This window comes from Cavia porcellus, unplaced genomic scaffold (genome assembly GCF_034190915.1).
Source record: "Cavia porcellus strain 051 isolate PalLab524CR breed Dunkin Hartley unplaced genomic scaffold, mCavPor4.1 scaffold_21, whole genome shotgun sequence".
NCBI classification, from domain to species: Eukaryota; Metazoa; Chordata; class Mammalia; order Rodentia; family Caviidae; genus Cavia; species Cavia porcellus.
In genome coordinates this window covers 37,793,854-38,082,211 of record NW_026947504.1, presented here as the reverse complement: position 1 = coordinate 38,082,211, position 288,358 = coordinate 37,793,854, and the positions used below count along the sequence as shown (strand labels likewise).

The following is a 288,358-nucleotide window of genomic DNA, read 5'->3' as shown; positions in this document are numbered from 1 at the left end:
TTATTGATTTGCATATGTTGAACCATCCCTGCATTCCTGAGATGAATCCCATTTGGTCATGGTATATAATCTTCTTGATGATTTGCTGCATTCTGTTTGCCAGTATCTCATTGTGGATTTCTGCATTTATGTTCATTAGGGAAACTGACCTGTAGTTCTCTCTCTCTCTCTCCCTCTCTCTCTCTCTCTCTCTCTCTCTCTCTCTCTCTCTCTCTCTGGTTAGCTCTTTCTCTGGCTTTGCTATCAGGGTAATGCTTGCCTGTAGGAATGAGGTAGGGAATGTTGCTTCCCTTTCAACTTCATTAAAGAGTTTGAGGAGTATTGGTATTAAATCCTCTGTAAATTTCATATAGAATTCAGCAGTGAATCCATCAGAACCAAAGTAATTGTGGGCAACAAAGGCAAGGCAGAAGGCATCACAATCCCTGACTTGAAATTATATTACAAAGCTATTGTGATAAAATCAGCATAGTACTGGAATTAAAACAGACCTGAGGACCAGTGAAACAGATTATGAGGGGAAAACACAAGTAGAAACACAGTCAGCCACTTTATCTTTGACAAAAGGGCCAAACTTGTGCACTGGGGGAAAAAGATAGCCTTTTTAATAAATGGTGCTGGGCAAACTAACTCTCTGTATGCCAAAAACTAAAACTAGACCTATGTCTATCACCATGCACTAAAGTCAAAATGGATCAAAGATCTAAATATTAAAACAGAAACTCTAAATCTACTAGAAGACTAGATAGGTAGAAATCTTGAAGACTGGGGTAGGCAGAGTTCATGAACAAAATGCAAATTGCACAGGAAGTATTTCAAAGAATCAACAACTTGGATCTTATCTTATTAAAAAGCTTTTGCACAGCAAAGGAAATTATCAACTATGTGAAAAGACAACCCACAGAGTGGGAAAAAATTTTAGGTCAATTATCTCTCAAACAACTTTTATCTAGAATATATAAAGAACTGAAAAAAATAAGACCCTGAAGTTTTAAAAACTCAATCTAAAAATGGGCATCTGAGATAAATACATAGTTCTCAGATGAAGAAATACATTGGCAAATAAATATATGAAAAAAATGTGCAATATCCTGGTCCTTTGAAAAAATGCAAATTAAAACAAAAGTAAGATTCCTTTTCATCCCAGGAAGAATGGTTACCATCAAGAAATCAACTAATTACAAATTCTGGAGGAGCTGTGATTGAAAATAAACCCTTCTTGACTGTTGGTGGGAGTATAGCCGGGTAATAACCACTGTGGAAATCAGTGTGAAGATTCCTCAAAAAACTAGGATTAGAGGTCCCATTCCACCCAGCTATTCTCCTTCTGGGTACCTTTCCGGAAGAATTAAAAACATCCTACCACAGAAATATATGTGCATCCATGTTTATGGCAGCACAATTGGTAAATGCTAAATCTTGGAAACAACCCAAGTACCTACTAAGCAAGGAATGGATTTAAAAGCTGTGATATGTTATATAATGGCATAACATTCAGCAATAAAGAAGGATAAACTTGAGGCTTTTATAGATAAATAGATGAAATCTGAGATGATACTTATCAGTGAAATAAATTAGACTTACATGGATGAACATCGTATTGTCCCCCTTGTGTGAGAAATTAAAAGAGCAAATATAGTCTAAAATGTACAATACATATTGTAAATGGGAAGAAATTGTTCAAAAGGAGAAAAGAACTAAATGAGTGAATGGAGAAAGGAGAGTAGGGGAAAGGGAAAAATGCATGTTGGTTATACTATTAGTGTTTATTAAAAAGGAAGGTTTGTACTAACACTGATTGCAGAAATTTTTATGACCATATCTTGTACCCCAATAAATCTCTTTAAAGATAACAATTTATAATGTATCAACTATTGTTATTCTCCTATTATTTTGTTATGAAATTTTGCTTTACTTTTTTCCATAAAAAACAAAAGAAAAGAATGCATGATCCTGGAACAAAAACTGACATGCGGCTCAATGCACAGAAATGAAGATACAGAAACCTCCCCAGACATATTCAATTATTTGATCTTTGACAAAGGATTCAAAAACACATGGTGGAGGAAAGAAAGCCTATTCAAGAAATGGTGTTGGGAAAACTGGTTGTTTATAGAAGAATGAAATTGGTCTGATCTGTTACTTTGTGGATACAAAACCAAAGGCACGCACACACACACAAAGGAAAACAAAACTCGATAAATAGAATTATAGAAAACTAAAATTTTGCTTTCTTAATCAGTACCAGGGATCAAACTCATGACTGTGCGCTTGCTTGCAAGGCAGGTGCTTAGGCCACTGAGTTAAATCCCCAGCCCCCCAAAATTTTTCTTAAGAAAACAATTAACAGTGAAGAGTTGACCTACAGACTGAAAGCTCATATTTATGAACCTACGTCTTATAAAGGACTAATATCCAAAAATGTAACTGAATGATTAAAAGGGACAAAGGACCTAAAAAGACATTTGTTATGATTTATATCTTGAAATGGCCCCAAAGCCCTCCGGCCTTCAGGTGTGGAACTTCTGAAAGATGATTGGATTGTGAGGCTTACCATTGACTTCCTTAGGAGGTATGGTCCCATCCGAAGACTCACTACAGATGTGGCTGGAAATGTTTATCACGATCCTTAGCTAGGGGCTTTGTGCTCTCCTTTGGCTGTGAGCAGCTTCTCCTCTGGCTTGTTTCTTTGCCATGCTGTTCTGCCATGGAGCCAGCGGACTATGGACTGAAACCTCTGTTATCTATGAGCCCAAAATAAACCTCTCTTTCTTTAAGTTGTGGATGTAGAAAGTTTCAAAGACAGATTTTGGTACCGAGAAGTGGGGTTCTTGTTCTTCCTTTACCTGACCATGTAATTCAGAAGCCTTTGTAACTGGTTCGGAGGAGGAATTTGGAAAGGTTTGCAGATGCCAGCTAGAGAAGCATCTAGAATGTCATAAGCCCAACTTGATGGAATTTCTGGTCAGAGCTTAAAAGACGTGACAGTAATGCAGCTGGTAAAGATCAGGCTCAAAAGATTTCACCTTTGAACCGGGGATCCATTAGTAGTTGGACTACAGGACATGTATATTAGGTTCTTGCAGAAAATTTGTCTACATTTTGCTAATATCCTGACATTTTGCAGGAGATTGAGATCAAGGGCTGTTGACTACTTTGGCAGAGTAAACTTCAGGAAAGTCTAGTATTCAGGCTTTGGTATGGTTACTACTTGCTGATTTTAGCAAGATACACTGTGAGAGACAGGACCAAAGAGCCAATTGAACAAAAGCTTTCAGTTTCTCCAGGAAAAAAGCACCCACAAACATAGAGAAGAGGGGAGCTCTGTTACTGAAAACATCAGCATTATAAAGAAGCCAAGTGCTTTACAACAGCACAATGGAAAAGATGGCTTGAGGGTATCACAGAAACTAGCAAGACTTCACCTTTTGTAGGCTCCAGGTTGCATAAGGGAAAGTTTTTACTTTGCAAAGAGAATCCTAGGGCACCCTGCTCAAAGGAGAATGGTAGCCTAGGGCATGTATTGCCCAGGATTCACTTCATAGTGCTCAGTCATCCAGGCATTCAGAGATCAGCACAACCATAAGTCAAGGGGGCCTGGCTACTTTCAGTGAGCTGCAAACTTGGCATCATGCATGTGATGCTGGGTTTTTGGTTGTTGTTGTTGTTGTTGTTTTGTGTGGAACCAAGGATCGAACTCACAAACTTGCGTTTGCCAAGCAGGTGCTTATGCCACTAAGCTAAACCCCCAGCCCTCATGCTGGTTTTATATACAGAATTCAAGGGTTGTGGGGTCATGGAAGTTTCCTCTTAGGTTATATAAGACGGCCTAGGATGCCAGGCAGTGTGACCCTAGGCGGGCAGTGCAATGAAGCTGAAAGTTACAGTGGAGACCCCAGAAAACTGGAGAAATCTGGAATGTCTAAAGCTGTGAGGAGTGAGTAAAGCCAGCCCAACAGAGAAGCCATGAGATCTGTAACAAATGGCAATCCTGTAGGGACACGGCCACCCAAGCCATTTGGAGTGTGAACATCATCATTTCTTGTCTTGGGTGCTGGACATGGAACCATGAGATTTAATGTTTTCCCTGCTCGGCTTCTGGCTTGCTTTGGTTCCACTGCACTCTATCCCTCTCTTCCTTTTGAAATGGGAATGTTTATCCAGGTTATGTTGAAAATGTTTAACTTTCTTCTAATTTTTACAGAAATTTACAGTGAAGAGTTTTATTAGAGTCTCAAAGGAGACTTTGGACTCAGACTTTTCAGCAATGCTGAAACTGTTAAAACTTCAGCAATATTTAAAGATGAACTAAACATACTTTGCAAAGAGATGAGCATGATTTGGAGGGGTGAGGTCTGGGACAGAATGTTATTATTGTATTTCAATATCCCCAGAAAGCCTCATGTGCTCCGAAATGGGACTTTTGGAAGGTTCCTGGATTATGGGGGCTTAAAGCTGACTTATTAATAGGTGGGGTGTGGTCAGAAGGGGCAGGCCACTGGAGTTATGGTTTGGAAGGTTTATCTCCCTCTCTGGTGGCTTCCTTGATGCTGCTTCCCATCTGCTGTGCTATGAACAGCTCTCCTCAGCTCTGCTCTGCTCTGTTCCCTGTGCCACATTATCCTGCCTTTGAGCCAGACAACTATTGACTGAAACCTCTACAAATGTTAGCCAAAATAAACCTTCCCTCCTTTAATTAAGAGTGTTGAGTATTTTGCCCCAATGATGACAAAAGAGACTAAGCAACAGTTTTCAAAAGAAAACATACAAATGTTCAAAATACACATAAAAATTCTTAACACCAGTGATTATAAGGGGAATACTAATCCAAATTACAATGAGCTGTCACTTCACACATCTTAGCATGGTGACTGGCACAGATGAGAATGTGAGAAAGGAATCCTTATATACTGTTGGTAGCAATGTAAATTAGCCTATTCATTATAAAAACAGTAAGAAAATTTTTTTAAAAATTAAAAATAGAATTACCAGTCATCTCATTTCTAGGCATATATCCAAAGGAAGTGAAATTAGTATGTAGAAGAGATATCTGCATCTTAAACTCATCGCAGAATTTTTAAAATAGCCAAGATACAGAAGCAGTCTAAGTGTCTACAATGGATAATATAGATAAATGGAATAGGTATCATGAAATATTATTCAGGCTTAAGGAAAAAAGTTCTATCATTTGTGGCTATGTGGATGAATCATCTAGATGACGTTATGCTAATTAAAATAAGCCCAACACAGAAAAACAAATATTCTGTGATCTGACTTCCATGTGGAATCTAAAAACCTAGACTCAAAAGCAGGTATTAGGATAGTGGCTGTCAGAAACACAGGGCTGGGGTAGAGAAGAGTAATGAGGAAAGAGATCTTGGTTGAAGTGTACAAAGCTTTGGTGAGACAAAAGAAATGTTTTGCACATAGTGATACAGTAACTATAGTCAACAGTAGTGAATTATACATTTCAAAATTATTTGAAAGGATAGATTTTAAATTTTCTGGTCACACACAAATATGTGATGATGTACATATTAACTTGCATGAATTAATCATTCCACATTCTACACATATATCAAAATATCACACTGATACCAGGGGATGGTAGCACATGCTTGTAATTCCAGCACTCAGGAGGCTGAGGCAGGAGGATTGTTGGGAGTTCGAGACCAGTCTGGGCTATAAAGTGAGCTTTATAGAGCTCAGCCTGACAAAAAGATTTAAAAAAAAATACTCTGTACTCAATAAATAGCACACTATTTCCCCAATTTCCAATAAAGTTAAATTTAAAAACAATGAAATATCAGTTTACACCTATCACATGGATAATTTTTTTAAAAAATTTTTTTAGCAAGGATATAGAGAAATTGTAACCCTGTGTAATGCTTTTGAAATTCTAAAGTGAAAAAGTGCTATGCAACAGAACAGAAGCTCCTCAAAAAATTAAAGATGGAACTATAACACTATGCAGAAATTCCTCTTCTAAGTATACCAAAATGTGTGAATGCTGGAACTTGAACAGATATGTAATCACCCACAGTCCAACAGATCATCCACAATAGTCAAAAGGTGGAACCAGGCTCAAGTGTCCACTGAGAGCAAAAAGGATAAGTAAAAGACAGGATAGGTATGCAGTGGAATGGTACTCATCCCTTTAAACAGAAATAAATTCTGTACAACATGGTAAACCTTGGGGCCACGCTAAGGGAAATAAGCCAGTTGTAAACCTATGGTTCCACTTACGTTCTTAGAGTAATCAAATCACAGAGACAGAAAATAGAATGGTGGTGGTCAGGACTGCAGTGAGCAGGAAATGCAGGTACTTTTTTAACGAGCATAGAGTTTAGGAAGATAAAAATAGTTCTAGAGTTGGATGGCAGTGATGGTTCACAACGATGTAGGTGTGCTTAAAGCCACTCACCTGTTGACTTACCAGTGGTTTAAATGATAAATTTCATTATATAAGAGCTGACTACATTTTTAAAAAATGTTAATGAAGGCAACATCAACAAAAAATATAGTTCTCCACTTACCACTCAATGCCTTTCATTCAATTAATAGCAACCAAAGTGTCAGATTTAAGGATCACTCTGCTCACTTAGCAGAGGCAAAATCAGTGACTTAAACTTATTTTTCTATGGTCATATAGACTTTTATAGCTTAACTATAAATTTAACTTATTTAATAGAGAGCAATCAAAGTTATCGTTTTCTCCTTCAGTAAGTTTAATAGTTTTTGTCTTCCACAAATTAATTCCTTGACTTGCTATATAATCAATTCTCAACTAGCCAAAGTGACCAAATATGAAGATCAAGGAATAGCAAATCATTTACATTTGCACACACAGGGAACCATCAACAATCAGTAATTAACAGAGAAATGCAAATCAAAACCACACAGAGGTATCACCTCCCCACCTGACAGAATGATTGTGACCAAAAGGAAAAAATAATTATAATAATACTTATATGGACAAAAGGAACCCCTGATTCACTGTTGGTATTATAAATTGATTATAAATTGATGCAGCCATTATGGAAAACTATATTGGATGCACATCAGAAACTTAAAAAATACAGCTACCATATGGCCTAACAGTTCCGCTTCTGTGCATTTTTCCAAAGGAAATAAAAGCAATATCTCATAGAGGTATCTGCAGTTTCATACTCATTACAGAATTATTCACGGAAGCAAGACACGGAAGGAAACTTAGCAACAGATGAATGGATAAGAAAGTGTTCACCAGTTCGAGACACCTAGAGAAATTCATGGCAGGAGAAAAATGGAAAGCATGTGCCATTTTAATTTTAATTTTAGAGCACTAGAAATAAATGCTTAACTTGAAAGGAGTTCAGTCTTTAGGGACTCTCAGTTTTCTAACAATCTGCGTAAATGAACCTGTACCTTTCATTCCTCAAGAAAAGAAGAAGGTGGACAGAAGTGTCATCTCACAAAGTAGCTTTATTTTCAAGACCTTTGACAAGCCACTTTAAACATGATGGCAGAATCAGAGCTAAAAGCTGCCTATTAGTCACTGTCTTTGAGATTTCCTTAGATGTGTTCACCAATCACAGGTTCCTGGACAGACTGCCTTTCTAACTGCTGCCTACCGCACCATTAAAATGAGAAGCCGAGGGCCACATGCACTTAACTTGATACTAACAGGAGAGATGACAAAATGCCTCTACACCTGGGAACAGAGGAAGCTTTCAAGTTGGAAGGTGATCTTTAAAACCCCAGGCATTAGAGCTAGAATTGTGCAGTGATGCTGCCAGAGGAATCAAAGCGATATTAAATTGGAATTAGAAACCTTAGAGCACAAAGTGTGTGAGGGAATTTGTTACAGTAATGTTCCTATCACAGCTAATGCATCCAGATGTTGACTGACTTAATGGACATTCCTTAAGTCTGCTAGAAATCTTTCAGTTCATTTTTGGAGGTTATGTTTCACTCATTTTTTTTACTTTAAAAAGACTTGAATCTCTCTTGAGGCTCAATTTTGGAAGTAAAATTCCCCAGATGAAAACTATGATCTATCATTGAATAATCTTTTAGGTAAAAGCAGCTTTTTCAAAGGCCTCGTGATATTTCTGCCTGCCTCAGTTTCAGTCTGTGTAACCCTAACCCTAACTGATCAGTGGTCCATAGCAGGCCACCGTGTGAATATCTACATGGCAATAGCTGTTTACCAGCTACCTCCCTGTTACCCATCCACCTGTTCTTTTCAGAAACAGAGCACTCTCGAGTTCTGGTTGGATTTGGGACCACATAGCGAGGTACACTTCCTGCTTTCTTCTGATACGCGTGGCTAAATGACCAAGTTCTAGTGGAAGGGTGTGGGAAGAAGTGATTTGTGCAAGTTGCAGGCCATCCCTTCGAAGACACTGGCTCCAGATTCTTCGTTCCTTGTCCAGGTGACAAAGAGCAGAACAACTGCAGTGTTGCTTTGAAGTCAGTGAAGGAAGCCACGTGATGAGAGCAGCCCGGAAGGACCGGCCAGGGGAGGAATGGAGTGGGTTACTATTCTACCTCTGTTTATTTGCTCATTTGTATATTACTCATGATGTTCATATCTTCAAATACTGTATAAAAGAAAGTTGGAGAGAGCAAAGACAAGCTTCGTTTTGGGTTTCTGCAAATCTACATTCTGTACACACGTCTGTACAGTAGCTATTGCTCCTGCCTGACAGATCAGGCTCAGACTGGAACCAGACTCCACCAAGAAAGTCATATCTTGCTGCCTTCCCTTGTTCTCATGGTTAAGAAAGGTACAGTTTGTTAACAGCCTCATATGCCCCAGCCTGTAGTGTCCTCTGACTATGCTTGGCCAATCCAACGCTAGCAGGTCAGTTTATAAAGTCCTCTTTGGGCTGCCAGCCCCTTCCTAAATCTCTTCAACAATTTTTAGTCCCATTTCTACAATCTTGGAGCAACTACCAGCCTTTCCGTGTCTCTAGCACTTGAATGATACTTGAAAAATGAGGAGGGGCATCAAGTATCAAGTTCCTGAAAAGCCCCCTGCTGCTCCCAAAGCTAGCCAAATCAAAGGGCCCTTGTAAGTAGGTCCAGACCAGAATGTCCAGATAAGTATCCAAAAGAGCACCAACTCTCTCACGTCTACTCTGGGAACTTAGCAAGCATTGTGGATAAGAAGTATCCTTTTCTACAAATATGCTATGAGCAGCTGTTCTTTGGATGGTGCTTATACAAAGGAACAAATCTAACAACTGGTCTATATCAACATTTATGTATCTTGGGCCAGGGATTTAGCTCAGCGGCTCCAGCAATTGCCTGGTAAGCGTAAAGTCGTGAGTTCAACCCCTGGTACAAAAAAAATTATGTATCTTAACCCCCTTCTTTCATAGTGACCTGTCCAGCCAACTACCACTGAACTCTCACTGCTAGTAATTTTCAATAAACCCATTGTGTTGTATCTCCTGGTCTTTTTTTCATTCTTACTGCAGCCTAGTTCTTGGTCCTAAAATAGACAGGCTGCAGACAGGCCAATTAGTAAACAGGCCAGGAGACTACAGAGTTTAAAGAGCACAAAAAAGTCAGGGAAATTGCAGAATGACCCTGTACCCCACACAGAGATTGGCAGCTCCTCTACAGATGAGTGGGAACCACTATATGAGCACAAGATTGCCCCAAATCATCACAAAGGCAAAAGAAAAGTTTATTGTTTGTTAATGAACAATGTGATTTAGAGAAAAAGAAACTGCTGTATAAGATTGCAGCAGCCAAAGGTGACTGATTGTCACAGCTAAAGGGCAGTAACAGTGACCGAGCTCCAAGCTGAAGCCCAAGTCTGTGTCAGTTTCAGGAGGAAATGAAAGGTGTGTAAGCCAGGTGGAAACTACTGACAGTTGGTTGCTCATATGAGAAGTACTGATGATCACTGCTTCAGAACCCAGACACCCCACACAGCAGCATTTGTACCCAGTAATTAAGGGCAAGAGCATATGGCACTGGAAAAGGAAAAAGGACATCAAACATCAGGTCCCTAGGTGGCCCTTTTCTATCCACAAATTTCTAGCCACGTCAAGGGAACCACCGATGCAGTCTCCAACTGGAATGTTCAGAGACATTAACTGAAGGAACACTGACTCTCCCACATGCACCCTGGGAACTGAGCAAACCCGTGATAACTGTAAGGAGCATTCTTTTCTGCATGTACACTAAAGGCAGCTGTTCCTAGGAATGCTGCTCATACAAAAGCACAAAGCGATCTAATCACATCAATAGTTATGTCTTGAGCTATAAAACACTGCTTCCTAAGGAACGTTGCAGAGTGATACCTGCACAGCCAACCACCACTGGCAATCCCTACAAGGAGGAGTTTTCAATAAAGCCTGTGTCACCCACGGTATCTCTTGGCATAGTACAGGTAGGGTGTGGCCAGGCAAGGCTTGAACAGAGCCCTTCTTTGGGAACCAATATATTTCCCTTTTAAAATTAAATTACTTTATTCTTCTACTTTCTTTGTGATTCCCTTCTGGGCTAGCTAGATGGAAATTTAAAATTTCTTCACGTTAGCTTTTCTAGCCATCCCAAAGCAATATTTTCAAAGCTGATTTTCAATCATGAAAGTTGGGGCATACAATCTACAAAGTATTGTTAAGCTGCTCTGCAGGGGAGAGGATGGTTTTAAATGAACACTGCTCCTAGCATGGTGGACGCGTAGTTCCTGGCATACAAATAGATGCCATCATTTTAGCCACCCACTTCTAACCTGGGAGTGATAGTGCCACACTCTACCATAGAAGGTGGTATTCTCTCCTGCGCTGAAGCCTGGGCTCAGGGAGTCTGAGCCAGGAGGCTGCATCTTATCCCACATTTCATCCATCTTCTCTGCCTCATACTCACCATCTTTCCTTCTCTTATCCATTAATCTCTCCTTTACCTTCTTTGTAGAAGACCGCATAAACCCCTCTCCTTGAATGCAAAGCAATTGTTGCCACATTAGTTAAATCGTCTTATTTTTATACAGTGATGTGTATAGAGCTGGGTGTGGTATATATTTTTCTCTTTAATTGGCTCTAAGCAATGCAAATAAGGCCAGCTGAAGTACTGATACACACTTTTTGGGGCCATTCTAACAGTCTCTTCTTTCCTTGCATAGTGCTCTCTGTAAAAGATAGGAGCACAGCGAGATGGAAGAGCCACTCAGCTGCAGGACTATCAACTGGATACAAGCCTCAAAATAAAGTGCACAAAAGTTTCCATGTCAGAAACTGAAGCAACAGCCTCCAAAAATAATTCAGTTGCTACCTTAATTGAATTATGCAAATTGATCCTTCTCCATGTCCTTCTCGCTGCATTTTGCAAAAATGCTTTTCTCCCTACCCAGCTAGGCAGCTCAAGCTAATCATGTAGTTCCCACCATCCTCACTGTCACTCATCATCAACCCAACCCCTTCTTCACAAGATAATAAATTCTGGGCGAGGCATTGGATCAAACCCTTTAAGCACATAGGCTCTCTGGGATCGGGTTTAGGGCTCCTTGGCTGCCCTCAACTTGGAATATGACTTGGTGTCTTTACTGTCACTGTGGGTTGCATTGGAGGTGGAAACTTGTTCTTAAATAAAGAATACACAAGGAAGCTAGATGTATACTAGTAGATGCTATCAAAATCTAGTCTGTGCTAATCAACAGACTGGTTACATTTTCTGTACCTTATGTGTCTTTATTCTTATGGAGGGATGTCAGACAAATAAATACTGTTAAAAATGGATTTAAATTTTGGGGAAAAGATATATACCTGACTTTTTTACACTAACTTTCTTTTGTCCCCACACACATCTCATAAAACAATCTCATAAAAACAATCACCATTATCTTCCTCTTGTGTATAGATACTCCCCCACTTATCTGTCTTCAACATTTCTCAATGAAAATACACAGTCACTTTGATTGATCTTATTTTAAATTCATAATCTTTAAAGTTGAAAAAACACTAATAGCTAATCAACAATTGCATTATACTTCCCTAATTCACCTACTCTCCTGTTCTAGACAAGTACAGTTGATGCTTGTTATTCATAGGAGATAAACCCTAGAAAGTTTTCAGAATGCTGAATTAACACATAATGAGCCATCACTCCAGGGGAAAATATAGTTAGATTCTTGTGAGCATCTGGCTGCATTTTCATCAACCTATATGCATATAACCTTTTCTCTGTGTGTTTTTGTTTAAAGATGCCTTATTTATTGTATACTAATGAGTCCTTAACATTGAACTCACATTCAACAGCACAATAACTTGTTCCTGAATGAAGCATCTGTGACACACATGTTTTCTCCATATAGCACTTCTTGCACTCGGGAACCTTAGGTAGTACCTTAGTACTACACCTGGGGGAGGGGTATTTTAAGCAGAAAGATCATTAATGTAAACCACAAAATACAAAGCAAATAGCATTGAAGAGATAACAACATGGGACTTGCTTATTGCATTACAGCTGTAACAAGAAGGCAGGACACGGCTTTGCTCAAGTTCAGCTGGAGGCACACATGCAAACTGGAGCATAACCTCAGTTGGAGCATTGGATAACTCAAACGTATTGTAGCTCCAAGCAAGTTCATGTTTGTAATGAATACAAAAAAGCAGTAGGAATATTGATTTGGGAGTTGCAAGTTAATTTTAGCAAGTAAGTACATTTGCATATATGGAATACATAATTGACTGTATTTTACATCTACTCATCTCAAACATTCAACAGCTTCTCCTCTACCCTTGCTCTCAAAAGAACATAGTTTTCTCATTCATTAAGAAAAATCAAAGCAAGCAGACTAGAACCCCTGACTCCTACCACCACTCCATCAACCTTCTAGCATCTTCAAACTCCTTTTTGTCCTTAACAGTACTGAAATAATCAGAAGTAAGCACTAAGTAATATGTCTTCCTTATGTTCATCATTGCAGAGACAAAATACCTGACACCCAAAGTTAAGGAGGAAAGATTTATTTTGGCTCATAGTTTGTAGCAGTTTCAGTCTATAATAGGCTGGCTCCAAGGCAGGGTGGAATGGCAGTAGGGGGTCACAGAGCAGGCGGAAGGGACAGCAGACCACATGCAGTAGCAGCAGCAGGCAAGCAGCAAGTGACAAGCAGTGACTCTCTTTCTGTCCCTTATATACTTTTTGGGTTACCCAGCCTTAGAGTAGGTAGCACTGACACTCAGGTTGAGGCAGCTTTAATCTAAGCAATTCTTGATTCCAACATCATATACTCTAGATCCAGCCAACTCTGAAGAGCCTCACCTATGACCACATGAGGTTTTGGGGGGTTATCTAGGCATAAGCCATAACAATGGAATCTACAAAGTTACAAAATCACAGATTTATTTGGAAAAGCCAACAACTGAAAGAGTCTAAATAAATAAGGCAGTTGTTTACATATACACAAATATTATGCGGTCACTATAAGTTGTAAGTGCATATTTAGGAATATAGCAATATTTGTTATAAATTAAGAAGAAAATGTAGATTCTGAAACAAAGTATAAAATTCAGCCCTAGTTTTATAAAATGAAAAAATGGATTCATTTTGTCTGTGTAGGTTTGCACATGGGAAAATAATTCAGATGACATACATGATATTAGCAATATTTAACCATAGTTCAAAGCCCAGAATCTTTACCACTCTGCTGAATTAATGTGGATGCTCTCAGCTGGTCTGAGATGGAGACCATAGGAGCTACCTTCTCTCAAGCCCCAAAAGCCACACTATATACATTTTTACAGTTGGTTTCTAGATGTAAATGAACAAGCTAGAGTTATAATATCTCTTTTTTTCTTTACAAAGACAATTTAATTATAAAATTGGGAGTAAAACTAAGGAGTTTGTTAAATCTAACAAAATATTGACCAACATGTAAGCAGATGTCATCTTCCCTTCAGTCTAAGGCAGAGAATATGGAGACTCAAGTCCCACACACAATAGCAGAATAAAACAAACAGCCCTTTGACAGCAAAAGCAACCTAGGAGTTAGTAGACCCTGACCTGAATTAAGAAAGAAAGAAAGAAAGAAAAAAATTCCAGTATGAAACAGCAAATATAGCCCTAAGGGAGGGAAGAGATGTGTTTGTAGTAGGTAGAAAAGCTCAAAGCCAGATTTCCATCTTGACAGCTGCTCTGGTTCTCACAGCTACCCTCAGGTAATCCCCACCAGATGTTTTGAGAGATTGCCATAATGTCCCAAACCTATCCTGGTTCCCCAAGACACTTCAGTGCTGTCATCAGATTCTAAAAGTCACCTCCTGGCAATATTAAGAAATAGTGTATTACACAATGAGAAAATAAGAATGAACAATAAAGTTTAAATATTATACTATTTTAGTCTGACATAAATTACATGTTCCATCTTCACAATAATCCTACAAAACAGGAAGAGTTGATCCTGTTATCTTCTTTCATAGATAAAGAAAGCAGGACTAATGAGATAACAGGCTATTCAGTCAAGAGGCTGAGAGGCTGGGGTGAGAGTGTAACCATGCTGTCCTGGACCCCAGCTTCTGGAATGTTGCCTTGCTGGCACCTGTCAGTGGAGGCCTTGAACACGATATACCCAAAATAATCACCCCACCACCACCACTCCTCTCTCTACTCCCTCCAGACACATGCCACTCATTGTTGATGGTCGGTGTGATGTCTGGTGTTTCCAGGATCTTGTCTCACTCAAAATTGGGACAGCGACAACTGAAGATCATGAATTAAAATTTATGGAAGAAAATGAGAGAAAATGGAGAAGAGAGGAAAAGAAGAAAGAGAAAAGGGAAATACATTGTGCACGCAGGACCGGTCACTGCAGGAACAAGGGTGTAGTGGACAGGAGGTGTGGGAGCCATCATTTTTTATACCCTCTTCGATGTCAGAACTGGATCTTCCCACAGGCTCAGAAGCTACTCTGCACATGTATCTGGGTTGAGAGACAGCACTCAGTGAGTGACAGGTCACACCTCGCTGTCCAGCCATGACTGGCTGAGATCTGACAGCTTTCAGTGGTTGCTAAGTTACTACCAATGGCATGGCTGGTTTGTGATGCCCTAGGCTCCTCCTTACTCTATACAATCAAGAAACCCTTTCCCACTCTGCCCTGCTGGCTCCATGTTAGTCAAGGATGAGATACAAACACAGACATTTAGGTTACACAATTGCCTGCTCAATAATTATTATTTAACTTGTATTCATAATTTTCTATAGTCTTCTTCAAAAAGTCTATCTTCAAAAAGGCAGTGATGAGGAAAACACTCTGCAATGAAGGAAATGTTAAAAGTTAGTATGAATTTTTTTAACTACATTTTTTTCTGGGATGTTTGTTGGCAGGACTTGGACCCCTTTGCCTGGGCTCCTGACTGCTGTTCAGGGTCTTTTCTGTGCCTGTTCTCTCCCACCCACCTGCATGTCACACAATCCACTCCATGGAAAAATGGTTCTCTTATCTCTAGGAACGAGGTTCTTAAAAGTCTGGGAACAAATCCAGAAACTCAGAGTCTAACCTTGAGCCCTGACCATCCAAGGGCAGACACTGAAAACTATCAAGAATTTTTAAAGTTAAGACTTTATGTGAAAATGACAAGAAGGATGATGGAACATACACTTTGAAACAAAAATAGCATGCAGTTTCTTTACATACTTCAAAGGACATTTTTTCCAGGGCACAGACCTAAGATACCCAGGGACTTGAGACTTCTGGCCCTTGGGTCAGCTTCAATGCTACAGACAGGGCCCCTTCTTAACTGTCACAGCACCTAGCAAAGTTTCTCACTGTCACTGATAACATGTCCAGCCGTCTCTCTTGAGGTACAAACAGTTCCAGAGGAATCTTTGAAATCAATGTATATTCAGATAGCTCTGCTGGACTGAGTGTCCCCAAAAGAAACCAGACTGAAGGAAAAAGCATGGAAATCCTGAGAAAAAAGTTCTTTGTCAACAGAGAAGTTTGGTCAGTTGGAAACAATAGAGCAGTGGTGCTTGCCTGCCAGACAGAGGTGCGGGTTTCAGGGAGAAGCTGGGCTTGAACTGGGAGGCTACTCCACTGTCCACTCCTCCTCAAGGAGCAATCTGTACCTCATGTGCTCCCTGCTGAGGAGGAGGACCCAGGGGAGACAGAGATGGGGGGAGCAGTGGGGCCAAAGGTCCTGGATGGGGACAGAGGAGCTGCCAAGCATTGGATGCCTGCTTTTGTAATGGAAGCCACCATCCCTCCCCACGCTCCAGAAAGGCAGTGATCCAGCTAGATGCAAAGGCACCCTTGGATTACAAATAGAAACACACCTAGAAATCCTGAGAACATTGTGGAAGAGAGATTGGGGGGCGAGATAGAATTTTCACTGAGGAAAGAAGTGGGAAGAGGAACAACTTCAGGGCTGTTGCCAATGTGTGGTGTCTACACTCAGTGGCAAATGAGCACCATAGTCTGGGTGTAGATGAAAAAGGCTACGCAGCAGGCATTCATGTGGATAGCTGGAAGTCTTCCTGTGGCACTGCAGGTGATGCAGCCAGGGTGATAAAGGAATCACCCTGGTCTGGTCTGGCTCCTCCTTCTCGTATCCCATGTGTCTGTGTGCCATAGTTTGGATCTTTCCTGGAGAATCTTCTTAGTTTGGGTCCTTTTCTCTGAGACCCAGACTCTGCTAGAAGAACAGTTTCTGAGTGCACTGTCTTTGTGACTTACAGTTTAGAATGGCCTGCTTCCCTCCACGTGCTAATATTGGCTACAGATGGGGCAATCTGCTCCTTTCTAACCTGCCAGAGCTGTAACATGTCTGAGTGTTCTCTTTGTCAACTACATATCCTTCTGTTACTCTGCTTCTTCCTACATGTTCTGGTGAAGGGAATCCCCACAGAAAATCTGAAGTATTTGGCAAGAGCTGGAGAACAGTCTCATACCCCAGTCATAGTAGACAGCGGTGAGTATATTTCACCAATTTTATGCCTGTGATTAATGCACAGCAGTCCTCAGACTGGTCCTGGGTATGCTCTCCATAACTGGTTATTTCTTAATTTACCACCCAGTCTCTTAACCTGTTGGTGTGACCAGGATTGGGCTTTTGCTGCCCCTCCCCATTTTCCATTTCAATGGGCCTGCAGGTCCTAGACAACAGGAGTCAGCTGACAGCAAGAAAGCTGTGGTCACCAAGGTGGGGATGCTGGACTCCAAAATTAACTGACAGGGAGGAGTTGATACCACAAGTGTACAGAAACTTGTCCACAGCTTGGACATTCGGGTTTTCAGTAGAACAAAGCCCCTAGAATGGAAGTTCATGACTTTATGATACTAAGCAGAGCTTGTTATCTGTCGGTGGGTTCAGGCAAGGTGCTGACCTTTTACTCTCTATTCTGTAGCAGGATTTGGAAAAAGTGGGGAACCGCATTGCAAAGGATAATCCCTAGGAACTCAGGATCTGCAAATACAGGGTTAGGGTAAGAGAGGCAGCAGGATGTGCTGAGCAGAGCTAGGCTGAGAGTGCTGTTCTGATCTCTGCTCCGTAAGACCTGTCATTTGGGTAGGGCCATGAGAGCTCTTGTGTACTTTCCTCTGCATCCTGGCTTCACAATCTCAGTAAGCCACTTACTTCCAAGACACAAAAAACTCCCCAAAAAGAGAACCCACAAAAGGACATATCTCCAGTGGGTTTTCTTTACCATCATTTCACTTAATGTGTTGCACAACACTGAGTAGAAACTTTCCATTGAAGTCTGGTGACAGAGTTGCCACATTTTGTCATTTTAAAAATCTTTTAATTATTTTAAATTATGTTTCATGATTGGATTCTGGGAAGATGGCAGAACACTAAGCAGCAAAGTAAAAAGCCTCTCTGAGAGAAACAGCGCAGATGCTGGAATATAGCATTCTAGAGAAGACCAGAAGGAAAGAAATGGATACCCTCGACCCAGGAAGAAACTAAAGTGAGAATCAAAGCCCACAGAGAGAAAAGAAAAGAAAAAGAAAGAAAAAAATGAAAAGAATAACTTAAACAGAAGGCGGTAGCCAGATGTGTTTTCACCAGAGTTGATCCCACTGTGTGAAAAGTGCCACTGGAATCTGGAGACACACAGTCACAGTGAAGCTGGGGGTCGGCAAGCCCAAAGGTCTTGGCAGGAAGAAATGGTAGAGGTGGGGAGCAGCAGACTGGAGAATTGCACTGACTGGCAGTGAGTGTGGGGGACTTAGTCCTCCCACTGGAGTGGGCAACTTGCTGGGTGCCATTTTGGAGATGGGCAGGATAAATGCAGAACCAGAACTGCAGCTGGCTTTATTCAGCCACTCCTAGCACACAGAAGATTGGTGAAAATTGCTTGGATTGAGTCCCGGTCCTGTGCACAATCCACTAACCAAGGCCAAACTGTCCCTAAAGCTATCCCTCACCAATGTGGTGAAGACTCCCTGTGGTTAACCAACTCAGAAGAGAGGGGCCAGCCTGACCCACCTCTGCTTATCCTCCAGTAGTCACCAGCAGACTAGGGAGGGCAGCAATCCCTAGCCAGCTCACTTCAGAGTAATTATAACCAATACAGGAGTTCCAGGGACCCAATTACCCACTTGTCTGGAATAAGCTAGGAACATCACAAGAGGAAGAAACAAAAAGCAGTCTCCTTCCTCCAACCCAAGCAGTACTGGTCCAGGAGAGGTAAACACAGAAGAGATTGGGATTGCACACCTGCAGTTTCAGAAGCAACAGCATTTGACATAAAGAAACAACTTCGTGAAATTATAAAAGAACTTAAAACAGAAATACTAATATGAGTAAAGGAAGATATAAGAAAAATAATAAAAGAAATGCTAAGCACCTCTCAAGAAGACACAAATGGAAAAATAGAGGAACACAGAAAAAGGAGAGAAACTTTCCATGAAGAATATAAAACAATCTAGAATATATGAAACAAATTCAAAGAGATTACCAGAAAATTAAAAACTCCATTGAAAGCTGGCAAAACTGCTTGAAAGAAACTAAAGATAGACCACCAAACCTTGAAGACAGGTTTGAAACATGTGATCATGAAAGGGAAAGATCTCTTAAAAAAACAAGGAACCAGGAAGTAATAATACAAAGATGACAAGAGAAGATGACAAGAGGATCTATAACTTAAGAATAAAAAATGTGCATGAAGAAGCATGGATAAACACAAATGAAATACAAAGGCTATTTACAGAAATAATTAAATAAAACTTCTCAAGCATAGGAAAAGGTAATGATATTCAGGTATATGAGGCATTCAGAACTCCAGGCAGATACAAGCAACACATATTTATACCCATATAACAATCAAGATCTCAGAAATTCAATACAAGAACAGAATATTAAAAGTTGTCAGAGAAAAGAAAAGATCACCTATAAAGGCAAACCTATCAGAATCATGACAAACTTCTCAACACAAACCATCAAATCAAGAAAAACTTGGAGTGAAGTATTCCAAGCCCTGAAAGAAAATAACCTCCAACTCAGATTGATGCACCCTGCAAAACTCTCTCTCAAAATTAATGGAGAGGGCTAGAGTGGGCATAAGTGCCTGCCTGGCAAGTGTGAGGTTGTGTGTTTGATCCCCAGTACCACAAAAAAAAAATTAAAAATAAAATAAAAAAATTAATGGAGAAACAAGATTTTTTCCATGACAAAGAGGAACTGGGGGAATTCATGATCAGCAATCCAATTCTACAAAAAATGCTGAAGGACATTCTAGATAGAGAGAGCAAAAGACCATGGTTTCAGGAACAGCAGCAGAGAGGGCTCACTGAACAGGACAGACAGTGGAATGAAGAGGAAAAGTAGACAACCATGGCAGAAAAATAGCATGGCAGAGATGAGGCAGAGAAGGCTGGTCATAATCACTAATTTGGGTGGACTTGATATACTAATAAGAAACACAGGCAGAGTGGATCAGGAGATAGGCTCCATCAAGATGCTCCATATCAGATATACAATTAACCTGAAAGAGGGTTTGTGGACTGAAAGTCAAAGATGAGAAAGTCAAGGATGAGAAAATCCCTGTGTGACAGGGAACCAGAAAAAAGTGGGGGTAGCTCGCCCTTCAGCTGCAGATTGGTTGGAAAAACATAACACTTTTATGCAGTAGAGAGCTACTCAGCTAAAAGGAAGGAAAACCTTGAGCTTCTTGTAGGTAAATGGATACAACTTGAGATCATGTTCAGGGGTTAAAAGGTTCTGAATCAGGTAAATAGCAGGTTGCCTCCCTAATCTAAAAACTAAAGGAGTGTACAAATGTACAAAGCACCCTGTGAAAGTGAAAAGGGAGGAATTGTTTTAAAAGGAAAGGCAAAGGACACTGTTAATCTTGTATAATGATTTGAAACCCATATTGTTTTCATCGCTCTGTTTTGTTTGGTTATATTCTGTTCCAGTTTGTCTACTTGTACTAGATTTAATAGCATGGACAGCTATTCCAAAGATAGAAGGATATACTATGCTAACCATTTTTTATTTTAAGGCCTGTATTGCTTTTGCTGTCTTGTTTTGACTGATTTTATTTGAATCTGTTTTGTTTGATAGTATCAAGTCTGAGAGTATAGGCAACTACTTTGAGGACAGTAAGATTCACTATGATACCCATTCTGGTTTGACTATTAACTTCTTTTGAAGTCCTATAATGTCTCCAATGTTTTGTTTTTATTGATTTTGTTCTGTACTGTTATGTTCAGTTGTATTATGCATGATGATATGGGCAATTCTATTGAAGATAACAAGAGACATGAGCTATATCCATCCTTTTGTTTTGACTGACCTCATTTTGTTTTCTCTCATTTGGTTTTATTCTCTTCAAAATAAAAATAAATAAATTTTAGAAAATAAATTTTTTTCACTCTATTTATCTAAAAGATATATATTTTATAAAGTGTATAGCATTCCCTCCACTTGAAAACCTGGATGAGGCCTCACAGTCAACAAAGTAAACTCACTGGCATAAAACATTAGATTCTCCACAGTCTGGTCCAGGCTCTTCTCTCCAGTGTTTATCTCCTCTCCGTTCCTCCCACTCCAAGCTCTTCAAAAAACCTCAAGGCCACTAACTCTCACTTTTCTGTGCTTCTGCACACGTTGCTGCTCCTCCTCTGTCTCCTGCACAATATTCCCACCTGGAAGGAGCCTCCCCTGCAGTTCCATCAGCATCACCTTGTGCCTCCTTCTGCCTTATTTCTTCTTATATTCTCATGGCTTCTTATATTCTCATTTCTTACAACTGTTTTAAGTTTTAGGGCAACAGTAGTAGTTCTTTTATTTCTTTTATCTTCCCCGTGTTACCCATCATAGCATACCCATGGACATAAGCAAAACAAAGCAGACACACAAGCTTAAAAACCCCAGTGTTTCTTTTGTGTGAGAAACTGAAGTATAAATAAGAGCAAAGTAGAGGATAGATGTTGGGAAGTAGAAAGAAATTAACCAAATGGAATGGGGAACAAGAGATGGGAGGAGGGAGAGAAGGGAGAAGGGATTCAAAGAATTGAAGGAAAATATGCAAATAAGGGGAAATGATTGGAAGGAGGGGAAGGGAAAGAGAACCCCCCAAAAAAGAATAAAGATATGTTCTATGCATGTAAGAATCCTCCATCATGAATGTGATCACTATGTACTGCAAACATGTACTAAATAAATAGCCAAAAACTGCTGAATGAAAGCTCAGGACTAGCCACCAAGCCGTCCATCTCATGTGAAGACATGCCCACTCTAAGGTGTCTAGTTACGCCTGCCACATCCCTCCCTTCAACTCTTGGGTCTTTTTTACATCCTCACTGCCTTCAGTGTGCAGCTAAGTTGATCAGCATCAGCTGTGTTACTGCACAGCCAACTCTTAAGCACAAGAACACTGATCTTCCAGGCAAAAACCAAAGGAAAGCAGAAGTTTTATAAGCATTGCTTTCTGGCTTCCTGAATGTATCACGATGACAAAGACTGAAAAGTCATGGAAGGAAAAAGCATTAAGGAGCCCAAAGCCGTACCTACAGGGAAGAAGGTCCAGAGTTAGAACTCACCCTATTTATCTTATTCTAAACAAACTATACTTTTCAAAGTTTAAAATGAGGTTCTTAAGACAATTGACAAAATAACTCCATGCAAATTCTAGTTTTCTGCATGTTTCTTCAGTGCCAAATTATGCCCTTAAAGTCTTGATTTACCCACCTTGTGAAACAAATCTGAGCCCCCTTTCCAGTTATTTCCCTGAGGATCAGCGAAGGATTTATTATGAGCAATTAGAGAACTGAAAGCAGAATGATTTTTAAAATATGAAGGGAGTTACTGATAGCATTTTGGATCATTCTTATCAACTATTCACAGGACATCAATTATAAATATTTATAAATCACCGGGAGTAGTGTACATCAGAACATAAACACACAGTGCACACTGTCAGCACGATCCTAAATTACGGGGAAAAATAGTTTTGAAATGAAGGCTGTACTCCTCTGAACTGAAGAAATCCATCAGTTCCAAACTACAAAATTCTAAAACAGCCATTAACCTTGTACTTAGGTGATCTTATATTTTCTGTTAACATTTCTCCTGTCTTTCAAGATATAGCAAAAAAGCAAGAGCCATCCCAGTTAGAGTAAGTTCAGCCTGCTTAGAAATCATAAATTTTCCATAACCAAAAAAATGATGAATTTAACCACTCACCAAGATCTGGGAATTATAGAGGCTGCTGGCTCTTGGGCTATTTTTTGTTTGCCAGAAATATCAAAAGAGATCAGTATGTATTTTTCTTAACCTAATTGAAAGCTATTTGAAGCCAAGATGCTTTGAGAGATAATTATGTACACAATGATCTCATCTTAAGTTCTTTCTATACTGAATAGATACTGGACAATCTATTATGGGGAAGGTAGGCTTTAATAGTATACTCACATCTGTTGGATAAGGTTAAAATTATCAAAAGGACTTCCAGCTTAGCATTCTCATCTTATTTTTCACCTTATTAGTATATTGTTTGTAGACATGTGGTCACTGGAGAATAGCAAATACTCTTTCATCACCTGCTCTTTCTAGTTCCCTGTATTCTCCATAGTGTGGACTATATCTATAAACACAAATCTGGTCATGTCACATCTCTAATTCACATTGCTCAGAGGTATCCTCCATTGCTCCTAGGATTAAGTCCAAATTGCTTATTTTGTCTTACAAGACTCTTCAAGATGCAGTCCTGGATTACATATCCTTTAAGATTTTCTTTTACTCCTTGTCTGCTTTCCTGCTGTACTGAAAATCACTGTAATTTTGTATACTCCCTTGTCTCTTGGTCTTCAGCCTTTTGTTTCACTGGTCTCATGTAGTTCTTTAGATTTGACTTTGTGTCTACATACATACATGTTAGCATGAACACAAGTTAGAATGACTGCATTGTGTGTTATGAACAATAAGATTTAACTCTTACACAGTACAAATTCTGTATGGGTATTGCAAGCCAATATGTAGCATAATTACAATCACTGTAGTATTTTTGTCTTGATTACCATTTCCCCTTCTTTCTGTAAGTCGGCTCAAAGGATGCTTTATGAAATAGTTTCAAATTAAAAGCAACTCTACAGTGGAATATTCTGTTTGTTTCTCTGCATGCCAATAATTGTACACCAAGGCAGGATGTGATGCCCTCCTCTGTCTCTTTGATTTGCCTTAGTCTGAAAAAGTGAAAGATGATACCATAACACTGATGTTTAATTCAACAAACAGTCATATAACTGTCTTATTTTCAAAAAGTAATCTGTGGAAATAATGAAATGTAATTCACCTACCCAATTAGCAAGAGCATCAGTACCTTCTGCAGTTGCTCAACAAAATGATTTTGCAATCTGACATGTTATCTCCCTAGGTTTCTGCTCATGTGTTCAACTATTGGGATGAAAGCTCATATAGAGAATAAGAATCCAAAATTCTTAGTTATTATTAGTTAATTGGAAAAACATCTAGCTAATAATCTGAATTCAATTTTAAGGTGTTCTGATGAAAGCACCACCTTGAAAAACTCAACTTTAACTTGGGTAACAGTATATTTTCATTAAGAATTTATTATATTTAAAGACTTTGTTCTCTGAAAAAGCCCTCGATTCTATGGATCTCTGTAGGTGACTATTAGGAGTGTCCAGGTGTGGATGCTCGAATGTTGGCCTTGATGTAGAAATCTGCTGGCTCTCAAAAGACTTCTAGTACTAGAGCCAACAGCTCCAGAGGACAATGTGGCCATGTCCTGATAGCTAATGTCACCTGTCTCTCCGTGCTTTCATAGAATTGCTACCTGAATGGAACCTGAAAGCTTGGTTTTGTGATACTAAATTTACAAGGTTACTTCTTACAGAATTCTGCAGATTAAGGTTGGCCCAACCAAGCTCATTCTTCAGACAGGATTTATCCAGCTTCCAGTTGTCTAAGAGCTACTGGAGTTCAGTTCAACCAGTGAACGCATGAAGTGATTGCTGGGCACCGTGCACTGGACAGAAGAGCTGCACAGCCTTAATGGTCACCCACTTACCCCTCAAAAAAAAAAAAAAAACATTACATATGGCAAGGACTGAGGCTGATGCCTCCTACCGTAACCTGGCTTTTACAGAGTTACTCTATTAATATTGAATTTGAAAACGAAACAGGAGAAGTTTTTGAAATAGAGAAATTTTTCCTAAATAATCAGGCTATCCCTTTTCTTAAGGCCTAAGAGCAAAAGTAAACCAAATCAAGAACTGATATGCTAACAGTCTTTATTGGACATACAATTTAAAATTTAAGCAATCTACTGAGAAACAAGTTGCCAATTCTTCTCTCTGTAGGTATGATGCCTACAATGGAAATGAGCTTAGAGGCCTCGGGAGAAAAAGATTCCACAAAACTTGGTCTCCAAGTGAATTAGAGAAGATGGTAAGGAAGCATAAGAATAAAAAATGATTAGGCTATAACCCAACATATGCGGCTGTTCCTTTGGCCTGGGGAGGAGCCATCACCTGGGAGGCACTGACCCCAATATCTGCATGTGACAGGGGCATGGGATTGACTTGGGGTAGGCTCAGGCATTGGTACCGTTACACAATCCGTGGCACGGCAGGCTGTGCTAAGCGGATGAACTGCATGGTGCTAGAGAACAAAAAGGCTTGTTACCCTTGTTTGGAAGCTGTGTGAAAGAGAGGCGAACTCTAGGCTTAGCAGAGGAGCCCTGTCAGCCATGAACCATGGGCAGGGAGGTAATGCAGGGGAGAGAGGCTCCTGCCCCTGGCATCACAGGAGGCAGTTACACAGAGTTGACTTCAGAAAAATTCGTTAAACTGCACAGATTTATGCACTTTTTCTGTAGGCTGGTTTATTTTATAACATCAAAAATACGATAAAGAAGAGAGCATAAGAGCAAGTCCCATCCTTATATCTTAGTAACTGTGATTTGTTGTGCAGTAAAAATAAGAATAGAAGCTATAAAGGCTGACTGTACCACTGTCTTAAACTTGCATTATGGGACAGTCATGTAAGCTAGACACTGCTGTGCTCATTCCAACGATGGAAAAACTGCCTCAGCAGCCTTCTGAATCTGCCCAGACCTTCTCAGTCTTTGAAATGCAGAACCAGGTTGGGACATAAGGTCCTTGGGTGTTCCTGAGCCTGTCCTGCTGTAGCAACTTGGACCTTGCTCTCCAAGGACAGTCGCTTGCAGGCAGGGATGCCCGCAGGGATGCCCACAGAGTCCTGCTCTTCCTGGAGACAATGCCCAGAGCCAAGCCATTTCTGGAGCTTGTGGTTGTAAAACTTGGTCTTGAAAGCCTCCTCTCAAGTGCCCTCAGCAAGGTCTTCCTCATTAAGTGTGATGATTGTAATCGCTTGTCAGGAGTATTTTGAGTTGTAATTAATGTGTCTTATGGGCTGTAGAAAGGAAAACACATCTTAGGTTTTCTGCCTGAAACATATTGTGGCTCAAAGAGTTTCAGATCCTTTGAGGGACTTTTCTTTTCGCTCAAGGTGTATCAAAACACAGGTTCACGACTGACTCCTTCTGTCATTCCTGTGAAGCCTCCAGCTCTACATGAGGTGCATCCACCAATGCTTCCAAGTCCTTGTGGCTGGTCCTCTGCCTATAATGTAGTAGCTAGAACAGACTCCAGGTCTAGTGGGACTAGAGGACTCATCCTCTCCCAGTCTGGAAAAGTGACTCACCCATAGGGACTGCAGCACTGTCTCTGGTGCATAGACAAGGCTGATTTAACTTTGGGTGGAGTGGAAGTCCAAGACATGGAGCCATGAGTGTCTGTCAATTTTATTTCATACTTGTTTCTGAAAAACCCTTATGCTCATAACCCTCAGACTATAAAGCTAGATCCATGCTTCTCAAAAGAGAGGGATGCTCAGGCTTGCCTATAAAATGTAGAGGTGAAGGTTAGGAGAACAGAAGCCACTAAATACTGTATATTTTCCTAAAGGAGTCAATCACATGTCAAAAGTATAGGACTGAGACTGATCCCATAACAATTTCAAGTAAATTCTAGGTTTCTGGTCCTTGTTGGTGTAAAAGCACTCAAATTTCAGTCAGTGTTAAGAGTCCCAGGTAGGCTGAGGGTGACCAGTTGACCAGTTAGGAGAATGTTCATGCTCTGTGTGATGCACCTGACATAACACTGATAACTATGTGTGCGCCTTGCTCAGGGGAGGGCACCAGGACACACCCCAATCTTTAAGGCCAGGCTTGAGGAGAACAGGGTTAAGTACTGTGTGGCTATGGTTGGAACCTGTACTAGGGCTCTGAAAGTTAGATCTCTGTCTGTGACAAGAGAACATAACTGTTTTCCCTGCTATCTGTCCTACTGGCTCAGTTTTCTTCTTGATTCTTCAGAGAAGCAGATCTTACTGATAGACCCGTGCACTATCCATCAGGACTTGTGGCTGACTCAATAGGAATACAAAAATAAACACACATGTAACTGTAAAGTAAGTTATATAATACCCTAAAGTTGCAGGACAAAATGTATCTCACAAACAGACTCAGTGCTTCAAGGTAAGTTTGGGCTGGCATAGAGTGAGATCTAGAAGAGTACAGTTGGTGCCAGAGAGGGACAAAAACTGTTAATTTATTGCCTTGTGAACACTTCAGTGATCAAGTTTAAAGTTCAGACTCTCCAAGTCCAAACTGATGCTGCCCCTTAAGAATAGGGTCTTGGAGCAGGCTCCATGATCAAAGTGCTGTCCTCAAATAAGAGCCACTGAAAGTGTTGTCACAGAGCTATTATTAGGAACTTCAGGTTCATCCCACCTGCAGTCATGTCCCAGCTCTGCTACCTGTGGCGCCATCTTGGGCAAATCATGCCGGGGGAAATGAGGATGGCACCCTGCTTCACAGAGTTGCCCTGAAGATTAAACAGGCTCATTTGCATTAAGTCCTTGGAAAGTGTCGCACAGCACTCAGTGAAGGTTGTCAGGCAGTAGCAGAGGAAAAAAAGGAGGATGGGGAGAGGAGGAGAACTAGGAACAGGGGAAGGAGGAAAAGGAATTGTCGCTGAGGAAAGTGGCCATCCTTTGCAGAACTCTCAGCCTTTTTCAGATGGGTTTTCTTTTAATTATGATCCACTTGTCACCAGTCTTAACATCGTGGATTTAAATCTGTGAACAATTGCAGAGATTTCTTGAGAAATAGTGACTGACTACCCTCAGAGTTACTCAGGTCTTCATCCTCCAGAAGCACATGAGTTCACTACACACACTTCCCAGATGAGGCCAGGAGAAGGAAACCGAGCCACTGGCTGCCTCGTGCTTTTATCTTCCGTTGGATTCCCTTTCATCCAGGTCCATTCCTCTGTGGCTTTTTAATAAATAGAAAACAGATTTCTCAAGAAAAACAGTGACTGGCTACTCTCGAAGTTACTTCTGTTTTCTCCTTTTAGAAGCACATGAGTTCTCTAGAACACAGTTCCCAGATGAAAAGGGCAGATACAAAAGTGGAAAAGAAACAAGCCCAGATTTCTCCCCTAGATTCTGAAGCTCTTCCTAGGATGTAGAGTGCACTACATAGTTTTCATTTAATACTACAACTAGCCATAAGGCTTAAGAGTCATAAATTCTTCCTGTTTTTTAAGCAAAGGGTCAGATTCAGAAGAGTATAACCACTGTGCTGTGCTCAGGGGTTGCAAGGAGAATAATTACATATAGGACACAATATTATTTTATGATGGTCACCAGAGTTAAATCAAGAAAGAGCAGGAAATCTGAACACAACTCTAAAGACCTAGAAAATCCAGCTGAGGGTCTGGATCCCACAGTAACGTCCTGCATGAGTCCAGCTGAAGACCTAGAGCCCTCAACAATCACTCATGCAAGTCTGTTTTACAGATCTGCACCAGGAAGTCCCAAAGGTCAGTAGTGGAAGCTAGAAAGTCTATGCCAGCAGGGTGAAGGAGCTGTGCCAACAGGTTGAGGGTTCTGCAGTGGAGCCAAGAAGTGACACTCAAAATAAGGACCAGGGTTGCCCTGAAAAGCACCACAGCCATCCGCAGTGACAATAAGGTCCTGAGCTCCTCTGGGGAAGAGAATAATGAAGTACATATCAGGAAGTCAGCGTGACAAGCTTCTCAAGACTGAGCAGCACATATCTTCCCCTCCAGAGCCAGGAAGCCATGCTCAAAGTAAGGACCAGAGCTCCCCAAAGTGAACCGCAGCCACTCTCAGTGACAAGGTCCCGAGCTCCTCTGATGATGATGGAATTCATCTCAGGGAAACCAGCATGACAAGCTCTTCCAGGAGAACCAATGGCTCCAAACAACAGCAACCCTCAGGAGAACCCACAATACCACACTCTTCCTCTGCACGTCTCCTTTTAGGAGCTTTCCTCAGGTGGGCCGTTTACACTCAGCACCATGCTGGTTTAATTCAACTGATGCTCCCCACCAGTTTTTAATCCGTAACACACCTTATTTATAAATGCTGGTGCAAATGGTCAGAAGCAGCAAGGGGCTAAGGGTCCTTCACAGCACTGGCCCATCCTTGTTTCTAAGCTGCAGCACTTAAGCCTGACAGGTGGGAATATAGGGGGAAAGAATATCTTCCTGCCTTTTTAGCTTAACTGCCTAGAATTTATGGGAATATCCCAGCCTTTGACCTAAATGATTTGGGAATAAACCTGGTAAAATCAGCCAGAGTCCTCCTCCTTCCCCCAAACTCCAGTGATAGCAGAAGACTTCCTGCTGGGGGTAAAAAGGGAGGGAAAGGTATAAGGGCTGATCTGTGTGTCTCTGCAAAATACCCTGCTCTCCAGATCAAGCCTTGCAAGAGCTTTGAGGGCTATGAGAAAAAGGGACTTGAGCAGAAGAAAAGACCAGGGAAATCCACAGAGAAGCAGCCAGAAAAGATTGAATTACCTTTACTCAAGAGAAACTTCAAAATGTTTGAAAAGAATGCCATGTTTGCTCACACTTTGGTTCACAGCAGTCTTATAGAGATTCTTGTCAAGGAAAGCAAAAGAAAACAGTATTGGAGGAATGCTGGGAGAAGAAAACAGCAAACAGGTTCTTAGTTGAAGCCCACATATGTAGAAGCCCAGGATATGGTCTCACAAGAGGGATTTATGGCAGGAGAATGCTGACCCCAGGCCAAAGTCATATCGTAAATCTCACAATAGAAGATTCATGAAACTAGCAATAAAACCACATTACAGGTGCTAGGAAAAAATGAAAAGGACATCACAAGCTTATGCATGAGACAGGAGTAGCAACGTCAAAAATAGGGATGGATTTCAGAGAAATCTGGAAAGTAAAACCAAAAGAACTAGCTGTGCAATACTTAATTAGGGAGGAGAAGAGATTCAGGGTGATCTGCTGCCAATTGATTTGGACAACCAAGTGTAAGACAGTGGCGTTCCCAAGTTTTTCCAGAAAAGACAGGGCTGTACTTTGGGAGGTGAGAGGAAGAAAGGGACACACTGAGTATGGAGCCTTTAGGGCACAGACGGATAGTTTGCTAGCCAGGAATTTAGAGAAGAAATCTAGAAAGGAGCAAACACTTGGGAGGCATCAACACACAGGTGGGAGCTGAAGTCAGGCTGTCCTTGAGACTGACCACTAGCCAGGTAATACAGAATGAAAAGAGAAAGAGGGTCCAGGAGCAGAGATGCTTGGAGGATGGAAGCTGGACAGCATGAGAGCCCATAAGTTATTTTGAGGAGCAGGCAGAGGGCTGGGGAGGGAGCCAGAAGAGGTGAAGTTCAGGTAAATGAATGAAGGGTATTGTGAGGAAGGAGAAATTGATTCACATCCCAAGAGAAGTCTCAGAGAAACCATGGAGTCAAAGGCTCTAGGAGACACCATTTCTGCCCGTCTCTTTTCTGGGCTTGCATGATTCTAGATGAGGTCAGGGTAGCTGTAGATTGCCTAACTGGATCACCAACTGGGACAGGATTTTGTTTTTGTTTTATTATCACTGCTTCCCTGGCTTAGCTAAGGCTCACTGAATCTGTGGAAAGTGATGGTGGAATGGTGAGAACTTCGTGGGGGCAACTCCAGCCTTTGGTTTGATGTTTAGCATCTCAGCACCTCCTGGAGCTACAGATGCTGGAATTTCAAAGATACTCTCAAATACTTGGTACCAATATGAACTTGCTATGTATCCTGAGAATTGTGCCAAGGCTATAGAGGGTTCTTTCCATATACACTCCTACCACAGGATAGACCCATGCTTTCCATGGTTTTAAATTTAATTTTAAAGGGAATAAAACAGCAATAAAACAAAAGGAAACAGTGATAAGACAGTAGGAAATCTACAATAGTTACTATGCTGCATATCGCTGTTCTCTTAAATAGTTGCTCAGCTTTAGGCTTGCAAAGTCAATCAAACAGTACAGCTCTTGCAAATCAACTGGCTGCTCTTGGGACGGGGAGTGAGCTCTTCTCTTCCCAGGCTGCATTCCGGCCAGCTCACAGGCAGGGGCTTGGCTTCCATCTTCATTCTCCCAGATCTGCTCTCCTTGCAGCTGTTGGAACACTTCCCATTGTAAGTCATCTCCTTAGAAGTTGTTAGCTCTCAGTGCTAATTTTACTTGGTTTCTTCTGGACTTGTATGAACTTGTATTTGGCCTCTATTATGTGGACTATTTAGGGTATGCTGAATCACAATTCTTCAGTTACAAAAGGAAGCACAGTCCTCCACAGGGTTGTGTTTTCAAAGATGTCCATCCTTGTCCTCACTCTATCCAAAGCAGGGACTGAAGGATCCCCAAGGCTGTGAGCTCAGATTTTCACTATTCTTCATGGCTTCACCTCCTGTAAATATGGTATTTGGTGTGTCCATAGGGCTTTCTCGGATGCTTATTGGTTGATCATGCTTTTTTTGGTATCAGGATTTGAACGCATGACCCTGTGCTTGTCAGGCAGGTGCTTGTGCCACTGAACTAAACCCTCAGTCCTGACTGTGGCACAACTTGGCCCTGGAAACCCTTCCACGCCTTGTCCCATGATCCCACCTATTCATACCCTCCTTATTAGCTTAGCATGCCCCTTCTCTGTTGTAGTGATGGTTTATCCATTCAACCAGTATTTTCATTCCATTTTCTGGAATAATGAGCTCACAGCCGCATCATGAGACACACATGAGGACAGACTTAAGGATGTGAGGATAACATGCTGTGATGTGGTGAGAGACCTAGTATTGGAAGCTGAGAATGTTTTCCAAAAGAATTTTGAAAGAACAACAAAATCCTATCAAGAGCAAAAAATGAGCAGAACGAGACAGCATCATATTAAGTGATAAGCAGGGAGAGATGTGAGGAGAAGGCAGAAAAAGGGCGGATGGACTTAATGCCTGGTGGAAGTAACATACTCAATCCTTTTCTTTTTGGAGATTTGTTTAATATCTTGATTGTGTTAATGGCTTTTACTTATGTGTTCCAAGTCATCAAATCGGACACATTAATTTTGGGTAGGTTTTATTGTTTTTATACTTTTTAACTTTATTAGTACATTTTGGATACATTTAATGATAATATTTATCACAGAGAATTTGTACCTGACTATGACATGTCTTGCTTCTGTTTCCCTTTGCCAGCTCTCCCTTCAAGCCCTCTTCCCCTGCTTACTTAAAAAAGTTTGTTTCCCTTTTTCCTTCTTTCCTTGTCCTTTCACTCCTTTCCCCTGCCTCTCCCTTGTTCCTCTTCTCATCGGAACATTTTGTGCCCATTTCCCAGATCTATTACACATGTTGGTCCATCTTTTACTTTAAGTTTCTCACACCAGGGAAACAATGCAGTATTTAAACATGAATGTCTGACTTATTTCTCTTAACAGTATGGTTTAAGGTGTATCCATTTAGCTAGAAATGTTTCAAATTTACCCACCTTTATGGCAGAGTACTTCTCTATTGTAAAACACATCTTTATCACTTCATTGGTTGATGGGCATTTGGGCTTTTTTAAGATTCAGCTATTACAATCTGTGCCCCCCTAAACATGTGAGTGCATACATTGCTGTGGTCTGATGCTTTTAATTCTTTTGGGAAAATACCAAGAAGGGAAATAAGTGGGTCTAATGGAACCTCTAGTTTCAGTTTTTGAGGAAACTCAATATTAACATCCACAGTGGTTGCACCAGTCCATACTCACCAACAGTGAAGTCCCTTTCCCTGCCCCCAGCCCCACCACCATTTGTTATTGGTTGTTTTCTTTATAATAAACAATTCTTCATAAGATAGGATCTCAGCATCAATTTAATTTGTATCACTTGAATGACCAGGGATGTTGAACACTTTTTCAGATATTTGCCATTTCTGCTTCTTCATCTGAGAAATGTCTATTCATTTCAGATGCTCACTTTTGGGCCTTTAAATTTGGGGAGGCTCTAATGTTTTTGAGCTCTTTATGTATTCTACATATTAGTTCTTTGAAGAACAGCTGACAAAATTTTTTTCCCACATTGTGAGTTGTCTCTTCATTCAGTGAGTGGTTTCTCTTGCTGTGCAAAAGCTTTTCAGTAAGATGACATCCCAGCTATTGGTTCTTTGTGATAATTCATGGGCAATCGGGGTTTTATTCATGTCTTTGCCTACACTAGGGTCTTTCAAGAAGGATTAACCAAAGCAATTAGAATATTGAATATGAATAGTGACAGCTTTGTTCCTGATTTTAGAGTGAGAACTTTTCAGTTTTTGTCCATTTAATGTGATGGTGGTTGTTGGTTTGGCTTTTATCAGATTGAGACAAAGACTTTCTATTACAATTTTCTGTAGAGTTTTTATCATGAATAGGTGTTGGATTTTGTCAAATAATTTTTCTGCATCTATTAAAATGACCTTACAGTTTTTGTGCTTGGCTCTGTTAATGTTGATTCATGTATGTTGAATCATCTCTGCATCCTGAAGATGAATCCTACTTGGTCATGGTGTGTAATCTTCTTGATGATTTGCTGAATTCTGTTTGTCAGTAACTTACTGAGGATTTTTACATCTATGTTCATTAGGGTGACTGACCTAATGAAAAAAAGTTCTCTGGTTTTGGTATCAGGGTTATGCTTACTTCTACAAAGGAACTTGGGAATACTATTTCCCTGTCAATTTCATTAACAAGTTTGAGAAGAAGGGATATGAGGTCTTTTCTAAATCTCTTGTAGAATTCAGCATTGAATCCATCAAAGTCGAGGCTTTTCTTTGTTGGTAAGTTTTTAATTACATTCAGTTCAGCAATTTATATGTATCTAGAAATCTACCCATTTTTTTCTGTGTGTTCCATCTTATCTGAACATAGGTCTTCAAAGTAGGCATTGAATATTTTCTGGATTTCTGAAGAATCTGTTATCATCCTTTTCATTTCTGATTGTATGGATTTGAGTCTTTCCTTTTTTTGATAAAGTGGACTAAGGGTTTCTCAATTTTATTTCATCTTTTGAAGAACCAGGTCTTGAATTCTTTGATTCTTTGTATTGTTTTCTTAGTCTCCATTACATTAATTTGTGCTCTGACCTTTATAGTTTCCTTGCTCATACAAACTTTGGAGCTGCCTTGTTTTTCTTTTTCTAGAATCTTGAGGTTGAACAACAGGTTGTATTTCTTTCCTGATATAGAAAATTCACCACTGCAAATTTCCTTTGTAGGACTGCTTTCATGGCATTGTTGTTTAGTTGTAGAAACTCTCTAATTTCTTTAAATTAATCTGTGACCCACTGCTTGTTCAAGAGGGTTTTATTTAATTTTCATGTGCTTATGAAGTTATTGTGATTTCTTTTGTTATTAACTTCCAATATTGCATTGTGGTCTGTTAATATACATGGGATAGTTTCAATTCTTTTGCATTTACTTAAGCATGTTCTATGAGGTAGTAAATGGTCTATTTTGGAGAACATCCCATGGGCAGCTGAAAAGAATGTGTATTCTGATGTCGTGGGGTAGAACACGCTGTAGACATCTACTAAGTGCATTTATTCGAGCTTTTGGTTCAGTTTTCGCATTGCATTATTGATTTTTCATCTAGTTTGTGTATTTGTGACATGGAGTATTGAGGTCCCCCATTCCAACTGTGTTAATGTTTACTTGATTTTTCTATGTCCTTTAACATTTGTTTTATATGGTTAGGTGTACAGATACTTGGTGCATATCTATGAATCCTTTTAATTTTTATAAATAACACGTTAATATCTATATGCTGAGCGAAAGAATATAAACAAGAAAAGGTAGAGATGATAATGGTTCCACTATAGAAAAACCTAGAAAAGCAAACTAATAAATGATGACAGAAAGCGGATGAGTGGTTGCCTGGAGACAGGGGCTGAGGACCATGAAAACAGGCTTACGAAATGCTACCAGAAAATGTGCTGTGGTACAGAAACTTTCCTTCTCCCTGTTAAGGTGATGGTTTCACAGGTGTACATGTGTCAGAAGCGATTACACTGTGCACTTCAAATGTGAAGTTTATTGGATTTTAAACATACCTCAGTAGTGCTGTCTTTAAAAAGAAAAAAGAATGAGCAAGGCAGGAGAGAAAGAGAAATCAAGGAACAGCATTATAAAGGAAGTGAGGCAAGGAGGAATTGTGTTGAGGATGTTGGTCATGGCATTTCACTGTAAGTAAAAGCTGAAAATAAATAAACTGCAAAACTAAAAAACAATGACCTTTGTAATGGCATAACTTGCTTGAACCCAGAGGCATGGGCAGGGAAGAAATGCCTTGGAAACACTACCCATCATCTCTTTAGAATGTCACACCTTGACACCACTTTTCACAAGGAATTTACTTGGACTTTTAGAAAAGATTAGGCTCTGCATGCCCAGATTTGAAATTAAAATGGTGATTTTTCATGTCTCCTTATTGGAGAAGACATGGGTGAAGACCATTTTTGCTACTTCCTCCTTGTACACATGCCCTTGTTTTGAAATAACTTGTTAAAACCATCTGTATAACCTTGTTAGGGAAATCTAATGGTTGTTAATTTCTCATGCTGAAATTTTCCAGTTTCTGGCCTTTATTCTGGCCTCATGTTCTGGAATGAATCCATTCACTGCCACTGTGGGCACAGTTCAGGAAATGAAGGGTAAGCAAACACCTCAGATCAGCTTGAGTTTTAGCTGTGTCCATCAGTGAGGGAGTTCTGGATGTATGTGCTGGTGATGGTGGTGGAATTCCCTTCCCTGATCCACTCATATCTCTTCTTCATCAAAAATGACACCTGCCACACATCTAGGAGATGGTGAAGTCTCCCATGCTGGACACAGTGGCAAAGCCATTGTGGGAGGAGCCACAATGGGAGCAAGGGACAGTCATTTCCACTCGCATGGAAAGACACCCTGTTCAGTTAGCCTCTGAAATACACTTAGTGTGTAGAGTGGAAGAAAGGATTAGCTCACCTAGAAGAGATGATATTTAAAACTCTGAGTTGAGCTTAGTGTCTTTTTAAAAGAAATGCATACACATGTTCCAACCTCACATCAGAAGATATCAAAGACAATTTTTCAAAGAGTGATGATTCAAACTTCTATTGCTTTTTTAAAGAAAATAAAACAATAAAAATAATGCTACAAAATTTCAAAATAATATTGTGGGAAAGTAGCGATAGTACATTGCACATTGTTATCTTCAAAGTAGTTGCTCATATTACAAGATACAGGAATGAAAAACTGATCAAACAATATAGGCACAAACATTTCCTCCCAATGAACTAATAGTAATTAGTAGTACAGTATCTTAATTAATATATATTTATTGTTTTTAAGAACCATGCTTAAAATCTTCCAGATATTAGGGAATAAGAAACAGAAAATTTCAATTAAAGGGAAAATGCAGCAGGAAGTATTCCAGCTATCTGTGGAACTTTTGGTGTAGTCAGGTTACCCATTTCTAATGCTCCTTTTATTCTAAACCTTGTGCGATCAAAGGGAAAGTTTTCCCTCAAAGGTCCAAAACCGTTATGTAGGAAAACAATTGCAAAACCAAGATCATTTAAATTCAAGACAGATGGAACAAGTGGGAAAATCACTAATTCTCTTTTTACGTGAGTAAAAATGGACCCCATTTTCAGTAGTAAATGAATCATACGTGACAGTGTGATCCTTTGCCCTAAAGCAAAGGCAAAACAGAAATGACTTGGGAAGGTCGTGGAAAGAAGAAGAGATGCTTTAGAAGATGGAGCAAGATGGAGAGCAGTGATGGGAGGGACCTGATGAGAAGCTTTCTCCAAGGAAGAAGAAATTGTTGTAAGGGAGGCTGGTAAAGGTGGAGATTAAAATAAAGGAAATGGAAGTGATGGTGGATGTATAAGATAATAAAGAGAAGAACTTCATAAATTTCATGACTGCTCTTAATAGATACTTTAGGCATAGGATTCTAAAATAACGTGCAAATATCATCTTTGAAGTCTTCATCTGACATTGCTGGATCTGATCAATAGACAAGAGCACTGTTTCACATGGTTGATCTCTTAGAAGTACGGTGGTACCTCAGTTTACAAACAATTTGTTCTTTGATTTTTGAGAAGATGGCCACATTTGTGTTTGCGTGGGAAAGACGGCAGCAGCTGTGCTTATTACCTGACATGGAGTTTGCAAACAGAAACAAAATTTTTCCAAACCCTTCTGTTTGTAAACCATATTTTTCGCAAAGAAAAGTGTTTGTGAACCAAGCCATCACTGTATTTTTCCTGTATTTCACATATCCCTACCATGGAAAGGCTTTGAAAGAAAAAAATTTTAATAAAATAAAAGCACTTTATGGTCATAATTTAGACTATTGACCCATACTTACATTTGAAACAATAAGTTATTCCACTGATAATACAACAGAAAAGTCAGCCGCATCTGTAATGCCTTTTGAAAGTGGTTATATTAATTGTAGTCAGAGGTTGCAAGGAAAACAATTACATACAGGACACATAATATAAAGAATTATTTTATAATAGTCACCCAACGAGTCAAATATGAAGAAAGTGCAGGAAATCTCTCCATGCAATAAAGATCTAGAGAATCCAGCTGAGGGCCTGGATCCCACAGCAGTGTCTTGCATGAGCTCAACTGAAGACCCAGAACCCATGACAATGCTCCCAAGAGTCCAGCTGGAGGCCTGGAGCCTATGACAGTGACTCACGCAAGTCTGTTCCATGGATCTGTGCTGGCAAGGCCCCGAGCTTGGTCAGTGGTGGAAGCTAGAAAATCTGTGCTAGTGGGATGAAGGATCTGTGCCAGTGGGTTGAAGGTTCTGTACTGGAGCCAGGACACAGCACTCAAAGTAAGGACCAGGGCTCCCCTGAAAAGTACCACGGCCATCCCCAGCAACATCGAGGTCCTGAGCTCCTCTGATGATGCAAACAGCCAAGTTCATATTAGGAAAGAAGCTCCACGATCTCCTCCAGGAGAACCCACAGTAACAGGAGAACAAACAGCCCCAAAGAACACCACTGTGGAGAACCAACCACAGCACTGGCTTCTCCAGGTCTCCCTTTATGCTGACAACAGTCCTCAGGAGGTGGGCCCTCCATTCAGCACCACACTGATTCAGTTCAGCTGGCGTTAAGTTGATCCCAGTTTTTAATCCACCACATTAATTAAAATTCTAGTGTTTTCAGCCTTAAACAAATTGACAACAGTTTCCTCAGGAAGTAAAGTAGGACTCCAGGGATTAGGCTGCGCTGTTGTAAACTGAAAGATTATACAGTCTTTCAGGGCCAAAGGGAAGGGGAGTTTTTCTTTGGTTCACAGACAGCCAGAAGCACAGTTACGAAGTCTGAAAAGGGTTTTGCAATGTCAGCCTCATAGAGATACCCAGATCTTAGACCACTGCTTTGTTTATAGTCACGTTCAATAAATCCTCTGAAAACAAACTAAAGGAATGAATGAAAAGATGAGCAAAAATTACCAAGCTCTTAAGTCCTCCAGGCAGGTAGTGGAGAAAACAGAACAGATAAAGTTTGGTAGAGAAGGAAAGAGCTTTGGCAGCCCCCAGAGAAACTTCACTGCTCCGCATTTTTTTCCGCATCTTATTTTTCCACAGCTTCTGCAGCCCCCTTCACTCATTCGAGAAATATTTATTGGGCAATGTCAAGACATCTCTGCAGTGAGCAGCATTAGCAGGGCTCTGCTTTCATGGAGCTTATATTCTAATGGATAGGGACTAAAAGGATGGCGTTTTATGGCTAAAGATGTTCTAACAAAATAAATGTTCTTAAGGCCATAATGCAGGATGATGTGGCCGGGGTGGGGCCCGAGGGATGGCTTTGGGAAGACCGTAGAAGGAGTATCTCTGATGAAGTGACATGGACCTTTTGCCTCTTTCCCTACCATCACGAAAGATAAACTTCATACATGAAAACTCCTGGAAGAGGTTGTAAAAAACAGACTCAGCTATGGAAGTAACAAAAAGCAGCTAATTATTTTAAATCCTTTCTCCAAAGAGCTAAACTCATGAGGGAATTTGCAGATGTAATCCTAGAAACTGAGCAATGTTGAAGAATAATGGAGGACCAGGAGGGAGCCAAAAATAAACAGGCTGATTGCTCCTCACAGAGGAAGAAAATGAAGATTTTGGACAGATTGTTGAGGTTAATGTGAATTCTCAGCAAAATGTAAGACTGACTTTTAAAAACCTTGTGCACACAGCCATAGGGGTCCTCTGTCCACTGAGCATACTGGCAACTGGATGCTGAGCTGGCACAACTGGAATACAGCTGCTACAGGTCACACTCACCCAGGTGTTCAGAGCGTATGTCTCTGTCCAAACCTGAGTCCCTATATCCACACTCATGTGCCCTGCATTTCAATGTCCTTCACATTCATTCACTCATTCCACAAATAGCTAGCGTGCACTAGTGGCAGTATGGGTGGTACATGCTATGCACAACAAGAATAATAATATAGTACACGCAACAACTTCAGAGTTAGGCTGCCACTCAGCTAGTTACATACATAAGGACAAAACTCCACAATTCAGGTTTCTCATCTGGCACTAAATAAGGCAGAGTACTGGCATTAAATGAGGCAGAGAAGGGAGGAAAGACAGACAGTGGGAAGGAGAGGGAAAGGAAAAGGACAGAGGAAGGAATCATTGGGACTTCATTTTGGAGGACTGGGTGAAATGCAAACACTGGACACGTAGCAACTTCCTGCTTCCCATTTCGAATGCCTCCCTGTTGGCGAGGAAGGAAGCATGCAGTTCAGTGCCTGTAATGTGCCAGGTACTGTTCTAAACATTACACAGGTAGGCTCGCTCCATCCTCTGTGAGTTTGGCTTTGTCTATATGACCCTGTCTCCACAGATGAGAATTCCAGGCAGGGAGGAGGTAAATAGGTATGTTATGGATCAAGAACTGGTGGGCAACTTAACACCAGCTGGATTACATCAGCATGGCGCTGAGCGAAGATGCTCCACCTGAGGAAAGTTGCCAGCATAAATAGGTGGAGAAGCAGAAGGAGGGTGTTGAGGTGTTAATGCGTTATTGCACTGAGGCATTGTGGGTTCTCCTACGAGTTGCTGTTTGAGCCATTGGTTCTCCTGGCCACGCTCTGGTCCTCACATCGAGCACTACTTCCTGGCTCCTGAGGGGAAAACATGTGCTGCTTGGTCTCCAGGATGGACTTGTCACGCTGGCTTCCTGGCATGTACTTGACTGTGCTTGTCATTGTCACCATGTCACTGAGGATGGCTGTGAGGATAGCTTTTCAGGACAGTCCTAGTCTTTGTTGTGAGTGTGACTTCTCGGCTCCAGTATAGAACCCTCAACCTACCAGCACAGCTCCTTCACCCTACTGGCATGGACTTCCTGGCTTCGACTGCTGACCTTTGGGCCTTCCCAGTACGGATCTGTAAAAGAGACTGGTGAGAATCCTTCTTGCGGGCTCTGGACCTCCAGCTGGACTCATGGGAGGCATTGTCATGAGCTCTGAGTTTTCATTTGGACTCGTAGGACATTGCTGTGGGATTTAGGCCCTTGACTAAATATTCTATTGGTATTGCAGATAGATTTCCTGCATTTTTCTTGTGTTAACTCCCAGTGACCATTATAAAAATATTATAAACTCTATGTCCTGATTCTAATTGTTGTCTGCACAACCCCTAACTAATACAGGGTGGCAGATCCAGGATAGAAATCTAGATGCTTGGCTCCAGTCACTACACTGTGCTGCCTCTCACAAGTGTGAACGAATGTAGTCTATTTTCATAAGGAAGCACGGTGGCCCAGGAACTGTCCTGGAGCAGGAAGACTCATACATTTGGGGACATCAGGATTCCCATAAGGAGGCAGCAGGGGAAAAGGGAGCAAAGAGCAGTACAGAGAAGAGATGAGCAGATCTGGGAGTGACAGATGGCAGGTACATGTTGCTCGAGTAGGGCTGGAGGACACTGGTTATATGGCATTATACATCACACTAGGAGCTTAGACTTTATAATATAAGCAGTGGGGAGTCCTAGAGAAGTGGTCTGGTGAGAGCTCCACTCTAGAAAGGTTGCTCTAGAAACTTTACTGGTGCTGGAAAGATGACGACAGCCTAGGAAAGTCAATCAGCAGGCCAACTTCTAAATTTTACCTCTGGTCTCCGCTGGGTACCCCCAGCACTGTGGCCAAAGATAAAATGAGTAGACTCATGATATATTTAGAGGACAGAATCAAAAGAAAGTGGAGCTTGTTGCATGAAAAGGCTGCTATAGAAATGAAAGAGAAGGAAGTCTTCTAGATTCTAACTTGCAGTTGGGGGAAGGATGGTCCTATTTCCTAGACAGAAAATTTAAAAAGAAAAGCTGGTACTGAGCTCAGAAGCCACAGGCTGCCTGTGTTCTGAATTCAAAGAGACCTCCCGCCTTTCATAATTTTCTTTTATTGTGAAAAATTATAAACGTATAAAAAAGTAGGAGTGATACCAAAAATATCCATTATCTATGTTCAATAACTCTTCCCTAATTGTTAAGAGTTTGCTACATCTGCTTCATAAATACATAATATAGATTTGCATAATTAGTGTTTTCTTTAGGCTTTTATTATTGTCAAATCATTTAGAATAAACTACAGACATTGTACATTTACCCTAACTACTTTATTATGTATAGCAAAAGCAATTACAATACCACTGTCTAACCTTGAAAACAATTAGCAATTAATTCACATCATCTTAATTAATACACGTTAAATTTTTCCTAACATTTCAAGAGTTTTACTTTATACTTTTGTCTAAACAAATGGTTCCACAAAAGGTCATTTTGCATTTTTATGACTCAAAATTCTCTTTAAATGTCTAACAGTGCTCCCCACAAGTTTCATAACATCACCTCATTAAAGAAACTGAGCCAGGAGACTGACAGCCCGCCTCAGAGTCTGGTCTGTGTGCTTTCTTTATTCTCAGTTTATCCCTAGTGGCTCTGCTCCTTGTATTTCCAGGAGGCTGACATTATGTTCCAAAGCCTTGCTCACATTTGAGTTTTAGGTTATAATAGCCATGCATCATTGGCGGCAGTATGTCATTAGTGTAAGATGTTGGTTTCAAAACACCATCCTATTATGAAATCACTAAAGGGAACCTGACGGTACCATATCTAAGATGGGAAGCGAGGTAGGTGAGCCTTGATCTAGAAAACATGGAAGTACCCAATGGATTTGTATCAAAACCACGCAATAGTCAGTAAGAGCCTTGAAGAGTATCGAACAGAATGACTGGAATTAGAGTACATTAAATGCATGCAAATTTTATAAAACTCAACACACAAAAAAGGAACTATGTCAATTCGAGAAGTAAGAGTTGTGGCTGTTTGCTCTGATTACAGCTTCAATTTGATCCACAGTTCTGTTGTCAATCCAGAATTCTCTGGTCTTAACTTAAATTTGGACCAGAAACGCAGCTATTTGTCACATGTGTCTGGAATAATCTGTAAAAGGCAATAATTAAACTGGATTTTTCCCTACCTGTCACATAAGATTTATTTTAAAAAGATAATATCAAGAAATTTTATATTTTCATTTCAAACTATGACTGATGGAATCTTCCAGAATTTTCCTAATATTGTATAATTCCTGTCATTGCTTAAAAAAATAAAAACCCAAATTATAGTTCTCAACTAACTACTCTTCAGTAGTGAACATCCTTATAACTCTGATCCTGCTGATTATTTCCAAAGTTTGCATTTGTTATTTCAAGAACAAGTAAAAATTTCTTCTTTAGTGTTTGTAAGAAATAAATTCACTTTGTTCATATTAATAAAAATAAAAAAGTAAAGAGCATCAAACATATCCTACTCTAAACTTTAAAGAAAATACACATTTGTTTATAAAATTAATCTTCGATTTTTTATTTCTTCTCACTCATTAGCAGAATGACTAGTAACCTAATCTATGCTTCAAAAGTAATACAAGGGGCTAGACATTTAGCTCAGTGGCACAAGTACTTGCCTGCCATGTGCAAGGTTGTGAGTTCGATTCTCAGTACAAAAAAAAAGGAATAATAAAAGTCATAGAAAATGAAATTTTCTTCCAAGATCCCCGCCATAGTGCAACTTAGGGCAGTGGGCAACAAACACCTCCCTGCTAAGCAGCCATGAGCCTACCGTCATCTGGGCTGAGAATCAAACATCCCATTATGCCCCCCTGCATTAGCAAATGGGGGCCAGAGGTCTAAGCATCTCGTGGGAGGTTGACCATATGCAATATAGCAAATAAGGGGGGTTTCCTTCTACCATTTCTATTGTTATCACTGTTTTGCTTTGTTCTGATTAATTGTATTGCTCTATTCAATACTCTGGATAGATTTTATAATGTTCTGTATTTGGCTTGATTTTGCTAGACCTGATTGAATGGACAACTATTGTGAAGATAACGAGATGTACTGTGGTATCTATTACTGTTATCCCGGTAACCTGCTGTGAAGTTCTGTACCAATTTCACTGCATTGTCTCGATTGGCTTTGTTCTATCTTGTTCTGCTGTATTTTACTACCTTCAAAATAATAATTAAATAAAAAGCTATCATCACACCATTAACCCTAACACTGGACAAACTCCCCATCCTTTGGTACTACAATAAATTTTTAGCTCTGAAACAACTTTGAAAGCTTGTTTCATTAAACAAGGATTTGGGAAGGAGTTTTTCAAACACATTTCAAAAAAGGAGAATCTATTCCTCTCCCAATCTGAGATTCAGATTCCTTTAGCTGGTTTACACCTGGTTTCAACACTGGGGTGCAGCTTCGCAGTTTTACTGCATGGCCGTGAAATACTGTTTTAAATAGTGAACATTACAATTTCCCCTGATTCTGCCAGCACAAAGAGAGGGAGCAAGTACATCAGGTGAGGGAAGAAATCCACGACAGCCATAGACTCGGGTCTCATCTACTCCAACTGTCATGGTTTATGTTGGTGGCCCCCCAGGCCTCATGCGCTTGCATTGTGCATTTGTGATTGGCTCATTGTCTAGTGCTTGGATTGATGGTGTCAGCGCTACTCCCACATGGGGTGGAGCCAGGATGTAATGTAATGGCAGGAAAAAGGTGTGTCTTGCTCTTTTGCCGGTTTCTGCCTTGATGTTTGCAGCTGCCATGAACTGCAGCACACCATGTCACCTTGCCTTGGAGCCAACTGAGTATGGACTGAAACCATTAAGAAATAAACCTTTCCTTTCCCAACTCTGGGCTTCAGGTATTTTGTCTCAACAAGTAAAAAGTAAGACACCAACGAAAGAGATTTCTTAGGTTTCAAAGAAAACTGGGAGCTGTTTTCTCAAAATTCATTTCTACTTGTTATAAATGTTTTTTTCTATACAAATAGTCATTTTTTTACTAGGATGAAAACCAGAACCAAAAATTAGGATGGTTTCTTGCTGTATGAGACAAGGCCAACTGTAATCCTTTTCAAAGTTGCAGACAATATTCTACAGCGTCATTGTACTGTTGCTGCATGCTCTTCCCATTCCCAAGAACTGTTCCTGAGAAACTAAAAGCTTTCTGTGTGTCCCAAAAGACTCCTTAGAGTCCAGCCTAGTATTCAGGATGATTTCTCACTAGCAGGCAACTACTTTTCTCTAATACTTAGGATTTACAGCACAATTGTTTACACACCAGACTACTCCAGAGTTTCTGTAAATTTCAATCTCTCCTGTCAGTGCAATACTCAGCTGAGAATTCATTTGTTTTCCAGAATAGCCTTCCACAAAGCTTACAGAGGTGTAATGGATTATGTCAAAACCACACGATAGTCAGTAAGAGCCATGAAACAGCAGAGGTGTAATTTTGGTTACTTGCAGAAGGTACTAATCTTTCTGTGTCTGAGGCAGCATGCCCTCCCTTGGAATTTCCCTGACTGCCCCTTCACAGCCAATTTGCCCTTTTTCCAGTCTCTTATCACTCACTATTACATTGAGAACATACCAAATAGCAAGGTGCATTAATTATTTAAGAGAAACTGAAGAACAAACCCAGCATATATTAAATAAACCCAGAGGTAAACAACTTTGTATTCTCTCACATTTTCAATGATTCTCCTGAGTACTTAATCAGGAAACAAGATGCAAGCTCTAGCACCTCTGTTGAATTTCTAAACAGCAGTAAGACTTCTGATTTCTTCCTGCTTCATGAACATATTAATGGTCATTGCTGTAAACAGAGCCCCAAAAGAGAGCCTAAGCCAGGAGACCACTACAGCAGGAGAAGCCTTCTCTTCTATTTTAAAGAGAACATTTTCCATGAATTTTAAGGTGCATTGAAGTTGTTCTTCTACAAGCTCCAATGCTTGTCTGAGCAGAGACTGTAATCTGACATACTTAGTAACCCTCTACAAAACACCATTTTTTTGAGACAAACTGTCTTGGCAAGAAGCTCAACTCAATAAACTGCCTATGCAAATCAATTCCCACTGCATCTCTCAGGCAGAGCTATTATTCCACATTTCTCATCAAACCAGCAAGTCTGAATCATGCTGGAAGGTCCATGGCCCTAACAGTCACCTCTACTGTGCCACTGTTAGCTTGAAAACTAGTTTCTTGAATCCAATCTCTGTGTAAGGGGCTCTCTCTGTCTCCCCAGACCACAGAAAAGGCTTCCCGCTTTGCTAAGGCTGCAGCAGTGGCAGGTCTACCTGCCTGTTCAACTGAGTTCTCAGCACTACAAGGTGTGATTTAAAAAATACAGCAAGAGCTTAAATTTTAAAATTTTATTACAAAATAAAAGATCCCATCATTCTTGCCACTGAAAGTCCTCTTCACAAAGGTCTTTAGTTACAGTTTGCCGGCTACTTGGATGTCCTGAATTGATCCAAAACCTTTACCTCCCATAGTTGTATTAGTTAACATTCCCTTTGCTGAGTCACAAAATCCAGCATCCACAACTGAAAGGAGGAGAACTTTATTTGAATCACAGTTTCCAGCAGATTCAGTTCATGTTCCATGACAGAAATGGCATGTCAAAAGGGCATGGTGTGTAGAGTCTGGGAGGAGAAACAAGAAAACAATTTGCCCTTCCCATGAGCCAGCAGCAGCCGTGCAGAGCCCAGAGGTAAAACAAGAAGCCCCTTTGCTCTTCCCATGCACTGGCCAATGCATGGGCTGGAAGACAAGGAACCACCTTCCCCAGTAAGCAACTGGCTGACTTAAAGGAATGCAGGCTGGGTTGATAGCAACTTAGGTACAAAAACAATTTAATGCTTGTGTCATTTGACAGACTTTGCAGGTCTAAGGCTGGTAGCCCGAGCACCTATTTAGAGGATAACAATATGCAATATAGTAACTACAGGAGCAATAACTTCTTATTTCTGTCTTGTTTTTGAAATCCAATATTGTTCCTACTGTTTTGTTCCATTTTATTGTTTTGTTTTATTCAGTGTTCTGTTTTGCTTGGGTTTATTCTGTTCTGTTTTGTTTGATTTTACTGTGACTAGTGGTATGGGCAGCCATTCTGAGGATGGCAGGGAACATTACGGTGGCCACTGTTGATTTTCTATTGTCCTGTTTTGAGGTCCTGTATCACTTTCAGTGTTCTGTTTTGATTGGTTTTATTGTTTTGTTTCATCCTATTCTCTTTAAAATAAAATTTAAAAAATTTTTAAAAGGGCATGGTGCATGGGCAGCCAGGGAGCAGGGGGTAGGCTGAGGAGGGAGTCACACCTGCATACCTCTTCTAACCTCATCAGCTCCTTCCCAGATAGCCAAGAAATGATACACACCACCTTCCAAATCTCCAGTTCTGTACACAGGAGAATTTGAAGGAATATTTGGCTATAAAGCCATAATGATAATCATTTTGATTTTGGGCAGAAGGAAGAGTCTCACAGTGACAAATCTGATAAATTGCAAGGACACACAGAATGTTTTTATTTAACATGAGTTCACACCCTAGAAGCAATGTGTGATGAGGAAAGTTGCTATAATGGAGAATGAAAGGCTCAAAAGAATTGATTCAAATTCAGAAGCATCCCCCTGGTCTCAAGGTTCTGCGTATTCCCATTTGAAAGACACATGTTTGAGGTAGAAGCCACTAAATTTTGTTTGGGAATAAATCTCTGGCTGAGAACTAAACAGCTACTATGATCCCCCCACACGGAAACTCTAGGAGAGGCCCTGCACTTTGAGTGCTGAGTGGAGATCTGTCCCGCCATCCCTCCACAGGAAGTTCTCCGCCAGCCTCCTCTAGCCTGCTGTCAGCCATCTTTAGTTGATCTGACAATGATCTTGCAATTTGAAATCCTTCCAGACAGATATTTTGATACATGTGCAGTTGTGTAAGACTCTTCTTGAGATTTTATTTCAGATAGTTCAGTTTCCAGATATTTAATTTTTACTTCATCTGCTTCTTATTTCTGCTTGTCTTTGTAAAACCCAGTGGACTTGCTTTAATTTTTCTACAGAATCATGTCTTGCTTTTTGGTTATTCTTTCATATCCTTTTCTATGTCACATTTGTGGTTCACTACTTTTCATTCCATTTTCTTTTTATTTTCCTCTAGTTTTAAACATTTCAGAGACAATAACTCCACATTTGTATTCCATGGGTTTTTCTGAAGTTGTTAATTTTTAAATTTTCCTCTGCTTGTTTCTCTATTGTAACTTTTAACAGAATTTTCAAGATCACGCATCTTCCTCAGCACTTCAAACAGTGTCTGTGTTGATTGTTGGGCTTACAACAAACGTGGGCTTCATGGGTTTTTCTGATGCTGTTCATTTTCTTCTTTTGCTTTTGTATTGTAACTTTTAACTTGAAATTTTCAGTTCAAGCTTTTGTAGGTGATCTTTCATCTTCTCAGCACTTGACAGCCTCTTTGTGTTAATCCTGTCAACTGTCCACTCCTTTTGAACTTTATTAATGTTAATATCTCCATAACAAGGGCAAGGCAGCTCACAGTCCTTGGAGGTCCTCGCATATGCTGAGAGTAGCCATCAAGGTTCCTCATAGTATTTGTTTTTGAGCTTTTCTACTCTGGGAAACATCCTCTGGGCCAGGTTAATAAGACAACTGCCCTCGGGTTGGTTTCTATACACATCCACCTCCACCCCCACCCCCCATCCCTTACTGGGGATCAAATTCACAACTTTGCACTTAGCAGGTAAGCACCTGAACCACTGAGCTAATCCTAGGCTATACACATCATTTTAAAATACTCTAATAACCCTTCATAATATGCAGAGTTCACCACAATGTTACTAGGTGCAAATCCAGCTCACACAATTCTATCAAGGTCAAAAAAAAAACAATCACAGCACCTTGACATGGATCTTCATTTGCACATACTCATTTGCACAAGAGGAACTGGGTGATTTTCATTAAGAACTCTGAACCTTGCTCCTAGGATCATGACCATAGAGCCCAGTTTCGTCTCCCAAGATGATACTTTAAAAGCTAGAAACTGAAGCCTCACCCTCTAGAGCAAATCCACTGTGAGTCCCTTCACCTTTGGAGGGCATCCCTCAAAACTAGGAGGTTGCACTCGTCCCTGGTGCCCACATCCTCCTGTCTATGAGCCAAAAGCACAGCAAGTACCCAATGTGGCATGTTATTTAATAATCACCTACACCACTCATGCCCTCCCCTAGAGAGGGTTGCTCTCAATTACTGGCTACTGGATACAAACATTTCTTAAATTTCATGACAGAATGCCAAGGCAATCCCTGCCTTTTCTAGAATGCACAAATGTATACTGAGTCATATAAAGCAGTCACTGTATTATTAGGTCAACTGATACCCATTACTGAAGTAGGATAAAAAATAAAAGATAGAAAGTAGGCAATTACCAAAAATTATACTTTTGGGAAGATTGCAACTTTGAGAACTCAGTCGAATGTACCCAAGATGATGCATATCAGTATTTCTTTGATTACAGTCCCTACCAGATCCATCACATCCAAAATTCCTCAGGAACATGGAAAGTCCATAAATTGGCTTAACTGAAAAAGTAAAGAGCAGGAGCTGGATCCTAAGATAAAGTATCAAGTTGAGAGAATCCAAAGAATGTTTAAATTAACTATTTAAAAAAAAAGAAACCGCATACCTGTAAAATGGTCTAGTACCCTTCTGGGGTTGGGCCATATTTTTCTGGAGCCACCCTCCCCCTTCAGGAGCAGCGTAAATGTCCCCTGTCCAGGAAGCAGTGCCACGCAGTTCCCTGATCACCCACACTTCACTCTTGAATGCATCCCAAATCTCATGCCTCTTACAGATGTGTCCTGAAAATTCTGTTTCCATGATGGGGCTCGGGGAGCCTGCAAACTTACTCTACAAAAGGGTGGGTTAAATTCCCTATTTCAGCTTTGGGAACTTTCAGACCCAGCCCAGTGACATTTTCTCTTGGTGAGTCAGCCGGGAGGTAAAAAGAGGTGTCAGTGCCATGACTTTGGTAAGTCCAACCAAAAGCTTTTTATCTCTTTCTCCCTCATTTCCTTCAACCCCTTGCCTCTGAAACGCAGTTTACACCTTGCTTTTCTGCTTTTTTTCTCTCCTTGTCTACAAACTTCTGCAGGCTTAGGGTTTTCCATTTAGCAGCTAGAGGCTCCAAAATCCTAGAAAGTTACCTTTTTACATTAAGAGCAATGAGGACCAGAGGCTCTTGCTCCCTCTAATCAGCAATGTGGAAAGATGTCCAGAGCATCCTCAGTGAGGTGGAGCAGCCTCTTTACTCTCTCTCAGGTCAACACACACTGTCGCGGTAAGATGGACTGACATTTGCTCACTAGGGAGATACATAAGGATTGACCCGTCCCATGTCTCTAGTAAAATCTCCCATGCAACTAGCCTGGGAAACCCAGTCCTAAGTCACCATGAAGAAGACTGGGTGACACCTGAGGGAAGCAGTCTTCTTAAATCACATGCACTTTTGGGTCCTAAACACTCTACCCTCTAAACTGTTCTTTTGATCTCTGTCTCTCTCTCTCTCTCTCTCTCTGTCTCTCTCTCAAATCCAAAGTACATAAACTGAGTCCATCTGATGCCTTAACCCCCTTTCCAGGTGGTAAGAAGATGTCTTAAGCCATGCAGATTCAAGTGCACATTCAGGTGACAAGTGACATTATCCTCATGACCTGGTGAAGAATATGGACTCAGAACAAGAAGGCGCCCACTGGCTAATTTCTTTTTCCTCATCTGTCGCTTAAGAAAGCCCCATCCCCTTCTTGTGTCTTCTCTCCCACTGAGGCTTTCATCTGTCAGAAAACTGAAATCTTTTAACTTTTTCTAACAGCAGTTATTAGGGAGAGGCAGGGAGTTGAAGGGTGGGGTGTTAATGGGACCCAGGGAACTCAGGTCTTCTTAGGGGTCCAGTGACAGCTCCTAGCGTGTCCGCCATGTGTGCGGGAGGAGGATGTTTTCCCAGGTGGTAGGAGGGGCGCGTGGGCCCCCTGGCAGAGCATCAGTCCAGTCTTTCTCAGCTGCCTCCCGTGCCTCTCCTGGGTACTGGAGCCACTGGTAAGGCCCTCTCAGGGCTGTTTCACTAATACTAGCTTTTTCCTCCCTCCATCTCACTATTTGGTCCTGATATTCTTCTGATAATTTTTAATGGAAAAAAAGGTAAAATGAAATTTCATAACAAAATAATAGGAGAATGACAATAGTTAACACATTGCATATTGCTGTCTTTAAAGTAAATATTCAGAGTATAAGATATGGGCATTCAATTTTCTCTAATCGAATATTAACACAAACCTTCCCTTTCAATGAACAAAGACACACTAATAGTATAACTGACTTGCTTTTTTTCCCTTTTCTCTTCCCTCCTTTCTCCTCTCCCCCATCTCACCTCCCATTTCCCTTTAAACAATTTCTTCCCATCTCACAATATCTATTGTATGACGATTCCTCAAAAAGCTAGGATTAGAGGTCCCATTTGACCCAGCTATCCCCTTCTGGGTATCTTCCCAGAACAATTAACAACATCATACCACAACGATATATAACAACATAATTTGTAGCAACTAGTAACAATCCAAATGCCCATCAACTGAGAAATGGAAAAAATGTTGTATTTTTATAACAGTATTACTCAGCCATAAAGGATAAACTTGAGACTTTGGTAGGTAAATGGATGCAACGGGAGCCCATACTCATACGGGAATAAATCAGACTCACATCTCACAGGTGTAAACATCATGTTGTCTCCAGAAACTAAGAGTGAGTGAGGCCTGAAATACACACTAGCTCTTACAATAATTTTGACCTCAAATTTGTCTCTCTACCTAAAATGGTATGTGGTATGTAGTTGCTGAGAAGTATCTCCAGACTAAACCCTCTGTGAGCTCCCTGTTCATGTGACAGATCCCTGGATATAAAGAGCTGTGTAGCACAGTTTTCAGTAAAGCCCAACTATTGTGGACAACTCTTCTTCCTGCTTTCCTGATCTATTGGTAAAGGATCGAATCACTATATAATAGGGACAAGTAAGGTGGCTGTGGACCTGAGAAACGAATTTCTTCATTACCAGCAGGGATACCTGGACTAGTCAGTGACAGAAAACAGGACAGCTGCCTGCCCTGGGCAGCTCTGACTCTGGGAAAGGCGGCCGGCTGCACACACAGCGTGACCTTGGGATTAGGCAGGTGGTGCAGGTTTGGGACATGTTGCACATACAGCCCCACCCTGGCTCAAGATGTGAACACATGGTATCATTTAGGGAGGGTGCCAAATGGGCACACCGTGCACACAGCCCAACCACACTGACTGAGGTATGATCCTGGGTAAGGTGGGTGGCTCATGCAGTTTGACCTCAGAGACAAATAAGATCTCACCTTTTATCTTTGTTTTTTCTCTCTCTCTCTCTCTCTCTCTCTCTCTCTCTCTCTCTCTCTCTTTCCAAAAGTATACAAGTGAGATTTTAAAGGCAGGTGATATATCTTAAATGACTATGGGTAACTCAATGTCTGTCCCAAAAATGTCATGTTAGGGCCAGATGTGGTGATGTATTCCTGTAATTCCAGCACTGCAGAGACTGTGACAGGAGGATCTGAGTGAGTTTGAGGCCACCCTGGGCTACACAGGAGGTCAAGCCAGCCTGAAACACATAGCAAGACCCTGTGTCCAAAAAACAAAACAACAAAGACAAACAAAAAGATACTTTAAGATTATATTTTCTGAATGTAAGGCCAATTTAAGATAAATGACTTTAAAAGGTTGATGTTTTCTTCAAATGTTAAAGTAAAAAGTCTCAAACTTGTATTTATAACAAAGAAGAAAAATAAAGATCCTATCTAGCAGTTTATAGCTCTTTTGTCTTTCTGCTGTAGATCTTATTCATTATAAATCTAAAATAAATAGGTTAAAAATGTTAACTATGCTATGTTTGGTTCTTGTGAGTCATCTAAAATAGTCGATAAGTGACTAAATAAATATATGGTTAATGGCTATAAATGTTCATTACAACATCTAAGTTATACCAGTTGCTAAATATAAATCCAAATATTCTTGATTTTTTTAGGAGCTTATAAAAAGATAATATATTTCAATCTATTAAATGTTTTCATAAATTATTAATACATAAAGATTTAAGATTGCTTTTTTAGGTTGAATCAGACTTCTAATGTATAATTTTATATTAAATAATAAAAAGTTTCTCTAAGTGGGGCCCTTGGATATAAAGTTCATGTCTGGCTAAAAAAGCAAACATCTAAACCAATTTGCTTTACCTTTGTCTACTGATAAGTAACTTACCCCAGACTTACTAAGCCCCATGCCAAGAAGTGTTGAAGAAATTATGTTATATATTATAATATATATAGAGAGAAAAGTATACCTACTTCATCAGTTCACCATACTAATAAATATCTAGAAGATAATAGCCACCACTTTGAGCGCCTCTTGTAATTGTAGAGGTCAAAAATAACTTGCATCAATCTCATATGTCTCAATAAATTTCGTATTAAAATATTTATATGAGTTTTTCTTTTCCTGATGCATACCTTTTTGGTAGAATATTTATATATTAAATATACACTATAATTAAAAGATTAATCTTTTAAGTTTAAAGCAACAAGATTTTCTTATAATAAAATGCTCTTAATTAAATTTATAGTAATTAGATTTTTTTTAAAGGTTTTGTATTTTACTAAGTTAACTATGTTTTTCATCCTTAGTCTTCTGGTTATTAAAATACTTGTACAGGGGGCTGGGGATTTAGCTCAGCGGCATAAGCTCCTGCCTTGCAAGCAGGCAGTCGTGAGTTCGATCCCTGGTACCGATAAAAATGAAAAAGACCAAAAAATAAAAAAAATAAAAAAAAAAATAAAATACTTGTACAATGTTTTCAGTAATCAGGTTATGAATCATTAAATAAACAACTGTTAGCTTACAACAACCCTATATATCGGGACTAGAGATGTATATCCATTGAAGATAAAATATGCTATATGTTTAAGCTATAAAGTTAAATTTAATATATGCAAAGTAACAATAAGTGTTTTCTTTTATATAATTCATTACATCTAGACTTTAGACATATAAAATAATCAAAGTGTTTGACACCTTCATCCTGGTTCTATCATTTAAAATTCAGTGTACATCTACCGGCTTTGACTTTTTTTGTTTGTTTGTTTTTTGTACCTGGGATTAAACGACCTCACACTTGCCAGGCAGGTACTTGTGCCGCTGAGCTAAACCCCAGGCCCTTGCTTGATTGCTTGATTAAGCAAGCATTTTGTTACTATAAAGTGAGTATTGGGTACTAAGTCTTTTTATGGTCATTGGTGCTGTTTCCTAAACTAATAGGAGTTTTAAAGCTTTTTAAATTCTTGTCAGTGTAATTATATCAAATAAAACTGTTCAAGGTTGTGTAGTCGTGATGCTGGTTATTGCTAACCTCACGCGTTTCCCGTGTGTACAGGTCTAAGATGTGGAACTTGGGAAAATATTTTATCACAATGATGACCTCAAGACTTAAGCCGTTTATGTGTATGTGATTGTTATATAATTACATTATGATAGTTAGATGGTCCTAAACATTATGCAGTTAAGGCATCAGAATGATTAGAGACTGAGCATTAATAATCTATCAAGTATAGATAAGTACAATTTTTTAAAAAGGGCACTTTAAAAAAAACTAACAAATTTAGGTGTAAGTTCCTTTATGTCACCGGATAAAGGTAACTAATAAAGAAGCTATTTTGTATTGAAATGAGAATTCATTTCAGAAATACTTACAAAAAACCCAATGGTTATAATATAATGTTACCATAATTATTATGCTAAAATGTTATGTTTGCTCTTGGCTTCAAATTTTCCCTTTAAAGTGTTCTAACTATTATCTCCTAACATTCTACAGGAATTCAAATTCTAAGATAACCATGATTGGTTAAAAAATACTAGTTTTCCTGCCATATTTTATATTTCATCGTTTATGTCCACTAAGATTATAATGTTAAACCTACTGCTCCCATCTCAGCACTGTTGTCACTGACCTCTTGGATGTTTGATAACTGAGGATAAAATCCCACAGCTAACAGAAGGGCACTGGGGTAGGGGACAGCCAGTGTTTTCACCCTTCCCCTCCAGCATCAGTCAGGATCAAGATGTGATGGGACTCCTGTAAAGGATTCTACCAGTGAGTCACCAACCCCCAGAGCAGGGAGACTGTTGGACCCCAGAGGAGAGAGGTCAAAGTGTCAGTTAGCTAAAAGGAGGACAAAGGAGGGGACTGCCCCCATGCTTGTCAGGGAAGCCATGAGGCAAAGCAAAGACTGTGACCCGTTATAGCAGATAACAACTGGTAGAGGAAAAAAATAGAAGAGTAATAGGCTCTGCACGTGGCCCCAGAAGTAATGCTGGAGGAGCCTGGACTGATCCTGACAAATATGTGTTGAAAGATTAATTTTTTATTGATATAGGTTGCACTTTAACTTGGTCTTAACCACTCAGCAGAAAAGTATACACAAAGAACAAAACAGAATTGAAATTTACTTCTCAGAGTTCTGGAGACTGAAAAGTCCAATACCAGGGTGCCAGAATCTGGTAGGGGGCTTCTGGTCCTATCACTCCATAGCTAGAAGTCAAAGAAGAGGAGGGAGGAGGAAGGAGGGAGGGGAGGGCAGAGGAAGGGAAGAGGGGAAGAGAGGGGAGGAGAAAGAGCCCGTACTTATCCTTTATAAGGACACTACTCCCACAGCAATGAACACATCCCCTTGACAATGACAGAATAAAGTCCTCAGGAACAAATCACTCCAACACATAAAATTTGCAGGGTACATATTCAAACTACAGTGCTGCCAGAATATTTAGTAGTAATCAAGAATCTGGGTAAAATGGACAAGGATGTCCTCTGATCTGTTCTACAACTGTTCAGTTGGTTGGAAATAATGGGGGGAAAAACCCAAAAAGATTGGAAAAAATGAACCAAAATATTAAAAGTAGTTGCTCTCTCAACTAGGATTATGCACAGTTTTTTTTTTATTTTGAAAGTATACAACAGAACAAGTCAGAATAAAGCCAACTAAGATCGTACAGTGAAATTGGTACAGAACTTCACAGCAGGTTACCGGGATAACAGTAATAGGTATCACAGTATATTTTGGTATCTTTGTAATAGTTGTTCTTTCAATCATTTATATCAAAATGAAATTGAAATATAGAACACTATAGAACTTATCAAAGCAGAATATTGAATAGAGCAGTACTATTAATCAGAAAAGAGCAAAACAGTAATAAAAATATTTGCCTTCAAAGAGATGGTAGAAGGAAGTCCCCCTTATTTGCTATGGTCAACCTCCCAGGAGATGCTCAGATTTCTGGTTCCCATTTGCTAATGGGAGGGGGGAGAGGGAGGGGAGGGGAAGGAGGATAGAGGAAGTGGGATATTTGACTCTAGGCCATGTAGCAGTAGGTTCACTATTGCTTAGCAGGGAGGCAGGACAGTCATTTGTTTTCACAGCATCCTCAGTCCCAACATGGTGTGGATCTCAGGAGCTACTGTGGGTTCTCCCCCTGGAAGGGCTGCAGTTGGCCAGACCACCACCACTTACTAGGGAGGGGAGGTGCTTGGTTGGTTTCCCAGAGTCCTAAGTTCCAACATGGCGTGGATCTCAGAAGACACTGCTGGTTCTCCTCCTGGAAGCTGCATAGTTTTTTTTTTTTTTAATCTTTGCTGAACTTTACTACATTTCTCAAATAGTGTACAATAAACATGCATTTTTCAAGTGAGGGACATTGTAATATAGTAATGACATAAAAATCAACTTGATGATTCCAATATTGAACAATTAATTCCAACACCTTAGAAAAATCCTTTAGGCAACTTCCTTGTCTATACCCTATTGCAAAATTTTTCATTATTCCAAATTCTGTCAATCATTTTCATCTGTTGTTCAATTCCATATAAATGGAATCACATTTTATGTTCTATTTGTGATGTCTTTTTTTCTCAATATATCTGTGAGAATTATTCCTATTATAGCTATCAATAGTTTACTCCTTTAAGTTGTTGTGAAAGTATCACAATTTATCCCTTCTTTCTCTAGAGAGAATTTAGGGATCTTTTTGTTCAGTTTGGGCCTATTATAGTAAAACTTCATGAATTCCCTTGAACATTGCTTTTGTGGAACTACACATTGAGGAGAATTGCTGAGACATAGTGAAACCAGGAATGAGCAAACTTTGGCTGTCAAAGGTAAATAGTGCTTTGAAACCTTATATTGTATTGCAATCAGTCATCTAGCTACAGACAATACATAAGCAAATAGATGTCTATTTGTAATAAAATTTTATTTACACAGGCAGATGGTACACTGTACTCTCCCCAAGGGCTATTGTATTCTAAAGGCTGCTGGAGAAGTTTGATTTCCTTAGTGGAAAGTACTAAATGCTTTTCCTTAAGAGCTGTTTACTTAACCAAGTAACACTTTACAAGAATTGAGTAGTTGCTTTAGATCATTGTTAACACTCAGAGTCCTCCACCTTTTTGGTTTGAGCCATTGTTACGACCCTGCAGTATACATAATTGTGAGTTAATCTGTAGTTCCACAATATTAGTGATGTTGAACATTTAAGGCCCATGTGAGCCACTGAAATTGTCTCTCCTCTGAAATGCTTGTTCAAGTCTTTTAAGCATTTGTTTTTATATTTTCTCTTTTTTGTTTGATTTTGAGATTGGGTCTCACTCTGTAATTCAGGTTGGCCTTGAACTCACTGTGTAGCCCACGGTGCCCATGTACTTGTGAAGATCCTCTTGCCTCAACCTCCGAAGTGCTGGGATTATAGATAGAAGCCACCTCATCCCGCCTATCATAGTTTCTCTTAAATTATTCTGGTTGTTTGTTTGACACAGGTCTTGTTACATAGTCCAGGCTAACCTTGAACTTGCTGTGTAGTTCCTGGCCAGCCTCAAACTCACAATCTTTTTGCCTCAGCCTCCTGAGAGCGGGGTTATAAGCATGTGTAGGACAGTGTACTTTTCTCTTTGTTGAGATAGGGTTCTCTGTTGCTCGGGCTGGCCCTGAATTCCTAGGATCAAGTGATCTTTCTTCCTTAGGCTCCACATAAACATTTTTGGTTAGATTGTCATCTCAGATTTTAGAAGATATCCTGGATATGACCCTGTGTTATATATGGCCACAAACTTAGTGGTACAAAACAATACTCATTGATTATCTGACAGTTTCTGTGATTCAAGAGTCTGAGCACAACTGAGATGAACACTGCACTTCTGGTCCTATGACAAGGCTACAGTGAGGATACAGGCCAGGACTAAGGGTCTCACTGTGGCCCAGAGGAGAAGATCTGCTTGCAAGCTGATGTGATGGACAGCAGCCTTCTGTTCCATGGGGCTATCAGTTTTTGAGCTGTAGTTTCTTATTAGCTGTTACCCAGAGGTTGTGCTGAGTTTCCCGCCAGACAGGCTTTTCCATACCATCACGTGTTCCTCCAAGCCACATGAGAGAGTGTCTCCCCAGGAGGTGGGCGCCACAGGCTCATGGTCTAGAACTGCATCATCACCTTAGCCATGTTCTATTGTTACAGGCAGCTGAGTTAGAAATACAGAGGGCAGTCAGTCAGGGCTAGGTCCTCAAATGGGCCAGTGCAGAAGATCAGATACCTTCTAACCTTGGGGGAGACAGACACCTCCACTGTGAGCTAGACCTCAAGACAAAATATAAATCAAATGCACACACATACTTCCTAAGACTAAGCATCAGGGATTGATATTCTGAATAGGTCTCTATCACCCTGAGGAAACCAGGAGTCATCATCCCAGCCCAAGGGAAGAGTCACCGTTATGTATTCTTGCCCACTTGCTATGGGACTCGCTTCCTCATTTGTCCCTGATTTTGTCAATGAAAACCTGTGCAATTAATTTTATTGGTTGACCATAGTTCTCTTCCACCTCATGTCCACCTTGCAAGTTCCCATGTTTCCCTACCTCGGACCTGCCTCACTGTGTGGTTTTATTCTATAAAATCTCTAGAAAGCACAGAGTCTTTGGCAACCCACTCAGGATCCCTTCTGTGTATCTCTCTGACAGAAGCTTTTTTTCTTCTCAATAAATATATTCTGCTTTTCACATCCATTGTTCCTAAAGTATTGATTTTAAAGAACACAAACTTGTACCGGACATACAGCAGGTTAGGAGTTTCATTCCCTATATCACTATGAGAGAGAAACAAGTCTCAGGTCCCACCAACACTCAAAGGGGAGGTGAGTGTGCAAAGGCACAAACTCCAGAAGTCAGGGATCATGTAGACTAGTCAAGAATGACCACAAGTCAGGGATCATGTAGACTAGTCAAGAATCTGCTTGCCACAAAGCCAGTTAGACAGGTGTATCGCACATAATCTGCCCTTTCTTTAATAGAAAGATCTGATTTAAACTCAAAAATTATTTTTTATTTTATGGAAGATGATTTCATGATTTGTTGCTGACAAAAGATCATGAAGATATTCTGTTAGTCTAGTTTTTGCTGGAGCAGGATCTCTTTACCTGGGCATTGTAACATGTTTAACAGTATCTCTACCTCTGCCCACTAGATTTCAACATCATCTCCTCCCCAGGTGTGAAAGAAAAATGGTGTCAAATGTTTCTTGGGACAAAAATGCCCCTCACTGACAACTACTGTTTGGACACTGTATACCTCAGTTTTTAACATGATGTCTACAGTTCACCAAAGTTTGTGGTTGTTCCAAATGTTCCACACAGATACTTTGTTTCTCTGCATTTATTGAAAAGGGCATCATTTCTCTCATCAGTTGTGTTTATTGCCTTGTCTTAAATTAAGTAACTTAAACATAGCCTCTCTGTTCTGTTCAGTTTATCTAATGTGTATCCTTCTCCAATAAGTAAGTTTTATAGTAATACTTATTGGATTTAATAATATCCGGTAAGTTTTATAGTAATACTTTTGGTAACCCTTGAAATTTGATAATGTAAATCTTCAGGCTTTGCTATCAAGTTTGACCTGGCCTGGAGGGCACACAGCTACTTGGGAGGCTGTGAAGGAAGGTCATAAGCTTGAGCCCAACCTGGGAGAATTACAGAAACCCTGTCTTAATATGATAAATAAATTTTAAAAGATAAATAACTGGCTGGGAATATAATACAGTGGTTCCTGGGTTCAATCCCCAGTACTGGAAAAAACATTGGCTAGAATACACTAGGTAATTTGCATCTGTTTATGTTTTTAGAATAATTTTGTGAATTTTAACACACTCACACAAATATCTTAGATTCTGATTGGAACCAAATCTAAATATCAATTTAACATCATTATAGTCCTAATGATACTGAATAGCATGATACATAAAATGATAATATCTTTATAGTTTCAGTATAGCAGTCTTACAACTATTTCATTGTTCTTTTTTAATTTTAAAGAGAAAAAATAGAAAAAGGAACCAAACAATCAAAAATAAGAAGAGCAAAATTACAACAACAAAAATAGTGATATAGGATTTCAAAACCAGATGACAGAAATTTAACAACAGTTGTTATATTGCATATTGTTATCTTCAAACAGTTGCTCTGGCTTCCTGTGAACAGCCAACATAGGCAGGGAGACTCAGCCAGATTTGCCTCTGCTTGCCAATAGAAGGCTTGCTTCCTGCAGGCAGCCAGCATGAGCAGGGAGACACAGTCAGATCCTGTGTTTGCTGGCTGCCACCATCAGAAGGTTTGTTTCCTGTAGGCTCCAGAGCTAGTGGGGAGATGCAGCCAGGTAAGCCCTGTGTACCCACAGGCCACCATTAGAGACCCTTGCTTCCTTCAGGTAGCCGGTGCCCACTGGGAAAGTCAGACAAACATACCCCTGTGTGTCTGCCACCATTGGGAGAGTCCAAGTATAGACTTGCATGTCAAGAGAAGCAACAGCCCCACTACTACACACCCTTGACCACTGGGGAAGCTCCACTGTAGCTGCACAGGTCTGCAGAAGCCTGTGCCACCACACCCTGTTACCTCCTCGGAACCTGGGGACAGAGAAACCAGGTGGCTGTTCTATTACTCTGCACTGCAGAGGGGCAGCCAACATGGACAGTGTCTGGCACCCCACAACCAGGAAAATATCAAGACAAAGGAACAAAAGGCAATCTTAGACCCCCCCAGCCCATACAGAACAACTCTGGGAGATACAGTCATGGAAGTCATATACCTGAAATCTCTGAAAGGATAGCAACTTCATGAAACTACAAAAGTAATCAGATCAGAAATAATGTCTCAGGTAAAAGAAGAAATCATGAGCATAATGAAAGAATTGCTGAACATATCTGAAGACATAGATTTAAAAAAAAAAACACAGAAGAGTATAGGAAAGGCCATCCTAAGTGCCTACATGGTTTCCAGGGAGAATGGTCTAGAAAATGAGTGGTGCTGGTAGACACAAGGCTCCTGAACAAGAGCATCATCATTACTCCACAGGACCCATGGGTAACCTGATATATAGTGAGTGAACAATTTACATTCCTCCGTGACACTGGTGTAACTTATTCACTTCTAGCTTCTCACTGGGGTGAACTTTCATCCCATTCTAAAGTTGTTTTGGGTCTAGAGGGAGTTAACTGGTCAGCTTTCTTTTCCCATAGTCTAAACTTCCCTTTGGAAGATTTCCTTTTCCAATCTGCTTTATGGTGATAAGAGTCCCTCATACCAATCATTGGAAGAGATATACTCTTCCTACTCAGGGCCAGTCTGATATTCAAAACCTCTGGCAACCCACACCCTACTCTCTAAGGACCCAGCCAGCCTGACCACACAGAGCCCTGTCAGGAACAGATCTTCAAGCATGGTATAATGGCACCTTGGGGAGGGGTGACAAAGCTTCCACTGCAGTCATTCAGCTAAAGCACTCTAACCTATATCCTCACAAGAGACAGTAATTCTTTAAGGAAGACAGTAGACTGGGGTTAAAGCCCATTATTGACAAGTTTCTGGCAACAGGTGCCATGCCACTCCCCATTCAACATGCCTATTTTACCAACAGTCAAGACATCAGGAGAATATTACCTATTATAAAATCTCAGAGATATCCATGAGGCACTGATACCTATTTGTTCATTAGTAGCAGACTCTCATACCCTTTCAGCACAGATCTCCAAAGACCCTAAATGGCTCTCTGTCCTTGATCTCAAAGATGCCTTCTTTTCTATCGCTTTGAATCATAGCACTAGATATTTTTTCACATTTTTTGGAGGATCTCCAAACAAGACTTCACCAACAGTATACTTGAACTGTCTTGCCTCAGGGTTTTAGAGACAGTCTCAAGGGCTTTAGCTCAACATCTGAGAGACCTCACTTTCAAAAGGAAGGCCTATTACAGTATGTAAATGATCTTTTCATTTGTAGCCCCACTAAGGAGCTAATTGATAAGAACATCATTAAAACTCTCAATTTTCTAGCAAAATTGTATTTAAAGGCATCCAAATGCAAGGCCCAGATTTCTCAGCAAAAGCTTATTTATCTGGAATATATCTTAACTCTAGGACAAAGACAACTGGCCTCAAAGTGAACAGAAGCAACATACCATCTGGGTCCTCCAATGTCCAAATAAGAGCTTTCTGAGAACTTTCTTCCACTGTATCTGGATACCCCACTTTGGAATAATAGCCAGACCACTATGAGGCAACTTGAGGATCAGAAACAGAACTCCTGAAAGGATCAGAAGTTGTTCAAGAGGCTTTTAAAACCTTAAAAGAGGCCATTTATCTAACTAAGCCTGTTTCTCCCTTCATGGCTAAGAGACAGGGACTAACTACAAGAGTAGTAACTCAACATCTAGGCCAAGAAAACTGAACAGCTGCTTACTTTTCCAAGCAACTGGATGGAGTATCACAGCTGCCTACAAGTGATGGCCACTATGGCACTCTTCATCTAGGAAGTTTTTGAGAAAACTTTAGGACACAAACTCTTAGTTCTAACTCCACATCAAATTAAGGCTTTGTTAGAACTCAAGGGACTGGATAAAGGCTCACTAAATATAAGGCCATTCTTACTGAAAATACAGATGTTTTTCTTTAGTCTTGCACTATTCTAAACCCAGCCACACTCTTCATAATCAACCAAAAGATAGATTATGATTGTGAACAGACCATCACCCAAAATTATGCCAGCTGTCCTGATCTATGGGACAGCCATTAAAGGGTCCAGCTGTCACATGATTCACTGATGGCAGCAGTTTCATAAAGGATGGCAGCAGGAGATCAGATAACACTGCAGTCCACCCATCCAGGTCACTGAAGTGAAAGTATTTAGCCCTGAGACTTCTGTCCAGAAGACAGAACTTATTGCCCTCACTCAAGCACTCCAACTTGCCCAGGGAGAGAAGGTTAATATTATACTGACCTCAGAAGTGCCATTCTGGTCCTACATGCACATGCAGCTGCTGGAAAGAAAGGAGACTGTTACTAGTCACCAGACTCCAAGGAAACATATGGCAGAAATTCTGAAACTGTAAATCTCTGATGTGAGGTAGTAGTTATCTACTCACTTCAAGGGACATCGGGCTTCAGAGGACATCTCTGAGGGTAACTCTAAGGCAAAGTCCACTCCCAAACAGGCTGCTTTCCCATATAATTCTGTCTCTTCAACATCTCTGCCCAGAGTCCCATTCCAAGATTTTCATTTAGAACTCAGTTATTCTACAGAAGAGCTTTAAATGATTTGTAATGAGAAAAGAATTGATATAAACAAGAAGTTCACCTTGCACTTTATGTATGAGACATAAAATTCTGTGTTTCTGACTCAGGGTTTCATATCTTGTGTCAGAATTCACAAAACTATCTGAGAAAGTCACAGTCCAAAGCAGGTCCCCATTGTCCTGGCCCTTAGACAATGGGGGACTATTTTGATTCTTGCCATTTAATCAGAAAGATCTTTCTTGACCTGTTTCCCTAGAAATTATTCTCTAGTACTTTATCCTATTTCCTTCACATAGACTGTAAAAATTTGAAGAACTTCAATTGTACATCTTGAAGTTATCTTTTCCTTCCTTCCTTTTGAATGCAAGCTCTTTAAGATTTTGTATCACCAAATGTCAAAGACAGTGGCCAGGCACATATGAAGGATCCAAAAAGCTATGAAAAGTAAGGAAAGAGGAATAGACTAAATGCTAGGTGCGTCCCCCATGTCACAATTGGTCCGAGTGCCTCTTTTCAGCTCCACTGTTCCTGTGTACTCCAAGAGCTCAGCTAAACAGACGGGCCAAGCACTCAGAAAGGGGAGCCAGGGAGCCACTCTTGACTTAGAGATATTTCTCCTCCCGCTGGAATAAAACACCCAGAAGCACATCTGAAAGGCTTCTCCCAGCAAGGGACTGGTCTGAGTGTAGATGCCAGCTGACCTGAAGTAAGTTTACTAGAGTCCTTCAACTGGCACTGTAAAGCCAACCCAACAGGCCAAGGAAAGACTCTGTGATCCAGCATTTTCCAGCATAAAGCAGGAGAAGGGTAGGGGTAGATGGCTTGTCTTTCATTAGCATCTCTCTTGGCATGGACTTTGCATGAACAGTCCTTTAAGGACAGACTAAAAGATTCAATTGGCAATCTGGTGAGTCCTAAGAGCATACAGCTTCTTTTTTCTTGCTCTGCCACGGTGGGAGGGGAAACAAAATTTTTTCACATTTTTTGCAAAAATATAGGGTTTTTTTTTTTCACATTTACCTTTGTCTTAGCCCAAACTTGGTATGTCCTGTCTATGTTTTTGTTCTCTCCTGTCCTCTTTTTCCTCTTCTCTTCTTCTTTTTCTGGCTTCACATGGCCAGCTTTCTTCAGGGTTTCACCAAAAACTTGTCACAAAGACTTTACATAGGCTGACATTTCAACATAGCTTTTCTCCCCTGAATTTAAGTATTGCAAACAGACTTATGGAGGACAGTGGCACATTTTATGTACTTTTAGTTATTTGCTTTAAACTGTGGCAGGAACTCAAAATGTTTTGGGTTTCTAAAGTAAGGTAATATATTCTTCCATTACTTCAAATAACACAGACAGAATTAGCTAGCTTTTAAGTCAACATGATGAAGAAATTGAAGGTTTAATCTCTCCCGGGATTAACAAACATTTCCAACTATAAAGCAGGGCAAGTAGGAGACACACTGTTCTGATGCCTACGGATTGCTTTCTGTGTTGGATGAAACAACGATTCTCAAAAGGAACTTCAGCATCTGAGATAGGAAACATGCTCAATTCTAAATTTATGGAAACAGTCTTCTTCTAATTACTTGGGGAAGGAGAGAACTGAGATGAGTTGAAAATATTTACTTGGTTTTAGATTTTCTCCTATAAATGTAATTTGTGCCTCTGGAAGCTGTTGTTCATCTGTTAACAAAACTCAGAAGAGGACTAAATCTAATAAATCAAGAACAAAGAACAATAGACAGCAAAAAATAGAATCGGATGATCTCTCTTCTTTCCCAGAAGATAACATTTCATACATCTAAAGTGGCGACCGGTTTCATAAGAAAATAACGTAGATTTCTAATAATTGTTCTATTTAAACAAGGCTGTGAATCATTATTTCAAAAGAATGGCACAGGTCAATGTCCCCTCATTATTGTGAAAGTATAGAGTGCTGAAAACTTCACCTTAAAGCACCATCCTGCTACATAGTCTATGCGTCTCAAAATCCACTGGCTAAGCCTCTTCACCCAAAAGAAACCTCTGAATACACTGTAAAGAAAGTCAAGACTCTAACAAGGTCACACTTTTCACTATCTTCTCAGTGGACTTTCTCATCTATTTTTAAATTTTTATCAGTACATGTTTACAGTACATAATGATTAGACTCACTGATACATGTACTTAACCATCTCAATTCCTTGTCTGCCTTTCTTCTCCAACCCCCTGTATTACATGTCACTATTACATTCATTTATTTATAAGTCTTTTTAAATTAATTATCATACATCAGATTAACAGCCAGACTAACAGGCCAAAAATACATAAAACTCATTAAGAAAATTGTACTCAACCAAGATATACATATCTAAAAAGATACGCTGTCCCTGCTGGATTATAATGACCTTTTTCTTTCTTTTTTTATGTCTTTGGCCATACCACCCTGAATGTGCCTGATGTCACCTCATTTAGTTTTCCCACTCAAAACCACAAAGTCAGAATATGTATTTCTGCATAGATCAGTTTGAAGAATGGTTGCTCATGTTTGGGAGAAACTGGTTCACTTAATGCCAAAAGAACTTCTAGACACAATGCTGATTATGGTTATGGATTTTTATGTTATTGTTTCTCTGTGTATGTGTGTGTGTATGTGAGAGAGAGAGAACCTCACACATCATTCAAACTCAGGTCACCAAAATGATTTAAAACAATTTAAACCAATATCTCTGCAGGCTCAATTAGGATAAATATGCATAAATCCAGGGCTGAATATGTATAAATCAAATCATGAATCTGCACTAATGAGGCTGGATATTGAGTTTGGGCTAATTGGGCTAAAGGCATCATGTAACATATTTGACATATGGAAGCCATGTGCCCAAGGGTCTGTGTCATAGATCATCCTGCAGGAGATTTCACAGCTCTCCTGATACAACACACTTGATATTTATAACTCATCTTTCAAATTGAAAAGTCTACTTTGGTTTTTATCTTTCTAGCTCCCCCAACCTTGGTGGGCAGGAGAATGTGGAGCATTTTCCCTGAAAAGACATCACTCTGCATGTTTTAGTGTGTTCGGCATTTTAATTTCACTTGCTTTCCTGTGTCAATGTTTCAAAAAAAAATTGTTGAAATAATCTCTTGCTAGGTGGATTTCATGACTGCATGGTTCTATCACCTATTACCTTTACCAAATGACTAGTTTTTAAAGTATATATATATGTATGTATATATATATATATGTATATGTATATATATATATATGTATATATATATATGAAATAAAGAGATATCTTTGCATGATTAACTCTTAACCTAATATGGAATATATACATGCACATACATGATAATAAACCCAAATATATAATTCTAAGCTTGTGAAAGCTTTTTTGCCCCTAATATTAGGGAAGAAGTAAGCATGCCCATTACTTTTCTAATTAACACTATATTATATGTTCTAGCCAGTATGGTAAGTAAAAAAAAAAAAGAAAAAATATAAAGAAATGCTTTAATTACTTTAAAAGGTAAAACTTGTTATTTAAAAATGCCATGACTGTGATTGTGGTAAACTTTTTACAGTTATAGGAACAGTTTTACAATTAACATGTGAATTTGTCAGATAATTACATATTAGATCAGTAATGAATCAAAATAGGATGGCTCATATGTGGAGCATATAACACATTTCTACAAACCTCAAAGAAGACAGACACACTGCTCAATTTTTCAAATATGGCAAAGAATTTAATCAGGAACTTCACAAAAGAAACTAAGTGGACAAAAAATGTGCTTGTTAAATCTTCATAAAATGCAAATTTAAACAACACAGATATTACTATGCATTCTTGATATCTGAAATAAGAAAAGACCAAAAATAGGAAGTATGTGGAAGGATCTGAAGGAAAGAGGATGCTGGTGAGGACGAGGTTAGGAAGCATTAGCTGTTTGCCTGACTACACAAACAAAGCAAGCGAAGGAGACAAAAATACAAGGAAAGAAATGGGTGTTTTATGGATGACAATAAGTACAGGCTTTCTAAGAACAGGGCAAAAACAGACGCACATGGGAAAATAGTTTCACCTAGACGCACATTAAAACTTGGCAGAATACACTGAAACAGACCCATAAAAAACTGACAACATACACCCCAACAGATCCTTTGAAAAATCAAACTTGTAAAAAACAAACACAACATATATGGTATGATTGCAAACTGAAGTCAATATGTAAATTTCTCTAAAACTTTATCACACTGAAAGTGACATGGACATTAATCCTCTTCGGAAGGCTCCCTTTGCTTCAAACCCACACATCCCGTTGCACTCGCCACTTTCTGGTGCAGCTCTAGAAGTGCTTCTTCGTGTCTTAAAGGTGTTGTCATGGGCCTCGACGTCCAGAATAGACTCAAAGCCTTTCATGGTTATTTGCAGTGTGGGGAAAATCCAGCCGGTGCATAAGGTAGACGAGCCCTCACCATAATGTCGGTGTAAGCCTGCCTTTCCACTGCATGGCACTCGGTAGCAACAGTTTTTTAAAATCTCACCTCATAAACACTCACCAGAAAGTGGCAATAACAATGAGAAAAATGCATTCAATGAGGGGGAATACTCTGAGGAGGAGAACGGCAATGTGTTTGTTACAGTAAAAATATTTCTGTATTTTTAAATTCACTGTATATTTTGATCATACTCTGTAGGATAGACAGAAAACTAATGTCCAGAACATACAAAGGGGTATTATGGATTATGAATCAATAATGTTTAATCCTGTAGGAAATAACAAAGGCTATGAACAGGGGACTAAAAAAAATGTAAATAATCCGTAATTATGTAGGATCACCAATTTCAGTAGTCAAAGTAAAGCATTTGCATTACTTATATATAAAAAGGGTGATAATACTCACATTGTGGGGAAATGGGTATACTCAGAAATTGCCAATGGGACTCCTAATGTTGTATGTTCTGGAGGAGAATTTGGCCATTAATATCACAAACCACTCGGTGATTATGAATTTATCTTGAGGAAATAACTAGATAGCTGTGCAGAATTATTTGTACAATGATGTGAAGCACTGGGAAGAATCAAAAAGTCTAGCTAGATAAAGGTTATAGTATAGTCATATGGTAGAATACTATTCAGTAAGTAAGATAAATACAATACACATGTATATGTGCCTGTTGACTTTAAGTGTATTCCTGATTCCATGTTCTGTTAGGTGAAATAAATAATAAGCCAGTGTGTACTCTATGATCAAGTTTTTTATATCACATGTGAACTGTGCAATGCATGTGAACAGTAGTTCTTGTAGAAATGGGCATTTCATGTAATTTTTTATTATAGTCATACATTTTTCTCCTTCATGTTTTATTTAAATCAATTTTTAGTAATGAGCATGTACTTTCATAGTCAGAAAAAATCATATAAGATGTCTTAGTTTGTCCTGGTTCAGGTTGTAATAGCAAGGTACTAGGGACTGGGTGACCCATGAACAGAATCGGTTCACTTCTCGTGGCTCTCGAGGCTGGAAGTCTTGAGGAGAGGTGAGCGTGGCCAGGTTCCACAAGGGCTGCAGGTCACTGGCACTGTCGTGAGGGGGGAGGTCGGCCAGTGCGTTTTCTGGGTCCCAGGCACTAACCCTACTTCAGCAGAGCTCTTCCCCCTTGATCTAATTACCTCCCACTAGCCCCACCTCATAAGAGCACGCTGGGGACCAAGGCTTCAGCACAGGAAGTTAGAGGACACACACACCTTCAATCCTCAGCAGTGCTTCTTAGTCATAAAAAACAGGAAGCAAAATATTTCCATAGTTATGAATTTAAAAGAAATAACATCCCCAGAGCAGCCGAGAGTTATTCCAGAGGGGGAAAAGAAAAATATTCTTACAGTTAAGTTTTCAAAATCTCCAAAGCCAACACTCCATGACATAATGGGCCAACTCCTCAGGATGAACAGCAGGGCCCCACCTGCCTTCTGAGTCACACCTGAGTAAGTACCCAAGGGACTTAATGTCCTTCTAAGGTCTCACGTTCTTGCTCTGGGGAGAGAATCCCTGTGCCCCTGGCCTTGTAGTGGTCTCGTCTGCTCCAAACACCTCTTGTCAGATTGTGCAGGAATGAAGCCAGGCATCTACAAGGGAAAAACACTCAGGAGACCTTTGAGATTGCCCAGAGCTGAAGCTCTAAATTAAGGAAACACATAAAAAAGACATCTGATACCTAAGTAGGCATTCATCAAGGTGAACTTGGATTCTTAATAGCTTCTGCTGTCCACTCACGTCACTTCCTCTTCCGCCCTGAATTCTCTGCCTGGGGGTGCCAGATGAACCTGTAGGTCTCTCTCCACTGCTTTTTTTTTTTTTAAAGAGAAAAGAGACGTTCAAATGAAGAAGACAAACTGACAACAAACGACAGAAAAAGATCTCAACAGAAATGAGGCAGAGAAGATTGGATGGTAGGAACAGCTATTTTGGAGAAAACAAGACATTATAATAGCTAGTGCTGATTTAGTATCATCTTGTTTTGAAGTCCCATCAAGCTTTTGTTCTTCTGTCTCCGTCGGTCTTAACAGGTTGTATCTTATTGGATTTTATTATGTGATAATATAAGCAAAAACTTTTATAGACAAGGATATTATAAGGAAACCATTGTTCATTTTCTGATAGTTGGTTCTAAATACCCTGAATACTGTCATTCTCTTGAATGGTTTTACATTGTCTTGATATGTCTGGTGCTACAGTATACGATGTTATACTCAAAGATTTCAAGGAAAGAGACATTATGGTAACTACTTTTATGTCGGGATTATCTTGTGGTAAAACACTATTTTGCTTAAATGGTTATGCTTTGACCTGTGCTGTTTTGTTGTTATGCCCTCTTTTATCTCAATCTCCTTTTTTTAATTATTTACTTTTTTATTTTTATCTTTTTAATTAAGGGAAAAATAAATAAAAAATAGCAGGATACATTATAGTAACCCACTTTGATTTCCTATTAACTTGATTTGAAATCTTGTATTGCCCTCACCATCTTGTTTTGACTGATTTTCCTCTATTCTGCTTTGCTTGATAGTACCAAATTCAAAAGTATAGGCAACAACTGTGAAGACAATAAGATTCATTATGATGCCCATTCTGATTGACTATTATCTTCTTTTAAAGTCCTGTAATGTCTCCAATGTTTTGGTTTTATTCTTTACTGTTTTGCTCAATTTTATTATAACTGATGATATAGGCAATTCTTTTTAAGATAGCAAGAGGCAGTATAGTAACCATTGTTGATCACCTTGTATTTTGTTTTTACATTATCTATTATGTCCACCCTTTTGATTTGACTGACTCTGTTCTGTTATGGCACATTTGGTTTTACTCTCTTCAAAAAAAAGTAATAAGAACTGTGGGAGTAATAAAACCCAAAATGTGTAATTGTCATTGTACAAAAGAAAGGAAAAGAAAGTGCTCTAAAGGATACAACTGCATATATATTTAAGTGTATAAGATAGATAATCATATTACTGAGTTTTGTTGGATCATTGAACAGAACTGTTTGCAGTCTCACTGTTTGAAAGTCCATTTTATATGCTTTAATTTTGTAACTTGAACAACTATTTTTAAGATAACAATATGGAATCTATTAACTAGTGATTTCCTACTGTTTATTCTTTCTGAAATTCTGTATAACTTGTACCATTTTTGGGGTTTTTTTCTCCTTAAATAAAATTTTAAAAAAAGAAAGAAAGACGTTCAGGGCTCATTTGAACCTCTGTTTTTAAACATTTCTTTTGAATTTTCAAAGCATTTGGAAAAATATTTTTGAGTAAACTATTTGGTTGTGGTTCTTGGTTTTTATCTTCTATTCTCTGTCCCAGGTCATGTTATTTGTTCAACTGGAAGAAGAGAAGGCTGGGTATAATTGATCGTTTTTCCCTTAAATTTTTCCCATTACAGACAAGATTCATGAGAACGACCTGTCCTCCTCTCTGTCCAAACCCACTTCCATGAATTTGAAAAGTTAAACTGCTCACCTCCCTGCCTCCCTGCTCCCTGAGTCAGAGGTAATGGGAAGTGAGCATTTCGGTTGGGCATCCACCCAGGATCCCCTCTGCCAGGCACAACAGGCCACCTGCACACTCCTACATCCTTACTGGTAACCAGGCCTGAGTCTCTACAGGTTACTATTATAGCAGGACAACCATTAGCCTTATTTCCAAAGACAAGCAGAAACAATGAAACAACACTCAGGATTTGGAGACAGATTTATTTTTACATCTGTGAGTAATGATCGGGATCATTCACAAAATGATCAAAATCTTAGGCCCCAAAGGCTCGGGGAGGGAGATTTCTAGGGGGTTTCAAAGGGGAGGTATGGAGGTAGAGTATGTGGCTGTCTCTGATTGGTTCTTACAGCATACATCATAGTGGTCAGCTATGCATTACAATATGCATCATAGTGGTCAGCTGCATAGTGACCACAGTGATCAGCTGTTTCCAGGAGATGGAAGCAATCAGAACTTCAATAGGAACAATTTCCTGGGCAACTAAGAAACAGAAGTATACCGGCTCAGGGCCACTTTTTGTTAGAATTTCTCATTCAGCTGAATTGATGTGACCACTGAAGTGTCATAATAGAAGGAAGTGTTTGATTAGTATGCTGGTTCCTAACTCCTCAAAGATGGAGGCCATCATGTGTAGCTGACAGTTCCATGCTGGATAGACCTTGTCATTTTCTTGCATTAAATTAAATTCTTAATATGAGTAGGCAGATGTATTTTATAACCTGAAATCCTGCCATTTATAAGTGACCTCATTAGCAAGGTAGTAAGGAGTAATTAACCTGGCATGCCTGTCACAAGATGTGTTTGGGAAGCTTTATATATTTTTGTAAGTATTTACTTTTTCTTCCAAGGAATTAAATTAGGCCCAGCTTCCAAGTGAGATTGTAGGATAAAATTACTTGGAAATGGATTGTGACAAGAAAGGTAAAAGTCTATTTCTCTTACATTTTTGAAGAAGGAATTACTGGTCACTTACTAGAATTTAGCTGTAAGTTTCTTAAAAGTATTTTGAGGAAGAAAGAAAAGGGAAAAACACCATTTTCTTCTTTTGTATTGTTTGAACTGATTATCCAGCAAATGATGGTGCATTTCTGATTAGACTATTCAGACATTGGTGTGTTCAGCTAACTTTCTTTGGTTGAATGCCTTTTTCATTTCACTTGGGGAAATGATATATTTCTGCATCATAAGTCAGTGCACGTGAATCAGCAGGGCAAGTTTCTCCATTAGTGTACAGCATTAGAATAAAATATCACCATCTGATGATGGGGAGCATTTTCCATTTTTCACAAAGAATTCTAACGTCAAAGAAAATTCCATATTTTGTTTTGCTCTTACCAAATGCTGATATGTTTCTAGGTTGCATTTTCTTCATTCTGTAAATTTCTTTTTAAACTTATCACCCAGTATATTTGGATTAAGATGCATTTTGCACAACTCCCCATGAAAAATGTAACTGTCGGGTACTGCAAACATGTACTCAGAAAAATAATTTGTTAAAAGAAGTATGGAGTAGTTGCAGTGAACTCCGTGCACCCATCCCGGGAAGCTGCAAACCCAGAGAAAGGTGGCCCTGGAGCTAAAGGAATTCTGGTTTGCAAAATCACATGATTAGCCACGTCCTCTAGAGCAGCAGTCTTCAAACTATGAAATGGAATAGATATGGAGTGGAATCCAGTTCTAGATTGACACTTGAGTGTACATTCTCGACTTTGTGCTGTGGGTAAAGGAGCTCCTTCTTCATCTCCTTTTTTATTCTTCAAGAAAGATGCCCACCTGTCTCTGATCCTTGTCTCACCACGGTATACTGTCAGCTCTCTGCATCTGTCGGTTCCATATTTACAGATTCAACCAACCTTGAATCAAAAATAATTTTTTAAAAATTGCAACTGTACTGAACATGTGTAGATTCTTTTATTATTTCCTAAATGATACATTATAACAACTACTTGCATAGCATTTGCATTGCATTAGGTAGTATAAATCATCTAGAGATGATTTAAAAATATAAGGTAGGATGTACATACATGATAGATAAATTCTACAGTACATTATAGAAGAGACATGAGCACGCATGAACGTTGGTGTCTGTACAGAGGGAGCCCCTGGACCAGACCCTATGGATACTGCGTGATGAGTGTATTGCCCTGAGGTGACAAACCACTGGGTACAAACAAAGGTTCTAATTCAATCTTGCTGTTAATTATAAGAAAGTGAATGGCTAAGTAAAGTCCAGATGTAAGTAGATGATTACCAATTCTTCGCTATCAATGAAACTGAAGAGTTACATATGAAATCATTAGCTGACAGACTACTAAAAATGATTTCAGATAAAAAAATCACTATATAACTTTAGGAAAATAACTCAGAAGAATTTCAAAGAATTAAATGGTAATATTATAATATTCCTTTAACTCTCATCTACTTATTGATATATAGAAATGAATATAAAAATTAAAAGAACAAAGAATATTCATCAATGTATGTATAAAAATTGTATAAAACACCATCAATTTCATAGACTTGCACTTCTAGTAAAATTGTTTCTTATATTTAATAATTCCCAAAAATCTAATACTGTTACTTTAATCTATCATGCCTTCCAAATAAATACAGTATAATGATGAATTAATCCAGAAAGGTTTAACATTTAAAGCCTTAGAGACACAGGAAAACTTTTTTTGTCTTTTTCCTTTTTATCGGTACCAAGGATCAAACTCACGACTGCCTGCTTACAAGGCAGGCGCTTATGCCACTGAGCTAAATCCCCAGCCCCTACACAGGAAAATTTTTAAGACCTCTCTTGGGGGAGGTTGGGGGGAGAAATAGCACTTTTGCCAAGGAGTATGTAGAATTATTAACACATGACTTTCAAGAATTCAAGAACTCTGGGTGAGAGTTTAAGGACAAAAGGCAGTAATTTAAAACTTCTCGTTAAAAACATAGTTCATTCCTGCATTTTTAAAATGAATTATTTTATGATATTTAGATTCACCTCTAGGGACTAAGATGGGGATCTAGCAATTTGATTTAAATTTTATTCATTACACTGTAGTTATAAATTTTGTGACTATTTTAACTGTCAAAACATAACTCACAAAATATTTAAAGCACAATGATGATATAAACAGATGCTAAATGTCATACATGATGAGCCAATGTTGTAGTCAATAAAGAAGGATTCAGGTGCAGGCTGCTGTCAGAGTGGGGACAGCCAGACCCAAGCCTGTAGAGAAGGAGCCCTCTCCGTGAGTCAGTGCCATTCATAACATGCACAGGAGAGAACCAGGTCTCACAAGGAGGAAGTTCCCCCCTGGAAACCATATCATTTCATTATTTTGTTGGGTGGGGTTTTATTCTCTTTCATAAGCATAAGCAGCTATTTAAAAGCAAGACATACTATGATAGCCATTTTGGATTTACTATTGGCTTGTTTTGATGTCATTTATTGTTTCTATTCTATTCTGTGTAGTTTTTACTATGTGCCAAGGTATCTACAGCTATTTTGAAAATAACAAAAAGCATTATGGTAACTTTTGTTGATTTTGTAAGGTTTTTGAAATCCTATTTCACTTATGCTGGTTTATTTTATTCTGTTTTATTTGCCTTGGTTTTATCCTCTTTAAATTAAAAAAATTTAAAAAGAAAAACAAGAACTCTCAGCAGGAGACAGGTTGCTTAAGATAAGATGTAAGAAACAGGGATTTTGTATAGCCCACAAAAAAATTGTTAAAATAAAATTTCTAAGTTAGAAAAGAAAAACAAATATCCCACAGGGCAATAAAATCATAGCCTTTAAGGTTATCTGCTATTGCAGAGAGAGAAAAAAAAAATCACACCTTATCATTTTTCTACAAACCTCTGAGTTTACAGAATTATAAAATGACTGTACCCTAATAAAAAACAAAACTAAACGTAACAAAGTTATATTCCATAAGTTAGAACTCCCTCAAACTCACATGTTAGAAAAATGCTCTATGTAAGACATTAAAAGGTCACATAATCATCATTTTATCTTATTGACAAGTTTTGGATAATTCTCGGAAAAACTTATGAAGAAACATTTTAAATGTCAACTTAGATAAGAAGAGATTTAAAGAATTCTTCTAGAGGGCACAGAAACAGTATGGCTGATAAATACAGTGGTACCTTGGCTCATGAAGCAATTTGGTTTGCAAACAGAAATGGTTGGCAAAATTTTGTTTGTTTGTTTTACAAACTCTGCTTTGGGTAACAAAAACAATCATGATCATATTTCCCACTCACACATGCACATGGTCATTTTTTTCCAAAACCACAGAACAAACTGAGTTCATGAACCAAGGCACTCACCACTGTATATAATTAATTTTTAGCTATGTTTCAGAGAATTGGTAGATTATTTTAACAGTATGCACTTACTAAGAAGAATATTATCGCAGTTAATCTGTAGTTCATACTCAAATTTCACTAGCTGCCCCAGCAATGTCCATTTTGAGGTTACCACTTACTCAGTAGGCGTAAGTAACTTGGGCTTCAAAGTATTCATCTATGGCTCACAGTCCATGAATGGCTTTCACTCTAAAGTCATACAGTAATTTTAGCCAGCCCATTATAGTGAATTTGCTTCCCTTTGTTCAGTGATACTGCCACACCAAAATTGCACAAATAATTACAAGAACCTTTACCTCTATATTTTAGAATAATTATAATAATCTATTTGTATTTATTAGTTAAGGTCTTTGAAATATTCAAGAAAATCAGGGATTTCTGTTCCTGAGATAGTAGAATGGCATCAACCCTACTGATGAAAATTAAGACATTGACAAAATATTTCTAAATGGTTTAAATAAAAAAAATGAATGAGAAGTAAAAACTATACAAGATGACAACTAATTGAAGGTGGAAACCAAAGAAGTCAATAAAATTGTTATTTTCTTACTGAAGGTTCTTGGTCCAAAGGAATAAACCTGAAGTTGATTATCATGTTTCCTAACTGATGGAAGTAGGAGACAAATCCCAAGGTATTCCCAGGTAGGGGAAATCTAATAAATGACTACTGTAAACCTGGGACCATTAAAGAGTTACAACCTCAATGTAAGAGTAAAGTAGAAATTTCTCTCCTGACCCCTAAGAAAAACCAGTCTTTGGCATAGGATAGAAGTAGAAGACATTTAATCAAGTCTCCCCAAATAGAAACATTTATTCAATTGCACATTTATAGTATTTTGGTATACAAATCTCAGACCAGCCTTAGCTTTTCCTCACTTGCTTTTGGGTTTCCTCTTCCAGGAGTGATTTTTTTAGTGGGAAGCATTCTATCATGACTAGCCACCTTTGTTCTGCACTGTCACCGTAAGACTCCAGCTCTCCATCACTATGCAGAAGTGATACCTCCAAGAATGCTTCTGAGATGCACAGTGTATACAAGTCTCCCAAAGGCTTGAGTGTGAAACGCTGGGTCCCTTGGGTGATAATATTGGGGGTGGTGGGACCTGAGGAAGTAGGACAGGAAGAGGTCCACAGGCCAGTGGAGACCCTATGGGACCCTGCAGCTTCCTTTTTCTCTTTGCTTCCTGGCCATGAGGTGACAGGCATTTGCTCATTATGTTCGGCCACAGTGCTGCCTCACTATAGATCCAAAGGTCCAGCTGGAAATGGACTGGAAACTCCACAACTATGAGCCAGAATAAACCTTTCCAAGGCGATTATCTCAGGTATTTTGTTATAGGAGCAGAAAACTGCCTGACACACAGTGAGGTTTTTGGCCTTGTATCTTCCCTTCAAACTGCCCACTATTATGAATCAGATCTGCCCAGATTATGAATCAGGCACCTCTAAGTGCCTACTCGATCTGATGTGGAATATGACATTGCCACATAAACTTGCCAGTTTCTTTAAAAATGCATTTGGTGCTCTGCTGCTTTGAAGAACAAATAATAGAGTTTAACACACGATCATTTGAAAGCAGTTATGTTATCTTTATTTTCAGAACTTGCAGTTTCTATTTGCAGGAAAAGGTACTCATCAGTCTTGCAGTAAGACTGTGTGTTATTTGTATACATAATATAAAAGCAGAACTAGATTAGTCTGTGCTTTTCTGAACAATCCTGTTCAAATAACAATCCACTTTTTGCTATCTAGAGGAAAAATTATTGGAAAATCGCAATAAATTCAATTTTCATAAGGGCTTCTAAAAGTGTTTTCACTTTAAATACATAAATCTATTATTTCATTCATAGTTATTTCCTCTAATACTTTATTCCTAAAGGGGTACCGTGGACATACTCTAAATTAGCAGGTGCTGAGCATCTTATGGATAAACCCAAAGATCCTATCATTAGGAAGTACCAGCATGATGAAAAAGGAGTTGTCTTCCAACTCTGTCCAGTCAGTTTCTCAGCTCAAATTGTTGCACATATCTCTGATGAGTTGCTCTGCATTCCATGACAAAGTCCATGAACACCAAGAAGTGATGATCATGTACAAAGAGACGTGTTGATGAGTTGTCACAGAAATGTCAGTTGTACCTAGTTTGTAGGTTGTAAATCTATGTGGAAACAGGGAGAAATGTGCAAAGTTGTCCTTTAAAAAGTCCTAGAACAATGCCAGCTGCATTCAAAGTGTACCTAAATGCATATGAAGCTAGTTGGGTAGAGAGAGTAGTAACCACAAGTATAGCAATTAATAATTCACTGTGATGTAAAGTTGAATAGATTAAGAAATATGTAACAGATTAGTAAAGCACAGTTCGGGCATGTCTATGGATAACTGGCATGTAAGATGCAAACAGAGGAAGGAAGAACTACCCTAGATGTGAGTGATACCAATCAATAAGCTTGTAGCCTGGATGGAATAAAAAGGGAAAGAAGGAAGTCTTCCATTTTCCTTTTTTAGAGGACCTTTTTTAGAGGATCTTTCCCATTGCCCTTGGATGTTTATATCAGTTCCTTCAGGCTTCCAGCATAGACTCAAAATTGACCTCAGTGAGCTACAGACTTTCGACTTCCAACTGAATCATCTGACTCTCCAGCAAGCAGATGGTGATTCTGCACTCTTCTACCCGATTCCACATATGGGTGGTGTAAGCCTACTTGGTAAATTCTTTATATATTTTATTACATGATGCACATGTCAATATACTATGATATATATTAAGTGATATATTTTATACATCTATATATAGTAAGCCCCCAACTTATGAATGAGTTCCATTCTGGAAGAATATTCATGAGTCATATTCATTAGTAATCTGACAAAATGAGTCTTATAAAATATACCTGTAAAAGTCTACAATTTGAATGTTTGCTGAGAACTTAATATATATTCAAGTAAAATTCCCAAGTAAATAAATAATATATACCCAAATAAAATATATACCCAAGTAAAACACCCAAGTAAATTTAACTTCTAGCTAGGTGAAACGAAAGGATGATGTGAAGGGCAGAATATCTCCAGAGATGCCTACATCTGAATCCTCAGAATCTGTGAATCCCTTATCTTACACAGTAAAAGGGATTTTTGCAAATAGAATTATGAATCCCGAGATGGGGAGATTATTTTAGATTAATCAGGCTGACCTAAGGTAATCACAAAGTGTCTCATAAAGGGAGCAGAAAGGTCAAGGAGAAGTTAAAGAAGCTAAAGCTTTGAGGATGGAAGGAAGGATCAAGAAGCCAACAGATGTGGGTGGCTTCTACAAGCCAGAAAAGGTAAAAACAAAAAAAAACCTCTAGATTTCTCTCTAGGATTTCTAAAAGGAATACAGCCCTATGGGCCTCAAATTTATCCCAATGAGACATTTTTTACTTTTGACCTCCAAAATTGTCAGATATTTAATTCATATTGTGTTAAGCCACAAAATTGTAATACAATAATTTGTTACAGTCTCCCATAGGCATAGGGAGACCCCCACCTAGGTGAAAATTTCCAGATTCTGTTTCTCATTCTCCAAGTTGTAAACTGAAACTTTGAGCATGTTCTTTATAGAAACACATAGCGGGTGACCTGCACTGTGGGGTCCACACCCGATCACCAGGCCACAGCCCCTTCACCCTGGAGTCCTTGGGGACGCATCCCTTGCCTCCTCTTCTTTGCTTCCTCTGTGTGAGCAGCAGGACTTGCCAGGTCTCCCCTGCCCTTCCCTGTGGGTGACTGTGGCATTGGAGTCCTCTGGGAATTCATGCAGAGTGGCCTGGTCTCCTTTGGGACAGGGGATGGGGCAGCATTGAAGGGCTCTGCTGTCTGCACCTGGTTAATGCTGTCTGCTCTGCCCAGTTCCCATTGGCATTTCCAAAGGGGTCTGCAGGTAGGGTTGCAGGAAGGTGAGACGGAGTGTGCTCCGCTCCATGTCAGGTTCTCCAGCCGAGGCTTTGTATGTTACACACTAATTTTTTGGATCTTGGAGACTGAACATAGTGCATTATATATTCCAGGAACTTTGGGTAATGTGGAACATGGGGGAAAGTATCAGATCAAATTGATGTACAAACATCATCTTCAGAGAACAGCCAGCAGCGTGACCTGCAGTTGGCCATTTGGTGGTGTGAAAGGTAATCAGGAGGATGCTATTAAGTTGAGAGATTTAGAAGATTTGGTAATTTAGAAGTGGAGGGTTGGAGGAGAAGCGCCAAGATGCAGAGTGGTAAGGAACAGGGAAAGAGCATTATCTGAGAGTCCCGGTCCAGATGCTGAAATACAGCAAAGAGAAGAAGACAAAAAGGAGCTAAGTGGGTCCCCTGGACCCAGGAAGGACCTGAAGTGGGAACTGAAGCTCATGGAGAGAGTGAAGAGAGAAACTTCAAGAAGAAGGCGGAAGGCTGAGGAGCCTTCTCCCTGAGTCAGGACTCACTGTGCGAGAGGAGTGGTTCAATCCTGCAGACACACAGGGATGGCTGGCAGCACAGAGCCTCCATGGAGAGATGCAGCAGTGGGCGGGAAGGACTGCATCAGCTGGCAGTGAGTGCTGAGGGCTCAGTCATTCCACCGCAGAGAGCAACTGGCCAGGAGCCATCCTGGAGAGGGTCCAGCTAAGCTCAGGATGCACAGCTGCTGCTGGCTCCATCTAAAACTCCCAGCTTGGCCTGCAGAAGGTGTGCTGATGGCTGCAGGCAAAATGGGTCTGCTCTCACCACCCGTGGTCAGAATACAGACTGAATGCAGGAGAAATAAAGGTGCAGGTTTGCTGAGGTTATGAATTACCCCACTCTAAACGGCGGCTTGCTGGGATAAATCAACACAGATCTGTCTCTAACATTGTCTATCAGTAACAGCAGAGATAGAGGTGGAAGTGGCTGGCTCTCTCTCTCTCTCTCTCTCTCTCTCTCTCTCTCTCTGTTTCTGGTTGTGGTGGTGGTGGTTTTATTTTTTCTTCTTCATTGTTTGGTCTTGTCTTTTTAAGCATGAACATGGTTTCTTTGTGGCTGTTGTTCTTTTCTGTTCTTCCTTTTATCTCTTCCTTCGCTCCTTACCTCGTCTTCTGCACTGGTTTCCCAAAGTTCGCATGACACTCCTTTGTCCCCCAGCCTTACTTCTAACCTCTTGTTCTTCTTCTTCCTAATCTCTTTTAAATTTTAATCCCTAAGGGCAGAATTAATAAAGACTTATGTACTGCTTACAATTTTCCTGTTTGTTTTAGATTTTTGTTCTATAACCACAAATCTGGTTCATATGGTAAAATTGGCAAGTTAATGGTTACCTCAATTTGTCATTTTCTAGGCTGTGTTTGATGCTATCTTTATTGCTGATGGTACCGCTTTAGCCAAAACTGACATAATTGTTCTGAACAGCTGTCCTTCCTTGTATGCCAAAGCTGACAGTGACTAAGAGTCACAGAAAATACTGTGGCACAGTGCCGAAGAACCAGAGCCTGGGCCAAGCAAGCAGCAATTTTTCATCCCCAACAAAGTAAAGTAAAGAGGTAGGAGCTTGCAATAGGCTCAAGATCCAAAAACCAGCTACACCTGGAAGACAACTCAGAGAAGGCGTCATTTCTTAAGGGTTTTAAATATTGCAATAAAGTGACTCACCATAGGCAATTTACAAGCATTAATCTAGAAATTAAACTTAAAAAAGAACAAAAGAAGAAAAAAAGAAAAGAAAATGAGAAAATAAGTAAGATCCAATCCCAGATATCTAGTCCACCAATGGAAAATCCAGGGGGCAGTGAGTTGAGACAATCTGAAAGCCTCCCACCTGGCCTCTTACCTGTGGTCAGTGAGACTCTAGAAAAATATCAGATCAGAAATAATCTCCCAGATAACTGCAGAGATAGTATCCACAATGAAAACAATGCTTACTGACTCCAGAGCAGATGCAGATAAAAAAAAAATAAAAGCTTAAGAAAATGACAGAAGCCATGAATGCTCAGCATCGGAAAGAAATGGAATCCATAAGGTAGACTCAAGCAGATATCCAGGAGAATAAAAACTCCACAAAAAGTATTCACAGGAGAGTAGGCCAAAGTGAGGACAGGATCTCAGGTACTGAAGACAGGTTTGAGTTAGCAATAGTGAAAAGAAAGATTTCTCAAAAATGGCAAGGGACTATGAGAAATCAATCCAGCAGCTGCTAAATGAGATAAAGAATAACCTAAGATTAACTGGAGTGGATTAAACAGCAGGAGATAACACAAATGTTATTTTTAAAAAACTGTTCACATATGTCATGTGAGAGAAAAAGAATTTGACATACAAATAATTGATGCATATAGAACTCCAATTAATATATATATATATATATATATATATATATCCAGGCATATCATAGTCAAGATTCCAGAAATTCAACACAAGAACAGATTCTTAAAAAGTGTTATGGAAAAGAAACAAATCACCTATAAAGGAAAGCCCATTAGCATCACAGCTGACTTCTCAGCATAAATCCTCAAATCAAGGAGAGCTTGGAGTGAAGTATTTCAAATTCCAAAGGAAAGCAACCTTCAACCCAGGTGGATATACCCTGAAAAACTACCTTGCAAAACTTAAGGATATATAAGATACTTCCATAACAAAGAACATGTGAGGAAATTTAATATAACCACCAAACCAGCACTCCAAAATGTTCTCAAGGACATTCTAGAAAGAGATAACAAGGGCTACAATTCCATGAGCCCCAAGAGAAGGAATCTACCATGCAAGGCAAACTCAACAGTTGCAAGGAAAGGGGGAGCCCACAACAGGAAAATAACATGACAAGGGTAAGGTAATACATATCAATTATAATCCTCAATGCTGATGGTCTCAATTTACCAATCAAAAGACATAGACTGGCAGAATGGATCAAGACGCAAATCTAACAATACACTGAATACAAGAAAAACATTTAATTAAAAAAGAAAGTCATAGACGGGAAGTCAAAGGATGGATAGAATACTCCATGTGACAGGAGCCCATAAACAAGCAGAGGTAGTTACTCTATTCACAGACAAAGTGGATTTCAGGCCAACAATGACTGAAAGACAAAAAAGGTCATTATATCCTTGTAAAGCAAATGATCCAAGAGAAAGAGATAACAATCATATATGCAACAAATACCAGTGCACCCACCTATAAAATACAAATATTAATGGACATGAAAAATCAAATAAGCACTAATACAACTGCATTGGAGGATCTCAATACTCCATTGCCACAAACAGATCAACTAGACAAAAAAATCAACAATAAAGTATCAGAATTGAACCAAACTTTTGAATATATGGACTTTGTAGATGTCTACAGTGTCCCACCCCACAAAATAACAATACACATCCTTCTTAGCTACACATGGAACATTCTCCAAAGCAGTTCACATACTAGCTCATAGAACACAAATAAATACAAAGGAATTGAAATTCTCCCATGAATATTGTCAGACCATACTGCAATGAAATTGGAAATCAATGGCAAAAGAAACCGTAAGAACTTCATAAACACATGGAAATTAAATAACACCCTCCTGAACAACCCATGGGTCACAGATGAAGTTAAAGAAGAAATGAGACAATTTCTACAATTAAATGATAACGACAATACAACATAATGGAACTTATGGGACACAATGAAAGAAGTTCTCAGAAGGAAATTTATAGCACTGAATACCAATGTATGGAAAACAGAGCAAATGCATATAAACAACTTAATGGTGAACCTCAAAATTCTAGAAGAAGAAAAGCAGGCCAAACCCAAAGCTGACATAAGAGAGGAAATTATAAATATTAGAGCAGAAATTGACGCATTGGAGACTAAGAAAACAATATAAAAAATCAATGAATCAAAGAGTTGTTTCTTTGAAAGATTAAATCAACTTGACTAACCCTTAGCCAACCTTATCAAAAAAAAAAAAGGGAAGAAAAGACTCAAGGCCATGCAATAAGGAATGAGAAGAGTGAAATCACAATGGATACTTCAGACATCTAGAAGGTCATCTGTGTCTTCTTTGATAACTTGTATTCTAGTAGGATAAAAAATGGAGAAGAAATTGACAGATTCCTACATACATATGAGTTACCAAAGTTGAATCAAGAAGTTAGAAAAATTCTAAATTAAGCAATATCAATCACTGAAATCAAATGTTATTAAAACTAATCAACAAAAAAAAAGCCCAGGTGCTCATAGGTTCACTGCTGAATTCTACAAGACATTTAGAGAAGACCTAACACAACTATTTCTCAAACTTCTAATGAAACTGAAATGGAAGAAATACTCCCCAAATTGTCCCAGAAGCAAGCTGATACTAAAACTTAGTTGAGAAGTAAAAGCCAGTCTCTTTAAGGAACATAGAAGCAAAAGTCTTCAGTAAGATACTGGAAAACAGAATGCAGCAAATCAAGATTATACACCATGACCAAGGTGGATTCATCCCAGAGATGCAGGGATTGTTCAACATACACAAATCAATAAATGCAATACACCAATTAACACTGCCAAGGACAAAAACCATATGATCACCTCAATGGAAGAAAAAAAAAAGCTTTTGAGAAAATTCAGCACCTATCCATGATAAAAACCCTGGAGAAAATTGAAATAGATGGTCTTTATCTCAATTTGATAAAGGCATCTATGACAAACCAACAGCCAACATCACATTAAATGGACAAAAACTGAAAGCTTTCACTGTAAAAATCAGGAGTAAGACAAAGATGTCCACTGTCTCCACTTTTATTCAACAGTTTTAGACTTTAGCCAGAGCAATCAAACAAGAGAAAAAAATAAAAGGAATAATGATAGAAAAGTAAGAAGTTATTGTTATTTGTGGATTACATGATATTCTATATAGAAGACCCCAAAAACTCCACTACAAAACTATGGATTTAGTAAGCACAGTCAGTAGGGTAGCTGGATATAACGTGAACCCTCAAATATTAATAGCCTTCCTGTATACAAATAAGAAACTCAGAGAAATTAGGGAATCATCTTTTATAGTTAACAGCACCCAAAAAATGCAATGAATAGGAATCAGTCTAATGAAGGATATAAAAAACCTCTATATTGAAAACTACAATACTCTGAAAAAGTGGATTGAAAAAATGGAAAGGCATCCCTTGCTGTTGGATAGGAAAAACCAGTATAGTCAAAATGGCCATACTTCCAAAACTGTTACACAAATTTAATGCAATTCCAATCAAAATTTCAACAGCATATCTAACAAAGTAGAGAAAAAATCCTAAAAGTCATTTGGAATCAGAAGAAAAAATGAATAGCAAAGGCAATTCTGAGCAACAAAGGCAAGGCAGGGGACATCACAATCTCTGACTTGAAATGATGCTGTAAAGCTACTATGACAAAAACAGTGTAGAACAGGCCAAAAAACACAAGCAAACAAAGAAAAAAAACCCTCCCAGACCTGAGGATCAATGTAGCAGATCATAAGATGGTGAAATAACTCCAGACATACTCTGCCACACTCAGCCACCTTATCTTTGACAAAGGTGCCAAACACATTCACTGGAAGAAAAATAGCCTCTTTAATAAATGGTGCTGGAAAAACTCATTTTGCACATGCCAAAGATTAAAATTGAACCTACATCCTTCATCATGCATTAAACTAAATTCAAAATAGATCAAAGATCCAAATATTAAAACAGAAACATTAAGTCTACAAGATGATAGAATAGGTAAAACTCTTGAAAACACTGATGTAGGAAAAGACTTATGAATAAAATCCTGATCACACAGCATCACAAAGAATCAACAACAGGGATTTCATCTTATTAAAAACCTTTTGCACAGTAAAAGATTGTCAATGGAGTGAAGAAACAACCCACAAGGTGGGAAAAAATGTTTGCCACCTGTTCCTCGTACAAAGGATTACTACTGAGAACATATAAAGAACTAAAAAAAATCAGACCTCCCAAATTTAAAAATCCAATACAAAAATGGCATCTGAGATGAATACACACTTTTAGATGAAGAAATACAAATACTAAATAAATATATGAAAAAATGTTCAACAACACTGGTCATTCAAAAGAAACAAAACAACACTGAGATTCCGTCTCACCACAGAAGGCACAGCTATTATCAAGAAATCAATAACAAATGCTGGTGCAGCTGTGGGGAAAAAGGAACCCATCTTCACTGTCGGTAAGAGTATAGACTGGTGCAGCCACTGTGGAGATCGGTGTGGAGATTCCTCAAAAATCTAGTATTAGAGGTCCTATTTGACCCAGCTACACCCCTAATGGGTATCTTATCAGAAGAGTTAAAAATACCGTGCCACAGCAAAATATGTGCACTCACATTTAGAGCAATGCAATTTGTAGTAGCTAGATCTTGGAAAGAAGCCAAATTCCCATCAACCAAGGAATGGATAAAAAAGATTTAGTCTTTTTATATAATGGAGTACTACTCAACCATAAAGAAGGATAAACTGGAAATTTTCATAGATAAATGGATGCAGCTCAAGACCCTACTCATAAGTGAAATGAGACTCCCATGTGTAAACATTGTGCTGTCTCCTTAGTGTGAGAAGCTGAAAGAGTAAATAAAATTCAAAATGTCAAACAGGTACTGTGAAATGGGAAGAGACTATTCAAAAGGAAGGAGATGGAGGAAAGGAAAAAAGAAAAGGAAAAGCAAAACTATATACATAATATATATTTATTTAAGATATATATTTATAGATAGATATTTATAGATATATATAAGATATATAGATAGATTTAAGGTATATATATTTAAGATAGTTATACAACCAATTTCTCTTAATTCATTGAAAGGAAAGGTTTGTGCTAATATGGCTTGGACAACTAAACGTCCATATCTTGCACTCTGAGTAACTAATTTAAAAATAACACTATGCAATGAATTATTAATCATTGTTACTCTATTATCTTATTTTGAGATTTTTATTCTCTTTAAAATTAAAAATCACAAAGTGCAGCAGAAGTCAGAGAATATTTTTAAAATGTTACATTTCAGATATTTTCATGAGATATAAAAACTAGAAATGAAAGTCAAATAAACATTTTTAATTAATACTGTAGATCTGGGGCTGGGGATTTAGCTCAGTGACATAAGCGCCTACCTTGCAAGCAGGCAGTCGTGAGTTCGATCCCTGGTACCAATAAAAAGGAAAAAGACCAAAAAAAAAATACTGTAGATACTTGAAATAAGCATCAATTAAAACAATCCACAGTACAACTCCTGTGTACCAAAGCAGCGTGCAACTTCCTAAGCATTGTGCAACTTCCAGCTTGTTATAAACACCAGCCCAAGGGAAATGTTACCTGGGCATATTTCATGCCCTCTTGTTTTCTGGATTTCTCATGGGGAACACACTAATCCATTTTGCTTGGAAATTTTAGAATGGTCTATATCCTTTATTTCTGTTTACCAATTTTTCAATAATGATAGCTACTTCCCTGTAGCATACACATGAATCACAATCAGATACATGGTACTATCAACAATTTTTGTGTGATGAGGGAAATCAATTTCCCTAGAATTTGGGCCATTAGGAGCAAAATACCATGATAAATTTTGAAGATAGTGCACAGCTTTAAGGTAGATCTGTATATGCTATGCTATGTATTTTGATTCATTATACCATATAACTCAATGATTCCTCACAACAACCCTGAGAAGTAAGGAATTTATACCCACTTTACAGAAGAGAAAAAGGTAATGTATTTCTACAAGTATTTGTAGAAGCAATGTTAAAATCTATTTTTTGAGAACTTCCAGGAGAACATGGTGGACAGATAGCAGCAGCTACAGAGGCTCTCTGAAAGACCCAGCTTAGAATCCAGGAATGGTGCAGAGTGAGGAATCCTAAGCAAGAGGAGATATGCCCTGCTGACCCAAGAACGAACTGGGCTGAGAGAAACCAACTGGGAATGCAATCCTGGTGCTATAACAGGAACAGATAAAGCCTCAGCATGGAAGCTGGAGCCCACACCATTGGAAGCCATGATTTGGGTTTCCTGCCGCCGCTGCTGCATCTGAATCGGCTCGGCAGGAAGAGAGACCCGCAAAAGCTCTGAGAATGGGAATCAGTGAACAGAGTTGAGAGCAGGATGGGTGGGAAGCCATGCATCGACCTGTGGTGAGTAAGAGAAACTGGGACTCTTCCATGGTCTAGGAGGCTCCAACAGAGGACACTCTGGGACCGGGCAGACTTGCCAGAACAGGGCGCTGTAGTGACTTCAGTCACATATCCCCCTCTCAAGCGGGATTGGTGAGCAGTGCCCAGTAGGCTAGCACAACCCAGGTCCCAGCACCTGAAGGTGACCTGGAGGGGCGGGCCCCGCATAGGCTGCCTGGTCCATAACTCCCTGGTGCACTGCGGTGGGCGGGAACACCTAGCCGGTGAAAATCAATCAGACTGTGACCAACAGGGAAGGAAGCTGGGCCTCCTATATACGCTTGCATATATAAGGAACAAAGAATATGGGAAGAGGGAGCAACAAGAAAGGCCCTTCGGCCCCCAATCCTGAGAAACAAGCAATAGCAGACATGGCACCAATAGACATAAAGCGATATCTCCAGAGCCTCATAGACAAATTCAGGAATGAAGTTATTAATGACCTGAAGCTAGACATAAGCAGAATAGTTAGAGAAATGCTAAGCACCACCCAAGAAAAAACAGATGGTGGAATGGAAGAACAGAAAAAGAGGGGAGAATGGTTTGATGGAGAAAATAGAGAAAGCATAGAATATGTGAGGCAGGTTCAAAGAGATTACCAGGAAACTAAAAACTCTATTGAAAGCTGGCATAACAACTTGAAAGAAACTAAGGATAGATTATCTGAACTGGAGGTCAGATTTGTAATATGGGAACATGAAATGAAAAACTTCTTAAAAATAACAAAGAAACAAACAGCAATAATACAAAGACTAGAAGATGATAAGAGGACCTATAACTTAAGAGTTGAGAATATAAAAGAAGAGGTAGGGACACAAACAAATGAACTACAAAAGCTACTCACAGAAATAATCCAGGAGAATTTTCCTAATTTAGCAAAATGTAAAGATACTCAGATGTATGAAGCATTCAGGACCCCAGCCACCGACAACCCAAACAGAGCTACACCCAGGCATATAATAATCAAAATACCAGAAATCTAATATAAGAGCAGAATATTAAAAGCCGTCAGAGACAAGAAACAGATCACTTACAAGGGAACACCCATCAGAATTACAGCAGACTTCTCGGCACAAACCATCAAATCATGAAGAGTGTAGAGGGAAATAATTCAAGTTTTGAAAGATAATAACCTCCAGCCAAGATTGATATATTCTGCACAACTATCCCTGGAAATTGATGGAAAAGCAAGGTGCTTCCAGGATAAAGAGGAACTAGGGGAATATGCAACCACCAATTCAACTCTACAAAGAATACTGCAGGATATTCTAAAAAAGAAAAATACCAAGAGTCCAGAAATAGTGGCAGAGAGGCCACAATGAATGGAGCAGAAAACAAAATGAAGAAGACAAACTGACAACTAATGACAGAAAAAGAGCTCAACAGAAATGAGGCAGAGAAGATTGGATGATAGGAACAGCTATTTTGGAGAAAACGACATCATAATAGGTAATGCTGATTACCTAGTATCATCTTGTTTTGAAGTCTCATCAAGCTTTTGTTCTTCTGTCTCCATTGGTCTTAACATGTTGTATCTTACTGGATTTTATTATATGTGATAGTATAAACAAAAACTTTTATAGACAAGGAGATTATACAGAAACTACTGTTCATTTTTCTGTTAGTTGATTCTAAATACCCAGTAATACTGTCAGTCTCATGAATGGTTTTACATTGTTTTGATATATTTGATGCTACAGTATACGAAGTTATACTCAAAGATTTCAAGGAAAGAGACAATATGGTAACTACTTTTATGTTGGGATTATCTTGTGGTGAAACACTATTTTGCTTAAATGGTTATGTTTTGATCTGTGCTGTTTTGTTGTAATGCTCTCTTTTATCTCAATCTCCATTTTATTATTTACTTTTTTATTTTTATCCTTTTAATTAAGGGAAAAATAAATAAAAAAATAGTAGAATATATTATAGTAACCCACTTTGATTTACTATTAACTGGATTTGAAGCCCTGTATTGCTCTCACCATCTTGTTTTGACTGATGTTCCTCTATTCTGTTTTGCTTGATAGTACCAGGTTCGAAAGTTTAGGCAACAGCTGTGAAGATAGTGGGATTCATTATGACGCCCATTCTGGTTGACTATTATCTACTTTTGAAGACCTGTAATGTCTCCTATGTTTTGGTTTTGTTGGTTTCGTTCTTTACTGTTTTGTTCAATTTTATTATAACTGATGATATAGGCAATTCTATTAGAGATAGCGGGAAGCATTATGGGAACCATTGTTGATCACCTTGTATTATGTTTTTACATTATCTGTTATTTCGATTTGACCAACTCTGTTCTGTTATGTCACATTTGGTTTTACTCTCTTCCAAAAAAAGTAATAAGAACTGTGGGAGCAATAAAACCCAAAATGTATAATAGTTGTTGTACAAAAGAAAGGAAAAGAAAGTGCTCTAAACAATATAACTGCATGTATATTTAAGTGTATAAGATAGACAATGATATTACTGAGTTTTGTTGGATCATTGAACAGAACATGAACAGTGCAAGAAGAGGACAGCTAGGCTTGCAGTCCACAAACTGTACACACAGCTACTCTACACCAACACTTCATTTCCTGGCTCCTGATAATTAAATGTCTTAGGTAACCCCAAAATGCTACCGGTATTATATGGCAATCCTCCTATAGCAATGTAGGTAAGGTTAGCATTGTGGTGTAGTAAAATCTATTTTAAGTGGGTATCTTTAATACAATAACTAGAGGAATTAGGATCAGGAAGCTAAAATTTATTTGCAAACTTTTAGGCAATAAAAAATTCACGTTCTTAAAGGAAAACAGTAAGAATGGAAATGGTTTGCTCCATGTGAGCAGTAAATAAAGGCTTATCATTACTGCTTCTACTTTGGTTCCTTTTTTTTTTTTTTTTGTCTTTTTCCTTTTGATCGGTACCAAGGATTAAACTCATGGCTGCCTGCTTGCAAGGCAGGCGCTTATGCCGCTGAGCTAAACCCCCAGCCCGTCTACTCTGGTTTCTATGTGAAGCCTATTCTTGCAATTCACCATGACATCCTTTTGCCACTGCTTTACACAGAAGCATGACCTGAGAGCCAGGTTTGTCTTTTTTCCAACTAATCAGTAACAAAGTTGGACATCATTCACACTAAACTGTTGTTTTCACATCAAATCAAACCTTTAACTTTGTGAGAAAATAACTTGCATTGATTCATTATCTCTGATAAAGGAAACTTTTACTTTTGTACATTGATTTAAAAAAAAACACAGCAAGTGTTTTCATTTTGGCATTGGTAACTGCTTGGTGTCAACAAAATCACAGACACAAATATTAACATTTACCTTGTCAAAATGCTGAGATTAATTTTCATCGTATTATCTAAGCACAAGAAGGGACAGAATTCAGCCTTATCAAGAACTCTCCACACCCCAGCATTATGTCTAAGGATTGGAAAATCACGTTAAGGAACCTGGGCCACCACACACTTTGGACTTTCAATGCCCTTGGGCATGAGACTGAAGCTTGAGAATGACCCAGCTTCCTAACAAGAACTTTTCTGGTCAGTTTTACAGGGTGATGGTGTGTTTCCTCCAAGGAGAAAGACCCGCAGCTGGCAGGAAGGGTCCTCTGAGTCCCCTCTGCCTGGCTGGCTGTACAGCCACGCTGGCTCGGTCTACGGGAGCTGCTTACACTGGACAGTACAGGACTCAAGTGTCTTTTTTCTTCCCTTTTGTTGAGCGGATGGTAAAGTAGTCCAGAGGCTCCATTCTTCAATTCTCCTTCTTCTAGAGTATTTACAGAGTGTGATTTACGGGACAGGAGCTGTGCTGTGAGCTGGGACATCCCAAAAAACAATGATGACAATGAATGTGTACAGAGCTGACAGAAGCCAGAGTGGGATGAAATTGCCATCGAGGAAGGGCAAAATTCTTTCCAGATGAAAAAAGACAATTCCCTCTTGATAATCAAGGTATCAAAAGTGGATGAAGATCAAAGGGAAAAAACCATATTCTATACAATTAACCAAGAAGGTTGACAGGTGTGCCAGGCACCAGCCAGGCCCTGGGAGATGCAGGAGAGTGCGGGGCGAGGCGGGCATGCAAAGGAGATGCAAGCCATCGCAAAGGCAGATGTGAGGCGAGCAAACTCTGCTCCACTTATGTCACAGGTGACAAACCCTGAGAGGAGCAAACAGCAGACGGACAAGCAGCAGCCGGCTGGCCCTGGAGCAGGTGGTGAGAGGAAGCGGTGGAGGACTCTCTCCTGCCTGCCTTTCCTGCGGGATTACAGACAACAAACTATGCCCACATTATGCTACAGCAAGGTGCTTTTGTCCCAAAGAACAACAAAAAAGCAACTTCTTACTTTTGGAAGGCAGACTGTAAGCTTCCCTTTTAAATTCCATTTGTAATACATTTAGCCTAGAGAGAATGGAAGATTTTAGGTCATATACTGCAGAAATACATGGGTAAAACTGAAAGGGTTTTGGCCCAGACAGGACACTGTAGCCAGTAAAGCCTTAGAGGCAGAACCAAGGAGCTCCATCTTGCCCACCCCTAGGAATTTGCCTCTGGCATGAAACGAATGCAAATGGGCTACCTGCACATCACTAATGCCCCTCAGGCACCACCCCCAACCTAAGCTACAGGTAAGCCCCCACTCCATGTGTCCCACGGGGAGATTCCCAGACCCCAGGGAGAGATCGCCGACCCCAGGGAAATGCCAGACCCCACAGGGTCGGGGGTTCTCTCCCCGCATTCTTAAAATAAAGGTCATTTATATTTCATACTTCTTATCTTTTCAGCTGCCAATTCTATCAGAAACCTTCCATTGGCTAAAGTTAAAGAATGGCGACAATGTGCTCAGAGCAGAAGGCCTGGTGTCAGCCGTGTACTGACCTACAGGGAGACATACTCCAGCAGTCTTTGCTAAGCACAAGCCCTCCATAAAGGGCACAGAAATGAGTAAACTGGAGTCCCCGAATTTGGGAACCCTACAGTATAAATTACTAGATTTAAATAAAAATGAAAAATGGAATACACAAGAAGACAGAAGGCTCTCAAACTATGGAACTCGTAGAGGTATAACTCAAAATACTGCTAGATGGCTTTTGGGTGGCTCATAGTAAATACAGTAAAATGTTTATATTCCTGTATTTCATAAGAATTTAGCCTCCTGAGATAATCTGGAACATGTACCAAGATTTAGTTAGGAGGACAGAGTAGACTCCGTGTGTGTGTTCACAGTGGTACACACACTCTCGGGTAAATCATGGTGTAAACATAGTAACTGAAGATTATGCAATAAACTATGGTGTAAACATAAAATGAAACACTTCATGAGGCTTCTGTTGCAGATTTTATGTATCAGTGATTAGCTTTCAGTGTGTTCACAGCAGCACTGTGCGTGAGTATGCACACAGACCCCAGACAGAGAAAGGAGAGGAAGAGGGAGACAGGGTGGGAGACACAAGCAGATTCACCTTTAGGAGGTGGGTTTCAGATATCTTTATTATTTTCTCTTTCTTCAAAGTAACATGTCTAATGGAAAAACACAAAGCACTGCAACCCACCTACCTGGTATGACCAGTATATGTAACTCAAAATATTCTTATATGTATGCCTTAATGAGCAATCTTAGCTAAACCACCCTAGTTTTCATGCCTCAATCTATTCTCCTACACAGCTTCATTAAGCACATGAAAAAAAGTGAGGAACCCACATGACCAACAAAACAAAATTATTTAGGTAAATTGTGATGAAACATACACTGACATATAATGTGGGAATTTTGTTATAGAATTTTCAACATGGAAAACATTCATGACATGCTAAATGAAGAATGCAGATCACAAAGATATGTAAAATATGATACTAGAGCATTCCTGTCACACTTTTTAAAAAAATCTAAGTTGAAGAAGCCACAACACATCTACCACAGGGCCTTTGCACATACTGCTTCTCCCTGGAATATTTCCCTAACCCCTTCACTAAATTAACTGCCTTTAGATTTTTAGTCTCAAAATTCCTTCTCAGCACTTTTTGAAGTTTACAATTATGCATTTTATTATTAGTGGTGGTTGTTTATTACTATCTGTGCTGGAGATTATAAATTCAAAAAACAAAGTTATTCCTGCTACTGCTCTTCAGAATCCACATGATAACAGATAATACTGAGTGATCCAAAATTAAATTTGCCTCCACTAAGAAGTGTTGCTTTAAAACTGTGTTATCAGAGCAGTGATGGTGAACCTATGATCCACATGCTGCAGCCGCTGTTTGCTATCACTGAAGGCTCTAAAAGGGTTGCCATCACTGTCATAGAGTTTTCCTAAGCTTCTGAATCCATGAATAAAAGTAAAATAGATTTCAAACTGATTAAACCCAGTAGGACAAGCTGTTTCAAACTGATACAGCAGGTAATTCATTTTGGAGAACTTTGGATGTTGAAATTAATGTGTTATCATGGTGGAGCATAGATGTGGAAGGAACACCTAACAGGGAATATTTAGCCATGCCATGATACGACAGACATGAAGATTTCAAGTTCAAACTGCTGCATTTCATCACCAAACTCGAAGCCAGCAGTCGGGCCCTCTACCAGTCGCTCCAGCCCAAGATAAAGCAGCAGCGTACCTTGTCACTCATGTGCAGAATTAAGAGAAACCCAGTGGGGGAATAAAGCAGGAAATGAAGAGTGTGAAGGGAATTCTAGATTCAGGAATCCAAAACTGTGTGTACACAGATGCTGGCACGTGTACAAGTATACATATACTCACAGTGCGTGTCCAGTACACTGGTGTGAAAAGGAGCCCACCATGCCAGAGACAAGAGAGGTCTTTATCTTATGTTCTTCTTTGACTAAGGAATGAATTTTTTTTTAAAAAAAAAGAGGAAAAATTTGTTCTTCCTTGACACAGGATGAACTTGGAAAGGACCACTGTACATGTCACAGCAGAGTTGCTCAAAGAATATACTTTGAATAGCAAATACTTGAATGAGTGGGCACATCATCCCGAGACCCCTCAGCTGACCCCCTGGCTTGCTGGTGCCTGAGAACACTGCTTCAGGGAAAGCACCCTGTGGCGGGCTGAGTGTTACCCCTCCTCCACACGTGCAAAATCTATGTGTCAATCCCTGCAATCTGTGAACAGTGTATGGCAAAAAAATAAAATTAAAAAAGTGGCTAAGGAAAGGGTCCAGAGATGGAGGGATTACCTGGACGGGCTGTAAATGCAATCATATGTACTTCTGAGAGGGAGGGAGTTGAGATTTGCACACATACAGAAGTCAGTGTGCCCAGAGACAGCAACTGCAGTGATGTGGCCACAAACCAAGGGGTGCTGCAGCACCAGAGGCTGCAAGGGCAGGGACAGATTCCCCATGGGCCTCTGAAGAGGACACTGTCCTGCCAGCATCTTGATCTCGGTGCAGTGATGTTGTTTTCAGGTTGTTCTGTTTTGTTTTGGTTTTTGTGGGTTTTGTTTTGTTAACCTCTAGATTTGAAGAAAATAAATTTAGATTGTTTTAAAATACCAAGTGTGTGGCAATGTGTGTTCCAGCAGCCATTAAGAAAAATTTGGGAAGAGAAGTGAGGAATCATTGCCATGAATACCTAAAAGTGTGGAAGTGGCTTTGGGGATGGGTGATGGATAAAGGCTTGGAGACTGAGTTGTCGGATGGATAAAGCCTACACTGCTTTAACCAGACTGTGGGCAAAAACAGACATTAACGGTGCTGCTGCCGAGGGTGCGGGAGGAATGAAGGAGCAGGGGGGGAAATCCCTTATCATCTCGGTGAGCACCCTTAACAGATGCAAGAGTGACCCCGGAGTACACCAGAGACTGACACGGCTCTGGGAATGTTCGACCTGCAGAAACACCATTAGCTTGCATGAGAAACAGGACAAAATTCACAGACAGAAAACAGAATAATTTCAATGTTTGTGATAAAGTATTACAGCAGTTACAGGAAATACATACAGTACACACATCAGATGCTTGAATAATTCTTTTTCAAAAAATTGAAGTCATTATTAACACAAATTACATTAAAATTCAATGTTGAATAAACCTTTAGGAATAGTCACAATATATACACAAACACACATATAGAATACTTGTATATACACACATATACACAATAGCTTTTAAAGGGTGCTTATAAAACACTCATGTATACACAACCTGCTTAAGAAACACGAATGGGCGCCAGGAATACAGCTCAGTGGCACAGCGCCTGCCTGGAAAGCGTGAGATTGTGAGTTTAATCCCCAGTACAGAAAAGAAAAAAGAAATAGGAATGGCCATAAATACTGGCCTCCCCATCATGTCTAGCTCTGAACCTAGTTTATGCCCCTTCCTTTCTCCTGGAGTGAACACTGTCCTAAAGCATAAATAAAGAGCGTAATCAAAGATAAAAGAAAACAGAGATAGATCTTCTGCAAATGGAAAGGGAACAAAGAGATGAAGGGTAGGAGAAGGGAGAGGGAAGGGGGACATAAAAAGAACTGAGATGTGTCAGTCAGTATGCACTGCAAACACGAACGGAAAACACAGGGAAAGCGGGTCTAGAGGTGGAGGGAGGGCCCATGGAGGGAAGGAGGGGGGAGGGGAGGAAAAATACCTAACACACGTTAAATACACGCGCCCATCCCCTAAGCACGAATGTACACATCAAGTATTGAAAACATGTGCTAATAAACATGGTTTATTCTTTTTCTTTGATTTTTAAAAAAGATATGTATGTCTATTTTTTCATTTTGCACGATTTTAAATAATCTCATGGAAATCCTACTATAAGTCTTGTTCTTGTGTTTTCTCCCTCACTTAACATTGAGACATCTCATTTAGTGAATTTCTATTAATGACTAAACTGCAAAGACATAAACCACATGAATATATTATAAAGATATGTTACAATTATTTTGTCTATTCTTCAAGCAGTGGACACACAGGCTGGTTCCAGCTTTCAGCTCTGATGAACAGTGCTGCCCCCGTAAACACTTGTGCTTGTTTCTGAATTGTGGATCTGAGAGTTCACTAGGATACACAGCTCGACAGAAATGACAGTCCAAGGGCATGAGCACATTCCCTCTTACCAGACAGAGGCTTTTCAAAAGAATGTTTAAACTCAACCCCATGTAACCAGTTCATGTTTTAATATTCCAAAACATAAGAGTTCTGTAATTCACTTGATAAATAATGTTTTCTTTTGTAATCTCTAGACAGGGACTGCGTGGTTGACTCTTGGATTCTTAGGTATCTTACACGTGTTGATGCTTAGCACTAGACACACACTCAGTCTGGGAGGCAACTGTGTGTTGTTCTTGGTAGTGGTGACAGAGCAGAGGGATATAAAGCACAGGCTCCGGAGCCAAGTCTAGACAACTCAGACCACAAGCATGAATACCATGGCTTCTCTTCTAAGACAAACCCAGTCTATATCTAGATCTAGATACAAAGTACGAAGGAAAAAACAGATAACAAGAAAACAAAAGTGAAAGTAATCTGGTGCAGACAATATCTAAAAGTGTACCTTGATTTAGTACCATTGTTTAACATGTTTTATATGTCCTTTGGTCAATGAGTCTGGTTTTTAATCTGAATGTTCAAGTAACTTTATAAGGTCTTTTAAAAAATGAACACGATGCTGGAAAAACACAAGAGGAGTGGAGGGAAGAGGGAAAAAAGAATTGAAATGTGTTATGTACACATATCCATTCCCTACAGTGAATCTAATCATTATGTACTGCAAATAAAAATAAAATAATTTAAAAAAAGAAAACGTCAGCTCAGCCATTTACTAGATATGTAACTCTGAGCTGGTGGCCGAACCACTGCAAGTCTCACCTGCCTGCAATGTAATTTTGGAAAAACAGTAATACTGACTCCAAAGGCTTATTATGAAGATTAAATAAGTTATGTGAGAAACATTTAGAATAGTCCTACTAGGCACACTGTAAAGTCATCCTAGTCATTATTATAATTCATGCTACTGCTCTACACAAAAGCAAGCGTTCTAACTGATAACAAACACTTCTAGCAGGTAACACTGTCTCACAGCTAATAGCAATTGTTAGTTGCAAAAACTCACACGTCCACTTCAGCAAAATCTAAAAATTTTCAACATCAGGGCCCATGCTCTTCCCTCAGTTCATAGTGGAGTGTCCTGGAGAGCAGACCCTTGAACTGAGCTGCTGACCCCGCCTACTTCACGCACACTAACAAGGCAAGCCTCCTCGCTTTCTGCCTCTTCAGTCTCACCACACACAGGTATTCACAGACTCTTCCATGGGGAAAACACAAACTCTCTGCCCCTTTCACTGTATTTAAAAGTAAAGCATAATTTTAAAGGTGAAATAGAATTAACTATAGCTAAGGCAGAGATTTTGCTACCCACTCCCGGTGAGTGGCCTTGCAGGTTCCAGGCCGAGGAATCACAGTGTCTTCTCTGTGGATCATTTACTTCTCAAAGCCCTCTCCTTTACATGACATCTCTGGTGCCTCTCACACCTCACTGATGCATTATCTTGGGCAGCTTGTTCCTATTTCTTTACACCTTCTGCTCAGCTCAGCATGTCTAGTCTTGTAGCTTTCCAAACCTTTAAAATGATGCTTTCCAAAATGTCTCTGAGTTCCAACTCCCACATCCAGCTGCTTGTAGGACATCACCTGGATATCCCACGACAATGACAGCTGAGCAGTGACCACCCAGGTGTTCTATCCCCAGACATCCAAACCCACCCGATCCCGAGATGAAGCCTTCACCATGGCTGTTCTGCCTGTCTACCAAACCCTCCTCCTGATTCCTTTAGTCCCTCAGACTCTCTTCCATCACCCTGAGACACCACTCAAACCACTCCCTCCAAAGCGGTCCCCAAGCCTGCCCAACTCCCAACATTGTAACACTCTGTTCTCAGCCTCCTTGTAGGGTGATTATTACCAGGAACCCCGTGTTCACAAGTGTTCCTTCTCTTTCACCTAGCTCTACCCCCTCTGTAATCATCAGTCTTTAAAGTAAAAATATAAGCTGAATTGGCAACAGATAGCAAGTCTTCACTTTATTCTAATAGATAGGAAGAGAGACGACATTTATAATATACTAGACATAAAATAATAGCATTCAAAGATATCAGGGATAGAGTGAAGAATGGGATGGACAAAGGGCATCCTGGAATGTCCAGCACATAGCATGTTTGCTAGCCACTTGCTGAATCTGTTGATTGATTTCATTTTATTGCACAAAAATGAAATCTGATTACAAATGGAAGACAAAAGAAGCACAATTATAAATGCCAACTATGTTGTTAATTTCTGAAGCAATTACAGTAGATATGGATATGGAAGCACGAAGTGTTTCCCATAAATCAGAAAATGCAGAGAGCACTGATGTTTACATGCCATGCTCAGCACCACCCATCACTGGGCATGCTATTATTTTATGTTCCCAAGACTTCTATAAAGGTTAGTTTTGGGTCTAGATTTCTGATTTAGCTTCAGGATGTAAAAATCCTATCTAGCTAACTTGCTTTGGCTACTGCACCAGAAACGGCTTAAAAGTAAAAATGACCTTTCAGTTATTCTACAAATAAATCCTTAATGCTATCTCTAGGATTAAAATAGCCATTTGGACAGAAATCCCTATTTAAGAAGCAAAGGAAATGCGAGGAGGCCAGTATTCTGACCTGGAAAGTTCAGACTTAAAATTGAGTTCTTTAGATACGAACTGTGGGAATCAGCTCTCAAATAGCACCTCTGATGTTTTATAGAAATTAATGACTTTATAGACTATTTCCAGCTTTCTCTAAAAAAGTATAACTTTTTATTAATCTTTTTCGCTTAAAACTGTAATAACTGTTGCAAACTTTTCCCCTGATTTTATTCATTCCTTTCCTTCATTCCCGTCCCCACCCTCAGGCCAGTCTGGACTAACAAGTATAACATTTGAGAATCCAGAAACTTAGGAAAAGATGTTTTATTCATGGTTAGAATTACACAGTTCCAACAAGTAAACCCAATTAACAAAACACCAACAGATACCAGAAGAGGCTCACTAGTAGTAATAGAAGGCACTGATCGTTACACAGAAGAAAGCTTGACACGCTGGGGGTTCAATCACATCAAATGTCTGTGAGCGGGAACAATCAGTAGCAGGGGCAGGAAGAACTGAAGACTCCTCTACTGGTATACACAGCCAGGGCCCTCTGGGAGCAGGGGATAGGAAAATGACTACAATGCTACCAACAATGACAGTCCCAGCTGTGATGGCAACGATGCTGACACCATCAGAGCAGCTTTGTGGGGTTTAGAAATCCTTCTGACGTTTCTCATCCAGCTGACAGCCCTTGGCCCATTCCTAAGATGAATCTCACAATCCATTTTCACAGGCTGAATCCAGTGCATGCCGTCATAAGACTGTAGTAGCACACGTTGTACCAGGACTGAAACATACTCACCCCAGTACTTGATAATATGGAAAAACACTGTTGCATCGTTTTGCATGAGTCAGGTCTAAGCTACACGGAAAATGTATTGGTGACAAATGACATACATATATAATGTACTTTTGGCGGTATGGCTTAGTACCCTGTGCTTTGCTACAAAAAGCATTATAAACAAAGTTAATGAACAGCAAGTGGTTCTTGTTTTTAGAAAAGGAAAAGAAGAAAATATTTTACTATACTAAAATTTGTTTGCAATATATGAAAATCAAATCTTATGCAAATGCGTTTACAAAACTGAATTACATAATTAAAACATTAAAATACAGAATAATTTTTATACATTAATACTAAAATGTGTTAAATTACTATACATTAAAGATACGATTTGAAAATTAGGGCTATTTCAGAATACTGTGTTAAGTGTCCTTCTTTTAAAAGCCAGAGAAACTGCAAGATCACCATGCTGTCCTTCTATGAGGATTTCATCACTAGGGTTGGGATGTCCAGTCTGAGCCAAAGAGTGATTTGTAACATTCAAAGAATGACAAAAGTCATACACCATATTGAAACACAACTCACTTCCTGAGACTCGCATGGAGCTTGCGGAGTCCATCGAAGCGTAACATTGTTTTTAAGACCAAGGACACAGCTTTCCGGCAGCACCCAGTACCCTTCCTTGCCAGTAGCCAGAAGGTGGGGCTTCAAGAGAAACAGTATCCAGATGAACTTCTAAACATACAGGAAGCTCCAGCCGCAAACCTGCTCTCCTTTTAGGAGGCACAAACAACCAAAGAACAGATAAAGTGCAACAACCATGACTATGTAGACTACAGGGGATTTCATAGACTTTCATGATGTTTTGTGAATGATTCTCAGCACAACATCCTTCCTCCTGGGTTCCCAGGAACCAAATTTCATCATTAATAATATGGCTTAAAAGTTGATACCGTGCCAAAATCCATGACAAAAGATATTCACTCTTCTTTACCTAGGGATAATAGTCACATCTCCAGTTTATGTCCAAATGAAACTCAGTATAATGGAGAGAGAGAAGAGGAAAGGGACTTCTGGTCCCATTCATTTTCCTGGGACAGTAATACACTGCTGCACCACACAGCTTGAGAAATGCACAGTCATCACTGAATCACAAAACCTGTGTAAGTCAAAAGCAAGAGACTTTTCCCAGAAAAAAATTATTTTACTCTATGACTCCTTTTCTTTCCACATCAAAAAGTGCCATTTATATTAGTTTCACGTGAGGTCAGGAAGCATCTGACACCCCGTGGAATCCAAAGGCAGAGCCAAGGCCGGGGCTCCACGCAGCGCCGTCTCCCAGCTGCCCGCGGCCCCCTTACAGCTCTTCCCGAGGGCCTTCCTGTGCATGCTGTGCAGCTCTGTCTTCCGCCCTGGGTGCCAGCCACGTGAAATATACCTTCACCGGGTCAATGTTCCAGTGCTTGTGGAATGATATGGGAACTTGATGGGAAAGGTAGTCCTTCGGGTAATCCACGGGCCGGGCCTACAGGAAGAACAGAGAATTATGCATTCTGGCTGATCAAAAGTGATTGCTCTGGAATAACCTGAAATGATAAGGTGACTGTTCTGCCTTAGGATCTGGCATGGGTTATGGGAATCTAAAAAACAAGAAGGGAAGTTTCTTCTACTTTTCCTCTAAACTAGGTTCCATGCTGGCGGGTCTCCAATTCCTTGAAATATGCCAAATACCTTGCTTTTTGTCTCTGTGCTTCAGGATCCTGCTCCTGAGAGATTCCTCAAGCAAGGTCATTAATGCAAAAACTTTCATTTGGTGGGTCATTAAATTAGTACTGTGACTTCTGTAAAAAAGGCAGAGAAAGTATTTCCCTGGTCCCTCTGAAGAAACTGTCACACACATTTTACGTGGGAGACAGAAGCCTGGAGTTCTCGGGGTCAGGCTGCCTAACTGCTGCTCTACTATAATGAGGGGACGCTTTCAAAACAACACAACACAAAACAAAACAGCCGGGAGAAAGGTAAAGCAGTTCTGGTTCCAGCAATGTGAATAACCCAAACCAGCTAACAAGATCATTTAAAGAGATTTTTGTATTATCATCATTTCAAAATTCTCTAGACCTTAGAAAATGCAACATAATCATAAGTAAATAGAGCCTGGAATTCTGAGATTAAAAATGCAAAGGACAGCATTAGAAGGAAAACTGAAACCAGATATAATTTTGTTTGCTCGAAGCAAAGCACCCAACTTCTCTCACTGCTCTTAATTTGCTCATAAATTTATATGTCCATCTGTTTTATACAGTAACTCTTTGATTATCAATACTAAAATTACCTGGACAATTAAAACAAGATATATTACATTTCAAAAATAAGTCTCCTCTAGAGTACTATTTTATTATAGTCTGCTTCCGTTTTTTATATGAATGCTTACACTATCACAAATGATACCTGGAATACCTTATCAAATTTTATCTTATTTAATCCTTGAAACAATTGTGCAAGATGGACAGAATATTATTGGGCCGAGGAAACTAGAGCTCTGAGATGTAATACAAGCCGCACACATCGAAACCAGGCAGGGAGGTGTCCAGTTCCCCTGCAGGGTCCCACCAGGGCCCTGGTCTGCTGGGACCAGGTCTCCAGGGTCTGCTGTCTGTGCTCAAATACTCAGTGAAGTCTGTCAGCCTCACCTCACTGGGAAACACAAATACACTGCTAGAATGAGTGTGCAAACAATCATATCTGTGGGGAAAAGTTCAGAGTCGCACAGAGGGAGAGCTCGCACAACTGCTACCTTATTGTCTTTTAAAAATTCCAGGTGCTCCTAAGAAGGGAATTTTAAAGGGAAAAACAGCAAGATAAAGAACACACATAGAATATAGTCTAATTGAATTGGGAAAGCTTTGAATATTAAGCGAGGGAACTTACATATTATATAATGTTTATTCGCAAGGTCCTCTGAGAGTTTACCGGCAGAAAAGGGTACCAGGGAGAAACAGTGCCAACTTCGTTCTCCAATAGTTCCACAGTGGTCCCAGAAGAAAGCAGTAAAAGCCATGGAAACAAACCTTGTTTGTTTTTCACGTTATGAAAATGAAATGCTAGAGATACAAATACATGTAATGGGGAAAGAACTTCCTAACCTTTTCCCTCTGTTACTGCAAATTCCAAGTGTGACTCACTGTGTCTCAGCTGCCCATGTATGCGTGTGAAGAACTCCCTTGTCAAGCCTGAGAACACTGGACATTTCCACATGGGAGGTCATGGAAAAGGCAAGCCTAGAAAAAGTGAACTCAATCCACGGAAGCGTCTGTATAACCAAGAAGTTTACGCAGCCTCTACTAATCACACCTTTATAATAATCACAGGCCAAAAGAAAATTCCAAATACTAAGGGCGAGGGGTTGGGAAGAACTCAAGGAACTGCTGTGGAAATGCAGGGGCCAGCTGTGTATCACAAAAAGCGATGGCTTAACCTGCACCCACAGTTCAGTGAGAAGCAATGTGTCCCAGGGAGCCACTCCCCTCCCTCCATTCAATTCTGAACAGTACCACAGCTAGTCTTGCTTCCGTTGTCCTAAGAGGGGTAGAAAATAAGATAACAAAACCCCAGGAGATCTCTGATGCTCTGTGGGCGAGCACATGGGTGTTGGCTCTCCTAGCCTGATCCTTTGGTCACCTTTACCCTCCTCTCACCTCAATGCGTCCCGTGTATCATACACATAATTAAGCTCAGAGTGGATTCTGGGACAAGCACGCATCTTGAGAGACCCCAAGATGACTCAGAACCCTGCCAATCATTCCCGTCAATCACAACCAGAGATTTAGGGGAGGCACCTAAACCTACTAAATTCCAAAGGCCTCCTTTATTTTGTGTTTTGTTACTCTGTTGCTTTGCTACTTTTGTGTGTTCCGCCTGTGTGCACTACGTTTAGTCACCTGGCACTTCTCTGATTGTGTCCTATCTTTTGTGGGCACAGACTTGCTTGGAGCACCTCTTCCTGCGATCATCAATAAATGCAGTTGTTTGCTACACACTACTGGGTGTGCACTTGGCAATTCTTTCCTCCTCGTGCACAAGAGCCCAGGCTACCACTGGCCCATCCTGTGATCGGACAAGGTCACAAGGAGGCCAACATTAGAACTTTCTTTTTACTTCTCTTCAGAGCACCCCAAACAGAACAACAAATGGGAACTAAAACTGTTCTTCCTTAGACATGAATTTTTTCTTTTACAGCTGAATTGAAGAATGATTTACATACTACACAGTTCACCACAGTGATGATACTCTAAAATTGTTAGGAAATTTCTAAAATACTGGGCTTGGGGGTAACCATAAAACTAGTTTTAGAACATTAAAACCACCACTCCCAATTCCTTTCATGCAATTGCAACTTCTCCTGGCAGGCTCCGGAAAACACTGATGAGTTTCACCTCTCTGTCTCTGTCTCTTTCTCAGTGGAACCAACTCCAAGGTCTTTGTACTGAGCTACACTCCTAGTCCTTCTATTAAGGCAGGATCCTGCTAAATCACTAAGCTGCCCAGGCTAGGTCTGAATTTGTAATCCTTCTGCCTCAGTGTCCGACAGTGCTGGGATTACAGGCATACACCGCTGGGTCCTGGTTACCTTCACCTCCACAGTAACCTTTTCTGGAAATGTCTTGAGCAGAACCATACAGTATGAATACTTTGTGTCTAACTTCCTTCACCTTCGCATTGTTGCATGTGTCAGTAGTTAATTCCTTCCTATTTCTGAGTCATGTTGCACTGTATGGAAAGGCCACATTGTTTGCCTAATCACCAGCTGATAAACACCAGCTGACTATTGTGATTAGTGATGCTGCCATCATTCTCATGTAAGTCTATATACTTTTCATTTCTTCTGGATAGACCCTATGATAGGACTGCTGGAGCATAAATACAATGCAGTATTTACCTATTACTTCAAAACTCATTACTCCAAAACTTAGCAAATTAATACACAATTATTATTGCATGGCATTTGCTGTTTAGACACAGCTTAGCTGGACCTCTGGTCTCTCACCAGGTGCAATGAAGGTGTCAGCCCTGTTTGTGGTCTCAGCTAAAACTTGTAGTGAAGAAGATCCCTGGTGCTTTGAAGTCTTCATCTAACAAATTTAGCATCTTATCTGACTCAAAATTAGTTTTCATTCATGCGTGTTTTCTTGAAAATAATTCTTTGTATATCTTATGATTACTTACTAGAAACTGCTAATTTGGGATAATGCATCAACACAAACATGATCGATTTTTATTACTTTAAGTAAACTGTTTGGAATTACACTGTGGAATCTGATGATTAGTTTTTAGTTTTTAGTTTTAATGTTTGGCCTGACTTGCTGCAAGTTATCTCTGCACCTGGATAGCTTACTGGCTAGGCTATGACATAGGAGGAAGTTATGCTTAAAAATCTCAAGCCTACACAGCCTCTACCCATGAAGAGCATCCCCAAAGTTTCAGCAAGTTTTCAAAGATGCCTTAGCTTTACTTTCTGCTGTACTCACTCCAGTGTCCCACGTGCACAGTTTTATAATGGCCAGAAATTATGGAGTGCTTACGTAGCTGTGTCATTACCAGGGCTTTAAGCATTACATATCTGTCCTCACAGTAACTCGCGACTAAGTTCCCTTCTGGGAGGATGCTCATCACTCTGACAAAGTGAGTCTTTCATTATTTTGACTTTTGTTCCCATTTTTACTGCTTTGTACTTCCTAGCAGGCCCCTCCATGTCACTGTTGCTTTTCTTCTTGTTTCCGGACACCCTGGCTCTGACTGAGCACTGTACCACTGTACACTATCACACTGTCCAGTAGTACAACACAGCGGCACAGCTGTGACAATGTCCACAGACACATGAGCTACTTCCACAATTTGTACAGATCTATGAATGTTCCTAATGTGAGGCTCATTGCTATCTGCGAAAGCTCACAACTTAAACGTTGGTAAACTAGGACGCATTATACTCCTTCACTCTCTGACTGCAAATTCAGATCAGTAAGGAAATAGGTTGTTCTTCGTTTTTTCTTTTTAATACTGACAATGTGAGCTGACTTATCTGTGTGTTTTCACTTTGTTTTCCAAATCAAGTACATTTCCTCGGTCAACAAAGTTTCTGTTTATTCCAGCCAGGCTGACGCTGATAAAACTACTCTTTTCTCCAGTCAACTGAAGAGAGAGGGGGTAAGAAAGGCAGCAGCTTCGGGCAAGAAGGCTTCAGCCTCCACTGTTCTTATCCAAAAGGACAGCCATTTGCAGGAATATTTCTCAGTGTATCATTGTATTTGACTTCTAGAATCTCATCAAGGTTATTTTGACAGTTTTAATAATTATATTTATGCAGAGAATTCACTGATCATTATACAGTGCTATACTCACTAATGGTATATAATTTTGAAAGAACAGAAAATCGTGTGCTCAAGACACTTTACTGTTAAGAAATGGGTAGACTGAGCACTGTGGAGTCCCCTTCTATACCTATGACTTCACAATAACACGGAATGACCAAAACAGGAAGGAATGTGGTCTGTGTAGTGTTGTCACGGAGGCTGTTTCTAAACAATCTGTCTCTAATCCATCAAGAAGTTTAGATATCATCTCTTTATCTCATATTTCTCTGTCAATATGAATACATCATTGGCTCCATGTTCAAACATCACAAGGAAGGTACTGTCCAAATCATTTCAGATTCTCTACAAAATGATTCAGAATTGGAAGGAACAGCACTATCTATTGGAGAGGACAGGTCTTAAAACATATTTTATGATTTTGGAAAGGTCTAAAATTCACTGTGTGATTAGAAGTAGAGTTTTTTAAAGTGTGGGAAATGGTAAACAATTTTTTTTAATTTCCTGAATTACCTTCAAAGGAGTTTTGCTCAAGCATTAAATTACTTTCCTTCTCTTGTCTTCTTATCATTTTATTTGCTAATATGTGCTTTCCCAAGAGGAAACGGTTGCTATAAAATCTAAGACTTGTCACACTAACCTTGATAAATTACTTCCCTCAGACACCGCGGTTCTAGTTATCCTTGCTTTGCTGAGTGGAACAGGAGATAAAGCAGAAGAAGAAACAGGATGTTGCTTTTCTAAGTCAGCATAACACAACACACAGCCTTGAGGTGGGTGAGCCCTCTCACCACCTCACCAGACCAAGAATGGACTGGAACCAGGAAGCAGGAAACAGGTTCCTCATGGATTTCTCTTCATTAGATGTCTATTTTTATTCTCCCCTATTGTTTCAAGGACACCAAATGGATTCTCCCTTCCATGACAGTGCAAATATCTTCCTTGCTTTATATAAGTGTGGCATTCTCGCCATGCTCAATTTTCTCTAACACTGTGGTAGCATTTGTGACTGGTTACTACCTGAAGCATGAAGACCACATTTTCAGTATAAAGAAGGGCACTTAAAATATGCATGCATTTATATATAAATTTCATCAAGCTTTCAATTTCTTCAAGGAGTACACGTGATGGAGGTAGACCTAAGGTTATTTTTAGTTTCTAGGTATCTGCTGTTATTCTTAGAACAAAAAGACACATACTGACTAGATTCTTAAAATATTACCAAAAATAACATAGACAGATTTCTTTTTCAACACCAAATGCATATAGTGAGGCAATAAATACTAATCACTCCTGGTAACATTATTTTGCTTCTTTTCAATAACCTATAAAATATGTTCAGACACCATATTGCAATTTAATAGATTTCAATTACTTTGTTTAACAGTAAATAAAAAGGAGAAGGCACGGTATTAAAAAAATCAGAAAAAGTGTAAAACTGAAGTTAGTGCAGGAATACTCACACTTCACAGCAAGTAGGTCAATATTAGGTGAGTCCTTTATGTTTATAGACAGCATTCATTAAATGGTATTTAATGAATGACATTTAAATGTCATTAATGTCATTTAAATGTCCGCACTTTAAATGTCATTAATTTGCTTAACTGAAAAGGAGAGACAGAAGGAAAAAAGAAAAAGGAGGGAAAGATAGAAAGAAGGGGAGAGGAAGAGAGGGAAAGAAGGGGAGTGATAGGGACAGAAAGGGAGAGAAGCAGAGAGGAGACAGCGCTTAGCCCTGGCTCTGCAAAAGAAGTACATTGGTCCAGCACCGTTTGGTGCTCTAGATGTTTCTGCCTTCCATCTTAATGATGTATATGAAGACATACAACCTGTTAAGAATATTGCCCTAGCTCACTGATAGAGTTCTTGAGATCATTTCCAAAATATGAAAAGAGAATTAAGAATACTCAAGAGAGAAGAAAGTTTCCCCCCAAAGCAGAAATAAAAACACTGTCTCACCTGATGGAAGAGGGGACTGTGTGTCACAGGGATTCCCAGGCCGCTGAAGCACATGCCCAGGACCATGTCGTCAGGTGCATCATTGCTGTAGCACTGACACTTGCTGGCGAGAAGTCTCCTGATGGCTTCTCTGCTGAAGACCATGCTGGGAGGGAGCCAGAGCAGACAGAGGAGGGCATTAAAGCAGCTCCACGCAGCCTGTCAAACTGAACAGAGGACTATGGCCCAGGGGCCACATGGCTACGAAAGGTAAGAGACATTGACAGCAGCAGACTTGTATTTAATAGTTACTCTGGAGAAAATGAAATCAAAATCAATTTAGCTACCTAGTAGGCAATTACAGTACTCCCTAATTAGGTTATACAATGTTCTTGTTCTAATATGCCATTTGAAAAAGGAGTATAGTTCTTCAGTTTCAAAATCCTTGATGAGATCAGCAACAAAATCTACCAACAGGTAAATGGGCTCAGAAATATTATGTATCTTATTCATATATGTCATGACTGTACTTTAATTACTTTTTTTCTGCTGAGACAAAAATACCTGACACCCCAAGGTTAAAGGAAGAAAGGTTTATTTAGCTCACAGTCTGTAGAGGTTCTAGTCCATAACTGGCTGGCTTCAAGCAGGGTGGCATGACAGAAGAGCATGGCAGGCAGAAGTCAGCAACAGTAAGCAAGAGACAAGCCTGTACCAGTAATCCTAGTGCCCTTAATCCTACAGCTACACCATGAATCAGTCCCAGCATTGTACACTTTAGATCCAGCTGGGGAGGTCCTGTAATTGGCTGCCACCTTTTATCAACAGGCAGCAGCCACCTTAATATCCTCTAGGAGTTAAGTTTCCATTTGGTAGTTAAGCTTCTCTCCTTGCCTATCCTGCTTCTCCTTAAGTCACACTCCCTGTGGTTTGGCCCATTCAGGGATTATGTAAATCAGCCCACCTTATGAGCCTATATGTGGGAGATTTGAATTACCCTATAACCCCCGGTCTTGCCACTGTTACTAAGTTGCCTGCTGACCTCTCAGAAACCAACTCCCTCCTCCCCCAATACCTATATATTCATTGCTCTTTCTTTGAATAAACGAGACTTGATCAGAGCACTGTCTTGTCTCCATTCTTCGCATCGCTTGTCTCTTCTCATTCTCCCCCTCTAGCGTCTATGTTGACTCACCCATGGGCCAAGACATCCAGCCACCTCTGAAAAGCCCCTTTAATGACTACATGAGGCTTTTAGGGGATATCCAGACACAAGCCATAACAGCTGACAAGAAGATGAAATCCTCATTTTTAAAAAGCCATCCATTCCATAAATGTTTCCAGTCTCTCCAAGCTTCCTGGGCTGGGAATGGAGCTCAGTGGTACAGTGCTGGCTTAGCAGGCATGAAGCCCTGGGTTCCACTCTCAGCCCCACAAAACAAAACAAAAAGACAAGTTTCCTTAAGGCAACAAGAGGGTGGAGGAAAAGAAGAGAGGGAGACACAGAGAGAGAATATGAATGAGAATGCAGGGATTTTCTTGTGGTACTCCAGCCTATCCCAATCTATCTGTGCTTCCCTCAGTATCACAGGAGGCCAAAAACTTTAAAACAATTTATTCCAGCTTTCTTGGCCTTCTGCATCCTGGATTCATCTCACAATGATGAGCACAATACTTGAGGAGGTCGACTGCTTCTGGTCCTGGTGGTCTTTGCAGCAGAAACAGTTGACGGCAGCCACAGGCTCAGGCAGAGACCCTAGCACCTGGCTCCACTGCAGCACTGATTTTGTGGCAGCAAGGTCAATGGTATCTGCAGGAAGGGCCCAGTGAACAGCACCTACTCTGCTCCTCTAGCCTCAAGGGCAACAGCTGCTTTCTACAGTCACTGGTCTCTTTGGAAGCTGATAGGGCTGAAGGGTCTAAAACAGTTTACAAGTTCTTTCTCAATCATGAAAGACTTTCTGGAAGCCACAACTACTTTAAAATTCACACATATATTCCCAGAGCCAAACATAGGGCCTTGTTTATAGGCAGGCATTCAAAAAAAGTTTGCTATACCACATAAATGACAACAAAGATGCCTTTGGAGAGTTTCTCCTGTGAGAGGAAGTGTTCTACAAACTGAGAAAGAGAATAAAGAGTTTGAATCCAATTCCTGATTCAAAAACAGTGATTCCATACTTGGCTGGCTCAGTCTAGCACGGTTCACCATGTAAACACCCAGTGCGGAGGGTAAAATAACCCAGACATCAGATCACACGATGAAATGTGACTAAAAGGAAAAAGGAGTGATTTAAGATGATACAAGGAAATACCACAGAGAAAGAAGGAAAAAATGCTCTTATCAACTATACCAAAGGAAAACTGCAAGTCTGAACATGCACCATAAACAGCCTTTCTCCTGTAAAGTCTTGTGCCCACAAGGGAATGCTCCCAGGGCCACACACCTTCAGGCTGAGTCAGCCATGGTGGCTTCAACCTACCAACCCTGGGAACAGGCCTCAGTGAGGATCATGTGTTAACAGTACCTAGTAAAAATGCTTTCTTTTCTTTTACCAACTTCTGGCAGAATAAGAATGAAGAAGGCGGCCTGGTCTCTAGAAAACTAACTTCACATACACACAAAAAAAGACAAAATGTAGCTGTAAAACTTTTATGAGTGATTATTTCATATTCTTCCGTGCATACGTCTTCCATTATTCACATGAACTAAATATACATAGGACTTTCATAACATTTATCAGTATGTTCATGAGTTTTTCCCATATGAAGCTATAACCCCCAAAAAGGAAAATTACCCATCATATCACAGTAGAAAAGAACACTTATCTGCTTAGGTACCAACTTTTAAATATTAAGAAAATATTCAAGGGTGACAAGATTAAACATTTCCTTCAGTATATAATGTATAAATTTTAAAAATAAATAAAATGGGAGGTCAAGGTTTGCCCATGATCATGCCTGAGATAAGAAACACACAGAGAAGAAAACACGTATCAGACACATCTGCCTTCCGCAGTCTCAGAAGACAGACAGAATGTGGCTGTCTTTTCAATAACACTGCCCACTGTGGCTTCTTCCAGGTAAACTGGCAACCATCCTATTCTGATGGACTCCTCTGTCCCCAGCTCTAACTAAGGAGCTAACTGGCACCTCACGTACAAGTTACTACCTAAACTCACATATGCAGGTAACTATGATTGAAAAAGAAAATAGCCATTCAACTGCTTTTCTCCAAATATCTAATCTTCCACTAAGCAGATCATGAAATGGAAAACAAGTGCCTGGATTAAAAAATGCAAAGGTTCCACTTTGGAGTCCCCACTTCTGTCTCTGCCCTTAAGAGATAGAGCTTTTCCTTAAGGATTTGGTTTTTCAGTAACTTAACTAGACTCTAAACTCAGAAAACCAGAAAAACACTATAACTCTACGTGTGTGTTGCATATGGTGATGTTACAGCTTGTATCTATGTGTCCCCCAACATCTCACCCACTCACAGGTGGAGCTCTTGGAAGGTGGCTGGGTCACAGGTGTGATACTGGATTAGCCCACTCATTAGTTTAGCACAGTTCTGGGTGTGGTTGAATGAATTTATTAAAGACATAAGTCCCAACCAATAGGCTGGTGGCCTGGATAGACTGCAAAGGGAGAGGGACGCCTGCTGCTGCTGCCTCCACCATGCTTCTGGCTGCCTGCCCTGCCCCTGACACGTTTTTCTCTGGCACGCCTGTCTGCCATGCTGTCCTGCCTTGAAGCCAACCAACTGTAACTGAAACTTTTGCAAACTGTGAGCTAAAACAAATCTTTCCTTCTTTAACTTGTAGGTGTGCATATTTTCTTCCAGTAGGAGAATATAACTAAGATAAAGAGTATTTGTGAATAAAACCTGAACATTTCACAAAATAACACTTACTAGTAACACATGTGATGCACTTGATACTTTCCATTTTATTCTATTCCATTTGTTAGTATGTTGTTCTATAATGCTGGTTATGGTACATGAATGGGTTTTATAAGCCCCTGATTCTGACCTGCTGTTATAAAATACACACTGGTTCTCAAGCTAGATTATAAAAAAACCCTACTATAGTACGGAAGAAACAATTCAACCTGTCTGTAAACTTTATGCCTATAAGCTCTTTCTATAAAGCTGATACAAAGGACAATCTAAGGAAGAATTCATTCTGCATATTTGTAAAAGTACTTTTAAAAACCAAGCATCTAGAGCTCCACCGAGCCAGTGCAAAGCCCTGGTGTCACATTCAGGGGAAGGCCACAGCTAGCCACTGATATAGAAAACACTGGAAATCACACAACTGAGCTTTCTGAAGTAAAAAAAAAAAAAAAAAATTCCATGAAGCCTAGAGGACATCAGATAATAATCTCTCAGGTAAAAAAAGAAATGACAAACATGAAAGAAATGAGTGTATCTAAAAAAGATATATATAAAAGAATAGAGAAACATAAGAAAATAATGGAAACCTTGAATGAACAATGTAAGACTGGAATGTATGAAACAGATTCAAAGAGATATTCAGGATATTAAAAGCATTGAAAGCTGGCAAAACCACCGAATGAAGCTGAAGATAAACTCTCAAACCTTGAAGACAGGATGGAAGCTAATGATCATGAAAGAAAAGTTCTCTTAACAATTAACCAAGAGCCAGGAAACAACAATTCAATAGCTGCAAGATGATGCTAAGACAAACAATATAAGAATGATAGGTGTCAATGAATGAGCAGGGGTCAACACAAATGACATAAAGAGACAATTTAAAATAGAGGAAAGAAAAAACTCAAATCCATGAAATAAGAAATGAAAAGGGTGAAATCATTACAGACCCTGTGGAAATACAGAGGATCATCAATATCTACTTTGAAATTCTTTACTTTCATAGGTTCAATAACATGGAAGACACAGACAGATTCCTAAAAACATATGAAGTACCACAGCTGGATCAAGAAGATGCAAAACTGCCGAATAACCCAATTTCAGTTAATGAAATTGAAAATGTGATTAGAAGCTTACCAACAAAGAAAAGCCCAGGTCCTGATGGATTCACCACTGAATTCTATAAGAAATTTAGGGAAGACCTAATGCCAGTACTCCTCAAACTCTTAAATGAAACTGAAAGGGAAGCAAGTCTCCCTAACTCATTCCTGGAAGCAAGTATTACCCTAATACCAAAACCAGAGAAAGACCCAACTGAAAAAAAGAATTGTAGGCCACTCTCCCTAAAGAACATAAGATGCAAAAATTCTCAATGAAATATTGGCAAACAGAATGCAGCAAACCATCAAGAAGATTATACACCACAACTAAGTGGGGTTCATCCCAGGAATGCACAGGTGGTTCAACACATGCAAATCAGTAAATGTAATATACCATTATCAACAGAGCCAAAGACAACAATCACATAATCATCTCAATAGAAGCAGAAAAAGCTTTTGACATTCATTCCTGATAAAAGCCTTATGAAAAATTGGAACCTTTATCTAAATCTGATAAAAGCCAAATACAATAAATGAACAGTCAACATCTTACTAAATGGACAAAAACTGAAAACTTTCAACCTAAAATCAAGCACAAGACAAGGATGTCCATTATCACCACTCTTATTCAATGTAGTTCAGTAAACATTAGCCAGAGCAATTAAACAACAGAAAAAGAATAAGGATAGGAAAGGAAGAAGTTAAATTATCATTATTTGCAGATGACATGACACTCTACATAGAAAAGCCCCAAAACTCCATTGAAAGACTTCTAGATGTAACAACCAAATTCAGCAATGTAGCTGGATACAAGGTCAACATTCAAAAATCAACAGCATTCCTGTACACAAACAAGCTCACTGAGAGAGAAATAAGAGAAACCACACCCTTTACAATAGCATCCAAAAAAATGAGATATTTAGGAATCAATCTAACAAAGGAAGCAAAAGATCTGTACAGTGAAAAATACAGTACCCTGAAAAAAGAAATCAAAGAGGATTTCACAAAAATGGAAAGAAGTTTCTTGTTCATGGTAGGAAGAACAAACATTGTGAAAATAGCCATTCTCCCAAAATTGTTACACAGATTTAATGCAATTCCAGTCAAGATACCACTAGCATACCTCACAGATAGCAAAATCATTCCTAAAATTCACTAGAACTAGAAGACACCTAGAATAGCAAAGGCAATCCTGGGCAACAAAGACAAGACAGGAGTCATCACAATCCCTGACTTCAAATTATACTACAAAGCCACTGTGGTAAAATCAGTATGGTACTGGAATAAAAACAGATCTGAAGATCAATGGAATAGATTAGAAGATGCAGATAGAACTACCAAGACACTCAGCCACCTTATCTTTGACAAAGGGGCCAAACATGTTCACTGGAAGAAAGACAGCCTCTTTAATAAGTGGTGCTGGAAAAAGTGGCTTTCCATATGCTGAAAACTAAAACTAGACCCATGTCTATCACCATGTACTAAACTAAAGTCAAAATGGATCAAAGATCTAAATATTCAAACAGAAACACTAAATCTGCTGGAATATAAAATAGGTAGAAATCGTGAAGACAGAGGCAGAGAGTTCATGAGCAAAAAACAAACTGCAGGGGAAAAACTACCCAGAATTAACAACTGGGATCTTATCTTACTGAAAAGATTTTGATGTCAAAGAAATCTCCAACAGAGTAAAAAGAAAACTTGCAAACTGTGAAAATATCTTAGTCAACTGTCCCTCAGAAAAAGGACTTCTATCTAGAACATAACAAAGAATTCAAAATTAGGCCCCCCAAATTCAAAGACTCACTCCAGAAATGGGCATCTGAGATGAATACACATTTCTCAGCTAAAGAAATATAAATGGCCAATAAATATATGAAAAAATGTTCAGCATCATTGGTCATTAAAGAAATGCAAATAAGAACATTAAGATTCCACCTCTCTTCAAAAAGAATGGCCAAGATCAACAAATCAACCAATAAAAAATGCTGGAGGGACTGAAAGGAACCCTCCTCCACTGCTGGTGCGAGTACAGACTGGTGCAACCACTGTGGAAATCAGTGTGGAGGTTCCTCAAAAGCTAGCATTGAAGGTTCCATCTGACTCAGCTATCCTGCTTCTGGATATTTTCCTAGAACTGAAAAAACATCATACCACAGTGATATGTGTGCACCCATATTTATAACTGCATAATTTACAATAGCCAAATCTTGGAAATAACTCAAATGCCCATCAACTGCGGAATGGACAAAAAAGATTGTATTTTTTATACAATGGAGTACTACTCAGCTATAAAGATAGATTGCATCGAGGCTTTTATAGGTAAATGGACACGATTTGAGACCACACTCATAAGTGAAATAACCAAATTCAAATGTAAACACTGTATTTCCTCCCTAGTGCAAGAAACGGAAAGAGCAAATATGATCCAAAATCTACAATAAATACTGTGTAAGGGTAAGAAACTGCTCAAAGAGGAAAGTAATTGGGATGGAGGAAGGAGAAATGAAGGAAAGGAAAAGGAAAAAGATATAAATGTAAATATATAAAGATAGCTAAGATGACTTTACTACTAATTCCATTAGTTCTTGTAAGAGAACAGCTAATTCTCATATGACTCCATAAATTCTGCATGTTATAATTGGTAATCTAAGCAACTCTTTTGACGGTAACCATGTGCAATATAACAACTATTGTTAAATTCCTACTATCTTGTATTGAAATCCTACATTGTTATTGTTTGGGGTTTGCTGCTGGTGTTTGACTCTTTTTGTTTTTGTTTTCTGTGTTTTTTTCTCTTTTAATGAAAAAAGAGAAAGAAAAAAGAAAAGCCAAGCATCTCATAGATCATATTAGGTAAAAATCAAATAGCCAGTGTTCATGCATTTGTTTATTCATTTATTCACTGTACCTAGAAAAAAAAAGTGTCCCAGTGTCACAAAGTAAGGACATAATGAAAAATAAGACACAGATGCTGCCTTCAAGTAATTCATAATTTAAGTGGAAAATAGGAACTAAACAGGCAATTAAATGTTAATTGCTTGCATAATAATGCTATGAAATACATTTGAAAAAAAGGAATTAAATCCTGATCTGAGGGGCCAGGCTGGGCTGGAGGCTTCTGGAAGAAAAAAGAAAGAAAGAAAAAATTATTGGGCCTCCCAAAGATTGAAGAGGAATTTAGCAAACGGAAGGCTAAGATATTTTGTATAGAGCGATACGTACCACATTTGGGAAGAAAAAGAGTATTTCTGAGGAACTGTGAGAAGTTCTGTGTGGATTCTTTGGGATGAGTGTTATGGCTTGTGTCAAGATTTTCCCTCCAAAGCCTGAGTTTTTTCAAAAGTGACTGGATATAGAGTGTGTGGTGCTGTGGTCACGGGTATGCAATTACTACATCAGGCCACTGATTGGTTGAGCAACAGTCCTAAGCCTCGTAGCCTAGACAGAATATAAAAGGGAAAAAAAGAGCTACCAAGGTCACTTGGATTTACTTTTTCACTCCTTTGTTACCTTCTGGCTACCATGAACTGTTTCTCCTCTGCAGTGTCCCTTTACCGTAACCTTCCGCCATACCGCTCTGTCCTGAAGCCAGCCAATCATGGCATTTCTGGGTAGGTAACATAAAGGAAGGCTTCAGAAGACCTCAAGTGCCAATTTCCAAAATAAAAGCTAAATCTAATAAGCAAAAAGGACAACAAAATAGTTCTTACACTGAAATTATGCAAGGAAGTACTCTGTTAAAAGAATATGGGTATCACAATGATACAAAACATACACTCATATATAGGTGATAGGGTCCCTCCCAAAAATGTAAAAGTCTTAGCCAATACATACCACACCCTGACCCCCTTTATCACTTTCAAGGCCTCAAGCTAAATTCATCTCTGTACAGTTGTAAGTAGCTTCAACCGTTTTTTAAATGAAGAAATCAACACCCCTTGGCCTTCAAAAAGGCCTAGTATCCCTTATCCTGTTGCGAATGACCTCAGGTAGATACATGACCTTGCTTAACAAAGATATGCACTCCTACTAAGGCTTGATTATCCTACAAAAAAGCCATAGACCAAAAGAGAACACTACTGAGATGACATTTAACCTGCAGAAGAAACCTTCTGTGGTTTGTAAATGGCTTGAGTGTGTCTGAAGCTTCACGTGCTAGAGGCTTGGTCTCCTGTGTGGACACACCAAAAGGTAGAGAAACTTTTAAGAGGTAAAGGGGTAAAGCCTGGTGGACAGTGAGTAGGCGCCTGAGGGACTCTCAGAAGGGATTACTGTAGTTCTCCAGAAACCCCTGCTGGTTCCATAATAGTGGGTTATTATAAAACTAGAGAGCCTGTCTTTAAACATCTCCTGCCTCTTGACTCAGCATGCGATCTTTCCCTTGTGCACACACTGCTGCCACAATGCCTCCCACACCATGATTTATAGCCAGAAGGTTCTCATCAGAGCTGAGCACACGCCAGTGCCATACTTTCTAACTTCCAAGACTGTCAGCTAAATAAAGCTCTTTATTTTACATATGGCCCAGCCTCAGGTATTTTGTTATAGTACCTGAAAAAATGGACTAAGAACCATTCTAATCTGGGGGATTGTGGAACTGGAATATAAAGCCCTAATCCTTCAAAAGTTTATAATCATTGGATACAGTTGGCTAGTATATAGTGAAAATTCAACACCTGAAAAAAGTTAAATGACTAAAGTTGATAACAAGTTAACATTTTCCCTAACGATTCCAACAGCAAAGAAAAAGATTGACTATAGTTGTTATTTAAAACCTATAAATCCTACACCAGTATTATTCTAATTGCCTAAGTCTAAACTTATATCTTTCTATTTTCCAAAATGTGATTTATTAAGCACTAGATAATTTAAAAGTCTGAACACTTATTTTCTGAAATTAAAATCAATAACTAATCTTTTTCATTTAAAAAGACAGTTAAAACTAGTTGGCTGCCTAGATCGATTGTTTTTACAGGGAAATTTCTTTCCACTGACTCTGACATATATCTATGTTACTTCCTCAAGGGGTAAAATGTTATTTACTGTGGGTTCTTTTCATATTTCACAGTTCTAATGATCACTTTCCCACCATAGTGGCAGCATCATTTAAGGACCTGCATGTCATTATCGGTCCCAGCACCACTGACTCCCCTCTGCCTCATGAAAGGGATGTGGGGTGTTTTAATTCCAGAGAACTCTCTATATGGATTCCACATTCAGAAATTCAGTATTTTTTAAAAACGTGTCTGTATTGAAAATGTACAGACATTTTTCTATTGTCATTATTCCCTAAGCAATACAATATAAAAACTTTTACACAGAATAGGTATTACAGATAATCTAGAAATAATTTATAGAGGATTACAGAGATGAAACACACTATTTGGTACAAGGAACTCACGCATCCATGCATATAAAGAGCTGACTGTATTTGCAAGCAGCTGAGCTCGACTTACCCTCCGCCTCCCGTGATGTAGCTGTAGCCGCCAGTGCCCAGCCCGTAGCCGTAGCGCTCCCCCAGAAACACCGGTTCACTGGAGTTGTAGCAGCTAAGCAGGTGCTGGAGCCTGGAGATGCTGAGAGCCAAAGGGAACATAAGTAACAATTACTCAATTCAAATGCCGTTTCAGGCTAAATATTTTATGCTTACATCCTATGTTTTATATTGTGTAGCAGTAAACTGGAATCAGCAATGAAAGTCAAGTGATTTATAAAACAAAATAGATTTTAAAAGACCACAGGGCCAGAGATACAGCTCAGTGGCATGCATGGCACATACCTGGCAAGCGTGAGTTTGTGAGTTCAAACCATGGTACCAATAAAAAAAAAGAACAAAAAATGTAAATACTGGAAAAATAAGAGAAATTGAGAAACTAGAAGTGTACTTAAGCTGAAGTAGCCCCAGCCAGAAAAGTCACCTTATTGGGGTGAGCAGGGAGGCAGGTAAGTGAAGCGAAGGCGGCAGTGGCCAGGAATCTCATGCCTATCAGCCCTGTCTATTTCTGAGTGCGGATTAATCCTCACATCTTTTAGGGACTTGATGCTTTGTTTCCTAGTCGCAGAGAGGACCCTTAGGGAGGCAAATGAGTTGAAGAGGGCCAGGCACATGGCCAGCAGGTGGGGCCCAAGAACTTGGACAGAGAGGCTTTCCTGAAAATTCTTAGAGTACGATGCACAGCACTGCTGCTAAGCCTCAACACGGCTACCCGGTGTGTGAATTCTGTCCATCTGGATAGCCCCTGGATGTCTTTTGACTCCTATCTGTCTTTGTCCTGAGTCAAAATGACAGCTGACAAAGAGTGATAAGAATATCCACAAACTGTCCGGATTACTGCCTAGAACTATAGCTACCATACGAATGAGATAAAGATTTCACTGGAAACCGAGAAATAACTTTTTAAAGCAGACACAAAAGTTAATGTTAAAAAAGTAAATTCTTCGGGGCTGGGGATTTGGCTCAGCGGCATAAGCGCCTGCCTTGCAAGCGGGCAGTCCTGAGTTCAATTCCTGGTACCGATAAAAAGGAAAAAGACCAAAAAAAAAAAGATATTAAAAAAAAGTAAATTCTTCACTGCTTTCAGAACTGATACCACCTAGAAGTGCCTTTTAAAATTTCCTGTTTCCTCGAGAGATTTTTCAATTCATACATCACTAAATCTTAGTTTTCCTCATGATATTAATCATGAATCAAACAACAAAAACAAACAAACAGATACTCAAATGCTTTTCCATGGTCTGTGACTCTGAGTTAAACTTTTTTAGTGGACTTAAATGTATGTCAGTCTGTGATTCCTGAGCACCATGAGTCTGCAACACGACAGCAGGTGTTTCTCTGTGCCCCTAACAGAAGAAAGCTTTTCTAACTGAGCCTTGATACACTGAGAACACCAGTATTCTAGAGACTCAGTTTCCCTCTGTTTGGTAATAGAGTTGTGTGATGAGAAAATGCAGCAGAGAAGGAAACGAGGGCTGATTTTTTTCTATCCATGCTTACGCCTCTACGGAAATGCCCCACCTGATAAAGCTGAATCTACAAGTGAGGAAAACAAATCTAACACATGAATCAAATCAAGTGCCAGTGCTCAATGAATTTATGAACCAGGTGATCAGATTTATACTCTGTCTAAAGGTTAGGCCTCTGTAACATCAACAGTCTGTGACTGTCCAGGAAACGCTGTCCACTGGACACACACTAAACATTCTAAGCACCTAATTTGGAACTTGAAGAAGTCTGAGAAATACTAACTGCCAGTGAAGGCACGAGCGGCAACAGTCAGTGACAGATGATGAACTCTGACAGCAACAGCCTTCGCTTCGCTTTTACAAACTTAATTTGGCTGTACAAAAACTAAAAGCTTTCTAGGGCAAATTTATGTCTAATTCAGGGTCTGAAAAAGATGCGAACCATATGGTATTTCCCTTCCTCTTGTATATTGTAAAACCGTCGATTCAACATCTGACCTCTTATTTCTAAGATTAAAATACCTGCAATTTAACTCTTCTATAGGTGTCTTTCCTTCAAACACCATTTTCATATTCACAGTATGATTTTAAAGCTGAACGGTCACAAACAGAGACTGATAATTATCACATACTTCATATTCTTTCAACAGCAGAAATGTAAATAAAGCAGTTGATCTCTGGTTGCATCTAAGAGGTTTTGGTTATTGACCCAGGAAAAGAACTTTGCTTAACAATGCTTCCATTTCAGGAAATTTTAAGGCACATAAATGAAGAACAGCACGGCAGTGCTCTACATTGAGTGCTCTCAGAGCCTCAGCAATATATCTTAGGAGTGCAGACAGATTCTAACACCATAACACTGATCTTTCAAATGCAGACAGTATTCCATCCTGAACTATTATGGTATTTATTTTCTAACTTTTCATTTGCAGATAGGTTCAAGAAACCTCCCTTATACCCATTATCCAGATTTACCTATTGTGAACATTCCCCACAGTTGTTCTATCATTCACACACTCTGTCTTATGCTTTTGTGTATACCATCCATAAGCATGTACATATCCATTTATAGGAATATATGTGTACACGCATTTTCCCTTTTTCTAAAATACTACAAGGAAATACGCATACCTCACAAACCCTTATATATTAATGTGTATTTCCTAGGAATGGGAAAAATTATCAGTTTTGAAAACATCTAACATTGATACAGTGAGTTTCTTACGACACTAAATGAACACCTGCTACCTGCCCGAGCCTTTCCCTAGGTGTTTAGCCAAGACAAATGAGTGTCTGTCCAGAGACCTATACATGAAAATACATACTTTTAACTATAAGAATTTGAAACTGAAATACTGACACATTCTCGTATCTCAGTTAACCACTATTATTTTAATTTTATGAACTGATCAAAAAAACAGCATTTACACATGTATAGCATTCTTTCCCCTCTAGTATAGGATGAGTCCCTGGCCCCTTACTATATTTATTCACCATATCATTTTAATCTTGAACCACCTCTATCGCTACTGTTTTTCAAAACCCTGGTACCTTTTCCTTTTATTTACCTAATTATTTTGGTGGTTTCTGAGATGAGGTCTCGTTATGTAGTACAATAGCCCAGGCTGGCCTCAAACTCATGGCAATCCTCCTGCTTTAGCCTCCTGGGATTACAGGAGTACCTGGCAACATGAGTATCTTTTAAAACCAAAGCTTCCAGTCTTTTTAGAATACACTGATCTTCATGTTAGGTTTGTCTGATATTTCCCCACAGTAAAGCTCAAGTTAAGCATTTCCATTCATAGGATGAAATAAATAATGCTATGTGTGACACGCAGTATGTCCTACTCGTCAGTGCTAAGATTCATTCTGATCACCCAGTCAAGGTGCTGCCTGGTTTCTCTCCTGGAAGAGTAACAATTTTATTTGCTATTTTTAAAAATCTTTAGGCAGAGGTTTTAACATGCAAATATCCCAGTCGTCATCAAAATGCAACCCTAGTTTAGCATAAATTATTGATTCATTTTTCAATCAATCTTTATTATGATAGCTACAGAATGACGACTTCCAGCGCTGTCCTTCCCTGCACATTTATCAGTCAGAACTCATGATCCTGAAAGCAAGGATTCACCCTCCCTCTCTCTCCTTCCTTCCTTCCTTTCTCTACCTTTTTTCTTTCTTTTCATTGGTTCCTAATTTTAATAGCTCATAATTCACTACTGTTTTTAATTAACTGATGTTTAATGTGTCCCAAATTTGGCAAATGAAACCTATTCAGCTCCCCTCTGTGCCCTCCTGACATGTACTTCTCTGTTTTTACTTCTGCCTTTCTGTCTTTCTTCCCTTTTTTGTTTTTAAAGTACTTCCTTTAGATGTTCCAAATACCTTTTATTCCTTTCTTGCCTCTCCTCTGGAATCAGCTGTTCCTGAGAAGAAGCCCTGCCTTCTTTAGTGAGGAAAACACCACTTATGAATTGCAGGCAACAGTTTCTCAGCGCTACTAGGATATCTTTGCTGCCCACGTCTTTCAGCAGAAAGAGATGGGAAACACGTATGTGAACACACACACACACACACACACACACACACACACACACACACACACACTAGCAATCATGAGTTCTTATACATATAAGCTCTTTCAGGTTCCTCTATTCCCATGTAACTTTTCCTCAACCTGCTCCACGCTTAGTTCACATTTTGATTCCAGTGTGGAGACTCACTCTCCAAAATATTAACATTTATTCCATCCCACGACGTACCTAAAATATACTCAAAGAACTGCTCCACCCACAGTACTTCAAAAATCAGTCGTACTAAAAGTCAGGATTTGTTTTAAGTTCTTCCCCCTTCCCACTCCTGACTAAAGGTACATATTTAAATACTGTCTTCAAAAGTTACTGCACTCACATTGATTATATTTTGTCTCTTTGGTGTGATTATACTTTTACTTAAACAACTGATGGGTTCCAGTGTTTCAGTTTTCCTTCCATTCTTGTGGATTTTTCCCATCCTTGTTGATTGATTTATAAACACATAAATTATTATTAGTATGCTTCCCCAAGTCAAACCAAATTGTGAGCCTGCAGTCTACTTCTTGGAATATATCCCCAAGAACAGAAAGCAGGCCCTCGAGGAGATACCAGAACAGCCTCATTCGTAGCAGCGTATCCACAAGAGCGAGCGTGTGACAGTGACCTGAGTGTCCACCAACAAATGAATGGATAACCTCCAGCCAGCAGTGTAGCAGTTTATCTTAAAAAAAAAAAAGGGATTCCCACAACATGGATAAACTTCAAGGACACTGCGCTAAGTCAAGTAAGCAACTCACCAAAAGACAAATACTGGATGAGTCTACTGAGACAAGGTACTTAGAACACTTAAGTTCCTAGAGACAGAAAACAGGATAGTGGTTGTCAGCAGCTAGTGGAGAAGGAAATGGGAAGTATTTAATGGATACAGAGTTTAGTTTTACACTGTCTGGAAGCTGAGGTCCTGAGTTTGATTCCCGGTATCCCCCCAAAACAGAATAGCTTCACAGGATGAAAAGAACAGCGAGATGGTACACAACACTGTGAATGTAATTCTTCCCACTGAACTATATACTCCAAAATGGTGATGATGGTCATTTATGTTATGTATAATTTACCACAATAACAAAAGAAGCATATCCTAAAAATACTACAGATAGATCAGATGATGATGAGATTAAACCCATATTAAATAATTTTAGAGTGGTTTTCTATCATTTCTATTTAAAATTAAGATCTTTTTTAGCAGCCAGGAATCTACATTAAGAGCTATTAGTAGCTGTTATAAACTGAGTAATTATAGCCTCCAAAACTCAACCCCAGATGTACTAATGTTTGAGGTGGGCTCTTGGGGAGACAATCAGGCTGTGAGCACGGAGCTGTCACAAATGGGTTTAGCCAGTCACAGAGCCTCAGCTCCTCCTACAACTGAGGACAGACACAAAGAGAAGCTGGCAGGCCTAACAGGGAGCACCCTCCCCAGAACCGGATCACCCTTGCACCCTGATCTCAGACTTGCGTCCTCTTCAACTGAGAAACACTCTTATGAAATTTGTTTAAAACAAAGGAACAAAAAGAACTTGTCACAAAAACACTAATCTGACATAAGCTCAAAAGAAGTTATCACAGGTTCCCCTACCTCATCCATCTGGTTCATCTAACCCTTTAAGCAAGCAGCTTCATAGCCTTCGGGGTTATCTTTTCTCTCTTTTACCTAAGGTGAAGCAGATATAAGTGTGCTCCACCATCACTGCTCGGTTACACACACTGTAACGCACCAAATCGATTCTTCTCTTCCCTCTTCTTTTCACTTAACAATGTCTCCTGGATATCACTCAATATAATTTATTTTTCAAGAAAACAAAATTTTGATTAATTTGATCCTCTGCTTATTTTCTATTTCATTGTTTCAACCCTTACTTTTATTATTATTTCCTTTCTTGTGCTTCTCTCATAGAATTTGTTGTACTTCTTCTAGTTTTTGAGTGGGGTATTGAATTATGTATTGTTACTGTTCCCACTGGATAGATTAAATCTTTATCTGTTGTTTGTTTTTAGACTCTGAGTGACTGACTGTTGATGAGTGTCACATAGACAGAACTAGGATTTGATTTATGGGTCAATTTGAAAAGTTCTTTCATTAGGTGAATTGAACTATTAATACTTACTGCTACAGCTAATAATGTTTGGTCTCACCACTATATAATTATTCTGGGTTTCAATTACTATATGCATCATTTTATATTCACTGTGTCTACTCATTTAAGTACATTTCTCTGCCTTTTCAAAACACACTTCTGATATTTATAAGGTGTTTCCCCTGATACTTACCATCAAGTTTAGTCTTTTTATGCTTTATTACATTTTTAGTATAACACTGCATTATTTGCAGGTTTTTTGTTTATTTTTATTTTTTGAGACAGGGTCTTGCTTTGTAATTCATATGTCCTCAAACTCACTACCCTGTACTGGCCATGAGCTAAAATAAACCTCTCTGCCTTTAAATTTTAGGTGTCAGGTATTTTTTCCCAGTGACAAGAAAGTAACTAAAACATTATGCTTCTTGGATCTGTGGTTTTACAGTTTGTATCAAATTTGGAAACTACTTCTTGAAATATTTCTTATGTACTCCTCCCTTTAGGGACTCCAACTATATGTGTTTGTGTGTGTGTGTGTGTATTGCAATGTCACTTGAAACTGTCCCATAGTTCAGTGATGCTCTGTCCATTTTCTAAAATTTATCTTTGTCCTTCATTTTGAATAGTTATTACTATAGTATTGTCAAGTTCACTGATATTTTCCTCTACAGTGTCTAATTTGCTACTTATCTCATTTAGTGGGATTTCTGCCTCAATTTTGTATCTTTTAATCATGGACTATAAAAAGCTAAAGGATGACATTAGCTTTGTTTAATCCTTTCATGTCTCTTTTTTTGATTCGTGGAATAGTTATAGCAACCAAAAACAACAGCTTAGAAAGTACTAATTCTAATACTACGATCCTTCTGAAACATATATCATCAAATGATTTTTCACCATGTTATTTCCATACTGCTTTGCACACATGGTAACTTTTGATCCTATGAATCATAGGTATTCTCCTCTGGCTGGTGGGAACAGAGACACAGTCCCATGTAAGTGACAATGAACATTTCTTCTAGTTATTCTGCTGGTTCTTTCCCCAGTCTTGAGTATTTTCCTCATACAGATGCACTGATCAGTACTGAACACTTAAGGGAACCCTCCCCAAGTCCTTTCTTTTTTTTTTTTTTTTTTTTTTTTTTTTTGTCTTTTTCCTTTTTATCGGTACCGGGGATCGAACTCACGACTGCCTGCTTTATAAGGCAGGCGCTTATGCTGCTGAGCTAAATCCCCAGCCCCCCAAGTCCTTTCTTTCTAGGAAGCCCTCACCTTCCTAGTCCTCCATCCTGAAAACTTGAGCAGCTGTGGCCTTCTGAGGCCCTCAGCTCCGTGTCTTCAGCTCCAGGAGTCTGCAGGCTCCACTTATGCCCCTTATACATAGTGGTTTGGGACTCTCGCAAGGCAGGCAGCTGGGCAATCATTTGCTTCATGTCACTCTAATGTCCAGCACCTTAAAAGCCTTTATTCCATACATTTTTTCCTTTTGGGGGGTTGCTTCAGATGGAGGGTAAGTCCTACATCTTAGAGTCCATCTTGGCCAGCAGCAGAGTAGCTACCACAGTTTTCAAATAGAAAATTTAAAGCCACCTAGGATGAAATGACTCCTTACCTTATTAATGTATCATCATCCACAATGACTAACCATGTTATCTTGCCATGGTTATGATTCAAAAATCTTTCCAAAATGGCAAATGTTTTTCCACAATGACCTAGGATAGTTAAGAAGAAAACTTCAGACACATTTGATTTCTCTGAAATACATAGAATTCATTTTTTAAAATTTTTCAAAGGGTTGTAAAAGGTTGAATCTTGACCATCTTAATAATCTGAAATTATTCTAGAAATTAGCCTTCTCTAATTTCTAACTTTCATAGGTATAATGAATTGGTGAGAACTTTTAAGATGTTGACATCTAAGCCATGGGAAAATGGAGACTGGTAGAGACTAGAGGAATTAAAGAAGATAACACAAATAATTACAGAGGAGATACAACTAGCTCTTCACTGCGGACAATTAAGAAGGTCACAAGCCTCAGTGTCTCGAGGAGCCTTATCTTTTGGAAATGTGCTTATGCTGAAGGAACTGTTAGAACTCTAAGCACTATGAGCACAGGGAAGTGAAGGTGGAAAAGTAAACATTATACCTTGATTCACTTGTTTGATAAACATTTCAACTAAGTTTTTAACATGCCAGACACAGTGGCAGGTAGGAAGACAGGCATTAAAGATACAGCACTATGTAAGGCAAAGTTACAGTCCCTCAGAAACCAACAGACAAATTATCATACTTTCATGGTAAATGCTTGATCCAAAAAAAAAGTAAAACATTGGGGAAAAATACTCAAGTTGATAAACAGGAGTATGTCCTTAGTTTCAGCTAAGTATTTGGTGGCATAGTACAATACAAACTTATCTTAACTAATTAATGTTAAACTACTCTTTCACTTTTATCTACCCTTCATTGTGTGTGTGTGTGTGTGTGTGTGTGTGTGTGTGTGTGTATGTGTGTGTGTGTGTGTGTTTGTGTGTGTGTGTGTGTGGTACTAAAGATTGAACCTGGGGCCTTTGCACTGAGATATGTTCCTATCCTTTGTTTATTTTGAGATAAGGTTTTGCTAAATGGCTAAGTTATCTGGTCTGGGCTCAAATTTGTGAACCTCCTATCTGAGCCTCCCAGACTACTGGGATTACAGAGATAAGCCATAATGCCTGGCTTTCTCTTTATATATTTTTTAATCTCTACAGTTATGTATTTTTGAAGTTTATTGAAAAAATAACTTCATTTCTTTCATAAGTATTCATTTATTTCATTCTCTCAAATTGCTTTTGGAATCAAAGAATATCCTCTTTGATTAACAATATAGGTAACAATATAGTCAGACTAGAAATAAATGAACAAATCAAAGAATGAATGAATAGATAAATAATTAGTAAAACAGCCTACACTGAACTTTTTTTTTTTTTTTTTTGTCTTTTTCCTTTTTATCGGTACCTGGGGTCGAACTCATGACTGCCTGCTTGCAAGGCAAGTGCTTAATGTTGCTGAGCTAAATCCCCAGCCCCTACACTGAACTTTTAAAAAGCAAGGTTAACAAGAAAAACTCAATCTAAAAAAGTCTTTGCAAACCAAGAACAGTAATTTCTATAAAACATTTAAACTTGCCAGAAGAATCTGTAATATCTGATTCTATCTTAAACTTTATTACTCAAGTAATTATGAGTGACAATAATATAAAACAATCAAAGTGAACTTCTGTAGAACAAAATAGCTCACTACTCCTATTTTTTTTTTAATTTATAAAAGGGTATGGGGAACCAAAAACAAAAAAAGCACTAAGACAAATAATGAAGTAGTCAGATTTCCACTGTCACTTTTTTTAATTAAAAACATTCAGCCGCACACAGTGATACACGCCTCCAATTTCAGTTACTTGAGAAGCTGGCAGAGAAGGATCACACGTTTGAGGCTTGCTTGGGCAACTTACTGAGACAGTCTCAAAAACAAGATGAAAAAATGTGCTGGGCATCTAGCTATACAGTTGAGCACTCCTGGGTTTAATCCCCAGTACCACAACAAGGGGAAAACATGTTGTTAATTAGAAAACCTGGCATCAAAGAGAAAAGCAGGTCAATTTCCAACAACATACTAGTGAAAAGATTAACACCCATGATGTAGCTTACTCTATACATAACCAGTACAGCAGCAGGGTAGGTGCTATATTCACAGGTGCATAAGAGATGGGAACCAGACCATAAAACTTAGGAGGATGGAGGCTCAGTGCGGGAAGATGACAAGTTAGCTTCGCAAATCCCATTATGGCCACGATAAACTACGAAGATACGAGAAATTTATGCTTCGACTCCATTGTAACCTCCATGTGCTCAATTAGAGCAATATAACTGACTAAAAATGTACAACTCTGCCTGCTACAAAGTCTTTAATTTGAAGAATCACTCCACACCTGAGGGTAAAGATGCTGGGCATAGGAAGAATAAAAAAACAAAACAAAACAAAAACAAAGACAGGAAAGTCTACAGTGCTATGGATTTCTTTTTACCCTGACTTGCTGTGTTTATAGGCTGAGGATTTTTGACAAACGAGAAAGAACTGAGGACGCACCTCTGTCAGTGTTGGGAATTCCCAGGTCCACAGTGGGTATGGCACTGTCTGCGTGGTCACTGTAGTATTCAACAAGGCTCGCCTGTCGCTCCCAAGTCTGCTTTACAATGGGTACTGAAAGACACAGTGGTGACAGTCACTGGTACAGTACTACAGGAAGCCTGAGAACTCGAAACGGCAGCACACGCACCTGCAAATGAAGCACAGAGTCTTGTATTCTCCGGGAGTCCCAAGACCTGGAGAAACGGCAGCACATGGCTAAAATCCGCTCCCTGAAGCACTTTTAAAACGACCTAGAGTCAATCTCCCATGTCTGATGATAGTTATTCCAAAGTCAATTTTGTAGTCTGTTTATAATGTCCCATCTGAATGAATTCCCTTTCCTCTTTTCCTGATAGGCTATTCCACTTTATCTACCCCCCAATGCAGTTGTTAAATGTGTTTCTGTCAGGTGGTGTTACAGCTGGGATCCAAAACATCCTCCCAGCAGGCTCATTTCTTTCTAAGTCCGGTGGCCGGTTGAGGGGCTCTCTCACCCTCTCTGCTTCACAGCTGCCCTGAGGTTAGCCTTCCCCCACCTCCCCCGCCTGCGGGATGTTCTGCTGCACCACAGCCCTGAACCAATGGATCCTAAGGCCTTGGACTATGGTCATGAATGAATCTTCCTCCTAGGTGTCTTTCTCAAGTACTTGGTCACAGTGAGGAAGACGTGACTAACCCAACGGGAAACAGAACTACCTCTGCTGAGTGGAATATCTGGTACGATTCCAGCTGAGATGCGCGCTGTCCCTCCTAGAATGGGGACCTTTCCCAGTGGCACATGCCGCTGCCCAGAGACCAAGCAGGCTGCCCAAATCTACAGCGAGCATGGTCTTGCTACTGATAATCACTGCATATGGTGACTGATTTAATGGCATACATTTGAAAAACGTGGGAGAAATAAAATTGAGATTCACTGTAGGCTTTAAAACTATCAACAACAGATAAACTGGGTGTTTAAAAACTGTTTGATTTTTTGGTAGTGGAGACTGAAGCAGGGTCTTTGCACTGAGCTACTTTGTTGTTGTTTGATTTGGGTTTTGTTTTTTGTTTTGTTCCATGTTGTTTTTCCCTTTTGAGACTACTGAGTTCAGGCTGGCCTTGAACTCCCTTTGCAGGGCAGGCTGAGTGCTGGGATTACAGGTGTGTACCACTTTGCCTGGCCTAGAAACAGCTAAGTGGTTGAAAACAAGAAGCATTTCAAGTTTAGATGCTCGACAAGTAACAGAATTTGCATACCTGACATACAGACAGCTGCTGACCTGGAATTAATTCATATCCAAGTAACTGTTTTCTTTTCTCTGTGTATTTTAAAATTACTATCTGTGTATCTCTGTTTTAAAAGGAATTTCTGCTGGTGTTTTTATAGGGAAGAATGTATTCAGATTTTAGACTCTATTAATTTAAGAATCTTCACCCTCATGAACCAAATCTTCACCAAACTTTTTGAGATTTTATTAGTAGTGTATTTTCCTTTACTCCAACTCAAATTAAAATAAACTATATGCAAAAACTGTCACCACAGTGTGAACTCTAAATATTTAGCTAAAGTAAATCAGCAAGTTTGAGTCCAGCTCAGATATCCTTAACTCACATACAAATTTTATAATCCACTGTTTATCAGCCTTTTAAAAAATTATAAATTCTGAATACTGATAACATTATTACCAAGTTATCCATTAAGTATTTTCACATATTAAAATATCATTTTCTATTAACACAGAGAGGCAGACACTTAATGAAGGTTTCTTCCTGTCTAAATGGTCACTAAAAGAAGAGCTGTAGGAGGTCAAGAAAAAATGTTTTTTAAAACTTCACTCTGTTCTACTTCCAAACCTCAGCGCAACAAAAATCTTCACCATGAAGCTGCAGTTGCAGTTGGTTTTGCAAATAATAAGCAAGAGGACTTACCCCAGCAAGGCTCTCTGCAGCTTGCAGCGACTAGAAGTTCACATATTTGGGTAAAAAATCCATTGCGTACTGCTGGAAGAGGCTGGGAGGAGAGCTCAAGAACCTTCCTCAGTTCTCAGCATGGGTCCTTCAGCCTGTGCAAAACCTACTTCAATTTCCACAGCCTTTAGCCTTGTCCTTTTGTTCCAATAGCTTTATTAAACAGCACAGGTGTTTCTCCTCAATTATCTAATTTAAATAAAATTAAAACCTAATCAAATGTGAGCTGGCTCTCTGCTCTACCTGACTAGTTAACTTCAGTTTTAGTGTGAAATAGAAATTTCAACAAAGGTAAGAACTTCTGTATGATTCAGTCTCTAATGTCTGGCACAATGCCTAGGACATAGTAGTCACTCAGTGAATCCTTGAATGAGTAATTCAAAATCCTTGAATTTTGTAAGAGTCGCATTAACAGGTATAGAACTAATTTCATAAAAGAACTTAAAAAATTTTTTTTCATAACAGTAATTTATCTTTTGGTACAAAACTGGTGCCATCATTAACAATCATTTAAAATTAGCCCAAACATTTTTATAAGTGAGATATTATGATTCTATAGTGCCTAATACATTAGTTTGTATCAGTCTCACATCATTGCTATGCTTTTATTTGATCTTCTATCTGTAAAGGATCTGAAGGTAAAGGCTTTCAAAATAGCAAGTTAAGGTTTCATCTTCAACGAGGGTTCATCCCAAATTGAACTTTTAAAATACTGGCCTATGTTATTAGCATAGTCTGAATTCTAAAGTGAGTTCTTTTTTACAACTATTTCACACTGTATTAAACCATCTACTTCTAGAGTTACACGATAGCTCATTTTCAATAAAGAGAAGCATGCTTTCTACCACGTAATGAAATAATAGTGAGCACTCTTTTCAAGAAGTTTGACATAGGACAACTTCAAACTGGAGCAAAGTAAACATTTTACTATTAAAAAAAAAAAAATCCCAGGTGCACCAGTGGCATAAATCTTTGTTAGAGCTTTCCAGATTTAAGTAGGAGCTGGATCTCACTATGAGGTAAAGAAACACACATTTTTACTCCTGGTGAATTTACTTCTGAAACTGTCTAACATTATGGATGAAAATGGACTGACACTTGGACATTTTAAAAATGTTCAATCAATCAAGTGTAATGTACCACATAAAGCTGAAAAGCTATTTTAAAGAATCTGCTATTTTCAACTGGTAAATGGATCTTTTGTTCTGTATGTGTTAGTAATCACAGCATAAAACCCTGATTGCTCTTCTCTTCTCAGTAGGGCATTGAGGACACACATTTGAGCTTTAATTCCTCATTTTAAAGACCGAAGTATACCTAAGACTGAAAAGCATCCCTCCTCGCTGACCTAAAACAAGAGCTGGAAATAAGCTGGAGTGTCATTAACTCTTCAGCAATGATGGGAAAAACTGACCCAGCCACTCCTGACGACCTCCCTCTTTAATAATTAATTTAATCACTTCATCTGACCGGAGTGTGGCCTTCTATCTTTTTAAGACAAGCCTCACTTTTTAAATAAGCAGACTATGCCTCAGGACCTGTAACCTCTTCCATAAGACAGAACCCCAGTTACCAAACACTCCTAATAAATTTGTTCCAATTTGCCTCTTCGCAGCAGTGAAGAGAAAAAAAAGGTTTTGACCCTTTTTAACTTGAGTAAGGTATTTACTTTTAAAAGCTCAGGAAGCTGTGAAAAAGAACTACAGATGAGCAAACAGCGAGTTGACCTCTTTAATTAGAGGGAGACTGACCTAAGGTTTTCTTGACAGCTCGTGTCAAACAATGAAAAACCCATAACCAAGAGGAAGTCATCACGCTGCATATTAAAACCCCAGTGATGAATCAGCTCTGCCTGATGTATCAGCATACACAATAGTTTTAAAGTTTCTTCAAAACCCTACTGCAGGGGTAAGGGAAGGGACTAGTTCTTCTTTTTTCCCAGCCGTGCTTGAAGGGGCTGGGGTCTGGCTGTCGCCCAGCAGCGGTGGCCTGTACATCATGCTAGTTCACAGGGAGGGCTTGCTTCTTAATGAACTCTCTCCACAATGGTGAACCTTTTAGAGATGAAACTGCAACCCAAAATCTACTTATTAATCTACAAAGTGCCAACATTGGAATTAAACCTGAATACTGAGGTTTTAGTTTACAAAAAGTAACTCCTATATTAACAGTTTCACTTAAAAAAATAATAACACGTGCCATAGGTTCACTACCACTTCTCTACTGCAGAATCTAGACAAATGTAGCGATGGAGAAATTTCACCTTCAGCCCAAATAAAATATATTTAAGATTTTTTTAAAATTTTGGACGTTGGTGTTATGAGAATACTCAAAAAGAATTTAATACATGTGTTCCATGTTTAGACCTTATCCTCATCAGGGAGGAGATCAACATTAATAAAACAGTGCATGCCCACAAATACTGCCCCTTCTCAACTGTTCAAATGCAGGCTCTTATCTATGGTTTTTTCTTTCACTGATGTTTAACTTCTGTTCCTTCAAGTATTTCCAACACAGAGTGCACAGAGTATAGGAAAAAGAAAAAAATGACCCAGCCCATGTACTGTGGTTGACTGTAGCAGTAATTTGCTTGGACAGGGTGGCAGTCTAAATTCCCAGCCTGATGTGTCTTGTAGATCATGTGTGGGCTTCAATTCTTTGTAATACTCATTGCTAGTGAAAATGAAAACCTACTTCACAGCTTCTGACCAAGTCGAAGCTGACCTTGAGCACAGCAGGAAATCAACATAAATATCAAAGACAATTTATGCAGTGTTGGGTTCACCACATGGCCAAGGAAATTACAGTATAGTTGTGCTATAGCAGAGAGAACATGGGGATTCAGAAGCTTTAAACTCAAGTCTTGCCTCCCTATTCAGCAGGCCACAAGGACTGAAGGCAACTATGCATCATTCCATGCTCAGCTTTCTCCAAAATATCAAGTGAACTGTCAACATGAAATTTAATAATGAATTACTGTAAACGTGAAAAACACACAAGAAAAAATTTTAAAAAGTAAGGGTGAGAGAAGAAGCCATGCCCTGAGAACCTGCCATCATTGGGATGGCATCAGTGAGCTACCACCCCACCACTTGCCATCACCCAGGAACTTCGGATCAGAGGAACCAGGTGCCTAGCCCAATGCCCTACATCACAGGGCACTGCCTGCAACAAGTGCAGGAAGCATCCAGGACTTATCAACAAGCTGATTTGGAAGAACACAGGAAAATGTCAAAATGAAGGAGCAATCTCAGACCTCTAGCTCACCCAGAACAAACCCAGGAGACATAGGCACAAAATAAATCAGAAGTTACACACCTGAAATTTCTGAAATGATAGCAAATGAAGTAAAGAAACAATTTAGTGCCTGTATTGTTTGATTAATTTTGCATGCCTTTATCTCACCTAGAACAAGTCCAGGAGACACAAACATAGAAGAAATTAGAAGCCACACTCTTGAAGTTTCTGAAATGATAGCAACTGAAGTTAAAAAAAAAAAAAATGAAAGCAATGGTCACAATACCTGTTAGGGTTCATGCAAGTTACAGATCCAAATTAACATCAACGAAATCAACAATTTGACCTTGGGAAGTTTGTTTCTAAAGCTCTCAACAGGCTTCTAAGATTTTTCAATTTTCTTTCTTTTTGTTTTGGTACCAGGAATTGAACTTAGGACCTTGCATTTGCCAGGCAGGTGCTTGTGCCCACTGAGCTATATCCCTGGCCCATTGTCCTAATCAATTCTGTCTTGTTTTTCTGACCTGTTCTGCCTCTAAGTCAGTTGCTCTTCTATAGGGACCTAGGATTCAGGAACAAGAAGATAAGATCCATAAATATTCTGTGACAAGTACTGAAACTAGTGTTCAGTTCAGGCAGGAGCAAGCTTCTTCTCCAGTTTAACTAACGATGAGACAGTGCTCAGCCAGACCCGAGACAGTAACCAAGACCTCCTGCCTATGCACGCTTCCTGCCTCCACTTCCATTCTTCCCCTACATAAAACTTAAGCTACTGCCAATACACTGAAGACAGAGTTGAGGATGCTGGGTGTTATGGTTTGTCTAGATGTTCTTGCAAAGCCTTGTACAATTACAGGCGTGGTATTTACCCACTGGCCTAGTGACAAATACCTGTAATCCTAGCACTCTAGGAGGCAGAGGCAGGAAGATTACAAATCTGAGCCCAGCATAGACAACTTAGCAATTTAGGAAGGCTCTTATCTCAAAACATCAAAAAATGGGGCTGACGATGGTTCAGTCCCTAGTACCACCCCCACAAAAAAGATGACATGTATCAAAATTATTTCACAAAGCCCTTCTAGACTATGAAAAAAGGAAAATGATACTGAATTTAGGTTAAATTTATGATAAATAAAATATATTTAAAAATGTTATTAGTACATGTTTGCATTCCTCGTGGGGACCTGGAATATGTACATAAGACACTCTAATTCTGTTTTCAACCTTTCATCTCATAGTTCCCTTCCTTTTCCAAAAGATCTATCTTCCTATTTCCTACTGATCAATGAAACTTACTTAAATTGCTAAACTGATCCCTACTAGTATTTTAGGGCTTTCTGAAGAATGAATTTATATACTTATTTAGTCAGATTTAATAGGATTTGAAGTTTGACATAACTATTTCCAGCAAACGTGAAAGCTATGGTTAACAAACATTTAGGATATTGTTGTTTAGAAGTAGATTTTAATTCTTGTTGATGATTTAAGCAACACTGCAATCCGAACCTATAAATTTTTTTACTTAGGAAGTATCCTCCCTTTTAAAAGATAATTTGTGTGCATCATGTTATCACATAAAGTCTATAAATGTATTTATCCCATCACTCCAATCCCATAAAAATGACAGCTGGTCTAGAAATCTCTCCCACATAAATATCACACCCTTGGTTGAAATCGACAGCCTTTTCATGGAAAAAATTAAAATATAGGCTAAAATTAGAAAATGAAAAAGATTGACTAATTTTCAATATCAGAAAAGTGTTGTCTAAAGTGAGGTTTAAGAGGAGAGAAATTATGTCTATTTATATTTAGGATGGACCTTCTAAAAAAAGTTACCAACATAACTAGCAAAATGTTATAATGATACCAAGAATAAACCAAAACAATATTCACCTGCATGCAAGGTTTCTTTAGAAAGGGTCACTCCCTCTAATGTGGCTTTCCTTTTTTCCAATATATCTTCTCCCAACTATGTGTCTTTATTGAAAAATTCCAACAGATGCATTTGGAATAAATCTTTTTTTAAAAAGGAATAGCTTGGACACTTGAAGACTACAGCGGAAGAGAACAAGAAGCCAAGCCCTCCTTGCGAGCCGGTGCTGTGTGGGTGACTGTGGGGACAGCCAGATGCCAGCCCTTTCCCATGAGTCAGAGCCATTCACAGACTGTGCGGGAGAACAAGAAGCCAACAAGAAGCCAAGCCCCCCCTGCAAGCTGACGCCACATGCGAGCTGCTGTGGGGAGAACCAGATGCCAGCTCCTTCCAGCGTGTGGGCTGGAAGCCAAGAGAAGCCAAGGTCCAACCCCAAGAACAAATGGCTGTGATGATAGCTCTTATTGAGGTAAAACACAACTTAATGCTTGTAGTATTCAGTGTTTCACTGACTTTGCAGGTCTAAAGCCAGTAGTCTGATCATCTACTCAGAAAATAACAACATACAATGTAGCATTTATGGGGGATCTCTTTCTGAGGGTGGTAGCCACTGTCAATTCCCTATTATCTTTTATGAGATCCTATATCATTTTCATTGTTTTGTTTGGTTAGGTTTTATTCTGTTTTTCTTATTGGATTTTATTATATCCGATGCAGCTATTTTAAAGATAAGCTATATTATGGTAGCCATTTTGGATTTAGTATTACCCTGTTTTGAAGTCCTCTATTGCATTCATTATTTTGTTTTTATTGGTTCTTATGTTCTGTTTTGTTTGATTTTTACTATGTCTGAAGTTTTACTATGTCTGAAGCTACTTCAAAGACAACAAGAGGCATTATGGTAACCATTGCTGATTTCCTATTACCCTTGTTTTGAAGTCCTGTATCACTCACACTGTTTTGTTTTGATTTGCTTTATTCTGTTTTATTTTTCTTGGCTTTATTCTCTTTAAAATAAAAATCACCAAAAAAAAAAAGGTACAGTTTTCAAAAAAACACTCTTGATTGACATTCTGTTACCTTGACATCTCAGAGACTTTGCATGCACATGATGAGACACTGTTTTACAAATATTCTGTTAGGGGCGTTTTTCACCAATACTACCACAGCTGGGTTTTTTCAGTTTTTAAGACTCTGCTCTAAACAGTATTTAAAAGAGCTTTCGCCACTTGTATTTCAATACAAAATTGTCCCTCCTAATTGATCGTGGTGACTGCAGTGGTGAGATGAGTCATATTGATTAAATAATAACTTTCATTGCAGCAAGCTATTCCATGATTTCCTTTCTTGCTTAAATTTCTAACTGGCTTGTACTTTATTTATTGCAAGCACAGCTTGGATTTTTAAAGTTCAATAAAAATGAATAGCCCAAAACGTACTTCTGTCACCGTGAAATTTCTTGCATGTTTTTACTGCAACAAAAATATCTTCCTTCTTCACTGGTTTTCCCTAAAAAGCAAGAAAAAAAAAATACATGTATTTATGAGTCAACATTTTCTTAACTTTATGCCCACATTAGATCTTACAAACTCTAGAATTCAAATTAACCAATGTCACAGATATCAAATTTAGTTGATAAGTTAAAGTTCTATAGGAAAAAAGGAACTGTAATTAGGCTGACAGCATAATCTCTGGACCTGCTTCCTACCGTGCCAAATTATAGATGGTGAATCACAGTAACAAATCTCTTGAATTCTCTGAAAAAGGGAAGAGTAACTACTATAAGGATGCTATGATTACCACAATTTATTAAGCACACAGTAGGTGGCCAGTAAATATTAGTTGCCCTTCTATTTCTTTTCCTGGCTGAAGATTTTGACAAAGGGAAAGAAGTAGGGAGATGACTGACTTAGTGTAAAAATAAGTGATGACTCACTTTCCAGGCCCAGCTTTACTTTGATGTTGAAAGTTATTTTTATGGCCCCTTTTTGGTTATCCAAGTGTAGGTCAAGGATGTTCTGTCCTCTGCCAAAAGTAAGATTGCTTCAAACACCTGTGGAAGGGTCACACAGACGAAAGAAGCAAGCAGAGGGATTTGTCTATGATGCCCCCTCAGGCTTTAATTGCTTCTTGGTGGGTGAGGGCTGCTTGGCCCTCTCTACTACCTGTCTTAGACCTAGAAAAACATTCAGCCATGACTCCGCCATCATTTGGGGCTGATGCAAAGTGACACCTAACCCCAGCTCTGTCATGCTGCTCAAGGGCCTAGGAAGAGCATTAAAGAGCAGGCAAGCATTATGCTTAGAGAGACTGGTTTCCTCTTCAGAAAGAGCAAACAGTACCAAGTCCTTCCACTGTCATCCTGTGGCGTGTGTGTGTGAGATTCAAGCCTTCTGTGTGACTGACTTGAGAACAATACACAGGGTGTGAGGTTGGAAAATATATTTTCCCCTTATGAGAAAAAGCTGGTTAACAACCTAGCAAGTTTGAGTCTTCAGGCTCCTCCTGAGGACTGGATCATAAACCAGCCAGAATCAGTAAGTGCTCTCTGAAAGTTCTGGATAGTATCAGGAGAAATCAAAAGCAGAGTCACCTGCTGAGATAGTAACAGTATTGGACCTGTGGGGAAGACTTGGGTATTCCAGAAAATGTCTACAATTGCCTTTCTAGGAAACAGAGTAAAAATTCTAATCAACAAATAATGTACCATGAACAAGAAAAATAACCGTGGGCACACCACTGTGAAAGGTCTAAGAAAGTGCCAGACACAACCTTCTCTGCCCTCCCCTTCTCCCCAGGCTGTGTATGCTTCAGGAAGCATCTGATTTAACAATGGCCACTGCTATGGGCAGCTATTTCAAAGACAACAAAATATATTATGGTAGCTATTACTGATTTCTTGTTATGTTGTCTTGAAGCCCTATATGGCTTTCATTGATTTGTTTTGACTGATTTTATTCTATTTTGTTTTGATTTATTATGTCTGATAGTATAGGCAGCTTACTTTGAAGATAATAGGAGGGATTATGGTAGCCACTGTTGTATTCCTATTATCTTGTTATGAAGTCTTGTATTGCTTTCATTGTTTTGTTTTGATTGATTTTACTCTGCTCTGTTTATTTACGCCTGATGGTATGAGCAGTTACTGTGAAGATAACAAGAGGCATTATGGTAGCTATTACTGATTTCTATCTTGAAGTCCTGCACCCCGTTCACTGTTTAGTTTTCACTGGCTCTACTCTTTTTATTTCATTTGGTTTTATTCTCTTCAAAATAAAAAAATAATAAACACAGCCACTTTCTACTTTAAAAAACAAACAAACAAAAACAATGGCCATGCTCTGGGAGCTGTTCTTTGGCAGGGTCATTCTTTGTTCCTCTTCCTTTTGCTCAGCATTCTCAGTTCTAAAGCTGCACCTAAATTATTAAGGAGGTAACCGCTAAATAATTCTCTTTAGATTCACAAAAGCCCAAATTCTTGTTGATTTTAAGGTATCAGAATGTACCTTCTTATTCCTTAATTCTGTGCATCAACTAACATAAAGCATACAAATTATTGTAAAATTTAACTTGCAGAAAAAATATATCTAATGAAGCATAAAAATGAACTCCAGATCAAGGCCCATTACAAAAAAGGCACAAATGTCCTGGATGACAAAGATCCTTTTTAGTGCTTAGCTTTCCGCCCATTGTCCTCTGGTCTCTTTCCCTCCATATGAAAGACTTCTGTGCCCTGCGTTCCCTGAGTGGGAATCTGAGACAAGGCTCCCCACCTTCTGAGGATGCCAGCTCTTGATAAATGTATTTCCTCCCCACCACTATTCTGCTCCCAGGGACTGGCTTTGTAGTGCAAGCAGCCAGGCTGGGCTTGCCTCTCCTCTCCTACGGAAGATGGGTGTCAGCACTCATTTCCTGCCTGATTGTCACTAGACGCAAGATACGGGGTTCTGGTCTGGCCGAGCGCAAAGGTTGTCTGTCCATTTGTTCTTAGTGTGTAAAGTATGGGGACAATGTAATGGGTAGTGTGTCAGTCTTCCTTTGGCCTTCAAGGTGAAGAATTTCTTCTCTGATTACTTACACAAAGTGGCAGGAACGAATGGAATGTGGTAGCGCAGTAGGAGTCCAAAACATCTGTACAGAACTCAGGCACGGGAGTAAGGGGAGGTCCTCCGCCTTTGTCCCAGATGTAGAGGGCAATCTAGCAAGACAAGAGAAGGCATGAGGAAGGCGGGCAGCCGACTCCAGGAGGCCACACACTCAGAAAGTATCTCAAGGGAAAGCACAAAACACCTTCCAGGAGTGCTAGGTAACTCAAACCAATTTGTTAATATTTAACTGGATTTTTAAACTTAAAAATTGTAATGTCATATATATTAAATAATCAACCTGATCTTTCATTGGCAATAAACAATTGATCATATTTTCTGATCTTTAAAAACTTTCAAAATGATGATAGCAATTTCAGGGAAGAACACATTCTAGAACAAGGTGGAGACAGATGTCAGGAAATAATATCAGAGCTCTGGTTTCCTGCAGTCCATTGGTCATCCACCCTGAAAGGCAGACTTACTGAACACAAAAAAAGTTGGATACCATGTCTTTAAATGTGTTTTAAATGTATTGCTAAACTAACCCAAAAGTACGGAAGCTGTGAGGACAAAATTATAAACATGAACACCTGAGGGAGGAGGCACCAAAGGGGGTTTGCTGGTGGGATCAGCTGACCTTCGAAAACAGTTTCTGATGAGAGTGAATGAAATGAGTCAGTGAAGTCTGAGGATGAGGCAAATTAAAGCTGGCTCTTTGGAGCCACGTGACGGGCAAAACAATCTCTAAATTTCTTCTTAGATTCTGTAACCGAAAGTTAGGTCTCCCTGGTCTGTGAGGCTTAAGAACATGTCAAACGCGGCAAAGTATTCCTAAATCAGCACAGTATAATCTGCTAGCAACAGGCAAAAACTAACACGAATCTTATGGTGAGAAACCGAAAACCTTATTGTAGGCCGCCAAGAACTGCCAAGACAGTTTCGGGAAGCCATGAAAAAATCACAGTGTGCACAGAGTAGGAAGCAAGTGATGATGGCCGGGAGCCAGCAGGCACAACTTACACTCACCAGACGTCAGGTGCAAGGCTGATCAAACACAGGCTATAAAACCACTATGGTTAACATTTTTATAAAAGAAAAAACTTCAAAACACGAGCAAACTTTAGAGAGATCATATGAAACAAGACAATAAATTTGAAACGTAAGTGAATACAACCCTTGAAATAAAGAATAATTAACATGAAAACATAATGGTAAGGAGAAACAGCGTATTACATACAGCTCAATAAAAAAGAAGGGAATTGAAAAATAAAGTCCCTCAAACTATCTAACAGGCAACACAATAAGAAATCAAAATGGAACATCTAAGAAAAAATTCATACCTCGAGGATACATATGAAGTTCCTTAAGGAGATAGAAAACAGAGATGATAAAATAGCTCAAAAAACAATAGCTAGGACTTTTCAAAAACTTGCTTAGTGAAGCTATTATATAAAGGACCAAGAAATACTAAGCAGGAATGCAGAACAGTTGACATTTAGATATACCATATAACACTGTAGAGCATCAAAGTCAAATAGTAAAAGCAGACAGAAAACGACAGATGACCTAAAAGGAACCGCGTTAGTCTCAAGACAGATTTCCTAACGTTACAGCAGAATCCAGAATGCCTTGGAATCGTATCATCACATTGACTGGCAACCAAGTACCGTACACATGCTGTAACTGTGAAATGAATATTTTTAGAGGAAAAAAAGTGAGAATTTGAGACTCTTAAAAAGGTATTTCAGTAAGAACTGAAATGATCCCGAGAAGATCTAAAAAGTAAAACAGAATAGTATACCAAAGATGCTGACAAATATCTAGTAAAGATAATGCTAAGTTTAACTGCTTAAAGTACTGAAAATAGCTAGTGAGAGGGGGCAGAACTACTGGATAATAACAGCCCATGAATTAAGAAGGAGGTACCAGTTAAAATTTTCTATAATCCTTCAATATTCGGGGCATTAACTAGCCACTGTTAGGTCAAAAAGGCGTGTTAAAATACTTTAAATAAAGTATAATCAGAGAGATTCCGTTTCCAAAATAGTAAAGGAATAAAAATATGGACTAAAACTAACAAGAAAAAACCCAAAAAAGTTTTTAAAAGAAAAATAGAAAAGGAGGGGGTAAAGTGATAGAAATCAACTCAAATACATTAGTAATCACAACTGATGTAAGATATAAATGTGTTATCTGGTTTTAGGATAATGGTGATCAAACCAAGAAGGAAAAAAAGCATGTCCCCTTTAAAAAAAAAAAAAAGACACATCTAAAAATAAGGGTGAAAAAAATTTAAAATAAGAAAGACGATTGTGAAGCCAAAGAAAGCTAATATACAAAAATTTATGCCAATAAAATACACAGACCATTACTATAGATGACAGGTCCACTAAGAAAATGCAACAATTCTAAGGGTGTGGTGCATTAATACAGCCTCAGAGTACAAAAGCACAAGCTGACAGCTCCACATGGAGTCACTTTCAACTCTACCATTACCAGGGAAGATTTCTACTCTGCTCGCTTAGTAAATGATAAATCACCCGCCCCCCAAAAAGATGAAACAATGTAAAAAAGGAAAAAGAAAGAAAAAATATCTGCACGGTATAATTAATACATTCTTTAATCAGACAGATGAGAGAGCACTACAGCCCCACACTGGAGAATATACAGCCTTTTCTTTGTGTGAAAACTGAACATGAGGTAGGCCATAAAATAAGCCTAAAAATACATCAAATAACTGGCAGACTACAAAAATGCTAAGTCAGAAATCAGTAACAAAACCACAATATCAAATAACAAGTTTGTTGGATCACCAAAAAAATGCTATTACAACTTCACAGAAGCAATATAAACATTATGTCCAGCACTATAAAAATGTTAAAGAGCCTCTGCCTTATTAGAGAAATCTTTGCAGATGACTATCATCTCACGCATCAAAATATCCATAGAAACCATGATCATAACAGCAAAAAGACAGCAGCCACTCAGAAGCCCATTAAAAAGAAGAATCAAATGAATGAATTTTGGCACAGCCACTTATGGTAAGAGATCAGGAAGAGGAGTCACATTAAGGGAAAACACGTTAAGTAGAGTGGCATGCACTAACACTGATCAATTTCTAATCAGAGTAATTCATGGTGCAATTCTATTCTATAAACTTCAAAAAGGTGCAAAACTTCATCTTATTCAGAAATACATTTATATGTCATAAAATATAAAGAAATGTAAGGGGAAAAGAGAATTCAAGAATGTTTACTCTGGTTTTTTTTTTTTTAACTATGACCTACTTTCTAAAAAATATGTTTTTCTTTGTGACCAAATATATTTAGGCATGTTATTACTGTGTCTTAGTTATTATATTCAACTTAGTGTTACTGTAGTCTATACAGTAATCAATTGAAATTTTTAGATTTACATTACCTACTTCAGTATGCTAAATTATTACAAATGGAGAATAGAGTATATAGTCTCTAATTTGGGGGTACGACACTCTCTCCATATCCCTTATCAAAGGGGACCTCCACCGAGAAGAAACACAGGTAACTTCAAAGCAATTGGCAATATTTTCTTTCTTAAACCAACTACGCTGCACAGGCATTCTTTTAAATGATCTTTGTATCTTTCACATTTGTTAGAACATTTCACAGAATCTCAAGCCTAAGCATCTATTCCAAAATTGACGCTTCATCAAGTATTTCTAGTCTGGTTTACAACAAGTCATTTTTTCCTTGTTGTAGAAGAGAAGACACTTTCTTAAAGTGTATTTGTCCTCAGATAATCTGTTTCCTCATTTGAAAACGTCCAAAAAGTGAAAAGTCTTGTGTATGAGCTTTTCATCCATGAGAGGCTGTCCAACCAGTGAACTGAGTAATGGGTCAAGAGTCATCTCAGTGTCCTTGGATAGATTCCTGCAGAGTGAAAAGTCAGGCTGTTTCAGATACTCAGACATGCCCACGAATGAAATGTGGAAGGATCCCTGCTTACGAGTAATTTGGAGCAATTAATAGCAATGACATCTGTCACCTGTTCAAGATAACTGGTCACAGATAACCCAGAAATGCAATGGAACCATGGATGCCAGGGGCTGGCATTGCACACCACAGCTGCATACTTGAGACCGACTGGCTCAGTTCTGCCCCAAGCACAGGCACACAACAGTGAAATATCTTATTCTTCTCAGGCTGCTATGAAAAATACCACACATGAGGTGATTTACAAGGAATATTAAATTATTCCTCACAGCTCAGGAGGGTAGGAAGTCCAAGATCAAGGTGCCGGCAGATCTATATCCAATGAGCATCTGCTTCGTGGTCCATGGATGGCATCTCTTTTCTGGGTCCTCACATGGTGCAAAGAGGGAAACAGTTCTCTGGGGTCTGTTTTATCAGGGTGCTAACCCCCTTTATTAGGACTCCAACCCCATGACCTAATAATTTCCCAAAGTCCACCATATTAGGAATTTTGCTTAAAGAGGAATTTGGGGAAATATACACAAACATTCAGTCTACAGTGGCAGATGTATAGCCAAAGCAACAAGTTAATAGCAGAGATATTTTTAATGACATTTTTGTATGTTTTTTTGAAATCTATTTCTGGACCCACCTAGCTACTTTAAAAAGAAAGAATCATGAATCATGAGATTCAATATTTTTCACTTCTTCTCCTCCACCTATATAACTAAAATTGGCTTAAAAGAAAAGGCTCTAACTCACCACAGTACTGTGAAATTATCTCAGTGGGGAAAAAACAGGTGTATATTAGGGAAATGCAGTAGTAGGGAATACAAAACACCTTTTATATCAAAAAACATGAATTTATTTTTTTTTAGTTTTTTGAGGATTAAACTCAGGGCCTTGTGCATGTGTTCCATCACTGAGTGACATCTCCCCAACAAGATCGACTCTTCATTACTAAGACTTTTAATCAAACAAGCCATGACATACCTCATGTTTTAAATCTATTGTAAAGTCGGATTTCAAGGATTCACTCTTTAATCTCTTGGTGAGCCTAGAAAATAGAGACAATTGATTTTTTTTTAACCAGAGAAAATGTCAAACAAGAACAATATATTCCTGAGACTGTCTAATATTTGAAAATAGATACTGGTATCAATTTTAAGATAACAGTAAGAGTTTAATGTCCTTGAGGGAAAAGAATAAGAACACACTATGGTTTGCTGATCAGTGCATAAATAAAAAACTTGCTGCAAATTGCAGATACAGCATTTGTTATTTTAACATCTGTCCAATAACATCCAATCCAATCCAGTTCAATGCCGTGGGAAAAAACTTATGAATTTTGTTGCCATAATTGCCCTTGCATTTAATGACAAGAGTTTAAAAGAAAAAAAAGTGTCCACCATAGATAAACAAATGTTGCTACTTTTAATAATCTTAATGAATTATTAGATTGTGGTATCTTAAGGGGGAAAAAAAAGCATGTGGGTTTAGGGAAGAGTAACAGTTATTTTTATTCAAGATTTTCTTTTTTCTTTAAAAAAAAATTCCTCCGTGGTTCCTTTCCAGGAGAAACAAGCCTAAAAATCCTGACAGGCTTGAGAGTGCAGCTCCCCTCGCCATCTGCCACAGCACACTCCTCCCTACCGGACAGCTGCCTACTGTGTCTGCAGCCAGCCCTCCTCAGCAACTCTTCCCAAATCTCAAGACCAAATGCAAGGGCACCTTCTCTGGAAAGCTCTTCCAGACCTGCCCACTGGAATGAGACCTTCCTTTGTTCCCCAAGTACAAAGCACAGCCCTATTACATGCATTAAAATATGCCTGTACTTAGATTCTGTTTGTATCAACAGCACTGCCCATTGTAGCTGGACAAGAACTCCTCGGAATTACGTACATACCAAAAAATCACTTAAATACCACAGGTCTGTATTTGTTTATAGAACTCAACACTGGGTTATCAGTTTCAATTACCAATTCCCTAGTACATATTTTTTTATTTATTTTGAAGAGAATAAGACAAAACCAAACCCTGAACATGACACATGACTTCAAAACAAGGCAACAGGAAACCAACAATGGCTACCTTAATGCCTTTTGTTATCTTCAAAATAGCTGCCTATACCATCAGACATAATAAAATCCAAACAAATCAAAATAGAATAAAATCAATCAAAACAAAACAATGAAAGTAGTATAGAGCTTGGAAATAAGATAACAGAAAATCAACAATGGCTACCATAATATATTTTGTTATCTTTGAAATAGCTGCCCATACCATCAAATATAATAAAATCAAACCAAAGCAGAGTAAAACCAAACAAAACAGAACAATGAAAACAATACATGGCTACAAAACACGATAATAGGAAATTAACAATGGCTACCACCTTCCCTTTTCAGACACCTCCCCCCTTCCACTTTCACAATATCCATTGTGCCTTTTGGATCCCACTAACTCCCTCAGTCTCTTGTCCTAGGGAGACAACACAGTGTTCACCCATGTGACTCTGAACCATGTCACCCATGAGCACCGTCTGGAGTTGCTTCCATTTACCTATAAGAGCCTTGAGGTTATCCTTCTTTATAGCTAGGTAGCTTTTCACTGTATAAACATGTCATATCTTTCTTATCCATTCTGCTGATGAGCAAACTACCCTGCCTTTTCCTTATTCCCTGTCACATGGAGCATTGTTTTCTCTCCTTTGAAGATCAGTCTATGAACTTCCTTTCGAGTTAAATGTGATTCTTATATAAAACCTATTGATAGATCCTGTCTCCTGATCCACTATGTCTGTGTTTCTTTTTATTGGTGAATTGAGGCCATCGACATTAATGGTTACGGCCAACATGCTCGGGCTCATCTCTGCCTTGCTATTTTCCTGCTGTTGGCTCCCTACTTTTCCCCTGTATTCAACTGTTTGCCCTGTTTAGTCATCCCCCTCTGCTGCTGTTCCTGGAACTGTGGCCTTTTTTATCTTTCTCTAGAATGTCCTTCAGTATTCTTGTAGAGTTGGTTTGGTTTTTTTCCCATGCTTGGAAAGTTTTTAGCTATTACTTCTGTAAAGTCTTCTTAAGTCATTTGTGTTGACCCTTGTTTTTCACTGACACCTATTACTGACACTCTATCACCCTTAACTTATTTTTCTCTGTGTCATCTTGCAGCCACTGAATTGTTATTTCCTAGTTTCTTATTACTTTTAAGAGATCTTTCTCTTTCTGGTCCCTAGCTGCAAACCTGTCTTCAAGATCTGAAAGTTTATCTTCAGTTTCTTTCAAGCAGCTTTGCCAGCTTTTTAAAACAATTTTATTATTTTGAAGGTAGTAAAATACAACAAAAAAGACAGAGCAAAGCCAAATGAGACAATGCAGTGAAACTGGTACAGAACATCACAGCAGGTTACCGGGATAACAGTAATAGGTACCACAGTATATTTCGTTATCTTCACAATAGTTGTCCTTTGAATCAGGTATAGCAAAATCAAACCAAATACAGAACATTATATAACTTAACAAAACAGAATATTGACTAGAGCAATACAATTAATCAGAACATAACAAAACAGTGATAACAATATTTTCCTTCAAAGAGGTGGCAGAAGGAAATCCCCCATATATTTGCTATATTGCATATGGTCAACCTCCCAAGAGATGCTCAGACCTCTGGCTCCCATTTGCTAACGGTGCGGGGGGATGGGATGGGATGTTTGATTCTCAGCCTGCACACTGGAAGCTCACAGCTGTTTACCAGGGAGGCGAACTGCTTGCTTCCTTTCCCGGTGCCCTAAGTTCCAACATGGTGGGATCTCAGGAGACACTGGCTGGTTCTCTCCTTGGGGTACTCACCACTTGCTTGAGCCAGTTTTGCCAGATTTTGATGGAGTTTTTAATTTCTGGATATCTCTTTGACTCTGTTTCATGCATTCTGTATCTTTCTTGCATGTTCATTCAGTTTTCCTCATTTTCCTATGCTCCTCTATTTTTTTATCCATGTCTTTTTTAGATATGCTCAGCAATTCTTTCATTATGTTTTCTTCTTTTACTTGAGATACCATTTCTGACCTAATTTCTTTTATAGCCTCATAAAGTTGTTTCTTTGACTGCCATCACTTCAAAAGCTTCAGGTGTGCGACTTCCAATCTCTTCCATATTTAAATCTTTTAGACGTGCTCTGCATGGGTCGGAGGCCAGAGTTTGCCTGTTGCTTCTTCATCTAGACATTTTCCTAGGTTCTTCCAAACAAACAGGTTGTAGGGCCCCTGGCCTGTGTTGACTGCCCATCTAAGTATAGGTGAATGGGTCAGGCACCTATGGTTCTACAATCCTAGGTTCCCAGGGCAGTGTTCAGGTGTACAGCTGGCTTCTGCAGACACATGCAGCTACTCCAAGACTCCCCAGTTGTTGCAAGTGCATGGTAATGAGGTTGGCTAGTTCTCCCCCCTAGAACTGGCTACTGGTCCCTGATGGCTGGTGGCAGGCTTGTTGGGGTGCCTATGTTCAGTTTCTTCTTCCGGTGTTTACAGTTCTGTACTAATATCTGTGTTGCATCCCAGAGATGTGTTGGGTATGGATTTGATCTTGGCATCTGTGTGTGTCTGTGCACCAGGCTGTTGTCCTGGGTCTTGAGGTTCCATTCAGTCTTATTCTTACAGTCAACCTGCTCTCCGGAATGAAATGGAGGGGTACAGAGCACAGACTCACTGTCTATATGTTTTCAACTCAAAGAAAATAGTGATTTTAACTGAAAGAGTCATAATAAGATTAGACATTTTTCCTGAGTTTTTATAATATCTTAGTCTGACTGAGACATGAAAAAATTCTTTAATGGTTCACTTCTCATATAGTAGAATAATGAGTACCAAAGAAGGGTATAAAGAAGGTAGGGACAGAGAAAGATTGGCTAAAAGTGTATTATAAAAATACACTTTTAAAAGTGTATTATAAAAATACACTTTTAAAAGTGTATTATAAAAATACACTTAGCAAGGGTAAGTTCCATTTTTCTATAGTATGGTAAGGTCACTATAGTTAACAATAATTCACTGCATATTTAAGATAGCCAGAAGAAAAACTAACCTGATACAATCACAATACATTGAACATATGTAACACAATATCACATAAATGTTATACTACAATTAAAATTTTTAAAAATTCACTTCTGTTTACAGGAAAGATAAAAGAGGAAGATACAGATAATAATTTATAACTATATTTAGTTATTATACATTTACCTTATAATTCATAGGAATATATTAGCAACAGGGAGCAACAAAAGAAGGCCCATGTATTGTCTGTCACAATCCAGTTCAATATGTGCCCACAGACCTGCCAGAATGAGTGGGTGAGATTCAGAGAAACTACATTCTCAGATGAACTCCTGATATATATGAGGAAGAAAAAAAATCTGCTCTAGCAAGTGGAATCCTATCTAATTTGAATTCTGCTCAGTAGAAATCAGTTTTCATAAATCAAATTTATCAAGGTAGCTCTAGAATTTAGACTCATGCCTTGTGCCTTCAAAATCTGATCAGACTACTAAGAATTCAGATCATTCAGACTCCACAGATAGAAAAAAATCATTCCTGGGCTTATTGCCACAGGCAAGGGACACACAGATGAACAGAATCCAAGTGGCATGTGATATCCACTATAGATGGATATGCTTCACACAGCCCTTTGTAATAAACACCTTTGACTTGTTACCTTAAATATGTACTCCTCTTTAAAAAAAAATAACTTTTCAAGTTTCTTTCTCATTCAGTTCTTGAAAATGTTTCTTTCAGGAAAAACTCGGGTGAGATGCAGGGAATAAAAACTACTTACAGAATTTCTTTGAGACAGCAATGAATTGGAGAATCAACCAATATCTGCACTGATTAATTTAAAGTAGCTGTCTCTTGCAGCTCAGAGAATCTACCACAATCCAGTTGCGGTTACCCCAAAGGCACAAATGTTCTGTTGAAAAGTTAACTTCAAGTGCAACTTTAAGCCTACATCAGTAACCTTGAAAACATGTCCAGGTCTTGGATTGGTCTTTGAATTTGGCAGGGGGTAGGGTGGGGGGTGAGGTGATTTTTTTTTTTTAATTCTTTAGGTTCTAGGTATAAGACCTTTGTCTAAGGAACAGTTGGTTGTAATTTTTTGCCACTCTATGGTTTGTCTTTTTACTCTGTTGGTGATTTCTTCTGATATGCAAAAGCTTTTTAATAAGATGAGATCTGGGGGCTGGGGATTTAGCTCAGTGGCATAAGCGCCTGCCTTGCAAGCAGGCAGTCATGAGTTCGATCCCTGGTATCAATAAAAAAAAAAAAAAAAGATGAGATCCTAGTTGTTGATTCTTTGAACTATGGCAGATAAACATATGAAAATATGTTCAACATCATTAGTCATTCAAGAGATGCAAATTAAAACAATCCTGAGATTCCATCTCACCCCAGAAATAATGGCGATCACCAAGAAATGAACCAATAAAAAATGCTGGAGGGATTGTGGGGAAAAAGGAACCCTTCTCCGCTGTTGGGAGTGCAGACTGATGCAACTACTTGAACATCAGATGGAGATTCCTCAAAAAACTAGGATTAGAGGTCCCATTTGATCCAGCTATTGCCTTCTGGGTATCTTCGTACCACAGCGACCTATGTACACTCATATTTATAGCAACACAATTTGTAATAGCTGAATCTTGAACACAACCCAAATGTCCATCAACTGAGGAAAGCTAAAAAAGATTTTTATACAATGGAGTACTATTTGGCCATAAAGAAGGATAAACATGAAGCTTTTATAGGTAAACAGATGCAACCTGAGACCATGCTCATAAGTGAAATAAATCAGACTCACATGTGGAAACATCATATTGTCTCCCTGCTGTGAAAAACTGAAAGAATAAATAAGGTCTAAAATATACAACACATATTGTGAAATGGGAAGAAATTGTATAAAAAGAAAAAAGAAACTAGGATGGAGGAAAGGGAAAAGGAAGAAAAATGCAAAAATACACTGTTGGTCGCTCTTAGTACACTGAACATGAAGTTTTGTGCTAATACCACTGGAGAATTTTTTATACGCATATCTTGTACTGAGTACTTTGAAGATGACAATATGAAATGTATTAGCTATTATTATTCTATTATTTTTTATGAAATTCTGTTTTACATCTTCTTCCTTTAAAAAAAAATCAACAACAACAAAATCCATGTCAGGTCCTAAAATTGATTTTCACCTAAGGTAAAAGGTGAAAATTCCTACTTGTGGCAAACACTTTTCATTTTCCTATGCATCAAGCAATATACCAAAGATTTTTTCAAATGTGCATTTTAGTAGCCAACAATACCCAAACCCAATGAAGACCAGAAATTCCAGTTACTTAGGTAACAAATTTCCACATATGACATTTGACACTGAGTTATTCTTAATTCTTACAGCTGTTAAGCTCTGCCCCTGACTACGCAGTTCTGACATATGAAAGATTTAGTTGCTTCTTCAAATCAATAACAGGAAAACTTCCAAGCTAATTTTTCTAGTACCGCATAGGAATCAATGAACAGAGCAAGATATTAACCAAGGAAAACCAGGTAAGGCTTGCTAATAGAAGAACAATGAAAAAAAACAGTAAGTTTTCTGTAATTACACATATTTAAAGAAATCATCTTGTTGGAAATTAACTAGAGTGTCTCCAAAGGTACAAGCTTTCTGTAAAATAATGCAGACAGATCAACAGGGAATGTTAGATGATCATGTGGGTCTCTTGCTGGAAATGTTGAGCAGTGGACAGTGTTCAGTGCACCGACATGGTACTACTAGACCACATGGGACTTTAGGTGGGAAATAGTCTAAGAAAGTGTAAGTTGGGAAATGAGTTTTAATTATCCAGTTTGTCATGGTGACTTGGACAGTTTGTCATGGTTACTTGGCTACACTTAAATAACTGCAAGTTGTTAACTTGCCTCAGAAGTGGATATTAAGTCAAAGAAATTAAACAGAAAGAATCAACATCCTGTGGTGAGCAATGTTCCTGTGTGTACAATGCAGATTCCTCTTCTTTAAATAGATTCTGATTTTGATTAAATACCGAGTCCAACAATTAAACAGGCTCCAAGGTCACAGCATGATTAGGTAGGACCAATCAAACCACTGAAATTCCCTGGCAACTGTAGGGTTGGTAAAATGCCTTAAATTGGCCCAACCACACAGGATAAGCACTTACTTTCCTTGGAGGGAGATATTCTTTGTTATTGGACATAAATAGGAAACATGTAGCCATTATTAGACAATGAAACCACAAAAGGAACCAGATTTAGAACTGATGCTATGCACTACAGGCAGGAGAAACAGAGAAAATCTGGGTCCTTAAAGACACTGCTACACTTCTATCAACCAACCAGATTCTGCCTCCAATTATAGCAGTAACACTTCCTTAATCAAGGTCAGCTCTTCCTGTTGCTTGCATCTAAAACTGAACTGATACAGATCCTAATAACAGGAAGAAACAGTGAGCACATTAGTTTTGAAACTGGGAGGAGCAAACTTGGAAGATTCAATCTAGCAGTTAATAGGGATAATTTTATGCCTTCCTTTAATTTAAGTGTAATACCGACTTTTTACAGTAAATGTAAGAATCTCCCATTAGAAAATCATTTTAAAATATATCTTGGCCACAAAATAGATACCATGTTGGATGGCTTGTATTATTTTATTTGATTATTTGTCTGCACCAGGAAATAAAAAGACATATGGCCTAAGATAACTAGACCCTGAAGTTTATTACCATGGTACAGTCTATATTTGTACTTTATTTTTGTTGTCAGGTGAAAGGGAGGAGAGATAAGGTAGTAACACAAACATTCTACAGAAGTAAGGTATTAATTAACTACAAACATTCTACAGATTTTGGTCACTGAACAGTGCTATAAAACAGATAAAATTAAATTCAGGTTATCTAGTGTCTCATTCTCCTACAATACACCTTTGACTTAAGAACTCAATTCATTCATGAGGGTGGGCTGTAACTCAAGTTGGTTGCTAAGACTATTTTTCCCTAAGATATATTGGAAATCCCCATAATGCATTCTGAGCCTCCCAAAGCATCTCTTGACTAATCTTTTCATAATAAAAAAGGGTTATATAATGTGCATAATTTACCAGAAACACAATAATTTTCCTAGTATATTCACCAAAAAGTTATAAAGTGTGCCTAGTTTACCAGAAACAGTTTCCTACTGTACTCACCATTCAGGTGGACAGCTTTGGCTTGCAGGAAGGGAGGATGGAATGGGAGGTGGTTAGTGTTGGAAGGAGAGTCCCCTTCCATGAGAACATCGGGGATCCGGCTCTCTGGTGTCCTCTCTCCCCTTGGGAGAGTCTGCAGCCCATCAGGACCTACATCTGGCTCACAGAGCCTCAACCTTTTCCGAACTAAAAGCTGGTCTAAAGTTGCCTGTTTCTGTCTTTTTTGTAACACTCTTCTGCAGTATGACATGACACTGTCACTAAACAAGTGAATGCAATGACTGGCTTTTTCTCTCTGTAGGGTCTTCTCTATAAATGTTCGTAGCTCTGTCCATTTTTTTCAGGGTTTCCCATACTTCATAAAAGGACCTTTACTGAACTAACTGTTGGTACTCCTGTTCCTCTTCAGAAAGCTCCTCAGCTGCCATTCTCTGTTGCTCAGCCAAAAGTCAGTAACGTTCCTCTGTAGACAACTCCTCTGCAGGTTTCTCCAACACTCAACATCATCACTGTTACTAGCAAGCATGTGGACTCCGCTGTAGTGACAGTGTCATCAGTGCAGTGTCAACTGAAGGCTCAGGCTCCTCTACATAGCCTTCAGAGTCTCTCCTGTATAATCCTGGCCACACTTTTTTTCTTAGAGACGCACTGGTCCAGGATTTTTCAACTAATTCTACACAGAACAGGATGCTGTAATGTTCCTTCCAGGGCTCTGTAAGGGTTAAATCCATATCTCAAAACCCTCTGGAAGCACTTCAGGAACAGTTCCTTGGGATATGGCTTCTTAAAGTTAGCTATAACCTGTGGTCCATAGTCTGCAGTAGAGGAGTTGTATGAGGTAGAAGGAACTCAACTGAGAGAGACGGGAATTCTTCACCAATGCCTCTCTGAAATCTCACGGATGAGCAGGAGCACTATGCATGATGAGGAGAGCCTTGATTGCTAAACCTCTGTCCTCTAGATATTTCTTAACAGTAGGACAGAAAGCCTCCCTGATCCACTCAAGAAAAAAGTATTCTTATTACCCAGATCTTTTGCCTTTAGGTCTCCACATGTCCTCTGGCCTATTATTCATGACTTTATGTTTTCTGAAATCACAAAGGGCTCTCACAGTGATAAACTAAGAAAGGCTTTATCTTGAGGTCACCACTCACACTGGCAGATAGCAATAAGGCTGGCGTCTCCTTCACAGGCTTGTACAGGCCTGGCATTTTCTCCTCTAGCTGAGTAATGTATGTTCTCGTAAGCATTGTCTTCTTCCAGAAAAGACCAATTTCATTACAGCAGAAAATCTGATAAGAGCAAAATCCACTTCTCTGTGCCATCGTTTCAAAGCGGTGTATGTAATTTTCAGCAGCCCTTTTATCAGCACTGGCTGCTTCATCAAGCTAGTTATACTAAAAACTCCCGTTCTCACTTTAAAACTTTGAAACTAGTCCTTACCACCACAGAGTGTTACACCATTATCACTCATTGATGCATAATCCTTTATGAGATCTGCATTTATAGCCCTAGTTTTTCCACAAATCATAGGCTCAGATAGGCTATAACCTGCCATCTGCCTTTCATTTATACACACTAATAAAGACTTTCTACTTCACCTACCACAGTTCATTGTGACTCACTAATCTGAGTAACACATTTAGCAACACTAGCTTCCTTATATAAATCTTTTCTCTGTAAGGTTGTCAAGATGGTGCATTCCCACATGCTGTACATATTAGCAAGATGGGTCACACAAATGCCACTCTCATGTTCTCCACAGTTTCTTTTCTCTTAGATTGTGATTTGTTTATTTACCTTCACTCCCTTCCTTAGCTTCTTTTCTAGCTTTCTTGGGGCCATCTGGATAGCACTAATGGTAGTGATGACATAAATCACTGACCAAAGTCACATGCACAAACCCATGCATCTGGGCTCAGACTGATGCCTATGTATGCCTTTCTGGCATCACAAGTCTTAGTGTACAACTGCATAAGCTGCCATCATTCAAATCTTAACACAAGACTTTGGTTGTAAATTAAACCTAAAAGTTCAGTCATAACCCAAGTGGTTCATATGTCCTCACATAGTTGTAACTTAAGGGTCCATTGTATCATGTCAAAATGATGGTAGAAGTGCTCAGAATTTCCTGAATTTCACACCATACTGTCATGATCTGAGTGTTTGTATCCCCTAAAATTCACATGCTGAAATCTAACCACCAAGATGTCCTAAGGAGGTTGAGCTCTGGGCTTCTGAAGATGATTAGGTCATGGAGGTGTAGCCTTCATGAATGGGATTAGTGTCAAATGGGAGCCCCAAGTCAGGGCTGTGGGTGTAGGTCAATGGTACAGCCCTTACCTACCATGAACAAAGCCTATGGTTGAAGCCTGAGAACTACAACAAACGAACAACAACCAAAAATCTCAGAGAAGCAGCAGCCACGTGGAAACTTTTCCCAAGGAAACTCCACCTAGGTATTTCCATGCTATGAAGCAAAGTAAAGCACACGAGGAAGAACTAGGAGAGCCTCCAGCCACAGCTGGAAAAAATCTTAAGAGGACAAGGAATAGGGACTCAGTCGAGCATGTGAAGCTCAGAGCTTCTGTTCTGTAAGTCTGGACTAAACAAAGGAAGCTGAACTGTGCCCCAGATACAAAACTGCTGGACAAAGCAATAAAAAGTGTGTATCCTGAAAACTCCTGGCCTTCAAGTTGCTACACACCAAAGCTGGTCCTTTGAGAATAAACAACCTTGGCTGCTGAAAGGTAAAGCACATTATCCTCTTGCCTGGGGAAAGCAAAGTCAGCAAACCAGTGGAGGATGAGAGGGAACGGCAACTATCTCTGTCTGTCTTCCCGACCCTTCTTCCCTAATCCTTCCAAGAACAGACGGGAAACTGCAGATGACTACAGGGGTACTTGATCTAGGCTGGGAAAGAGAGTCCTTGCAAATTAAAACCACAATGAGATAGTATCTCCTTTACATACGAATGGCTATTGCCAAAAGATAAAAAACAAGAAGTGCTGGTGAGGATGTAGGAAAAAAGGAACCATGCTCACTGTTGGTGGACACGTACCTTAGAACAGCATGAAAAACAACACGGCAAGGCCTCAAAAAATTAGAAAGAAAACTACCAGATGATCCAGCCACCCTGCTGCAGGCTACCTCTACACAAGGGAAATGATATCAAGTATGTTGAAGAGACATCTGCACTGTCATGTTGGCCACGGCACTATTCACAATAGACAAAAAATAGGAACAACCTAAATGCCTATCAACTGACGAATGGATAAAGGAACATGGTATGTTTATAGCATGGAATGTTACTAAGCAATTAAAAAATAGAAAGAATGAAATATTTCCATTTGCAACAACATGGCTGGAATTAGAAATCATTATGCCAAATGAAATAAGCCAGGCACCAAAAGAAAAGGACAAGTACTTCATGATTTCACTCAAAATGTGGAATCCGGTCTTGAAGACACCTGGGGTAGGGCATGCCTGTAACTCTAGCACCTAAGACACTCAACCAGGAGGACTGCCATGATCAGTATGGACTACATAGTAAGTTTAAAGCCAGCCTGGAACACGCAACAAGACCTTTAAAAAGAAAAGTTGGTCTCATCAAAGTTGAAAGTACAATGGTGGTGACAAGAGGCTGAGGAAAGAAGACGGGAGGGAGGCTGGAAAGTGGGTACTAAGTTACAGTTAGACAGGAGGAAGAAGTTCTGATCTGACTATGTGGAACAGCGATTATAGGTAATCACGTACTGCATTTTGAAAAGCTAAAAAATGCACTTTGGATGATTCACCATAAATGAGAAGACAGATAAGAGATAGATGCATGTAACTTGCTTCATAGAGCATATATTGGATATATATATATCAAACCATCACACTGTATCTTATTAATATATATAATTTTATGTATTGATGAATCTGTTATAAATAAATTTTAAAAAGTACAGATTTTTGCTGTTGTTTCCGATAGTGAGTTTGTTTGTTCTTTGTGGTGCTAGAAGCAGAATGTATGGCCCCACGTGCTAGGCAAGCACCGCAGCACTGAGCCACCCTCAGTGGTTGTGCTGTGGAGGGCTGCAAAGATTTCACACCGGGAAGGAGGACATTACACTGCACCGACTTTCCACTGTGAAGGTGATGGGGAAGAACTTTTAGCCGGCCATGAATGACAAGGTATCTTTTGCCACATTTTTCAAGCTCCAAACCCTGGAAACTGGATATTTAATGTGAAATTATATCTGAAGATGCAAACATCACCAGTGTTTTATCAGCTTTTCATTCTCCAATGGACAAAAATATATAATCTGAAGAATTCAAACTAAAAACGGCCTGTCAACAACTACATATCTCCTGAATTACAACTTAATCATCTTCACTCTCCACCTCTAAGACAGCATCACTACGGCTCTGCTGTGTGAAACGATTACCTCTAGTGTCTTTCACCAGCCTTGTCTCCTGCCTAGCCAGGGTACGGACACACATACATGATTAACGATCAGCTCTCAACCCCAGCACATTACTGATCCATCTTCTTATTGGGGATCAAAGATACAGCAATAACAAACCAGGTCCCTTCACAACGATGATATTTGCGCAGTTCTCAAAGGACTTACCTGTTCTCCCTTAGTCTCACAACTTATTACTTGCCTTATTTTGCAAGTGAGGAAGAGGAAGGAGAAATAGAATTGAGTGATGTGTCTGAGGGACAAGTGACAGAGCTGAAGCCAACCCTCATGGGTCTGGCTCCTGGTCACCTTGTTCCATTCTATCACGCAATGCCTAAGGCTGAAAACCTCATTTGTGATTCTGAGATCCATCACTAACAGAACTCAGCGGAATAAAAGTTGATCCACCAAAAAAAAAAAAAAAAACCTCTTAATAAAAATTCTTACTTGTTAACAAGCGGAATACTCAGGGCCCAGCCAGCAGCAAAATCTGGATATTTAAAAGCCGTAGGATTTTCAGAAAAGGCATAATGGTGAATTATTGTAGATTCTTCATCATGCAACGCTTTGCCTAAAAACCATTCCTATTAAATAAAAACATAAAATATCACTTTTAAAAAAAGCCATTTTATATAAGTCCAAAAACACAGTCAAAGCATTACTTTTAATTAGTTACATCTTGGGTGATAACATACAAACTATGTATTTCTACAGCATTTGAAAAACACAATCAGGATAATATATCCTAATATATACATATATGAAAATAAGTCAGATTATCAATATGAATACCATATTAATCATCGTTATACCATAAATGCAAAAAAGTTGCATATTCTAGACTATTCCATATAAAAATACTACTAAAGCAAAGAAAGCCATGATTCTTTATGTTCCACTTAGGTTTGCATAGCAAAATTTGAAAAATTCCTTAAGAATCAGTACCTGTTTCATTTATTCATTTATTCATTTGGTTAGTATTCACTGAGAATTTACTACACAAGGCAGAAACATAGCTTACATTGTACAAGGAGATGGAAATTTAGTAAGTAAATACAGTAACTGGGGGATATCTTAGAGGGAAACCTCTTACAATGTATCAAATGAAAGATAAAATAATATCAAGAGGCCAACTGTGTAAAAATCTTAGGATGAGCAATTGAGATGGTAAATGCAAAGTCCCTAAGGCAGAAGGAAGCTTAATACATTAAATGAAAACAGAAATCTAAGTGTTTAGCACAGAGTGGGATTGGGAAGCGTACGAAAGAGGAGACAGGCAAGGGCAAGTTTTTTGTGTCAAAGGGAAGAAATACAGACTCAATTCTAAGTGCATCGAAAGACCTCCACGTCTGGCCACAACAGAAGAGCCTGCATCAGATCTACTTCCACTAAAAACAAGCTTATATGCTGGAAAATTGGCCAAATAAATTACTGAAGACATCAGAAAACACCACAGGCAGACAAGGACATGCAGATTGGTGGCCTCTTTCTTTAAGGAGTTTGCCAGTTCCCCAGCTGTGAATACGAGGCAGTAAAAAGTAGTAGCTGAGAATCCCTGCAGTCTCCCTGGACAGAGGAGACAGAGGGCATTTAAGGTGTCCTAGAGAAGTGAGCCCAAAATTCAGATGCAATCTCCCCTTAAATATCTCAGCAGCACAAAAACCAAGAGGAAAAGACAAGAACTAAGCAGAAAGCAGCAGAAGCAGGCAGGCTAAAAAACTAAGCAAAGCTCTTAGGTTATCTTGTGGTACTGGGGCTGTGATGTTGGAGTTAAGGGTCTCCCAGAGCCCTAAGAGTAACAACAGTCTGTAAACAGACCTAAACCAGGTCCAAAATGCAGAATGCTACATCCTCTATAAAAAGGTGCTATCATCTCATCCACGGACTCCTTAATTTTTCACATAAAATATTTGAAATTTAGTCAAAAACTACCAGGCAAAGCAGTAAGTAAGATGAGGTCAAAGTCAAAAAGAGAAGGTAAAAAATAGGACGCACAGCTAAATAACACTTTACAGTCACCAAACAAAACTTTTAAATAATTATGATTAATATGCTTAAGAAAACAAATGAAGACCATTCAAGGGCCATAGCAAAAAGTCAGCCGCTTCTTGTGAATTGGTGCCATGTGTGGGCCACAGGGAGGACAACCAGACGCCAGCCCCTCAAGAAGAGCCAAGGCTCCCCACCCCTGGGAGCAACAGTTTTCATTGACTTTGCAGGTCTAAAGCTGGTAATCTGATCATCTATTACAGGATAACAATACACAGTATAGCACCTATGGGGGATCTCCTTCTGAAAGTGCTAGCCATTGTTAATTCCCTATTATATTATTTTAATCTGTATCATTTTCATTGTTTTGTTTGGCTTGACTTTATTCTGTTTTGCCTTGTTTCATTTTATTATATCTGATGGCATGGGCAGCTGTTTCAAAGATAACAAAATATGTTACAGTGGCTATTTTGGATTTGCTAGTGTCTTGTTTTGAAGTACTGTATTGCATTCATTGGTTTGTTTTTATTGGTTCTATTTTGTTCTGTTTTATTTGATTTTCCTGTGTCTGATGGTATGGACAGCTATTCTGAGGACAACATGAAATATGGTAGCCACTGTTGATTTATTATCTTGCTTTGAAACCCAGTATCATTCTGTTTTGTTTTGATTGGTTTTATTGTTTTATTTTGCTTGATTTTATTCTCTTTAAAATAAAGTTAAAAAAGCAAATAAATGAAAAGATGGAGAACTATACAAGAGAACTAGAATTTACAAAGAAGAGTCTGGTAGAAATTCTAAAACTGAATAAATCCAACAGAATTCAAGGAGATACTAAACACAATGGAAGAGAAGATTAGCGAGATGAAAGACAGGTCAGTAAAAAATATCCAGGTTTGATACACAAAAACGGAAAAGATGGGATAATAAAGAAAAGGTCTCAGCACAATATAAGATACAAAGGAAAGGTTGATAATACATGAAATTGAAAACCAACAGTAAGAGAAGAGATAGGATGGAATTAAAGCAACAGCTGAAGAAATTTAGAATTTCTAAAACAAAAATTTCTTGAATTATAGATTCAAGAAGCCCTATAATCAGGACACACAAAAGCCCTATGATGAGGATATACAAAAGCAAACCACATACAAATATTCAAAGGAACAAAAATATGATACAAAATTGGCTCTTTAATAGAAATAATGGAAAGTAAAGACAATGGTACATCATCTTTACAGTAAAGGAAGAAAACTACCGCCAACCCAGAATGCTACATCAAGTGGAAATATTTTTGGTGGAACGGGAAGCCACTGAAAGGTTCTGAGCAGCAGAGTGGCAGGATCTGAATTAGACAGAGACTAGATTATCAGGCTGCAAGAGCAGAAACCAGAAGAACAGGCAAAGGGACCTGTTACAGTCAAGGTGACAGATGATGGTAGCCTTGAGCAAAGCAGCAGCACTAAATATGGAGACAAGCTGGATTAGAGAGGTATTTTGAAAGTAGACCTATTGGAAAGGTCAACCTATAGATGAAAGGAAAAGCCACAAGTCCTACAGGTTTTATACGAGTGGCTGAAGGGACCCTGATGTCAATTCTGAGATGAGGAGGGCGAAAGATGAAAGAATTTTAGGAGGACATCAACAGCGCAGTTTGGAACTGTCAAATCTGAGATTCCTAGACAAGCGGGGGTCTTTAGTGGGCAGTCCGTTACAGGAAAGATGTGTGCTGGCTCACTTCTTCACTTCCCTTAGACTCCGCAGTGTGACATCAGTGAGGTACTCCTTAACCTTCTATGCAGACCATAAGCCCTCTCCCAATCTATTTTAGTTACTGTCTAGTCTGCATTATTTTTCTCCATAGCTCTTGTTACAATCTGATAGGTCAGTATGTATTAGAATTTCTGCTTATTCTCTACCTCCCTGAAACAAGAGTATCATGTCCTCGAGGGTACAGATGTTGTCCATTTTGTTCACTACTGTCTTTTGCAGGATATCTAACATATATGGGTACTTAAAAGCTTTTTGTTAAGTGGAGCAAGCCCCAGAAACACTGAAGAAACTAAAATATGTAATCAAGTTTAAATCAAGTACCCTGCCAGGGGTTTAGCTCAGCAGCATAAGTACCTGCTTGGCAAACGCGAGATCCTGAGTTTGATCCCCGGCACCAAATAAATAAATAAAGTACCCTGAGTTCTAAATGTTTTGTGTATTTTCTCTTACCAAACAAACACCACACTTCTCTATTCCTAACCAGTACATAAAGGCAAGAGGAGACAGTACTTAAGTACTCAAGTATTTTTAGGATTTACTGTACTGTGGTTAAATCCTAAATAACTGCCAGGGGTCTAGCTCTTGGTCGGTTCAGCAATATGACATAACAGAACATGAGCAGGAGCTATTAACACGACTATGTTTAGATTCACAGATCCCTGGAGTGACTTTCTGCTTGATACTTTGCCTATGGCTACATTAAGTCACTACCAGGTAAGAAGAATGGCTAACATCAAGGCAGTGACCTCAGCCTGAGAAAGAAATTTAACAGCTTTTCAAAAACAAACATCAATAATACAGCTCTTCGTCAAATTACTAAATCTTAACATGAAAATCACTCCATTTAACATACCATACCAGTATAGCTTTATATGAAGACAATAAATACTCCAACATATTTTAACAAGTTTCTTACTAATCTTTCATTATTAAAACTTCCATTCCAGACATAATTTTATGTAAAATACATTGTTACATTTCATCTCCTAACTGCAATTCAGCTATTATAAAGTATTAGTTTTCAATATTTCAATTATAAGTATTATAAAGTATTAGTTTTCAATATTTCAATTAATTTCCAATATTTTGTGCAAGTTATAAAGTATTTTAGGGAGGAAATTAACACATCATCTTTGGAAAGAGCTATATCCCCTATCTTTTTAAAAGACTTCCTTAATGGCTTCATGAAAAGGACAATTATAATCAAGATAAATTTTAAGAATAATGCTGACCGAGTTCACTACTAGTATCTTAGAATTGCACAGGTAAATAATAACCAGCATCTGTGTTTCACTTCTATTAAGAATAAATAAAGAGGTCAACACACTTCATTAAAAACACATACATTAGTGGGGAAAAAAAGAAAGACTTCAAACAAGATAGGCAAGTTTATAGAAATCACCTAGGAAAGTATTTTAACAAAGATCATTTTTACATTTCAAATACTGTATAAAAAGTATAAATTTGCATTTGTAAGAATGAAACAAAAAAAGAAAGAAAGATATTGGAAAAATTAGAAAAAAAAAGAATCAAGTTATATCTCATACAAGTATCTAAAATGTACCAATAAACTTAATTTTTTAAAAATGAGAATTACATAAGCTATATAACCCCTAACACACTAATAATTAGTGTTTAATGGGGTTTATTTGGGTCAATATCAAAACCAGGTACACTTTATGCTTTTTTCCTAAGATTTCAAGTAGTAAGGAGAAATCACACGGGTTTGAGCTAACCTCAATATTATGTAATCTTTATTCCTCAGTGCTAGTTTCAAAAGAAATACAGCATCCTAAATTTTCTTCCACATAGCAGAGTTCAGAAAAGAGGAGAAAAAGTCTCATTTTACCTCTGTTCTGTACTTGCTTTTCATGAACTTGCTTTGAACTTTTACATTTATCATTCCAATTTTCATTAAAAAGCACATGAGTCACCATCTCCTATACAGAATTAGAGCCATGGATAACGGAAAAATAATCTCCAGGTGAAACGAACACTAGGAGGAGGCTGAAACTCCTACGTCCTAAAAAGACTTGGGAGTTTTTCTCAAGTCAAAAAGAAACATAAAAGTTTAATAAATGGTTTACATAAAACACGGCAGCAAAGAACACAGATGCTGGTTAACATCATCTGAAAAGGCTAAATGAAACAGGTTCATAATTCTTCTCTTGTTTGGAGACACTATATTTTTTTCATTTCATGATCATCTCATCCTATTATATCTGAACCTTTCCAGAAATCCAAAGCAGAAAGAGAAATCATGATGGACCCTTTCCAGCACTAAAAGATCACCAAAATGAGTGGCAGTTATTAAAGTAACAAACTGTCCGGTATTTGAAAAATGGCTGTTGCCCAACTTTCACATTTATAACACACAAGCAGGCACGCAGAGCTTGCTGTCACCTGACACTTACTAAACCCCACTCATTTCTAGAGCAGGTACCTGGTTAGTGCAGGCCCACCTGTGTTTATATCAAGTCTAAAGGATCATGAAATGACCAGGTTCCATCAGGGCTTCTAGAAGAAAACTGAATTAGTCTGATTGACTCTTGCTGTTATTTTCAAGGCAGCTCTCTAAGCATACTGAGTCTCTGAATGTAGCGTAGAAGGAATAATGGTAATTCAGAGGCTGTAATCACTCACAAATACTCACTGACCACCTCTTAAGTTTAGACATTCTTTGCAAGGCTGAGGATTTAGAGGCAAATACCGTTTAGTTGCTATGTCAAATCTGCACAAAAAAAGACTTGAAAAAACGAGTACAATAGTAAACTTCATTGAGTACCTCTATGGCAAACAGCAGCCCTTCTCCTGTACATTGCTTTTCAGGGTTTCTTTTCCCTGCTACAGCCGCGTTCCTCTCCTGCTCATTCTACTCCTTACAGCATTCAGACTAAGTGTTATTTGCATCTTACCCTCCCATATGAGGTTCAATGTCTCTGTGAAATTCTTTTAACAACATCTAACGTGTCCATTACTACAGATGAGTCAGTTTAAACTTTCATTGATTCTCTAACCACCCATCATCCTTGATGTCCTGCACCACCCATGCACTAGGATCCCTGTCCGCTCTGCCCTAGTGCCTGGCAGGCATAGCTTTTTAAATCTCTGAAACTGCTAACACATATAAACATTTTTTTTCATTTAAATGGCTCATTACATATGCATTCTTTGTAAGTTACAAAATTCAAAGAGAATTTTTTAACACAGGTTCCAGACCAAGTATTATTTCCATTTAAATTAAGTGTTTTTACTATTCAAATATCTGTTAATCAAAATTAAATATGCTTTGAAGCAATTGCCCCAAAAGTGAAAGTGCTGATATTAAAGTTGTATTCACCTTAGATGGGTCATATCGTCTGAGTGTTTCTAAGAGTTTTGGAATTTGAATTCTTGTCTCTTCTTCACAGAAGAAAATCCATGATGAATTTCTGCTATATGTTACAGAAAAACTAACAAAAAGAAATATGTTACAGTAATCATTCATGGAAAATGGATTTTTAATAAGATTTAAAACTGTTAGGTAGGAAATTGGTAAAGGAAAACTAGGGAAAGTATTGATAAACAAGAAAATATTTGATCGTTTTTCCTCTATTTTCTTATAGTAATGATGTACAGAACATCTAGAGATCTTAAAGTTCATTCTCTCTGTACACCAGTCCAAAAGACAAATAATTTTCAAATATCAATTTTAACTGTTTCATTTTTTAAGAAAAAAAATACTTAAAAATAAAAATTTTGCATGATTAAGAGTTAATCATCAAGAAACCTGGCTAACAGAGTAATCAAAAGAGTAAGACTCAAATTTATTCACTTACAGAGTGAGGAAACCCACACCCTCTACATAAGAACACTAGTGCGCACAGGAGAACTGAGGTTGCGATGTTAGTAACTCTAAGGGAAACACACATACTGTGGTAACAGTGGAAGTATGGTCCAGGCACCTTCCTGCTTAGCCAGCTGGTGAAGGAGGAGCACTCTGGGGAGTTCCTACAAACAAAATCATCATAAAGAGAGGTGAGAACACACATGGCTATTGCACTGAATCAAATGGCATAGCTATGTCTAGAGAGCTGGCTTGTTGCTCCCCCTGTCATTCTTGTCTTTTTGACACGGTCTCACTCTGCAGTTCAGGCTGGACTTGAGCTCACTGTGTAGCCCAGCCCAGTCTTGAATGTGCAATGATTCTCCTGCCTCAGCTTCCCAAATGCTGGGATTACAGGCATGCACTAAGCCCAGCTCATATCATTCTCGTTTATCTAGTTTGTGTCAGGAGTCTCTGCAAGTGAAGTACGTTGGCTGCATCCACACAACTTCCCCAGCATCCAGGGTACCTCGCATTGCTCAAGACCTACAGAGAAGGTTTGCATTAGAACCAGGAACCACTCAGAAATTTTCAGATTGGCAAAGGTGACTGAAAGGAAGGAGTCCAAGGCGAGTCAGGGAGTCAAAGACACAAAACCAGTATTGTATTTAACAGTATATGTAAACCATGTTAAATAAACTCTTTAGCTAAACAAAAAAGTATAATATTGAATCTATTTTATGTGGGAAAAAATTGCTTAAAATGCTCTAAAAAAGGATCTGGATAAAAGATGGCAGATAGATAACAGCAGCTACAGTGGCTCTCTGAGATAGCCAGCTTAGATTCCAGAATGGTGCAGTGTGGGGAGTCCTAAGCAGAGGGAGGTATACCCTGCTGACCCAGGAATGAACTAAGCTGAGGGAAACCCATTGGAAATGCAGTCGGGGTGCTACGATTGGAACAGCTAAAGTCTCGGTGCCGCCGCTTGAACTCATAGATTGAATTTGCTGCCACTGATGCACCTGAAGTGGCACAGCCAGGACAGCTCGCTAGTTTCAACTCATTGGAGATGTGAACGCTCTGAGAGCGGGAATCGGTGAAACGAATTGAGAACAGAACCGGTGGGGAACCCTGCATTGACCTGTGGTGAGTGAGAAAAACAGGGACCCTTCCATAGACAAAGAGGCTCCAAAGTGGACATTCTGGGATTGGACACACTGACTGGAACAAGGCACTGCAGTGACTTCAGTCACATGTTCCCCTCTCACGCAGGAATGGTGGGGAGTGCTTGACCTGGGTGACGCCACAGACTGAGGCCCAGTAGGCTAGCCCAAATCAAGTCCCTGCACCTGGCAGTGCACCCTAATGCAGTAAAGCCTTAGTAGATTAACCTGGAGAGGCAGGCCCAGCATAGCCTGCCAAGGTCTGTACCTCCTAGTACATGCAGTGGGTGGGAACACCTAGTCAGCACACTTCAGACAAACTGAAACCAACGAAGAAAGAAACTGGGCCTCCTATATATACCTGTATGGAATGAACAAAAAAATATGAGAAGAGAAGGCAACAAGAAAGGGTCCTTGGTCCCACCCAAATTCTGAGAACACTGATCCAGGAAAGGTAAATGCAAAGGAGAATGAGGACACAAAACATGCAATATCAGGCATGACACCAAGAGACATAAAGCAATATCTTCAGGACCTCATAGACAAGTTCAAAAGTGAAGTATTTAACCAAGTAAAGCAAGATATAAGTAGAATAGTTAAAGAAATGCTAAGCACCTCCCAAGAAAAAACAGATGGTGGAATGGAAGAACAGAAAAAAATGGGAGAATTGTTTGATGGAGAAAATAGAGAAAACATAGAAGACGTGAAGCAGGTTCAAAGAGATTACCAGGAAACTAAAAACTCTATTGAAAGCTGGCATAACAGCTTGAAAGAAACTAAGGATAGATTATCTGAACTGGAGGACAGGTTTGCAATATGGGAACATGAAAGGAAAACTTCTTAAAAATAACAAGGAAACAAGCAGTAACAATACAAAGGCTAGAAGATAACAAGAGGATCTATAACTTAAGAACAGATAGCAGCAGCTACGGAGGCTCTCTGAAAGACCCAGCTTAGAATTCAGGAATGGTGCAGAGTAAGGAATCATAAGCAAGAGGAGATATGCCCTGCTGACCCAAGAACGAACTGGGCTGAGAGAAAACAACTGGGAATGCAATCGTGGAGCTGTAACAGGAACAGAAAAGCCTCAGTGTGGAAGCTGGAGCCCGCACCATTGGAAGCTGTGGTTTAGGTTTCCTGCTGCTGCTGTTGCGTCTACATTGGATCGGCAGCGAGAGAGACAGGCGAAAGCTCTGAGAACGGGAATCGGTGAATGGAGTTGAAAGCAGGACGGGCGGGGAGCTGTGCATTGACCGTCAGGGAGTGAGAGAAACTGGGACTCTTCCACGGTCTAGAAGACTCTAACAGAGGACATTCTGGGACCAGGCAGACTTGCGGGAACAGGGTGCTATAGTGACTTCAGTCACGTATCCCCCTCTCAAGCGGGAGTGGTGAGCAGTGCCTAGCCTATGTGACGCTGCTGGCTGAGACCCAGTAGGCTAGCACAACCCAGGTCCCAGCACCTGAAGGTAGATTGACCTGGAGGGGCGGGCCCCGCATAGGCTGCCTGGTCTGCAACTTCCTGGTGTGCTATGGTGGGCGGGAACACCTAGCTGGCACAATTCAATCAGACTGTGGCTGACAGGGAAGGAAGCTGGGCCTCCTATATACGCTTGCATATATAAGGAACAAAGAATATGGGAAGAGGCAGCAACAAGAAAGGCTCCTCGGCCCCCAATCCTGAGAAAGAGGCAATAGCAGACACAGCACCAATAGATATAAAGCGCTATCTCCAGAGCCTCATAGACAAGTTCAGGAATGAAGTTATTAATGACCTGAAGCTAGACATAAGCAGAATAGTTAGAGAAACGCTAAGCATCCCCAAGAAAAAGAAGATGGTGGAATGGAAGAACAGAAAAAGAGGGAAGAATGGTTTGATGGAGAAAATAGAGAAAGCATAGAAGACGTGAAGCAGGTTCAAAGAGATTACCAGGAAACTAAAAACTCTATTGAAAGCTGGCATAACAGTTTGAAAGAAACTAAAGCCAGATTATCTGAACTGGAGGGCAGATTTGTAATATGGGAGAATGAAATGAAAAACTTCTTAAAAATAACAAAGAAACAAACAGCAATAATTCAAAGACTAGAAAATGATAAAAGGATCTATAACTTAAGAATTAAGAACATAAAAGAAGAAGTAGGGACACAAACAAATGAACTACAAAACCTACTCACAGAAATAATCCAGGAGAATTTTCCTAATTTAGCAAAAGGTAAAGATACTCAGATGTATGAAGCATACAGCCACCCACAACCCAAACAGAGCAACACCCAGCCATATAATAATTAAAATTCCAGAAATCCAATACAAGAACAGAATATTAAAAGCCATCAGAGACAAGAAACAGATCACTTACAAGGGAACACCCATCAGAATTACAGCAGACCTCTCAGCACAAACCATCAAATCATGAAGAGTGTAGAGGGAAATAATTCAAGCTTTGAAAGATAATAATCTCCAGCCACGATTGATATATCTTGCACAACTATCCCTGGAAATTGATGGAAAAACAAGGTGCTTCCAGGATAAAGAGGAACTAGGGGAATATGCAACCACCAATTCAACTCTACAGAGAATACTGCAGGATATTCTAAAAAAGAAAAATACAAAGAATCCAGAAATAGTGACAGAGAGGCCACAATGAATGGAGCAGAAAACAAAATGAAGAAGACAAACTGACAACTAATGACAGAAAAAAGAGCTCAACAGAAATGAAGCAGAGAAGATTGGATGATAGGACCAGCTATTTTGGAAAAAATGACGTCTTAATAGGTAACACTGATTTAGTATCATCTTGTTTTGAAGTCTCATCAAGCTTTTGTTCTTCTGTCTCCATTGGTCTAAACAGGTTGTATCTTATTGGATTTTATTATATATGATAGTATAAGCAAAAACTTTTATAGACAAGGAGATTATAAAGAAACCATTGTTCATTTTCTGTTAGTTGATTCTAAATACCCTGTAATACTGTCATTCTCTTAAATGGTTTTACATTTTTTGATATATTTGATGCTACGGTATACGAAGTTATACTCAAAGATTTCAAGGAAAGAGACAATATGGTTACTACTTTTATGCTGGGAATATCTTGTGGTGAAACACTATTTTGCTTACATGGTTATGTTTTGATCTGCGCTGTTTTGCTGTTATGCCACTTTTATCTCAATCTCCATTTTATTATTAACTTTTTTATTTTTATCCTTTTAATTAAGGGAAAAATAAATAAAAAATAGCAGGATATATTATAGTAACCCACTTTGACTTTCCATTATCTTGATTTAAAGCCCTGTTTTGCTCTCACCATCTTGTTTTGACTGATGTTCCTCTATTCTGTTTTGCTTGATAGTACCAGGTTCAAAAGTTTAGGCAACAGCTGTGAAGATAGTGGGATTCATTATGACACCCATTCTGGTCGACTATTATCTACTTTTGAAGACCTATAATGTCTCTAATGTTTTGGTTTTGTTGGTTTTGTTCTTTACTGCTTTGTTCAATTTTATTATAACTGATGATATAGGCAATTCTTTTAGAGATAGCGGGAGGCATTATGATAACCATTGTTGATCACCTTGTATTATGCTTTTACATTATCTATTATGTCCACCCTTTTGATTTGACTGTCTTTGTTCTGTTATGTTACATTTGGTTCTACTCTCTTCCAAAAAAGTAATAAGAACTTTGGGAGCAACAAAATCCAAAATGTGTAATTGTCATTGTACAAAAGAGAGGAAAAGAAAGTGCTCTAAACGATATAACTGCATGTATATTTAAGTGTATAAGATAAATAATAATATTACTCAGTTTTGTTGGATCATTGAACAGAACTGTTTGCAGTCTCACTGTTGAAATGTCCACTTTATAAGCTTTAATTTTGTAACTTGAACAATTATTTCTAAGATGACAATAATGTAATCCATTAACTAGTGATTTCCTGTTTATTTTTTTCTGTAAATCTGTGTAATTTGTACCCTTTCTCTGCTTTTTTTTCTTTTTGTCCTTAAATAAAATTAAAAAAAAAGAAAGACAATAACCTCCAGACAAGATTGATAGATCCTGCACAATTGTCCCTAGAAATTAATGGAGAAACAAGATGCTTCCAAGATAAGGAGGAACTGGCGGAATTCACAACCACCAATCCAACTCTACAGAGAATACTGCAGGACATTCTAAAAGAGAAAGAAAAGTACTAGGATTCCAGAAACAGTGGCAGAGAGGCCACAATGAATGGAGCAGAAAGCAAAATGAAGAAGACAAACAGACAACTAATGACAGAAAAAGAGCACAACAGAAATGAGGCAGAGAAGGTTGGATATAATTTCTAATATAAATGGCCTAGATACACTAACTTAAGGGGAAAAAGAGAGAATTGCAGGCAGAGTGGATCAAGAGGTAGGGTCCACCAAGAGGCTCTTTATAGGAAATATAATTAGCCTGAAGAAGGTTATATAGATCAAAATCAAATGTGAGAAAATGGAACTCGATGTGATAGGGAACCAGAGAGTAATAGGGGTAACTGGACCAGTATTTATGGATAGGTTGAACAGACAGGCTTTAATAAATGAAGAAATATAACTAGAAATCCAGCCCAGGAGTGAGAAAGTTCGAAAACACTTAGGTAAACAGCAGGTTGCCCCCCCCCCAATATAAAACTGAGAGTGTTGGGGAGATCCAAAAATACACAGTACATCCTGGGAGAGTGAAAGGGGAGGAATAGTCTTTAAAAAAGACAGCAGAAGATATTGCTAATAGTGTATCAGGAATTAAAACCCTTATTACTCACACCACTCTGCTTGGTTGAAACTTGTTCCGTCCCAGTTTGTATATAAGCACTAGATCTGAGGGCACAGACAGCTATCCCAAAAATATCAGGCCATAGCACAGTGGTCATCTTTAATTTCCTATTAACTCAATCCGTATCCCTGTATGACTTATACTGTTGTATCATGACTGATCTTAGTTGAATCTGACTTGTTTGATTGCTGTTTATTATTGACAGATTTTATTCAAAACTGTTAGGTTGATGGTATCAAGTTGAGGAGTATAGACAACCATACTGAAAATGACAGTGATTCACTACAATACCCATTCTGATTTGATTACTACCTGTCTTTGTAGCTCTACCCTATCTACAAAGTTGCATTTCTATTAATTCTGTTATGTACTGATACATTCAATTATACTTTATCTGATGATATAGCCAATTCTGTTGATGATAACAAGAAACAGCACAGTGACCATGGTAGAACTCCTTATACAGTAGTTTTATGTCTTTTTAGTTTTATGTGTCTATAGGAATATGTTTAGTTCTGTCCTGCTTTGTTCTGTTTCTCCCTCTAATATAGAAAGAATAGAAATACATGTTAAGACTCATGCTTGTGTAAAACCTATAAACGGTTTATGAGAACTGATCTTATGACACATGATGAAATGAACAAATACTCTGAAGGAAAGAAAGGGGCCCTGCGGTATCCAGTGCTGATCCCGAGTGTTATGATGTGAAATCCAGCAATATTATTAATCTTTGTTCAGAAAGATTTTAATCTAATAAATTTTGTTAGGTCTCAACATAAATGGGGATATGGATAAATGCGTACATGTCTAAGTGTAAAGGATTGATAGCCATATTACTTAGTTTTTGTTAGAGTGTTGAACAGAACTATTTACAGTCTCTGGTTGAAATCCCATTTATATGTTCCACTTTTGTATCTTGAACAACTATTTGTGGGGGGACAAAATGTATACATCAATTAGTGATTTATTACTGTTTATTTCTTTTCTTTGAAAAGTATGTACTATTTCTGCCTATTTTCTATTTTGTTTTGTTTTTCTTTAAATAATAATTTTAAAATGCTCTAAAAAGTAATAATAGTAAAAATAAATAAAATGTCCTAAAAATATCTTTTAAAGTATATATATATTTTTTAAATTGAGACAGGGTCTCACCATGTAGTATAGGTTGGCCTTGAACTGCCAGTAATCCTCCTGCCTTGGGCTGCCAAGGGCTGGTATTATAGGTACGCACCACCACGTCCAGCTTTTTAAAAGAAGTATTTTAAAACACTCCAGAAATGAAAACCTTTGTCTAAGTACTAGGAATATAATACTTCATTATTCAAGTAATAAAAGGAATAGCACAATGATGAAATTTAAAATTTATAAACACAGAAGAAACTAAGGTTCAGAAACAAGGCACAATTGTGTTTATATAAATATTCACCCATATATACAGAGAGAGGAATCTTTTTAAGGCTATGATTGTTAGCGTTAAAATCCAAGCACTATCTGCTGTATTTCAAATTGTTATGAAAGCATATCATATATAGTATACTTTATCTTCTTTCACTAACAAGCTTTATTATATCCTGACAACTATCATTACAGACATATTTAAGAATAAATGACTAAATATCTGAATACAGAGCACTGATTATAGATTCCACACTGGTCTTAAAGATCACATATATATTTATTATTAAAGAAGATTGATTTTCTTTTATAAATCTTTAGAGTTGAATATCAAAACCTCAATTTTTGTTTTATGTAGTATCTATTTCAATTTCCATGTATAAATATGGAACATAAAAATGTAACAAAGTTAAATAAAACAAACCATGTAGCACATTTAAAAGAAGTTAACCTAAGCCCCATTAGCAGTTACTCAGTACAATACATGTAACTCGGGGCCTTTCCTCTGTCATCTGTGAAATATCTAGTAATTTTCATTATCTTTTAAAAATTGCAATATATACACACATACATATTCATGAAGGGTTACAAAAGTGCACAAGATCATGTAAAGAAAACTAATGACATTGTTATGTGCATAAAATTGAAATCCTTTTGGCTGAACACTAACATAAACTAGATAAGAAAAGAAATAGAGCAAATGCTTTAAAAAATTTTATATAAGATTAAGTGCGGAGTTACAAAGTAGCAATTAAAACTATGATGAACACGTTATAGCAATTAAAATGTCTTTATATTAAAACAAAATAAGCATCATTCCAATAAAAGAAATTCATAAATTAACAGTGATTGAGGGAATTAAAAATTAAAAATATATGGGTCAAGATGATATAATGAGGAGGTATATATTTTAAATACTATTTAGTGTATAATTTTCTTAATTGAAGAAAAATGAATGTATCTGAAGTTTGCTTCTGAGGAAATATTACATAGCTTAGGTATATGTAATACAACAGATATTAAACTCAGGTATTATCTAGCTTCCTCTTACGGCTATAAGAGAACTTTTTGCCAGAAACTAGTAGACATGCTTTAAGTGTAACTTCTGTCACAAAAATAAAAATGCAGCAAGGTTTAGTTAGTGTAAAGAAGTTAAATCTTAGATTGAAAAACTATGGCTTATTAGTAGTATAAAATCATTCCCAGCTTCATTTTTTTCACTTACTAAATTATACAATGAACTTCATATTTGCTTCATTTGTGAACACAAGAATAATAATTAAATTTTTTGACCCTCTATTTCTCAAATAGAAACACTTCAAATGCCTTCCAGATAACAGTCCCCAGAGGTATATAAGTACTCAAAAACACAAAGTAGGTTCTACCTTGACACTGAGGAACCTGGTCTTGATCTATGCTAGAGTATGAGAAGATCATCTTCACTGTAAATAAATTTTAATCTTTGCTCTCCAAAAAGCCCAAGGGCTTTGTTATATATATATATATACAGACACACAAAACCCACACGTGTGTGCACACACACATTGACCCAAACAGACACCATGTATTCAGATTTATCGGCAGTGCCTCTAAGAAAAATAATCAAAAAGTGTACAATAAAATTTTCTAGCAAATGATCTAATCTCAGTTTTTATCACTCAGAATTACAATAACAACTTCTATCTATCACCACCATAAAATTCAGACCTCCATTAAAGGTGTTGGACCACAAGCTCATAGTATTTTTAGATGCAAAGCTAATGTGTTCAGTGTCATTGGATAGTTTGTTAAGAGTTTTCAACTAAACAACCAAGGGGAAAGAAAAAAAGCGTTATCAGAGCTGTTCGGCTTAGGACCCTGGGAAGCCAAGCAAGCACCTCCCCTCCTTGGTAAGCGGTGGCAATCTGGCAGACCACGGCCCTTCCAGGGGGAGAACCAGCAGCAGGTCCTGAGATCCGCACCATGTTGGAATTTAGGATGCTGTGAAACCAAACAACCAGCCTGCCTCCCTGCTAAGCAGTAGTGAACCTATTGATGCATGGCCTAGAGTCAAACATCCCACTTCCCCTACCCCCGTTCTCCTGTCCGCACCATCCCCCTCACCCGGTTAGTAAATGGGAACCAGAAATCTGAGCATCTCCTGGGAGGTTGACCATAGCAAATAAGGGGGACTTCCTTCTACCATCTCTTTGAAGGCAATTATTTTTATTACTGTTTTGCTCTATTCTGATGAATGGTACTGCTCTATTCAATATTCTGTTTTGCTAAGTTCTATAATGTTCTGTATTTCATCTCATTTTGATATATGTGATTGAAAGAACAACTATTATAAAGATAACGAAATATACTGTGATACCTATTACTGTTATTCTGGTAACCTGCTGTGACGTTCTGTACCAATTTCACTGCATGATCTTAGTTGGCTTTATTCTGACTTGTTCTGTTGTATACTTTCAAAATAAAAAAAAAAGTCTATCAAAGAGAATATCAAAAAAAACAAAAAAGAGCTGTTCGGAAAAAGGTACTCCTGCGAGCACAACTGTCTGCTGTTTGTGACATGGTGCCTAATCAAACCATGCTCACATGCGAAAGGTTATCCGAAACTCTATCCATGAGACGATGCTATAACAGATCAACAGTGAAGGAGTTAAACGTACAAATGTGGGCGACAGAAAAGGGAAAGAAAATGGAAAGGTTGGTGATAGGAATTTAATTTTGATGTCAACTATCCTTTGTTTTGAATCAATTTGTCTGTGAATCAAAATCAACTTTCATTTCCACCATCGGCACCCAGTGGTAGGTATCCACTCACTTTGAAGACAGCCCACTGGACTTCCGGTCCTGACTTCATTTGAACATGCTTGTTACCAAGGCGCATACTCATATTTAAAATAGCTAACAAATGTTGAAAGCAAACTTATGACTAAAAGCCTAATTCAACAGTTGGCTGTTACACATATTTATTATCTTCATGGGGAACAGGGACCTGATGCCAGTGTCATAGCTGAGCTGAAATATTTTAAGAATAGACAAAGCTTATCACTCTGGATATAGAAGGAAAATTATGAAAAATTTATATTTATAAATATTAATACATGAATTAAAAAGTTAAAATTTGAATACAGATTAAAACAAATGAATATTAAGTGTCATGGATAACTTTATTTGGCAGATTTGGTTTTTAGACACTTTTGTCTTTCTGCTTCTGTCTGGAAAAAAGGTAACACTTTAATTCTATGCGGATGAAGACTATTCCCTAGTATTTGTAATTTGTCCTTACCTAAATTTAACCTAAAAGCCCAGAAAAACATGAGCTTGTTATTCAGACCAAGTGCTAAATTACCATGCAGCAGCTGACGCATTTGTTAAGTATTAGGCAAATGTTGTAACAGACTACGTTCTGTTTCAAAACTGACTATAAAGCTGGGCGTGATGGCTCACACCTGTAATCCCAGCACTCAGGAGGCTGAGGCAGGAGGATCACTGCAAGTTTGAGACCAGCCTGGCTACAAAGTGAGCTCACGGGGCTGGGGATTTAGCTCAGCGGCATAAGCGCCTGCCTTGCAAGCAGGCAGTCGTGAGTTCGATCCCTGGTACCGATAAAAACGAAAAAAGACCAAAAAAAAAAAAAAAAAAAAACAAAGTGAGCTCACGACCAGCCTGAACTGCAAAGGGAGACACTGTCTCAAAAAGACAAAAAAAAAAAAAAAAAAAACTGACTATAATTCAACTGTAACTCCAAATTTCAACTATTATATAGTTGTTAGGCACTGAATTGAGCTTTTAGAGTAACAAATAAATTATGATGAAAATCAACATCTGTTTATTATCATAAAGTCATTTCATACAAGATAGGTACATAAGAGATAGGGATAATAAGCTTTTCGCAATATACTTGAGACAGATTTACTAACCTTTAAAACACAGTATGTATTCACAGACCAATAGCCTATACTATACAATGCCATAACAATAAACTTCCCAGAACCGTGAGTCTATATTTAAAATACAATTATCCTTCTCTAGGCACTTGTCTTAATCCTCAACCGTATTTTCCTAAAAAGAAAAAATGTTACATCACTATTTATAAATTTTACTTTACAAGTGATTTACTCCAAAATGTATTACTAAGTAGATTTTTATTGCTCATATAAATCTTTTAACTAATCATTCACTTATTCACAAAACCAGGAAAGCCTAGTTAATGTTCAAGAACCTGACCACTGGAGACAAAGAAACTGTGTCTGAATCCAACCTCAATCTCCTTCCAACCCCTGTGAGCATGAGATAAGGACAGTCACGGGGGACAAGTGAGTCAACAGACGGCGAACACATGATACATGGTGAGCCCCCGATGCCAGCTAACATTATTACTGTTTTCACAGTATTTGTTGAATTTCCACAATGTGTTCTAGGAACACAGTAAAGAACTGAGAAAAGACTGGCAGGTTCCCTCCCTCTTAGATCTTCAATATAATGAAAGCACACAGCACATAAATCTACAAGATAAAGTCAGAGAGAATGCTTATGGAGCCAGGTAAATGGGTAGCAGGTGCAGGTCACCGTTTACTAACATGCACTTACTTTTACCCATCTGCTGTGCTGATCCTGCATGGGGGATTCCAGCCCCAGCAGCAACGCAGAGAGCACAGGCTTTGGAGGCCACCAGACCTCGGACACAGGCCTGGCTCCACTGCTTAAGAGTGATGTGAGCATGGAAGGTCACTGAATCCTTCTATGCAATTTCCTCTCAGCAAAATGGGAAGATTAACAGGAACTAACTCAGAACTGAATGTGCTCATGCTTGGATATGGCACAGCATGGTGGAACGTGATGGGAATAACGACGAGGAGCAAGGCCTTTGGTAAGTCAGTTCTGATGACAACTGCAGTTTCCAAGCTTGTCTGTACTCCAAATCCTGGCCCAATAAACTAAATGCCTACTTGTCTCTCAAGCTCTACCTTTCCAAACATGAGCTCAGCATTTTAGCTCAGAGGCACTACCTTCCTTCATCTATGTACTAATATTTGATGAGGCTCATAGTGTGCTGCCTCCATCCCTGGGAGGAACTGCCAAAGGCAGATGCCTAGCAGACTCTTACTATTTCCAGGCTTAGTTCAAACCCCTTAAACCATCACTGTCTCTTCCAAACAGGTTGGAGGTCTCCTCACTGTGTTCTCAGTGCTCCGAGTTTGCACTGATTCCTGCAGCAATTCATCTGCTGGAACTACCTGTTCTGCTCACTCCAGTGGACCTCCTGGAGGGCAGGCACCACGTCCAGCACCAGCTCCAGGCAGGGCACAGTCTACAGTGACCAATATCCAGAAGAAGCTACCCTACTAGACTTCACATTACAGGGCCCTTCTGTGCTCTGGCACTTAGCTTGGCTCACTGTTACCTCTAGATACTGAATACTGATGTCACTACTAGAGGACAAAGTTCTAAAGTCACCTGTTTCATTGGGTCCCTGGCTCCAGATTTAAAACCCTGTGTGATAACATCCGACTGACACTGTGAGGTCACAGGATCTTCTCCTGTGCCCTCAAGAAGATGGAGCATCTTAGCGACCACACTCCCTCGAGACTCACACAGGGCAGGTATCTCTGGGACAGGGAATGGGCTCAAATGTAGAGCAGTCAAAAAAGAGACAAGTGCTTGTAACATGGCCTCCAAATAGTGGGAAAATTTCATCACTGATGGGTCACCCACTTCCTGAGTTATGTCCTATTCCCTCTGCTTCATGGGACATACTATAAAGACAGCTGTACAAAAGCTGTTTCTAAGAATGCTAGTGGTATATTTCAAAAAGGATAATGTTATTTTAGTGAAAGAGCATGTAAAAAAATTCTTTTTTCCTGGGGCATCTTGCCTAGGGCCTGTACAAATATTTAATAGGTATTTATTAAATGAAAGGATGAATAAATTCTTATTCAATGGCAATATAATAAAATCTCCTGTTTAATAAAAAGTTAATATTACTTAACGCTCAGCAACATACTAAGTAATCAAACACCCAAATGCTTTCATCTCAAAAAGAAAAAGTTTGAGGCAATAACTCACACTCCTGCTCCTCAATGCTAACTTCTTAATGAAGAACCTCACACTGTCTCCCGGCCAATAAACAACTCCTAAAAATAGAACCCACAGGGCCAGCTTCCTCAGGCTTCTTCACACTAATCTGCGAAAGGTTTTGCCAGCTTTACCAGCTTATTTTATTTTATTTTATTTTTTTAGTCTAATAAGCCAAAGCCTGACGAACTCTTCTCCAGAAAATGGTGACTTTCGAAAATTTTTGCAAAAAAGCAAAAAGAATAATTTATTTGTGAAGTTTAGAGTCTGCCAAGTTTTAAATAAAGCTTAGAATTGCCCCACAAGAAAAGGCAACAAAATTAGAAATGTCTGTTCTCTTCAGAAGCACATAGTTAGGGGCAGGGAGGTCAGAGAGGGCTCTGAGCAGCTAGGTTACTCTCGTTTGGCGTAAAACAGAAAAGGTCAATGGATATCTGCTCACTGTTCTCCTTTGCAGTCTTCAAGGGAATAGATTTAACAGGACACATAATTTATAGGAATATTTTATAATATTCACCCAAAAAGTCAAATGCAGAAGAGCTGTCCACACACTAGGGACTCAAAGAATCAAGATGAAGTCTTGGATCCTACAACAATGTGCTGTGCAAGTAGAGCTGAAGATCTAGAGCCCATGGCAATGTCCTCCTCAAATCCAGCTAGAGGCTTAGAGCTCACAACAATGTCTCATGCAAGTCTGCATCAAAGATCTGCACTGAGAAGGCCCAAAGTCAGTGATGGAGGCTAGAAAGTCTGCACCAGTAGGATGAGGAATCTGTGCTAGTAAGTTGGCAACAATCATCAATCAGGTGGGCTTTTCACATCCAGAACCAGGCTGATTCAGTTCAGCTGGGTGTTACAAGCTGCTCATTAGTGAATCCAGCACATCCCTCAAAAATCTTCTAAGTATCCCCCACTTCTGGATTATTTTTTGGTATTGGCAAGTTATCTTATAAAATGGAACTATAATATACCTATGGTTCTGTCCATTTCTCACCACTGCCTTCATTCTAAATCCTCTCCTCAAAAGACAGTTAAGATATCTCTTAGTTCATTGAAAAAAAGGTTTGTGTTAATGTTATAAGGACAATCAAAGGCCTACATCTTGTACTCTGAGTAACAAATTTAAAGATACCAATATGCAATGTATTAACCATTGTTACCCTCCTAATATCTCGTTTTGAAATTTTGTTTTACTTTTCTTTCTCTTTAAAATTAAAAAAAATTTAAACAAATAAATAAACCAAGTCCTCCTTCTCTAGTGATTTACCTCCTTGTCAGTTACTTTTCTCCCTTTAATAAGAAAAATAACCAAACCCAAAGTTAAAGAAAGAAAGGTTTATTTAGCTCACAGTTTGTGAAGGTTTCAGTCTGTACTCAGCTGGCTCCAAGGCTGGGTGGTGTCAGAGGGGCAGGTGTCCATGGCAGTGAGAAACACCAAGAGCAACGCAAGTAAAAGGGCGATGCATGCACAGACTCTTTCTGTCCCTTATAATGCATTTAGATTACCTGCCCCAGGCTGGATATAGCGCTCACACCCATAATCCAGCACTGGACCATGAATCAAACATAAACTCTAAAAGCCTGCCTCTGAAAAATCTCTCCATGACTGCATGAGGCTTTGGGAACATCCACACAAACCATAATACCTCCCTATCCCCATCCAAGCTGACTCCCTGGTCAAGCATGAACTATTTCTTGTGCTAAAGAGAAAGTTTGCATTTAGAGTATTTAAATGATACTTGGATCTTTGTTTTATGAGAACTTACAGAAAACAATGTAATTACGCCTTTTATGTTCTCTTTCACTGTTCCCAATTTAATCTTACTGTGAAATTCCTTTGTAGAACAGTAATTTTCATAATTTTAGGCAGATGTTCACAGGCTTCTAAAGCTCCAGTATAAAGGTCCATCAGTGCAGGATGCCCACAGAACTGGATCTCAGGTTCCAGAAGAGAAAACAAAAGACTCAGATGAAAGATTGCCACTACATCCCACTCTACATTCAAGATACCCCAAAGAGGATCCCTATAGACTAAACTGTTTGCTTTCTGCTTCATGTAACAGACAAAATAATGAGAATTCAGAAGGAAGGAATTCTTTAAAATTCAAAAAGTAAAAGTCAAATCAAACTTGGCTCACAGATGATTTGTATGTTACAGGTATCTGAAACAAAAACTCAAGGGTCTGATATATTAGGAGCAAACTGTACAAGCCTTCTTGTGAATTTTACCTCCTCTTTGTCTTTGGTTTGTGTATCTCTCTAAACAATCTTTATCTTTCTATCTTGTAATGTAGAGAGACAAAAAAAAAAAACTTGGGGAAAAAAACAGCACTTCTTTGGAATCTGTGTTCTTCAATCTACATATGTGCAGTGGGAACCCATATTCACCAACCATTCCCCCATCTCTCCAGCCTTCCTTTCTGTTCCAACCTAAAAAGAACAGCAGCTCATTGTCAACACATACTTCACGCTGCCCCAGTGCTGCCTGTACCAGTTTCATCCTGGAATTCTAAAAGGTGACCGCCCTGACCACTCCTGTCTTCTTCCAGAACTGTGTACTAAATTTACATCCTCCAGCTAATTTCTCCCTCTTTCTAACCTGATTTCTCAAAAGTCTTCCCTCTATGGCTTCATATGCACAAGTAGCATCATATGAACTTAAGTATCTACGCAACACTATATTAAACAGCTTCAAATGTGTTTCGGAATTCTCAAGGGTCCAATGTATTACTTACAGCTGTCATTTTAGTATAGACCTATGTGCTGAATACAAACACACATTACCAATAATACTTGTTGGGTGAATACCTTAATACCTTTGTATTTCTAATTTCCACTTAACAATAGTCACTTATAACATGAACTACTTTCCATCTACCTTACAAGTAATTCAAATTCCTTTCTACTGCTCTGCACCAGACCAATCTAGAACAGTGTTCTGCAGACAGAATAATACTTGGCAAAGACTGATGAACTAGTTAGGAAAAAACACATGAACTTCAAACTGACAATGCACTACAATATAGGATTCAAAAGTAGAGTGACCCATTACAGTGACCCAAAGCATTCTGCAAAACAAGGAAAAGTAGTTTACCATTCTAGCAGCAACTCCAAGTACAACGATACATTTCAAGTGAAAAGTTAAGAGTTCCTGTTTTTTATTCACATTGCACCAAAGAAAAATGTTTCCATTTTTAATAAGACCATTATATAGCACCTTGAGGCAAAACCGGCCTAGGTAATGACTTGTAGAAGCAAAGAGAATAGCTAGAAGCAGATGCATAACCACAGACACCATTAAATTTTTGCACCTTAATTTTTTGGCAGACTTTGTAGTCAAGTGCAACCTGCCAGGGGTAATGAATAAACAAACAGCAGCTCTAGACATCTGGTACTGTGGGAGGCATAGATATTTTGAGTCATCAGATATTCAAGTGATGAAAATTAACTGCTGATTCCTCCCTCCCCAAACAAATTCTATGAATGCTAATAATGGGCAAATTGAAGAAAAAAATATGAAGAATGCAAACTTACCATCTGAAGTCTCCATACTGTGGTCACGTGTGACAAGAGGGACCCAGACCTCCTGTCTTTTAGGGGTACAGCGTACATACACTGACACATCTTGGCACTGAAGCCTTGCTTAGAGGACTCGGCAGGACCCCACCACCAGGCTGGGGAAGCCCTAGTAACCTCTGCCTCTGAGACTCCACTTACTCGGCTTCCATGGCAGAGTGAGCTGCAGGTGCTTTCTTAAGAGTACGCCATTTCTTGAAACACATTTCAGCCAAGTTTCAACTAGGGAGCCATCCTGCCTCCTTAAGGTGGAGAATATGTTTGTCTGTGTGTTGTCATCATCCCAGCACACACAGAAAACACACACGCACACATTCACACATGCTGTGCTTGGTACATTTCAGCATTTACTTCTCAAAAGTCAATTTTATTTCCCTATGTTCAAGCAGTTCCAGGGCTCAGTACATCATCACTGTCCCCAACCCCCAAGAACTCTCTGCTGTCCACAATTTTTAGATGTCTAAAGTGCTATTCATGGAATAAACTCAACTTTTAAGCACATGTGATCTCAAAACTATAAAAAAAGAAAAAACGATCCAGTATCAAGTACAATTACAAATTCTAAAATCTCATTTGCCATCTCAACTACCAAAGGACTTGTTAAATGCAAGTACATACTACCTGAGCCATTATACTACTCTCTGGATCTTGTGAGCAAATTGATTTTATTTTATTTTGGGTTTTTGTTTGAGACAAAGTCACTGTGTAGTCCAGGCTGGTCCTAAACTCACTACATACCCCAGGCTGGCCTTGAACATGCAGCAATCCTCCTCTCTCAGTCTGCCAAGTCCTGGGATCACAGGTGTGCATCACTATGCTTGGATTTTGAGCAAATTAAATCTAACGATTAAAGTTGTCATACTGCCTCAGTACTCCTAGCTGACTTCTGTGGAAATGGTTTCAGAGTAATGATAACGGATCATGTAATAATTAGAAGGGATATCCTTATCTAATAATTAAAAGTGTCCTTATCACTTTAGACTGCACTACCAGAGAAATTAGATGGGGGTGGGGCGGTAATGATGTTGCTTAATTATGTCTTTAAATGTAAAACCAATATTGCCACCTAGTGGCAATCTAAGTCCCCTAACTCAACAGGATGCCTAAACTACAAATTGTAAATGGAAATGAAAGATCATAAAAACTAAGTATTAAGTATACCAAAACTAAATAGAGGCATAAAGTATTAGTAAAGTTAATGGAGCTATTTCCTAAACTTTCAAAGCTGGGAAAAATGCATCAGTGGAAATGCAATTTCCAATACTGTGTGTCTGGCATTCCACTGCGGGGGGTGGGGGGGATGTTAGGTGATACAAAGAAAAGATGAGAACAGGTCCTGCTACTCCACCTAGAATTTGAGGAAAGGACAGACATATCACTGAACAAAGTTCACAGTAAGGAAGTGCACATAAAACACCAATGAGTATCCCACAAACAAGGTATCTAAAGATAAAAACATCCATCCTAGTGGACTGAGGTTACCAGCAATATGATCTACTAAAATCAAAATTACACTTAGCCATTTTCCAAAACAATATTTTGACAACACAGATGAAACTTCAAGACATTATTAAGTGAAATAAAACTATCACAGAATGATAAAGACTACATGACTCCCCTTGTCTGTGATACCCAGAGTAGTCAAACTCACAGACAAAAAGTAAACTGGCTGCCAGGGCTCCGGGAAACAGAACTAGAGAGTTGCTGCTTAACGGTTTCCAAGTTTCAGTTCTGCACAATAAAAAAGTCCTAGCGATGAGTGGCTATATGAATATACTTAATATACCACTGAATTGTGCACTTGAGATGTGAATTTTATGTTATAAGCTGTTACGGGTTGTGTCTAGATGCCCCCAAAGCCTCATGCAATCACGGAAGAGCTTCTTCAGAAGTGGCTGGACCTAGAGTGTGTGATGCTGGGACATGTTCTGTCATATGTTTGTCCTTTCCTCAAATTCTAGGTGGAGTAGCACGACCTGTTCTCAACTTTTCTTTGTATCACCTAACACCCCCCCCCAGTGGAATGCCAGACACACAGTATTGGAAATTGCATTTCCACTGATGCATTTTTCCCAGCTTTGAAAGTTTAGGAAATAGCTCCATCACATACTACATCAGTCCACTAATTAGTCTGGGATAGTTCTGGGAGTAGATAACGGGAAGGCCCTCCTTGCATGTCAGTGCTACTCACCCTAAGGGAGTAGTTTGGGTAGGCTACATGGAACAGAAAGAGGGCTACTGTTTGTCACTTGCTACTTTGCTGTCTTCTGCCTGCCATGAATTGTTTCTCCTTTGTGATGCCCTCTCCCGTGACACCCTGCATTGCAGCCAGCTAACCATGGACTGAAATCACTACAAACTGCAAACCAAATAACTTTTCATCCTTTAACTTTGGGTGTCAAATATTTTGGTCTCTGCAATGAGAAAAGTAGCTAAGACATATGCTTTTATCTACAATTAAAAATGGAATAATATGGCAGTAACAGGACCGACTACCACAAAGCGTTAAGAGTGAGCGCCTTCCTGAGGTGGGTGTCCAAAAGAGATCTCAGGAGACAGTCTATCAGATGGGTAGGTGGAGACCCCCTCACTGGACTCTCTGGACAATGCCACAGGACTGCCCACTATTGGGAACAGTTCCTGGGCATTCCTGGCTTCACACATCACCCTTCTCTCAACACTTCTCTGTTCATTCCTCCCTCTCCACAGATGGCTTCTCTTGCTCTGCTCAACCACTAGACACTGGTCTCTCCCAGGGCCCAGTGGCCTCCCAGCAATCAGTGCCTTTAAGCTCTCAAGTACTACCAACAAGTACTGTTGATGCTCAAACTCCACTTCTGGCCAAAACCTTCTCCTGAACATCAAACAAATGCCTCAAGCCACTGATGCCACTCCCTTGATGTGATCCATGGAAACCTGAGGCCAACCTCATCCTGGAACCTGCGAAGCTGTCCTCAGTCCCACCCGATGGCACCACCTCATCCAAGTCCTAGCTGGGGGGTGGTCCCTGCCTTCTATCTAAATCCTGCCATTCTGGCTGAAATTTATATCCACCACTACCATGTCATAGGCCAGGGCTTCTCCACTGCGCATGTGAGGGTCCAGAGTGATTCTACCCAAACAGCCCTCCCAAGGCCCCTGTCCCAGTCATGGCTTCTTAACACCATCCTTTCCACAACCAGTAAGGGGCTGGTTTTAAAACAAATCCAACTAAGTTTCTGCTCCCCAACAGCTCTCCCTAGCAGGGGTCCCAAACGGGGTCACTTTTAGCTATAACAGTGACACAGGGCCATACATACAGTCACTGCCCAGAGCTACAGAAGGTAAAGATCTCATATACAAGAGATATGGTTACCAAAATGCCCATAGATCCTTCCAAGAAGCCCCAATAAAAGACTGGCCCCCAGAGCACACATAATTCCCGTGTGACCACACCCCCACCTACCTTCCCAGGCTTGGTGCCCACATGGCTGCCTCCTACCTGACACCCTCCCAGAATGGCATCCAGTGCCTACACATATTCCTGCCTCTCACTTGGCTGCCTGTATCTGTTTTCCTTACACAGCAGTCTTCCCTCCCCCTCCTGTCCTCAATCTACCTCATGCCTAATACACAGGATCCAGCTTTCGGAAAGCCCTCCTGAGCCCGTAGGCCCTCCTTAGTTCCCACCGCCCTGTGACACCCCACCACGGTGGGCCCCTCTCCGTGTACCTTCCATCGTTCCTACCAGCTTTCAAACTACCTGCTGATGAGCCTGCCTCTTCCCCTGGACTATGCCTTCTTGCTCTTTGCATCCCAAGTGCTTACCCATGATAAATCTGTAAATACTGAATGATTGAACAAGAGATTCATTGATAGGTCCTTCCATGGACTGGCTGGTCTCTGATGTACAAATGGAATCCTAGCTTTGACAGAGGTGTCAGTTCGTCCTCCAAGATCTAACCTATCTTCCTTTTAGTGATCAGAACCCCTTGAGGTCTAGCCAGACCCAAGGTGACCCAAACAGACATTACATTTCCTAGCCTTGGTGTGCTCACATGATTATGTTCTGGACCACGGTTAAGAGGGGACATAAGACATGCAACTTCAAGGTCACCGCCTCACAAGGAAACTGCTCACCCACACACTGGAATGCAGAGTGTAAGTCGTTTTCGGCAAGTCAGAAGAAAAGACACCTTACACAAGAACCAAGGCAGGGGACGCGAAGCAGAGCCACCTACCGGACTGTTCTGGGAGGGAAAAGAAATCTTGCAGCTTCCTCAGGCCATTGCTATATTCGTAGTGTTAAGCCGAGTGAATTTCTTTATTCTTTTCCATATTGTTTCTCAAAGATAAACTCAATCATAACATTATATTTTCCTAGTGGCAAGTTGCACACCATTTTTTTCTACTCTCTTCCTTAAACTCTGTTTTTTCTGAGGAAAGTAAATAACTTATATTGAGTAGAAAAGAAACTTAAGTTCACCTGTGAAATGTTGAAGATCTACTAGCTTACTATGGTTGAGATATAAAATTCACTTCAAAGTCTCATGCATTTGGAAGATGAATGGATTGCAGGGCCCAGACCAGAAGAGGGGGAGCACGGAGCGAGGGCCTGGAAGAGTTCATCTCCCTACTCGCCCCCTTCCTTCTGTCTTGCTTCCTGTCTGCATGAGGCAGGCAGCTCTCCTCTGCCAGAATCCTCCACCATACTGCTTCTTCTGAGGGCTAGTCAACCACGCAAGGCTGAGACTTCTAACACATGAACTAGAGTAAACCTCCCCTGCTTTCAGTTGTGGTTGTTGGGTATTTTGCTTCTCTGTGACCTCTAAAACAGGTCTGGGATATTATAATCAGATCAGAAGTATTAGCCGGGGATTTAGCTCAGCAGCATAAGCACCTGCCTGGCAAGTGCGCAGTTGTGAGTTCGATCCCTGGTGCTTAAAAAAAAAAAAAAAAAGAAGTATCTGCCTTTGGAAAACTTATAATTTAATAGGCTGTGTCTCTGTGTGTGCAAACATATATACACGCATGTGCATGTACATGGCCAAAGATTCCCAATCTGTATGGAAGTCAAATGCAAAGAAACGTCTATTAATATAAAAAAGAAAGTCACTCTGAGAAAGAAGAAAAAATGAGTTTCAGGAATTCAATTCAATTAACATTAAACACCTAGGCTAAGCACACACCACACTTGATTGGTTCTGAGAAATCAAAAGCTAGTAAGACACATTCTGTTCTCTGCTCTCAAAATTTGTAGAAGAGAATGACAAAAAGGTAACAAAAACATCATTAATATGAAGTAAAAATTATACAAAAGAAATCTGTGCAAGACAGGGAAAGAGGGAATGATATACAACTGCAACTCAAGAAGGTGCCAAGAAAGGCATCCTAGGGATACAGGAACTGCACAAGAAGACAGGGTGTTACGGCTTGTGTCTAGCTGTCCCCCAAAGCCTCAGGCAGTCACAGGGAGGGCTACTTCAGAGGCGCTGGATCTAGAGTGTGTGATGCTAGGATTAAGTGTGGTTACTAAACTGGTCCACTGATTGGTCTGCCACAGCTCTGAGTGTGGATAATGGGAAGGCTGTATGTGAGTGCTACCCGCCCTGAAGCGCACAGCCTGGATACAACACACAGGAAAGAAAGAGGGCTGCAGTGGTCTTTCTGCTTGCTTCCTACTACTTCACTGCTTTGCTGCCCCCCTGCCCTCTGCCTGGCATGAACTGTCCCTCCTCTGCCATGCTGCCTACCTTGGAGCCAGTCAACTGCAGACTGAAAATCCCGATAGTGCAGTGCAGTTTCTGCAGTGCCTTATAACTTGAAATCCCATAAATAAACAATTTGTAAGCTTTAAATTATGCACCATTGTGAGCCGTTTGATGAAATATTGTGCTGCCTCACTCTGACCTACTTAAGCCGTGACTCATCCTTTTGTCCAGCTTGTCCTCGTTGACATGTTACCTGACGGTTACCCACTCAGCAGTGAGCTCGGTGTTCAGACTGACTTTTGAGCTGCTGGAATATTTGGGGGCAAGTAAACCTTACTTCACTTACTAATGTTCTAAAGCATCACAGAAACAGTGCTAACAATTTTAATATATATATATATATATATATATATAAAATTATTATAGTCTATTTTATTATTTACTGTTATTAATCTCTTACTGTGCCCAATTTAAAAATTAAATTTTAGCACAAATAAAAAACAGAATATATTTTGTTTGGTACTATCTATAGTTTTTGAGGGTCTTGGAACATATCCCCATAGGAAAAGAAGCTACAGTATACAAAAGTGGATCTTTCTTCATTTCAAACCTCCAGCATTATTTAGAACTTTAGATTCAGTTCATGCCTATTTTAAGCGTCATTAAAATGTACCTGTGCAAGTAGATTTTTCATCTCCATAATCCTTCTAGGATATTACATTATAAATCATATCGAAAGTTCCATTAATGACATCCAATTAAAAAGCAGATTAAGAGACTCATAAGGAAAGCACCTCTAAGATTAATGAAAACGTTATTTCAACATCAAAACTGCCTTAGAACTTCTTACCAAAATTTTGAACATTAATTATTTCTGCTATTTTAAGCCATGCCTTTAAAAAGTTATTTCTCCTACTTATTAAGATGACAAAATCAAAATAGTACTATAAAATTATGACTCTTAAAACTTATGCACTATACATTTATATATACACACACACACACACTTTACGCAGAATACTTTGAGCATTACGAATTATCTACAGCATTTTCTTTTTTTTGTACATATGTGTCATAGATACAGATCACAGTCATCACAGGAAATCTCCCCTGCATGTAAGAGATCTTAATTCTTCTTCCCCCACTCCCCTCACCGCCCCTCAACCCATCCTCTCCTCCCATTTCCAAAAGCTTTCCTTCCATCTTTTTCCTTCCATTCTCTTTTTTTCTCTTCTTTCCCTTCCTCCCCCTCTCCCTTGTTTCCCTTCTCATGGGAACATTTTCTTCCTACTTCTTAATATCTATCACACATTTTGGTCCTTATTTGCACCTTTGGTTTCTCACATACAAGAGAAACAACATGATATTTAAACATACTTTTTGATCTATTTCACTTAAAAGTATAGTGTCAAGTGCATCCATCTAACCTAAAAATGTCTCAATTTTATCCTTCTTTACCGAAGAGTAATACTTCATTGTATATAAAAACTGCATATTCTTTATTCATTCATTGACAGACATCTTGGCTATTTCCAAGATTTGGCTATTAGAAATTGTGCTGCTATAAACACATGGCTGCACATGTATCGCTGTGGTAGGATGCTTTTTAACTCTTTCAGGAGGAAGAGGAATAGCTGGATTAAAGAAACTCCTATGTTTAGTTTTGTAAGGAATCTCCACACCAATTTCCAAGGTGGTCGCACCAGTCTACACTCCCACCAACGGAGGAGAAGAGTTCCTTTTTTCCTACAACAGTTTTGGAAGTATGGTCATTTTTACTATATTAGTTTTGCATATTCAAAAACAGAAGATATCTTCCATTTTCTGATATCTTCTTCAATCTGCTTTTTCAGTGTGCCATAGTTTTCAATGTAGAGGTTTTTAACTTCCTTTGTTACACTGATTCCTAAATATTTTGTTTTTCTTAATGCTACTGTGAAAGGTGTAGTTTCCCAAATTTCTATCTCACTGAGTTTGTTATTCATTTACAAGCATGCTATTGATTTTTGAGACTTTATTTTGTATCCTGCTATTCTTGCTGAATCTGGTTATTAATTCTAGGAGTCTTAATTCTTGGGTCTTCTACGTAGAGTATCATATCATCAGCAAATGATAATACAATTTCTTCCTTTCCTATCCATATTCCTTTTCTTTTTTTTTTTTTTTTTTTTTTTTTTTTTTGTCGAATTGCTGTAGGTAATGTTTCCAGAACTATATTTAATAGAAGTAGTAATAGTGGCCATACTAGTCTTGTTCCTGATCTTAGAGTGAAAGCTTTCAATTTTTGACTATTTGATAAGATGTTGGCAATTGGTCTGTTATAGATGGCATTTATCAGATTGAGATAAAGACAGTTTATTCCAATTCCCTATAGAGTTTTTATCATGAACGAGTATTCAACTTTGTCAAATGCCTTTTCTGCATCTATTGAAATGATCATGTGTTTTTTGTCCTTGATTCTAATGATGTGGTATATTACATTTATTGATTTGGGTTTACTGAATGATCCCTGCATCACTGGGATAAAATCTACTTGGTCATAGTGTAAAATCTTCTTGATGATTTGCTGCATTCTGTTTGCCAGTAACTTATTGAGAGTTTTTCCATCTGTGTTCACTAGGGAAACTGGCATATAGTTCTTTTTTTCGGCTGGCTATTTCTCTGGTTTTGATATCAGGGTTATGCTTGCTACCAGGAATTACTTTGGGAGTATTACTTCCCTTTCAATTTCATTAAAGAATTTGACAAATAGGAGCATTAGATCTTCTCTAAATATCTTATAGAATTCAGCAGTGAACTCATCAGGAGCTGAGCTTTTTTTTGTTGGTAGTTTTTTAATTATTTCTTCAATTTCATTAACTGATATTGGGTTGTTTAGAATTTTTATATCTTCTTGGTTCAACTTCAGTAATTCATATGTATCTAGGAATTTATCTATTGTCTGAGTTTTCTTACTTAGTAGAGTACAGGTTCTTAAAAGTGTGTACTGATGACCTTCTGGATTTCTGTAGGATTCACTGTGATTTCACCCTAACTGCATGGATTTGGATCTTGTTTCTCCTTTTTTTGAGGAGGCTGGCTAAGGGTTTGTCAATTATATTTAATCTTTCAAAGAAGCAACTCTTGATTCATTGGCTCTGTTTCAATGACTGTTTCTTATCCTCAATTGCATTGATTTCTGTTCTGATCTTTATAATCTCCTTGCTTACATATGCTTTGTAACCACAGCATTTTCAGCAACAGCCAGTATTAAATAGTAATGAGTCAAAATAGTTTCATCTAAATAAAACTACAGACTCAATGCTGGGGGAAACATAATCATATTAAGAAAATCATAATTAGCAGGCACTCTGAGCCACGTCTACGTACCTGTGTAAGATTTGCAGCCTCCTCTAAAATTCTTTTTTTCAGTTGCTCTGCTCTCTTGGCATGGAAAGAATTGCTTTGACTCTGGATAACAAATACAACTTCTTTCAAATCTAGAACAAAAAAAAAGTTTTCAGGTTTTTCTTTCGTTAACAATAATTGAAATAAATTTGAAAACAAGTTAAAAAAAAAAAAACGACAAGTCAGGCAGCAAACTCTTGGGGGTATCTATTTGTATCTAATTCTAGAGACAAAACTCTTTTTAAACTGATTTCCAAAACATTCTTCCTAGAAGTTAGCAAGTAAATAAGCTCACTGTACTAGACCAAGCCTATGGTAACAAACTGTGAATGTGCTCCTGCATCTGTCAAAAAGAATGTGTGAAAGTATGGAACGTCTAGAACACCAGTCTCCTGAGTGACTGACAATCAGATGTTTACAAGAAGCCTTCCAACACATTTCTCGTAATCCTACCCTGTGCTGCAATCTGTTACGATACTAAGCGTGTCCCCAAAACACATACAAAGTCCTAAGCCTCAGTATTTCAGAAAGTGATCTTCTTCGGAATTGGGTCTTCACAGAAGTCACCAAGTTAAAATAAGGCCATCAGGGGGAACCTAATCCTCTATGACTGACAGCCTTACAAGGGGAAAATTTACAAAGAACACACTTATGCACAGAGGGAAGATGCGTGAAAACAGATGAAGATGGTCACTGACAAACCAAGGAGATGCCTGGAACAGATGTTCCTCCATGGCCCCTCGCAGTCCTCAGAAGGAAACCACTCTGCCAACACCCTGATCTCAGACTTTAGCCTCCAGAATTCACACAATTTCTTTTTTAGACTGCCTGTATTAGTCAGCTTTCGGTTACTGTGATCAAATGCTCAAGATAATCAACTAGAAATAAGAAAGACTTACTTTGGTTCACAGTTATGGAGGCTCCAGTGCAGTCACTTGGCCCTGATGCTTTGGGCCTGAGCAGAAGAGTACATCACTGCGAGAATGTGTGGCAAAGAAGTTCTGTTCACCCCTGGGATCAGGAAACAAAGCGAGGACACCCCAACATCCTCTCCATAAACACAGCCACAGTGCACTAACTTTCTTGTACTAGGCCTCACCTCTTACAAGTTCCACCACCTCCCAACACTGTCACGTGCTGGGGACCAAGTCTTTACCCCAACCCTACCAATCCAATATGCTATTTTAAGAATGCTCTGCATGGCCCTGCAGTGACACTTAACAATGACTGTGTATGTCCACTGAGTCAACAAGGATTTGCAAATAAGCAACTTAATAATCCCTTTAGTACCTTGAAACACACCTAGCCAGAATTAAGTGTTATCTCCAGGAAACCACCAGCAACAATTCCACACAGTAGGCTACTAGTCAGAGGTGCTGTACAAAGCCCAGCTACAACACGCAGATGGTATTTGCCAGTCCATGAAGGACCAGCCTCAAGGCACGCAGCCTTTTGCAGTAGTGAGCCAGGAAGAAATCCTAGTATGTCATTCCCACCTGGCTGGGGAAGACCCCTAGAAATCCTGCCAAGACGGGCAGTTGCGCAGGCTACACACCAAACAAGCACATTTAGTCTTCTTCGGTTTCAAATTTGTAATAAAGAAACAGAAAAAGCCACGATGGCAGCACTGTGCCACTAGACAAGGGTGTAGGCAGAAAAGGGATGTCACATAAATTTTAATAACCATATTTATAGCAGATATTGGACCTTCCCCTACCCCTCAAGTGTTTTTCTAGCATTTCAGCTCAGAGACACTAATTAGATTTTTAACTGTATTTCATTATATTTTATTGTTCTTATGTTATTATATAGTTCCATCTTTTACCCACTCGCTCAAACATTCTAAACAGATAGCTCCACAGTGAGCCATCTAGATCTGAAAATAATTCAAAATGTTCTTTTATTAAAACTCAATACAAAATATAAAAGAGAATGCTGAATAACCTACTGAATTTGACCTAATTTCTTTTCTTTAGGAGCTTGTATAAATAGGAATACTGTGTATATCCACATCTATTTTAAACAGCTTCTTGGCTCTCTCTCTGTTCACTGAGGGCATACATATCATAATATAAAAGGAGTCTTAAAAATAAATAAATAAATGGTGTCTTATATTTCAGCTGATATATTCGATCCAAAACATCTGAAATATTAATATAAACTGACATATCAAAAGAGAAGTTACAAAAATTTCTTTTGTTCAGAAAGGAGCAAATCTTCAGGGATTACATTTTTCAAAATTTAATAAAGGTGAAGATGCATATTCTCAATGATCCAGAAATTTTACTCCTATTAATCATCGTTGAGAAACCCTCATACTGTATATGAGGATGTATAATAACAAAAGTGCCCATAGTGACATTATGTAAAGAAAAAAATGGAAGCAAGTCAAATATATACTAATTAGATACATAAACCACAATATTCTACAGCAATAAAAACTAGCATTACATATGCTAATTAACTGCATATAAAATTAATTAAGAGAGATTCAACACGGCTGATTAGAGTCACACAAGATACTCTGAAAAGATTCACTGAATACACAGGTATTATGAAATTGGGAGAAATACTCACACCCTGAAACCAAAATTAATATGAAAGACGATACAAATGGATAAAACAAAATGTGTTGAAAAGGGGAAGTGGTACCACCACTGCTGATCCACCCTCACACCTTTCAAGGAGCAGCCAGGATGAGCATCCCAGGCAGCCTGAAGGAATGAACTACCACAGCGGGCCAGACTCCTGGAGCAGCCTATGCACAAAGTGGGAGAATCTGAGTTATCAAGAAATCCTCAGCAGGGCTGGGGATTTAGGTCAGCAGCATAAACACCTGCTCAGCAAGCATAAGTCATGAGTTTGATCCCTATTACCAAAAAAAAAAAAAAAAAAAAAAAAAAAAAAAAATCCTCAACAGTGACCACCCTTACATCACAGGGGAAACAGTCCCTAAATGAAGCCCAGGGACTATGTCAGATTTTGCTGGCTGGAAAGGAGAAATTTTGAAACAGTCAGTTAAGGACTTCAGCACAAAAGATAGCACAGGTTTGAATCAGAGACTTCCTGGCAACCAACCAGTCGTCAAATATCTGAGCAAGAACACCAACCTGCTCAGCCCAGAGGAAGGCAAGAGTCGTGGGGCACCAACAGGTGAAGGGAAGCTCGAGGTGAGAAACATTACTTCACATCCTCTCCTCTCAAATGAGTTGAGGTAGTTGGATCATGAGCCAGAGACAAAAGACGAAGGTATCTCTGCCCGAAGCACAGGGACCGAGAGACTGACGCCCCTCATCACAGGCTGCAGACAGCCGCAGAGAGAGGGAACTGGGGAAGCCGCCTGCAGACAGAGTGGCCAGGGCAGCAGGACCTGCGTGGCCGCTCGGGCTTTCGGGCATAGTGGTCACGTGGGAAGTGCGTGCACTTTCTCTTACTGGAGTGTTAGAGCTAGGTTCCTGCAAAATCTTGTTCTTTGTTTGTTTTTGTTTTTCCCTTTCTTCCCTCCCTTTCTTGTTTTGAGGTAGTTATTCTCTGTCTCTGTTCTGCCTGTTCCTTTCCTTCAATTCTGTCTTCTGCATCAACACTATTTTATAGCTTCTGCCTGTTTCTTCCACTTTTTAACTCCTTTCCAGTAGCTTTGTCCTACTTTGCTCTCCGTCATTCCTGTCTTCTTCTGTACTAACTTTTTGCTCTCCCTGTTCCATTCTTTCTGTCGTCCTTATTTCACTGTCTCCTTGTCTTCCCTTGCCTCTCCTCCACAGCCTTCCTCAATACCACAGACTGCCGCCTTCTCCCATGCTCTGCCCCTGCACACACAAACACATGCACATACATGCAAATGCACATGGATGTACATACAAGAGGACATGGGAAAACAGGCAGCACAGGTCTCCAAGGTCTCCCCACTCTCCCAAAGCAGACCTAGAGCACCAACGGAGAGGAAGGCCAGCACTACAAAGCAGAGCTTTACAAACTTATTAAAGAAGAGGTAAGGAAACTTGGCAAGTTAAAAAAAGACATGACCCAAAAATTCCTGGAGCCATCATACAAACTGACCAGGGTGGATAAGGGAGAAACAAAAAATTGGAAGAGCAGACTAAAATCATTCAAAACATGAATGACAAGTTTACCAAAGCCATAGATTCCATGAAAAGATATTAGACAGAAATATTGGAAAAAAATCATATAGAATTCATAAACTAAGAAATAAGCAACGTGAAGAGTTTATGGAATCAAGAACAACATGGTAAACAATGATGAAGTCTTAAAAACAAGGAAGATCATTTACCAGCTGCTGCACCACACCGAAAAGACCAACCTAAGGCCAACTGGAGTTAGAGAAAAACTACAAGACAATATACACGGAATAAAAAATATCTGTTCATTCAAAATCATCATAGAAAACTTTATGAGGAAAGACTACAACATACAGGTTAGAGAGGTTTACAGAATACCACCTAACTATGATGATATAAGTAGTTCTACACAGTGCGACTTAGTCAAAATGTCGGATTTCCAACAAAAACAAAATTGTAAAAGGTGTCATAGAAAAGCAAAAAATCACATATAAAGGCAAACTATTTAGGATTACAAGACTTCTTGACACAAATTTTAAAGGGACAGAATGGCCTGGACTGAAGTATTCAAGCCTTAGAGAAAACAACCCAAATTGAAATATCCTACAAAACTCTTTCAAAATAGATGGAGCAATAAGAACACTCCAAGAAAAATAACACCTTAAGAGACACGTGAACACCAAATCAGCATTCTTAAATATACTCAAAAATGAAGCACTGACAGAGACACCAAGTATAGACAGAATGAATAGATCAAGCAAGCAAACAGACAAATAAGAAAAGGAATAGTAAAGAAATCATCAGTAGAAAAAGAATTCAATGACAGGATTGAATCAGCAACTTTTAGTAACAACTCAATATTCACAGCCTTAACTCTGCAATGAAAAGAAACAGATTGACAGATCATATCAAAAAGCAGGATCCAAATGTTTATCGCATTGAAAAAACTGAAGTAGTCCAAAAAGGTAGTCACACACTAAATCCAAGAATGGAGCTGGGCACAATAGTGCGTACCTATAATCTCAGCACTCAGGAAGCTGAGGCAGAAGGATTACTGAGAAGTTGACACCAGCCTGGGCTCCATAGTGGGTTAAGGCCAGCCTGAACTAGCAATGCCTGGTCTCACAAAAAACAAAAACAAACAAACAAACAAACAAAATCAAAGAATGAAAACCAGTAATCCATGTACTAGAACTCCAAAGGCAAGCGATTTTATACTCAAACTAAACTTCAAGCTAAAACTAGTCAGAAGAGGTAAAACAGGTTACTATATACTAGTTAAGGAAGCAATCTAACAAGGAGAACAGCTTTCACTACATAAGCAGCAAATACTGGAACACAACACCATAAAACAAACACTGCTGAACATAAAAGATTAAATAAACACCAATGCAATCATAGTGGGTAACCTCAACACTCCAATTGAACAAAAAACCAACAGAGAAATATCAGGGCTGAATCACATTTGTAAAGAAATGGTCTTCATAGATATCTACAGAGCGTTCTCCCCTATTACAACAAATATACAATCTTCTCAGCAGCACACAGAACTTTTTCCAAAATAGACTACATACTAGTCTACAACACCAGTTTTAATAAATATGAAGGAAACAAAACCACCACAAGTATACTGTTACACCATTGTAGAAATTTATTAAAATAGATTTTAAAATAGAAATCTATTTTTTTTAAAAAACAGAAAATTTAAAAACACTTGAAAAAAAGCGGGGGGGGGGGGGGTTGTACTGGGAATCAAACTCAGGACCTTGCACTTGCTAGCCAGGTGCTTATGCCTCTGAGCTATATTTCCAGCCCAAACACCTGGATATTTAATTAAACAGTAACGCCAGTATAACACACCAAAACCTATGGGACACAATAAAAATAGTATTAAGAGGTAAGCTTACTGCAATCAATGTTTACACTAGAAAAATACAGCAATCTCACATAAATAACCTAAGGATGAACCTCAAGATACTCAAAAAACAACAATCTAACGGGCTGGGGGTTAAAAGCTCAGCGGCATAAGCACCTGCCTTGCAAGCAGGCGGTCGTGAGTTCAATCCCCGGTACCGATAAAAATGAAAAAGACAAAAAAAAAAAAAAAACAACAATCTAAATCCAAACCTAGTTTAAGGTGGGAAATCATTAAGATCAGAGTAGGAATTAATGAAATAGAGACTAAACAATACAATAGAAAAGAATCAATAAACCAAAGATCTGGTTCTTTAATACAACAAACAAAATAGATAAACCCTTAGCCAAACTTACCAAAAGAAGGAGAGACCTCAGATCAATGCAATTAGAAATGAAAAAGATGAAATCACAACAGATACTGTCAAAACCCAAAAGATAGTAACTACTGCATAAAATTATAGCCCAGGGGCTGGCGATTTAGCTCAGCGGCATAAGTGCCTGCCTTGCAAGTGTGTAGTCATAAGTATGATCCCCGGTACCGACAAAAAAGAAAAAGACACACACACAAAAAAATTATAGCCCAGTAATTTGGAAAGTCTGGAAAAGACAGATTCCTAGATTCATATGAATTACCAAAACTAAACCAAGAAAACATAAAAATTCTGAATACTCCAATAACAAGCAATGAAACCAAGGCAGTAATTAAAAAAATAATTACCAAATAAGAAAAAGCCAGGATATGATAGATTCACTGGTGAATTCTATACGGTATTTAAGGAGATTATAATACCAATATTCAAACTCTTCAATGAAATTGAAAGGGAAAGCGTGGTTCCAAACTCATTTCTAGAAGCCAGTATGGTTCTGACCCTAAAAGCAGACAAAGACTCAAATAAAAAAGAAAACTACACATCAATCTCCTTAAAAACACAGATTCAGCAAATCACTAAAAGGATCATATACCATGACCAAACAGATTTCACCCCAGTCTTCATAATATGGTTTAACGTATTCATAGTCCACCTACCCAGAAACAGGAAGAAAACCACACAATCCTATCAATAAATGTAGAAAAAGCTTTTGACAAGATCCAACACCTATTCATGATCCAAAAACAAATTGAAAAAATATGTATAGAAGAACCTTTCCTCAATCTGCAAAGGCCATGTAGTTATAAACCAATGGCCAACATCGTATTACATGGGGAACTCTGAAAGCTTTCCCTAGAAAATCAGGAATAAGACAAGGATGTCCATTAACACCACCCTGGGCAATATAGTACTCTAAACATTAGCTAGAGCAATCATCCAAGAGGAAAAAATGAAAGAGATACATATAAGAGATGAAGAAATCAAATTATCATTATTTGCAGATAACATGACATCTGCATGGAAGATCCAAAAAATTCCACTGAAAGACTCTTAGAGTTAATAATCAAGTTTGGCAATGTAACAGGATATAAAATCAAAGTGAGTAGTGTCCCTGTACACCAATAATGAGCTCACTGAAAAAGAAACTAGGAAAACCGTATCATTCATAATAGCATCGAGAAAAATTAAATATTTAGGAACTGACCTAACCAAAAGAGTAAAAGTGAAAACTATAGAACACTGAAAAAGGAGATCAAAGGGGACAACAAAAAAGCAGAGAGATCCCCTGTTCCCGGACAGGCAGAAGTAATATTGTCAAAATGGCCATACTTCTAAAACTGCTGTCCAGATTTGATATATCCCAATCAAAATAACTACAGCTTTCCTCACCTAGCTTCAGAAAACAATCAGAACATTCACAAGGAATCAAAGGAAACCCAGAGTTGCAACAGCAATATAGGCAACAATAGCAAAACAGGAGAGATCACAATACCTGACTTCAAGTTATATAGGAGAATACAATGATTTTTAAAAAAGAGAGCATAGTCTTTCCACAAAAACAGACATGTGGATCAGTGAAACAGAAAAGAGCATGCGGAAACAACTCCAGACACATTCAGTTATCTGATCTTTGACAAGGGGGCAAATATTTATGTCAGAGGAAAGCTAATCTGTTTATCCAATGGTGCTGGGGAAACATTCTCTATCATATGCAGAAGACAGAAGGCAGACCTATCTCACTCACCATATATCAAACTAAAATAAAAACAGATCAAAGATCTAAATATTAAAACAGAAACAAAGTACTGGAAGATAAAATAGATAAAACTCTTGAAGTTATGGGTATAGGCATGAACTTTCTAAACAGAGCTCTACTGCACAAGAAATAAAAGCAAGAGTCAACAAATGTGATTATAACGAATTAAAAAGCTTCTACACAGCAAAGGAAACAACTTACAGATTGGGAAAATATTTTTTCCAGCTACACCTCAAAGGACTAATATCTAGAGTATGTAAAGAGCTCCAAAAATTAGATCCTTAAAATAAATGACTTAATAAAAAATGGACAACTGAAGTGAAGAGACACTTCTCTAAAGAAATACAAGCGGGCAATAAATATATGAGAAAATGTTCCTTGTTGGTCATTACAGAAACTCAAAACAAAACCCAAAGTGCTATCTGACTCCAAAAAGAATGACAGTCATCAAGAATTAACATAATAACAAATACTGGAATGGCAGTGGTGATAAAAGGAGCCCACCTACATTGCTGGTGGGAATATAAACTAATAAAACCATTATGGAGATATCTCAATAAACTAAACATATAAATTCCATTTGACCTAGCTATTCTCCTTCTAAGTGTTTTCCCAAAGACACTATACTACAGCAATAGGTGCATACTAATGTTTATAGCAGCATAATTCATAATAGCAGAATCATGGAAGCAGCCTATTGGTCCATCAACAGATGAATGGATAAAGAAAATGTATGCATAATGGAGTACTAGTCAATTACGTAGAAGGACAAATCTAAGACTTTCATAGGAAAATGGATGCACCTTGAAAACATAATATTAAGTGCAATACATTAGACATGCAAGTTTAAATACCATATGGTTTCTCTCATCAGAAAAATCCAAGGTACAAATAAAAAGAAACCTAAAAGACTATGAAAGAGAAACAGGGAGGTAGATCTTTCACAAATGGGAAAGGGACCAAGAGACCAAGGGTGGGGAGGTGTGGGGGCAGGGGAAAGGGCAGTAAAAAGATTTAAGGTATGACATTGTAGGACATGCAAAACTACCTACAATGAGTGTAATTATTATATGTCATAAACATAAACTAAAAATAATAATATCGAAAGTAAAGCAACCTAGAGATAGAGTGAGCGAGGGGGTAGAAAGTAGAAGAAGAATTTTTAAAAATTAAGGTATGCTAAGTAAATGTACCTACCCCCTCAGAAGAATGTGAGCATCATGTAATGCAAGCAGGTACTGCAAAAACATTTTAAAAAATAAACCAGCACTATATGCATCAATCTAGATACCACAGATGAATCTCATGGATATAATGCTGGTTAAAAAACAGCTGCATAAGAAAAACTATAAAATCACTTGCAAAATATAAGCAGAAATGTACATAAAGTACATATAGAGTATACGTATTCATACATCACATGTAAAAGTATATAAAATGTTACATGAGAATGAAAACCACCAAATAAAGGTAACAGTTAAAAGATTTCAGCTGTGTTAGTCCCATTTATTTCTTCATTTAGGCCAGCAGTGGAGAAACCTATGGCACACATGCTGCAGTGGACTATTGAGACCACTAAAAGCTCTAAAAAGTTCAGCGTCACTGACCTAGGTGGTATTTGTTACATTTCTCGTTACAGCTTTTCATATGTTCAAATTATCACATAATAAATTCTTTACACGTGGAGATCCATCTGTCAATAGGTTAAGCCTGTGCTCACCACCGTAACCAACTCCTGCCACTTCTCTCAGCTCAGCAAAGCTCCCACTGTGCCTCTCAAGAAGACAACAGCTCTACACAGGGAAGAGGCTTTATAAGAACAGAAGCAATTCTGTATCTGAATCCTGTCTGAGTGATGTATTTGTCTTCCACTTCTTAATATAGCCACTAAGAATCGTGCTGGCCCCTTCCTTTTTGTGTAGTGTACTTCTCGCATGCTACACGCACATGTGGCAAATGTCTTCCAGATACCTACTAAGTGCAAGGCTCCGGGCTGCAAAGATAAATAAGGATAGTGGCAGACTGGCGTGTCTGACCTAGTTTGGGAAACAGGGCTCATAACCATCTTAGTTATTCTCTCACTGCTGAGACAAAATACCTGCACCCAAAACTAAGGAAAGAAAGGTTTATTTAGCTCACAGTTTGTGGAGGTTTCAGTCCATAATCAACTGGTTCCAAAGCAGGGTGGCATGGCACAGGACAACAATTCAAGGTGGCAGAAGACAGTTAAAGCAGTAAGAGCAAAAAACGCAAGTGGTGGGGGACAAGCCTCTTTTCCTCCCTTACACTGTATAAACCACCCACCCTCAAGTGGGTGTAGCTCTCACACCATCTCTGTTCCCTCCTCTTGCACTGGTTCAGGGTATTTATAAAGCAAGGACCCTGGTCGCCTGCTGAATCACTTAGCTAAACTTCTAAACTTAAATTGACACAATGAACAACATCCTAGAGCAGTAAGGGCATGTCCTCTATACCCTAAGGTATAGAACTGCTGAGTTAGTGAAGCTTCAGGCTTCTCAAGTTGACACAATGTATATCAACCATATCAGTAACACAAAGATGTAAAGGGAACCCAGAGCCAAGCTCAGCTACAGTAGGTAGGGCCAGTTCAAGGAGAGCTTCTGGGATAAGGGATTTCTAGGGTTTCCTTTAAATAGCTGCAGTTTTCTGCAAACTCACATGTAGAGGGGAGCAGATTAGCAGCAGAGCAAGAAATAGGGTCATTGCAGAGCCACACCCTGCCTCATCTCTGCAGCATCTTGAGGGCCCAGTCACTCAGGCAAGGACAGGACATGGGTCACCAAGTTAGAGACAGAGGCAGACTCAGTCTGATCAGGTGCCCAGGAGGGCCCAGACAGCCAGACCTTCCCAGAGGAAGGGATGAGAATACTACGTACTGGGGACAGACAAAGAAAGATGTGGAAAGACCTTCCCTGCAGTGAATGCCTGGGACAGAGAGCCACAATTAGGAACCAGAAAATAAGTTAGGTCTGGCCAAGGAACAGAATGTGTGTAAGAGAGTTACCAAGGACAAGGCTAAAGGAGAAAGGAACACATGACAATGGTGACAGGATAACTGCATACTTCTGGGTCCCAATGCATTGCAGAAACAAAAACAGGTTAGTACCATGCAGAGCTGAAAACAGTTTATACATCGCTACTGATCCTTGCATCAGCAACAAGAAATATTTTTTACCTATGACCTAAGCTCAGTTACTCTGGCTAAGTCCAGAGACTCTGGGCAGCCCTTTTAAGTCAATGCCACTGAGTCACCTGACTCTCAAGCTCCCAGTGCCCAACTGAGGAAGCTAAATAAGACAGTTCCACTTTTCTTCACTTCTTGGGTGCACTTCTTCTAAACTCACCGCAATTTGCCTTCTCAAACCCTGCTGCAATCAAGATGGATCATCATTGTTTCTCCTCCAAGAATGTACAGTACAATCAAGGAGTCACACACCGAATGCCTGACAGTAATGACCAGAGTAGCAGGCTAGAGGGGAAGATAAAGAAATGAGCCCCCGACGCAGACAAGGCCAACTCAGTCTGAAGTCAACAGTGGGCTGCAGAGAACATTCAGAAAAGAGACAGAACAGGAGGAGAAAGAAAAGGATGGCTGAAAGAGAAACTATGCCTCTTTGGAGGTAAAAGGAACAAAAAGCTGAGTTGTTCAGTGCTAATTCTCCTGATCAGAAAGGGACTGGAAGAAGGGCCATGCTGGCATTTGATGAAAACTTGATACAGGTTCTTCTGATAGAAGGTAAGTACCAGGCAGCCTTCTGATTTAAAGCTGAGGGATAAATATGCATCCAGATGGCCATGTAAGAAGAGCCACCCCACGTCTGTCTCTCTTGCTGAGAAGAGTTCTGGACACTGGGGGATCTATCAGTGAGGCAATGAGCTAAGAAGAAAAAGTCTGATCTGTGTGTGGAGCTGTGCCCACCCCAAGCACAGTGAGTGTGAGGCTGAGGGACTCTGACTTTACTCTGATGTGACTCTATCAGCTCTTCAGCAGCCTCCTGGTTCTTGCATATGAAGATTTAGACAAAGATGCCTCTGGGTTTTTTCCAGATGAACTGATAGCAAATTAGGCATCACTCTGACTTGCCAACTAAAACTGCATTTGTGAAATAAATTTACACATCCAAAGTAACTTTGCCTGGCTAGTTTCAAGCTCATGTTCCAGACTCAGTTCATGAATCTGTTTAATAACCAGCTACTAGGAGAAGATCAATCAGCTGCCATAAAACCAATATTCAAACAAATGCCTAAAGCCACCAATGTTGGCAGCCAAGAGAAAAACCTCTCCCTGGAAAGGAGGAGCTAAACCATACAGGGTGTGATAACCAAGAAAACAAAAGGCAAGGAACAGATGTAGTGCCTTAAATAGAGCTGTTCTCGGAGCCCATGGAGCCGTGCAGGCCCCTGGGGCTCCAGACGCAGCTCCCCACCTTAGGTCCTGCACGGCAGGATAGTGCTGCTCTCCTGCTCCTGTGTCATCTCAGAACCCAAGCTCAGGGAAGAAAGGCCAAGAAAGCAAGCATGCCTCTCATCCAAAGCTCAGGATCCAGGTCTCTGTAACCTCCCCTGGGATGAAAGCCACTGACAAAACATACGATCCTGTCCCCAGTGGTGTGGCACTGACTCTCCACCAACACACTGGGCCATGCCTCCGTGGCACCGAGAAAGACTAACCTACACGGCTCACACTGTGAGGTGAATGGGGATGTGTTTGAAAAGGAGTACAAACAAGGTGCCCATGGGCTGCAACAGCAGACATGTGTCACAGGGGTAAGAGCAGCTTCCAGGGGCCCTCGCGATGAATCTGATGGGTGAGACTGCTTAGCTGACTCCAGAAGGGCGGCTATGGTGGGGAGCCCAGCTCTAGGAAGAGCACAGTTTGTCCTGTGCTCCACTAAGAGTTTGGATAACATCTGAGCGTCCCCTGAAAGAGTTTGTATGTTGGAGGCTTAGTCCTCAGGGTGCACTGGGAGATGGTAGAGCCATTGGGTGGGGCTGGGTCCCCCCCTCCCGCCCCAGGGCGCTGTCCTCAGAAGAGATAAATGTGCTTCTCACAGGACCACACTTGGTTCCCTCAAGAGTCACTCTTCTGAACAGTGAGCCTGGACACCGAACCTCTGGAACTTGCTGTTTCACCCTGTGATCTCACCTTCTCACACACACTCCCCACCATGATCCTCGGCCGCGGCCCGACACAGCCAGAGATGGAACAGTAAGGCCTCTTGATTTGGGAGCTAAATAAACTTACTTTCTTCGTAAGTAATCAGCCTCTGGTATTTTGTTGTGCAGTCTAAAAATGGATTCATTCTGCCATAATCACAAGGACTGTGCCCTCCCCGTCTCTATACTCTATGGTATGTACCTAGCATGGTTCTGTACCCTCAGTGAATGACGGCTAATACATATTGCACGTCAATATGCCTGTCTGCAAAGTAGTTTCCCTAGGTATTTCTGATGGTAAATATTGGGCTGGCCCAAAAACAGAGAATCTGGACAAGAGAATTTACCCTATACATAAAATCAGAAAGAAAACTGCATTTCACTGAAATACAATTTACAACAAATACACCTGAGTACACACTCATCAGTGAAAAGATCATTACTTACTTAGGTCATTTTTTCTTGATATAACACTTTTCTCCAAATCCTGCATTGGAAATGAAAAAGAAAAAGAAAAATCATTATCACATAACAAAGCTAGCAACACAGTGAATGAACATGCACAGTATGCATTAGCACTCAGGGAGACTGGAAGACGGAAGTTCAGAAATAATTTCCTAACAAAATTATTCCTCGAAAAACTAAAACTAGAAATTCGGTTTGACTCAGCATTCCCCTTCTAGGTGTCTCTTCCTGGAAGAGAAGATACAAGCAAATCCATGTTACAGCTGCACAATCATAATAGCTGAATCTTGTTAAGTGGCTTGCATGTCCATCAACAGGTGAAAGAACAGCCAGGTGTGGTGGTGCACTACTGGAACTACAGCACTCAGGAGGCCAAGGCAGGAGGATCATTGTGAGTTCGAGACCAGCCTGGCCTAAAAAGTGAGCGCAAGGCCAGCTTGAACTGCATAGAGACTCTGTCCCATAAAGACCAAATTAAAACAAAAACAAAAAAAATCCAGATAAAAGGATAAAGAAAATATGGTTTTTATACACAATGGAATATTACTTTGCCTAAAGGACAAACTTGAGTCATTTGTAGGAAAGCAGAAGTCCCCGAGACCACAGCATTAAGTGAACCAAGTCAGACACAGAAAGCAGAGTATCAGCCACATGGGGAACACAGGCAGGAAGCTGAGGCAGGAGGACTGCTGAGAGTTCAAGGCCAGCCTTGGCTACAAAGTGAGTTCAAGCCCAGCCTGTCTCAAAGACAAAACAAACAAAAGGAGGAGAATTTCACAAATTTTCTCTTATGTACCAAACCTAAGCTATAAATGAATAAAGGAGAGAGTTGCTGGGAAACAAAAGCTTTGGGGAGATGGGGAAGGGGGGCCGGGGGAGCAGAGATGTTAGGGAGAGAGGATAAAGGGGACAAAAATGATCAAGACATGATCATATTTTCCCCAAACAAACATAACTGTTATGTATTGCAAATATACACTAATAAAATTAAATTTTAGGCCAGGGATTTGGCTCAGCGGCATAAGCGCCTCCCTGGCAAGCAGCAGGTTGTGAGTTCAATCCCTGGTACCACAAAAAAATAAATAAATAAATAAATTTTAAAAGATTTAAAAAGAGGGGGCTGGGGATTTAGCTCAGCGGCATAAGTGCCTGCCTTGCAAGCAGGCTGTCGTGAGTTCGATCCCCGGTACCGATAAAAAGGAAAAAGACAAAAAAAAAAAAAAAAAAAAGATTTAAAAAGAATGTCAGCAGTATGTTCTCTCTGTCCCAGGAATCTGCTCAGGGCTTCAGGTGAGGTCCATCGAGGATGGCTTGCAGGTGTCTCCCAAAACCCATGTTGAAAACTGCACCCCATGTGACAGTGCTCAGAGCTGGAATCTTTAAGAGGGGATCAGGTCACAAGGGCTCTGCCCCCGTGAGTGGGTTTACCCTGGGAGCAGGTGTATTAGCAGGAATATGGCTTCTTACACATTCCGGTTGAGCCCTCTCTTACACATACTGTCTCTTGCACTTTGCCTTCAGCCATGAGATGACTCTAGCAAAAAAAGCCCTTGTCAGCTGCTGAGCTCTCCACGCTGACCCTTCCAGCCTCCAAAACTACAATAAACCTCACAAATTATAAATGACCCAGCCTCCGGTATTCTGTTAGAGCAGCACACGTCGTCACCGAACATGGGAACAGAATGGTGCCTCACAGCTGGGGAGCTCCTGAGGCAGCAATCTGGACCTGGACAGATTTTGACCTTATGTAATTCAAGCAGCCTCAAAAATGCTGTGGCACGTACAAGGTGCGAGCAGCTAATCTGCCATTTTCGTTGTCTTTTCCGCAGAGTAGAAAGGAGCATTCTTCCTAACTGTCCTTTTCTATTTTCAACAGCCGTAGGCTGTAATTACGACAACTGGACAGAGGCAAATATCCTTCAATTTTCATCTAGACTGCAGTAAGAAGTGTAGCTATAAGTCTCTACCAACAAGATGAGGAGCAGCTTGAAAGACACAACCACAAAGAGATGTGTCCTCTGAGAGTGCCCAAAGGACCACAACAATGGACAGTAAGGAGAGTTCAACAAAGGAGAATAAGTAGCTGGGCTGGCATTTTATGAAATTGTCTTTGCCTTAGCAGTAGAGATCTCACTGAGTGCTAAAGAATGCATAGTCAGATGCTGGCCTGTTGGCTTGTAAGATCAAACCATACCTGACTTAATTTTGATGAAATATAACTTGGAAAACCCACTGAAAAACTCTACAAAGTTCAACCCTTGCTTAACGTGCTCAGTCAAAGCCAGGTCAGCACCATAAGGTAGTGTGGGCGGACTCCCCGTAATACCTACACCCTACCTGCCACACAGGACTGGGAAAACCAGCTGCTCTTGGGGCAGGAGTGCTGGTGTTAACAGGAAGGGGCACTGGCTACCACCATCAACTCACCACCTGCCCTTTGCCTGTGCTCCTCATCCTTGGGAGGCCACAGATTCTACTCCAGGAAAACAGAACATTTATATTACAAACAGAGCTGGAGACGGTTAGATCCAATATGCTACCCCTTTAAAAAGAAGGCAATGCTTTATCTCAGAAAGATAAAGGATTTTCCTAGGGCGCAACAATCATCAACCCCAAAATCAGGATAAATGTCTTGGAGTCCTGTGCAATGCTGCTTCTTTACACCACACTGCTAATGCACACCCAACCTCCCAGGAGCTGTCCTTTAGGTGTAAAAATAGGTTGAGAATAAACTAAAAGTAATACCCATAACAAAAAGTGAAAAGCATCTGGACTGCAGAGGTTCCAGATTCAGTAACTTTAACAAGCTGGACCAGTAGCTGGACTGCCTTTCAGATATCTTTGTGAAATAAAAGAAAAGCAACCAAAATTATATATGTCTATTTGTTATTAAGCACTGTAGCTCAGATTGGCTAACACAACAGCCAGGAAATCACTATTTCAAATGACTCAATCTGTAAACTGTAAAAATAAATAGCCAAGGAACAGTTGAATTAGGTGAACTGAAACAGAAACAGAATGATCTTGAGTAATTTCCCCCTTGGAAAAGAAAATTAGACTAACTGAACAAATTGACAGAACATTTAAAATTCTGTCTTCAGCATCCCTTGTGAGTAGGATTATTTCTTCCTAAGAAGAAAGAAACACATGGTTTGTTTTATTATCTCTGCTGCCACACGTTTCATACACTATCAATATTAATCAAAATGTGCTCACTGTCAAGGTTGTGTAAGTCACCTGAACTGCTATTCGGATAGGAAAAAGACTGGCTTCTAATGCGTCTACCCCAGAGAGCTCCTACCCTAGCCGGAAAGCCATATCCAAGTCATTATTCTACATGGGTTTCTTTTTTAAGTCACAATACATTTAACACTTGGAATCTGAATATGTAATGCTTTATTTGAAAGTTCTTCACAAAAGAATATTCAACTGCTCAAAAGAATTTGTTGTGAAACCTTTAACAGTGAAGGCAGGTCAATGCCGCCCTCTACCCCAACCCCCCCATTACCCTCTAGATTGTTCTCATCGGGACATTGCATTGCAAGCTGGCCCTGTGTTCTAACTCTGCCTCCTCTACTTCCCAGCTCAGGCTTCAGTTTCTCACTTGTAAAACAGGAATAATAACTGCACGACCCACAGGATGGGACTGTGTTATGAGATAATAAGGTGCTGAACTCAGTGTGCACACAAAGCAGAGACGAAACAACTACTTGCCCCTATTCTTACCATCTCCATCCACCACTTCTATGCAGTCAACTGTCACCATAAAAGAAATTTAACTGACAAAAACAGTGAAGTCTTTTACTGCTGCCACACGTTTTGATTTGTTTAGATAAAACAGATGATTTATGCAACCTATTGAAATGCTTAGACATTTCTTATTATTAAACAACTGATTACAACTTGGTACTGTTATAAATTGTAAACACACACACACTAAATCTTTCAAATAGCCCTTTGAGGTAAGTCTTACCACCCCATATTACAGATGAGGAACTGAGGCACGGGAGGATCACTAAGTCCCACAACTGGTCAGTGGGGAAGAGAGGAACATGATGAAATATGGCACTTTAATTCAACTGTCCAGCTTTAACCCTACGTCATATGGTCTGAAACTAGGTACACGGTTTGGCTGAGGCAGTACCTACGGCCTGGAGTACAGTCCTGGATGAACAGGCCCCGAAACTGTCCACAGGTCAGGATCCAGGACAGCACCAGACACCAGGACCTGGTAAAGGCCGCAGCACTGAGGAGTTTGGTGGGTAGCCAAACTCAACGCCAACCAGTGAGTTGGCAGATTGTATGGGGCAGAAACCCAGCCCTGACCAGGATTACCTGCACCAGACAGAAGCTTTGCATAGAATCTTTCGGGAAGGCAGGCATCAGGTGAGGTAGATGCTGCCTTGAGATAACAACAGTGGGGCAGGTCTGGGTCAATTTTGCCCAAGGGATGAGCTGAAAATTAAGATGGCCATTGTTCAGAGCTTTAAACTCTAGCTCCAATTCAACTTCAGACTCTGGACAAACTGAGTCTTTGCATCTCTCCATCTCAGATCCACTGACTGTACAGTAAACAAGTTATTGCTTCCTCTCTTCACAGGACTGACAGCTACCTTGACTATGAGACCTACAAATGTCCTTCAAGTGCATTAATATCTAAATTAATGTCCTTTAAGTGCATTAATACCTCTGCATGAAAAATGATAATAACATACAAGACTTACCTTCTCTATTTCATTCATTATATAACTCATTAAATGAAATTTTAATTCTTTATTCATAACCCTTATGCAGCACCTTAATTTTATCATAAATAACCTTTGTAACTACCAAACACAGAATATAATACACAAAGCTGGGTAACATAAAATAGTACAGGGTGAAAATTAAAGAATTCAGAGAATTTGAACCTTAATCTTTTAATAACTCTGTGACCTCAGTAAAATCATCTAAGTTCTGTAAGACTAAGTTTTCTCTGTTGTAATTGGGAATATCTGCTTTGCTTAGCAACAACAGCATTATTGAGAAGACTGAATCAAATGAAATGTGTAAAAATGCCTTATTAGTCATAAAAGATTTTAAAATCATAATAAATTATTATCATTTCTCCTGTGGAGAAATTCTCTAGTATACTAAGAACTGATAAAAGAAATATGCTATTAATACGTGATTTTATACCAACTGTGGGGTAAAAAGAGACTCAACAGAGCCTTAATTAATATGAACAAAGCAAGTCATAAAGTACTTTTTTCTTTTCCATATGCTAAATTGATCACATGCAAAGCCCAAAGGGTAAAAATTTAGATGAATTCTTGAACACAAGCAAACGTCTAAAGGAAGCAGCTCTGAGATTTGGGGATGTGCTGCTCTAATCCCCCAGCTCCAGCTTCCAGCTCTGTGCAAAGAGGGAACCCGGCAGCGCAGTCCCGCAGGCTCTCCCAGCCCTCGTGTGCCTCCCACAAGGCACCCGCTCAAGGCAAAGAAGTCAGGTTCTTAAGGCCAATAAACTATGTCACCTTGCGACACAGCAACATCTTTCCACAGATGGGGAAAAGCAAGCCCCAGCTTAGGATGCGGTAAGAATGGACACTGTATAACACCCAAGCAATGTCTGCCTCTAAGTCAGAACACTTTATTCTTACTTAAAATGCCTCTCAAGTCTAGAGAATCGGTTTTAACTACTAAAGGTAACTATTAAAGGTATTAAACTAGTTGGTAGCCAAGTCTATAGGTTGCTTTTAGGGCTTCAAAAATCTATGTTTATGAACAACATAAATCAATTGATATAAGAAAACAAAAAGGAAACATGCTAGCTGCAGAAGGATGAACTCCTTATAGTTCCCAGTGAAGATAAAGAATTTCAAAAGGTGTGAAGGGGGGATTAGGTCATTAGAATTAGTACCTGAGTTCTCTTGACTTCTTTCTTTATATCTTCAGACACCAAAGCAAAAGCTGAAGGAAAAAAAGGAACATTTTCTCCATTAAAATTAGCAATTTAGGTTCATTCTCACATTCAATCATTTTGCCCATAATGAGGAAAAAAGATACTGTAACATGCAGCTGCTTTGCTGCAAACTAGTATTGCTGGTTTTCTTCACCTCAAACCCAAAATTACTCATCAGTATAAAGTCAACATGCTTTGGCTATCCAGCAAAAGAAATATCACATCAAAGAATTTAATATCTGTATATCCCATGTCTATATATAAACCACACAGAAACACACAAAGATGCATTTAAAATGTTTCTTTGAAAGCTTGCTTCTGATACTTTCTTAACCAAGAGAAAATGCCCAAGCCTCCAGAAGGAAGTACAAATTTCCACCCTCCCCATCACTGCCAAAGCCTGGCAAGGCAACAGAACTAAACTGGGAGCAAGCTTCCTCTTAGGCACTGCAAGGTTAGCGGTGCGATGCAGACCCTGCTGATCACCGGGCTGACAAGCAGGAAGGCAGGGAGAATTAGTATCTTCCTCATTCAGAACGACTCAATGTTGTGAGCCAGAGCTCATAAATAGAAAAAGATCTCCCTACAGACACGTTTAGGCTGTATATTAAAAATAATAAAAACAATGTTGCTATAGATAGCTAAATTAGGGACAAATACTGCAAGCAGCCAGATAGGCCTAGGCCCTCAGAGGTCAAGGCAGAAGACAACCGCGGCTTGGACACATTCACTGAAGGCCAGGCTTCAAGGAAAAGAAGAAATACTCACTCAATGTGCTTCCCCTGGGGATGAGCAGCTGTGACCGGTACTCTCAGTGGGCATCACCCACGTTGGGGTGGAGGACCAAACCTCCTCAGCCACCCCTCCAGTAAAGTCCTCCTCAGTCCCATGTGGCTTGCTACATGGCTTGTTTCCCCATTTGATCCCTTTTAATCAATATTACCCAACTGACTATCCTTATATACTTACGGGTTGAACGTAATTTTGTCCTACTTTGCACCAGTCCTGTGATCTGCCACTGGATCATTTACCTAAGTGACTATATCTGTAATCTTATTGATTATAGTTCTGTCTCACCTTAAGCGCACCTCACCTTGTAGCTCTGCTCAGTAACACACCCTTGAGAAGCGGGGGTTGGCGGGCCACCCACTTTCCGGGCCCCCTTCTGTCCTTCTTAGACAGAAGGTTTCTTTCTCTCAGTAAATTCTTCCTATGCTTAACCTCCATTATTCCTAGAATTCATTCCTTGATTTTAGAGAACAGGAACTCAGCGTTTTGGACATCTAGTAGGTTGGGAGCTTCATTCCTCTATATCAATGTGACAATAACTTTGAAAATACAAAGCAAAACAAGCCAATTGGGAAGGCTAGCAAACAAACCTTAATTGTACAGGACATTTCTCCTGAAGAGCCAAGAGGAAAGTATTGCAAGGGTTCCCCTTCTGCAATCAGCATTCCCACAAGCGAATGGCCACTGCCCTCAAGCGGACAAGCACTGAAAGGCTGGAGAGGCCACGAGGAGCCACAGTGGAGCTCGAAGAGTGGGGCACAGAGCAGACCCCTCAGATGCGGGAAATAACTCTGCCTATTTGGATCCTTTATTCTAACCCCTTCCCGGGCCCACACATCCACTGCTTCAAACTCTCCATTATTAACATTTGCTCCAAGGAAATAATCTAAAACATATTAACACTAAAAAGCAACTAACAAACATGGTAAAGTCGTTTCTATTTCCAGAATGACATTTCCAAAGGCAGGGGGAAATTGAAATGTAAGCCAAATGAACCTAAGCATGTGGAATTTCGATAAATGCACACGCAGAGGGACCTCCCTAGACACCTCATCTGAAACAGGAGAGCCCAACTCCATGCGCCTCTCATCCCCTCACTCTGCTTTACGTTCATCAGACAACTTATCACCAACGGACATACACGCTCTGTCTCCATAAGGGCAGGAGCATCATTTTATTGCCTGTTTACGTCATAAACCAAGAACACAGCGAGCACACAGGAGCTCATACTGATCAAGCGACTAAATCCAGGTCTTCTCTGTGTCCTGGTCGCAGAAGGGATTCCTAACACTGGACAGCACAGCCCAGCAGAATGAAAGAGGTCAATAGGGTCTAATTCATGTTTCCACTTTCCACACACCCACAGAGGTAAAGCTCAAATCATCCAGTTCTAAGGAGAAAAGAGAAATTTAATCCCGAACACCATTTTTATTCTTCTTTGGGTATGGGTATGCATATTTTAATTTTCTTTTGTTTCCTTTACCTCCAACATAATCTTATGCATTTAAAATCTTAACAGAATTATTTAATAAACATCAGGAGCTAGGGACGTAGCTCAGGGGGAGAATGTGTGCCTAGCATACCAAGGTTCTGGAATCAAACCTCTGCACCAAAATTAAATGAATAAATAACAAACATCATACAGGGAAACAACATGTTAATATCAATTAACCCCACAGAATCTCAGCGAACCGCCTTCTGAGAACTTACAGGATGCTAAAAACTATGGTTAGACTAATATATGACTGTGATTAATAAATCTCCTTAATGAATTCCTATCCATACAGGAGCAAAGATCTCTGGATGAGAATTTCTTTTTTTATTAAGTAAAATTACTTTGTCAATTTAACAGTGTCAGTGACAGGATCTGATGAGTCCTGGTTACTTTTTCACCTTACCTGTCCTCAGTGATGGATCACTAGGGCTGTAGGTGTGTTTCCTCACAAAACCCTTGGACCTCAGAAAGTAGACCAAAGAACAGGAAAGGAGTCTGTTCTATAGTAGGTCAGAAAATTACTGCATCACCTTTCATAAGAAAAAAGCTAATATTATTTAACAAGTATTTAAGGTAAGAGCTACGTATTGGGAAGATACTGCCGATAAATCAAGCAAATTCTACACACCCTGTTTATTGAAATCAAGACACCATTCCTTCAGTCTGACAAGGCTTAACTGAGCTAAAGTTAAATTGGATTCTAGCTCTATCCAAAAATACACAGATCTAGAATTTTAAAAAATCCTTTAAAATAAAAAAAGCCTGACATTTCTTTCCCATTACTCTGCTATGAAATTAAAAGCTCCCTTTCCCCATGACAGATATAAATTATATAATATGGAAAGCAATGGCCTAAGAAATGTATCAGGTGCTTTCAGTCATAAGGATAAAACATATGGCAAAATAATTCCCACTCAAAAATATTTTCTGTAGAAGTACCAGTTGGTTTTATCTCTCCATGTCCATAACCTAAACCAAACAAAAGAAATCACCAAGAAACCAAATAAATTTTGAAAATACAGAATATGCCATACCACCGATAAATCTAACCTTAAAATAATGAATCACTTGCAGAATTCCTACCAACCAATCTCGGTTTCATGGAAGTGAAGGAGAAAAGATGCAAACAGATGAGGAAAGTGAGAAAAATTAGCAAGTGAGATAGGAAACTGCTAGTTCCCTTCAACAATTCTAACAAGAAGACGTCATTTTGTATTGCTTAAGATTAGTTAGAGATAGTAAAGTGTGAATGTTTTAAAACTTTTTACTTTTTTCTTTAAATTATTCTAACCATACTGTTTCCATTTTAATAAAGTTGAAAGATAGGTCATTGTACTTTTTTTTTTCCTTTTTTAAAAATTTCTGTACTCTGAAGGGATGCAGATTTAGGATATGTTAATTAGATGAGCAAGATGGGATACATAATACACAGAGAAGCTACACAAATCAAAGTATTATATTATGAAGTTTGGGAACACTAAAGTGTCCTAGATTTACACGTGACTCTAAAAGTTGTCACAAAGACTGAATAGGTAGCTTCATGCTTACATGAGATATCTGATATTTTTTAATACACCACAATGAATTTTGTCTTTACTATTAAAATCTACCAATTGTTTTTAAATGAAGTGTACACTGTACATGTACTATCATGGACCCAGGGTAACAAGGATGGGAGAGAAGGCAGAAAGGGACCCCCAACTCATCACCCCACCAACACTACCAAAGGAACTCACAGGAAGACCACCTGGCGCTCAATATTTGCTATTTGGGTTCATACTAATTTCCAGACTCATTAAGGGAAAATATTCTAGAAGGCTTGGTGTTAGCACCCTAATGTGCAGCTGGAGAAATGTTCCACATTAAACGTTGATTTTATATGCCAAACTACGTTTAAAAGTAATTCTCTCTTTTCTGTTTGCAACGTTAATTCTGGCAAATGGAGACAGTGAATTATATTTAAATTGAAAATCAGGGCAGGCAATAGAAATTAGACCTTTCTCACAATAACTCTAAATAATGCAAGCTGATGAATGTATTAGCATACCTATGCAAAGAGACAAATGAACACTGAGACAAACATCTCTAGGCTACCCTCATTCCAGAGAGCAAGGGAACTCATTTATCACAACTATCTTTTCCAGTTCCTGAGAAGGGGCAAGTGACCCGTCTCAAAGCAAGGAAGATAACTGTGCCTCTTAATTCCTGGTATGATTTTGTTCCCAGCCTCTTGATTTGTCTTCCCAAACTCTCCAAGGGAATATATATCATAGATTCCAAATGAAATCCAAAACAAAACAAAAATCTCTAAGGTACCACATGCCCCCTCCTCAGAGGGGCACTGTGGGGATAAATGAGATGCTACATGTAGCCCTTAGTGACCAGCTTGGCACAGGATAATGATGACCAGGATAATGGGGACTTGGTGGAGGGTAAAACCCTGTACAGTGACTCTGCCACCCAGACTAAAACTCACGGGACACGTCCTAGATGCCGGCAGTGGGCACCCCACCTGGTTCAGGCTCTGCAGGGACTTTCTCTTCTAATTGCTCTGTGGGAGGAAGTCTTTAGGGCTCCTCTCTCTCTTCTGTGACCTAGTTACAAAAAAATGTTTCCCCTATGCAGCACTGGCCTCTAGGGGCTCCCCCTCCCTGGAGCTTTCAAGGTTTAATTCCAGGTTCTCAGGAGGGCTCTTCAACTCCAGAATGCAGATCCCAAAGCAAGTTTGCTTGTTTCCAATTACATGCTTTGCAAGTAATCCATGGCAGCTGAGGCAACAGGAGCAAAAACCAGCGTGACTGGGTGACTGGGGAGACAGCCTGCTTTTCCTTACCCTCCTGGGACAAAGCCACAGTCCCTGCAGACACCCTGTGTAACAGCCCCATTCACAACTGGGCACCACCCCTGGCCAAATCACTTTGGAGCTGAATGATAGGACCTACCCACCAAGCAGCAGAGGATCTAGTGATTTAGCATGCACTGTATAATACTTAGGACAGGGCCTGGCATGTGTGAAGCGCTGTAGATGTCAAAAGCTATTATCATTATTCACTTATATTCACAGCCAAGAGTCACTCTGTTTCTGTCTTGTGCTGCGCTTTACATACTATAGCAGGAAACTGAAGACCAGTTTCAGTAGCTGGAGGCTAACGGAGAAGACAGATCAGGCAGCCAACACTCACATATGGAGAAACCTCCAATGGCAAGTCCTTCCGTGGCAGTCACTAGGGAGCCTGAGGGGAAGGGGAAGGGCAAGAACAGGGCAGGGGGCCGGGGGAAGAGAAGAGTGGAGCTCCCACAGAGGTGAGCAGAGCTGCAAGGGAGCTCAATGCACTGCCTGAGGCGGCAAATTCCGCTTCAAGTGCAAAGCCAAAGAGGCCTGGAAATGAACTTAGGCACACATGGTGTGGATGTCAGAGGAGAAAGCCTGGCAGCCCCGGGGGAAGAGATGACTGTGCCAGCGACACCCAGGAGGACTAAGGTTAGGGATGACACTGAGAACGGCAGAGGCCATACCATGAAGTGAGCAGTGTTTGGCAACCTGATGTTTAATTTGTGCCTGAAAAGTTTCTGAGCTATGTGAGGAGGAGAAAGCCACAGTGGGCTGCATGCCCTGGACAGGTTTCTGGAGGCCGCGAATTCAATAGCAATGGGGGACAAAAAACAACCCCAACGTGCCATCCAGGAAGCTCCAGTACTGCGGTCCAGCAAGGACAGCCCTGGCCTCAGCTGAGGAGCAGCAGTGGCCAGGCAGAGTGGGCTGTGAAACTGAGCAAGCAGAAGCTACAGCTTCTCGAAGATCCCAGAGCAGCCATGAGAGACACGAGTGCGAGTGATGCCAGGCGTCAGGTCTGTGCCATCTGCAGGCTGAAGAACAAGGGCGGTGTGCAAGTCCACGGGAAAGCCGAGTCTGGGCCTGCTATCCCGAGGACATTCGAGGGGCAGCCTCCCACAGCAGCAGGTCCCAGTGCAGATGGAGCCCCACAGAGTGAGGGAAGAGGCCCCGAGGCTGGCATCTCCGCAGTACAAGGGGAATGAAGCCACCAGACTGGATGTGCCCAATCAGGGAGAGCAGGTGGGGCAAGGATTAGGGGAGAGGACCCCAACATCTCAGGTACAGAACTGCAAAGGAGACATAGGAATGGCCAGGCTGAAGTAAACAGGAGAGAATGCAATTATGGAACTGTTTACTTTTAGAGTGTTTTGTTTTTGCAGTACTAGGGGACGAACCCAGAGGTGCACAACTACTGAGCTACATCCTCAGACCTTCTCATTTTTCATTTGGATATGCAGTCTTATGAATTGCCCAGCTAGACTTCAGTTTGTAATCCTTTTGCCTCAGTCTTCAGAGTAGCTGGGATTACAGGTGTGCATCCATGCCTGGCTGAAAATACAACTGTTTAAGGAACTTTTCAGGAGGTTTTCCCCTTCCTCCAAGAAGCTGTGCCCTCACTGCCGCACAGTCTAACAGAAAGATGCCACAACACGGAGGGCTGAACTCCTCACCTTGAACAGTACAAGGTCAAACCACAGAGTCAACTCAGACCACCTAGGCTTAAATCTAGTGCCTGGCACTGAGTCGAGCAGCCTCAGGGCAGTGACAACCTCTCTGCTCCTGCTTTGCCCCTGCAGAGAGGAATATGAAATAAGAAGTGAATAAATCGATATTTATTCAGGTTCAGAACAGTACCCAGCCTAGTGAAACCTACAGAGCCTTTTTCTCATGTGACAAATAGCACAAACTTGGTTGGGAAGCTAGACAGAAAAACCCAAATGGGGCCACCGTATTTTCACAATAGGCATTGTGCATTTATTTCCTTCTTTGTTCATCTCACAAATAAAGTACAAGCTCCTCCATAAACCATCCTCAAGGATCCAGAGAAGATAAATTCAACATGATATATAAAAAGCCTTGACTTTACGGGAAGCGATGATGCAAACTAAAATACATCACCTTCCATGTTTCATAACATATCCTTTTAGGAGTGAAGATAAGTCACTTCCATACATGAGCTATATGCAAATCTTACCTAATGAAACTTATGCTCATTTTTTCTCTCTCTAAACCCACAGCCTTACATCATACTGATAGACTCTTTTCTTCCCCAACTTGTACCAAATCCCTGGTACATATACAGTTGGAGCAAAAACATCAATTAATGTATTCTGTCAATCAAGACTTCCACCTTTAAAAGAACAAAAAGAGAGAAGCAGAGGGAGAGGGAGAGTGAGAAAGGGCGAGAGAGCGAGCAAGCAACTCAAACTGCCAGCTAGCGCACTAACACCCAAATGCCTCCACAGATGGAAGTCTCCTCTGAACTCCAGAAACGAATAGCTACTGCTCACTGACACGGAATGTGAAACACGTCACATGTACCCACATTCGACTTGTCCAAAATTTACCAGCCTCACCTCCCTTTAAAATTGAAATGGAAAAACGCCTGTGTACTTAACACCACAGAAATGCACACCTAAGATTCATCACACTTGTTAAAGTTCATGTTATGCATATTTAGCTGCCACAATTTTTTAAAAATCTAATCCTCCTCCATTAATTCTGAACGCAGCAAATAGCACACTACCCACCCATCAGCTCCCGACTGAAATCCATGACTCATCCTTGGCCCCCCCTTTCCGGTAGCCCACTGTACCAAATCAATCACACAGCCTGAGAGATTCTTAATCATCTGTCCACCAGCACCCTCACGGTCCCCAGTGCACACTGAACCCCTCACAGTGGGGTTCACAGGACAGACACAGTGAGCTTCACAATATGGAAGTGGAATGCACCATGACACCCCTTTAACACAGCCCAAACCCATCAGCTGGTCTGCACTGCCCAGGCTCTGCCCGCCTCTCCTGGTCCTTTCGTCACTTGCTTCCTACATCATAAGTGTGGTCCCTCTGCTGCCAGGATCTCTGTTCCTCTCTGCTTACATGGTTTCTACTTCCCCTTCAGGTCTCAGCTATGACACTTCCTCCAGGAAGGCTTCCTAAACCCTTACTCCAAGGTTTCCCAGCTGTGACACTCTTGTCATCTGGGACCTGACACTCGACTGTTTGATGGAGATGGCAGAGCTGCCTTGAGCACTGTGGCGTCCCTGGCTCTGGATGCCAGCAGTAGCCCTGCCACACCACGCAGGGACTAGCAAAAAGTCTCCAACCATGGACAAGACTTCCCTAGTCCATGTGCTTAATCATTCCCACGGAGAACCACTGCCCCAGAGCAGAAAGCCACATATATCACTTTGAAACATGTTCTTAAATCAGCGTGAGCTCCTCTTCCTTGTCTGATTTTACAGACATGCAATTAGTTTCTGATATAGCTGTTGTCTAGCATCACCCTCCTTCCAGACTGCCAGCTCCACAAGGGTAGAGACAGACTAGCTCAGGCTGGCTCCTATAGTGTCTCAGCACTAAATACACAGTAGGTCCTCAAAATTTACTTTATGAATAAGTGGAAGAAAATTTTTGATAGTGTTTCCTTTTAATACTATATTTAAATTAACACTATTTAACCTCTTATATCAAATAGGGTTTCTTTACAGTAGTTGGTGAACAGAACTTTGAAATCATAGTTGTAAGGGAAATTTTCAATCAGTGGTAGGTGTGATGAACTCTGAGACTCACAGCAACTTTTCCATTAGTCACGGGGAAATGGGGTTAACTTAAGTGGTTAACTTAAGTGGACTTCTGTATATGGTTCTTAAGCAGGAATCTGCAGAATGACAAAAAGTGGATTATACATAGTCCTACAAGAGAAAAACAGAACATTTACCAGTTGCCCATAAACAGAACTTGATTCCTACAAATTAGGCTAGCTTGCTTGCTTCATTATGGGTCCAATAAAAAGCAAAATCTGAAGGCCAGGGATATAGCTCCGCAACACAGGGCCTGCCTGGCAAGTGCAATGTTGTGAGTTTCATCCCTGGTCCTAAAAGGAAGGAAAGAAGGAAGGAAGAAACAAAGAAATGCCCTGGCCCTTAATGCATAACATGAGGGCAGTTATTTGTATGCGTTCCAGTACTGGACCCACCACTTTGTTCTCAAGGAAGCCAAGGAAAAGATAAGAACATTCCCTCCCCATCCTATCCCTCATTTGGAGCAGGCGTTCGCCTTCTGGAGCTTGATTGCTGGCTGCAGGCAAACTCTGTAGGGTCAAGTCCATGACCAAGTAGGTTACGCCAACGTGGGAGTCCTGGATAGCACAGGATCCACCCACAAGAGTAAAATCTGTGCCACTAATGCTCTGCTTAAGAAATAAAGAGACAGCTTAAAAAATCAAAAAACATAAGACAATGTGGAATTAGACCTGACTCTGGTTGTCTTAAAATTTCTGCAATGAAAGGAGACTGAGAAAAACTTGGCTCAGAACAACAAAAAAATCACCCCCAATTTTGTCAGGTGCTAAGCTATACAATCTTGACTATTACAGAGAGGAGACAGGGATGCGCAAGATAAACACTAATACCTACTATTTTACCATTGATTCACATCAGCTTCTTCACAGGTATCAATGAGGATTAGTTTGACTTTATATAATTTCACACAATGCAAGCTAGAAATAGATGACAGACAGATCTGGCATGGAGCTCCGCATCCATCTGGTACCCGTTCTGCTTTATCATCCCTTCTACTGGTTTCCATCTTCAAGGTCACCTTTTGGCCACAAAATGGCCTCCATGGCTCCAAGCATCAGATCCATTAATTGGCAATAAGAAGGAGCATGAAACATGGCAAAAAGGTCTGCATCACAACTGCATCAGCCACTTTAAATGAGCTTTCCCAACTGACCTCAATTATCTGCACGTTTCACATGTGTCCCTATTTGCAAGGGACACTATCACTTTTTCTCCACCCAATCCCTCAATCCCAATATAATCCCAGTAAGTTTTGTTAGAAAGTAGGGACAATGGGCTATGGAGTAGGTAGTTAGCAATCTGTACTATGATCAAATTATGTTAAAACCATCAGAGGCAACCAAGTCTCCCCGGGATTCTATCTAATTCACGCTTCCAATTTTATATGAAAAGGTTGACGCTCAAGCCTACTAAAAGCCATTTAGCTAATAAGCAGTGACCAAAAAGCCTGAATAAATCTGATTTGGGAATTGGTGCCAGACTGTAGGACCGAAGTTGTAGTGAATTTTGTCTGTATATGCATATTTGTCTAAAATAAATTTTCTATGTTGATTTTCCTCCAAATTCTTCAATAAATCTGCTATAGCTTGTGAAAGAATTACAATCAATCCAATCTAATATAAACTATCAAGATTATTTACATGTCTCAACTATTATCCTGTTTCAACAAAATTCATCTTTGCACATCTTTCTGCCCCTCGCCTAACATCAGCATGAGCTCACTAAGTTGTACTCATGGTTTACTCCGGACCTCGGAGAATACAGCCTCCTATTTATACCAACCCGTGAAAGCCAGTTCACAGAGCACAAATCTCTCACAGGGACCTTTTAATGGGTTTTATGTCTTATTTATTGTGCTTCTCTGACAACTTCACAAGGCTAACAGGCATTTCTAAAAATGTATTGACATTTTAGCTCATACTTAATGTCCTTCAGTGCATTATCAAATGTGGACAGTGCAAATATTCCCTTAAGGGTAATAAAAAAAATACACACAGAAATACAGATGTGCATTTCGGCCTATATTGTACACATTATATGTAAATATCTTATTTCCAGTTCAGTACTATTAAGGGCAGTGCTATAAACAGAATGCCAATTTCGGCTACCACCCACCCATTTCGTTAGTTGCAAAACTTCCAGGCAACAAGCCAAGCGATGCAGCCCGCAGTCACCTAGTGGATTTCCGTTCTCTCCAGCCTAGCGTTCTCCCAGCGCTTCCCACCGAGCAATGTTTCTTTCCACCAAAGATCTCAGGTCAAATTCAATTGCTCCCTTTGATCGATCACAAGCCTCAGGATCCAAGGTGCCCTAATATGGTTACTTACATTGTTGCCAAATTAATCAAGCGTGTGAACAATTAATTACCCAATAAATCTCTCTAGAGCTTCCTACACTTACAGAGCACCTATAGAAATGCTACGGTTATACAGAAGCAGCAAATAAGGTCTCTGTTAAAGCTTAAACCCAAATGAAAGCGAGCTGTCTGTCCACACCGGGAGTCGCCTGGTGGGTTAACTCAAGCAGTTCGCAATAATGCTACGTCTTTTTCTAAACGTCCATTTCTAAGCCTGAAATTATTGCTTTTTCACAGGATGGAAAGTCAGGTAAGCCTGGATTAGAGGACCGATCGCTGTCACAGTCTGAAAAAGGAGTAACTCCTCGCCCAAGCTTTCAGGCTGAAACAGATCTCATCATAAAAGTCAATTACTAGGATTTTTTCCAACTTTTGTCTTCTGGTTCCCTGAGGAAGCAGGGCATGCCCTCGCGAGGAGCAGGGCCAGGAACGTCGTCAGGGACGCGGGCGACCCGCGCTGCGCTCGGACGGCTTGTTTCGATTTCCCCGAGCGCTTCGGGCTCGAGGTCCGCGCCACGCCCGCGCCGCCCAGGCGGCCGGAACCGACGCCCCGCGCGGTGCCCCGCGCCCGGCCACTCGGCCCGCGCCTCCCGGGCCCGCACAGGGCCGGGCCGCCTCCCGTCGGGGTCGGGCCCGGGGCCGGGGTCGGGGTCGGGTCGGCCGGGCGGGCGGCGGAGGGCGGGCGCCAGGGGGCGGGACCCTGCGCGCGTCCGCGGCCAAACTTTCTCCCGCCGCCCAGCTCCTCCGCTTCCTGTGGGGGTGGGCGCGGCGCCTGGGCTCGCCCGGCCCGGCCGCCCGCCCGCGGCGGAAGGAGGCGGGGAGACGCGAGTCCGGCGGCCCGGACCCTGGACCCGGAGGGGCGGGCGCGCCCGGGTCCCGCCTGGGCGCCGCGAGAGGGCGCTGCGGCCGGCGCGGCGGGGACGGGACCGGACGGCGGGACGCGGCGCCGGCACCGCAGGACCCGGCCACCCGGAGCCCCCTTTCCCTCGGCGCGGAGCGGGACGCGGGCGGCTGCGCCCGCCCAGCCGGGTCGCTCGCCACTTACCCCCGGAGCAGGTGAGGAGCGCCAGCAGCGCGGGCAGCGCCAGGCGGCGGCCGCGGCGGGTGGACGGCTGCATCCCGGCGGCGGCACTGCGCGCCCTGGCTGGGCACGGGGACCGGAGACGCGCGCGGAGCTGCGCCGCTGCTGACCCTGCTCCGCGGCTCCCCTCCTCCCGCCCGGCTCGGCCGCGCCGGCTCCGGCCGCGCCCTCTGGCGGCCGGGAGCGGGAGCGTCCCCGAGCGCGCTTCCAGCGCCCGCCTGGCTCGGGGCTGCGGCGACGGTGGCTCCCGACGGGCTGCGGATGAGGTGCCCTGACCTCTCTGCCTGCGCCCTCCTTTCCCTTCTGCTGCCCCCCACACACACACACCTAGGCCTTTTCTACCTAAAGCCTTCGCACCATACTCATCCCCTTTGGGGGAGGCCCCTTGCTACTCCCAAAGTGAAGGAGGAGGGATCCCTCCTCTGCTAAGGGAGCTATAGACTGTAAAAAAAAAGAAAAACAACTCGGTAATTCATGGCATAGTAATCTACTTTGACGAAGGTGCTTTTAATCAGCTCAACTAATTTACTTAATATCCTCTTTTTAAATGAAATTTAACCCATAGCTTGGGCCCAGAATTTTTGCTTTTAATAGATGTTTGTGGGGTTGGGGATATAGTCCAGTGGCATAAGTGCCTGCCTAGCAGAACACAGGGTCCTCAGTTCGATTCCTAGTACCAAAAAAAAAAAGAAAGAAAGAAAGAAAAAATTAATGGTTGTGTAAACATAATTTCCTCTGAATGTGATTTTGTCATAATGGAGGAGAAAAGGATGTCACCGATAAAAAGTAATTAAACTTTAATACAAAGCAGTGGAGTGACATGGAAATGCTTCACCCACCAGCAGCGCCCTTGCTGTCTCCACAGGGCTGTCACAGGGCTCCCTGACAGGGCTTGGACCCAGCTGTGTTGTGTGGTGGAGGGAAGCAGGTAGCGATTGCAAATGAAGGTCTAGAAGTAGAGGGTCTGCATTCCCCTGCACCTCCCCAAACCCCCATCCTCCCCTGCCCCGCTCATTTGTTTCCAAGTGGACTGAACAGGTTCTCAGCCACAGCCTGAGTTTGGCGTGTGATCCCCTGGTGGCAGTGTGCCTCCCTTTCCTATTTAGCCGTATTTTGGAAGCCTTTTTTGGGTCTGGCACTTCAGCTACCTATGAAAGACAGTTTCTTCTCCGGGGATTTAAAACATGCAGCTATTGTTAAGCATTTAGTGGAAAACCAGTGCCAGTCCCAGGGATATAAGTGAGTTGTGGGGGAGAAAGGAAGCAGGCGCTAAACAAATGTGTGTAGCTTAAAGTAAACTTGAGTGGAACTAAGGAGTTTAGGCTTGATTGCATTAAGATAGTGTTGTCATTTTTCCACACCACGCCGCTGAAATTTTGTTTTAAAGGAAACCTGGTGAGAATGGGTTTTCTCTCCCTGTGGTTTGCACTGACTTCTTAAAACTAGGAGCTTAATATTCCCTGTGTTATCCATTTGGTGTGAATGCAAATAATGGCATTTTGTTCTGTTGTGCCAAGTTTTAGAGCCCATATAAATGCAATTTTGATGGCCTTGAAAGGAAGCATATTAATCCTTCCCTTTCATTTTTAGTGAAATTTTTCAAATTTGTGATTAACTGCTTAAAGCCATCTATCCTCAAGACAGTTCTAAAACCTACTGCCTTTTTGAAAGTTCTAGATTGTTTCCAGTTTCCAAAGTTGTTGAACTTTCTTCCAAGAAAATATTCCTTACGTGTGTGAGGTATTTAACCCAAATGTGTTTGGGTTACAGAAATGTAAAGGTTAAGCAAACTTAAAGGCCTATTCCACATTTGGTAGCAAGCAACTCTAGGCACTTAATCCATGTTTTTATCAAAATTTCTCATGGCAAAATATGATTATGTTCCAGAACAGAGTGTGGAATATTGGGCCCCAACAGAGAGCTCACTCTTTAATAAACTTGCCCTGGTGTTCTTTCTGTTCACAAGAGACACTGATAACACTGTCTCTCAAACATGAATTGTAACTGACGTTTGAAGAAGGGCCACCTCTCAGCTATCAGTCCTATGATAGATGAACTTGCTAAGCACTGTCTCCCAATCACAAGTTCAGAGGGTTTCCTAGAATGAATGGGCTAGTAAGGACATTGACACATACACAGTAAGACAGTACTTGTAACACCAACTGTAAGGGGGCAACTTTCAGAAGGAAAAAATAAATATCATAAACTCCTAAGAGTGCGATATGAAGAAGAGCCTGGGATCGCTCTGTCTTCTGGGAATTTACTTACTTTAATTCTGGCTCTCATCCCTTGCTGGCTCCTGGGAGAATACCACTTCCCTTCCTGGTAGCCGATGGGGAGAGGAAAGAGTTACCACTTTCAGGAAGCCCTACTGCAGCATGATTAAAATAGGCTGGTGATTTGCTAAATAGTTTTCTGACTATGAAAAGAGAACATGAAGACATGTATAAAGTCATTGATAGCCAAATAATCAGATGCAAAAGTTCCATATGGATGGGTTCTCATTTTATAACAATTGTGCTACAGGCAGAGGCAGAACTATTTATTCGTTCATTCATTGATTGTGAACTCTTGACTGACATATCCATTGCCAGGCTCTAGGGCAGATACAGAGAAGCGTAAAAGCATGGCATTAAACCCAAGATTTCACAATCCAGTTAGGGAAAAAAAATGTTCATAACTGTTTTTAGTACCAAGCAATATATAATACAGGATAGGTAGGTGGGAACAGTTTGGAACGTATGGGCAGAGAGAAAAAAGAAATCTATCAAGTCCTTTGGAATTGGTCAGAAAAGTCAAAGTGACTTGAGTGTAAAATGTTTTATAGGAAAAATTGTAGGTTTCATGGCTGAGAAAATGAGATCTGGTTCCAGACAGAGGTATTGACCCTCTGTGGTAAATCAGTCCAAAGCAGCGTGTTGGCAAGGAGAGGTGATCAGTGGCCAAGCTTGTTTAGCCTCTTTCTGTGACTTGGAAGGGGCCTGCTGGGCATCCTGTTTCCAGCAAAGATCAAAGAACAATCTCCATCCATCCCCCCAACCCTCTCTGGGCCATCACTAGGTTTTAGGCCTAAAGCACATTATCCGTAAACACATCCCAGGAGGGCATCCTCTTCCCACATGGGGAAGTAGCTTTACGAATTATTTAATGACTTAAAGGATGATTTTTCCAAACCTAAAATCAGGCCTAAAGTGTGTCAATGAAATATAAATTCTAAAACTGGGTCTCCAACACTCAAAGTCCTATGATATCAGACCCATGATTTAATACTTCACTCATGAACCATGGTCTATCCTCTCAGCCCAGAATCCACCCTGGGTAACAGTGGGATTTGGTAACTTTGGCTAGCAGATGAGTGATTGGTCATTTCACCTGATGCTTTAATCTTTAAGGCAACAGGGAACCTTACACTGTGTGGGAGAAGAGGGAGATGGAGAGAAAAGAGATATAGTAAAACCCTTCATCTCTCAGAGAAGACGCAAGGGCCATAGCCTTCTCAATAGGTGTTCGGGAAGAATACTGTGTTTGCATGACCTAACACAGTGTCTCCTGTAACTCCAAGAGTTCTTATCTCACTTTGCTTCCAACACTACCTAAAAATCAGAGGCAAAATCCATTCTGGCAAACCAGTCTTTCAACCAAGATCCTTATTCAGAGATTCTCAGTCTGCCAAACCTAACTACAGGTCACCAACTTGATGGTTCCCTGGGACAATCCCAGAAATGTGAAACCATTGACATTTGATTCTAGGTTTTTTTTGGTTTTTTGTTTTTTTTGTTTTTTTTTTTTTTTTAAAGACAGTGATATGAAGACTCCTCTGCAATATTGTACTATCTCCTAGAAACTTTTAATCAGAAATAGATGATCTACTTGGCTGTTTTGGTCTCCCCTCTAGAATCACGTATTCTCCTGCTCTGGTAAAGGTCAGTAATTATTCATAACATGTATCATCAACAACAGCCATAGGAATTGTCTGCCTATGACGTTAGTCAAGAACAGAAGGCGTGGCACGTGTCTATTCAGCAGCTGACACAAAAACTGTGGGTGGTTTTGGTGCTGTCACTAATAAGTAGTTGCTCATTTCACACAGCTGCTTTTAGCTGTGGGATCTTGGCTAACAAGCTCAGCAAAGTGAGTGCAAATTCTTCATTAACATGTCACAGACGAATCTGCAGTTATGAGACCCTCCTGTGACATGAGGGTGGAGGGAGGTGTGCTTTCCTGGGGGAGAGCACATGTGGTTCAGAGGAACAGGGCAGACATAAGTGGTCATAAGCCTTTGCAGAAGACTTAAGGCCCTTGAAAAGCTTAGGGAAAAAGACAGAAGGTCAGGAAAAGAAAATTATCCGCTGGGGAGCTGGAGCAGGCCTCCCACAGTGGCGGATGGGCTGTGAGCAGGTGAGAAAGCCATTGCAATAGACAGGACAAGTGAATATCGAAATGGAGGCTCTGCAAGAGTTCAAAGATAGGAGGGGTTCTGTTTGTCCACATAAAGTGATTACAAGCTAGCTTGTTAGGACCCCATCAAGGAGACCTCAGAGCCATGCTGAGAATGTAGACAGGAGGGATGTTTGAGCACACCATGATGAAACCTTCACTACAAGACTGTATCTCCTCATCCTAACCATTGTCAGAGAAATATTGACTCTTTCAGCACGTGAGGAATGAGTGATGTGGTGATTCATTCAACAGTAATATTCCAGTGGGTTGGATAGGGGCAGGAAAATAAAAAAGACCCACTAAAAATATTATGAGAAGTACAGGATAAAGGTAGGCACTCCCATCAGTAATTTTCAAATGAATCACCTCAGTTCATCTGTACCAAAAACATAAAAAGGACCATCCTGATTCCCATTTTACAGATAGGTAAACTCAAGCAGGTCAAATACCAGTAGCCAGAGCTACCTATCATGAAATCATGCTCTTGAGCAGATAGTAACAACATCAAAGGCATATGATGGAGGTCAGAGCAGTTGCACCTATGAGTTCATCCTGACTAGAGCTGAGCAAGATCACAGATGGGGGCAGATGAAGAAGTTAATTAAGATGGAAATCTGCCAGAGGACTGCATTTGTGGAGAAAAGACCATCATCATAACGACCAAAATAAATTATAGCTCCCCTTACCATATCTACAGACGAGTAGGAATAGTCTGAACACTTCTTACAGACTAGGCACTATCCTAGTCTATGAGACTGTGTCATGTAATCTTCCATTAGATTCTCCAAAGAGTTTCATCATTCCTGTTCTAGGGAGGCTAAGTATTTGACATAGGACCGTGATGCTCTTAGGGGGTCCCTGAGACTTTCAGATTGTCCAGTTTTGTAAGGACAAAATGATAGAAATACTAAAATGTCATTTCTTTCCTTTGTTTCATATGGAATTCCCATCAGTAAAACAAGCAAAAGAGTACTAAAGTTACCTATCTTCACAGTGCTACTCTGGGTAGTGACATCCAGCCTTCCATGCCGGGTTGGAGGGAGCCACTTAAAGGGGTCCTTGTTGAAGCAGTAAAAATTACTAGTTGTATTAAATTGCACCCTTGAATACATATCTTTTTTACAGTTTGTATGACAAACTGATGGGGTAAGCATAAAAATACTTCTACATATTGCTGTATATCTCAGTAAGCATTTGAGAACCTGAGTTAGAAACTGAACTAGCTGTTTATTTCTGCAGACACTGTGATTGATAGAAACCCCAGCAAATTCCAGTTATCCAGGTGTAGGTGATGGATAAACATTTTCTTTAAAATAAGCAAAATTAGCTTATTACTGCAAAGAAAACACCTGAAACTATTTGTTGCCAGTTATAAAATGCCAACTTTCATCTTTGAAAATCTTGTGTTTGTTTCTGTGAACTCACCAATTATGCAATCCTCAAATATTTATTGATAGTATCAGTGGTGGTGTTAACAAATGTGATTTTTTTAATATCATATAATGAAATGCATTGATGCTTGGAAGATCTGTGTGTTATAGTATTTTCCAAATGACCTAGGGATTATGTTACAAAATCATGCATGCTTGAAGTTTCCATTCAAAGTATGAGATAGGCCAATGAATTTTAATGTAACTTCAAGAAAAGATAGGGTTTCAGATTGCATATTGAAGGAAGCCTTTCAGAAACTCCCAGCTGTCTCAAGTATTAGTGTATTATCAAGGAACATCCACAACTATATGGGAAGATGTTTTAAATATTTTAACTTTCCTTTTCAGCTGTACCTTTATAGAGTTTCTTTTTTCACTTCATCCAAAATAACATCACATTAGATAAAGTGAAGAAACCACTTTCAGAATCCACTTTCTCCTATTAAATCAGCTGATAAAGAATTTACAAAAATACGAAACAGTGCTTTTCTCACTAATGTTTTTCCTTTGGAAACCTATGTCTCAAGAAAATAGAGTACATTAATATATGATGAGTGTACTATTTTTAATTGTAAGTGAGTGGATAAGTGTGCTTAAATCTCTGTTTTATTTCTAATGTAATAAATAGTCATAGATACAGCCCATATAAGCAAAACTTCTTCTTTAAGGAGTCCTTATCGTCAAGAATGTAAAGGTCAGAAACTGAAAAGAACCAGTTCAGGAAACATAACTGATAAATTGTGGAAACCAATACCAATAATCCCTGATCAATGTGACCTCAAAACCTTTTCCCTGACCCACTGCACTGGATTATTCCAGCTTGGTTCAGTTTGGGACCCATTGTATTGAAGTGTCAGACTTGTAAGAAGTCCACTTTGGTTTACTGTCACCTAACTGAATGCCCAGTCATTAGAGATTTAAAGTAATAAGAATCAGTTAGACAGGCAAGGTCACACTGAGGTTAAAAACCCCAAGTTTTCATAACTTAACATAATAAAAGTGTTCTTGGTCATGCCAAGTCTGCTGCTGGGCCGGGAGACATCATTGCAACACAAGTTTTCCAAAAGTATCGTTGTGTGGGAGAGGTGCACTGGAGAACCAAGGACAGTAAACAGAAGCTACCTGTGCAAGTGTCTTTTCACATTTCATTGAAGAATGGAAAACTGGCTGGGTGCAACGGGCGCATGCCTGTAATCCCAGCACTCTCGAGGCTGAGGCAGGAGGATTGCTGCTAGTTCGAGACCACCCTGGACTACAAAGTGAGCCCAAGGCCAGCCTGAACTGCATAGTGAGACCCTGTCTCAAAAAAAACACACAAAAGGGAAATTGCTGCCCTCTGTGGGCCAGAACAGAGGAGAGCTGTCTACTGGTGGACACAGTCCTGCCAACCACCTCGCCCTCCTCCACCCTTCTAACTGCATTAGTCTGCTTTCTATTAGAATTTTAAAAAATACCGGAGATACTCCACTTACAAAAAGGAAGGGGTTATTTTGGAGGTTTCAGTCCATGACCAGTTGGCCTATTGCTTTTTGCTTCTGATGTCGCAGTACATCATGGCTAGATTATGTGGCAGAGCAAATCATTGACCTCACAGCCACCAGGAAGCCAAAGAGAAAGAGAAAAAACACTGCCCCACATTCCCCTTGAAGGAGGCATGCCCAGTGGTCTAAAACCTCCTATGAGGCTCTATCTCCTAAAGATTTCCGCCTTCCAACAGCACCAAGTTTTGGACTGTCTTTGGCGCATGGAACTCAAGATCCAAGCTGCTGCATAACCTGAAACTATTTGCTCTCTGAAACGGTACTGTGCTAAATTCTGAGGCATAAACATGAGAATTTAACCTCTCACCCTCAGGAACTCAAAATATCTGAGAAGATGAAGAATGTCTCCTTGCATTTGCATGGCTCTTTCCTATTAACCCCGTAACCACAAGCAATCAGCACCATGAAATTAGAAGTCTAGACGGATTGAACGGTGCGTGGGAATGTTCATGGGAATATCAAATCTAGCAACAACAGAAAGCAAAGGGAATGAAGAAGAGAAAGTTGGTATTGACCATGTCAGGAGAAGTCTTGCTAGTGCATGAGAGTGATATCAGGGGTGAGAAGAAAGGAAAACTCTAAGTGGCTGTAGCAAGCCCATGAGTAGGGCACTGACTCTGGAAAAGACCCAACGCCCAGCCAGAGAAGAGAACGTGCAGCCGATGAGGCTCACAGAGGAGGCTGCAGGGCCCTGACCACTTCTTGCTCAGCAACACGGCACCTGTTAGACTGAGGTGTACAGACATTTATTTTAATTGAAAAGTAAGAACCAAAACATACTTTATGTTTTTTTCCCCTAAAACTTTTCCTCATAATTTTTCAACTCCAATAACAATAAAATAGTAGTGGCATAATAGTCTTACACAAATGAAAATGCAATTTTCAGAAACAGCATTTTATTAACATGAAGTGTGGCAGCTGTTGGAGTATCTTATTTAAATTATGATGTTTTGGCTCTCAAGCAACAGCAGACAAACCCTGTTCTGTATTTCCTGGTTTTGATATGTTTTGGGAGGAGATGTCAGTGATGTAGCTGATGTCATTCCCTGTAAACCTGCACCACTTTAGATTCAGTTTTAGTTTCTATTTCCTTAGGTTTCTATTTCCTTGGGTTTCTCATTCCTGTTGAAATGCCTAGCCAATCAAAATCACACCATGGTTTGTCATAGGATTCCACGTGGTTAGATAAAATCTGTCCACCACCTCTGAAAAGTACCTCCTATTTTTACAAGCTGGACTAACTGGATATAAATTGAAAGTACTTGCTATTTTTAGACCCTGGGCTAACTGGATATAAACTCTGATCTCAGGGCCGAAGTTCCTCACTCAGATGGTACTTCATCTGCCGGCAGTAAAGCTTGCTGGTATTTGCTCTCTGCCTGTGTGAGTGTTTCTTGCTGGTCAGCCATAATATAAGAAAGAAGGGGACTTCAAATCTCAAGGTGCAAGTTATGTGTGTCTTCAGGGAAGCTGCCATGATTTACTGAAGGAGCTGCCTGGTCCGCAGAAGCTAGCAGAGAATAGTGGTAATAGAGTAGAAGAAAGACAAGGAGAAACATTGGCAAGTGCAGACTTTAAAGGACTTTCAAATGATTGGAATCAGCATGTTCTTTCAACTGGCCTCACAGAATAGCAACCCTTTGTGTACAATGTGCGAAATAAACCTGAGATCAGTAGCAGTGAACCTATGGCCTGTGTGCTGCCCAAGCTGTTTGGGATCACTTAAAGCTATGAAAGGTTCACCAGCACTGTCGTAGAAAGTGTAATGACAGTCAAGAAAGGAAGTAGCATCAAGGCTGCTGAGGCCTTGAGGGGGGCATACAGAATTTGGATCTAGAATGTGCCCCCAAAAGCCTGTCTGGTAAATGCTTGGTCCACCAACCACAGTTCTATTAAAATGTAGTGGAATCCTTAAGAGATGGGATCTAGTAGGGTGTCTTTAGATGGCTGGGGTTATTATCTTTGAAGAGAACTTTGGGACCCCAGTGTTTTTCTCTTTTACTTCCTGCCATCAAGTGAGCAGCCTTCCTGTGCCCTGTGCTCCCACCATGATATGCTTTCTTAATAGAAGCTCAAAAGCAATGGAAAAAATTGATCATGCACTGGAACCTCCAAAACTTGAATCAGAATAAACCTTTTTTCTAAGGTGGTTGTCTCAGGTGTTTGTTTCAGCAATGGAAAACCAACTAATGTGTCTGGTTAGTGGGAACCATGGGTTGTTAAGAGACTGACACTCATCTAAGTAACCCATTAAGAAGACTAAGGCAGAATCCAGGGTACACAGGGGAGTCTAATCAGAATGGTCTGAAAACATTGCAGTGATCCAGGCCTAAGTTACTAAGGAGCTGAACTAGAGTGGTGGCTGTGGAATGAGAGACCAGGGTAGATGCAAAACTGACAAGATTTAAAATTAACCCAAAGGAATCAAAACTGATCCTAAAGTTTAGAATTTGAGTAGGTAATCACCATGGTTAGAGACATGAGGGAGAAGAACTCAGCAATTTAAAATTCTGGTTTACTGTGTTAGACAAATGCATTTTAGGTGAGGGTGGGCGGAGTGAAAGTTTTCACTGTACAAGTGGACAAAAGGACAAACTCCGTCCTTGCTCATCCTGTGACTGGTGGAGAATACATGTTGACTCTCTGTTATGCTCTGTAGCTTTGTTGCCCAGCATCTCTTCAATGAATCCCCAAAAAATAACCTTGTTGATTGGGGGAAAACAAAATAATTTGAACTAGATCTATAAAAGGTCTTGACCAAGCATTTAACTCCTTGGTATTCTTTGTTTACTTCTTTCTAAGGACAGCATTGTGGTTGCGTGCCCTCCACCTTCGTGCCTGCTACTCCAGACTCCAGCTGCTGTCCTGCATCCCCTGCTGCTGGACATCACAGGCCAACATGGACCAGGAAAAGGAGCTGCTGAAAATCACCAAAAAGCTGAAGAAGATGGTGGCCAGGAGAAACATGGGAGGGACCCTGGACCTTCTAAAGAAGCTGGGCAGCTATCAGATGTCTATCCGGCTGCTACAGACAACCAAGATTGGGGTTGCTGTTAATGGGGTTCGCAAGCACTGCTCAGACAAGGAAGTGGTGGCCATGGCCAAAGTCCTCATCAAAAACTGGAAGCAGCTGCTGGATTGCCCTGGATCTCCCAAAAAAGGAAAAGCAAAAGAAAGAAGAAAAGTGAAGAAGAAGGTAAAAGTGCTTGATTGTTCAGCTTGGAAGCCAGAAGCAGCCCTTTCTTCACCCAGGAGGAAAGGAAGGGAAGAACCCAAGAAGAGGAAAGAGTCTGTGGACTCCAAGTCTTCCGCCACCTCCTCTCTCAAAAGGCCATCGACGAAAAGATCAAACAGCAGCAAATCAAAAGCGAAGACCCCCAAAACACCCAGCGGTCCCTCGATGTTGGCCCCCTCCCCCTGCCTCCTGTCCCCCCGCTATCTCACGGGGGACTGTATCCGGGACAAGTGCGTGGAGATGCTGTCGGTGGCCCTGAAGGCGGAAGACGATTACAAGGACTATGGAGTCAACTGTGACAAGATGGCATCAGAAATTGAAGATCACATCTATCGGGAGCTCAAGAGCACAGACATGAAGTACCGGAACCGGGTACGCAGCCGCATCAGCAACCTCAAGGACCCCAAGAACCCTGGCCTCAGGCGGAACGTTCTCAGTGGGGCCATTTCCACTGGCCTCATTGCCAAGATGATGGCCGAAGAAATGGCCAGTGACGAACTGAAGGAGCTGAGGAATGCCATGACCCAAGAAGCCATCCGTGAGCACCAAATGGCCAAGACCAGTGGCACCAATACTGACCTCCTCCAGTGCAGCAAATGCAAGAAAAAGAACTGTACCTACAACCAGGTACAGACACTCAGTGCCGATGAGCCCATGACTACCTTTGTCCTGTGCAATGAATGCGGGCATCGCTGGAAATTCTACTGACCGCAGCACCTACCGAGAGGTAGAGAAGGAGGTGAGAAAGGGCAGAAACTTAAAATGGAGAAAACTCCCAATCTCTGAGTGAGTCAGTAGGGGTCAGAGGGAGAATTCTTTTGCCAATTAATAATCAGTCATTGTAATGATTGGCTAACCGAAGAGCATAGCAGGATACCAGGCCAAGCATCCGTGTTGACAGACTGCTTTTAGAAAATCAGAGCATCATTGCTGAGGAGTCACATCCCTGACAGGGAGCTACCTGACCTTTGCTTTGAGGCCCTTCCCTCTCATCCAAGTCTCATTCCTTCCTGGATTGACAAATGCAGAGATCTGGGGGTTTAACTCAGTAGTAGAATGCTTTCCTAGCATGTGGGGTTCCCAGGTTCACTTCCCAGCACAGCAAGAAAGGAAGAAGACAAGAAAGCACATCAGAGTTGGGGTATAGCTCGGTAGTAGAGTACATGCTCAGGATGCTTGAGGCCTTGCCTACCACCAAAGAAAGAAAACAAAAGTACCACTGGGCATGGTGGTTCATGCCTGTAATCCTAGCACCCTGGACGGCTGAGCCAGGATGTTGCAATGTCAAATGGACAATTTAGTGAGGCTCTGTCTCAAAAAAGAAGTGGGGATGTAGTGCAATATGAAGACCCTGGGTTCAGACAGCAGTAGCACCAAAAAATAAGTACATAAAAGCACCAAGCAGGTACAGCGGCACATATCTGGGTATGATCCCAGCAACTGTGGACTTGTAGACTGAAGCAGGGATGAATGAGGCAGAGATTGGGCATGGCAGAGTGGGAAATTGGGTGGGACCTGTCAGCCACGGAAACTTGTCGTGTGTGTGTGTGCAGGGCAGGCAGCTTTGGAGCCCTGTGTAGGACACGTGAGGTCTGCCAGCAAAAGAAGGGTATAAGAATATCAGCTGTCGACCTCTTGGCCATTGGCCTTGTTTTTGCAGTGGCCTGCTCTGCACCCAGAGTGTATATTCTCTCTTCTTTAGAGCACTTTTGCCTTTTTGAACTTTTTTCTATTTTTCTCTACCTTTAATAAATGTGAAATTTTTACATTCTTCAGTTGTCCATCCAATTCTTTAAGCAGGGTAAGAGCCTAAAAAGAACCACTGGGCACCTCACCAACTGGTAACAGAAAGATCACTGAGCCCATGAATTTGAGGCCAGCCTGGGTAAATAGCAAGACTGTATTTTAAAGTAGAAAAAGAAAAACAGATGGATCCAGATCATTCCCCATCCCTGAGCTACAGATGCAGAATAGGCATAGAGTTTGTCTGAGGCAGATATAGCTTCCACACTAGGTAGAAATCTCTCTTCCTTCTTCCTTCCTTGTCTCTTTGCAAACTCTCTACTACTACCTATTCACAGGGACCCTTTGAAACTGGGTCCCTCTAGGCAGGGAGACGACCCTCCAGAGCATGGGCCGTCTCAGTGAAGGTTACAGCAGTGCCCCTTTTTTCCAGGCCCTTATTGATCCTGAGCTCTGCACATGGCCCAGACTGTAGCAGCCTCCCCTATGCCCCCGGCTCAGTCTGTGGTCCGAGCTTCAGAGAAAGTCTGCAGAGCATGCTGCTCTATGATGATATCAGTTTGCTTTTTATGCTCAGAAGGACGTTAGGCAAAGCTGAATGCTTGTGGAAAAGCCTTGGGAGCATGTTTAGTGGGCTGTTGATGGTTTCAGTTTCTGGTTTTTTTCTTGACCTTTTAGCAGCCTAAGGCCAAGCACGCTGGATTTTGTGTTATCTAAGATGTTGACATGCGGGAGCCTGTGAACTCCTAGGAGCTTGGACAAGTCACTAATTCATTGCCCTCCCTGTAAAAGTGGGAGTGGAACCAGCACTGTTTCCAAGGGTGACTGTGCAGAAGCTGTTGGCTTTCCATCTTTCTTGGTTCACCCTTGGGGATGATCGATTGGAGTGACAATAGAAAGCTCCTGGTCTTCCTGGCATCATCCCCTCTAGACCTGGTTAATCTCCTCCCTTCCACCTACCGTGTGCCTGCTCCCAAACAATAAGCCATAGAAAGACTGTATGGAAGCCACCACCATCTTCAGCTTTTAAGCAGATACAGTGGGAGGCCTCCTGTGGGAAGGCTGGAGAGTGTCTCACCAAACGCCCAACCCCTGCAGCTCCTAAAGACTGAGCAGGGCTGAAACCCAGGACTTCTGCTTCTTGTCACAGTGCCCTGTGAGTCTGGGAGAGATTCAGAGGCATACACAGTGGCCAGTCCCTGCCTTCCAGGAATTTCCAACCTGTTGTGGAGAGAAACAACAGGCACAGCATAGACTCCCACACCAGACAGGCTGGGATGCCACATTCTGGGTGTGCGCGTCCTGCAGAGGTGCAGCGGGGAGCTGCTTAGAAACCAGATTCTCCTTTGTCTTTAACGTGGGGGATCCCAGAAGAGAGTGCTGCAGTGCAGATCCTGACTCAGTGGGCCTGAGGCGGGGCTGACATCTTCCTTTCTAACAAGTTACCATGGGACACCAATGCTGCGAGTGGCCCACAGACCATGCTCTGAGTAGGAACAGATTAGATGTCAAGATTTTTCACTGCATTGTCCGATCCTTCATCCAGACAGTTCCACACCAAAAACAGCAAAATATGGTAACCCTGATCACCTAACCCACGTTAATAAAGGTTACTTCAAGGGGCTGAGGATTTAGCTCAGCACCTGCCTGGCAAGCATGAGTTCAATCCCCGGTACTCTCCCCCAAAATAAATAAAGGTTACTTTGGGGTGAACTTTAAAAAAATACATTCTGTGAAGGGCTATTTGCTAAAAAAAAATACAGATGAATACATGGCTGTCTATAATGCTGCTTTGGTTTTGAAACCTATTGATGAGCAAATTGATGCCCAGACTGACTACTATTAAAGGAATATTGAAGCTCAGAAAAGAGTGCCCGTAATATGCTGCTTTAGATAGACTTTTCCTTAGCTACCTAGAGACAAGATATAGGTCTAAAATGTACAGTATATATAGTGAAATGTGAAGAAATTGTTCAAAAGAAGAAAAGAACTAGGGTGGGGAAAGGGAAAAGAGAAAATGCAAGTTATTAATATCCTATAGTTCATTGAAGAGGAAGGTTTGTGCTAATATTGACTGGAGAAACATTGATGCCCAAAGCTTGTACTCTGAATAGCTACTTTAAAGATAACAGTATATAGTATATTAACCAATGTTACTCTCATTTTGTTATGAAATTCTGTGTTACCTTTTACCCTTAAAAAAAATATGTCTACCGAAGAAAACACAGAGCTTCAAATTGTCGTACTGAAATGTCCTTAACAGGAAAGATTGAACTGAGCACAGAGGAAGGGACTGAAAATCAGACAGCAAACCCAGAGCCCAGAAAACTTACCCCAAGCAACTGTGCGTTATTCGGGACCACTCATTTTCCTAAGAATCATTTACCATCCCTCTAAAATTGCCTGAAAACAGTATTTAAGCTTCAACCATTTGCGCTTCTCTGAGTTTTCATATTGTAGATGGCTCCCATGCACATAAACGGATGAATAAAGTTTGTTTGGGTTTTTTCCTGTTAATCTCCTGTTAGTCTCCTGTTAATGGTTTTGCCTCCACCCTCATGACTTCATCTAATCCTAATCTCCAATGCCATCAGCATATGAGTTTCAGGTTAAGTTTCCAATATAGGAACTTTTAGGGCATACATTGAAACCATAGCAGAGATTGCATCCTTTCATAGGATGTAAGAAGCACAACACTATAAATAAACACTACTACAACCTAACTGTTGCTATTACATTCTTATCTTTTTATGTTGGTCCCTGTCCAAGAACTTTAGAAAAGTGAAATGTACAAAAGACTAGAGCAAAACAAGGTAGCATGTGCCTGTCATCCCAGAACCCTGGGGACCTGAAGCAAGAGGATCACAAGTTCAGGCTCTGCCTGGGCAACTTAGACCTTGTCCCAAAAGAAAAACTTGTAAAAGGCTGGAGGCCAGTGTGGAGGCCTTGGCTTTGATGACCAGCATAGTTAAAAAGAGAACACTTGAACACAGAGCAATGCACTTATGGAAGCATTGTAGGATAGATTAGGCTTCATTGTCAGATTTCTCAAGAAAGCCAAAAGGAAAAGGAGGGAAGAGAAAGGGAAAGGAAGGAAGGCAAGTAGGCTTCATTTCTTATGATACTTGTCCATGGGAAGCCAGCAGGGGGCTCTGCTCTGCTGTCTTCAGAAACAGGCTTCTGCCTCTGGCAGGTGCAACCCAGGAGGGAGAACACGATAAATTGCATTTTCTTAAAGACTTGCACGTCCAGATGACACTTTTACTCACATTCTTCTGGCGGAAGTAGGTCACAAGGCCATGCACAAGTTCAAAGGAAAGTGGGCCCTCACCCTCTCCAGGTTCCTGGAGGGAGAACGAAATGACAGGTGAAGCTCCCAATGACCAAAAGGTTGTGTCAGTTGCAGGAAAGGTATGTTAGGCCAGGCAATTCAATAAAGAATCTAGACCCCACCAGACGTTTGAGACAGCCATGTCCAGGTTGCATAGAATAGGGAAATTTTTTAAGAACGTTGTCTCTGTATCTCTTGAGCTCTTTAACTTCTTTCTTTATGGGAAAACGCAAAAGGGTCAGTAATGTTAGAATTTTATACACTGATGCAAAATTGGGGTTGTTTTATATCCTGGCATTGTATTACTTGGGCTGGGTTTGTACTTAGGCAGGCAGAGTTAGTGGCACTGAAATAGATTTATTGATGATCTGTCCACCCACCTCAGACTGTAACTCTGAGTAGAGCAGTTAAGGCTTGTTGTGCTCCAGCTTAGAAGCCTGTGGAGCCATATATAAGAGTCATACATGAAGGCGTTAGGGGAGGCTCAGATGCCCACCTTACCCATTATTCTGGTAAGGGGATAAAGTTGCGGGAGGGCACAGAAAGGGCCAGGAAAGTAATTCCATAAAGGAACCAGGACCAAATTCTCTATCAGGCCCAAAAGGCTCAGAATACTTTTCCAGGTTCATGATACTTTTATATTTGTTAAAGTCATCAGTGGCTGGGGGAGGATTTACATTGAGGAAAATTTTCAAATATATTAATATGTTCACATTTTACCAAATCATTAGGAAGATAGTTGTTTGTTTGCTTGTTTGTTTCATGGAGGAAAGGATAAATGAAGGTAAAGCCCATGAGAGTCCTAATGGAGCCCAGGAAGAGGCTCCCAGGGTTCCATTCGAGCCCTTCTTCTGGAGAGTAACAGAAAGATGGGTGACCTCTACCCTTTCATCAAATGCACTAGAGTTAGCAAGCCAAGAATAGAAATGAGAAAATGTTGGCCTCCAGAGGAAGACAGGGCTCCCCAGCTCCCCACCCAGGGTAGACCGGGCTGGAGGGCGCTGATAAGGATGGCCAAGCATTACAGGATAATCTGGGGGTAAAACAGTGGCAGAGCTCCTGGGTGGTGGGGCATCATGAGGAAGGGATTACAGGCAGAGGTAAGCCAGCAGGAGGTTCCCTTTGGATTCTTTTCTGCTATTATGGCTGTCACATGTCAAGCCCGGAGTATTGCCAAGAGGCCCACCATCTCCCTCCACAAAGCAGGGGTGAGTCGGTGACCCCAGGCCTCAGTAGCAGCTGTCGTCTCTCTGGATGGCTCCTTCTTGAAGCGCTCCTGCCCTTAGCCTAGACTTCCCTCCCCATTCTCTCTGATTTGGGTCATGCAAGATGCTTCCTGCAAGAATATTCTTCCTGACGACCCTTTCTGCACATGCCCTTAGAGTCTACACCTATGCCATGCTATCTGATGAGCTATATAGAACTGTATATTAAAATGTGACTATTCTAAGTTAAGATATGCTGTAGGACTGAAATGCACACCCAATTTCAAACCTTTCATATGTTAAAAAGATACATAAACTATCTCAATAATAACATCAATTGCACTTTGATTAATTTAGACAGGTTATTTCTTTTTTCTTCTAATGTGACTGCAAGAAATGTTTTTAAACAATATATATAACTCAGATCTATGGCTCACGTTTTATTTATTAGATAGCACTGCCAGAGCCTTCATGCCATATCTAGAGGGACCCTTAGAAAATCACAATCATGTTACTCTTCTGCTCAAAAGTCTCTAATGGATTTGTATTTCACTTAGAGGCAGATAAGAGATCAGACTGTGGCCTTTCAGGCTTCAGATGCTGCTACTCCTCTCCTGTCACTCTCACCCTCCCCTCTTCATTCAGAGGAGGGTGACCTTTTTGCTCTTTGAGGGAATGTGCCAATGATGTTCTCACCACAGGGCCTTTGCATGTGTTTCCAGTCCTCTGCTCAAACTCCCTTTCCCTACTCCTTGCTTATCTTCCTATTTAAAGTAGAATGCACACACACAAACACACACACACATACACACACTCCTATCCCAGCCCTTCTCTCCACTTCACTTTCTTCATGGTACATACCACAATGTTGTCTCGTTTTTCATCTTTAGCCCCCATCTCTTGATTAGAATGTAAGCTTCTTAAGGGCAAGTATTGTGCTCAGGCAGTGCTGGATATCCATCCGGTTCCCTCAACAATGCCTGGCACTTAATGGGCACTCAGCGGATGGATGCTCAGTGACTATTGAATGCGTGAAGGATAAAATGGTAAACGAGGGAGGATGGCAGGGAGCACCCCGCTTGCCCTCGGGGCCGTGCTCCAGCCTAAGCAGCAGCGTGCTCTCCGCTCCCACCCCAGGTTTCCGTGTTGCAGTTTGAAGACGAAGTCTCAGAGATGCGGAGCCCTTTTGCCTGGCTGTGTTCTCAACAGAAACTGAGGGGGCACTTGGCACTGGTGGGGCAGGACGGGACTGAAAAGGTGGGGCACCGTCCAGTTACCACCAATTCTATTCAGGTCACAGAGCTCTTTCTCTCCTCTTCTCCCTGTATTTATTTATTTATTCTTTTTCTTTAGCACAACTACAACAGAAAATACAGTCTCTGAAAACTTTTAGGTAAAATCAAAAGAAAGCAGAGCAATACGATTAGCATAAAACCAATTACTGGAGTGCTTGGGCTGTGATCCTGCAGTAGCTAGAGTCAAGTCACGGGCTGATTAAATTTTTAAGAATGAGGCTAGGCTCCTCTGGCTTTAGCTTTCATCTGTCTCCAGGTCACATAGGCTTGAAATGTTATCTCATTTCCCGCTGCCTAGTGGACTCTTGCACACGCATCTCAGTTCAAGGAGAAACTGATTTTTCCTATTACAAGCCCTTGCTTTCCAGAGAACTCTCATTTGTGGTTTATGATCAGATACCCTTTTTGCCCAATCAGAACCCTTTCTCTTTCCCAACTGGCTTCCAGATTCATCTCTGTGGGCACCACCTTTCCTGCAGCTACCCCAGTGCAGCCCCTCTGGCAGGCTTTAGCAGCTTGGTCTTCATTAACAGGGAGAATAAGTGTCAAGGCGGAAGGCCACGTGGATAAAAGGACCTTTTGGGATTGCACTCATCTGACAGAAGCCTCTGGGTCCCTCTGGGACCTTCCAAGGGAAGGATCCGTGTCTGCCTGATGTGAAATCAAGCATGAGAACTGTCCCACCCGGACTCCGAAGCCTCACCCTCTCCCATTTCTGCAAGTGCCCAGTACCGATTTTTAATTTCTGCCTCTCCTGAAACAAAAATTTTGTGGCATCTCTGGCATTTACTTGTCAGGGAGTTTGTAGTTTCAGTTCTACTGGAAGAAAGGGAAGCAGTTACTTAAGACAGCTTTATCCTGCTTCCTCTCTGCCTTGCACCCACCCCTGCCTGATCTGCTCTTCACTTTTCTTCCTCCTTAGATCAAGCAAGGGCTTCCATATTTAAACTGGCCGCACCACTCCTGAGATCTTCAGGGAAATTACTTAATCCAGCAGAGGCTTACGCGACTGTATAAAATGGAGATGACAATGGAAGGTTTAGCTCAGAGGGCCCTGGGGAGGTTACTGAGAACACACAGGACATCCAGCACCATGCGCAGGTGTTGTATGGCGGTAATTCCCTCTCCCCAGCTGTCGCAGGCCTCATTCTTTGTCTGCCCAGCACGTTTCTGTGGCACCACGCCTGCCCATTTTGCAGCAATCCTGGGAGCCTGGAGCTGCGACACTCCTGAGCCTCACCACACGCGTGGGCAGGCAACCTGACACAAGGAGATGAGTGGGTGTTGCTACATCAGATCCACTCACTTTTCTCTGTTAGGCTGTCACAATGGAGCTCCAACTTCCCTTTGTCACCCTGGGAAAGACACCAACTCAGAGCAGAGTTTGATTGAGTGATAGATGGAGAAAGACAGCAAGTCTTTCTTGAGCCCCTGGACCTGATGGAGCCGAAACCAGAGGCAATTTAAAATTTCCCAGTTATGTGAATCCATAAATTCCACCCCAATCTTTTTTGTTTATTTGTTTTGTTGCATTGCTTGTTTGTTTTTTGGTCACTCGTAACTCCAAAAGTCCAAATTAAAATACTGCTTTGCCTCAACTTGGCTGTTAACTTTGGCAGTTTTTGTATAAGATTTTCATGAGTCTCTGGCTCCCCTGGGTGGCAGAGAATAAATGTACATCTCCAGGATTTCTGCTGTCTGCATAAGCATGCACATTTCTACAAACTATTTCCCCTTTCATTTCTCTAGTTGTGAATGAAATTGGATTTACTTAGCTCACAAAAAATTAGACAGGGATTTCTTCTTATATGGTCCACTTGCTTTTTCAGGGATGGTGGCTCCGGGCCACAGAAAATTGCTCAAATCTTAGTCTTGATCCCGCTTGGAGTGGCCCCTGGGTGTTTACCAGGGCTGCAGTGTTGGAAGCAGTCAGGGCACCAGAGCACCGTCTCAGTGTTATTTGAAGACTGAGCCAGCCATCCACAAGGATGAGCCCAAACTCCTGTATGTTTTAATTCATTATTGGAACTGGGATCTCCAGATTACTCTGTATAAGGAAGGGTAACTATTTTCAAAAGTTAGAAGCTGGTGGACATTTTCATTAGATAATTTGTAAAGACATATTTTAAAAAACAGAAGTTTGTCCATATTGGTTATATTTTATCATGATTAATTTCTTGGGGAGAAGGAACCACTGCAAAAAAAAAAAAAAAAAAACCAGGTCCCTTGGACTCACTGATCTTTTCATACTCAGAGACGATCTGGAAACACACCTGTAGCATGTGTCACTCTGTGTTATACTTGCATTTATGAAATCTTGATTATTCCTCATTGTGACACTCGCATGTCAGGAACACTAAGCCTTTCCCCCCACAGGTACTGTCCATCCTTTCGGCGTGGTTCTTTATCAGAGGAAGTGACTGTCCTTCCTCCACACTACTCATCTGAGGTCAGATGGCACCTTCCTTGTCCCTCTGTCCCATCCCCTTGGGCCAGGCTGGGTTAGGTGTCCTACTTCTGTTTCTAATAATGTCCCATCCACAGAGCTGTCATTACAATGATTATGTTCATTAATCATTTGCTTGTGGGCTGTGTCCCTGCTGTGACTTGATGTATTTTGTTGAAATTTGGTCCCACAGTGCCACCGTGTTGGGAGGCGGGGCCCAGGAGGTGGTGTTTGGATCCCGGGTGCACAGCCTTTGTAAATAGATTAATGCTGTCTCTCAGGAGCAGGTGCATTCTTACCTCTAGGGACTGGATTAGTTACCTCTAGAGTAGATTGTTATAAAGCAAGCAAGTACAGAATGTCCAACAGTGAGTCAGAATAAACCTCTTTTACATATTACCCAGTCTTGGGTATTCTGTTACAGAAACAGAAACCAGTTGAAGACAATGCCAAACTAGACTGAAAAGTGTGAGGCAGTTGTTAGGGGTTCTGTCTAGATGTCCCCCGAAAGCCTCGTGCGGTCATAGGTGAGGCTTTTTCAGAGGTGGTTGCCTCTAGTGTGTGTGATGCTGAGGTTAAGGCTAAATCACTCCACTGATTGGCTTGGCAGTACCTAATCCCGACTGTCTAGATACAATACAAGGGGGGCAGGAATGTTATTAAGGTCCCCTGCTTTGCTATAGTCTGCCCGCCATGAAAGGTCTCTGCCAAGCCACCCTGCCTTGGAGCCAAGCCGATTATGGACTGAAACCTCTACAAACTGTGAGCTAAATAAACCTTTCCTCTCTTAACTGTGGGCCTTGAGTATTTTGCTTCAGCAGGGAGAAAAGTAACTAACAGAGCAGTCTTTATCCTTTTTTTCTTTAAGCCTAGTGCCTCCTAGCATAATTGACCCTTATCAGTCAAAGTTTGTTGAATGAATATGTGAATTAAAAGTACTGGGAAAGAGAGCACTTGCTGAGGAACTACTGTCCAGAAGCCTAGGGTTGGGATCAGATTTTTTTTACTTTTCATAAGGAGACACCTCCTTATGCAGCTCACACTGATCTTGAACTGTTATGTAGCCAAGGTTTGCCTCGAATTGGTGGAGATGCTCCTGGCTCAGCCTCTTGAGTGTTGGCATTACAGGTATGAGCCACCACACCCAGTAAGAATTTAACAAGAGCACCTGAGTAAATGACCGGGTGATGTTTCTAATACAAAATGGACATGGTTGTTGAATGAATGATGGAGATTCAGATTGAAAATAAAAATGATGGAACTCAAAGATCTTAAGTTAGTTCCCAGAGACACATAATTAAAGTAAGATAATTGAGATTTGACCACGGCTTTCTCTAATCGTTAAGCCCTTGGCTTCACCTACATCTATTGCTATGTCTTCGCCCCAGCAGGAAGGCTAAAAAAGTTTAATGATTTTTGAAATTACCACAACATTTTTACATAATGGCTTTTCATGGGAGGAATTCCACAGATATTTGTTGCATGAATGGATGAATGAATAAACTTGGGGAACTTCCAGAGCTGAATGAACAAAAGTGAGCACAATACCACAGTACTCCCTTGGGAAATGTACTAATACCATTATAGCAATCCCCACAGCAGAAATACAGTGTCTTATAAAATTATAACACTGGGGAGAGGCCATAAGAACAATGCCATAAAAGTGAAGGCAAAGAAAATAAAGTTAACCTTTTTAGAATCGTAACAAATTAAAAATGTGTGCTACTCAGACTATTCTTTTGAGTCTTTCATAAAGAAAAGGAGGCATATTAACTTTCTAAAATCTGGTTCTCTAATTAAGAATTAGCTGCAAAGCTATTAATGCAGACCTGATTTTTTGAAATCTGTTGATCATATAAGCAGTCATGTACACGAACAACATGCTAACAAAGATGAGGATAAACGGTTTCATTGACTGATCATCATCCAGTGACCAAGAGATTAGTAAGCAAGACACTAACAGCTATCGCTGCCATTTCTTGTGTTTCCATTTTGCAGTACATACTTTGCTTATGTTTCACTATTTAGCCATTAGTCCCTACAACACCGGAGTGAGAAGAAGTTCTTTTTTTTTTTTTTTTGTCTTGTTCGTTTTTATCAGTACCGGGGATCGAACTCACGACCGCACACTTGCAAGGCAGGCGTTTATGCCGCTGAGCTAAATCCCCAGCCCCAAGGAGTTGTTAGCTACGTTTGCTGGTAAGATTTCAGAGGAATTAAGTAATCTGCCCAAGCAAAGTTACAGCTGCCGGGATTTCCAGCCAGCCCTCTCCACTCCAACAGTGCAGAGGGCTGTTATGCAGCCTTGCTGACCAGGCTCTGAACTTTCTAAGAGCTGGCTGCTCTTCTGTCTCCTGAGGTGAGGAAGGGGGACGATTCCTCCTGGTATTCCTGGTACAGAGTAAAGATCTTCCTCCTTGCAGGAGCCCATCCGGGTCACTCTGTCGATGAAATTGCAGAGCTGACTCATGCTACGGTTTGCATGTGGTTTTAGTGTGTGTCTCAAAGGTTTATGTGGCAGAAACTGGATCCCTGGGTGATGGTGTAGATGTCGTGGAACCTTTAAGAGGTAGAGTCTAATGGCCGGTAATAAGATCATGGAGATTCCACCCCCTCATGGATTAATGATATCGTTCAAGAGTGGACTGAGTCTCCAGTGGCTAGGTTAGTTCTAGAGGAAGCAAGTTGTTATAAAGTGAGATCATCCTACTTGCTTGGTCTCTTTTGCACACTGCTGACTCCCTTTCTGTTTCTCTGTCATGCTGTGATGTCACTAGGGGGCGTTGTAGACAGGCACCAACACCAGACTCTTGGACTTCCAGAACTATAAGCTGAATTAACCTTTTCTTTGTAGTCAGTACTCAGTCTTGAGTATTTTGGTATAACACGAAATGGACAAACATGACTCATCAGGAGAAAAACAACTGAAGTTGAAGGCTAATAGGTATTCTAAGTATGTAATCTATAAAGGCAAATTTAAAAGCATAAAGGTTGGCCATATTGGTTTTATCATGATTAATCTTATGAACATGGCTATGGAGAAAAGTCAACACGGTCTTTAGAACCAGTGTTGGAACCCACTGGAGGGCTTTGCAGTATTTCCATTCCCTCCCCCACTACCCCTGGCAAGCAACCTACAGCTCCTCACCCACACCAACAAATGTGCTGTACTCTGCCCCCAGCAAGAGTTGTGAGTGTATTCAAGGGGAAGTGTGGTCTCACCAGTACTCCAGAGGAGCAGAAAAATCCTTTTCTTTCATCTCTGCCCACAAAGTGAAACACCCAGTCTGCACTTCCTCTTTCTAGAAAGCTGGGTTCCACGCTGGAAATCCAAACCAGTGCAGTGCAAGGTACAGAGGGAAAACAATTTGTCTTAGTTTGTCATGGTTTCTTCTAGTAAACAGGGCAATTTTTTTTCTTTCTTTCTTTCTTTTTTTTTTTTTTAATACATTACAGCTAATGATGTAAGGAGGCCTGGGTTTCTTTTTGCTGGCTTGGCCTCTCAGCCCTTGGTAAGTCCAAAAGTATTCAGATTAGAACAGAACATACATACACTGCTTAAGAGCCTTGGCAGACGTAGACCAGGAAGTGTGTTCTAGCACCTCTAAGAGACAAAATGAAGAATCAGTGATTAGTGAATGAAAAAAAGAAGAGAGGAAAGGAGGAAAACAGATAGGGGCATTTTTTTGATTCCTGGAGGTTTATAAAATGTCTGTGAAGAACAAGAGCATTCACAGTCTTCAGGATGCTCACAGTCTCTGCAGGAATCTATAAGGAGCCTGAAAGTCCAAAGAACTCAGAAACCTGAAGCAGATGAGCAAAAAAGGAAAATGATATCCCCTTTTCTTCTAGAAGAGAGACAATGTGGTGTGGTCCCCAAAAAGGGAGCCCCAAAGATTCTCCCCATGCTCAGCCAGCCTTACCTTACAGGGTAACATGAGATAACCCCATAAAAAGCCCCACATCCTGTGGCCTCTAATATGAGAGATATTTGCGTGGAATTTACTGAATTGAAATGTCTTTATTCTCGGAGCAGTCATTTAAAATCAGGGGAATTTGTTTCTTCGCATGGCCGGGAACAGGTGGTAGTGTTTGTTTTAGGGGATGCTGGTGCCAACTTCAGGAAAAGGTGTGGCACAGGGCGGTGGAGTGAGGCACAGGCATCCAGCAGCCAATGGTATGAGGGACCACTCAACACTGGCACCACCATGGCACTGGGCACCCAAACATGAGCAACCATGGCCTCTATGCTCAAGGATGGCACAGAGCTCAAAAGCAAGGAGCTTTGAGTAGCTACTAGGCTTGGGAGAGAAGGAATGGGGGGAGGCCAAAGAAAGGCAGAGAAAAGCAAAGATAAGGTAATCAAGACGATCTCCCAGCTTTTTGTCTTGGTTGGCCCCGTTTCCTCCCTTCAGGGAAAGTTTATAGTGTCAGACTGCTAAGAGAACCTTCGTGTGTTAGCTTTCCATTACTGTGACAAAATGTCTGAGGAAAGTGACTTAAAGGAGGAAAGGTTTATTTGGCGCACGGTTTCAGAGATTGCAGACCACGTTCCACTGGTTCCTCTGCTACGGCCCTGTGATGCGGCAGAAGAGCATCACAGCAGGGCGAGGGGGAAGAGAACTGCTCACCTCATGGTGGCCAGGAAGAAGAGAGCAAACGTGTGCCAATGGGCTTCCTTCTTCTTCTGTCTTTATTCCACCTGGGCCCCCAGGACAGTGGATGGTGCCACCCACACTCAGGGCAAGTCTGCCCTATCAATTTGCTGTACCACATACCAATCATTCCCGGAAACACCCTCACAGACACACTCCGTAGTATTCTTTACTAATTTGATAGGTATTTCTTGCTCCAGTCAAGTTGACAATCAACATTAGCCATCACACTTTGCCATCCCAAAATGAGGTGGACTGATATATTCAATATAGATAAAACAAGTTTTTAATCAAAGGTAACAACTTATAAACCTACCCAGGAAAGCCAGAATTGTGATTTATATTTCAGAATTTAAATGGCCAGTTTGAGGATGTTGCTCAGCAATCCAGGTTGCACATTCTTAGTCTGAAAGTCCAGACTCTAGTCACATTTGAGCGATGACACAATGCCACAGTGGAAAATTCCACACCATGAGATTCATTTGATGCATGATTATTAACATTATCCCTAATCTATGTAATTAAGGTATGTATGAAAAATAAATGAATTCTGTGTTTACAATTGATTCCCATCAACAAGTATTTCATTAAATGTATATTCAAATACTTCTAAAAATTCAAAATCTCAAATGCTTCAGTCTCAAGCATTTTAGATAAGGGACACTTAGTATGCATCAGCTTTCTAACAGGAATTGTGTTTTTCTAGGAAGTTTGAGTTATATGTCTTCTCCAGTAATACTTCACATTCTTTTCTCTTAATATTAACCTTGCATTTGCTGGCATAGAAAGCTGTTAAGAGGCCAGGAATTTAGCTCAGTTGCGTAAGCACCTGCGTGGCAAGTGCGAGGTTGCGAGTTCAGTCCCCTGTACAAAAAAAAAAAAAAAAAGAAAGCTGTTAAAAGGCATATGTAAACCAGGTGTGGTGACTCACACCTGTAATCCCAGAACTCTGGAGGCTGAGGCAGGAGGATAATTGCGAGTTTGAGACTGGCCTGGGCTACAAAGTTCAGGCCAGCTGAACTGCATAGAGAGACCCTGTCTCAAAAAAAAAAAAAAGCAAAAAAAAGGGCATATGTAATTATTTTAGAATATCTCACTGTTCAGAATTGGAAGAAATCTCTTTTTACTGTGTTCTTCTTAGATCAGAGAATTAAGCATAGCAACTTCAATTTGTGTGGCTTTATTATCTGTTTTCCATATTATTATGACTGTATACCACCGTTCCCAAACAGAGGATGACTGTTTGGGAACCAAGAGTGTGGAATAGCTGTGTTCACCTGATACAACTTTCAAAAAAGCTCTCAAGGTCCATTAATGGGAGAATGCAGAGCAGCAAAGCTTCCAAGACTCCACAGACATCCAAATGAGGTACTGCATGTGGCAATCTGTCTCTTAAACATGTCCAAATTATTACTTACTCTATCACTCCTAATCTTCTGAGTAGATTATTAATTAGCTTGGAAAACTGCCACCCAACAAAAGGTCTATCATGTTACAAATATTCCTAAACTCAGATATATCTTGGCTGCAGAAACTATCCAACCTGTAGAAAAACACACCAACATTTTAGTGGTTATTTTCCCATTAAAATAAAAGTGCTTCCTTTTAACAGGACAAACTCAAAGGACCTGAACCAAAATGACTCATCTTTATTTTTAAGGACTCTGAATTCACCCTGTCATAGTTCAGAATAGAAAAGACAGAGGACACTAACCCTTCTTCTTCTCCTTTTTTCTCTCATGCATTGAAGAAACAAAGAAGAAAGAATCTATTTCTGGAATATGAATTTAGCTCTCATGGTGGGATACTTTCTGTCCAAAGCAGAAAACCTTCTTTCTTTGCAATAGCATGGCTAAGGTAACCTTAAAGGGAAGAATTTCTTAATTGTTATTAAGTTTTATAGGCATTCTAGTTATTAGAAAGTAAGGAAGCTAAGGCAAAGTACTAAGTTATAGGTATATTTCTAGAGGAAGTTATTTATAACCACACAAAATATTTTTCAACTGACTTGGAGTGGGCAATGTACATGTCCACAACAGCGAGTGTGTACTGTGGCCAAATGAGAGGCAGCTGACCCTCCTTTCTTAGGGGACCTATGCAGACCAGAGCTCCCCAATTCATTCAGAGCAGGGCTCTCTGCTCATGTCTTAGCCACTGTCTCAGAAAACAAGCAGGCTCTAGTTTCCTCTAAATATATATCCTGAGACTTCCTTTTTTGTACCACTTAGGCTTAAATCAAAATTAGATTGTGAGCAGGAGCCCTCAACCAGGCATAGTTTTGTCCCTGGAAACTTGGCAATGTCAGGAGACATTTCTGGTTGTTGCACTAGGAACGGGAAGCACAGAATACTGCTAGGGCATCTAGTGGGTAGTGGCTGGGATGGACTTAAACTTCTCACAACACACAGAGCAGCCCCTATAAGTACTATCCAGGCCAAGATGTGACCCATTGCAAGGTGGTCAAATACATATTAGAAGCAAGCTGATAAATGTTCCTTTTTCTAATAAATTTATGATTTTTTGTTGAGTCAAAAAATAATTGCGTATCTATAGACTACTGTAAAGAAAAAAAATCACTGCCTTCCTCAGCCCTACAATCAGACGAAGTAAAACACATATATCATGAACATTATGGTATGAACTTGTGAAAGAAATAAGTAGATAACAACAGGCCTGGGGAGATGCTTCAGATAATACTTATGGTCAGGGAAGACTTTCCAAAGGTGGTTATTTGCTCTTGACAGTAACAGAAACAGAAACCCCAATTCAAGTTAGCTTACACAGTGCGTAATGTAAATCCACAGGTAAGGTGAGTCTCAGGGCTGAAATTCTTAGCTCTGGCTGTGATTTCTTTAGTTCTAACCATCTTCATAGGTCAGTTTTCTTTCTAGGATGGTAGTAGGATCATCGTAATGGTTCTGGGCCTTATGACATCATACAACAGAGCTTGGGAAAAGGAGGAGGAGAAGGATGGAAGGAAAAAGAAAGAGCAATAAAGACAGAAGGTCAGAGACAATGCTCAAGTCCCAGGATTCTAAGCCATAGTGCTGAGTCACTCTGATTGGGCTGCCCAGGTCACGTGCCCACCCAGCCTTGAATCATGGGCAAGACGAAGGAATAGGCTGATTGGGCCAAGCCCAACAATAAACACCTTTGGCATTGAGGTTGGCTCCAACTTCTCTTTAATAACAACAAAATCTAAATTGACCTTTGGGAAGGGTATTGGGCTTACTGCTAGGTGAACATTCAGAAACTTCCCTCATGGGAGGCAAGACTTAAAATGAGCTTGGCCTACTTCAGAACCTGAGGAAGACCTCTGTAAGCATGGGAACAATACACAAATGCTTTGATGTAGAAAGGAGGCCAGTGTACCTTACTTAGCACAGGCTTCCAGTGGGAAAGTGTTTCCCATGGATTTGGAGGGGACAGCATCAACAATTTCATATACACTGTGCTGAGATTTTTAGCCACATTTGTTGTAAATGTAATCCTTGGGTCTTCTGCCCCTCTACTTGGCTGCTAGCCAATGGGATAAAATTCTCTCAGTTTTATATCAACCTTTTAATAAATCTCTGCTCCCAGCACAATTTGTTCATGCATTCCTGTTTTTAGCAGAACCAATAAACTTCTAAGAAACAGTTAAAATATATAAAAACAAAATCCTTTAATAAGCAAATATGGAAAGGTTCACGTGGGCAAAGTTTCAGATAGTTGAGCATTTATGATGCGCTGGCATTAGAGAGAAGCCATGCAAAACACATCTTTATATGGAATAAGGTTTATGCTACTTCTGTTACTCTCTAGCATCTGCTGCTGTGCTGGATACAGAGGCTACCAAAATACTGACTCACACCAGAAGTTGAAGGTCATGGACGCTTTCATGTTTATTTATATATCTGTTCTTTGTCCATCTCTTTCTTCCTTTCAAGGAAGGTAGCCAGAGCTATTTATATCTACTGCATATTATTGCTTTGAATACATTTTTGTTTGGGCTTTTTGTTTCTCAATTTTGCCTTTTTGTTTTATTATTCTTTAAGAGCTATCTCTGCTTCCAATTCCAAGAATCTTTTCTTGAAAACAAATATGAAACTCAGAAAGTACAACATAGTTGATAGCAGATAGGAAAAATTCACTTTAATTTTATGTTTACCTCTGGATCCATAATATAAAACAAGCATCTATGAGGACTGTTTTTATCTGATCTAATTTTCTTTTTTTTTTTTTTTTTTTTTGTCTTTTTCCTTTTTATTGGTACCAGGGATCAAACTCACGACTGCCAGCTTGCAAGGCAGGTGTTTATCCCCAGCCCCTGATCTAATTTTCAAATGTAAAATTTCTGATATTGACAAAAATAGTATGGGAAATTGTGTGTAATAAAAATATTTAAAGTAATAACAAGTAACAAAATTAACAAAAATGGCAACTGTTTTAGTTAGACAATGTGGTCGTTGTTATGGTTTCTCATTACTGATTTGTTCTGTGAATAAATGGCTAAGGTGAATATTTTAAACAAAAGAGGACTACATCATGACCACAACAGTATGAGTTGAGATTGAAGTTCTGATATTATTTCCTGGTACCATTCTTTTTTTGTTTCGTCAGGGATCAAACTCAGTTCCATGTGCTTGCAAGGCAGGCGCTTATGCCTTATGCCGCTGAGCTAAATCCCTGGCTTGGTGCCATTCTTATTTCAAATGATTGAACAATTTTTACCACACTAGATGTTTTATTCATATTGAATCTTTCCAAACTTTGAGGAAAAAAATATTATTTTCATTGCACAGGGTTGCCTAGGATTAAACAGTATTATTGATATAGGAGAATGAAACTCCCAACCTATCGTATGTCGGGTGTGAGTTTGTGTTCTCTAAAGTCAAAGAATGAATTTTAGGAACAATGGGGGTTAAGAACAGAACATATTTATTGAGAGAAAGAAAGCTTCTGTCTGGGAGACAGAAGGGATCCGAGTGGCTTGCCAAAGACTCTTTTTTCTAGGGAATTTTATAGAGTAAAACCACCAGGTGAGACCCGTCCAAGGTGGGGACAACAGGGGAACTTGCAAGACAGACTGGCCCGAAGTGGGACAGAACTATGGTCAACCAATAAGATTGTTTAAGCAAGATTGACCAAATCAGGGACAAATAGGGAAGTAAGTCACTTAGCAAGAGAATACTCTTCCTGTAGGGGGTTGGGATGGTGCCTCCTGATTCCCTCAGTGTGACAGAGAACTCTTTATACTATCAATCCATAGGATATGAGTGTATTTGCTTTGCTTTTTGTATTGGGATCTGGCCCACAGCTGGAGGTGAGGTGTTTATCTCCTCTGAGGTCATTTGGCCCTCTGTGCTGGGGCTTAGCCCTGTCTGAGTGCCTATAAGATTTCTAACTAAATGCCTGTAACAATATTACATAATAATATGTTTTACATATACTTTTTTATTGTTACATAAACCATGCATGTTAGAACATAGGGAGGGTTAGTAATTACCTCAGTGTTACACAGCTCACAAAGTAATGACAGCCAGAATTCAAACCCAAGTTCAACTCTAGGAGAGTTAGTGCTCTTACATGTGTACTTAATATAAAAATCTTGGAATGGAGTGCCAGCATCTGAACCTGATCCCAAGCTGTCTACACCCTCTCGCCTATACAGTAGTTTCTTATGTCGAAATACTTTGTATCTCAAATGTTCTTTCTGTTCAAAACTGCTGATTCCACAGATTTTAATGTTTTCATAATCCAAGGGTGTCGGTGTTAAGAACGCCTAAGAACCACTTAGAGCCAAAACTATTTTAAAGAATAGCTATTAACATCCCCCTTTTAACGTTTAATTAAGTGAAGCAGGTTAACGTGTCCAAGTGGCAGGCCAGTCATCAAAAGGTATATACAGTTTACATGTAATATAAACCTGGGCCTCTGACCTTGCTTCTGCATGGTAATTCCTGTCTGGATAAGGAGGAACTCCTCGTCAGTCACATTTTTCTAACCTTGAGACACAACTCGGTCCAGTTACACATTGATCCAGTTACACGTATAGTGTGCTTATTTCTGGGGACTTGAGGCAAGTAAACAAGCAGCTCTCAGGCAAACTTAAAAAGTCACTAAAAGAAATGCAAGATCTGATATTAGCAGCTCGCTCTCTCTCTCTCTCTCTCTCTCTCTCTCTCTCTAAGATAATGAGAGCATAGCTTTCCAGGAAAGAAACAAACGCTGCAGCATTTCTGATCAAAATCAAGAAATACAGAAAGTAGCCGGCGGACAGTCTTTCAAATTACACCCAACTTAACCCCGCTTTATTTAAGGGGAAAAACAGAACAACTCTGTGACATTTCATTCTACAAAAGAATATACGTCTGGCTGATGAATGAATACACTTAAACCCTTCATCTAAGGCACAGCGCATTCGTTGCCAGGGTAATCCACACAACAAAAGAAGTGAATCCAAAACAACCCTCCGGGCCAGCGAAGGGGCGGGAAAGCGCCAGACTGCTGGCCGCTCCCTAGACAAAGCTGAGTCCCAGCAGGCACCGCGGTCAGGACTTCACATCCCGTCATGCAAGGCGCTCACGTCTCCCTCCCACCTCCACTCCCACACGCCGGACTACGTTTCCCGGCATGCTCTCCTGACAGCTTGTCCCGCCTCCCTCCGGGGGGTCTGGAAATTACTGAGAAGTGGGCGATTTGTTCCTCCGCATAGCCCCACTTTAGAGGCTAAGGGTCGGACACCACCATCCAGTAGCAAATTATGAATATTAAGAATTTTTGCGTTATTTTTTATTGCCTATGTGACTAGGACGGGCGGGGGTGTAGGAGGCTCAGCCCTGCCTGGGGGAGCCAATGGCGCCCGGGCGGCTGTCTTGTCACCATGGCAACCACTGCCGTCCCCCCGGGGGACCAGCCACCCATTGGGTAGAATCTTTCCAGAAGGCTCGAGAAGAAGGAAGCGGAAGTGGCACGTGGAGGGGCCGGTGGAGGCGCCGGTGAGTAAATGCCGCAGATTCTGGAAAGTTCTGATCAGGCAATACATAAGCCTGAGGAACTGGGACCTCCCCTTTTGGGTCGGTAGCTGGGCGCCGGTGTGCGAGCGAGTGGCAGTCGAGTGAAGCTGACAGCCGGAGCTGCGGAGCAACTCACACAGGCCGGGCGCCGCCTTGTTCTCGGGCGAACCTCTTGTCAGCGCTGCTGTTCCCGGGAAGCCGGAGGCCCCAGACGAGCCAGAAGACCGCGCATCCTCCCGAGTGACAGAAGCGCGGTCGGTGCCCAGCGGACTACAGCAGCAAGCCGCGGCGGCGGAGGAGCGAGTCGGCGGCCCCAGGGCGCAGACCTAGATCGGAGGCGGAGGCGCACCGCGAGCCGGCCATGTCGGTGGTAGGGCTGGACGTGGGCTCGCAGAGCTGCTACATCGCAGTGGCGCGGGCTGGGGGCATCGAGACCATAGCCAACGAATTCAGCGATCGGTGCACCCCGTAAGTGGAGACTGCGGGGCACTGCGGAGAGAGGCGCTCGGGGGGCTTGGAGAGCGTAGGGACCCCAGGCTCCGCGGCGACGGAAGCCGGTGGCGAGCGGCGCGCCCCTTGTGGGGCCGGGAAGGGGGCTTGTCCCACGGATGGAGAGGGGGCGCCTCTTGGGGATCGTAGGAGTCTTCGTCCCTTTGGGCAGGCTTCCTGCGGAGCCGGGCTGCGGCAAAGCCCGCGACATCGCTTGGCTTCCCTTGTTAGCAGGCTGCAGCGGGCTCTCTCTGCGCCCGCCCCCGTCCCGGTCCCGGATCCCGTCCGCGTCCCCCATTCGGCTTCTCCGGGCTGGCAGAGCCGCCCCCACCCTGTCCCCCTCCTCCGCGCACATCTTCGCGCACCGCGGAGCCAGGGCTGCTGAGCTCTTTCTTCCGCCTTGTGCGGTTCGAAATGAACTGGAAGGTTCCAGGCGGCTGCTGCCTGTCTCAGGGAGCCCAGACCCAGCGCTTTGGAGGCTGAGTACATCCCTGTTTACCTATTCACTTTGTTGCTAGTACTGTTGCCTTAGTGCCCAGAATCCTTTTCAGAACACGCGAACAACCTTTTATTATTCATTGTGGGAACCATTCGTAAGAAATAGTAGACAGCGTTCTTATTTGTTAATAATTCTGTGCACTTTACAAGATATAAAAATGACGTACTTTTGTTCTAGAACTTTATGAGAAGGATGTCGCTGAATTAAATTGCATAGCATCAGGGGTGAGCAAATGGTAACATTTTAAAAAGTAGCTTTAAACGTTTGTTTTAAAAAACGTTTCTGGAGTGATACAGACATAACCGTTGATGAAAGAAAGCGCATTTTCAAGAAAATGACTGCAGGCCCGTAGGTCTCCCCCGCTAACCCCTCATGCACTAAGCCCAATATTGTCAGTGTAAACTGAAAGATGGGACCCAAAAGCAAAATGACTAGCCGTGTGTGTGTGTGTGTGCGCGCGCGCGCGCGCGCGTGCACGCGTGCAGACAGATGAACCTGTAATGAAAGTGACTGGAAAATCGGAAAATGAGCAAATATGATTGCTCTTACCTGTCATTCTCAGCAAACCCATGCAATTACCTCTGACCTCTTTTTAAATCCACGGTGGTCTATTCTTTGACAGTGTCAAAACTGTAATTAGAATTCACTGAGAAAGACGACAGTTTTCAGGTTTTTATACCTAGGTACACTTTACATCTTTGTTCTCTTTGGTCCAAAAAAAGAAGCTGTTCAAAGGAGAGCAGGAAAAAATGATGTGTATAGCATGGCCACTGTTTGTATGGTTTTGAATATTCAAACTGAGGGCCTCATTAGAATTCCATTTTAATACATTTTAACTAGGTGGTTGGCTCATTTGTATTGCTATTGTTAGCCCTTATTTATTGCAATTAATTTGGTGGATCCCTTGGGAAATGTGCAGGTCCCTTTTGATTTAGAGTGATGTTTTTGGACGGTAGTTGAAAGGCCTAGCATCTGAATATCTACCTGGCTTTGAGGATGTTTAGCATCTAGTCCATGGTGTTTCTAGTACAGCAAATTTAAATGTGCTCATTGTAGTTTCATTGTACTCATCTTATTTACCTACGTAGGAGTAACTAATCCAAAATTAGATTAGATTGGATTAGTAATACAGTTTGATTACTCTTCGGATCCAAAACTCTAATCACTACCTCCTTCTCACAAGATTGTTCTTGATCTAGTCTCTGCTGTTGCTATGCATTCCATTTCCTTAGCTGAAAGAGAGACTTAATATAACTTACTCAGTCTTTTACCACAACATCTGTATTCCACTTTGCTGTGAACTGTTCTGCATCACTTTTATTTGACCTTTTCATGTAGCATCGTCCAGGTCAGAACCTCTTTTGGTTCATTTGCTTAGGTTAATTTGCTTATAATAAAAACTGTTGAATCCTAAAGAGACAGCTGGTATGTCAGGACAAAAATAGGTATGACAATGACATTCAGATTTGTACAGTTGGTGACTAAGAGGTAGAGTTACACCATATTTTGTGTTGCTTATGTGTAGGTCAGGTATAATAATACTCAAAATATTTCTGAGATGATACTTACTTTCTAGTACTTGAGGATTTGATAAGTGACACTTCTACTTGAAGTATTGGCAAATGTGCCCTGAGCCCTGAGCAGACTCTTCTGGCATGGTCAGACTGCTCCTATTAGTATTAAATTCTCAGTGCAGCTTTGAGTGGGAATTCACCCTACACCTGATAAAAGATAGACTCCCAAATTATGCTACAAGTGTCTCCCACTGCAACATTAGAGAATTTTAATTTTATAGTAGAATTTGTTCACATTTGTGCTTGACATTTTTGAAACAATGTGTTTTTCTTCTAGATCAGTCATATCATTTGGTTCAAAAAACAGAACAATTGGAGTTGCAGCCAAAAATCAGGTATGTTCTTTAAGAGAATTCAATCATTTTTAAAGGGAGAGGTTTTAAAAGGAAAATTTTAGAGACTTGCAAGTGTGGGAAGCAGTTCAGCTCATCAATTTTTGAGCTTTAAAAATGTAATTCAGATAGTGTTTTTGAACCCTCAGATGATTATTTTTGCTGTTTGTATTCTCTTGTTCTGTTGAATAAGTTCTACTTGATCTTTCCAGTCTGCCAATTTTAATTTTTAATAATTCTGCTACCTTTTTCCTAATTTTTTAAGATTATGAACAAGACACTTGAAAATTTCCATGTGCATTTCAATAAAAGATTTCTTTTATTGAAGGAATTTCTAAGAAGTTCTGTGTTTTAAAGTGTTTTCAGGTTATTGAGTAATTGGTAGGATGGGAGAACATTTTGTCCAGACCTATGCTGGCTAATGCAATAATTGTTTGCTGTATGTGGCTGTTGAGCACTTGAGATGCAGCTAGTCCGAATTGAAATAGAAGTATAAAATACACATGAGATTTTTGAAGACTTAAAAAATGTCTCCTAAGTTATAATCTCACTTGTTACTATAAGTTATTAGTAATGTTACTAGTTAAAATTAATGTGGCTAGTTAAAAATTTACACTTATGGCTTACATTATAATTTGGTTTAACAGCACTGATCTAAATCCTTTGGCATTAGGAAGCAAAAAAGGGAAGTAAAATGCCTTTTGAGATACTTTTAAGAAAATAGAGGTGCCAGGGCTGGTAGCACATACCCATAATCCCTGAATGGCGGACGCTGGAGGATTGACATAAATTCAAGGCCAGCCTTGGCTACATAGTGAGTTCAAAGCCAGCCTGGACTACAAAGTAAGACCCTATCTCAATGCCATCCTGTTAAAAAATAAAAAGTAACAGAGCTGGAGATTTGACTCGGTGGCATTTGCCTAGCAGGTGTAAGGTTCTGGGTTTGGTCCTCAATGCTAAGAAAAATGAAAAAAAAAAAATTCTACATACACAGTATATTACTAAAAAAAGAACCTCTGAGCCCCAAATACATGTAATATGACTGCTTAGGTTTGAAGACATAATAGCTGGGAAAGGGGGCTGGAAAGAAGAAAATTCAGTTACAGACACTCAAAATTAGTCATGACTGGTCAAAAGGAAAAAAGAAAAGGATTTTGGTGGGATATTTGCTCTGAATGTGCCTGATTAGGACATTGATAGCCCAGACCTAAATTTCTGTTGGGTCTTTGTAGTTATGTGAGGAGAATTCGATTGATGATGTTCAGCTGACCTACTTCAACTAGACAGCTAGACATGCCTCAACTCGGTTTTAGAATCATGAGGAATTTTAGGATATAAACATGCTCACATTTCATATTGTTTGAATTAGTGATACTGCTAGTCTGTCTACTCTTAAAAGAAGTAGAATGGGGTACATCATGAAGTTGGTATTTTACAGTCAGTAACTCCAGCTCGTTGCTTTTAATGTTTCTAAGTATTATTTTAAATGTCACCTTACAGTGAAATACATACTCTGAAGTGAGCTTTTGAATTTAGAGTTTATCTAAAATATGTACCCCAAATGGTAGATATAGAAAACATACTTCTCTTGAGCCAGGCATAGTAGTATGTGCCTGTAATACCAGCACTTGAGAGGCTGAGGCAGGAGGTTCACCATAAGTTCAAGGACAGCCTGAGCTACATAGTGAGACTGTGCCTCCAAAAAAAAAAAAAAAACCACTTTTCATAACAATTGGCCTGTTTCCTTCCAGCTTTCTTGAATTTCAGACCAAGCATTTGTACTTCACCTACATACCTAAGAGATAGTGAACCATCCCCTTTGAATACATAAAAGTAACTGAGCGAGAGTTTAAGTGTGCTGTTATTTAACAACATACACGCACCAGTTGTGTAAGATAGGATGAGTTCATTGTCTTGTTTTTAAAATTGTAGCTGCCAAATCATCCAAAATATACATATACTTGTGAAAGCATTAATTCAGAAACTTTTTGAGTTATTCTATCCTTTACCTTTTTGTATAATTAGCATTCCTTGCTGTTGGTAGGGGAAGCAGCAATTCGTATATTTTATCCATATAAGATAAAATATTTATCTTGATTCCTTAGCAGTTTATTTGACTACATACATTCTAAAGAAAGAAATGTTATTTTGTATACTGTTTTCAGGTCTTCATTCATTGAGTTTAGTTAGTGCTTTACAGTTTTATCTGGGAAGGAGTGAAATGGAGTGGTACAGTTATTGAGTGCTCAGAGTTTTAGGGATAGGTTCACTGTTGTTGAATTTATCTTGCAGATTTGAACTTGCACTATTGCCTCTCCTGTTTTCCCTCTGGCATTTTGTATAGGAGAAAATACAAATAAAATCTGTTCATTAGAGCCCCAAGGGAAAGTTACTATCCCTAGGGTTGGTTTTATTTATACTAATAACTGCCTGTGAAACTGCTTCTGCAGGTACTACAGAGTGATGAAATTACTTAAAACTTTAAAATCTCAAACTTCTTTTGTAGCAAATCACTCATGCAAACAATACGGTGTCTAACTTCAAGAGATTTCATGGCCGAACATTCAATGACCCCTTCATTCAAAAGGAGAAGGAAAACTTAAGTTATGACTTGGTTCCAATGAAAAACAGCGGAGTTGGAATAAAGGTAATAAAATTGAGCAACCATAGATTCTTTAATACAAGACTATTTAATTTATCTATTGTGAAAAATACTAGTTTCTTAAATATGTAACTCACATATCTTAATTGGGGTAGGGCTTTGTTCTTTTCATTTAGCACCAGTAAACTGTCTCTGAGAATTATACAGATGGTGATAGGTACTTTGACATCTTGTGTTTCTTCTAAAGTTTTGGCAGTTAAAAAATTAGTTTACTGATGGTTAAAAAATATCTACATGTTGCCTGAAGATGAAACAAATGCATAATCTGAGACAGCTCAGAGTTGTTTGGTGAGCAATAGTGTAATATAAAGAGAAATTTTTTTCTAAACCATGAGAGACTTGTCTGTCTTTGATCAACACACAATAATATTTATTCCAGTGATTCATCTTGTCTTACCTTCTATAATAGTGTTGATTAAGACTTTCAATAGAGGAATGCCTACTCTAGCTTTTTTCCCTCCATTTGATCTAGTTGCGAAGTTTTTACCCTTTTCTCCTTTCCTTTTTTCCTTCTTCCTTTCTGAAACAAAATAATTTGTGAAAGAGAATGTGTTAATACTTGAAAGTTAATACTAGCATTTAACTCCAGTACTATGGCATTTAAAACATTGTTTTCCATCAATATAGGTGATGTACATGGACGAAGAACATCTGTTTAGTGTGGAGCAGATAACAGCCATGTTGTTGACTAAGTTAAAGGAAACTGCTGAAAACAACCTCAAGAAACCAGTAACAGATTGTGTTATTTCAGTAAGTAGCACAGCAGTGGATTTGTATTTTAATTTACCCTCTTTAAATTACTCTTAAGTATCAATTGTGTGAAAATTGTTTAACACTGTAGAGCAGAATGCTTCTAAATTGTCAATAGTTTTGTTCTGTAGCATTTCAGGATATGTTGGATACTTTCTGTCAGAAGTTATAATGGTTCTTGATTAGCACTATTAACACAAAATCTGTGGGGTTTTTGAAAGTACAGATTGACTGGAGCATTTGTAGTCTTAATACCCTTCATTGCTATCGCATACATCTTACGTACATGAGCTTTTCACAGGTAAAAGAATTCTGCCCAGTTGAGAGGTAGTGTTGAAGCTAAGCGTTGTGAAATGTAGCCTACTGGTAGTATCAAAACGTACAGGCTTTAGCAATCTTGCCATCTTCAGTGGGCAGTTGCTAGGTAGACTGTCAGAGTACTTGACCTGGACAAAAGTTCGTATTTTGATGCCACAGGGGTAATTGTAAATTCTGCTTTCTCAGATAACTAGGGTCATTTCTTGATGTGTTAGAGTTATGTTCTTGGGTCGGATTTTCTGGAATGGACTCAGCTTCAGCACAGTTTCTGTGTTATACTGTGTGAACTCCTCTGACCAGTCCAAAGCCTCTCTTGTGGTATATCCTAGGATATGAAAGAGAACGGGTAGCAAGGGCTAACATTTCTCAAAGACAGAAAATGTTCAAGCGGAAGACTGTTGCTTGGAGTCATAGTGTTAATCTCTGGGAAAGTTAAGAGTTGTTGTTTCTCACCTTCCTCCTCCTCCTCCTCTGTTTTTTTTTTTTTTGTTTGTTTGTTTGTTTTTCTTTTTCTTTTCCTTTTTTGTCTTTTTGAGACAGTCTCACTATGCAGTTTAGGCTGGCCTCGACCTCACTTTGTAGCCCAGACTGGTCTCAAACTCTCAGTGATCCTCTTGCTTCAGCCTCCCAAGTGTTGGGAGGCTTTTCTTTTTTAAACAAACCTTTTGAATAGACTGTTACGGAAAACTGATGAAAGGAATGTCGTGACTTGAAAGATGAGCTGAGACCCACTTTGGGTCTTGCCAGTCTCCTAAAGCATCCACAGATCCTTTGAAAAAATGTGGAAATCTACCAGGTTTTCTTTTAGGTATTCCAGTTAAGGGAGTCTATGGAAAGTGTTTTTATATACATTTTTATTAATAAGTGCCTTCGATCACGCTGCCCAGAAGGAAGCCAAGTATTAAAACGCCATCAGAAATTAAAACCTTTGATCTGTTTTCACTCTTCTACCACTTAGGAAAATCATGCTTTGCCAAAAAGCATTTTTGAGGACTTGCCTGGTCTACTGAGTTAAGTCCCCTATTACCTATCAATGCTTGAACTCGGTGAATAGCAAAAGGGAAGGACAGTGGGATATGCTACAATAAGTTCTTTCTTACCTTCCAATACTGCTTACTTGAGGCTTAGGATTATGGTTTACATTTAACATTAAATATTGGCTTAGCATTGTAATTTTCAAAATGTTAGAAATTTAAGGCTAATTTGGAAGCGGTATTTTATCTACTTGATAATTTTCATTATATTGAAGTGACTTTCATGATACCTTATGAATAATGTGATTAACTCATTTCAGGTTAAAATTTGGTCATAATATTTACTTTGAGACTATAATTTTGAGATCTTTTCAAAAGTAGTTAACAGTTTCTGGAAGCTAAGGAACTTGCTAAAAACTAAAGTCTAAGTCTTTTTGGGAACCTAGCTAGGCACCTACTTAGTTGAACTGCTATGAATTACTACAGATGGTTTGGGAGAAGTTTGTAAGTATTTCTGTGTTCTGTATAAATGTTGTTCTTGTTTGTAGGTTCCTTCATTCTTCACAGATGCTGAGAGACGATCTGTACTAGATGCTGCACAAATTGTTGGCCTGAACTGTTTAAGACTTATGAATGATATGACAGCTGGTAAGAAAAAAGTGTTTATAGAAGTGAATGGGCCATATAATTTTTATATAGAGGCAGGAGCACAGCTATTTACTTACTCATTTTTAAATTAAGTTTATTGGTACATTTTAGGTATACATAGTGATCATATTCATCATAGGGAATTTGTTCCTGCACATCATATAACGAGATTTTTTTCTTCCTATTCCTCTATTCTCTCTTCATCCCACTTCCCCTCCTTATTTACAAAAGCTTCATTTCTATCTCTTCCTCCTTTTCTCATTTTGTTATTTTCCCTTTTCCCTCTCCCCACTCCCAAGTTCTCCTTCCCATTTGAACATTTTTTTTCTATTTTATAGTATCTATTACACATTTTGGTTCTTGTTTTACATTTGGTTTCTCACACCAGATAAGCAATATGGTATTTCCATAGGTGTGTCTGATTTATTTGACTTAAGTGTATGGTCTCAAGGTATATCCATGTGCCTGTAAATTTCTCGGGGTTATTCTTTATGGCAGAGTAGTTTTCCAGTGTATTTAAAAAAACCCTCACCACTCTTCATTCATCAGTTGACGGGCATTTGGGCTGTTTCCAAGATTTAGCTATTACAGACTGAAAAGCTCAGTTTTTAAAAAGGCCATATGTTAGAGTTAAAAGCAAAAATGAAGAGGTGCTTTGTCAAATTTATTGTATTAAGGTACTATTATTAGAAAATTGTTTTACAATATGTATTTTTAAGCATTTAAATTAAGAGGCTTCTCCAAGTCTTTGTACAGTTCTTAGTATCACAACTACCTTGAGACTACCAGTAGTGATTCAATTTGTTTCTTGAATGATAGTCACAAGTCAATCAATCCAGAAGTATCGATTTAAGTAGTTATTTGCCAGGCATAGTTTTAGGTATTATGGATACAGCAGTGACTAAAGTAGTCCCTTTACTGCTTGTATCAATCAGCTTGTGTTTATAGAAAAACAAAAATATTTCTAATAAAACTTTGAAAAGCTGTTACGTATGCATGTTTCAAATACAAGGATTTCTACCTTTAGAAATAAGGGAGACCCTTTAAGGTTTGTACCTTAAAAAACTATCAGGTATGAAAATCCCAGCACTCAAGAAGCTGAGGCAGGAGAATTGCTCGAGTTTGAGGCTAGCTCGACCCTGTTTGAAAAAACAAACAAAACCTGAAGGAATTCTATTTGCTACAGCTGTGTTAAATTCTTAATTTTTTTTTTTTTTTAAAGCAGTCTCCTCAGATTGTGGTTTTTAAGTATTGTGTAATGTGTCTAATACTCTTTGTGAATGTGGTTTGTTACATTTCTGGTTATATACTGTCTTCAACTATGTTTTGTCAGCTGCATCTTTGATTGATAAAAGTGTTGTTTTCAGGTCAGGAAGAGGATAATAATTTATTCCAGGAAAGTCAGTATAAAATCAGTTGTACAAGGAACCTGTTTGTCTTAAATTGTTTCACATGTAGTCAATTTTCATGGATGTGAATTATATGTAATGGTGAAATTTCTAAGAAAATATGGACCAAGAAATTGAAATACACTTCTTTTTTGTAGTTGCTTTGAATTATGGAATTTATAAGCAGGATCTCCCAAGCCCGGAGGAGAAACCTCGGATAGTCGTCTTTGTTGATATGGGACACTCAGCTCTTCAGGTGTCTGCCTGTGCTTTTAACAAGGGCAAACTGAAGGTAACTATCCGACTTTAGAATTATATGGCCAAGGCACAAAGTGTTTCATTTGTTACAACTTAGCATACTCTTTAAGATGCTTTTCTTAGGAATAAAGAAACTTTTTAAGGTAATCAGTAAATGGCAGAAATACCTTAGAGATTTAGCATTCAATCAGGATTTTATAGTTTATATTTTCTTCTGACTTGAATTTCATGTTATAATTTAAATAGAAGTCTTGAGTTATTAGTGTTTGCTTGAGTGGCAATTTTTTTTTTTTTTTTAATTGTTACTGGGGATTGAACTCACGACTGCCTGCTTGCAAGGCAGGCACTTATGCCACTGAGCTAAATCCCCAGCCCTTGAATGGCAATTTTTGTGATTCTAATTATAAATATGATTTAAAATAACCATATTATTTGTTTTTTTTTAACTAAATTAGGTACTGGGAACAGCTTTTGATCCATTCTTAGGAGGGAAAAACTTTGATGAAAAATTAGTGGAACATTTTTGTGCAGAGTTTAAGACTAAGTACAAGTTGGATGCAAAATCCAGAATTCGGGCTCTCCTTCGTCTGTATCAGGAATGTGAAAAATTGAAAAAGCTGATGAGTTCTAACAGCACAGACATACCACTGAATATTGAATGCTTTATGAATGACAAAGATGTTTCAGGAAAGATGAACAGGTATGTCTTAAATTTTACAGATCAAATAAATAGAACTTCTTGGTGAAGCTAGGTCTAGGTATGAGTGGTAGCTAGGTATTATGTATCACAACTTACGTTGTTTCAGGATTGTATGCTATAAAGCTTATGACTGGAGAGACCATTAGAACTTGCGTACTTCTGCAAAGAGTGTTATAAAAAATACCTTTGCTAAGTGCTGTCCTATTGAAGCCTTTTTGGTATTTTTCACTTTTTAGTTTTTGTGGTCCCAATTATTTCACATAGATGTTTAGAAATTAATGGTAATAAATAATTTAAAGTAATAAGAATTAGATCCTGTAGAACATTTGGAGGTAAAATGGCAATATTAAGAATAATTTTTTCCTCCTAATACCCATAGAACTGATTTTTCTCCTTCCTTTTCTTTACTTGTTTTATATGTGCAATATAGTTTTAAAGTTGATTCATGTGGGTTCATTATAGTGTATCTGAGGAAAAAATGAAACACTGTACTGTGATTGATAAGACTCACTGTTTAAAAAATGTTAAAATGATATTGGCCATAAGGTAATTTCTTTAGTGACTTATAAAGTGTTGTTTCACTTGATAAGGTCACAGTTTGAAGAACTCTGTGCAGATCTCCTACAAAAAATAGAAGTTCCCCTTTATTCCCTGATGGAGCAAACTCAGCTCAAAGTAGAAGATGTGAGTGCTGTTGAGATAGTTGGGGGCACTACACGAATTCCAGCCGTGAAAGAAAAAATTGCAAAATTCTTTGGAAAAGATGTTAGTACAACACTCAATGCAGATGAAGCAGTCGCTAGAGGATGCGCATTACAGGTAATTTCTTAGTCCTGTTTTTTCTTGGTATGCATTTCTTGAACTGTTTCCAGTTTTTACTCATTGTGGTTAATATAAGAAATGGGTATCTAGTTAGATGGCAAAAGGAAATTTTTTTTTCTTTACTGGGGATCAAACTCATGACCCTGCACTTGCCAGGGAGGCATTTATGCTGCTGAGCTAAATCCCTAGCCAGGAAATTATTTTTAAATAAACCCGTAAGGTAAGGGTATGTGTTCAGATGTGGAACATTCAGTAAATGTAAGTTTAAAAGACCTATCAGGCTGGTGTTTCTCAAACTGGAAATTAGAAACAGGCGTTATTCTGAGAGGGTCACAAAAAACACAGCTGTAAAACTTTAGCACAATTAGTGACAGTATAAAAGAAGCAAATTAGGATGATAATCTGATTTAATAAGGAATTAATTTAGGGAAAGTGTGCAGGGTTAACAGTAGTAGTCTACAATACCCGTACCTACCTCACCTCCAATTGATTTTTGATCTGCTTATCAAATAAGAGCCTATAAGTTAATAGTTTGGTGCAGCAGAGGTAGTAAATCTACAAGTCATTTGTAAAAAAAAAAAAAAATATATATATATATATATTAAGGATTTTATAGTTAGAAAAGGCCTAGTTTTCAACTTAGAAATTAACATGGTTAGGGGCTGGGGATTTAGCTCAGCGGCATAAGCGCCTGGCTTACAAGCAGGCAGACGTGAGTTCGATCCCTGGTACTGATAAAAAGGAAAAAGACAAAAAAATTAACATGCTTGAACTGTGATTGTATTATGTATTTTTACATATTAAAAAAAGGTCCTGTAAACAGCATTCTTAAGACTTTTAATACTTATAAAAGGAAGATTATGTGGATATTGTCTCTTAGTGATACCACTGTGCTATCATGGTAGTATGTTATCTGGAGGTTTTCCTGCATATGAAATATGCCTGCTTAACCGATTCCCCAAGTTTTTATTATGTTCCTTGTTTCATTCCAAAAATGCAACACAAGGCATATATAAATGAGTTAAGATGTGTTTTTGTACATGTATCAACTATATATAATGAAGGTAAATACTTTGTATTGCAAACATGTACTTAATCTTTTAAAAATGAGTAGAAACTAATCATGTACTCCTTGTTTTTGTTTTAAGTGTGCAATCCTTTCTCCAGCATTTAAAGTTCGAGAATTTTCTGTCACAGACTCAGTTCCTTTTCCAATATCTCTGGTATGGAACCATGATTCAGAGGATACTGAAGGGTATGTAGCCAGAAAATAACTTCAGATACTATCTTTAATGTAAAGAAGAAAAATTAACAAATTACTTAAAAAAGTGGAGTGCTCAATCTACCTGGGATTTTCAACAGCCAAACCTATTAAAGTATTTCTTTTATACTGGTATTTTAAATGATGAGATGAATTCATAAGTATTTTAGAATGTCCCTTACATTTGTGTAGCATGGTAAGCTTAAGTTCTTGATCTCTTGAATATCATTTCCTTTCTTCAGGGTTCATGAAGTATTTAGTCGAAACCATGCTGCCCCTTTCTCCAAAGTTCTCACCTTCTTGAGAAGAGGACCTTTTGAGCTAGAAGCTTTCTATTCTGATCCTCAAGGAGTTCCATATCCAGAAGCAAAAATAGGTAAGCTGTTAATTGTATGTATTTTGTTGCATGAATTAAACACTTAGCTTATCAATATAAAAAAATTTCTCATCAGTATTGAGTGATACTCTATGTGAAGATATTTTCTATTTAAAATATTGGTGATGGAGAAATCTCTTCATTTGATTGATGAGTACCTTGGCCTGTTCCAGTGGTGGTGAAGCTGTGACATGTGTGTTTTTTAAGACAAAAGATGTTTTGGGCCAGGGGTTTAGCCCAATGGTGTAAGTGTCTGCTTGGCAAACACAGTCTTGAGTTCAATTCCCGGTACAAAAAAAAAAGACAAAGGATGTTAATGTATGAGTTTTTTTCTAAACTAAACCCTCAGTAGTCAGGTTTAATTGTGGTGTTGGTACCTCATGAGTGGGTTTTGGGTTGCATTGTGGCACTTGTCTGTCATCTCTAAAAAGTTTGCCATCCCTGGCCTATCCAGATGAAATGATTTGGCAATTTTTCCAAAGTAATATATTTAGGAATATTTCAGCATGATACAGTTTATACTTTAAAAATTACTGCCTACTTCTGGTGTTAACCTTGTAGGTGAAATGCTTTGTTTTTACGGGATGTTGTACAGTATGTAAAACCTGGCTCAGACTGTTAACAGAATGTACTTTGGTATTGTTACCTTTCTTAAAGGTTTATCGTTTTTTGTTTGTTTGTTTTTGGTCTTTTTGAGACAGGGTCTCACTATGTAGTTCAGCTGGCCTTGAGTTTGCTTTGTAGCACAGGCTAGTCTCGAACTTACAATGATCCTCCTGCCTCAGCCTCCTGAGTGCTAGGATTACAGATTTGCACCACTACATCCAGCTAAAGTTTATTTTTTAGGTACATTTTTCTTTGGGAGACATAGCACTATCTATGAAATGTTGCTCATAGTAACTCTTTTCCAAATTGAGGGTATAACTTACCAGTATTGCCAAATCTCGGGACTCTGGCCCATTCCTTTTCAGGTCCCTTTTCAAAAGAGATCTTTTGAAGTAAAGGAGGCCAACCAGACCACTTGTGATTTTTTTTTTTCAAAAGGCTAAAATGTTCTTACCCATCATTTTTGTTTTGTTTTTTAAATACTTGTAGGAAAATAGTTTTGGAAACTATTCGGTGTAGACTAAGATTTTCACAGGGTCTATTCTGTGCACTGTGCAGAAGATAAAATCTAAGTTCTTGAGTGTTTTACGTAAATTATAGTAAGTTCAGAATAGTTTTGGTTTAGTTTCTCTGGAATAACAATACTACTGGTAGTGATAACCACTAGCAACAGGCTCTATAGTAAATGTCCATTATAAACACAGACTCAAGCCCTCAGAACTGTAAGTTAAATAACTTACAGTGGGTGATAGAGCCAAGGTTTGCATCTGTACTCTGAACTATATTTCATACTTTAAAATGTTTTGATTATTCAGTCAGAAGAGTAATACCCCTTAAAAGACTCCAAGTGCATGATCATCTGCCGTAGACTTGGTGCTAACAGATTTTTATGTCTGGTTTGTGCTTATCCATCTGGGAAAGTAAGACAGGCAGCATAGACTACTTTTCATCATTATTTTACAAACAGTATCTGCCCAGAAAGTTTTATTTACAACTGTACCCTTATCCTTAAAGGTTTTTATGGAGTACTAAGACTAATCCTAAGAATTATAAATATACTATATACTTACAAGTGTATTTTAAGAGGTTATAGTACACATCTCAAGTTGGTTGGGAAGAGGTACTAGATTTTGAAATAGTACTTTCAAGTTTTAATGCTTGACAGTGCTTGCATTTTTCTTATATCTTCTTTACAGAGATTTAGAATCAACTGTAAAATTATCAATATCTTTTTGTTCTAGGTCGGTTTGTAGTTCAGAACGTTTCTGCACAGAAAGATGGAGAGAAATCAAAAGTCAAAGTCAAAGTTCGAGTGAACACCCACGGCATTTTCACCATCTCTACGGCCTCTATGGTGGAGAAAATTCTAACTGAAGACAGTGAAGTGTCTTCTATTGAAGCAGACATGGAGTGTCCCAATCAGAGACCATCTGAAAACCCAGACACTGAAGTAAGTTACTGAAGAGATTTTTGCCTGCCAATATAAAGTTGACTTCATTCTAAGTTAGCAGAGAAAAGAGTAGGGAAGGGTTAAAATGTTTTTCGTATAAATAATTTTGATCAGAATTATGTGTAAACAGTTTTTCCATTTAATGCAGTACACAGAAATATATACTTATAACTAAATTTGGTGTAATTGAATTTGTAGTAACTCAGGTGGTGATTTAGAGCATGGGGGGTGTTTTACATCCTGTGTATTGCAACTTTTGACTGATGGTTAAGAAAACACTACTATTTAACTGGTGAAATACTAAAGCTGATTTTTTTTTTTTTTTTTTTGTAATCGATGTGGTAAAGTTGACTTTGGTGTTGGAACTTTTATTAACATTGTTTTCCTTTTTGTGGGAGGAAGGAAGAGAAGTGTCTGCACTGCTCATCATCTTAAGTTATACTTTCTTTAGTATGAGGTACCAGTTCTACATGGTTAACAGAATTTTAGGAAGCTTGACGTACTACATCTATTGCAGTTTCTTTCTGGGAAATAATCACAAATAACTAGATTGAAGAGACAACCAGTGGAGTGTTTGAGATAACGTATGAGAAACAGGGGTCACGTACTAACTGTCAGCCAGGCCAGAACAGTAGGAACGTGAACTGCCAACCCTTGCTGTTCTCCTTGTCTAGGAACTGCATGGTAATGAGTTAAATGACGGTGTCATACACTTTTGGGTCCTTCAATGCCTTAGGGATGTTAGTAATGCTTGCTTTTCAGTATTTCATTGTCTGCCTTAGATTTTTGAAGCTTTGTAAGAAAAACATGAGACTTCAGGTTGGACAGAGTATAGTTCCAGTGTGGCAGGCTTCTTCAAATGGTGGCAAAGGATAGCAAACACTGATTTGGGGATTGAAGGCTATTAAAAATAAGATAAGAAAGCTTTTAGGATTCATTTTGCTTCCCTTTATCAGGTTTTTAGTCAGAATTGGTAACATGTAGCACTTATTCTTTATTTTGAGATCCTGTGAGGTAAAAAGGCTGATTCACAAAATGAAAGTGGGACAGAGAGAGTCTAAGGCATCCGTAGGCTGGAATCATAAGCCCTGGAGTAACTGATGGCTGGCCATTTTACATAAGTGGAGAGAATGTGGAGGTGCACAGTGGCTGCTAATGACAGGAGGCGTTGGAAGTTTGTTTCTGAGGAAGAGGCTTGTAGTAGTAATTTACCTCCAGTGCTTTTGAGAATTAGTTACCTGCACAAGGTTAGATGAAAGCTTCTTAAGGGGAGTTCTTGATTGTCACCACATCAATCAAATGCCTACCTGTGTTACTTGTTAACTACTGTCATTCACAGAATTTCTTACAGGTTTAAAATTCCTTAAGACATTTTCAAGTACTTTGTGTTCATTTTGCTTTTATTCAGTACCTTTTCTGCCCACCTATTAAGATTTCAAAAATTCAGTGTACTATCGTTGGTACCCTATAACTTTTTAAATTTATACAAGTACACCTGCTTTCTACATCCTTTGTGCCTGGGCTTTCATTTCAGAAAAATATCCAGCAAGACAACAGTGAAGCTGGAACACAGCCCCAGGTACAAACTGATGGTCAACAAACCTCACAGTCTCCCCCTTCACCTGAACTTACCTCAGAAGAAAACAAAAACCCAGATGCTGACAAAGTGAGTGACTCTTCTAGTTCATTCCATTAGACACTGTTGCAACATGTTATCGTTAATGATATTAAATCCGCAGTTTCAAGAGCGGGCTCCAAATGATTTTATACTATATAGAATTTTCTGTTAATTTTCTACGTGTTATTCAGATCAGTTAGAGGTACTTGAGCTCAGCTGAGGGAGTTGAATACCCTCCTTTAGACCTAAAAACTTCTCTTGAGTAACAGCTTCTCCAATTAACAGAAGACTAATGCAAAACCTTTGTTGTCTTCTGAAGGGCAGAGGTATCTGCTAATGCCACAGGCAGGAAAAAGTATGTTGTGTTAACTAATTTTCACATAGATTAATCAGACAAAAAAAATATGGGCTATAGGAGTCTAGTAAATATACTTCTTCAAGTCATCTGTCAAAGTTAAGTAAACTAATTATGATTATATCTGGTAATGACCTGATTGTATTTCAAAGTAATTATACCTTTGCCCGACTTCCACTGTAGTAGCTATTGGAAGCTTAGTTAAATAAATAATGATATTGAAAGATGATAGCTTCTAATCAAACTTTTAAAACTTATGCTCAAAAAAAAAAAAAAAAACAAAAACTTATGCTCACATGGTATCAAGAAGTTCCCACTGTTCCCACTCCAGGTCATTCTATACTTCACAAAAGTTCTGTGTATGTGCAACTTGCATGTAAATTATTTACCTGTCATTGTTAGTTTGGTTTTCTCTCACATTCCCTTGGCAAATTACAGAATTGTTGAATGGGGTCAGACTGGATTTTAAACTAGGTAAGAGGTCACAGTTTTTAATTTGCCTATGTCCTGATTAATTCTGTGAGGCTCTTAATATGAGCTATAGGTTCTGATACATTTCTGAAAGCTACCTTCCTTTTTGTTAGTAAGAATTTAGAAAAATAGCTACTTAATTTCCACATTAGGGCCCTTGGTTTTGAGTGTAGTACATAAAATTTTGTGGCTAATCTGAATACCTGTGTAGAACATGACATTGGGTAGACTCTCAGTTCTTAGATGTAGGTGAGACTACTAGTCTCAGCTTTTTAAAATGTTATTACTGATTCCCTATCCATGCCGTGTCAGAATGCATTTTTGTGGTAATATTAACCAATTTTGTTAGTAGTTGGCTTAGTTTTTGTACTGAGTTACTTTCATTTAATTGCATTGCACAAACTGTCATCCGCATTGTTTCCCCATATCTGTTGCACACCTAGTGTCTTGTTAGGTATGGGTAACATCTGCTATCAGGTTTTTTTTTTTTTTTTTTTTTGGTACTGGGGATCGAACTCAGGACCTTGTGCTTGCCCGGCAGGCATTTACTGAGCTAAATCCCTGGCTCTGGGTAACATCTGGTTCAGTTTTGTTGTGGATTTTGCTCTCAGGATTTGCACAGTACATTGGAGAGCTTGTATAGGCACTAGAGGGAAAGAGGAGGCATAGGTATTGGTGGCCAGGCCAAATAGATCACAGCATGTAAGACTACTTGTAGCATTTAGCAGACACGTGATTGCTGAGAAACAATGAGATTCAAGTCTAGAAAACATGCATGCTTGTCCTGTATCTTGGCATTTTAGTCAAGTGATTGCACTGTCTAGTGCTAGGTTCTATGATTAAAGTGCTTACAGCTCGGATTATCCATGCTATGATTATTGTGTGTCAGGGGTTGGGTTTTTCCCTTTTTACCACACTAATCAGCCACAATATATGGTAAACTTTGGCTGTCATCTGATTTGTCATATAGCTTTGAGTTTCTTCAGTTGTGTTGTTTTTTTGTGCCAGGAACCTGAAGAAGCAGTAATGTATAGAAAGCCTTGGAAAATTAAAGGCCCAGGAGATACTTAACTTCTTTGGCCCTATATTCACATACTTTGAAAAATCTTCAATAAACTAGACTTTGAGTATCCATATCTGAAATGCTTGGGGCTGGAAATATTTTAAATTGTGGGTGAGGAAGGGAATTAAAGGTTTGCCTATATTTAATGAAATATCTTGGGAGATCTGAGTCTTAAACTCTAAATTCATTTATGTTTCTTACACATGTAGGCCAAGGGTCATTGTATACAATAATTTTAGTGTGCCTAACATCACATGGAATTTGCTGTGGAATTTTCCACTATGGTAGACATTATACTGGCCCTCAGAGAGTTTCAGATTTTCAGATTAGAGATGTCTAGTCTGTGTTATCATTTGTTGCATCATCTTGTTTGTTTAACACATACATTGTCATTTTTTTTTAACCTTGTAGAGTTGCTATGAGAAATGGTATGACTCCAGGTCAGATTATAGAAATAAGATGTATGTGGTCATAAATATAATCTCAAAGTTTAGTATGTTTTAAAAGCTACTTATAAGGTGTAGAACTAATTATTGTTAAATGAAATAGGCATAATACCAGGATATATGGACTAAAATACAAATTTTAAAGTTGATTAAATCTTAATATCTTTAGTCTTGGTCAAAATTTATATTGAGTAATTGTCAAATTGCAGACTGTATAGATAATTAGTAAATTTTGGCTTTGAAATCACAAAATGCTTAAAGAGATTAGAATGTTTTAAAAGGCCCATGAATAAAAATGTAAAACAGGCAAGATTTAACTTTATGAGAAAAATGTCCTTAGACGTTCATTACAGAAGACATGACTCATGTAAGTTCATTACAGCCCTGGTTTAAAATGGGCAGGAGGAATTAGGTGAGATAATAGATGATGTCAAATTGATAACTTTAGGGATTTTATTTTTATTTTTGTGTAGGTAATCAGTAAAAGTAATAGGGTTTTTTTGTTGTTGTTTTTCAAGGATTGAGTTTTTCTGTTTTGTTTTTTGTTTTTTTAACCCCTCTCTTAAGGCAAGTGAAAAGAAAGTTGACCAACCTCCAGAAGCTAAAAAACCCAAAATAAAGGTGGTGAATGTTGAGCTACCTATTGAAGCCAACTTGGTCTGGCAGTTAGGCAAAGACCTTCTTAACATGTACATTGAGACAGAGGTAGGTGATTCTACCAGGTGTTTTTATTTTATTGTACATTTTGCTTTGATTTTCTTAATATCTGTATTGTATCTAATAGAACTGACTATAATTTTTTTATATTGTAAGTCTATAAGATATGATTGAAAAATACAAGGAACATTAAATTTCAAAACATGTTATAGTAACAGATAAATTGCTATTGATGCCCCTCACAGTACTGTCCCTTGATTCAAACGTACTTCTCCCACATTCTTGCCATGTTGTGAAGTGGATCTGTAAGCTCTCTTTTTGTCTTCAGTTGTGCTGTGAGGGCTGCCTCAGTGTCCTAATTTGGCTCACACCATTTAGCTTTCGTGGTCATTCTGACTTTGAGGAAGACCAGAGGTTGCGCAGCACTAGAGCCAGTGGGTGAGGTAGGCGAGGATGCACGGAAAGGTAGATGAGTACAGGCTGTGAGTTTCTATGAGCCTGCCCCTGCGTTGGCTAGCGCTCAGCTGCAGCGCTCACCACATAGGGACACTGCTCACAGAAGTCCTCCACAGCCACTCCTGTGGAGATGGCAGAAGCGGTGGGATTGAGTGTTCACACTGCGGGGGATATTTTGATCACTCCTTGTATATGGTTTCAGGGGTAGGATGAAGCCAGAACTAATGGATTGTTCAATTTACAGTAAGATTTACTGGTTAGTATACTCAAACTTGAGATACATGCCATAGCTTTTTCTGCTTGGTATAAAATTCTTGAGTTCTTAAGAAACTGGATCATGATATATCATAGCACTAGACGTGGAGCGCTAGGCAAGGAAATTCAGGCCACACAAAATGTTATTTTAAAATGTTTCCTGGATTTGTTTGTTTTTAGTGGTTATGACATTCTTAATAGGTAAAATACTTTATATTCATTTTTATAGTGATGGAAATATTGTGCTTAGAAATTTTATTTCTTTTTTTTTAAGGTAGTATGAAGTGATTTGACCATTATATATTGGCCATTGTTAATCCCAACATGATACAGCCATGAAGCTAGATATAGGAAAATAAAGTTAGATTTAAGCAGTGGGTTTATATGGAAGCTATGTAATTTATTATTATATATTAAAAATAATTTTATGTGTATTATAAAATGAACTTGGCCTAGAATTTGTGCAATGTCATGAAGTATAATTTGGGACTTTATACTGAGCTTTTGAATAATCAATGATTTTTTAACACTAGTTAAGATTTAGTTTGACTCATTGAAGTACTGGAATACACTTTTGTGTTTTGACAGGGGAAGATGATAATGCAGGATAAATTGGAAAAAGAAAGAAACGATGCTAAAAACGCAGTGGAAGAATATGTATATGAGTTCAGGGACAAGCTGTGTGGGCCGTATGAAAAATTCATCTGTGAGCAGGTGCGTTTTAGCAATCTATTTTCACTCAGATAGCGCTGTATAAAATGTTTAATGATGACGTTTGACATTTCCACTTCTAGATGGGACTTAAAATAATTCGAAAATAGAAGTTGAATAAAAAAAGTCACGATGAGAGGGGATCACTAGAGAAGAGCAGTTTTATTTTATTGTAGCTTATCCCAATAAATTAATTTTTACCATTGAGAAGAGAGAAGCTATTAGACTATATGACATTTTCGTTAGTGAGGCTAGGAAGAGAAGTAAGAAGTCTATTTTCTAAGGCATCAATCAGTGTCTTTCATGTTATTTTTTATGATGCTGCTCCCCTGGCAGCTGTTACTACTTCATCTCATGAGGCCTTTGTAGTCAGTCTTTCTAGTGTTTTATCAGGCACCGCTGCTCCTGTTGCCCCTTTACTTACCTCCCAGTCACGGTGGCTCGGAAAGACTTGAAAAAATATTGACTACATAAAAAGTGAGACTAATTTTGAGATTAAAGGTCATTTAAACTTAGGTTAGGTGTCTGAAGCAGTCCTGGGATAGCTTGGCTACCTCGTGATGTGTGTGTGTAGTTCAGGCTCTTAGCCTTGCGCTGGCATTTCCTGGGTCCTGTGACTGAGGTGATAAAGCAGGCTAGACCTGACAGGCTGGCTCGCCCTCAGTTTGAGGAGTCGGATCTCCCACGTTATTCAAAGTGAGTAGCAACGAGTTTTTCCCCATGTGTTCTCTGATGGGATTGAAAGTTTCTATAGCTTCCTTATTAGTATTTCATAGTTGTAGAATTAAAAAGAAATTTACTAATTGTAAGTCAGGAGCAATTTAGCAGAAGCACAAATACTGTTAGTAGCAAGATAGAGAAGCTATAGAGCATATGGTCCATCCTGTAAAATAGTGTGTAGACTTGCAGTGGTGACAAATCTATGGCACTTGTGTTACTGTTTTCTTTTAAGACAAAAAACAGTGCAGAGTTGTTTTTTCTAAACTAAAACCTCAGTATTCAAGTTTAATTGTAGTATGGGCACTTGGTGATAAATAAGTGGTTTTGAGTTATAGTTCGGCAGTCGATCTCTTAAAACATTTGCCATCGCTGGTATAGAGCAAGCCAGTAAGTAGTAGTATTGATATTTTTTGTGATGACAATCCAGCATAGACTGCCTTCCCAGATGAAGTCACATGGTGTTTAGAGTTCCTAGATGTCTGTCTTGGGGTAAAACCTAAGTGAGATTGCCTTTAACTTTGTCATGTTTCATGTAAAGGACCATCAGAGCTTTTTGAGACTCCTCACAGAGACTGAAGACTGGCTATATGAGGAAGGCGAGGATCAGGCTAAACAAGCGTACGTTGACAAGTTGGAAGAGCTAATGGTAGGCCCTTCTCTCCCCCGAAAAAGTGGTACTGGTGTTTTAAACTGTAGGCTTTTTAGATATGACAAATTCTTCCTACATTTTGTTTTAGAAAATTGGCACTCCAGTTAAAGTCCGATTTCAGGAAGCTGAGGAACGACCGAGAATGTTAGAGGAACTGGGACAGAGGCTGCAGCACTACGCCAAGATAGCAGCTGACTTTAGAAACAAGGTAGTGAGTTTCTGGGCCTAGCATTTGTGTGTGTGTGGCGGGGGGAGGGGGTGGCTTACAATGCAGAGAGCTGACATTTAGACTGAAGTTTTCATAATGAGTAAATATTGGTTAGAGATATAGTCTTATGCTAGTCCAGGCTGGCCTTGAATGTAATGTGTAGTCCAGACTGGACTCATTCATGATGATCCCCCAGCCTCCCAAGTACTGAAATTACAGGTGTGTGCCACCATGCCTGAAAGTAAATACGCTTCTTTTTTTTTTTTCTTTTTTGAGACGGGGTCTCGCTGTGCAGTTCAGGCTGGCCTTGAGCTCACTTTGTAGCCCAGGCTGGTCTAGAACTCGCAAGGATCCTCCCACCTCAGCCTCCCGAGTACTGGGATTATAGGCCTGAGCCACCACACCTGGCTCTCTGCAGTACTGGGTATTGAAGTCATGACCTCGCATGAACTTGCGCTTGCCAGTCAGGCGCTTATGCCGCTGAGTTAAATCCCCAGCCTCTAGAAGAACTTTTTGAAGACATGTCACGTATTTAATTTTATAAAAACCTGTTTTTTCTTTTAGGATGAGAAATACAACCATATTGATGAATCTGAAATGAAAAAAGTTGAGAAATCTGTTAATGAAGTGATGGAGTGGATGAATAATGTCATGAATGCTCAGGCTAAAAGGAATCTTGATCAGGATCCAGTTGTACGTGCACATGAAATAAAAACAAAAATCAAGGTGAGTGTTAATGTCTCATTTACTACTGGATTCTCATGGGTCGGGAATTTAGCTTAGTGGCATAAATGGCTGCCTGGCAAGCACGAGGTCGTGAGTTCAATCCTTGGTCCAAAAAAAAAGTGTGAACTACTAGCTTCTCTTAGGGACTCAATTTGAAGCCGTTTGAGCCTTCACCATAGCAATTGCTCCTATTACTAAGACTGACTTGTATTGCATTAAATATAAAAGAACGCTTAAGTTCATTAAATTTTATGTTCATTCATTCAGTTGAGCTGTGCATTTCTGTTTAGTTTGTCATTTGCCAGCAGTTGAGGGAATCACACATTCAGTGTCCATTCAGTTTGTACATTGAATCTACAAATATTCAATGAGTTGTGGAACTTAGTTCATTCTCAAGGGAGAGAGCCCCGCAGCACTACACAGCACTTGTCATGAGGTGGTTTTAAGTGCTGTGAGGGAAAGAAAGCAGGGGAAAGAAGGCAGAAAAGGCTAAACTGGAGCAGACCCAGGCTGGTGTTCCCTTAGGGGAGGCCTCCTGGGTGTGATACCGGAAGGAAGTTGGGAAGACAAACAAAAAGGCCCCTTGTCTGGAGTAACATTCAAATGTAATGAAAGCTAAGGAAAAGTTGGCTTTTAAAGCTCAGGCTGTAAATTTGGATTCTAGCCTTTTGCCTCACAGGTTATCCTTATATTTAAGTTAGTTAACCTCTCTGAACCATTTTCTTCTCCATAAGGTAGAAATCATAGCTCTGTGTTTTAATATTTATTATGATAGCTAAATAAAATAATACGTAAGTCCCCAAGTTGGTGTGAGATTCACTTTGTCAGAGTTAGGAATGAGTCAGTTAGAAACATTCTCCTGGAACAGAACTCTTAAGTAGAGGACTTAAAGTACTAGGCAAGCCCTTGATAAATCACAGAACATTAACTCTTGATGAGGCCTCAAGCTGTGATTGTGATCAAGTGTAATGAGAAAATAGAGTTTTTTGATGTATAATTGGAGTTGGTAGAAAAACAGCAGCAGGTCAGGTATGTGGGAAAGTAGTTGAAAATGAATGGGGCGGGCCTGAGTTAATTTAACGACCAGTTCTGTATTCTTAGGAATTGAACAATGTTTGTGAACCTGTGGTAACACAACCAAAACCAAAAATCGAATCACCCAAACTGGAAAGAACTCCAAATGGCCCAAATATTGATAAAAAGGAAGAAGATTTAGAAGGCAAAAATAATTTTGGTGCCGAACTGCCACATCAGAATGGTGAATGTTACCCCAATGAAAAGAGTTCTGTTAATATGGACTTGGACTAGGTGGTGTTAAATTGGCTTATTCCTTCAATTAATGAAATATTTTTGCCATAGTATGTGATTCTACATAACATACTGAGACTATTTATATTTTCTTTTTTAAGGATGTCTAGACATTTTGTGTATTATATGGAAAAAGGGTAAAGCTTAAGTCTGTAGTCTTTATGGTCCTAAAAGGGAAAATTGCCTTGGTAACTTTCAGATTCCTGTGGAATTGTGAATTCATACTAAGCTTCTGTGCAGTATTACCCTTTGCATCACTGAGGATGAAATTGATTTTTGTCTTTTGAAGAAACAAACTACTGCTTGTTCAAGAGGGCTGTGATTAAAATCTTTAAGCATTTGTTATTGCCAAGGTAGTTTTCTTGCATTTTGCGCTCCATTTCAGCATGTGTGTGGGTGTGGATGTTTGTAAACAAGACTTAAGTCTGATTTCATAAGGGCTTTCAAAAATTAATTCTGTCCAATAGAATAATTTTGCTTTCATATTAATTCATTGAGTAAAACAAAAGCTAGTCAAATGTGTTAGCAGCATGCAGAACAAAACTTTAAAATTATCTCTCACTGCACAGTACATTGTCATGTGAAGGTGTGAAATGGAAGATGTTTATCTGTTGTAACCGATTGTGAAAATTTTATGAGCTTTAAAATAAAGTTCATCCTATGGTGTCATTTCTAAACTGTTGATCTTGTCACTGATTTAAAAATGGGATTGGGTGGAAAGAGTAAGAATTATTGTAACAAATGAATTTAGTGTGATTTTTAAATGAAAATCATTTCTAAAAGAAAAGTAGCATATGCTTATTATATTTATTAAAAACAAAATAAGGTGAATATAATTTAAAATTTTACCACCAGGGAGGAAAATTACTGACATCTAATAATGTTAGATCCTTTCAGCCTTTGCCTGCATGGCAATGGATTTATCTGTGGGTGTGATTGTATGTGTTAGTGTTACAGGCTGCTCTTAAAAGCTATATACCAGGAAAATGATTGGTAAATACGGTCCAGTGCTACAACCTCACAGCTTTGGTGAGTCCATTATAAGGGCAGAGTTAGAAATACTTTAGCCGGTCCCACTATTTGGTGGGTTAAGTGTTTTTGCCATTCTAAATAATGCTGCAGTGAATCTTGTCTGTCTGCTTGTTATTTTATGAGGGCATAGTTGAAGCACCATGGGCAGAGGTGTGGAGAAAAGACCTGCACACGACCTGAGGTGACCTTGCTGCCCACGGTGACTGTGTGCTGCCTCTGTTAGGCCCACATGTCCCATAAGGGTGTGGATCTTTTAACTGGCCATCTCACTACAGAATAGCTACCAAGTACTTTGGGTGGAGTAATCTTCCAGGCAACCCACGAGGCACTAAGTGAGGTGCAGGAATGTACAAGGTGACACTGAAGCATCAGTGGAGCAAAGAAACCCCCAAATCTGGTTACTGTCATGTTAAAGCCCATGTTCCTAAACCAAATGACTGGTTATTTGTATGTTTGATACATGTCAACATGTAAAAATTTGCCTGTATCTCATGAATTGCGTGTTTTATACATTCTCATTTGTGATATTTATATGGTTACGTCAAATATGAAGGAATTGGGGGCTGGGGATTTAGCTCAATGGCATAAGAACCTGCCTTGCAAGCAGGCAGTCGTGAGTTCGATCCCGGGTACTGATAAAAAGGAAAAAGACCAAAAAAAAAAAAGGATTTTTAACCACATGTCAGTTATTTAACATTTCCCTACTTTGTAATTTCAACCATTTAGATTCTTTAGATTTTTGTCACCCTTCTGATAGATTTTATGCTCTTGTTCATTTTCAAGATCAGCGTGCAGTCAGGAACAGTTTACCCATCAAGATGAAAGTCGGTCAGTGTTCCAAGTGCAGCTAGAAATTCTGTCATGGTGACACACACCTGAGAACATCAGCAGAAGAGGAGAAGGAAGTTTTCTTGATTCAGGTTTTAGTCCTAGGCTCTGGCCTGTGGTGCTGGCAGTGCCTCCCAGTGTGGAGCTGTGTGGCAAAGCGAGAGGGGCCAGAAAGCAGTCACTGCAGCATCCAGGGTCTTGATGTCCTCTGCAAGGTTTTGCCTAGAAGACCTAGTTTCCCTCACTTAGCCCACTTCCTGAAATTCAGCTCCAGGGTGGTGACAGAGCCCTCAGCACGTGACCGTTGGGGGAATATCTAAAATCCAAACCATAGCACAAGCACACATGGTTTGTTGTTTTTTTTTTTTTTTTTTTGGTCTTTTTCCTTTTTATTGGTACCGGGGATTGAACTCACGACTGCCTGCTTACAAAGCAGGAACTTATACCACTGAGCTAAATCCCCAGCCCCCAACAAACATGGTTTTTAAAAAGAAAGGAAGACTTGCCCCTTTAATCGGAAAATAAAACCTGCCAGTAATAGAGGAATCATCACATGTCTGGCCTAAATTAGTCTTCACTAAAGTTTTTGTTTTGAAAGTATTAGAAATTGAGTTCTACCTCTGCCACTAAGCTGCTTTCCTGTTTGTTTCTGTTTCTTTGAGATGAAGTCACACTGACTTGCCCAGGTGGGATTTAAACTTGCAGTCCTCCTGCCTCACCTTCCCACAGTCCTGGGATTATAGTAGGCACATCAAGCTTGGCTTGTGTTATAAAATTTCTGTATCATAACTATAAAAAAATGACTCAACTTTTTATGGTTATCTGGATACCTCAGAACTACATTTATGATGTGGGGAAAATACATTCTTTATGTTAACTATGAGATAGACTGGTATCATTGGCCTAAACTGCAATACCTTCTTGGTAATCCCCTAGGGCCTCTCAAATGTACAAATGCTCTGTTCAGCCAAGGGAGTTTTTATATTTAACTTTCACTTAAATTTTCACTTCGTGACAATACTTCAAACCAAAAGGGAATAAATTGAACTTTTTGATTCTAGCCATTATGAAAGTTGGTTATATCTAAACAATGATTAACTTTCTTTGGGTAACTTGATTTTTATTGCCCTGATTATTCATCAAAAAAGAAATCATGTATAATCAATTTGACTAATGTTTCTACAGATTTTCAGAAATTCGCTTTTGATAGACTGCAGAGTAAAAATAAACTGGCTTCTCTGACCAATGACTTTTTATAAACAGCATTCAAAATTTTTTTCAGTTTATATCCAGAGTCGTCTTGCCTATGGTACTGTGCTATTTGATTGCTATCATATGTTATGAAACTACAAAAGGATTATATCATTCTTTTTGGGAGAGACTGAGTCTTAATATGTGGGGAGAGAGGCTCACTTTCTCTCAAAATACCATGTATTTGAGAAAGTTGGGTGCAGTTAAATTCTCCTGGGATGCAAAATGATGAAAATTTGCTGTGATACGTGCTATGGTTTTCCCTTTGTTAGCACTGGGAGCTTCCTAAAAGACAGCCAGTCCAAACTGGTTACTTTTTAGTCTATTATGTAGTTTGTACATAAATTTGACATTTTTGAATGCTCTATAAATAGCACTTTCAGTCCCTTAATGTTCCGTTTTTCTCAGGATTGTGTGTGGTGGTCCCCTTAAGAATTCTTACTCTGCTTCTGGGCAGGTGGCAGCATGGTACAGTAGACAGAGCACCATTTGGAGTAGGGGAAGATTCCTTTCCGTGTACAGGAGTTCAAACTTCTGCCTCAGGCACTATGGCTTTTAGGCAGAGAGCCAGCTTCTCTGAATTCCCACTTCTTTGTCCAAACTTAACCTTATGGATCAGTCTCATGTGATTTCTTCCAGGGCAGGTTTCTCAGCTGCAGGACTGTTGACATCTGGGGCTGGATAATTTATTGTTGCAGGGCTTGTCTTACGCGTTCTAGGGTATTTAACATAATCCAGCTCTGCCAACCAGATGGCATTAGCACACCCTGTGACAAACAAATGTCCCTTGAGAACCACTGCTCTAAGAAGGATGACTTTGAACTTCAAAATAATACAAAAGAACAAAGTAGAAGCCTGGGGGGTGCAGCCTAGTGGTAGAGGGCTTCCTAGCATGCCTGAGGCCCAAGGTTCCACTGCCAGCCCCACCCTGCTAAAAGGAAGGGGAACACAGTACAACTGGGACACGATCTGACCAAGTTACATTAGGAGAGGTACTGGCTCCAAATCCATGGTCTCCCGGTGGGAGAGAGCAAAGGTCTGGAGCATTTATAGACAGTGTGATTAGGCAGAGCACGGAGAGATGCCAATGAATTGTGTGCACAGAAGGGATCAATGCTCAGAAAAGGAAGCCTTAGAGATTTGGAGCTGAGATGCCTCCCGGGACATTCATACAGTGTCAGTAGCTCTGGTTCTTGAGCTTGCGTATTAGCGTCATTGGTGAGTTTTTAAAATTCAGATACCCAGGTCCCTTCCCAAGTGGAACTCAGCCAGGATCCCATGGCTGATCAGGATAGCATGGCTGTTGTGTTGTTTTTTAAATTGACTTCTGAGATGTAGTCTAGTATTGCAGCTGGTATTTCGAGTCAGTTTCTAATTCAATACTCGGTGAAAAGTCAAGTTTTTTTTTTTGTTTGTTTTTTGTTTTTTTTTTTAACCCCAGTACTGGGGATTAAACCCAGAGCTTTTGTTCTGGGCAATGTCCTAGCTCATTTTCATTTTTTAATTTTGACACAATGCCTCACTCAGTTGGTAACTAACACAAGGTGGACTTTAATTGGAGCTCTTACTGCTTAGCCTCCAGAGTGTTGTATTATAGGCTAAAATCACAGGCCTGGCTTAGATTTTTGCTCTTTAAATGAACAGTAGCAACAGCCTAAGCTAGTATCGGAAACATTTTTGGACATAATCATTGGCCCAGACATACCTTTATGTCTAACAGCTTTTGTTAAAGAACAATGCTCAGCTTGTCTCCTTACATGCACTGATACATTGTTTTAGTGTTTCTTTTTCTTAAAGGAAAATTCCTTTCTTGGTAACAGATTTCATAATCAGAATCTATTTGGTAAAGAAATAGCAAATAGTTTGGTGTTTCATATAAACATGAATTTTTGAAAACCAAATGCAGCTTAGTGAAAAAACAGCCAATTATAAGACGATTGCATTTTGTGGGTGATTTCAGAGAACAGATTTTGAGACTCCCATGAGGAGTTGTCAGTGGTGCATTTTGATAATGTGAGCCAACTTTCAAAGCTGGACATGCCAACTTTTACTATTCTTCTACCTACCACAGAGGCCAGATACAAGTTCCCATCAACCCTTCTTTTAGTTCAGACTGTGTGCCACTCACACAGTGAGCACAGGGCTGGAGCGCTGGAAGGTGTTCAGGAAATACCAATGTTTTATTTCATTTTATTATTATTTGACAGTGCTGGAGTTGAACCCAGGGCCCACTCACAGTTACCCAGCTTCCTCTTTACACCTCTCCTATTGCTTCTCACTAGAGGAATTTGAGGACTGTAAAATTGCTGTTGCACCTTTCCAGCAGTCTGAGGACTTTGCTTTATTGAAGCTGAATCCTGGTGTGACAGAGCCCACTACGGCCGCCAAGGGAATGGAGCTATTAGAGGAGCTAGCTATGGTGCTTGCCCCACTGGAGCTTTGGAGGAGGATCTCTGCACCCACACTGGCCCCTCCACTAGTGTGGGCCGGATGAGTGCTCCCCGAAGGTTCTGAGTGCTTTTTCCTCGGGGCAGGGCTGTTGGAGGTGGCAGAGCTCTCACAAGGCTAGTCACTAGGACACTGAGAGTGTGCTCAGAGGGGCCTTCTTTTTTTCTGTTTGCTTCCTGGCTCATGAAGTAGCAGTTTGCTCTGCCAAACATTTCCTGCCTCGGCTACCTGCTCCCTGTACTAAAAGACCCAAAGCAATTTGTTTACCTGATCTTGGATTGTAATCTCCAAAACTGTTAGCCAAAATAAATGTTTCTTAGGAATTTTGTTAAAATAATGTGAAGCTAATCCATCTTCTACAGACACGTACTCTTCCAGAGATTTCCTACTTCATTAATTTTCTCTTCCATAACAAAATGTCTGAGGTATCCTGTAAAGAAAAGTGGTTTATTTCACTTACACTTTTAGAGGTTGAAAGTCCAAGCAGCAGGATGCCAGCTCTTGCAAGGGCCTCCCACTGCATCATGTCGTGGCTGATGTCATCATGGCAGGCGTGTGGGAAAGAGGCGTGCTGGGACAGGGACTCAGAGCAGACCAGGTCCCTGCCTTCTGACCTTCCACTAGGCTCCACTCGGTTCACCTCCTGACATCACCACCCTGGAGACAATTCTCCAACACATGAACTCCTAGGCAAATCACACCCAACCCCTAGCACTACCAGTGTGCTCTGTTTAGTTGCTCTTGACTTTATGGTTAATAAGAGTTGGGCCAGGTGGTGAGAGAAAAAAGGAAAGAGACAGAGACAAAGAGACAGACATAGAACAAGAGATGGGAAAACTGCCCAGTAGGGATTTCAAGGCTCTGATGATAGTTTTCCTGTGACTTCAAGAGCCCAGAAATTTCTCATTTGATCAGGTGTGGCTTTCCTCACAGGCACCGTGGGAGGATCTCCAGGGTTGGGTTCCTGGCTGGCTGGGACAGGTGGGTCCTGGATAATCAGGCAGTTTAAATAGGAAGCTGTCTGCTAGCTATATAGACACATGCTGAGAGGCAGTCACAGTGGGGCTGGGGCAGAGAATCTGAACCCACAACCAGGGGAGTCCAGGATTCTTGGCAAGGGTGGTCTTTTGTTAGGGGTGAGGTCACAGGCTTCTGAGAGGGAACAGAGGGATCTGAGCAGTGAAAGGAACCGAAGCCCTTAAGACTCATGAGTTCTGTACAAACGTTAAATATCACTTAGTAAACTGTTCATTCACAGACGCAGACTGTTCTGCCCTCCTACTCCAGGCACACCATGCGGCCAAGGCCAATGTGGATGCCGAATTCTTGGAGTCCTCATAGCTCCTTGGAAAATGTAGCAATGCAAGGAGAATCGGCCCTGGCACACGGCCCAGATTGTTCTTTATTCACGCCCCCAGCTTCGCTCTACCGTGGAGACCTAAATGTGCACATGCATGAACAACCTCACCCCAGCCAGTGTCCCAGTGCACCCCCAGAAAACACCTGCCCCCAGCTATACCTCTGGGCCGGGGTCCGGGAGGGTCCTGAGCAGAGCCTGGGCTCTGTGGACTTTGAGCCATCTGAACATAGGATTGCCAAGCTCCAGGTCCTCGACTGCGCTCCAGAAGTTCTTACAATGTATAGATACTTCTGGGTTCTTCAAGGAGAGCAGGAAAGGGGCAGACCCCTCTGACCCAGGGCTAGGAGGGTTACTGTTCATGGGCTGGCCTGAGAGTGAGGAGCAGTACTGGGAAGTCCTAGACTGGGGAAAGGGCCAGGAGACTTAGCTTTACAGCCTTGAACTCTGCACCTCAAGGTTTCCACCTGCAAAGATGGCTTTGACACAGAGGTAGTGATTTACAGCCCAGTATTGGGGTCAATGTAAGTTGTGAATTTTGACTTTTTAATGTGTGTGTAACTTTGGGCAAAATAATCTCTCTGAGGATCAGTGTTCTTGTCTGTAAAATAGGGTGTGCTTCCTTCAGGATACTGAGGGAGTTCAGTGATTCCTCAGTGGAGACAGAAGTCTAGAAAGTGCTCAGTCGCTGACAGCTGTGCTTACTGTGTTTGCCTCTGAGGTCACTCCTTGACTTCCAGTCCTAAAACTGCTGCTGTGGCATGACGTTTGGAAAGGAGAAGGCTATTGGGCTCTTATTTTACTCCTAGAGCAAAGACTCAGGAATGTGGGGTAATTAAGGACACAGGCTCTGGGTTCTCCTGTCATTTAATTGTTAACTACC

At 39.8% G+C, this 288,358-nt stretch overlaps 3 protein-coding genes across 6 annotated transcripts; 2 read left to right on the top strand and 1 right to left on the bottom strand.

Moving 5' to 3' along the window:
- Positions 1–99,431: 99,431 nt before the first annotated feature.
- On the bottom strand, positions 99,432–223,662 carry B3glct (beta 3-glucosyltransferase). Of its 2 annotated transcripts, XM_063232583.1 has the most exons (16): positions 222,169–222,696; positions 211,087–211,136; positions 205,167–205,206; positions 191,404–191,513; positions 165,458–165,534; positions 164,885–164,996; positions 158,233–158,369; positions 145,092–145,155; positions 140,139–140,258; positions 137,500–137,569; positions 134,356–134,415; positions 128,962–129,075; positions 126,452–126,551; positions 118,664–118,783; positions 108,234–108,378; positions 99,432–101,434 (listed from the first exon to the last, which is right to left on the bottom strand). In XM_063232583.1, the coding sequence occupies exons 1-16, from the start codon at positions 222,170–222,172 to the stop codon at positions 101,267–101,269; spliced, it is 1,491 nt and encodes a 496-aa protein (XP_063088653.1). In that variant the 5' UTR covers positions 222,173–222,696; the 3' UTR covers positions 99,432–101,266. The 2 variants fall into 2 exon arrangements, with proteins under 2 accessions (XP_063088653.1, XP_063088652.1); XM_063232582.1 differs by lacking the exons at positions 134,356–134,415; positions 222,169–222,696 and adding an exon at positions 223,455–223,662.
- A 10,138-nt stretch (positions 223,663–233,800) lies between these two features.
- LOC100735130 (transcription elongation factor A protein 3-like) lies at positions 233,801–235,907 on the top strand. The gene has a single exon (XM_063232584.1). The coding sequence runs from the start codon at positions 233,801–233,803 to the stop codon at positions 234,842–234,844; it is 1,044 nt and encodes a 347-aa protein (XP_063088654.1). The 3' UTR covers positions 234,845–235,907.
- Positions 235,908–255,633: 19,726 nt separating this feature from the next.
- On the top strand, positions 255,634–281,236 carry Hsph1 (heat shock protein family H (Hsp110) member 1). 3 transcript variants are annotated; one of them, XM_013141112.1, is made up of 18 exons: positions 255,634–255,791; positions 258,649–258,706; positions 261,210–261,350; positions 261,993–262,115; positions 263,956–264,055; positions 265,602–265,735; positions 266,157–266,401; positions 266,992–267,220; positions 268,372–268,478; positions 268,727–268,860; positions 270,708–270,916; positions 272,451–272,582; positions 275,437–275,574; positions 276,826–276,951; positions 278,207–278,314; positions 278,406–278,525; positions 279,090–279,251; positions 280,353–281,236. In XM_013141112.1, exons 1-18 carry the CDS (start codon positions 255,649–255,651, stop codon positions 280,557–280,559), a joined length of 2,616 nt encoding a protein of 871 aa, XP_012996566.1. In that variant the 5' UTR covers positions 255,634–255,648; the 3' UTR covers positions 280,560–281,236. The 3 variants fall into 3 exon arrangements, with proteins under 3 accessions (XP_012996566.1, XP_005007083.1, XP_003477311.2); XM_003477263.5 differs by having other exon boundaries at positions 255,754–256,277; XM_005007026.4 differs by lacking the exon at positions 272,451–272,582 and having other exon boundaries at positions 255,753–256,277.
- The last annotated feature ends 7,122 nt before the right edge of the window (positions 281,237–288,358 follow it).

What these genes read in the sequence shown, in the direction of transcription:
- B3glct (XM_063232582.1), bottom strand. Translation starts at nt 223,527, where the DNA reads ATGCAGCCGTCCACCCGCCGCGGCCGCCGCCTGGCGCTGCCCGCGCTG. An exon ending in AGTATTCCGCTTGTTAACAA is followed by an intron (nt 145,156 to 158,232) that starts GTAAGAATTTTT and finishes TCTATTTTCTAG; the next exon opens with GCTCACCAAGAGATTAAAGA. An exon ending in ACAGTCCCCTCTTCCATCAG is followed by an intron (nt 101,435 to 108,233) that starts GTGAGACAGTGT and finishes TTCTTCCTGTAG; the next exon opens with GCCCGGCCCGTGGATTACCC.
- LOC100735130 (XM_063232584.1), top strand. Translation starts at nt 233,801, where the DNA reads ATGGACCAGGAAAAGGAGCTGCTGAAAATCACCAAAAAGCTGAAGAAG.
- Hsph1 (XM_013141112.1), top strand. Translation starts at nt 255,649, where the DNA reads ATGGCGCCCGGGCGGCTGTCTTGTCACCATGGCAACCACTGCCGTCCC. An exon ending in TTAACAAGGGCAAACTGAAG is followed by an intron (nt 265,736 to 266,156) that starts GTAACTATCCGA and finishes TAACTAAATTAG; the next exon opens with GTACTGGGAACAGCTTTTGA. An exon ending in ACATGTACATTGAGACAGAG is followed by an intron (nt 275,575 to 276,825) that starts GTAGGTGATTCT and finishes GTGTTTTGACAG; the next exon opens with GGGAAGATGATAATGCAGGA.